This window comes from Amblyraja radiata, chromosome 32 (assembly GCF_010909765.2).
Source record: "Amblyraja radiata isolate CabotCenter1 chromosome 32, sAmbRad1.1.pri, whole genome shotgun sequence".
NCBI classification, from domain to species: domain Eukaryota; kingdom Metazoa; phylum Chordata; class Chondrichthyes; order Rajiformes; family Rajidae; genus Amblyraja; species Amblyraja radiata.
Window position 1 is genome coordinate 13,481,807 of NC_045987.1, and position 206,598 is coordinate 13,688,404.

The 206,598-nt window shown below is 42.5% G+C and overlaps 3 protein-coding genes across 8 annotated transcripts; 2 read left to right on the forward strand and 1 right to left on the reverse strand.

Moving 5' to 3' along the window:
* Window positions 1-18,924: 18,924 nt before the first annotated feature.
* sh2d3c (SH2 domain containing 3C) lies at window positions 18,925-137,781 on the reverse strand. 4 transcript variants are annotated; one of them, XM_033048853.1, is made up of 14 exons: window positions 137,493-137,781; window positions 130,634-130,738; window positions 121,644-121,721; window positions 96,076-96,736; window positions 80,047-80,086; window positions 40,435-40,563; window positions 36,720-37,168; window positions 34,989-35,113; window positions 33,616-34,286; window positions 32,302-32,417; window positions 29,213-29,384; window positions 25,121-25,232; window positions 24,139-24,345; window positions 18,925-21,417 (listed from the first exon to the last, which is right to left on the reverse strand). In XM_033048853.1, exons 2-14 carry the CDS (start codon window positions 130,674-130,676, stop codon window positions 21,242-21,244), a joined length of 2,979 nt encoding a protein of 992 aa, XP_032904744.1. In that variant the 5' UTR covers window positions 130,677-130,738; window positions 137,493-137,781; the 3' UTR covers window positions 18,925-21,241. The 4 variants fall into 4 exon arrangements, with proteins under 4 accessions (XP_032904744.1, XP_032904745.1, XP_032904746.1 ...); XM_033048854.1 differs by lacking the exons at window positions 130,634-130,738; window positions 137,493-137,781 and having other exon boundaries at window positions 121,644-121,972; XM_033048855.1 differs by lacking the exons at window positions 96,076-96,736; window positions 121,644-121,721; window positions 130,634-130,738; window positions 137,493-137,781 and adding an exon at window positions 92,657-92,836.
* On the forward strand, window positions 117,034-168,207 carry cdk9 (cyclin dependent kinase 9). 3 transcript variants are annotated; one of them, XM_033048860.1, is made up of 7 exons: window positions 117,034-117,052; window positions 158,017-158,098; window positions 159,930-160,020; window positions 163,401-163,567; window positions 164,200-164,371; window positions 165,782-165,930; window positions 166,580-168,207. In XM_033048860.1, exons 2-7 carry the CDS (start codon window positions 158,078-158,080, stop codon window positions 166,943-166,945), a joined length of 966 nt encoding a protein of 321 aa, XP_032904751.1. In that variant the 5' UTR covers window positions 117,034-117,052; window positions 158,017-158,077; the 3' UTR covers window positions 166,946-168,207. The 3 variants fall into 3 exon arrangements, with proteins under 3 accessions (XP_032904751.1, XP_032904749.1, XP_032904750.1); XM_033048858.1 differs by lacking the exon at window positions 117,034-117,052 and adding an exon at window positions 156,455-156,671; XM_033048859.1 differs by lacking the exon at window positions 117,034-117,052 and adding an exon at window positions 156,584-156,694.
* A 7,461-nt stretch (window positions 168,208-175,668) lies between these two features.
* On the forward strand, window positions 175,669-205,216 carry fpgs (folylpolyglutamate synthase). The gene is made up of 16 exons (XM_033049255.1): window positions 175,669-175,871; window positions 178,651-178,785; window positions 179,822-179,875; window positions 180,556-180,620; window positions 182,122-182,236; window positions 182,900-182,977; window positions 183,091-183,152; window positions 183,626-183,728; window positions 184,769-184,846; window positions 187,087-187,234; window positions 192,793-192,894; window positions 197,342-197,439; window positions 200,615-200,667; window positions 200,780-200,855; window positions 202,860-202,929; window positions 203,753-205,216. The coding sequence occupies exons 1-16, from the start codon at window positions 175,707-175,709 to the stop codon at window positions 204,172-204,174; spliced, it is 1,824 nt and encodes a 607-aa protein (XP_032905146.1). The 5' UTR covers window positions 175,669-175,706; the 3' UTR covers window positions 204,175-205,216.
* The last annotated feature ends 1,382 nt before the right edge of the window (window positions 205,217-206,598 follow it).

A 206,598-nucleotide genomic window follows, 5' to 3' on the forward strand; every position in this document is an offset into this window, starting at 1 on the left:
TAGTTTGATATGTTACAAGATTTAATTTTGAAACGATGTTTACACTTAAAGTTACTGACAGCGCTGTTTAAAATGTTGGTAATCCTGCTGCCTGCCTGCTCTCTTACACAGCCTAGAAACATAATGTTAAAAAATGAAAGCTACCCGCCTTGAATTTGCTCCAGTACAAATATCAATCATTTAGTTTCAAATAGATACCATAGGAAAAAGTGGTTAAGTGAACTTCATATCGTCTTTCAGCAGTCCAAAGCAAAGATCTTATAGCTATAGGATCTTTGGTCCAAAGCTACTTGCTCTGTATGCTTTTGCTATGTTAGTTTGTTCTCTCTGTCTCTTGCAGCTGACTTTGACGATGAGTTGATTATGTGCTTTTGCTTTTGTGTGGTTGAATATTTTGGCCACCTTTTGTCTGTTTGTTGAACTCTCTCCCGCTGGCTTCTCAGCACTCTGCATAAAAAGTGATTCTTTAATATGAAATATTTTTCCTTTAATTGCCTTCATGAAAATGTTTATACAAGGATTAAAGGTGACTCTGATCTCGTTAATCTCCGTGCTGGTTTGAACTGTATTGCATTTTCTGTGATAAAGGTATATTCAAACATTTTATAGACTGTGGTTACTAATGTATTTATTTGTAATTAATGCACAAAAATTGAGAACTTATTAGCACTATACAGTACATATCATTTATAGAAGTTTCATGATTGGTTTTGTTTCCTATTTTAAGAAATATTTTTATCTACAAAGTTTAAGTATTCATTAATGAGTGGCAAATGTACTTGTTACACTTTCTATATCATGTGTCTCCCCAAGATAAAAGTTTTTGAGAGTGAGCTGCTTTTGCAAGAAGTCCAGTTTTGTAACCACTTAGTTAATTTAAACTCAATTTTTCTAAGGTTTAACATTCTCTAAACGTGAGTATGTTCACAGACAAGGAAGCACCCAGGCACATTTATAACATTGGGAACATAATACAATAATACAAACTCAGCTGCATAGTTGTAATTGCAATTGCCAAACTTAATCAAACAGCTCACCAAATAGAGAGAAAAAACTTTTCATTCCAAAATAATTACTACCCCCCCCCCCCCCCCATCAATTGTGAATAAAGTGGCATCCATTCATCTTATGATACAAAAACTCAGGAAAGATGGCAAGTATTGAGAATTTATTCTGATGGCTGACAGCTCATGTTTACATAGAAACAGTTTTTCGCAAAACTACCACAAACTCATATTTTTATAACGCACTATAACACCAGCAGTTATCCAAACTCCTGACCTTGTAGTTTGAAACCATAGTTTGCAATTTAATGTGGTTTAATGCTGGTTGATTGTTAGTGGATGGGATTTCCTTATGTAAATCTCAGTGCGCTGCTGAAAACCAGGTTTTCCTTGTAATATTCTTAAACTGTGATGGTAATTGAGGAGCCTCTTAAGCAGAATGTTGTAGACATGACTGTTGTTATTTTTAGTTCCTGGATCTTGCATCAGTTTATAGATTAAGCTGTCTGAGGTCAGTTGTTCTGCTGCCGCACAGCAAAACATGAGAATTTATTTTGCTTTTTACCTTTAAATTCTTGTAAGCCGTACAATATGAGCCCGAATTAGGAATGTTACACGTTACTGAGTTTTATTCCCTTTCATTGTGTGAATATTTTGGAGAAAAATGTTAACAATTTTTTTTTGTTTTTAAACCATCTGGAAAAGGTTGTTTCTTAAGTTGAAGGTTATAGCTGTGCATTGGTTAGACATGAAAACTGTATTTGCTATTTTTATATCGTGTCGCTTTCTTCCTTGCCACCTTTGACCTCCAGATGTAGTCAATTAAACCCTAAATGTTTTTTTTTTTTTAATTTTATATTTAACTATATTTACAAAAATATTATAATTGTGCACTTTTGTTATGCCTTGTTTCCGAGCACTGAGTTTGTTGTGATTATTTTACCCTGTACAATGTGCCATTTTGGAAGTTCCATTTACCCAGTTTAATGCTGTGGTGTTTGTGTTTGCAAAATCTACACCCCCACATTAGAGGAATCATCTGAAAAGCAAACGTACAAATGTTGGATTTTTTTTTTAAAAAGCAGAAGATGCTCATTTATTTCTGAATGAGGCAAATTGAGAAATATTTAAAGAAAACTGGTCGTCCATTAATAATGTGATATTGTTTTCAGGAAACTCTTTACAGATATTCCTTTAGCCTTCTTAAGGTAAAAAGAAGTAAGATCAAACTGGAGTAGGTTCCTGGGGTAGAATTACTTATACTAAGTCCACATTTAGTATTTGCTTACAGCGATATTATTTCTTATCTGAGCTAAAAAAAACAACTTGTTTAATGTTCCACCATATCTAATTTTAAATTGGTTCATGCAAGCCAAAAGGAAATGTATCCAGGGTAATACCCTGCAGTGTGGAGTGGTGAGGGCAAATTACTTCTTATCTCATTATATAAATTAAACTATTTTATATTACTGAGCAAAAACATCAAACAATTGGGAGTGCTGAAGTTATTGAACTTCACTGCAATGAGTGCAGAGTGTGTAACAGTGTAAGTGAGACACGGTAGCATTCCAAATGCAACGGGACGCCAGTGAACTTCAAATTTATTTTAATAAAATTGCATTGAGAAAAAATAATCTTATATTTTTTAAATGAATAAATTGGTGGATAAAATATGTGCTTGAAAAGGATTTAAAATTTATGCCAATTCTGGACCGATATCAACATGTTATTCCTGGAATTCGTACAGAATCAGAATTGCAGTGATCTTTGGAGGTAAAGTGCCAATTCAAGATAATTCAGTCTGCTTGCAATAGGAAAGAGCTGAGGGGAAAAAAAGTTTATAAGGATGGGGCCAATGCACTGATGGAACAGTTATAAAGATATATTTTTTGCATAGAAATACTGCATTTGGAATGTTAATGGTTTTACAAACCATTGTCTCACTCTCTGCACCTGAAATGAGCTACCTAGAAGTTTTTAAATGGCAATTCGAAAACAAATAGGAAATCTAAAGCATTTACATTGAAATAGGTTTTTTTTTCTGTACATTTCTGCATTTTGAGATCAGAAGATGTTAATAAGTTTGTCAATGATTGTCCTCACCATCAAAGAAACCATGGAGCCAAAGTATCATGTGTTCATTTCATCTGGCTTTGGATGTGGTAAACGTGGCTGGCATCTGAATATTGGACTGCAGATACTGTGAGTGAAAAGTTATACGATGCATAGTTGACTTATCAACGCTGTGTAGCAATCAGCATGAGCTTATGGAACAAGACCAATGTGATATTAGAAGATCAGAGTGCACTTTAGCATCTGGAAGGATGGAACAAAACTGAATAAATTGTGGCATCAGCGATCCTTCATGGGGGAAAATGCAACGTATGGAAAAGTAGACATTGCATTCTGTAACAGCTTGCATTTCAGCTTGTGATTTAACAAAATGTTCTTTTATTATTCATTGAGTTTGCCGAACATGAAATCGACATCTTTAGTTTCCCTTTCTAAAGATTTAAATGAACAAATCCTGGCTTGAAATAAGTTGAAAGTTTAATTAAACAGCTTATTTGAACATGTAAAAACGAGTTGTGTGGACTTAATTTCTTGCTTCTGTGATAGAACCTGGTGTTGAAATCATCTGAACAGGGAAGCGGTGATCTTCATCTTGTCGATAACCCCATGCAGTTTGTTACAGAATGTAACATTTTAATTGTGAATTACTATTTTACATCAATTAACAACTGAGAACTTATTAGACTCATTCCGTGGAACATTATTTATGGTGAAATGTTCTAGATTTGGCTGGGGGGGGGGGGGGGAAGGGTCCAGACCTGAAACATTCCCTCCACAGATGCTGCCTGACCTGCTGAGTTCCTCCAGCACTTTGTGTTTTAGTCAAGGCAGGTAGTGATTGTGCTGATCAAAATAGAAGGGAAAGGACACAACTTATATATGTCATGATACTTTAAAACGTGCCCATTGTAGGACTAATGCCTAGTGGAAACGTCCACCATGTAAGTTGCACAAAATACTCGGGGAGAGGAATGGAGGAAGGAAAGTGTTGAATATTGACTACCTTTCCCTGTAACTCACAATGTTAGTATCCAAATAAAGAGCATATATTATAACATATTTAAAGATGTTCATAATAGCATGATAAAACACAGTTATCAGGTTGTGTTTTCCTGGTTTAAAGTGTTAGTCTTTTGCCAAGGGATAGTTTTAGATATCATTTTGTGTTTAAGACTCTGACAGTTTCAGTAAAGCAGATTTTGTCAGTTTATCGTGTACTATTACCCTCAAGGTAGCCTCAATATTTTCCACATTATGTGAGAAATGTGACTGATGGTTTCTTAAGAAGCAGTGACAAAAGCTCTTGGATAAATGCTCTTGGACATATTCAGGTAAAGTATGCAGGAGCACAAACAAAGCGCGAGAGGAACTTGCAATGTAGGAAAGGTTTAGAGGGATATGGGCCAAACACAGGCAAATGGGACTAGCTTTGATGTGCCACCTTGGTCGGCATGGATGTGTTGGACCGAATGGCCTCTTTTCAGTGCTGTGTGACTACCAGCTCAGGAAACATTTGCGGAGTGAAATGGACAGATGACATTTTGGGTTGAGACTTCTTCAGACTACACATGACTATAATAGAGAGTCCGGATCAGACCGTGGCAGGAGAGCAGGAGGAATCATAGAGGGGGAGCAGTGAGAGGGGTCTCACAGAACCCTTGTCTTGCAGAGGAGGAGAACTTCCTCAAAGTGGGCGAACTTTGAGTAGGCTTTGCATGGAGTAGTAAAATGTAGACATTAGAGGTTGGAGATGCTGGAGTCTGGAGCCACAGAGAGGAAGATCAGTTTTCTCTCAGTTCTGCTGCAGAGTGTCACCCTGAAATGTCAACCCATACCTTCTGCCTCCACAGATGCTGCCTGACCTGCTGAGTTCCTTCAGTGAATAAAAGTGCTGGAGGAATTCAGTATGTCAGGCAGCATGTGTAAAGGGAATGAACAGGGACACTTTAGACAGAACAATTTAGGAGAAAGATCATGTATGTGGGAATACCATCTACAACTTATTCCACTGTGTTTCGTGCTTACAACACAAGTCAGGCAGCATGATTTAGGAATTCATTTAATTTGCTCGTTGTTTGCTTCTCTGGGTCTGTATTGCAGTCTGCGCTTGTTTAACACCAGATGATTAACCCAATTAGTTTTTTACCAATCATTCAAATTAAAAGTCTTTTAAACCTTAGCTGCATTCGGCTGAAATAGATTGAAGAAATGACACAGATTTATCATGTGTATTCCTATTTATTATTCCAGCATGCATAGTTTGGAAAAAAAATCTTTAAAGCAAACAGTTTAATTATTTCGAATGTTTCACTCCTACAGGGCAGGCTAATTAACCCTATCTTTGTTAATAAGCCTTTAAGTACACTATCACGAGTGTTGTTTAATTGTGAGCTCCCCTAATTAGTTTGATATGGATTATACAGTCAGCAGGTACTGCACTAAAGAGATTTTCCATCCTAATGTAGGCTATAGTGTGGAAGGCATGATGGCTGAGTGAGGTCAGTACAGATTCTTAGTCTCCTGGACCCTTCTCATCATGATGATTCAGTTCTCTCTCCTGCCTTCCATTATTGGCATCAGTCTTCATAGAAACATAGAAAATAGGTGCAGGAGGAGGCCATTCGGCCCTTCGAGTCAGCACCGCCATGCTGATATTCATGCCAATATTCACCTTGCCTAAATCTGAGACTCCACTGAAACTGCAAATCCTGGGACTTTGCCCAATATTCTGACTGGCAATGCTCTGGGAGATGAAGGCAGGCCTCCAACACCAAAGGAATCGATGAGGAAATTAAACTGGATTTTTAATCCGTGTTGCCATGCGCAAGCAGATGTGAATGTTCTAAAAGATGCCAACTTAGGTATCAGAACCTGTGTCCCAGTCCCCATTGCTAGAACTACAGAAAAACATTCGAACCATACACCTTCTGACCTGAAAGTTGTCACTAAGTCAGAAGAATATTCTTGACGGAAGGTAATTGAAGGAATCTATAGCAGGTGCTCCTTCAAAGGTCAGCCATTATCATCAAAGACCCACACCTCTCTGGCCATGCTCTCATCTCAATGGTGTCGCCGCGAAGAAGGTAAGGAGCCTGAAAACTGACCTCCAGGTCAAAATAGCATCTTCCCAGCAACCATCAGTCTCTTGAACACTACACAATACTAAGCTCAGCAACCAGGATCTTCTATGGATGATTGCACTGCGGACTTTGGCTTTGAACTTTTGTGGTAACCAACTATTAGTTATTACTTTATTGTATTATTGATCATTATGTATTTCTCTGTATTATTGCATTTACAAGCCTGTAAAACCGCAGCAAGTAAGAATTTCATTGTTCTGTTGCCGGTACATAGGACAATTAAACACTTGATTCTTGACTGAGAGGTTTTAAACTTCTCCTAAATCTGAGGTTTCCGCGGAACTATCCCGGAGCTAGTTAAGAATTGTATATTAGGGTGTAACTTAAGCGGTACCTGAGATTTTCTATGCAAATATCAATTCACTCAGGCTGGAGTAAACCTTCTGAAGTGAAATGTTTTGCATTGTGACTGAGCAGAGCTCCACTTGTTTCTGCCAACTTGTGACTTGAGAGACATTTTCCTCACAGCATGAAGGAAGTATTGAAGGATACCCTAAAATATCTCCTTTTTGGCATTTGATCCCTCACTTTCTTCACTGTTAGTTAATGGAGGGAAGGGGAGTGCAGTCATATGTTATAGTGGTTCCAACCATCCCTTAGCACTCTGGAAGTAGTAGATTGCCAGGAGAATGATGTTGCGGTGATGTCTGTAAGGAATTGTAGAATTCAAGCTGTCAAAGTTCCAATCTATTCAACACTTCATATTCCAGTCATGATTTTCAATATTCCTTTTTTGCTCCTCTTCTATCATAATTTACAATCCTTGCCATGAGGAGCCATCCTCACATGCCTTGTATGTCACTGCAAGTCTACATCATCCGACTGAATAAGGGAGCACAAAATAGTTGCTGCTGCCTTAATCACTGTGATTGCCATGGATAACTTGAATGTCAAGTATCAACTTCTTGGCATGTCTTGGCCCTAATCATGGGGACGTGGGGAGTCGTTGCTGAGGCCACGACTCGCTTTTCACTTATTTAATGTTAATTAAAGGTTTTGTGAGTGCACTGGAATCTTGCACAACACTGAAGCCGCCGTTAATTCTCCCTCCTATTCAACCTTTCGTCATCACAGGTTATCTCTTCCTCCTTCAAATCAGCTGCCCATTTCCATTTCTGTCCACAGCCTCTGCTCACTAACTGTCATTCGCATCCTTACCAACTGCATCACAGTATGGTATGGCAACTGCTCTGTCTCCGACCGGAAGGCATTGCAGAGGGTGGTGAAAATTGCCCAACGCATCACCGGTTCCTCGCTCCCCTCCATTGAGTCTGTCCAAAGCAAGCGTTATCTGCGGAGGGCGCTCAGCATCGCCAAGGACTGCTCTCACCCCAACCATGGACTGTTTACCCTCCTACCATCCGGGAGGCGCTACAGGTCTCTCCGTTGCTGAACCAGCAGGTCCAGGAACAGCTTCTTCCCGGCGGCTGTCACTCTACTCAACAACGTACCTCGGTGACTGCCAATCACCCCCCCACCCCCCGGACACTTATTATCACTTATTATTATTTATTTAAATCATTTGCTATGTCGCTCTTCCAGGGAGATGCTAAATGCATTTCGTTGTCTCTGTACTGTACACTGACAATGACAATTAAAATTGAATCTGAATCTGATCTCGGCATGCATTGCGAAGAAAACCTTGTATTACAGGGGAAGCACTTTTACATGTAATAAGCTACTATGATATTTTTAATACAGCTCAATACATACATTTTTGCCTTCATCGTGTTACAGGGAAAATTGATAATTATATTATTTAATCAATTTTATTTTGACTGACCTTTGACTTATTCAGGACATAGAGCCTGCAGCACATCACACTTATCAGAGTTATAATATAAAGTGTAAAAATACGGAAATAACAGTTACGTTTTAAATACTTTTTAATCAGTACTGTGCCCATCATTCAGTCTGGACAGCAATAAAGCTCCATGAAGAACTCATAGGAGGGGTGGAGAGGTACCTACTGACATTCATTAAGAACAATATCGCCCATCAATGGCTGAGTTCTGTGAATCTTGGTTTTAAAATTACATTTCACAAAATACTTTTAACATTTGAAGTAGTGTTGTATCGGAAGTCTGAACATCAGACAATGTGGAAGAGGCTTTCATCCAATCCACTTTTTGTCAATGTTTTAGGACAGTCATAGACAATTGTGTGGATTGGCAGAGTTATGACAGTAATTGATGGTGAGGCTGAGTTGGTGTTGCAGTTTCTTGTTATTGCCAGCAGGTAGCAGCATTGAGCTATTAGCGATTCCAGGCAGGTGGGGGATTCAATTCAATGATTAAGAGGGAACTGCAGATGCTGGAAAATCGAAGGTAGACAAAAATGCTGAAGAAACTCAATGGGTGAGGCAGCATCTTTGGAGCGAAGGAATAGGTGACGTTTCGGGTCTCGACCCTTCTTCAGACCAGTCTACCAATTCAATTGTACCTTTATGAATCATAAATGAAAATCGGGGACAAACCATTTCTTAGAAACTTACATTGTTATTTTAAAGTTTATATTGAATTCCAGCATGGTAATGTCATAATTTTCTATGTTTTACTTTGTTAACCAAGCACTAATTCATAACTACTGAGCGAGGAAGTGAGAGAGGAATATTGAAACTATTGCAAAAGTACGGATGATATGCAACAGCGAAAGGATAACAGTGTTGTACGACTTTCCCACTGTAGTATTTAACACACACGCTGTATTCTGTGTCTGTCAGGTTAAATGGTTGCAAAATACAAGGTGCAGAAACATGAACAATTCACATTGACTCCTTCGTTCAAATTTCTCATCAGCTCTCATGTGTCTGAATTCACTGGTCTGCTGTATTAACTCCTCTGCCTCTATACTACATCAAATGTAAACACAACTTGTTTATATTCCATATGATTTATATGCAGATTGTAGATACCTGCTGGCTGTTTCGTTCTGTTAATTCACCTACACTCAGTCTTAAAGTTTATTTTAAATAGACACAATGCTGAAGTAACTCAGCGGGTCAGGCAGCATCTCCGGAGAACATGGAGAAGTGACGTTTCTGGTCGATCTGAAACAGTCCATTCCCTCCACAAATGCTACCTGACCTCCATTCCCTCCACAAATGCTGCCTGACCCGTTGAGTTACTCCAGCACTTTATATATTGGTGAAGGTTCCAGCATCTACAGTTTTCTTGTGTCTCTCAAAGTTTTTAAAAATTAGAATTTTTAGTTTTTGGTGAAACAAGTAGATAAGAAAGTGACAGTATGGAGAGAGAGATAGGTTAAACGGTAGACGCCAGAGGTCAATTGCCATTATGGAACATCAGGGGTGTTCACTGAAGCAGCATTCATAGTTTCTTGGAGCAGAATTAGGCTGTTCGGCCATTGAACCGATGTGCATGGAGAATGGACTCAAGGTTCAAAGCAAAGACTGGAAGAGTGGCAGTTTTAGTTAATATCAAACCTTTCACAATCATTATCGTAATTCTAAATGGATCAATAGATGGGTACTAAATATGTGGGAACTGAAAGGATAAAATGAACAGACATGTTAGCCTTTGGAGCATGTTGAAGACTATTTCATGAATTCAATCCAAGCAATATTTCAGAGTTCAGGAAAACAATTGTCCAACGTTCATTGAGGAGCAGACTCCCAACAGTCTCCTGGGTCAGGGTGGCAGCAAATCAAAGCACCCACTTGTGTTGAGAGCGGGATTTTGAGTCTGAACGATCCTAACCCTATACGTTGCCTACCCCATCCCTCCACTGATGCTTAAGAAGGAACTGCAGATGCTGGAAAATCGAAGGTACACAAAAATGCTGGAGAAACTCAGCGGGCGCAGCAGCATCTATGGAGCGAAGGAAATAGGCAACATTTCGGCCCGAAACGTTGCCTATTTCCTTCGCTCCATAGATGCTGCTGTGCCCGCTGAGTTTCTCCAGCATTTTTGTGTACCTCCACTGATGCTGCCTGACCCACTGAATTCCTCGAGCACTTTGTGTTTCACTAACATGTCCATTTAATCACTTAGTTTCTACTTTAATATTTTCTCTAAATTCTGATGTTTCTCATGTTGCTTGAGATTGTGAGATTAATGTTTTATTTTTTCTCCCAGTTACCACACAACCTGTGAACAGTATCAGAGGACAGTCCAGAGGCAACAGTGCTGGTGTGGAGACATAAATACGTAGGCTAGACCAGGTAAGAAAAGCAGGCTTCATTCTCAAAAGGGCTCTGGTGAGGTTTTTTTTATTTTTTTTAAATCTATCTTTATTTATTTATTTATTTTTTATTAGAAGTACAATAAGTTACAGTAATACACACCACATAATATCTTACATTTGTTGTACCCCTTCATTTTTTGAGCTTTAAGAAAGATAGAAATAAACGTTGTTGTGTCCTTGGGCAAGACACTTCACCTACCGTTGCCTGGGACTAGAGACGGAAATTAGCTACTGATTGGCTACAATCTCGCATATTTACATGCAAATGTTCATTAATATGCACTGTCCCTATAAACAAATTATTATTATTATTATTATTATTAAAAGAAGTAAGGAAAGTGAGAAAGAGTCGTGATAGTGTAAGAAAGTGTTGGGAAAAGAAAGCCCATTAGAAAGAGAGTTAGAGAAGAAAGTTAAGAAATAGACCCTAGAAAAGAAAGAAAGAAAGAAAGAGAAACAATCGCACTATTATTTTTAAAAAACTACGCAAAAAGGGATATACCAACCATATTTTTCATCCCCCGTTACCAGATTTTTTGGTGAGGTTTTTAACAATGATCTGACATTTCTAACATTGCTTGTACAGATAATTACCTTCCAGGTTTCAGTTTATTTTAACAGAATTCAGAATTCAGATTAATTGGGTTTGAGTTACCCAATATATGACACTTAGCTTAGTAACAAAAACATTGTAATTACTCTAAAACTTCAGCAATGACTTGATTAAAATAGCAACCCTTCCAGGGCTTGGCTCCAGAGAGTCAACTCCTTTTTATAAATGCACGGTTATGGCAATCCCACCACTGTGAGCACGACTGCAAGTCTAGCACGGTGCGTCAATGGTCAGATATCTTTTGGTCAAGAGAGGCATGTGGATAATTGAAGATCAAGACCTCACACCCAGCACAAACTCATGGTCAACTTAGTTGCGATGATGTCTTCATGCTTCTGTGATTTGAACTACTCGCACCAAAGCCTCGAAGCGATTTCAACAATGCAGTCTCTGCAAAATTCTTCAAATGTGCATGCAGGATAAGACGATCCGTGTCAGTGTCTCATGCCCAGCACAAGATGCCTGAAGGGGGCGCTCCATACACAACTCTTCCATGGAAAGAAATTGAGATGGACATTTGTAAAGATTCCTTGATTTACAAAAAAACCTTGTCACTGGTGTGAATGGAAATCCTGAATCAACGCTAAGATTGTTCTGTAAAGGTAAAATGGTTGGCCAGGTAGACTGAAATAAAGAGCATGAAATGGCTGCTGACCAGACTTGCTGAAACTGGGGCTGCAGGTTTCAGGAAGGGAATACACAATGTCTGGAACAGACACTCTGCGTGCTGTTCCAGACGTTCTATTATAGTCATGTATGATTTGACTGGATAGCATGCAGAACAAGCATTGCACTCCCTCTCTGTGCACGTGATAGTAAATTGAACCATTGGAAGCAAGTCATTGTCAGGGTCACTAAAACAGCAGCAGCATCGTGTGTCCATGTCTCCAGGGTGATTGGGAGCAGAGTCTGTTCTGGAGAAAGAAAATAATGAAAATCATCTTCTGCTTTTCCACCATCACAGGAAAAATAACTGCAGATACGTGGATTTGATTCGAGCTTGTGTATTGTAGATGGACTGAATGAAATAACAAAGAAGGGTTTCGGCCCGAAACGTCGCCTATTTCCTTCGCTCCATAGATACTGCTGCACCCGCTGAGTTTCCCCAGCAATTTTGTGTACTAACAAAGTTCATGTTTGAGCCTTTATTCTTGCCCTTTGTTGAACTGGCACATACCTCACCACAGGGGGCATGGATCTCAGACTCTGTGTCGTCTCCATGTCATCTCTGGTGAACAGCAGCGGAGACCAGAGTGTATCATGAGGGAGGGAAAATAATTTGATCTGTTAAGTAAAACATTACATGTTCTCTGATTCTAATCCTGATTAGATCATGGCTTTCTCCATACATTTATTGTGCCAGTTACTTTAGTGCAATGAAACTTAAATGGAAGTGGCTAGTGTAATAAATATGTAATAAAGTCTGTGATGAGCACTCAAAAGCTATAAATGTAATGCTAGAGTGGTTGTTAAAAGGCAAGGAATCAATCCAGTGGTAATGTGTTGTTCAAGTCGCCACTAAGCCAGATTTGACTGAAAAGATGTAACGTTTAGTCTGGATGACACTGGTGACAGGGAAGCGAAAGTTCACTTTCTGAATGACAATGCAGGGCTATTGTGGGTCAGGTGAGGAAGGGATAGAGTTAGATAATTGAAAACTATTTCAAATGTTAATCGCAGTGGGATAATGTAGAACCAGGGTGATGGATGGTCGGCGTAGACTTGATGGGTCGAAGGGCCTGTTTCCATGCTGTTTTTTTTAAAATTTCAATCAACCAAACATACCTGGGACTCCTCCCCGCTCAAAAGAGTTGAGAGTGAGAGTGATGGAACTTTTTGTTGGGTTATTGTGTCAAGAGATTTGCAGTAAGGAAACAACATTGAGATGCAGGATAACTGATCTTAATGAATGGCAGTGGGATTAAATGTCCCAACTGGTCACTGTGATACTTTCCTGCAGCTCAATCCTTCTGCAAGGACCCCAGATCGTGTTTAGCAAAGAAGGGAAATGCATTGGCATTTTGATTTTTTTTGTGAAGTGAACTTCGTTAAACCTAGACTGCGAAGAACATCCCAGATACTCCTCCATCGAGCTGTTTGAACACATCTGTTGTTTGGAAAGCTTTCTACCCATTTGTAACTGAAGCCCTAGCTGACATGATGCATTACACCTCAACAGACAGCGGTCTTTAAGCTGCAGCTACACAGCTGCGGTGGACAGATGGGACCTGCAGTGAATCACTACGTGAAGCTGGCATCCAAAGCATTGTTGGCTGAAGGATGGAAAGAGATGCACTGAAAGCAAAAAGGTATTACAATGGAGACTTTGTGCTTAAAACAGTGCATTAAACAAAAGAGAAAGGTGGTAAAGTTGGCGCTAGAATAGGAAGTTTGTTATTCTCCCCATCTATCCTGGACCATGGGTGCTTGCTGGCATTAACTTCCATGATCATAATGTTGCCAAGGCTGAGATAGGCTAATGAATGTGCAGACATAGAGTGATTGTAACTTGTCTATTCAACCATGTGTAGATGAAGTCAATGGTGGGGAAGCTGGTCTGCATTATCATAGGAGGAAGGTAATGCTTGAACTAACAGTAAATACTTTGAACCGTTTGTCCCGACTGAAGCGGGTACTTAACTATTTTATGTGTTAAAGAGTGTACAGCTGTTCATTACTTTGACTAATCACTGCTGCTAAACGAAACTTGATTACAAAGTCATTAGTCATTGTGCTGAATAGCACAGAAATGTATACAAAGATCAGGCCCAAACTGGATATTTTTTACGTGGCACTGGTAGCTGGTTCAAGTCAGCCTGTGATATTGAAAGGAAGCTCCTTTTCCTATTTCTGTCCAACTCACGGGCACGGCCTCGGTTGCTGCTCAAAGTGGTTGAGCGAAGCCCTTATTTAAAAAAATCCACACATGCAGTTTAACATCAGTGAATGGTGATCGTAAGCAGGAGTTGTGGCTGATTCCAACATTCAAGTCACCCTCAACCCCTTGCCAAGTCCATTGGCTATTTTTGATAGATTGGGTCCATGCTGGTTTGAATGGTTCTGTCCATGTTACGTGGAGGCATTATCCTGAATTCAAGACCATTTCATTCAAAGCAACAAAATCATAAATGGGAAATTCAAGAGAATGTAGTAAAACTTAAAATAACTGATCACCTTAAAGCCGGCCTTTAAAATTAAACTTTGTTTTCGGAAGCAGGTCTTTAACAGTATTTGGACTGCCTAGTGAACAAGGAGAACTCTTAATACTACTTCCCCACTCTCTCACCCCAAATCCCTACCCTGTCTTAGTTTCTTGGCCATGGATAATAGTGAAATTGCAGAAATGTAGAGCTTGGAGAATGTTGTTTTGATAGTTTGGGAGATTTTAACAGAATCCTTGATTAACACATTTAGACCAGAGATACTTCGTATTGATGTATCAGTGAGATGTTGAATTCTAGCACAAAATGAATATGTGCCTACCCAGATCAAATACAGACCACAGGTTGAACGGAGGCGTGAGTAGCTCTGGGCTACTCCAAGCTTTTCCTTGAATTATGAATTGGAGCGGCACGGTGGTGCAGCGGTAGAGTTGCTGCCTTACAGCACCAGAGACCCGGGTTCCATCCTGAGCACGGGTGTTGTCTGTACTGAGCATGGTCATGCTCTCCACATGACCTGTGTGGCTTTTCTCCGGGATCTCCAGTTTCCTTCCACACTCCCAAGACGTACAGTTTGTAGGCTAATTGGCTTGGTATAATTGTAAATTGAGTGTGGAAGATAGTGTTAATAGGTGGGGATCACTGGTCGGCACGGACTCAATAGGCCAAAGGGCTTGTTTCCGTGCTGTATCTCTAAACTAAACTTAACTTCAATGCTGTGCGTAATGCCTTTTACAGTGGTGTTGAATTTAAAAATGTTGAATTGATGATAAAGGCTTGTTTAATTATTATTGAGAGAATACAGAGAATGCTATGTTTTTCCAAGATGAGACATAACTTTGTGCTGTTGGTCATTGTTACACAGAACATGATGAATTATCCACTGAACCAATGGGGAGCAGCTCATTGTTATTTTGTCCCCATCTGCTGTCGTGGTAATAATCTCCAACTGACAAGTAGAAATATGTCCTCGCCCCTCCCACACCCGTGTAACACATTGCAATAAATCGTCTTATGTGAAGCTGATGAGAGAACAAACTGGGATCTCCCAGTAATTCCACCGCACAGTGACTTGTGGAATCCGGTGGCAGCTGGAGGCATGGGTAATGCCATTGTCATGCTGATACCTATTTCCATGACAGAGGAGACCAACAGCAGGACAGGCATCTGTTGAGGGCTGAGGAGGTGGGGGTGGTTATTCAATCAAGATTAGCCAGACCCTTGTTTGTTAACCAAATAAAAAGAATGCAGCTGCTGAAGTCTCCACGGCTTCAATATCAATATATGGATAATAAATCGAGCATCAATGTTGCCTTGTCCTATCCAGCACTACAGAGAGTTCTTATTATACTGTTAACTTATGTGATTATCTCCCTATTATTGTTTCTTAAGATAAAGTCATGCAGCACGGAAACAGGCCCTTCGGCCCAATTAGTCCATGCCAACCTAGTCTCATTTGCCTGAATTTAGCCCACATACTTCCAAAATCTTCCTATCCATTTACTTGTTCCAATCTTTTTCAAATGTTGTTATTGTACCTGCCTCGACTACTACCTCTAGCTCGACAAGCTGTTCCATATACCCACCACCCTCCGAGTGGAAAAGTTGCCCCGCAGGTTCCTGTTAAATCTTTCCCCTCGCACCTTAAACCTATGTCCTGTTTCTTGATTCCCCTACTCTGGGAAAAAGACTGTGCAGTCGTGCTATCTATTTCCCACACAATTTGCATCTAGAAGCGGTAGGAAATTATTATATAACTGAGTTGACAATTTTCATTGAAAATTGGATGTTTATTAAAATCCATACAGTGCTATGTGAAATTACATGGAAATATTCTTGTATTTAATCATAAGTGCACATTTGGCCCGGATTTGTATTCAACAGAGTGTCCCACTTGTCAGAGAATAGCTTTAATTCAAAATTGCTCTTTTTATGTACTTTTAATTAAAAAGATGAAATGTGTGTTACAAAAAGAAAGCTTTAGTGTTGACAGATTAATATTCAGAACTCCAGTGGTAAAGTCAAAAGTATTTAATTGTCATTTGCATCGAAATGGAACAATGACATTTTTATTCTCCTTGTGCTCCTACAATGAGTTTGGTTACAATCCCCAAACTCAGTCCAATATGGGTATTGTGAGACCGATGAGGGGAGTGATGTAATTTTTCTCGATCTGTGGGGAGGAATCTGTTGATGATTTCACTTGTAGCTGCCATCGAATAAGTACCCGAGTGTTCGTGTGTGGACAGGGTGCACTGAAAAGTTGCACATGAAAAATTGATACATTTTAGCAATGGCTGTCAGATTCTGTAGGAATAGAATCTGTTCAAAAATGAGAAAAAATATTATTTATCTTTTTAATTATATCATTAATCAATATTGGATAGCCAACTGGAATGCAACCGATTTTTTTATTTGTTGAAGATCCACTTTAAATTTGAGAATGAAATATGCCCTCCCCCACTCATAATCATCATATTCATATTTTATTAGCCAAGTATGTTTTGCAACATAAGAGGAATTTCAGTGGCCATACAGTCATACCAATAAAAAGCAACAGAACACACAATATACATTTTAACATGAACATCCACCACAGTGATTCCCCCACATTCCTCACTGTGAGGAAGACGGAAAACAAAGTTCAATCTCTCCCTTCTTTGTCCTCCAGCGTTCGGGGGCCACTAACCTTCCGTTGACGGGACGATCTTACTCCCATAGCCGGCGGCGGGCCTTCCTCGTTGGGGCGATCAAGCTCCTGCATCGGGGAGGAATCTCAGCTCCCCCGCACCGGGCGATCTACCCCGGGTCAGGGCTAGTCGGACATCGTGCGGCTTTTGGAGCTCCCCGGCGTCGGTCTCAACCTGAGACTGCGCACTCACCAACGGTGAAATCCGCAGGCCGCGGCTGGAGCGTTGATCCCAGGCAAGGGATTGGCTCCGATGGTAAGTCCACGTCCCCGCAGTGGGGCTCAAAGACAGCCCCGAGCAAGGCCTCCAGCTCCACGATGCTAGACCGCAGAGATACAACCAGAGATACGATCCAGAAAACAATGGCATCTCTGGCAATGTAAGAGATAGAAAAAAAGTTGCCCCCAACCCACCCCCCCCCCCCCCCACACATAAAACAAACCAGAGAACATTAACATGTTTAAAGGGGCTGTCCCACTGAGGTGACCTGGGAGAGTTTGCACAAGTGTCATGTTGAAGACATCCATTGACTATGTTGAGGACTAGCTTTGGGAAAATTGGACACCGAATAGTGGAGAGTGAAGACGATCTCCTTCGACCTCCCTTTGACTATGTTGAAGATTATCTACGACTTCCTTCGACTACCTTCGTGCCACCATGCCGCATAGCTCTAATTTTGGAATTGATTATGACTTTTATTTGAAAAAGAGAAGGGGGGCAGAAAGGAGCCAAAAGGTCTGAAAAGGGCCCTGATACGGAACATCACCTATCCATGTTCTCCAGAGGCTGCCTGACCCACTGAGATACTCCAGCACTTTGTGTTCCAAGGAGCCATAAGTAATGTTTGTGTTTATAGTTTCCAAGACTGGTGCACCGAATCAATGGATACTGCAATTTACTTCAGCACTTGGGGCAGCTGCCAGTTCATTTGATTGATTTTGGTCAGTGATGATACCAGTACTGAAATATTTGAAGTTCTGCCCCTTTGGATGGAAGCATATTGAAACCATATGTAGTACATTCCATCTCTTTCCATTCCACAGAAAACGGTTCAAGTTTTCCAACTGGACTGCTGTGCATTTTGGATAAAGCTTTCACATTTACACACTATCTTCTGAAACATTTTGCAAAAGGTGCTTAATCTATAGTTGTCTTAACTCTATTGAGGATGGATTTAAGACTTGAATTGCATATTGAAAGCTTATATTATTTGCTCCATTCTTGTGTGTGTGTGTGTGTGTGTGTGTATGCCTCGACCACACATATCTGTCACATTTTGAAGGGCCATAGAAGATGCAGTATGAAAACTTTTAAAATACCACCTTATAAAAGTAAGGGGAATGATGAAGATTAGGGATGAAGGTTTTAGTTCTGCGGTTTGACCTATGCTGTAAATGATTTGAGAGCTCTCAATGCTGGGTTACCAAGATAGAAAGAGTTTTGTGTTCCTCTGTACTGATATTCATCAAGGTGGAAGAGTCTGCGGAGAATCACTTAAGCTAAACATCATCCCCCCCCTCCCTCAAATACTGTCAACAGGTAAAGGTCAATAGTTTGCGTCAAAAATGGTGGCTTTTGGAGTGTGTTAACTGAAGGGAATTGTTCTGTCAAATAATGCTTGGCCAGCTAACTCTAGGTGTTAATAATTGTCGCACAGCTTCTGCAAGGTCACTGAAAGCGGTAACAGTTATGAAAGGTGGTAATAACGTTACTTAATGAACCACGCTTAATAAACCTAATCTGACTGGTAAAGAAATACCTGCGTTCATCTTCCTGTCAGTTTTTATTGGCGAGCATTTTTCTCCTCTCTTGAAAGTGGCCTCTTACTCTAGGGTGTGGGTTTTAAAGCACCTCAAGTGATCATACTAAATTTGTCACTTTACATGGGAATTATTCCCAAAATAATTAGTGCTCCAAGATGTGCTAATTCAGCACAGACATGGAATTAAACTGTTGGGACTTGCAGCTACCAATTGAAACATCAAGAACTTTAACCAAAGGATAAACTATTTCATGATTAAAAACCATAAACTATTATTTTCTCATTTTTTTCAATTTATTAGCATTTCTCAACTTTTAATCAACGTATATTTAAAAAAATTATTTTAATTGCACCAATGAAGTCAGAAATGACATACTGTACTGTACGATCACTTACTTTCGCTCATACACATCTTAATACAAATGAAATCATTCATAAACAACCAAGATTATATTCTGTAACAAATGGGACAATTTTATGTAAGGACATATTGATTATATACATCTGTTTCTATTTACACTGTGCCATTGTTGCAAAAGCAGAAGAACACTGAAGAGTTTTGCGGTTAAACATAAATGTAATTAGATGGCCTGAGGACCACATTAGTACGTATATGAGGTATGTTCCTTTTTTGGGCAATTAATGCAGGATTGGTGTTGGACATGTACAGTATTAATTACTGTTGTCTATTCGGTTGTGTCTGTTTGGATCTGTGCACCTGCATTCCATTTGTTGTGCCATTCAACGTGGCCAATGCCAAATGGAGTGCTGTTAAACATTTGTTATGGTGTGTTGTATGCGACTCGGAAAGCATAGTTTTGGCAGCATCTGTCTCAGAAACAGAATAATGCTGGCCCCTCCCCCAAAGGAACCTCTTGGGAATAGCAGTAAATGTTAGCACTGTGGTGAAGGCCTGTCTTCAGCTTTTACAGAGTTCATTGTCTTCAGCAGTAAGATATACCACTTATGCATCTAACCCTAACCTTATTCACTAACACTGTTAAGTACACTGGTAATGACATATTTTCAAGTTAAATTCTGTATTTTAAGCCAGAAAGCTACAAAAGAGTGAGTCTATTCCAGATTGTTGAGTTTCTCTACTCCTTCAATGAAAGACAGTTTGATGTGCAGGAGTCCAACAGGACCGAGGAAAGGTTAGTATCCTGATACTTAAGAGTACAATTACTCAGTTTTTGCAACAACCCTTTCCCCCCCCCCCAAAGTCTTCCCTCCCATGGCATGTCTTCTGTTTTCCCTCCTGAAAGTGCATGCTTGGGTCCTTGGGTTTAACTTTCTTCAAAGTAGTTTAAGCAAAGAAGTCCAGTTGTAGAGGGTTGGAGAGCATACAAGGCATCAATGTTTCACATATGGGGAAGGTCACTGAACAAAGATTGGAAGCTAAACATTTGCTTCCTATCTAGTTGCTCGGGTAATGGGCAGCATCTGTGTATATCTTTACTCTCTGTTCCTCAGCATTGCCTTCAGAGTGCAGATTGTGCTCTCTGCTATTAGAAAGCTCCAAGCCATCTCAAAAATGAGATGCCTCTCACACTGCACCCGGTTGGGTTGACATGGGTGCATGGTGTTACTGATGCCAATTATTCTGGGATTACCCTTCCCACCAATACAGTGGTATTGGGTATCGAGTGCTGATGTGCCATCTTACCCCTAACTTATCTCACAGTATAATTTTCCGGTAAGCTAACACAGTGAGACAGTCAGATGTTATTTTATGGATAACAAACCAAACAACCCTAGTTTTGCCTCTGAAGGATTGCTGCCTGCCATCTTTCATTAAGACTTTGTTGATTTTTTAGTCATTTAGATCTCGGAGGCATCATTTGACTAGATCTCCTTTAGGCAGTGGAGCACCATGACTTTCACAGCTATCATTTCCTCACATTCAAGATGTTAGATAACTACATATTGCAATATTGTTGGTTAGTTTTTTTTTTGGAAAAAGTGCAAATCTTTTTGGGTTTGGTTACCTTTTGAAAGATTTATCAGTTTTCCACTGTGGTTTAGTTCCTCTTCTAAAAGGTGCCAATTCGGGCTCCAGAACCTTATCCACATGACTGTTGTTCAAAACAGGTTTGACCGTCAGTCCCAGTAAGCTAGTAGCATCTTGGCTTCATCCAATTTCAAATGCAGGTCCACTTCCCAGTAAAACTCACTGGATTGCAACTGCTTGCTGAGTTTCCTCCCCACTTCTCCAGTCTAAAAGAAAAGTTCCTTTTCACCCTCTGTAACACCTCAATGTTCACCTTGATGAAATGAGATTACATTTTGCACATGCTTTTCTGTGGACTATTCTGATCCATACTGCTTGGCAATAAATGATTAGGAACGTTATCAAAGCACTAAGTCCGAGATTGTCATAGTTTCTAAGATCTATAACGGTTAATCAACGTTTGTAATCCATGCCCATCTCTTTCTATTTATGAATCTGTGCACACATGAATTACCAATGACTTACGATAGCCCATTAAACAGATGGGATTTCTAGAAATAAGTGAATGAGAAAAGAACAATACTAGGAAGTTCCTGTTTACTGATCCCCTTAACCAGGCTTGCGAAGATGTTTGCTCCATGCTACAATTCACTGTGACGGACTGGAGGCTCCAGCTTGTTCGACAGCGCACATAGGACCTTGTCAAACTTTTTGTATCGCTCGGCTTGGCTGCCGCCTGCTCCTCTGCTGCCCCACAGCAACCGCATTTGGAACTCTGTCTTGAAGACTTCAAGAACTTGCTCATTCTCCTGAAAACCTGCGGGATGCAAAAGAGAGTGTGACGTCATGTGGTGAGCTTGCTTTGAAAACAAAGCTAGGATGGTGTAAACATCTGCTTTCAAATGGTGTTCCAGATCATTCAACTTGCTCTAATTTAAAACAAAAGTCTTTTATTATCCATGAAAGTTAGTTTGGGGCATTTAAATCGAGTGATGATTAAGGAACGGTGATGTACCAGTCATGATGGTGTATGACGTGGTTGGGGAAGCAGTGGGGGTGATATTCCTATGCATCTGTTGAACAGTTAGAAACATAGAAACATAGAAAATAGGTGCAGGAGGAGGCCATTCGGCCCTTCAATCATTGTGATCATGGCTGATCGTCCACAATCAATAACCCGTGCCTGCCTTCTCTCCATATCCCTTGATTCCACCAGCACCTAGAGTTCTATCTAACTCGCTCTTAAATCCATCCAGTGATTTGGCCTCCACTGCCCTCTGTGGCAGGGAATTCCACAATTTCACAACTCTCTGGGTGAAACAGTTTTTTCTCACCTCAGTCCTAAATGGCCTCCCCTTTATTCTAAGACTGTGGCCCCTGGTTCTGGACTCGCCCAACATTGGGCGTTCTTTCTAGGTAGGTGAAGTTGTAGGTTTGAGAGGTGCTGAGTGAGTAGCAGAAATGAGAAACATCGATTCATTCTGCTGAGGTTGTGCACCAGTCGTGCAGAGAACAAATGTTTAGACTGGTGAATCTGGTGCCAAACAACTGGATTGAATGGTAGGTACACAAAAAAGCTGGAGAAACTCAGCGGGTGCAGCAGCATCTATGGAGCGAAGGAAATAGGCAACGTTTCGGGCCGAAACCCTTCTTCAGAAACGTTGCCTATTTCCTTCGCTCCATAGATGCTGCTGCACCCGCTGAGTTTCTCCAGCGTTTTTGTGTACCTTTGATTTTCCAGCATCTGCAGTTCCTTCTTAAACACAATGGATTGAATGGTATTGAGCTCTTGAGCATTGTTCGAGCAACGCTCATCTTCGCAAGGGAAGCATGTTCCATCATACCCTTGACTGCACTGTGTACACGGTTTAAGGCTTTGTGGCGCAGGCGAGTCACTCCCCACAGTCACTTCCCACCCAACCACATTCCTGCTCTTGTAGCCGTCTTATTTATGTGGTGGGGGCAGATGAGTTTCTGGTCAATGGTGACCCGGGGGACATTGAGGTAGAGGACGCAGCATTGGTAAAGTAATTGAATATCAAGAGCACATGGTTAGACTGTCTCTCGCTAGAGATGGTCAGGGCCTGGCACTTTGTAGCAACAATGGTATTTGCAACTTAACAGCCCGTATTTGTTGCCTGAAGGTATGTACGGTTTCATTTGATGAGGAGTTCCAAATGGACTTGAACTTTGTGCAGGCATCAGTGATCATCCCCACACTCCATCCCCTTTGATTTTATAATGGTGGAAGGTCATTGATGAAGCAGCAGACGATGGTTGAGTCTAGGACAGTACCCAGAGGAAATCTTGTAGTGATGTCCTGGGGCTGGGATGATTGATGTCCGACAACCACACACATCTCCCTGAACTGAAGTGAGTGCATTCTCTGTGCTCTGAGTTTACAGCTAGCTAAAACCTTACCACCAATATTAAAACCTATCAGAGGCACACAAAAATGCTGGAGAAACTCAGCGGGTGCAGCAGCATCTATGGAGCGAAGGAAATAGGCAACGTTTCAGGACGAAACGTTGCCTATTTCCTTCGCTCCATAGATGCTGCTGCACCCGCTGAGTTTCTCCAGCATTTTTGTGTACCTTCGATTTTCCAGCATCTGCAGTTCCTTCTTAAAACCTATCAGCTTGGATCTTGTCCAAACCCGAGTCTCATAGGGTCAGGGTACCTGCAATGTATTGACAGCTGCTCCGCAATAATAATGGAATATGTGTGCATATTGTCTTACTTTTGAGTCCCCCTCCAGCTTCCACTATTTCCCCAAACCAGACAAACAAATTGCTCTTGGCTTCATGCCAATTGTGTTTTGTAACCATCTAAAAGGCTTGTGCAGGATAACCTTGTGATAGGGGTTTCCTTCCTTTCCCATGACAAAATAACCACCATCTGTTCAGCCCAGCCCCTCCTCCCACACTGGACCAAGGCACAAAAGCAGTCAGAATGTGTGTGTGTGTGTGTAGCTACATCCTCCCCTGCCATTATCTGCTTTCCACTTTGCCTTCAAAGCAAACGTGGCTTTGAACTAAACAGATCAATGAGGGCGCACGAGAAACTGCAGATGCTGGAACCTTGAGAAGAACACAATAGTGCTGGAGGGACTCAGCGGGTCAGGCAGCATCTGTGGAGGGAATAGACAATTTATGTTTTGGGTTGGGACTGATCGGTTTGGGCCTCTAGCCAAGGTCACATGAGCTGTCCTCAACCAGGTGGCAGTGATCACACTGTTGGATGCAGCAGCCTGAGTCAAAGCAGTAAGAAAGAAAAGTCCAACACTGGTTCCTCACAGTGCCCAATGCTGGGAAACAATAGGAGACGCGTAGGTCAGGCCAGTACAGTGTTTAAACAGCTAGTCACTGTCGAAGTTCATGTAAAGATTGGACTTGGTACCTGGGTGGGCATTTGGCTTGAACCCTGCAGATCTTACAGCCTTTAGAACAAAGAGGGGATAACTGGGACGAGAGAGATTATTGATGGATGCTAAATATAACTCGTTGTTTCAGCGAGAGAGAGTATTCTAAGTATTTACCTTGTAGTTTCAGTTCAGCGTTGGTTTTATATAGCCCCCCGTGTTGAGCAATTGTTCTTGCAGCCTCCAGATGTGACATCACCACCTCGACGCCACTGTCGCTGATCTCCCATGGCTCAATGTTCTCAGTCGTTGCCAAATTACGCTCAAGCAAAGTGATGAGAGGAACCACGTGAGGAAAGGTGGTGTTGGTCAATGGAGATGCTTCTGAAAGGCAGATAGTTAACGTTTCAATAAAACTCAGAAAGCTAAATAAATTAGAATGAGATGTGCAGATTGAGAAGTTCCACCAATCCTGCTCTTACCACAGACTACCTGCCTAATTACAATTTCTACTTCATTCATTTAATCAGTTGCTAAATATTCTGATCCATAAAAGAAGATTTAAAAAATCACTAAATATTTGTCAATGTTTTTCCCCCTGGCCCTTTGACTCAGTAATTGACTTTGTAGCAACTGCTCCCCTGTCTCAAACCTATTTCTCAGGGGCACTAGCATTGCACAGGGGAGCATTTCATCCTGTTGGTCTGTTCCTATATCACCAATAATTTATTTAATATTCAGTTGAGGATGGAGCTTGTTTACAAAGGCATTTATTTCATAAACGCTCACATAATGGTCTTATCTTCATATTAAGAGATGTTCTTGATATTGGATCTGTATCCATTCAAATCTATAATCCCTCGCATCTCATTTGTGCATCATCAGATGAGGCACTAAACGACCATTGGACCTTAATCCCACAATTAGCTGGGGGTCAACTTGCCACCATGGACCAATGCCACCAGGCATTGAAGGTGTACAAAAGTGCTGGAGAAACTCAGCGGGTGCAGCAGCATCTATGGAGCGAAGGAAATAGGCAACGAATAGGTGTGTTGTCTAACTAAAATAATTTTCTCTCCTTCCCTTTATTAGACTGTTTTCAGTATATGAAAACAGTTCAATAACAAACATGTCTGATGGATGAAATTCTGGGTCTTACCTCTTCCTTCATTCATGTTCCTCATGAAGGGTTTCAACTTCTTTTCATAAAGAATCGCCCCCTCAGTGTGTCGCTGTCTAAGAGCCATCCATGTCTGCTCGAGCCTCGAAATCTACAATAAAAACTTGCGGTGAATAAATGTTGCAACTGGGAAGATACAGATTTAATATGAATTGGACTATTTCATGGTGGGTAACCTGTCATGAAACTGCTTTGTCTCAGAGGGGAATTTGATACTGGTTGCTTGATTGAATTCACTTTTTGAGGTAACAGAAGTGAAGAAATGCAGTGCAATCGATGTATGTATATATTTTTAAGAACATATTTGATAAAGTATGACATTACAGATTTATTCACAAATTAGCAGCTTTAGGTATTTCTGTTGGTGAGTCCTTGTGGACATTAGAGGCAAATGGTTAACAATAAAGAGGTGCGGTGAACTGCAGCAAAGTAGCAAGTGGGGGGTTGATATTATGGATACAAACTGAAGCTGGATTTAAGGAGTTTAATGGCAAAGTTCAGGATAATATAGTATTGTCGACAGTGAACAGGTAGTGGCATAGTTCAGGAAGATAAAGACTGATCATAAGGCAGATATTTGAGTCGTAGAGCTGTATAAGTACAAAACAGGCCCTTCGGTCCACTTTGTCCACGCCTACCAAGATGGCACACTGCACTTGCCCCATATCCATCTAAACCCTTCCTATCCATATATCTGTCTGAATGTCTTTTGAAACTCGTACTTTTATCCATTTCTATCGCTTCTTCTGCCAGCTCATTCCAGGTGCAAACCACCCTGAGTGAAAAAGTTGCCCCTGCGGTCCTTTTTAAATCTCTCTCCCCTCTCGCCTTAATCCTTTACACTCGAGGTTCAGAATTCTCTGTTTTGGGGGAAAAAGACTGTGAATCACTTTTTCCCTGGTAGAAGATATGACAAATGCAATTTAATTGGGCTTGGTGTGATGCGAGTCTCTGAGGGAGAAATGAGAGGAAATATGAACTAAATGCCATTGTTCTGAAGACGTGGTATAGTGAAAAGCAAATGAGATTTTGTATATTACTGAAGGTGTCAAGAAAAGTTAATGTGATAATTAACAAAACATATGAGATACTTAATAGTGTAGATCATAAAAGCAAGGGAGGCATGCTTAATCTTTACAAATCACATTTTAAGATTCAGAAGGACTAATGTTTATAATGCTGTTTACATTACGTTAGGAAAAAGGTCATGGTCTCCTTTTCACTGACTATCAACACAGGTGCACTTCAAGGCTACCTGCTTAGCCGCCTGCTCTTCTCTCTACACCCATGACTATGTAGCTAAACACAGCTCCAATGCCATCTATAAATGTGCCAATGCACCCGCTGCTGTTGGCTGAATCACAGGTGGTGATGAGTCAGAATACAGGAGATAGAACAGGTGGTTGAGGGGTGTCACAACAACAACCTCTCAGTCAACATCAACAGAATCCAAGAACTAACCATTGACTTCAGAATGGGGATGTCAGAAGACCACACATAGAAACATAGAAATTAGGTGCAGGAGTAGGCGATTCGGCCCTTCGAGCCTGCACCGCCATTCAATATGATCATGGCTGATCATCCAACTCAGTATCCCGTACCTGCCTTCTCTCCATACCCTCTGATCCCCTTAGCCACAAGGGCCACATCTAACTCCCTCTTAAATATAGCCAATGAACTGGCCTCAACTACCCTCTGTGGCAGAGAGTTCCAGAGATTCACCACTCTCTGTGTGAAAAAAGTTTTTCTCATCTCGGTTTTAAAGGATTTCCCCCTTATCCTTAAGCTGTGACCGGTGGTCCTGGACTTCCCCAACATCGGGAACAATCTTCCTGCATCTAGCCTGTCCAACCCCTTAAGAATTTTGTAAGTTTCTATAAGATCCCCCCTCAATCTCCTAAATTCTAGAGAGTATAAACCAAGTCTATCCAGTCTTTCTTCATAAGACAGTCCTGACATCCCAGGAATCAGTCTGGTGAACCTTCTCTGCACTCCCTCTATGGCAATAATGTCCTTCCTCAGATTTGGAGACCAAAACTGTACGCAATACTCCAGGTGTGGTCTCACCAAGACCATGTACAACTGCAGTAGAACCTCTCTGCTCCTATACTCAAATCCTTTTGCTATGAAAGCTAACATACCATTCGCTTTCTTCACTGCCTGCTGCACCTGCATGCCTACTTTCAATGACTGGTGTACCATGACACCCAGGTCTCGCTGCATCTCCCCTTTTCCTAATCGGCCACCATTTAGATAATAGTCTGTTTTCCTGTTTTTGCCACCAAAATGGATAACCTCACATTTATCCACATTATACTGCATCTGCCAAACATTTGCCCACTCACCCAGCCTATCCAAGTCACCTTGCAGTCTCCTAGCATCCTCCTCACAGCTAACACTGCCCCCCAGCTTAGTGTCATCCGCAAACTTGGAGATATTGCCTTCAATTCCCTCATCCAGATCATTAATATATATTGTAAATAGCTGGGGTCCCAGCACTGAGCCTTGCGGTACCCCACTAGTCACTGCCTGCCATTGTGAAAAGGACCCGTTTACTCCTACTCTTTGCTTCCTGTTTGCCAGCCAGTTCTCTATCCACATCAATACTGAACACCCAATGCCGTGTGCTTTAAGTTTGTATACTAATCTCTTATGTGGGACCTTGTCGAAAGCCTTCTGGAAGTCTAGATCATGTATCGGGTCTGAACCCTTCAGATTCGGCAGTCTGAAGAAGGGTCCCAACATGAAATGTCACCAATCCATGTTCCCCAGAGATGCTGCCTGACCCACTGAGTTACTCCAGCTCTTTGTGTCTTTTTTTTGTAAATCAGTATCTGCAGTTCCTTGTAAATCAGTGACCAGAGATTATAGATTAAAAATAATTGACAATTGAGGTGAAATGTCTTTGTTCAGAGGGTTATTATGATCTGCAGCGCCACCAGAGGATAGTGGTATCGCATTCCACTGTAACTTTAAACTGGCAATTGGATAAGCATATGAAAAGAATAGGCATAGCGTTCCCCTTCTGTTTGGAGCTTCAGTAAGTTTAAAATATGTGATTTTGTAGATTTTACAGAATAATGGAACAAGCCATGAAATGGAATCATCAGAGCACCAGGAAAATCCTCAGAATCCTGCTCATTAGAAGTGTCGTTTCTTAGCCATGGTAAATCAATTGTCATATTGTAAAATGATGAGCAATACCACAGGAGGGTGATTGGTGAGAAGATCCATGGATACAAGGAACCCCGCGACCTGTCAAACTATTCAGTCAATGTCCACCACCAATCATATTCTGACCACAATGGATAAGGAGAAGTAGTAGAGTTTGAATTCACACACGCTAGTTCCCTGAGTGCAAAGTCTGGTAATATAACCAAACAAAAACTGTTTCCAAGCAAGAATAAAAGCAGCAGAAGCTGACAATGACATTCCGAGAACAACTCCCAGCTCGATAATCAAAAATTCACCAAAAGACATTTACTGGAGAAACCTCACTCATATTTCAAGCTAATCGAGTTTGGATCAATATAGTATCATCGGTGATGGATTCATATATTTAATGGGACATCAACTGTAGTATGCGAGAGCGCACTACTGATATTGTTACCCTGTGGGCATTGTAAATGTAATGAATGCTAAGTATGAACAATACAATTAATTATTTAACATGGTTCCTTGGTCGTTTTGAATGTGACTTAAACCTCCTTCAAAGACAAAAAAAAAATCACTGGAACTGGATGCTATTACAACGAACGATGGAACAAATGCCACATATCCTGGAGGGTACCAGATTTGCACTCCCTGCTACCCTCAACAATCCCATCTGTTGAGTGTTTAACCATTTCCCTCTGTGAGGAAGCAGATTTTTTCCACAGTGTGGCAGAGGGGAAGTCAGACTGGGGGCGTTTAACAGGCTTTGCTGCCTCAACTGGCCGAGGGGAACGGAATAGTCAGACTGTTGGCGGTTGGTCCAGGAGCACATATCTCACTCTACCCTTGGCCCAAGAGTGGATTAATAATTAAACAAGGATACAAAATTCAGACTATCTCACTGATTCCAGCACCTACCTGAGGCATTTCCAAAGCTTTCATCACAGCGGCAAAGCCAAACATATTTCCCATATTGCTCTTCAGTTCAGCAGCCAACTGTATAGTTTTATGCAGGAGGGAAGCTCGCTCCTCTGTGCTGCTCGTGCAGCCCAGAATGTCCACTGCCATCATGATTGACATGGTATTAAACCTATGGAAAAAGGTAAAGATCCAGGGTTAATATAGAAAATGCAGGGGACACTCAGTGGGTTAGATAAAGCAAACTGGCATATCATGACTATTTGTCAGAACTTTTCATTGCAGAGAATAGCAGAACATTTGATGCAGGATTTCAACCCAAAACATTGACCATTCCTTCCCCCCTCAGATGCTGCTTGACCCATTGAGTTACTCCAGCAGATTGTTTGTTGCTCGATTCTAGCATCTGCCGTCACTTGCGTCTTCCAGACCCTGTTGTACCACTGTACTCAACCCCGGTCTAATTAGTTCAGTAAATAACATTGGCCTGGGGACCTCTCTAAGAACACTCAGCTACTTGTCCTGCAGCGATAGATGCTTGTCAAAATTCCCACCTGCATTTGTGGACAATTAAAGTCATACAGCATGAAATCAGTCCCTTAGCCCAACATGTCCATGCCAATCAGTATGTCCCATCTACATTGGTCCCATTGCCTGCATTATCCTATATAATAATAATAATAATAATGGATGGGATTTATATAGCGCCTTTCTAATACTCAAGGCGCTTTACATCGCATTATTCATTCACTCCTCAGTCACACTCGGTGGTGGTAAGCTACTTCTGTAGCCACAGCTGCCCTGGGGCAGACTGACGGAAGCGTGGCTGCCATTCTGCGCCTACGGCCCCTCCGACCACCACCAATCACTCACACACATTCACACACATTCACACACAGGCAAAGGTGGGTGAAGTGTCTTGCCTAAGGACACAACGACAGTATGCACTCCAAGCGGGATTCGAACCGGCTACCTTCCGGTTGCCAGCCGAACACTTAGCCCATTGCGTCATCTGTCGTCCCAAGATGCCTCAAGATGCAACTCAAATATATCCTGTTGAAATAATGTGAACCATTAGAACCTGTTTATTTGCTTTCCTCTTGATAAATTATATCTTGCATAAAAGGTCACATAATTGTCTATGCACATATATATTTATGAAATAAGTATTCAGATTTGGTCAGCCTACTATAAGGAAGAAGCTGAAAAGAGAGCAGGAAGGATATATAAAAATCCTACCAGAACTCCAAGGAGGAATTTTATTCCTTGGAGTATAGCAGGCTGAGGGGGGGATATTCTAAAGGTGTATAAAATCACGATCATCTCTACTTCAGCACTATTGATGCAGAGTGAAATGTATTATCCACCCATTTCCTAAATTCCAAGAACTAGAGGACATAGGTTTAAGATGAGAAAGGAACAATTATTCTACCCAGAAGATGGTACATACAATGCCGCCCATAATGTTTGGGACAAAGACCCATCATTTATTTATTTGCCTTAGTACTCCACAATTTGAGATTTGTAATAGAAAAAGAAAATCACAATTCACATTTATTAAAAGCCATATATACCTCTAAACCTTTTCCTAACCATGTACCTGTCCAAAATGTTTTAAATGTTGTTATAGTACCTGCTTCAACTATTTCCTCAGACAGCTTGTTCCATGTACCTACCTCCCTCTGATTGAAAAGGTTTATCCTCTGGCTCCTATTAAATCCCCCCTCACCTTAAACCTATATTGTCTAGTTCTTGATTGACCTACTCTGGGTAAAGGACTATGTGCACTCACTCTACCTGTTTCCCTCATGATTTTATAAACCTGTATAAGATCACCCTTCAACCTCATGCACCCCAAGGAATAAAATCCTACCCTGCCGAACCTTTCCCTATAGCTCAAGGCCCTCAAGGCCTGGCAACATCCCTTGTACACATTAATTGTTCTCAAGAAGAACTATGTAGTCATATATACTCCATAAAATATCATTCACTGTTTTCTAACCCTGATCCTGTCTGTGAGTGCCCCATAACACTCCATTGCCTTCATTCTTCCTGCTTCCAAGTCCCCATTGACCATTCGTGTATGGATACTTTTATTGACTTACAAACTGCCCAGAGTGTTTGCAGGTTTTGCCACTGAATCTAACATGTGACTATTTGTTGCTTTAGATTAATATATACAGCTGTGCACTAATTCTACCTGCCAGCAGGCTAAATATTAATGTTCAGCACCCAGTAAGATCTGTTCAGTAAGGGCATCACACTGTGCTGCTGTAAAACACTTAATAGAGTTAGCAGCCCCCAGAGCCTATAGGTTCTTCTAATTAATCTCCAAAATTGCCAGCAGGTAAAATAAGATTTAACTATTGCCTTTGAAAGTAACAGGGCGGACTTTGTGGGCTGAAGGGCCTGCTCTGGTGCTGTCCTGTTTTATGTTAACCCTTGGTCGTCTCAAAATACTGAGACTTGGGACCTTTAATAACCACTATAAACGGCAGACTTGGCCCTTGTTTTAACTTGCTCCTGAAATGAGCAGCTCAGCTAGAGCCAAAATGGTGGTCCACATTCTGGATTGGAACTTAAAAACATATGCTGCATGGTCATGTGTTGCTCAGAGCTGATTAAAGCATAGGTAGGAACATCAGATCATGCCTTTAATTTCCTGACCTACAAATGGGTTTTGACCTAAAAATCAACATGTGCTCCCCACGTGCTTCCTCTAGATTGTTGTGTGAATGTATCTCATTGTTGAATAGCCTGGTCTACCTTCATTTTACGTAGCTAATGTAACAACCCAAGCAGTCGGCAGCACCTTTAGGATAGGAAGAAATTATCATACTTTTCCTTCCCACAGGACAAAAGAGTAAATGAAATGGAAATTTTCTGCACAAATTCTTGCTGCAGGAGATGGCCATCTGATTACAACAAGCAGTTTGGCTCAAATACAGTGACATTATCCCAATGTTACAAATTGATGCCAGAACATTTATGAAACAACTCTAGAAGCCACCCTGTTTCAAAGTAACTGTACTGCAAGGCGGCCAAGGACACAGGACGTGGTTTGCCTCACGACTCTCAGCTTCTCTCACCGTTCCAGTAAGTCGAGTCGAAGCTGGTGCCCATGGGGAAGAGTCAGTAACTCCAGCCCTGAGCTCACTCCCATCTGCTTCTGCAGCTCCTTAGAAACAGCCAGTATCCTAGCAACCTGTGGAGACAGGATATAAAGGAGATTAATCAACTTGCACTCTCAGCAATTACATGGCCACAAGTAACAAGCATCACATTCACCCTCTGAATATCGATCTGTTTGTCAAAAGGATCTCCACACTGTGTCTTGCGTTTGTGAAACATCAAGACTCCCAATCAACTGTTTGGGATACACATTTGTCTCTGAGAATTGGACAAGAGTACTGTGGATACACACACTGAAAAATGTTTTACTTAGTTTTAAGGAACATTGTCGCTTTTTTGCCAGAGAACAAATTGAACTTGGTGGTTAGAACAGGCTGGTAATATGCCAACTACAGTGCTTAAGATGAATAAATCAAGCAATTCAAGTCCACTTTCATTTCTTCTTCTGGCCTCACCAGGACTCAGACAGTTTCTGCTAAGAGCCACTGGATAATCTGAGAGTCAGGACATTGTCCATGATAAATATTCAGCTGCACATGTAACAAAACCGGGACTGATCCTGTCCTTACCTGACTGTTCCAGTAAGACAACTGATAGTTCACAATCTTCAGTGAAAAAACAACCCTCTCCCCAGATTCAGTAAATGAAAACCACCAGGAGTGCTTCAGCTTGCACCGTGCCTCAGATTGTCCAACAGCATAGATTGTGAGACTTTCTGGAGCCTGTTTTGCTCTGTATTTACACTTTTGAGTTAGAGATTGTGGGTTCAGAGGTATTTGTGCTGTATAACCTGGCCTGGCACTTTGGTGCAATACTCCAGGAATGCTGCATCACTGAAGATGCAGTGTTTTGTGTGAGACCTTAAATTGAAGCTCCATCCATTCTTTGAGGCTGATATACAAGGCCTCGTGGGGTAAGGGTCAGAACCTCTTCTCGGCTATCGAACCCAACATTCAATGCTCGACTACAAACATCCACACAGATTAACCTGTCCTCTTTTCACTATTGTTTATGGGAGTTTCCTGGTGCCAATTACTGCCAATTATTACATTACAACGATGACAAGTCTTTATTCTGTGAGAAGGACTTTGTCTGTTTCTGATGATTCGAAAAGGCAACATGGGAATGAACATTTTATGCCAACAAGCTGTTTAGATGGGACTTTCTTAGATTGGACTAGTCTTGTTAATAAGAAAGGTTTACTATTTCCACAACTCAACACAATAATGAAATAAAATTGAGATGAATCCACTGGAACTAGATTTTCTTACCGTGCAGTCAACTTTTGTGATATGTTTGGCAATAGTTTTTGCATCTTCCTCAGCCAACAGCTCCTTGACTCTCTTTAGGACGGTCATCTCGAGTGGCTTGTTCTCCAAGGGAATGAGCAGAGACTTATAACCGTTTGGGTGAAAGGAAGATTCCAGTTCGATGACCGGGGCTGTGAACCAATGGCACTGCTGTCCCTCCTCCTCCTCCTCCTCTGCACAGCTGGGCAAGGGACTGAGATACGTCTCTGACTCCAGGAACCCGAAGTTCGTCTCCGACTGCCAGCTAGATATGTTTGGATTTTCCTCAACTTTCAACCGTTCCACGTAGCTCTTTGCCATTGGCTGGCTTTGCTTGAGGGCCACTTCCAGCTGCTGCCTCTCCCAGTCGATCGGCGAAGATGGCCGCAGCTCGCAGTAGTGGCTGTGCTCTGATTCCCCACAGTTCTCCGAGCCAACCCTCTGGTCTGACTGCGAGGAGCCGTGCGACTGGGTGGAATGTGTGCTGGTGCAATGAGGTCCACTCGAAGCCTCTGGTGCCTTGTCCTTGTTGGGCTCCTGACACAGACTGTGACCGATCGTTGGGCTTAGTTGTGGCTCACTGGATCGCCGGAGTACAGGCGATGATGGCGACATCCTCGCTACTCGGCCCAGCTGGCTTTTGTGCTTCAAGCCTGTGGAAGATTTAACAACATTAGGTGCTGGTATACCCGTACCCCCAGCCCTTTTGCTTTTCGGATGGAACTGACATATTGCTGGGTTACAGATCCAGTGCCTGAGATTGATCCAGGGCCACAATCAAAACATGGGTCTGAGGTTCATAAACACATGCATCTACCAAAGTGACTCCCTGACAGTGATTCTCACCTGCGGAAGCAAAACTTAAAAAAAAAACAACTTTGTGCAGCTCTGGTCACCCAGCTACAGGTAGGGTGTTATTAAGTTGCAAAGGTTGTAGATGCACCAGGACGTCACCTGGGCTTGAGGGATTAAGTTCTAGGGAGAGGCTGGGACATTTTTCTTTGAAGGATTTTAAAACTAGAGGCATCGGCTGAGGGTGAGTAAGGAGAGATTTAAGATGGACATTCGCAGTAACCTTTTCACTCGGACGGCAATTTGTATCTACCATGAGCTGCAGATGGAAAGGATAGGAAAAGTTTAGAGGGCAATGGACCAAGTGCAGACAAATGGGTCGTTTCCAGGATGCTCACTTGGTTGGCATAAACAAGGTGAACCAAATGGCCTGCTTCCATGTTGTTCTCCTCTATGACTCCAAATGCTCAAGATCTGTTTAGATCTTTGTAAAATGCTTTGTTGTGTCAGATGGCAACATTTTACTGGAAGGCCAGTTACGATATTATTTTGACGTCACTTACTTGTGCTGTACTCTGGAGAGAGAGGGATCTCATTCACTGGGCCCATTCCGTGGCGAATGTCCTTGATTTGATCCATGCTAAGAGCAAAGTTGCGGATTGGATCCTTGTGATGTGGTGACGGAATGCTGTAGGAAGGCAAGACACTGTTGAATGGTAGCTCTTTTGCATTGTCAATTAGCATTTAACTGTCAAGAGGACACACCGTACTCTCTAGAAGACGAAATCCAGGAGTAAATTTGGGTAGATAGTGAAACCTGGTCCATTTTGAAGACCAGCATTCATTTATATTGTGCCAGCTGGCCATAGATGGAGATCAGGTGATCCTGGAGACTGCCAGGTTTCTCCTGACCATCTTTGTCTCACATGGCTTACAAATTGAAGAGAGCACAACTTGACAGTAAACTGCTGGGGATCCCACATAATGGCAACCTAAACTATAGCATAGGCCCTGAACTGAAACTTGAAGTGGGCTCACCACCAGCATAGGCCCTAAACTACAGCACGGGCCCTGAACTGAAACTTGAAGTGGGCTCACCACCAGCATAGGCCCTAAACTACAGCACGGGCCCTGAACTGAAACTTGAAGTGGGCTCGCCACCAGCATAGGCCCTAAACTACAGCACGGGCCCTGAACTGAAACTTGAAGTGGGCTCACCACCAGCATAGGCCCTAAACTACAGCACGGGCCCTGAACTGAAACTTGAAGTGGGCTCACCACCAGCATAGGCCCTAAACTGCAGCATGGGCCCTGAACTGAAGCTTGAAGTGGGCTTTCCACCAGCATAGGCCCTAAACTACAGCACGGGCCCTGAACTGAAACGTGAAGTGGGCTCACCACCTGACTCTGGGAGTCTCTCTGAAGCAGCTGTAGTCCAAAGAAGCGATGCTGCCACTTTAGGATCCTCCCTACTTCCAATAATCATCTTGCCAACCCACTGCCCAATGTTGTGGAAGTTCAGAGCCAGCTGACATTCTCCTAGCCTCCTGTGAGGAGAGCGGTAAATTATTCCCTCCATTTCCAAGACACTGCCACCCCAAGCACAGCCCATTTTCATAATTACGGCCACCCCACTGCCAAATGTTTTCCTGCTTCTCTGATCTTCAAGCAGAAGGTCACAGTTTGCATGTCATTTGAGTGCCTCAGACAATAAGATAATGGGGAATGGGCACAATGAAATCATAACGAAACCTGATCCTATATTCAGCCAATGAAAGAATGACACTTTCTTATCACAAGTGACATGTCACGGTGAGATTTTTGTTTTGCATAAACAAGTCGCCACATATAGGGTGCTGACAAGTTACAGAGTATTCCATTTAGTCCCAATACATGCGTACATGTTCATAAGTGGTAGGAGCAGAATCAGGCCATTCGACCCATCAAGTTTACTCTGCCACTCAATCATGACTGATCTATCTTTCCCTCTCAACCCCATTCTCCTGTCTTCCCCACATAACCCTTGACCCCCTCGCCAATCACACCTTCTTAGATACAAAGCTGTCTGAGGATCTGAAATGGGGGTGAGAGATTGCAAGCTTCACGTGGTCCATCCTGTTTCGACTAATGCAATCAACTCGACGTGCACAAACAAGATCAAATAGAACAAGATGACCTACAACTTTAGACTGTGCATGCCATACGCAAGAAGAAGAAGAAGGATCTGAAACTCATTTTTTCTGCAGCACAAGGGAAACAAGAGTTCCTTTTCCCTCAAGAACCCAGATATTTACCTGTTACCACAGCTGTCACTTCGGATGATCTTGTCAGATGTCAGACCGTCTGTCATGGTCACACTCCTTCGCTTGATGTATCCACCTTTCTGATTTGCAGAGGGGTGAGCGAGCCCATACTTCCCATTGGACAGCCCGTAGCTGGCCTCCAGGTATCGCAGGGGAAGGGTGCGGTTGATTGGACAGTAGATGATGGCACCACTCTGCTCGGAAACGGGCTTGCGGTTCCTGACGTAAAACCTGACCAGGGCGGGGATGTTGTCGAAGCTCTCCCGTTCGAACAGAAACTGGATGCGGGTGAAGGCCTCGTTCTGTTTGATCATCACCTTGTTGATTTTGAAGTGGAGAGGTTCATTTCTCCATTGGCAGGTCAACACGTAATCACCGACACACGTGAGGGAATCTCGAATGAGGAAATCGCCATTTTTCTGCATTAGATTCTCAGACACCTGAAAAAATATCAGAATTTAAAAAAAATTGTTGAGGAACACAGGAACCAGATTTGTCCCCGCAAGCCTGTTCGTCCATACAATTGGATATTGGGCAATCTATGTTGTAATCCTTACATTTTTCATAATTCTGATTCTCTTTATGCAGTTACCTAAAACAAAGTGTTGAATCTTTCAGGTGACCCTGTACCTTCCCCCTACCTCTCCCCATTCCAGTTTCAATAGCATTTTTGAAGGAGTTTGTTCCAGATTTCTCACTTAACACTGCATTTTCAACCTCATTCGGTACTTCATAAATTCTAACGGCCAATCCCTCAGCATCAGTTCCATTGACACATCCTTTGTCGCCCAGCCTCTGAAGTGAGTCCCTGTCTACAGCCTGTGCAGTGCCTACGGCTTTGACCCATGGGCTGGTATTTAGATCAAATCACCCAATGTTCTTGCTCCTGATCACTAACCAGCAGTTCCTCGCAGCAGTAGGAATATCATTCTGCAAAGACCCACATTGATGGATGGGAACAGGACCATCCATCAATGTAGCTACTTTGCACAACGGTACACTTCCTGGGGTTGCAACAGAGGCATCCCCTGGTGAAACCAATGAAAGTGATCCACTGTGCTTGTGACGGCTGAACATGACCTGACAGTCATGTCGTTAACCCTGAGATCCTGGAAATAAAGACCATCGGTGCTTTTTTTAGTATCTTCTAAAAAGTTAAAAACTAGATTTTCAAATAACGTTTAATTTATAACAGGTGGTGATTTTACCTTTCTAGTTATTAGTTGTTAAGTTAGAAGTTGATTGGGCGCAGAATCAAAACAGAGGAAGGGGACATATTGATGGGGAAAAAATTGTCGATAAATGTAGCATCATTTTTCAATTGATGTGTCTAGGAAAAAAAAAAGCACTGAAGATCACTATCCATTCTTCACCTCACTAGGCAGGTGTGAAATTTTCAGAATAAACTAATGAAAATGTGTCAAGACACTGAGAAGCCATAGGCTGACTATTCATCAGACTGTCAGCTGCACTCCCACCCCCCCCCCCCCCCCCCCCAACCAACCGCTCACTGAGCTGATGTATATTTATGTTGTTAATGCCTGTAGCAGTAAAAATGTCAAATCCTTTTCCTGCGTAGAGGGAAAGCAGAAGATATATTGCAGTTTTTCCCAGCTTTTAGGTGCTATATCTCTTGATCATTTTTATTCATAGTAATACATGAGGGAGCTATCACCTTGACATTTCAATTTGTTTTCAAATTAGATTCATTCCTGGTAACTGAATTTCTGCTTTCTTTGTTAAGTGCTTCCACAAACACCTTGAAAACAGTGACTGAATAATGGGCTTCGGTGACGGGAACTAAATTTGGAAGTAGTTACAACATAAAAGTCTGAACATAAGGCGCATAACATGAACTCTTAAGTCTTTACCGGTAACCTATTTATTGTAGAACAGTGACAAAATAAATATATACATTTCATAGAATATCAAAGGATTCTTAAATTAGGCCCAAAATACAGATGGTTATCTTTGGGTAATTCATTAAAAACATTGATAAAAACTTTTAAATAATTTCTTAAAAGCTTATCGAGTTTCTTTCAACATAGCTTGAAATAGAAGATATCCAGGTCACCATCTCTTGCCATCTCCTTGCCATTGCTCAGCTCCCTTCCCTCCTGGCATGCAAAACTGTAACTCGATACACCTGACAATCGCAGACTCTCACATTTCCCATCTAACCTCCACCCCCCCCCCACACACACACATACTCCTTTCCCACCCCCTGCCCCGTTCCACACATATACCTCCCTCTAGCTTAACATTTCACTCCTCCATATCTCTCCTTTTCCTGACACCCTATTGTTTCCTTTGCATCTCTCACCTGTGTCACTTACTGCACCCATCTGCCCATCACCCTCTCCCCACACCTGTATCCACCTATTATGAAGGGTTTCGGCCCGAAACGTCGCCTATTTCCTTCGCTCCATAGATGCTGCTGCACCCGCTGAGTTTCCCCAGCAATTTTGTGTACCTTCCACCTATTACTTGCCAGACTTAGACTCGCCCCCATCTCTCTATCCAACTTTCTCCCCCCCCCCCATTCCAATCGGTCTGAAGAGGGTTCCCATTTTAGATGTCCATTTAGGTGTTCCGCCTGTATTTTAGCAAGTTGAATTTCACAGTCTTAATCTGTAAATATAGTTTCCATGGTTAAAACAATTTCTCCCCTGAAGTCAGTGCAAAAATGAACAGCAGCCAATTTACGTGTAGGGAAAGAACTGCAGATGTTGGTTTAAATCAAAGGTGGACACAAAATGCTGGAGTAACTCAGCTGGAGAGAAGGAATGGGTGACCAATTTACTAGGTGTTTCATTTAAGTCAATTCCCATCGCCAACTTGGAATTGTTGCGCCTCTTTGTTGAAGCTGACCGCTGAAGTTCAGCTTTGGTACCTCACATAGTGTAAAATTGTGGAAATTTGTGGAAAGCCTGATGTGAATAGAAAATCCAGCCAGATATCCTGGAGAAGATGTGTGTTAATAAGAGAATAAATTACAACACTGATTTATATCATAAAAATAGAAATAATTTAATAAAGTATTTGAAAGGGTTTGTAGTTTGGAAATGCTGACTGCAGTAGCACATAACATGCCACGTAAATACCCAGTATTAGACAGGCAGGGTTTTACTGCCAGTGTCAGTCAATCCATGTCCCATGGGTGCAGCAAACAACATTAAAAAAAAGCAGGCATTTCAAAGTGAGCTATAAAAGGCTTCCAAATATTTTTTTAAAAGAAAGTAACTATCAGTGATTGTTGTACTCTAATTATTTTGTTACATTCACAAAACCTGCTGGCTGTGCTATTTTTTGGAGTCACTCTCTCAACTATTTCTGCTCCATAAGGGGGAGCCCGAGCTTTCAGCAATTGGTGGTTCTCCAAGAAGCAACAATGAAACTGGAAAGCAATGATTTTCCTCCACACCAACTTCACAACATGCAAGAGGCACAGAACGTCGCGGGAGCTTGAGGAATTTTCTACTAACGGCTTTTGAGAAACGTTGCGCCTAATAAATCACACTGTAATTCCATAAATAGCTGCCTTTGTTGCAATATTATCATCTGCACAATATATTACGCACTTGTAATGGTTACAAGTAATAGTTAGTGGTAATAATAACTTTTGCTCCAACAAAGATGTAATAGGCATGATATAATTGGCCCCTTTGTTAACTGAGAACCAAGTTAAGGTGCCATTTTCCATTACCTCGCGTGGAATGCGCCCATGGTACCAGGCGTGACTCCGCAGGTCTGTGCTACTCAGTTTGAGCTCCTCCTCCAACTCTTTGTGCAGTTTCTCAGGACTGGAATCCAGGATATATTTATCCTTTGAAAACTAGAGGAAACAAGGGAGACTGGATGTTAGTCATAATTTGGCACTTTTTTGAAGTAACACCTGGGCTTGTCTGTTGTTAATTTGGATTGGAACATGTGCTTGGCTCAGTAAGTTCCACCAACTTGTCCTAAAGATTTCTGACTACTCCAGAGCTCCTGGGCAATTGTTCTGGAAGTAAATGCTTCCCCTGCACTGGAAATAAATGCCTAAACTTGATGGATATCACTTACCATAAATGTTGAGAGATTCCCTAAATTGGACACCTGATGTGTCCTTGACTTGATGAGATTTTGTCAATTAAATAGACATCAAACTGGACAGACTGTACCCCAGATGTTATGTAAGAGCACGGTGGCATGGCGGTAGACCTACTGCCTTGCAGCACCAGAGACCCGGGTTCGAAACTGACTACGGGTGCGGTCTGTACGGAGTTTGTACTTTCTCCCCGTGACCTGAGTGAGTTTTCTCTAAGATCTTCGTTTTCCAAAGACGTGCAAGTTTGTAGGATACTTGACTTGGTTATAAATATAAAATTGTCCCTAGTGTGTGTAGGGTAGTGTTAATGTGCGGGGATCACTGGTCGGTGCGGACTCGGTGGGCCGAAGGGCCTGTTTCTGCGCTGTATCTCTAAACTTAACTAAATGACAGAAATCTATGTTGAGGTTTTTCAAATTAGACTGGTATCAGGTACTTCTGATATTCAAAACTCGTCAAAATTGGAAAAGCTTCAGGTTCCCAGACATTTATATTCTGAAACCTTCAACGGGATCTTCCAACACATCACTAAGTCAAGGCTGCAACAGGTACTTTAACTTTTTTTTGGAACATAGCTGACCAAAATTCCGGGACCTAAGCTAGCAAATTGTGACACTGTTGGGCCTCAGCTCCTTATAAAATGTTGCTCTTTCACACAGTACACATTAGCACAAATTAAAAAATACTGTTAATTATCTTAGGTGGTCCCCGAGTACTTTAGAACAATGAAATATTTTCGGACTGTATTAACTGCAGTAAGATAGGATATAAAGCAGCCAATGAATGGCACAATGACGCAGCTGGTAAAGCTGCTACCTTACACTGCCCAGGTTCAATCCTGACTTCGGGTGCTGTTCGTGTGGTGTTTGCACGTTTTCCTTATGAGCATGTAGGTTTCCCCCAGTTTTCTCCCACATCCCAAAGACGGGTGAGTTTGAGGGTTAATTGGCCTCTATAAATTTCCCAATTTCTGTCCACTGAATCCCTACCTACCATCAATCACCCCTTTACAATAATCCTACATTAATCCCATTTTCAAAACTCTCTTCTTATTCTCATCAACTATGCCCCCACCCCCCAGACTCTGCTATTCACCCACACACGGGACAATTTACAGAAGCGAATTTGAAATGTGGAAGAAAACGGGCACCTGGAGGAAACCTATGCAGTTACATGCAAACTCCACACAGTCAGCATCTGAGGTCGGGATCAAACCTGGGTCTCTGGCACTGTGAGGCATCAGTTCTACTAGCTACAATTGACAACTACAATTGTTCCACTTGTTTACTTGCGTATGATTGTACTCATGACGTGAATAGGCTGGATACCACCTAAAGCAACGTTTTTCACTATAACTCGGTAAATGTGACCATAATATACTAAAACAAAGGTAAATATTTTTGGAAGTGAATTCTGAATTCCATACAGGCAAATGGATGTTCCCCGAACTGCTTTAATGTAGAGATATATTGCACTACATTAAAGCCCCACTAGGCACGGTAAAACACCAACGACAGGACCACACTAAATTACTCCACTATCTTTCCTTCCTTCGCAATGCCTGACTATCACAGACGTTGACAGAATATCCTGGGGGATATTCTGCAGGATTTGAAGATTAATCATTGGAACAATGCTCTAAGCAACTCAGAAGAAACAACATAGAAATAAAAGAGAGAAAGGCACAGAGTGCTGGAGTAGCTCAGTGGGTCTGTCAGCATCACTGAAGGAAAGGGATAGGTGATGTTTCGGGTCGGGACCCTTGTTCGGACAGGCCCGCTGAGTTACTCCAGTACTTTGTGTCTATCTTTGGTTTAAACCAGTATCTGCAGTTATATGTCCACGCATTTGGGAATAAAGGAACATGCTTTAAATATTACTCAGATACAGGAGGAGACAACTAATCACATGGTATTATTCAGCATTTATTTAGTGCCCTTAAATGCCCATATATCAAGGTGCAATATGGCAGAGAGGTGAATATGTTCCAGTATCTGTCATACGTTTTAACATGAGGCGTCACAAATAACCAAGAATGTGTCCCAAATAAAGCTCCCCTGTGTAACATGTTGTCTTACAATTTGGAAAATTTGATACGTCACTATCTTTTGTAGGGGAAAAATACTTCAAAGTGTGTCCCATGGCCATTTTGTTTGAATGATCTCATCTGAGTTTGCCACAGACTATATTGCATCTGTGCTTGTCACCATGAAGAGAAGTTTCAAGCGGCTTTTTTAATATAGCTGGAGGTTAGGGTGTAAAGGAGGAATGTTGCATTGGACAGTGTGATGAGGGGTGTACTCCACGGAATGAGTCTGGTGTAGTAAACAGTAATATGTGATGTTGGGTATATGAGGGAGCGGTGGCCTTGCTATATATGTGACTGAGGTTTAGCAGTCAATTCATATTACACGAAAGTTAAAATATTCTTATAATTAACCCTGCCAGTGCTCATGATCATGGTGATAGCTTTTTTCCAAACTCATTCTGTTTGCTCCTAATTTACTAGCCAGCCCTGGAGGGTTTGTCTGTGTGAAATTGCTTTTGATTCCTTTGTGCTAATTTGATGTGTTCGGCTATTGCCACTGCAAATACACACACACACACACACACACACACACACACACACACACACACACACACACACACACACACACACACACACACACACACACACACACACACACACACACACACACACACACACACACACACCGCGGTGCGGCTGCAGGTCAGCTGGTGATGTCATATTATATTTTTACTCTGCTCTTCGAGATTCCCAGGGGTACTGGTACAATGCAAGGTTTAAACTGCTGCTTCTAAGGACAGGAAGACAAAGAGGGAGAGATGGTGCATGGAAGGACGTTGCACAAATTGGGAAAGGCTAGTTACACGACTGTAAGACAGAGAATAAGACAACAAGAGGGCAGACATACATGAGCAAGTGGACAGAACAGGAGAAAAGACAAAATGAGAGGAGGGTTGGAGTGGGAATGGAACTGATAGAAACATTAAGGCTACAAGGTGCGCAAGTCACATCAAAGCTAAGGCACAGAAGTGATTCCTGGAAAAAGACAGTCAGCCTAGTTCATTCCCGTGAGCACTTCTTACAGCCTATCTCTGGTCCAAATTGGTGCTTTTAAGACAGGATGGGAGCAAATAAAGGAATGGGATGGGGAAAAATTGTTTAAAAATACATTCGATCAGTAACACTGACCCTCCAATATATATAATCATTGCTTCTGTGCCCAAAACAGATCAAGAACTAAATAAATCCACGAGCAAATTACAAAAACAAAATGCTGCAGGTGCAGAAAACAAACTAGAAATCTCTCTTCTGGATATTGTTAGACCTGCTGAGTAATTCCAGTATTTTGTGTTCTAGTTTGACTCTGGAATTAGACTTCATATATTATAAAACATAGGATTGAAAGCAAGTCACTCACCTGAGCTTTTAAATTTCCATCACATATACAAATCACCAGATATTTAGAAACAAAGAACTACAAATGCTGGTTAATACACAAAAGGACATAGTGCTGGAGTAATTTGGCAGGTCAGGCAGCATCCGTGGAGAACATGGATAGGCGAGGTTTTGGGTCGAGACCTTTCTTTCGACTCTGATTGACCTCACTTTAACAGTGTGACTTTCTCCAGCTCTCCGTAATCGCATTTCTCCAACATTAATCTCTTGTGCAAAGCCATTTCCTACAACGCTCCAACAAAGCTCTGGTTTCACGCTAAGATTCCCTTTCTCAACGTTTTAGCTTTCTTTCCTCATTTCAGAAGTAAATTACAAGATACCTCTTTGCCCAAGTTCTTGGTCATTGCCCACTAGCATGGTATTTTACCTGGTTATGTTCCTTCCTTCGAGGATGTTTTATTACATGAAAGATGCAACGTGGTTGCAAGTGCCAAGTCAGGCAGATTTTTGTTATTCTTCTCTAAAAATTAATCTTCCCAGCAGCCTGACTTTTGTCAGGCGGCCAGCTTGAACGAAGCCAATACTATAAGCATGGATTTTGAACAATAAAATGATGCCTGGTATCACCTGCGTCCCAATGTCACAAGATCTCAGCTGTTTACATTGTGTTTGGCTGGATGCCACAATATCATAGTTCCACAAAAGTGAAGACCGATAGACAGGGTGGTGAAGAGTATTTGCACACTTGCCTTCATGGTTGGAATCACTGGGTGCAGGAGTTAGGATTTTGGAATGCTTGGTATAAATCTGGTTGCCCTGTTAATGGAAGGCTGTTATTCAACTGGCAAATGTGCAACAAAGATGTTATTAGGTCTGGAGTTATGAGGAGAGGCTAGATAGACTGTGTCTTATTCCCCTCATAGTATAGGAAGCTGCTGCGTGACCTGATAGAGCTATGGAAAATCACGTGGGGCTTAGATAAAGTGAATGACCACAGTCTTTTATCCAGAGTGGGAATCATGAACTTGGGGACATGAGTTTAAAGTGAGAAGAGAAAGATTTATCAAGAACTGGGGGCAACCTTTTCACACCGAGGGCGATAGATATATGCAACGAGCTGCCAGAGGAAGTGGTAGAAATACAATATTCAAAGACATTTGGAAGGTACATGGATAGGAAAAGTTTGGAGGGATATGGGTCAGGAGCAGGCAAGTGAGACTACCTTGGTTTGGCAACTTGGTCAGCATGTGGACAAATTGACTCAAATGTCTTATTTCCGTAGTGTATAGTTCAATGACTCTACCCTATCAAGCCATGTCATGATGTTGTATATTTATCCCTCACTCTTTTAAACAAGAGAGCGTAGGCCTAGTCTACTAGATCTCTCCTAATAGAACAAACCTCCACCCTTGTCCCAGTTACCAATCTGGTGAGTTCTTGCAGCTCTTCCTCCAGGGAGACCAGTACTGTACATAATATACCATTTGCCTCCCTGCTTGCTTTCTGTATCAACAAGTCATCTTTCATGGGCATAGACACCCAGGTGCCTCTGAACACCTGAGCAAAAATAACAAACTGTTGGAGGAACACAGTGGGTCGGGCAGCATCTGTGGAGGGAAAGGACAGACGATGTTTCGGGTTGAGACCCTTCTTCAGACTCTGAACACCAACCTTTCAATCTCTCACAACAAATATATTTGATATATCTTTTATTTATTGATATCAACAAGGATGCCTTCACATTTTCTGCCATGGCCTTGCCCTTTCACTTACCTTCCCAATACCTCTGGGGCCTCTGTACATCATCCTGACTACACACGCTGTCACCCTGCTTTGTGTCATCTTTGAATCATCGGTTGTGTCAGGCACATGGGACTGTGCAGCAGGACAGAAGCGGGAGCTTTGTGCTGCAAAACCATCACCCATCTTTTTGATCTGCCCTGCTTTGAAATGATCAACATTTAATGATCTCTGACTGATGAAATCTTGCTGCCTCCCCGGTAACATATTTGAGCAGTTTTAATATTCCTGACGCTTTTAATTGTAAACTCTAATTAATTGTTTATCAGCTTGCCCCTCTCCTTGCTCTTCACAATCAGGGGCCAAGACTAAATAAGAGAACACAATGCTGATAATTACATGCCCTGGTTAATGATGTGCCATCGCAGTTCAGCATTCATTACCATATAGTGTACACACACAGCTCTAATTCATAGTTTATGGGAACATATGGGTGGTGGGACTAAAGCCTGTAGTTAAGGGTATAGAGGAATGTTATTCCCTAATTAGAGTCCCATTTATTCCATGAATTGCGAGCATGTTGGGTGGTGTCTGTAGAAAGGACAAACTTTTAATTGAATGGTGCCTTTCAAGAGGACCCTCAAGTCCCTGACAGCCAACAAAATAATTCTGAAGGGTAATCTTTATTATAATGTGGAGGAACTGAATTTGCACACCGTAAACCAGTAAGATGATAACCAATTTAGTCATTTGGTTGAGGGTGAACTGGGGACAAAATAGGAAGAAAGCTCGCTGTGCAAATCCAGGGGAGAGGAGGGATAGGTCAAAGAAAACCAGCCCCAGCCCCACAGCAGCAGGAGATTAGTAATATCACCATCGGTTTGTTTTAAATGTATGAAGTCAATCTCTCCTTCGTTTTTATTATCCCTTTTCTATTTATAGCAGCTTATTTACATTTTACATTGATAGCTGTGCTTTTTTTTTACACACACTGAACATAAATTACGGGGAAATTGAGCGTTAAATGCCGCAAAAGGTATATTATTGTGTTTGCTGCTGATCGAAATATTAATCATGTCGATTGATTGAGATGAGTTTGTATTAGCACTCGGGCACCTGACTCAGCCTGGCTCTCTCCCTGCCCCTCCCCTCCCCCCGATGCATGGTACTGTGTGGCTACAGGGAGATGAGGTAATGTCTCGTTCAGCTGCAGCTCCTCACAATGCGTTTGACTGCAAGCGTTCAGTGGCCACTTTCCCCCATCTCATCCCCTGCACACAGCTCACCTGCACCTTCCCCACCGCGGCTGAGATACAGAATGATAAGAGGCAGGGGGGGGGGGGGGGAATGCTCCAATGCCTAACTATAATGAATCGGCGTGAAGTAAAATGATTGAGCAGCGACAGTCAGTGAATTACGAAGCAGGAAATTTGCTCATTTATGTTCTACGTTTCAGCATGAGTGTTATGCAGATTCGAATGAGTTTATATGTGTGTGTTTATCCATATGCTTGGCCGATGTTGGCGTGTCTGAGTATACTTGTCTATGAAAAGACACACAATGTAAGACTGGTGACTATAGCAGGAAGTTGCAGTAAAGCATTGGGACCATGGTGATTTACAGCGTTTACATATTGCCCCTACAGAGTCCGGTGACCAGAGCGAGGGGGCAAGCCCACGCTGTCCGCGCATTTTATTAAGGAACAGGCTTGGTATTCTAAAGCTGCAGGAAGCCTTTGGTTTCTCAGGTGTAACTACACTTTTATCACGTCTATACTTTAATGTTAAAGATAGTGTTGCATCTGACACTGTGTAATACATGGAACGCTGTGCCGCCAGGAGCAGGCTGCAAACAAATCCAACGTGAGGGGTGTTTCATATCAAATTTCCATCCTCTCATCAATTCCATTCCTTCTCAGTGCATGAGCCTTGCAGTGACTAAACATGGAGGTGAACCAAATCAGGGATACATCTACAACAGGAGATTCCCCACCACCTATTCACACCAGTTATCGACCTTCCTAGGCAGTTTTAAGGCCAAGGATGACTTAAAGTCAGACAGCTCGGGAACAAACCATTTGGCCCAACTGGTCCATGCCAACAAAGATGCCCCATCTAAACTAGTCCTATTTAATTTGTTTCCAATATGTTTGTGCTCTGAAGTGGCTGATGTACAATCTTTGTGGAATCCACACTGCCAAAGGCTGGCTTGTATGGCAGGGTGGTTGGGTGTGTGTGTCCCCGATGTCCCTGACCATCTATTTCTCTGTCCCTGGCAAGCCACTTCTCCTTATCCATTACATAACTCCACTGTTAATCCCCAGCCCCAACCCACCGCTCCCACTAAACATTTCCTTATGAAGTACTGAAAAGTAAGGAGCCCCCTGCAACTCAGATTTTAGTATGGGTAGATGTGAGATGTTACTTTGGGGGGGAAGGAGGGGATACAAAGATAACATGGGGTCATTGGTAGTAAGAGTAGCAGCAAGGGGGACAGGCAGCAAGAATACATGGGATTAGCAAGCTTGAAAATACACAGAGGGAGCTGGAACACCATGAGCATATAGTCGAGGAGCAAGAATGTGGGGTATGCCAAGTACAATACAGGAAGTAGCATGAACAGAGGGATCGGACAGTCACCCACACAAACTGGTGTGGAGGAGAAAGATGTTGCCACAGGTGAACACGTTTGTTGCAGAGAATAGCTTCAGTGGGGAGCAGGCCAATAGGGGGACAGGGAGAAGGACAGGGACTGGGGTACAGTTGAGAAAGTGGGGAGCAGGAACACAAACAGGAACCTGAGGGGCTCTAAGCTTTTCCCACTGAGAGTAGGGAAGATTCAAACAAGGGGACATGACTTGAGAATTAAGGGACAGAAGTTTAGGGGTAACATAAGGGGGAACTTCTTTACTCAGAGAGTGGTGGCTGTGTGGAATGAGCTTCCAGTGAAGGTGGTGGAGGCAGGTTCGTTTTTATCATTTAAAAATAAATTGGATAGTTATATGGACGGGAAAGGAATGGAGGGTTATGGTCTGAGCGCAGGTATATGGGACTAGGGGAGAATACGTGTTCGGCATGGACTAGAAGGGTCGAGATGGCCTGTTTCCGTGCTGTAATTGTTATATAGTTATATGGCTGTACCAAAGCCTTCCTGACATTTGTAGTTAATTTCACCAATGGATATTTTATCCCTTCTGTTCTAGTGAACTGCCTACAGAAACAGTGTAAAATCAATAACCTGTTAATAGAATCTGCATAATAGCACTGATGGTTGTGAACACATTTTACGGGAAGTGTTTTTGATGCATCGATGGTGAGTCACTTACTGAAATGTAAGCAGCTTACATTTCTTATGCCTAAACTGTGCTGGTCTCCAACAGTGCTTTCTACCTTTTCAATAATGCATGAAGTGCCCATTAGAATAGCATTTTACGTTTTCTGGATTAATCACAATGTTTGCTCATTCAGGATCTAACTTCAACCAAGTTCCACCATTTAGAATATTAATGCTATTCAGCCATGAACTCATATCAAATCCCATGATTTGAGAGAATAATTTCCATCACATCTGAAATTGCCAGGGTTCAAATTAAGAATGAAGGAGGATAATGCAATTACCATAATAATCTCACAATCAACTGCAGTCTATAAAATATGTAGAAGTGGCTTTGGGATGTGATTTACCAAGTGTGATTCAATACATCACTTTGGTACAATATGAACTAATGAATATTCAACCGGTTGTGCTAAACCAGAAATGATGTCTGCTTTATCAAAAAAGAGTTGATGTTTGTAAAGAATGCCCAGTCAGAGTCAATTATCGTCAGTATCCTCCAAGGAACTGATAGATGAGGATCGCCAGATTCTTTAGAAAATCTGAACCACGAGAACTCATTTGTCTGATCATTTTGAGGATTATGTCAGTAAAAATTACTTTTTCCTGTATTCTACAAAGCGCAGGAGTGTGGCGACTGTTTGCCTGCTGTTCCCAGCAGAGGATCTATTATCATCCGTTACAATCCGTCTACTCTTTTAAATCTCATTTCCAAGTACTTGTGTATGGCTCGATTGTACTCATGCATGGTATGTTTTGACAGAATCGCAGGCAGGACAAAGTTTTTCACTTTATCTCGGTACACATAATAATAATAAACCAACTCCAACCTATTAAATTAGGAATATTCTCAGCGGGTGCAGCAGCATCTATGGAGCGAAGGAAATAGGCAACGTTTCGGGCCAAAACCCTTCTTCAGTCTGAAGAAAGGTTTTGGCCCAAAACGTTGCCTATTTCCTTCGCTCCATAGATGCTGCTGCACCCGCTAAGTTTCTCCAGCATTTTTGTCTACCTTCCATTTTCCAGCATCTGCAGTTCCTTCTTAAACAAATTAGGAATATTCTTTGCCTATAAAAGCTATAGCTTCCAAATTGAGGCAATTACCAGGATTGAGACTAATTCACCCAGACATTAAGTGAAATTACAGAAACATCAGAATGCTACAGATTATTCCCCGCCTTTGTGCGAAAAGATCCCAGATTCCATTATTGGTCTATTCTAACTTAGCAAGATTCCACCAGGGAAAAAATGATAGAGTTTCAGTTAGTCACAGCTGCCCTGGTATAACAAAAGCAGAGAGAAGGAGAGGTTGAAGGAAATGGTAGGATTCCAGCTTGGTAGACTGCAATCCAGGGTCTTGCTCATGATAGTATGACTGGATGATATTGGATGACATTGGTTTCAGTTTGACATACCTCATCTCCAGATGATATTCACTATCTAAACACTAGCACAAAAGGTGCCCGCCTGAATGATGAATTAATGAATGAGCAACATTGGCAAAGGTCATGTTTTTAGTAAAGACAAGAGCCACATTGACGTCTCTAGCCTGTGTATTTTTCCCAGTAGCTCAGATAATGAAAAGTAATTATCTATTCAACAACACCCTGAACTACATCATGAAACTTTATCCTATTGGCAGTCTAATGGACCAGAATACTACAGAATTCTCAGTAATATCACGCTGCATTGCATTGATGATGAGACACTCAGTTTTTACAATGCCTGCCACACCCATGCTGATGAGGCTCCCAGTTACAACACCATTGTGACAGCAGTTCTGACTATACCAGTCTGATGCACCCATCTCTGATAATAAGGCTGCCTATTATAATGCAACATGTTAATAACATGGCTCCCCATTATAAAACTGAGAATTCCACTCTGTAGATAAGTCTTGGTTGTGCCACTGCGTGCTACATTCCATGATTAAAAAAGTTTGCAACCACAATTCAAAGGGGGAAATTTGCAGAGCCCAGAATAATCACCGGAGAAATTCATTTCTGAAAGAGATTATTCTGTTTGGCTTTCCTCAGTCACTTGTAGTTGAAATTAAGGTTATGACCTATTCTAACCAATACAAACAGCCTTTACACATCACACAGTGTGATTCTCTGGACCCTGAACAGATTAATATTGACCTAAACTGTAACTGGGAAATAGCAGACAAACCTGGTTTTCCAGTTATGACCTTTCTGATGCTGCTGCTGACCTTAACTGTCCTGAGATGGAACAGTTAATGGGGTCAGAGGCCGGATGCTGTTACCTTTTACTACAGAGACCAGCCTCTTGCTCCCAGGTGAATTCCAATTGGAGTTGTTTTATAGTGAGAAGAAAAGACAGCTATGTTTAGCGCTGAACTGGCATGCTGCCATTTCCAACAACTCAGTAGAAATATGATTTGAGAGAAATAAACCATGGGAAACCTTTGGCTTTATTGTCACCTCATTCAAAGAAAGATTTAGATGCATATAATATATTTTACAACCTCTACACATTATTACATTGTAAAGAAGGAAATTGGCCAGTTTTTCCCACAAACGTGAATGTGATAATGACGAACCAGTTGTTTTAATTAATGTTGGTGAAGAGACAAACATTAGCTAGAATGTACACAGCAATAGAGTTGATGCCTCACAGTGCCAGAGACCCCGAGTTCGATCTTGACTATGGGTGCTGTCTGTGTGGAGTTTGTAAGTTCTCTCTGTGACTGCATGGGCTTTCTCCAGGTGCCCCGGTTTTCTTCCACATTCCAATGACGTGCAGGTTTGTGGGCTAATTGGCTTCTGTAAATTTCCTCTAGTGTGTAGGATGCGATAGTGGGATAACATAGAACTAGTGTATGGGTGATCGATGATCCGAAGGGCCTGTTTCCACGCTGTATCTCTGAAAACTAAAACACTCAGGATTACCACTCAGGTCATCTTCTCAAAGGATGATTATGTCCTTTGATGACTATCTTGTTTTAATTTCTCATCTGAAGGACTGACACTGCGGCACACCCTCAGAACTGCACTGAAGTGTCAACCTGAATCCATAGGGGAAAATGGATGGCATATAGTCCACAATCTGTCCACTAGATGGGTCCATTGTTCCCACATTCTATGTCCTTATGGCATTCCTGAGCCCAGATCCTGTGTCCCTGGATGCAGCTCCTGGATGCTAGGGGCAGTAACGGGCAGCAAGACAAAACATGTTTTCAAGGTAACGATCACAAATTCAACCACAGCTTTAAACCAAACCAAACTGAACTGTGAGGTAATTATTTTCCAGTCTGCAATTCATTCTCGGTTTATCCCTGCAGCAGTGTCAGTTCGCCAGGGGAGCCTGAGCTTTGGGGAGAGGTTGGGTAGGCTTGGACTTTATATCTCGGAGCAAACGAGGCTGAGGGATGACTAGAGAAAACAGCAGAGTGGGAGCGAGTGGAGCAATGAGGAGGTGGTGCCATGGCACTAGTGTATAAATGTTTCTAAAAATATCCGTCTAGTTATATACAAATTAAAACAAAATGAGATTCTTGTGGTTGGCCCTCAGAGGTGGTTTGCACAGTAAAATCTGCCCCTCCCCTGAGAAAGGTTGTTCATCGTCAGTCTATATTATGTATTCAAATCTCTGCAATGGATTAGAATCGACAAACAAGATGAAAGTGCTACACCCTGGAAAAGAATGAAATCCTGTAGGATTTGCAACAAAGGAGAAAGAAACAAAGAAACAGCCACATTGGAGCTTCTGTTGTGTAAGTCCAGAGTGCATTGGTGAAAATGTGGAGGGGGGTGGGGGGGGGGGGGAAGAGTCGAGCAACAGGACAAACTGGTCTCTGCAACCAAGCGCAACTTGTATTTGAGCTTAAATATAACCTTTTCCTCTCAGAAGTCTGTGCAGGGACTGTCTGCAGATTCCCCCCTCACACACACACCGTCCCTGCTGAGACCACTGAGCCACTCACTAATATACAGACGTCATCTGTAGTGGATGCCTGATATCAACACAGCTTCCCATCACATATTCTCAAGTACATGAGCTGTAAAATGTAAAAGTGGAAGAAATGATGAACAAAATTGATAGTATACGGGACGCTGAATTTGCCAGTAAATAAACAGCAAATAATTTCTTCCTAAATCTGCAACCCTGGTGCAGGAGCAATTAATCCTTCAGCACAGACGTCACAGCTCAGCAGCGAATGGGAGCACACAGACTTGACACCACTGCACCAGCATGAAAAACAGTCACGAAACGAGTCACGTCATCTTAAACTGGAAGATAAAATCCTGGATTGTCTTCAAGGTAATAATCACAAACTCGACCAAACCAAGACGAACTGTTAAGTAATTAACTTCCAGTCTTCAGTTCACTCGAGGTTAACCCCATGTAGCAGTGACTATTCACTAAGCAATGTCCTGAGCTGCAGGGAGAGGTTGGGCAGACTTTATTCCTTGGAATGCTGGAGGCTGAGGTGTATAAAATCATGAGGGGAGGAGAGAGAGAGACTTCTCCCAGGTTAGGGGAATCAAGAACCAGGGATCATAGGTTTAAGGTGAGAGGGAAAAGATTTATAAGAACCTGAGGGGCAACTTTTTTCAACACAAAGAGTGGTGGGTATATTGACCAAGCTGTCAGAGGAAGTAGTAGAGACAGGGAGAACGAAATGATGAGCCAAGTGCAATTACAACAGTTGAAAGACATTTGGACAGGTACGTGGATAGGAAAGGTTTCAAGGGACATGGATCAAAACGCATGGAGTGAAAACGTCAAACGAGTTTGGATGTGGCATCTTGATAGTCATGAACAAGTTGAGCTGAAGGGCCTGTTTCTGTGCAAGTATAAATTGGATTCGGTAATGGCGCCTTCTGCATTCAAATATCTCTCAAGCATTATCTATTTGGCTCAAAATGTTGGAGTGACTCAGAGGGTCAGGCAGCATGTTGGAGAAAATGAATAGGTGACGTTTCGGGTCAAGACCCTTCTTCAGACACTTCAGAGACACTTTTCTCCAGAGATGCTGCCTGACCCGCTGTGTCTACTCCAGTATTTTGTGTCTATCTTCGGTCTATCTATTTGGCGTTTAAGAAGGAACTACAGATGCTGGAAAATCGAAGGTAGACAAAAGTGCTGGAGAAACTCAGCGGGTAAGGCAGCATCTATGGAGCGAAGGAAATAGGCAACGTTTCGGGCCGAAACCCTTTGGGTTTCGGCTCGAAACGTTGCCTATTTCCTTCGGTGTCTGAAGAAGGGTTTCAGCCCGAAACATCACCTATTCATTTTCTCCAGAGATGCTGCCTCACCCACTGAGTTTCTCCAGCACTTTTGTCTACCTACTCTCTATTTGGCTTCAGGCATGCAGAGGGGGGCAAGGGGAGGTGTGGGGAAGGGTACTTTGGACTAGGAGTCACTGGAAATTTAATAGGAAGCGAGGAAGTGGAAGCCATCACATTCCAGAGACTGGGAGAAGTAGAGGCTAAACTCTGGCACTGAAAAGGTTAAGGATTCTCTCTTTTTTCAGCGGGTTCTTTTTTTGCTGTGCATGTCATCGAGAAGGGGAGCTATTGGCTAGAAATGATGTCACCGCTACACCACAAAGGAAAAGCTCTCGTTGGTGCAGGGATAACACATTACAGCTGCTTGCTTGCTTGCTCGGATCTTCAATGTCATTTTCGCAGCAGACGTGCTTTTCTTTCCCGCACAGCTCAAACAATGTCCCTGTTACGGACAAAAAAGACAATAGCGGACGAAATATGTAGGAAGGAACTGGTTTACACCAAAGATAGACTCAAAATGCTGGAGTAACTCAGCGGAACAAGCAGCATCTCTGGGTCTCAGAGAGAGATGCTGCCTGCCTGTTCCACAGAGTTACTCCAGCATTTTGTGTCTATTTTAGAAGACAATAGCACGCGGCCTGAGGACAGATTACCACCAGAATTTCAACACATTCTTTGTCATAAATTGGTCTTTGGGTCCAATAGATTTTTTTTTTAAACATGCTCTCGGTGGAGACTGTTCGGCCCATCCAATTCCGTCCAACCTCTCCTAACCCCCGGCAATCTTTTGTTTATCCATATCTCTGCCATTATCTCCCGCCCCGAGTATTTGTCACAATCCCTTTCGAAACTTGTCTCTGAGTTATTTTTGCTGTCTCAGCGACAGCGCGTTCCCAGATCATCACTGGCTAGATTTCAACCTCTCCTTTCTCTAAAAAAAAAAGGGAGGAATTTCACGCAGCAACAACAACAAAAATTACGTCTCCCCGCTACAGTCGCACAGCTGATTGTGTTTTTATATCTGTAGTTGCTTTGGGTGTTTCAATGAAGATTCTAAACCATCGCCGGCGATTAGGAGCTAAATGAGCGTCGTGCCATTTCTCACTCGCTGTTTCCACAGAGGTGATAGTCTGTTATTTTAATGGGGTCTGTACCCGGCACCTGACTCGTCTATTAAACCGAAACTGCACATCGTTATTTCTTAGTTACGTCATCTTTTCAGAGGCAGTTTCTGTTATCATCTGAACACCTTTATTTTCTCCCCGAGGATTGAAATGGACACCAGTTACTAGTTCTGCCACCCCCATCTCGTGAAAGTGAACGTGAATTCAAGTATTCGGCACCGTATTTAAAATTGGGAACAAAATGATGTTCCTGCAACTAATTTAAAGAGCCATGCCTTGCCTCTAGTGCTTGAGAAACATACATTGGAATGGCCGGCCCAGATTACCGATCCATTAGCTGCCCCCATCACATTGTAAATGGATTGGAACTCTCTGTACTTCCATGGGAATTCAGATTTTTTTAATTTTCACTTTACATGTGAATTCATTTCCACAGGTCACTTTTTGGAAACTTTGTAGAACTTACTGCTGTGCGGTTGAAGGCAGCGTGGGTGGGTGGGTGGGGCGGCAGCAGCTCTCTCTGTTTTTCTACCTTCTCTCTGTTTTTCTACCTTCTCTCTGTATGAGATCGGTTTTCTAATGGAGCCTGAAATGTCGTGTGAGTGGCCAAGTGTCTGCATTTCAATGTGTGATCAATAAAGCGGATAATGTTTTCCTGGAGCAAAAATGTGCAGTGCACGTTGCAATTATAAAGAACACATTTAGAAAGAACGAAATTACAATGCAAATACACTCATTTGCAGTACATCTTGCACCCCCCTCCCCCTCGGGCCTATTTATAAATACACTGCTGATGGAGCTGAATCATTGAGACACAGATATAACTGCTCAATTCCTAATCTGTGTTGTGTGTCTGTGTGTGTATTTTGGTGATAGATTGCAGAAGGGAGGCAGATAGATAGACTGTTGTCTCCGCTGATCCTTGCTTGGAAACTCATCTGAGTGTAATTGGGACGAAGACCTCTGACTACAGCTGCGATTATCCTGTGATGAAATAACCTCTAAGCATTAAGACCAGCATGGTAGGGTTTGACCAAGGGCATTTGTTACACGGAACATGAACAGATCCCGCTGTGAACAGGTATTTCCTAGGCAGGGTTAGGTGGGTGGGGATGGGGTGGAGGGCTCTGGGCAATGAAATGGGCATGGATCAGTATTCTAAATCTTAGGTCCCATGGACTGGGGCAATCTCTGGATTTAGGCATTCTTTATGAGGAGAGAGCAGAGTTGTTGGCCACCTCAATGCTGACCTTAGGGAATGGTTATTTGTCAGGCGCTGAAGGACAATAGTCGTCATCAGAATCCTTAACAAAACGAAAGTAAAGATGAAACATTATATTAATGTTGAATACTGGCGCACGGAGAAGGGGATATGTTACTGAACGATGTTTTCATTCCCCACGCTAATGCAGCTGTCCCACGCCGTCATTAGCTCAGCCACATTACAAGGAAGCGACTGAGCATCCGTCTACTTCACACTTTCCATACACCACACCTGTCCTTACAATAACATGGCAGAATCTCCAAAGCACGCATCCTATATTCATCTCTCTGAGTGAGTGGGTTTTTTACGCTCCCTCGGTCACGGCATTTCCTCCTGATGTGACAAGTGCTGGCTTACTGGAATTGCTCCGAACTATTTCCTCCAAGTCTTGTTTCTTCTGCCAAGTATGGGCGTGGGACTGGTTCAAATATTCCCGCAGTGAGGAACCGCGGTTCTCTGGTGCTTTAGCTCACTGCTGATCATCCTCTGAGTGTCACCGTATGGACCATCCATACAATTGTCCAGACCTGGCTGAATGTGTTCTTGGCCGGACCAGAAATCGAAGTAGAGACTGAAGGAACTGCAGATTCTGGGATCTTGAGCAAAGCACAAAGTGTTGGAGGAACTCACCGGATCCTGGCCCGAAACATTGTCTATCCATTCCCTCCACAGATGCTGCCTGGCCCGCAGAGTTCCTTCCTTTGTGTTTTGATATTAAGCTGCCCAACGCAGAGGGGGTGGCAATTCAACTGGAGGGTTTCTTCCTTGGTAACCACCACCTCCCATCGCCACCAATGTGTTTGTAAACCGGCTCATTTACTAACTGTGGGGCGATGATCCTTCCGTCACTTCCACTTGTATTAAGGCGGGGGTTAGGGGAGAAAGAGGGTGGCAAGGATGGGGGTGCGGTGGAATGATCAGCCATGGTCACATTGAATGACAGTGCTGGCTCGAAGGGCCGAATGGCCTACTCCTGCACCTATTGTCTATCGTCTATTGGCCAGTATTGAATGAACTGGTGCGTTGGTCAACAGCGAGTATGAAACCTAGACTTGAATCATGACGGTTCAGGTACCGAAGTAGAGACTGAAGGAACGACAGATTCTGGGATCTTGAGCCATATTTCAAATTCCAGCAGAAGTCAGCGAGGACACGAAGCAGAGTCACCGCATGACATCACCGAGTGCATGGACTGATCGTGGAAGATCAACAGTTCCATCACACACTGGATCAGGCACCGAGCCAGTCACTGCCACTCGCCTTGTATCTGTCCCATGAGTATGTGTGCTTTTGTGACCCTATAGATATGCGCCTTTGTGTTTCCCCGAGGGTCTGGGTTTTAGCTTTGTCTCACTGTGTGTCCGCGCGTACCTCTCCCTCCATGCCTCTATGTCTCTGTCCCTATACACAGCCCATTGCGCCTCTTCATCCAAGTCACATTTTCTTGGTTATGTCTCAGTTTCTCCCCAGATCTGAATCATTCCCATCTCCGTCTCTTTGCATCTTTTGTGGCTATCCCTCCGAATAGCATTATGTGTCTATATCTGCCTATACTGTTTGACCCTGGTCCACCCCTCTCCCATTCTGCTAGGTACCCCGTGCATCGACCACTCAGATTGTCCAAGTGTAATTTCAGAAATTGCTTGTGTATGTATATGTATATCACCCTTGTACCATACTCTATAAAAAACAACCTTTACTGCCATTTGTTTAACTGTAATCCACCCGTACAGTAATTCTTAATAGTGTATAAAATATATACACATATAATGTTGTTGATTCAAACGCTATCTGTAGAAGTGTACAAAGCCAACGCGATGGGATTGCTTAAGGAATCCAACCTTCTCTCAGTAGAAGGCAAGCAGGCAGGATGGAACAGTTTACAATGACTACCTGGCAAATCTCATTCATAAAGTAGCGGTTTGCAGAATGCCGGCACCGTGTGCAGCTGCAGCCCCGCATCCCTCCCCATGTGTGGGGACCGCATGCCACAGCCAGGCGAGCTGCACAGTGTTGCCTGTGTTTCATGCTATCCTTCCTTACCTGGACTTGCATGAAGGATCCTCGGTAGAAGCAGCACGCTGCCGCCGAGATGGCGCTCCACAAACTGCACTTGTCAGTCATGTTCGCTTCCTCCAAAGAGATGTGTGTAATCCAGGATCTTAACAAGAACTGACCCGGGTTCCTCCCACACCCTCGGCTTGAATTACTGCCTGATATCTCGCGGTGCCGTTACACACACAGATAGCTACATATGCTGAATGAGGATGAGGGAGGGGGGGGGTCTGGTGCAGTCGCGGAGATGGTGCTGGGCACGGGAGCATCACCCTCCTGACAATCCGCGGCACCGCCACGATTCGCCAATGACTGTCAGGAGCTGCCTCCCAGCTCATGAAAATGCAATCAAGTCCCAGCGGGAATTGACGGGGAGCTGGTGATGGAGGTGGGGGAGAGGGGGAAGGATGGGCGAGTCCACCTCGAATCACCCACCCACTCACTCGCCAACTCTAGTCAGAACACTTCCCCTGAGATGCAAGCCCACAGCCCAGCCCCTCTGCCCCGGGCACCGGCTGACGCCAAGAGCGAGGCTCTTCACTCCGGGTTCTCTTGGAGAGGGGGGTAGTGGTAAAGGGCAGGAAAAGACAAGGGAACGGATAAAGCAGCCGCTATCTGCTCAGGCAGCCTCGCAGCCCGCGGTGCCCACACACTCAGGCACCACGCGTTGGCTGCAGCTTCATTCAGCGAGTGAGCAGACAGACTGTTCATTAACTAACGCAAGCTGCAGCCGGGGTCTGTGCAGACACAACGGGCTTCGCCCTCACCCCCGCGTAAACTGGCTGCTCCCCACTTCGCACTTGTACCCAGACCCAGCTCGTCCCCCGCATCTCTCTCTGCCCCATTGCACAAAGGTGGGGACGGCCCGGGATGACCGCTCACACAGGTGCAAGGGCCGGGCAGCTTGTGTGCGTGGGGAGAATTGGAGTTGGTTTCGGACTGCTGGAAATCACACACAAATTCACACCACACCGACGCAGGCCCTTCAGCCCACTATGTCCATGCAACCCGTTATACTTCTCTGCACTAATCCCATTTACCCCTATTGGGTACATAGGGTTGTTAGTGCAGATAGTCTACTTGGTGCTTGTTAAATGTGACAGTGTCTACCTCCAATATACCCAACACCTCCAATCCAAGCAACATCCTGGAGAATCTCCTCAACACTCATTCCAAGCCAATCACATCCTTCTTACAAGTATTTTAATCAGTCTGAAGAAGGGTCCTGACCTGAAATGTTACCTATCTATGTTCTCCCGAGATGCTGCCTGGCCCGATGAGTTACTCCAGTACTTTGTCTTTTTTTGTAAACCAGCATCTGCAGTTCCTTGTTTACCCAGTATTTTATAACGTTGTAATTTGACATCCCATCCATCATTCTATGCAACATTTGAAGTATTGTTGCAATTCTATGCAGTGGGTAAATTTTGTAAATTCCCTACAATATATACAAGTTATCATAAAAACAGAAAATGCTAGACATACTCAGCTGAACAGTAGTATTTGTAGAGATAAATTAAGAATTAACATTTCAGAACAACGGTTTCACTCTCTGGAGATGCTGCCTGTCCTGCTGAATGTTTCCAACATTTTCTATTTTATTTCAGATTTCCAACATCTGTAGTCACGTTGCTTTCTCACTTTTCAACAAGTCACATCAAAGCACTTAGGGACTTAATTCCACAATTTCAAGTGACCAGTCTGATCAGTTTGATCTAAGCTCATCAACCTGCAATGTGAATCCTGTTTTCCTCCCACCACAGATGTTGCCATACCTGCTAAGTATTTCTAGCATAGTTACACAAAAATGCTGGAGAAACTCAGCGGGTGCAGCAGCATCTATGGAGTGAAGGAAATAGGCAACGTTTCGGGCCGAAACCCTTTCTAGCATTCTCTGCTTTATCTCAGGTCCAAAATCAGCGATGTTTTATATCTCACAGTTATCACATTTAACTCTTTCTCTCAATCTCCTGTTTTCATTCATCTCCTTCCAGTTCTGTCCCCTCCAGGTAGATCAACTGGTCAACAAGTCTCCACCATTCTCTGCCTCTCAGCCTGCGCACTATTGCATGCACCTGTGGCGAGTAAGAATTTCATTTTTCCATTGTCAGTACATTTGACAATCAAACACTCTTGACTCTTGCTCTCTCTAACACTCTCACTGCTGTGCTATTTAAAACAGGTTTGATTGCCAATTCTTCTCAATTCTGATGAAAGTTCCTTGACACAAAGCATTAACTCCACTCCTCTCCCAACTGATACAGCCTGACCTTATACCTGTTCATAAAATTAAGAGGGACAAAAATAGGATGGACAGTCAGTTTTCGCAGTACAATGCAGTTTACAATTGGGGACACAGGTTTAAGGTGAAAACAGAGACATTTCAGGAGGATTTGAGTGAGGGGTAGGTTTTTCCACACAGAGGGTGTTGAATATCTGTAACAAGTTGCCGGAGGAAGTGGTGGAGGCAGAAACAGTTATAATATTAAAAATAAATTTGGACAGATACTGGGAAAAGAAAAGCATAAAGGGATATGAGCCGTACATGAGAAAATATTAGGAATGAACGAGATGGTATAAAAGGATTCTATGAACTGTTGAGTTTTTCTAACATTTTCTATGTAATATATTCCAATAATCCAACATTCTGGGGACTTCAGGTGCCAGACTGGCAGATTTTCCCGATTTTTGGATGTACTTCTATTAATTTGTAAACAAACATAATAACAATATCCGCAGATGACACCTGACTGAGGAAGGGACCTGACGTGAAGCATTGTCTGTTCATATCCTACACAGATGCTGCCTGACCCACTGAGTACCTCCAGCACGTTGTGTGTTGCTCAAGATTCCAGCATCTGCAGTTCCTAGTGTCTCCACTTTACTGCTCCACTGTGAATCTTCTCAAGTTTGTCCTGTTTGAAGAAGTTCTCCTCCTCTCTCTGCCAGGAGCTCTGTGAGACCCTCTCTCACTACACCCCTTCTATGATTCCTGCTAATCTCTTGCTGTTATCCACCTATCACTTGTCTGGATTAGTTCTGCTCCACCTCCCTTATACATCTTTCTCACCATCAATCTGAAGAAGGGTGACAACCCAAAACATCATCTGTCCATTCCTTCCACAGAGAGTGCCTGACCCGCTGAGTTCCATGAGCACTTTATGTGTGTGTGTGTGTGTGTGTGTGTGTGTGTGTGTGTGTGTGTGTGTGTGTGTGTGTGTGTGTGTGTGTGTGTGTGTGTGTGTGTGTGTGTGTGTGCGTGTGTGTGTGTGTGTGTGTGTATATATATATACTGGATGAACAATTGTAGAAATAAGGAACTGCAGATACTGGTTTACCAAGGAAAGACACAAAATTCTGGAGTAACTGAGCAAGTCAGAACATAGATAGGTGATTATTCGAGTCTGAAGAAGTGTCCCGACCCAAAACATCACCTAATCATGTTCTCCAAGGATGCTGCCTGACCTGATGAATTACTCCAGCATTTTGTGTCTTTTCTTGGATGTGCCATTTTCATCTATAAAACATGTTGGTCTTAACTGGATCAGGAATAAATAGGGTTATAAGAATAAATGTAAAGCGGTGGCTAAAATAAAGTGAGAGGAAATCCTGTTAATAATGTCAAATTGTCCATATGCTAAAATACATGAAGTTTAAAACAAAAAAAGGATTGTAAGGATTGTGTATGGATCACGATTATTAGAATAAATTAATCACTGTAGGATTTTAAAAGAGAAATGTTGGTCAGAGCAAAAGGAAGGTGAAGCATTAAAGCAAGCAGAGGTAAAATAATTCCAGTACATCAGTAAGACAAAAGTGAATCTACATTAGAAAAGGAAAGTACTTAAGGATCAATAACAAAAGCAATAGCATTCAGACCACCCATAGAATATAATATTAATGGGGAATTTTAACCCCACTGAAACTGACAGGCAGAAGAGCAGGTAAAGAGGATAAGGAAATGGTGTTCATAAAGGGTGTAGACTACTTCACTAAAAGGAAAGACTCACCACCTGATCTGGCAATGGTGAATGAACCAGAGCTGGAAAGAGATGAGCATCCAGTAAAAATGACTGTAACATAATTGGCCTCAAGAGAAAAGTTGAGGATAATAGATCGTTTATCAGCAGGTTATGGTGGTTGGATAAGGAAACAATGGAAGACGGCTCCAACACCACTGGCCTCAGCGATACCTGCATTGACTGATTACTGAATCTTTTCTTTGTGAATGTTCCGTAATTTTATGAAATTGTGATTATGTAATTTATATAATAAATGTAACAACAAGAAAAGGTGCGGCATCTTCAATAGCAGAGTGTTCAAATTATCCAAAAAATATAATTGTGTAACTATCCATATAAATACTGTGTAACATGTATCGGGTAAGCATTACTCCAATGATGCTTTTAGTGTAAACTCACCCCTTATCATACTCTTTAAAACGTGTTATTTTTCAATCACTATGATTGCTCAACACCTCCCTAACATCCCCATCTTTTCCATGTGCATGATCCAGTGTTAATTGATTTATATACAAGTGTATGAGTTGTATTCATTGAGATTCCTTTCTCTCAAAGGATTGCGGGTCTTCTAGTTATTATGCAAATAGTCAGCTTGCTTAGTGTAGAAGGGCATCCAATATGGGCTCAACTGGGCACAAGCACGTTGTTTCTCTTTACATTGTTTGCTTTGGTGCCTGTAATTTATGTAGGATTGATTGTTTCCTTGTAACATGCCATCCATTAGCACTTCAGCTAAGGTCAAATAATTCAGTGGCTAGCAGGACCCTGCCAATCACCATTGTCCCCAGTGGCAATCCAGTGCATAACTAACTACAGGTTCACAATCTCTTATCCGAAAACCTTGGGACCAGACACTTTTCGGAATTTTTCGGATTTCGGAATGGAAGATTTTTAGCGTAGATTTTAACGTTTTGCGGCCAGGAGTGCTCGGCTCGTGGCCGCAAGGTCGCGAGTTTGCGCCTCGATCCCGGCAGTTAAAAATGTTCGGTTTTCGGAGCTTTTCGGTTTTCGGAATTTCAGATAAAAGATTGTGATAATTGGTAACAGCAGAAACTTGTTCCTCTGACTTCACAATTTACAACTCTTCTATCCTTCTATCTCACAACTTTTGCTTTTTCATCTCTGACCTTTGTCCAACCATCTGCCTATCAACACCCATCTAATGACCCACTTTAGAAATCTTGATATCTAATAGCTTATTTGTACATGACATGGAACGAGTGTTAATGCTGCCTATTAATTCTTATTGCCTCCAATGGTATTAGTCTCTTATTTCATGTTAATGATTCTGCTGGATGATAAGTTGGATGAAGAAGGACTGAACGGAACAGAACAATCCATAGCGAATTGGATCATCTATATTTAGGAATCCAAGGCCATGCGTTAAGAGACATTTAATTCTATAAAGATCTTTGGCAGACCTTTTTTTATTCTGAGGGAGAGAGAGAAATAGCATTTCCCTAATGATCACATCAGTGCCAAGGATTATAATGCTGCATTTAGTCATTGGTCATAAGAACTCAAGGAGCAGGATTGGGTATACTGCAAGACCCTTCAACAAGATCATAGCTAATCTGTTCTTTGGTCATCACTTCACATTCCTGCCCAATCCCCATAACTGTATTCCTAAATAATTAAAACAACTCGGTATTGGCACAGCATCTCAGGCTCTCTGGGTAGAGAATACTGGAGATTCACAATCCTCTAAGAGGAGAGGTTCCTCCTCAACTCAGTCTTAAGGGTCAATCATTTATTTCGAAACTGCACACTGCAAACCCAGGGTTACGCAGTAAAAGAAACATCTTCATAGCATTGACCTCATTTAGCTTCTCACAATTTTTATTTCAAGTGATCAGCATTTCCTCTTCAAAACTATAGAAAGTTTATGCCCACTCTGCTCAATCTTTCCTCAAGAGACAACTACCTCGCCTCAAAAATAAAGTAGCGGTAAATATTTTCAATGGGACAATTTTGTCCTTTCTTTTTACATCAACCTTCTCCTATTTCGTACATAGAACAGTTCAACACAGGCATGGGCCCTTCAGCCCACAATGTTTATGCCGTGCGTGATGCCCAGCTGAGTGTGATCTCATATGCCTGCACATGATTCATATCCCTTTATTCCCTGCACTTGCTTGTGTCTTTGTAAACGCCTCTTAAACACTACTATTGTATCTGCTTCCACCACCATTCCAGGCAATGCATTCCAGGCCCCCACCTGTGTAATAAAAACATGCCCCCCACTTCTCCAGTAAACTTTCCCCATCTCACCTTATAGCTATGCCCCCTAGTGTTGAACATTTTCACTCTGCGGAAAAAGGTTCTGACTGTCTACCATATCTATACCTCTCATAAAATGTAAATACTTCTATCAAGTCTCCCCTCAACCTCCTACATTCCAGAGAAAACAATCCAAGTCTATCCAACCTCTCCTTGTAGTTGAACCCCTCTAATCCTGGCAGCATTCTGGAAAACCTCCTCTTCACCCTCTCCAAAGTTTTGATATCTTTCTTGTAATACTGCATGCAATATTCCAAATGCAGCCTAACCAAAGTCCTATAGAGATGCATCATGACTTCCTGATTCTAAAGGGCCTGTTCCACGAGCATGCGACTGCATGCGGCAAGCGCGACCAAACCAGAAGCGGGGGCCGCGTGGAGGTCGAGTGAGTGACATGAAGTTCGAGTGAAGACCGCGGGAAGTTCGCGTGTGATGTACCCCGTTGAGACGGCTGCGGGCCGTCAGGCCATTGCCGCGCGGAATTTTTGAACGGTCAGTTTTTCGGAGCCCCGCGCGATGTTGGGACTAGCTCCGCACAACTCCATACGGCTCCGGCGAACGAAGTGGGACCGGCCCCGCGAGCCGTACGGCTCAAGCGACCACGTTAGGTCGTGCTTGCCGCATGGAGTCGCATGCTCGTGAGACAGGCCCTTTATATTCAATGACCCTCGCAACGAAGACAGGCGTATCGTATATGCCTTCTTACCACCCTATCTACTTGTGTTGCCACCTTTAGTGAGCTATGAACATGGACTCTACAATCCATCTGCACATCATGGCTGTTAAGGGTCTTGCCATCAACTGTACACTCTCGGCATACATTCAACCTCTCAAAGTGAAACATCTCACACTTGTTTGGGTTAAAGTCCATCTGGCATTTGACGGCCCATTTCTGGAGCTGATCCATATCTCACTGTATCTTCTGACAGCCTTCCTCTGCATGCAACTCCTCCAATTTTTGCATCAGCAGCAAACGTACTCACCAACCAATCTCCATGTCTAGGTCATTTGTATATATCACCAACAACAGAGGTTCCAGCACAAATCCCTGTGGAACTTCACTGGTCACAGACCTCCAGCCAGAATATCTACCTTCTGCCACAACCTTTCTTCTATGAATAAGGCCAGTTCCGAATCTTCACAGTCATTGTGAACCCCATATATCTAAATCTTCTGGATCAGCTACCATGAGGGACCTATCAAAAGCCTTACTTCTTTCCTTTACCTTCTGAAAATGTCAACCTGATGCAGTTGGAACCAATTTGCTCTTGGAAGCAAAACATGCATTGATATTTTTACTAGTATGATAACCTAGTGTGTATTGTATAGAGGTTACAAATCATATACTTGCCATTTACAGTTGTGTCTTGAAAGTATCCAAAGTGATTCCCTTAGTGAAACGTAACTTGGCCTGGTCTACAGAACTTGACTGAGATCTTAAAGGTCCTCGGACAACCAGAAATAAGTGTGCAAATATATATTTTAAATGGCATGATGCATCCATAAGGTGGGAGGTGAGGTTTCACTTTTACACAAAACATGCAAAGAAACAGCGAACATGAGAAAACAGATGTAGGAGTAGGCCACTTGGCCGGTCATTCCATACAATCATGGTTGATCTGCCCCAGATCCCATCTCCTCTTCTGTGCCAATTCATCACAGCCCTCAATTCCCTCATCTTTCAGAAATTATCTCCTACTCTTTATACACCTCCGATGATCCAGCCTCCACAATCCTCATGGGGTAAAGAATTCCAGATATTCACCACCCATTGTAAGAAAGGGGAAATCTTTCGTTGGATGCCGAATGTGCACCTCAGTATGGGGATATGATATTTTCTATATTTTTGGTCTGTCTCTTCCCCCCAATTTTCACCCGTAACGTAAATTGATCAGAAAATGGGACAAAGCATAAGCCAAGAACTTGACCCAATCCCACAATACAGACTGGACTATAAATTACTTTTATCCAGCTCACAAATCCTTTGGTCATGTTATTTTTGCTTTCTAAATGACATTTTGAATTTACATCTATAACTCCTTCAATGCAATATCTGGTTCAAACACTTGTCAATAATATTATTGAACGATGTTTTATCTAGGAGTGCTGGTGGCGACCTCAGCCATTGGCATGGGAATCCTCAAACGTTTGAAGATGCTATGTTCTGACTTGCTTGCTTTTCATCACCATCTCCTCTTCATTCTGGGAAAGGGGTGCAGCAGTTTAAAAATCAACCATAAGAGTGAACAGTAAACTTTTGGAGGCATTCGGCAGCATCTCTGTCGAGGAAAATGGACATCCAACATTTCAGTCTGAAGAAGGGTGCCGGCCCGAAACGTCATCTATGCATTCCCTCCACAGACTCTGCCTGACCTGCTGAATTCCAGAAATTTGTCTTGTACTCATAATTCCAGCATCTGTAGTTTCTTATGTCTCTAAGAGTAAACAACATTGGCATACTACTGGATCACATATAGAGCAGACTGAGTAAAAATAACGAGATTACAAATGACTGAAAGTCTGCAATAAGAGGAAATGAACAGATTAACAATTCTTGAGGTTTTTTTAGCCGGCTGCTAATCTTTTCATCATGAACCTCCACCAGGATAAAACCCCTGTCCCACGTTACCAGTTCATTCCAAGAGTTCTACCGAGTTTGCCCTGATTCGAACTCGGAGATTTACGGTAATGGCCGCTCGTCGGTACTCGGGGCTCTCGTGGACATTTTTCAACATGTTGAAAAATCTTCACGAGTCTTCCCGTGCTTACCTGCTGTTAGCGAGTCTTCCCGAGTACCTGCCGTTAGCGTTACGAGCCGCTAAGAGACGTCCCCGAGCTCCGACGTACCCGCTACGTTCATTCTCCGTGCTTACCCCGAGTTTGATTTTTTTTAAACTCGGGAGGGCACTTGGAATGAACTCGTACCGTGGGACAGGGCTATAGGGCTTGGATTATTTTGTGCTTGCAAGTCTCATCTTTTTTTCAGAATCAAGGTGTTATTGCCCACCCCTTTCCTTTCTACTTTGGACGTCATAGGTGAGGGAAACTCGGCATTTCCATTTGTTCAACACAGAAACTCTCGACTCCAATTGATCTTTATTTGCCTTTCACTGCCTTTGATTGTCATAGCTTACAAAGAACTCTTAAAAGAAACTGAACAAAACACACATTTAAAATAATGCCACAATGATTTTTCTTTCGGGCTACTGGAAGCAAAGGCCAAGACATTCATTCTTCTTTCCTGGAGATGATCCAGGAATGATTAAAGAAGGTTGATAACCATACTCAGAATTGCTGGCCCCAACTGCTATTTAACCTAAGGTACACAAAATTGCTGGGGAAACTCAGCGGGTGCAGCAGCATCTATGGAGCGAAGGAAATAGGCGACGTTTCGGGCCGAAACCCTTCTTCAGACCCCCTAATTTGAGGCAGCACAGTGGCGCAGTTAATGGAGCCAATGTTAATGGAGCCACAGCATCAGTGACCCAGCTTCACTCTCAACCTATGTGCAGAATTTGCACATTCTGCCAGTGACTCTGTGGGTTTCCTCTGCCTACTCCAGTTTTCTCCCACATTCCCAAGGTGGGGACATTAGCAGGTTAACTGGCTAGTGTAAATGTCCCTAGTGTGCGGGCGAGGGGTGGGATCTAGGAGGGATTGTTGAGAATGTGATAAAAATAAAATAGGGTTATTGTCGGATTTATGTAAGTCGGGAGTTGATGGTAGGTGCAGACTCAGTGGAGCCTAAGGTTCTGTTTCCATGCTGTACCTCTTTATGACTTTACAACTTTAACTTCCTCAATGCCGACTTGAAGATCAGACTGCCTCTGCTTCTGGTCTGTGGGGATGTGTTAGTCACTCGTAACCAGCTAAGCTTTTCACAGGGTAGCTGATTGTGTGTGGATTTGGAATGCAAAGTGATCCATCATTGACATGCCAGCGGATGGTGCTCGTTGTTCAACATATTGAATTGATTGTAAAGACATTAACCATTTCACGGTCTGAAATGGAACAGTCCCTCAGTGGGATAAACCCATACATCATTGTCCAGTCGTGGACACTCTGTCCTCTGACTTGTTCTATGATTCGGTTGTGAAGTGCAGTCCAGTGATTGCTTCATTGTTCTGTTGTACAATCAAATCCTTTCCTAAGAATCACAGGGAAGTTGATCTCAATTAATTTCCCATCAAAACAATATCACCGAATTTCATGGTGAACGGCAGTGGTTGGATTAGACCTCCTGTCTACTCAACCAATAAAGTTATGTGTCGAGAGATTGAGGAACTGGTGTTAAGAGAGTCAGTGTTCATTAATGTTTTTGATGAAGATCCATTCAATTGTCTCTGAATATTCATAGTTTCCCCTGCATCATCCTCTGTGTTTTTGTTAAAATATTGTGCTGAACTGAGGGTAGACAGTTAAACCTATGTGGCCTTGTTCATTATTGTAGTCCCACCATCAATAGTAGTGTGGGAAGAATATGCCGGGCCTCCATGATCAATTCCCCCTACTCTCTGTGAAGGACCAGTTTAACTTTGCCCATTGCCCCTTTAAATCCATTACTAGTAACTCCACAATGTACTGTTAAATCACTTGTGCTTGATGATTACTAGGCAGTAGGCCATGCCACTGCTATTACACTCATCCCCTTACACTTTCCTCACAACCCAGCCTACCCTGACTGGAGCTAAAAGATCCCAAAACACTAAAGAAGATCTGGCCAGGACCTTTCCACCTCTCATATCACAAAAGCATATTAAGTGGCTGTTAGTGATTGCCAGAGCTTGCTCTGTGTAGATAATATGCTTTAGTGATAATAATGGTGGAAAGGTTTTTCTGGGACATTAGGAAAATCCCTTGATCTTTTCTGGGATTTTTTTAAACCTGCAGACAAGAAGGGCTGGAATGCAGCTAAGAGGTGAGTTATGCCCCTGTCCCACTTATGCCCCTGTCCCACTTAGGAAACCTGAACGGAAACCTCTGGAGACTTTGCGCCCCACCCATGGTTTCCGTGCAGTAACCAGAGGTTGCAGGTGGTTGCCGGAGGTTGCAGGTAGTGGAAGCAGGTAGGGAGACTGACAAAAACCTCCGGGAACCTCCGGGAACTGCACGGAAACCTTGGGTGGGGCGCAAAGTCTCCAGAGGTTTCCGTTCAGGTTTCCTTAAGGGAGCAGGGTAGACTACTGACCAGTAATTATAAATCACAAGTATGTGTAATAATCCCTGAGAAAAGCAGTCACTTTTTAATTTTAATCCACTTCTGGACCCACCCCAGATGACTGCACCATCAACTTGTGCAAGACTAGAACATGCACCCAAGTATATTGTCACCTGTTCCGAGGTACAGTGAAAAGCTTTTGTTGCGTGCTATCCAGTCAGCAGAAAGACAATACATGATTATAATCGAGCCTTTCACAGTGTATAGATACATGATAAGGGAATAATGTTTAGAACAAAGTAAAGGCAGCAAAGTCCATACAAGGATAGTCCGAGGGTAACCAATGAGGTTGATAACAGTTCAGGAATGCTCCCTGGTTGTGGTAGGATGATTCAGTTGCCTGATACAGCTGGGAAGAAACTGTCCCAAATAACTGGCACAAGATATAAACCCACAATGATCTGTCTCAGAGGTCAGAATACTGCCCACAGCTGAGGTTGACACAGGACAGAGGTATTGGCAGGTGGAAGTCGTGAAGTGGGTTAATGTTTCTCCCCACCACGGATGTGCAAACAATGCAACAGCAAAATATGTCAAGGTTAGCAAAATAACATTCTCTCCATTTTCTATTCAGTTTGTTTAGCAAATTCTCTCTCCACAAAACCCTAAAGCCCGATGAAGCCAAGGCCAGAAAATAAATTCCCTCTGTTCAATTGGATGACTGAGGTCCTCCTTTGACAGAAATGAATTAGAAAATAGATGAGCAGACTGTTCTGTGTTGAAGAGGATTTAAATAATTGCATTTAAACACTAGCTGTGTGCAGACTAGGAGAAAGGGCCATGTCATGGGTTCCAATCCCGATGCATTCACCCTCCCTGCAGTCCTGACTTATTATCGTATTCTCTGTGCAATTTTGAATGGCATTTGGAGCTCTATTCCAGGCGCCGCCATGTTCAATTTAGGAGCACTAAACCAAAACCGAATGCTGTGGACCAACACAGCAAGCCTGGCAGCATCTGTGGAGGAGATGGAGAGTCAATGCGTCAGCTCTGAAGAAGAAAACACTGTTTATTTTCCTCCACTATTTTCCTCCACCGATGTTGCCTGGCCCACTGAGTTCCTCCAGCACTTTTGTTTGTTTGCTCAGGACTCCAGCTTTGCAGTGACTTGTGTCTCTAAAACCGATGCCGTCTTAGGTTTCTGGTACGATAAATTAGCAGGAGTACAATAAGGCAGATGAACTAATGGAGAAGTCACACCACAGATGGAAAGTGCATCCTTTTCTCATTTTTAATGCAATGAGAGAATTGTTTTCACAAGGCCCTCGCTTTTATTTTTGATTCCCACTTATCTCAGATTTTGTGCTCACAAATGAAAGGATTTCTCTCCTTTCTCCAATTAGTTCCTGCACAGCAGATGGTGTGTGACTCAGGGAAGATTCAGAGAGTCAGCATTGAACAGCGCAGAAAATTCAACCACATGAATGATGGCCTTATCGCACATCTGCACCAGTTCCATTTGCCCGCATCAGGCCCTTACCCTAAATATATTGGTTCCTTTCAAACCAATCGCCTCTCACTTCCCTATATTAAACTCTATTGACCAGATTTTTGTCTAATCACTCAATCGCAATATCTTCATCACAACATACCCTACCACTATTTCCGTATCATATACAAACTTTGAAACCTTACATTTTATTCTGTCTTTAATGTATATAGTAAACAATTGAGGGCCAAGAATAGATCTCTGGTGTGCTCCACCAGTTACATCCCTCCACCCTGAAATGGTGTTCCAATTTGGTTCCAACTTGTTTTTTTCCAATGTGACTCTAATTTTTGTATACAAATTTCTGACAGCATAGGTAGGAAACTTTTCCTCACAGCTGAAATGCCTAAAACTGAAAACCATAGGTTTAGAGTAAGGGGTACGAGGTTTAAGGGGGGGGGGGGGTGGGGAAGAACTCTCCCACTCACACGATAGATGGAATCCAGAACAAAGCATCTGAAGGGACATGGAAGATGGGAACTCCCACAACATTTCAAAACTGCATAGACAAGCACTTGAATCACCCGGCCACAGAAGGCCACAAACCATGTGCTGGTAAATGGGATTAGTGTAGGTGAGTGGTTGGCAGGGACATGATGGGCTGAAGGGCCCTGTTTCTGTGCTGTATGTTTCTACATTTCTATGACTTTAAGATTAAGCATCATTGGAGGGTGTGAATCTGAAAAGACTGCACCAGCAGACTGTTGAACAAATTGTGCACAACTAATTTTGTCTAAAATAAACAAGAACACCGCAGGCTCGGTGAGATTTAGATCAAAGCTGTTGATTTATAAACATAAGGTATTAGAGGAACGTTGTTTGATTTCACTCAACAGCCATCCCCGTGCTCTAAGTTGTGTTGTCAGTTATTGCAACTTTGTACTGAGTGCCTGTCCACACCAAGGGCTGGGAACAGCCAATGATCCCCACTCTACACATACAGGAATCACATCCTTTTCTCTGGGCTGGATTCAGATGCAGGATCCAGGCTTGTGGGCCTGTGCCTAATCCCCTGCATCAACAAGTACTTCCACTTGGACAGACGAGGAGATGGAGTCTGCACATCTGTGTTCTACGAGCCTCATTTACCCAGACAATCTGTTTCCTTGCCGCTTTCTGATTGTGTTTATAATACTAATTAGCCCACAGGGCTAATTCATTTCTCACTATTGACATACCTGATCAGGGAAATAGTGACACTATTGCACTGCATGTTATTTTTGGTTGTTAAATTAGCACCTGTTCTGCATGGATTTGTGACCACATCTGCAGGGATTGGTGAAAATGCGGTTTTCGTTGGGAAAAATCTGTTTCCTGGCCCAATAAATCGGGAAATCGATGTCTTTGTGAGTGAAATTGGATGGCCTGGTTCGAAGTGATACAGTGGTGATTGTGTCTTTTGTTGTTTTTTTGGAGGTTCAATCATTGTGCCTTATCACAAGGCTGGTATTGATGCCTACTCACCTGCTCCTTTGTGTCAGCTGCCATGTTATAGATCTGTGGACATGGTTCGACGGCAGAGTTGAAGTAGATATTTTGCGTACATGCAATTTTAATCTGTTTGTTAACCCTGCTGCTGAGTGGGCTGGGAGAGTGACATTTCAATCTGTCCCCTTTTCTTGCTGTCCACCAGATGGCATCAGAGATCACTCAGCCTCCTTCACAATGTTGGCTGCCTCCCTCCTTCCTCCCACTCCCTTTTTCCCCCCCACACATCTTAATTCTAGCTTGATTTTTAACCTGGCCACATTTCACAGAACTGCCCTATCCAACTCAACACAGTTTAGGCCAAGACATGAAAGGCGAGCAGGTATCAGAGACCACAGCCTCATTCGCAGTGTCTGTCACCATTGGGGGAGTCAGGAGGTCCAGGAACTTCCCAACATTTCTACGGCCATTAGTAAGAGAGTAGCAAACACGGAGGAAAACTCCCCCATTCAGGTCCCTCCAATACCGATTTTGGAAACACTTTAACTCTGGCACGGCCAACCCATCTCACCAGCTGGGAGATTGTACACATGTGAATGGACCTCAGTGGGAGGTATCTAGACATAAAGGAGAAAGAAAGAATCCACTTGGACCCGTGACAAGCTTGAATTGTTAGGCAGGACCTGGCATCTTTTGACACTTGAAATCAGTATCATGCATTGGGACTACCAATGTTTAAACAGGGATGTTGTTTATTTATTTTCTCTAACAGGTTGACCAACTTTCTCACACGTAACTTAAGTGGCCTCTATTCAGTTCTATCCTAAGCAGTGACCAGTAGTTCAGTAATCGCAGCCAAGCTCAATACTGTCCTTGCCTGGGGGCAGGAATTATTCAGCCTCGACCAAGGAATGAAGTCAAGGATCCTACCTGGTCTATGTGGATATATTGACCATGTGAATGAAACACATACCATTGAACATACTGGTATTTTTCTTCATACTCCCCTGGGGCTAATCCAATCTAACCATCTTCTCAAACTGAAGATAAATGCTGCAACCAGAAACAAATTGTTACCTGGACTTTGGACGATACATGGACAGGAAAAGTTTAGAAGGATATGGGACAAATGCAGGCAAATGGGAGCAGCTTAAATGGGGCATCTTGGTCAGCGTGGACAAGTCGGGGGGAAACCTATGACAAAGGTGGAGATCCTGCATCAGGAATGTAAAAAATAATCACACTCAGCAGAATCTGCTGGCTTAAAAGGCAATTAAAGTGAATGTGTTTTCCCACAGCTGCCCCCCCCCCCCCTCCCCCTCCCCCTCCCCTCCCCTCTGCAACATGCACTCAGCTACCATTTTGCTGGGCACCTGCGCCCTGTCTGCAATGACCAGATCGAGCTTCACATTACATTATGTTCCACTGTAGACTCTGCTCTCCCTTGTAATTTAGGCCGTCACAAATTAAAATCAATTTCCACTTGCAGCTGCACTGATGAAAGAGAGGAGGTGGAGCCTTTTAGCAAAAGAGAAAGATGTTAGAAGCTGATCGTTTTAATAAAGATGGCCAAGTGAGGGGCAAAATTTAGGTGGTTTACCAAACGGGCTCAGGAATTGTCAGGGTGGTCAGGTTATAACTGGTGATGCTCTGCAGGTTCGCTCTGGCTTGTCCTGTCTTTGTCTTACCACAGATAATGTGCCCTTTCCTCCTAATGCCCCTGTACTACTTAGCAAACCTGAACGGAAACCTCTGGAGACTTTGCGCCCCACACAAGGTTTCCGTGCGGTTCCCAGAGGTTGCAGGTGGTTGCCGGACGTTGCAGATAGTGGAAGCAGGTAGGGAGACTGACAAAAACCTCCTGGAACCGCACGGAAACCTTGGGTGGGGCACAAAGTCTCCAGAGGTTTCCGTTCAGGTTTCCTAAGTGGGACAGGGGCATAAGCCTCCATCCATTGGGCTGTGAGGCTGACTGGGGACAACCCCGATTACATGCACAAACATATCAATCACCGTTAATTAATTAGGCACAAAAAGCTGGAGTAACTCAGCGGGACAGGCAGCATCTCTGGAGAGAAGGAATGGGTGACGTTTCGGGTCGAGACCCTTCTTCGGTCTGAATATAATTTGATGTAATGGAACATTTGAAGATACGAAAACTTACATGGATCACTCAAGTGACGTCATTGAAATCCTTGCAGCCCTTTACCAAGTAACCACAGATCTCTCTTCCAATTGCCTTTTCAGCGTATATTTGGAAAACTTCTGGAGAATAGTTGGTAACCATCTTCCTCTCCACGGTTTTACTGAGTTTTCCAGTGTATTGCTCAAATAATTTGTGTAGTAATAATGCAGCTTCCAACACAAGGCATCTCCCATTCCAGATATTCAGGATAATCTGAACCAGTGCTAAACACTCACAGAATTGAGCTCCTCAATGACATGATAAGAAAGACATTAGTATGGTTGACTGATTAGGCACCAAATTCATTTTAATAAGCAGTATGAGTTTTGGTGTGTATCTATGAGTCAAATGGCAGAGGTTGTAATGCCCATTATACTTGTTGTCTCTTAATATCTATTTTAAATTCACAACTTTTACTTCTGTATCACTTGCCTCAAACAATCAGAACCTATCAGAGCACTGTATCTATGCAGAAATGTAAAGACATTGCATAGAGGTCCCACAGCAAATCTTCTCCTGCTGCTTGTAACATACGTGGCTACAAATGTTTCTCCATATAAGTAGTTTGAAAGTGGGGGGCTTTGTAATGATCCTCTCTGGTTGGCAATGACTCCTCTCTTCCTCAGCAACTCTCAGACTTGATCCTAAAAGTTACGTGTATTCAGAGTTTACATGTAGGAGGCAAAATTCAACAAGATTGAGAGAGGGGAAAGCACAAAGGTCCTGTTCAAGTCTGCTCACTTCATTAGACCCACATAGTCTAGCTCATAAAGTTTACTAAGAGAAGATGAGGAGATGCCAACTTGACTTGGATCCATTACTAAAGCAGGAAACCAAGATAAATATTTACAGAAGTTACTAATCATCTTCCCACCTCTATTTCAGTCAGCACAAACACTGAAACTACAGCTGACATCTTGCTTCTTTTTAACTCCCCGTTTGGTTCTTCATTCTTCCAAGATTCCAGTTCTGGTTAGGATTGCACGCCTCAAAAACTGGGCGCCCTTCGCTGATTCAATCAAGCAGCTGTTTTCTTTTTTAAAACAGGAAAGTTGCCCGTTTCACTCCACCATTGGCAGCGTTACTTCAGCTGTTCGAGTTTGTTGGACTCGCAATTCCCTTGATAAAACCTCCCCTGTTATGCTTGAAGATGCTGCTTAAAGCTCAACTCTGACCATAATCTTGGTCACTGCTTCTACTCATATTTTGTGCAGCGAGCCACCAACATCTGAGCAATGGTTGTTATAAAACACAGGAGGCTGTTAGATGTTGTGCCCGCACATTCGCTCTGAAATGTTGACTATTGATGGAATATTTGACTGGCATCAAAGCTCAATCGTCTCCTCAGCCAATGCCCATATACAGTGTGCCCTTCCCATAGTAAACCACTAGCGCATGATAAGGCCCCGACCACGGGTGAACATAGAGGCAGATGACTGACCTTTTATTGCCTCCCCTCACAGTGGGAAACGTTGATTCCGCTGTGTGGGGATGGTCATGTTAAATTCTATCATGTGTTGTGTTCTCTTTATTTGTATGGCTGTACGGCAATCCAAATCTCGCTGTACCAATTGGTACAGTGACGGTCAATATAAACTTGAACTTCAACTTGAAAGCATTGATATACTGGTTGATTTCAATATTTTGCCATCCTTTACCTATTATGGGTGTATTGAGGTTGTGATGTCCATTCTTGAATGTTACCTTGGAGTAGTTTCTGCTGCTGGGATTGATTTAGGATATCTTAGTGTAACCTTGAAATAGATTCTCCAGTTTCATTAAAAAAAAATGTAATTACGTTTTCTTCATAATAAAGAACCTGTAAACAATACATCAGACATTACAGCACAGCGCCTCTGTGCTTTGTACCAAGTTGGCTTGAGTTTGGAAACTAACTGTAAACTTTTTGTTTGGCCAGGATTCACTGCGGGCTAACAGTGATCCTGTCCTTTTAAGCAAATGTCTTTCACATTGGCATCAGATCACTACATACCCTCACAGTTGACAGCTAAAAAGTGACAGTGCTAACAATCACTGACTGTGCGCAGAGTTCATTCAAACCCTTCATGGTTCCCTTGCTGCCAAACTCACAAAAGCCTCTTCTCTCTTCCTCTGCCATTCTTTCCATTGCAAAGGAGGGAATTGAACCTCCCCACACCCTCCTCCCAACAGCTTAATTCTTGGAATTAAGAGAAGAAATAAGGAGAAGCTAAGTGGTGCCAACAAATCGAAAACATCAAGCACAAAGCTCTCTCTTGTTCACAGTTTGGACTGAGTCGAGACCAAGGCTTTGGTCAATTGCATCTGTTCCAGTGATTCAGCAATACTTAAAACTATTTCAATTTATAGAATTCTCAAATCTGGGGAAGCCATTAATCCTCACTTCATCACTAAATCTATAGTTGTAGGGCAGTATAGTACGGAATCTGGCCCTTCGGCTGACCTTGTCCATGTCGACCAAGTTGGCATATTGGGCAAGTCCCATTTCCTGCAAGTGGCTCATATCCTTCTAAACACTTCCTATTCATATATCTGTACAAATGTATTTTAAAAGTCATAATTTTCTTGTCATTTCTGGTTTATTTATGCCACATTCATCAGACGTTCTGCAAACGTCCCTCTCATGTCCTTCCAAAGGGGCAAATACGAAGCCTCTCCACTCTGCATGTTCTACCTGTTCGTATTAAGACATTTGAATCATGTTTACTTGCCGTCATTCACCATCATGATATCAACATGCGAAAAGAGACATGATGTTGACATTCTTGTGGTGTAACCGTGTCAAGCCAGATTAAATTTACAGGTTGTTTATGTCCAACTCTGAACATTGGGCAGAGAATTCTACTGCAGTATACGGATATTTGCAATTTTATATTCTGGAATAACTTTCCCTTCAAAGTATTAGTGGGTGCTGCACCAACATAAACCTGAACAGATTGTGGTGGGTGGACATCAGTGCTGGATGTTAATATAATTATAGTCAACCATCATATCTTTCTATTGCTTACTTTTCCTTGGCTAGAATCCAGCGTGTGTGTAGGTGGTACACATTTCTCACTTCTTGTACCGTTCCTTTCTTGTTCTGTATTCTTTTATTTATTCTCTCAATTCTCATCTCACACCAACTCATATTATTTTTTTGAGTGAGATGGTAAAAACACGTACAATAAATGCTACATTAAATGTAATAAACATAATCCTTCTGCCATCATCTATAATTGCTCTAGATTCAATTCAGACCAGAATTTACTTCAGTTAATGCTCATCAAAATAGATTATTTCCCTTTAACAAAAAAAACTATCAAGAGTTCCTCAGCATTTTTGTCTTTCTAAAGTGCAATAACAACGCATCAACATTCAAAGTCAGATAACCATGTTAAAATTAATCACTATCACCCAGAACACCAACGTCATGTTATTGGGCAGCATATGACAGAAATAAAATTGGTTTATTGTGTAGAAGATCATGTTGGAAATCAATGTCAGATTTTGTAAAACAAAAGTAGCGGAAGACCCAGACTTACTCCTACAACCATGTGCCTTTTCTCAGCAACATCTGTCAACTAACAAAATCCCCTCCCCAATCTTAAGAAGGGTTCCGACCTGAAACGTCACCTATCCATGTTGTCCAGGGATGCTGCCTAACCCCGCTGAGTTACTCCAGCATTTTATGACTTTCCAAGTGTAAATGTTCTTTCTAACTGTGGCAGCCATTCCTTGTGGAGCCACTGGGTTAGGACTGAATGGCACTGCAGCACACACAATAAAATCAATGAATATTTTCAGTGCCTGGCAATGCTGTTGAAAAGCTTGCCACTCTTTGGAGTCAATACAAACTTAATTCTAAGCAATTTTATAAAGGTTATCAGCTGATTTATTTTTCCTCCTGAAGGTTTTTAGGACAGATTCACGCCAAGTAACCATTCTCCATCTTCTCTCCAGTGTAGTTATCCCCAAGCTTGTTGAAGGGTCATTTGTGCATTGGGTATTTAACTCAAGCCAAAACTAGTACCTTCCCAACACCATTGGCTTAATGGTTAGGAGCAGATGATTCATCTAAAATTCCCCCCTCCCTCATCCCCATATTTACTCCATGGTTAAGCCCATTACTCCTCGGCCATTGAACCAAATTGACTCAACACAGTTCAGTTGTCTCACCTCAACAGACTCACTGGATGTGAGCCTATGACCTTTTGCTCTGGGGACTCCATCGCTTGCAGGGAAAGAGGAAAATCAACATAATTCACTCTCTCTAGCTTAATGACTATTCTGTTGAAGTGTTTTTAACTGAAATCTAAATCCTGTTATTGAGGTCAGAAAGATTATTTTGAGATTATTAGGGCCAGATAGTAACCGTCACATTTCTCAGGGTACATCAATTACCTTTCAGATAAATAGGAGAGGGACTTACCTTGACATATTCTGACTTGGAATCCATATTCTGTAGGTTACTGTTGAGGTAAAAACATTAAAATATATATATATTTTTGTATACAATTAGCATCAGGAAGATGACAAGCATCACAATGGTTCATTAAACTGATTCTTGGAATTGGGAGAAATTGTCCAGTGAGGAGTGATTAATTAGACTGCGTCTATAATCTCTCGAGTATAGCAGGATATTTCATTAAAACATACAACATTTTCATTGCCAAAACCAATCTTCTGGTGGAACACAGTGGATCAGGCAGCATCTGTGGAAGGAAACGGACAGAGGGCGTTGTCCGGGCCAGGATACTTCTTTAGAGGAGGAATCCCAACCTGAAACATCGTGTGTCAATTTCCTTAGACAGATGCTGCCTGGCAGGAACGTAGAGAGCTGATGGATGTGTTTGTGTGTTGTATAATTCTGTGATTCTACAAAAGCATCTCAGTCAGGAGCAGGGACCTTGTGAACAAATCATACATTTACTTTCTTACCCTGGGAAGACCATCAGTATAATAAAAATTCAAGGGAGAAGATAAATACCTTTAGTGTTTCTCCTCTTCATACCTACCCACTGCATTTGAATTAGACAAGTTCGCAGAGAGCCCTTCAAATACCACCAACTCAACACCATCACATACAGTCCATTGTACTTTTCCTAGTTTGTCCATACTAAAACCCAAACTTCCCTCTCTCTACATTGTCAGAATGTTGAATCAAGGATCATCATGGAGACTTCTCCCATTGCTCATTTCACTTAACTTCAAAATCTTCCTCCATCCAAGCACCTCCAACCCACACGTGACCATGCCCAACCGTGAGTTCTAGACTGACCTTTGATTCATTCCTACACCTTGATTGTCCATGCCATTTCCCTCAGTGTTTCATTCTAATTTCTCGTATTAAAATCAAATGATTCCTGAACTTGGACAGACTGTGTTTAAACCTCGGCTTTCACAGTAGATTTTTTGTAATTGTTATTTCTTGGAAACAGCTAACGCTGCAAACTGATGAATCAGGAGAGATGAGTATAACAACCCAGCCCACTTTAGCTTTGTATACCCAAAGGGAAAGGCAGGGTTGGTTATTAATGGTCCACTTGGGGTTACATTTCAACTTCCAGCTATTCAAAGCCTGAGCTGGGAACGGAATCTGCGACCGACATTTGAACAGAACCATTTCCTACTGAGCTTCCTGGCCTGATTACTCATCTCATCTTTAAGCCAAGGGGATTCCAGATCTTAAAGGAACCTTTCAGTCCTGTAGAGGGTCTCAGACGATACTGAAAGAAAGCTGATAAAAGTCTTTGCAAGTATGAAAAGATTGGAAGAGGTAACCACAGGAATAACATTTTCATTTTGAAATTAGACAAGAGGCCATAAATGTAATAGTGACTAATTCAGGAGAAATTTCTCTACCAGGGAGTAGTTAGCACAAATAATTCATTACTTTTACAGAGCTTGATATATCATTAGTCTAGAGAGATAAAAAAGAGAGTAAAGAAATATGCATTCAAAAGACATTTGGGCAGATATATGGATAAGAAGAGTCCAGAGAGCTGTGAGCCAAATACAGTCAAATGGGATTTGCCCTGGATTCCAACTCGCATTGAAACAGGCTCTTCGGCCCACCAAGTCCATACCAACTATCGATCACCCATTCATACTAGTTCTACGTTATCACACTTTCTCATCCGGAATCAAGGGATATTGGGAGAAAGCAGGAACGGGGTACTGATTCTGGATGATCAGCCATGATATTGAATGGCAGTGCTGGCTCGAAGGGCCAAATGGCCTACACCTGCACCTACTTTCTATGTTTCTATGTTTCATCCACTCCCTACACAATAGGGGCAATTTACAAAGGCCAATTAACCTACAGACCCACATTGCTTTGGGATGTGGGAGGAAATCAGAGCACCTGGAGAAATCCCACACAGTCAGAGAGAAAGCGTGCAAACTCCACACAGACAGTATCCACAGTCAGGATAAAACCTGGGTCTTTAGCACTGTGAGGCAGTGGCTCTACCAGCTGCACTACAGTGCCTCCCTCTTGCGCTAGTCCAAGAATCTCACCTTTAGAGGCACAATATGAATGCCTCCTGCCATGCCTCTTTATCATGGTCAGTATGGACAGTTAGGCCTAACAGCTTTGGCCCTTGTTTTACAGCCCTATGAATCTACGAGAATTATGATAGTAATACGAAATGATGAAAGGTGGGAGGAGAACACCAATGATCAGTTGGGCAACATGGATGTTGTCTCAAGTTAATCCCAAACTGTATCAGGCCTATGGTATGAATGTTGATAGCCTCATTGAAACAATGATTTCTTCACATTCACTGTCAAGGTGTCTAAGGATAAAAATTTGATTTTACTTCGGAGTCACGTGAGTGACTACGTGAAGAAGCCCGCCAGGACGCATGCGTGCCATATCGCTACACGCATTGCGAAACGTTAGACGCGGTGGAACGACGTTCCCCCGCAGCGGCAGTTTAACAGCCGCAACTTGCAGGTAAGAGTTTACTCTGCGGTCTTTTTTGTTTCCATTTCCAACTACAGGTGGGAACATGGACAAAACAAAGAAGATAAGGTCTGCGACAAAGCTGGTGAGGGAGGACCGCGGAGCAGCGGGCAGCCAGCTGCAGCCAGTGGCACTTGGATCACCGATAGTGGGATCAGCTGTGCCCGATGTCGCCTCCGCACCGGCCAGAACCACGCGACCGGGCGTTAAGGCTAGACAAAAAACAAACAAGGTCGTGGACTCAGAGGAGTCCGACTTTGAACAACCGCGGGCGGCCAGCGACCGTGAGCGCTGGAGCCGGCTGGAGCGGTGTGTGGAGCATTTGCTCCAAAGTGACAGACTCCGGGAGATGGAGTCGGGTCACAGTGGGCCCTATGATAAACCCACAGCAGTACCTCTTGAAGGGCTGCACAGTGCTTCTACCTCATCAGAGGGGAGCACTGCGGGTCAGTTCTGGACTGACCTGGAAGAGGGGTCCGCAGAAGGAAAGACAAGTGTGCAAGGGGTGCAGGAACGAAAGAATCTACTGGACATGGTGGCCAATTTCATACAGCCAGACCAGACTGGTCAAAATCTGGAGCCAAAGCTAGCTGCCAGTATAGACTATATGTCTCTAAACCAGTTACAAGAACAGGCTGTACTGGACACCACATCAAGACACCTGGCACCGGGCAACTGCATATCCCTGAATGTTCCAATAGTAAACACCTGTATATGGAAACAGATTGGAATAGGAGTCAGAAGTATGGACGTCAAATTACAAAAAGTATTGAAACTCCTAACAGCAGGGATAACAGCATTTGCACGCACAGTGGATGAAAGGGACTCCATCAAAAACAACAGCTCTGTCCCTACACAGACTGACATTAAAAACAGTCATGCTAATTTCATTGGTCACGGCACAGAGGATACAGTCACTGCATAAACTAAGACTGGACAACATGACTTCCTCAACTGAAAATATTACGTTTCATTTCTATGAATTAGTAAAGCAGAACAGACAGGGATCAGCAGGCCTCAATATACAATTTAGGTCATACCCAACAGATGACCGTCTCTGTATAGTAAGACATTTGTCGTTATACATGGAGAAAACGAAAATCATAAGAGGCAATGAGAAGGCACTTCTGGTCAGCCACAAGCAACCACACAAAAGAGTGACGGTCCAGACCATCTCAAGATGGCTGAAACAGGTGCTAACACAGGCTGGGGTGGATACTAATATTTTAAAATCTCATTCCACCAGGGCTGCAGCTACATCGGCAGCGATACAGTTGGATGTACCAATGGACCAAATCCTCAAGGCAGCAGGATGGTCAGGGGAAAAAACATTCCAACTATTTTATAACAAACCAGTAATGAAACCTGGAACGTTTGCAGAAACAATTTTAAATTCTGTAAATTAATTTAAACCCATAAAAAGGGGTTATAATTTTGTGTTCATAAATTTTATGATTTCAATGTCGAATTCATGTCCAAATTATGTTAACACAATTCCTCCTACAGTCATCAAGGCAGACGTGATGCATGGACTCGTTTCCACGGCATGAAATCACAGAGCTTTAAAAGCTTCACGTAGTCACTCACGTGACTCCGAAGTAAAATAGTAAGATTAAACGAGAACTTACCAGTTTGAAGTTTGATCTGTATTTTATGAGGTGTTACGATGAGGGATTACGTGCCCTCTGCTCCCACCCTTGATCATATACTCAACTGGTATCTCTTCTCTAATCTTACTATGTTTAGTCATTACAGTTATCTGTGATTTCACACCGCTGCTTTGAAGAATGACACGCATGCGTCCTGGCGGGCTTCTTCACGTAATCCCTCATCGTAACTCCTCATAAAATACAGAACTTCAAACTGGTAAGTTCTCGTTTAATCTTACTATTTTAGAACACTGGGTCTGAAACTCACAAAACTATCTCAGTGAAAAAATGCACAAGACCATTTCAAAGGTCCTAAAAAATGTTTACTTGGGACATGGTATGGCCCTATCTCCTCACAGCTGTGGAGGTGGGGAAGGTCACTGAACATGCATGCAAAATGTGGTCCAGATTAAATTCATTTGAAACACAAAACACTAACACTGACGCAAGTCCCCTCTCTCTACATTAGATGAGGACAGAATTAAGGCTTCCTTCATAAGGACATCAAGTACATTCTGGTGGAAGAACGTCTGTTCCTGTAACACTCACAGCGGCAGCACCTTTTGAACTCAGGAACTTGCAATCAGAACATATCCTTCCATCTGCAACAGGTCTGAATCTGAGGTTTAACCCCTTCATCCCTTCTCTCGAATCTAATTTAAATTTCAGAATCGCTTTTTTGCACGGTGTCATTACACTCTACAAAAAATCCTTTTTTAATTATCATAGGAACCAAATTACAAAATTAACCCTGGGTAATATTCTGCCAATTATACATAAGCAAGATGCAATAGATTTGTAAACATTAATCATAAAAATAAATTAGTTGAACATTTTAAATGGAAGCACACGTGTCCATGTTGGTACCTGCATGGCCCAGTTGTACAGAATGGTCTACACTTGTTCCTAAACCAGGAATATTGCATCTTCAGTCCAGGTTAGGTGGTCACTTGATAGGTGGGGGGGAGGGGGGTTAGAAACTAGACAAATGTAAGTTCAGCAGCCAAATGTTCCTTTACGTATGAAACCTCTCGAACTGTGGAATTCAATAATAAGAGCCACCCTGGAGACTCCCAAAAGCAAGAGGGTGGGTAGAAAGTGAGGACTCATAATCCAGCCACTGAGAATACATCGGGACAACCAAACAACCAATATCACTTTCCAATACTAAATGTTTTGATGCGGTGAACTGCATTGGTGGAAGTTAATGTTTCACAGTCTGCTTCCCATTGCCATTGTGAGTAATATTTTATTTTTAAAGAGGAGGGGGAAGGGGCATATTTGAAGAAGAAATTAAAATCTATTACCATGACATAACATGCCTATTAACAAGCTATTAATATAATTTAAAACATGGTAACTGCACACCAATATATGGTTGTGTAATGATGCTATTAATTAACTGCAGTAACTCTTTTTCCTTTCAGTAATCTTTTATTTAAAATTTAATGAGGAGCATTATTCCCCGCCTACAGTGAAGGCACTAAGTCTCAGCATTGGTTCAAAGCTGCTGATTGCCCTTCCATACCTCACCTAAGTGCAGCCTGTTTTCATGTGAGAACTCAAATGTGAGTTTGTCAATGTGAAACCATTCTATAACAATGTGCCAAAGGGCATCCGCACAAGTACTTAAACCTTGTGTCACCACTATGCCAGGACCAGGCATAGTCATAGAGTTGTACCACACCGAGACATGACCTTTGGCCCACCTTGCTCATATTGGGTTAATTCCATTGGCCTGCATTTGGCCCACATCCCTTTAAACCCTTCCTATCCATATACCTGTCCAAATATACTTAATAAAGTACAATATACTATACAAATGTACCAAATAAGACATAATTGCATCCGGTTCTATAGCTTCATCTGGCAATTCATTCCAGATATGGACCACCCGCTGAGTGGATAAGTTGCCCCTGAGATCCCCCTTAGATCTCTCCACTCTCTCCTTAAGCCTATGGCCTTTAGTTTTAGAATCCCCTACTCTGGGACAAAAAAGACAATGAGCATTCACTTTATCCATGCCCCTCATGATCTTGTACATCTCAATCAGGTCACTTGCATGACCTTGTTCTTCATTAAACAGAAGGATTGAAGGTTATTTTTATTAAACACAATTGCAAATTTTCAGATCATCTAACCATAGGAATTGTGGTCTTTCTACTCTCTCTGGTTCAATCACCAACTGAGCCTATAGGGAAATCTCAATAATAGCGTTGTGTATTGAAATGTCAACGATCATCTCCTTTATGAGCAGTCCATACGGAAAGAGTGAAGACACTGAAATGTAAGCAACAGGTTTTAATGGCAAATTAAAGGCATAAAGTTTTGAAAGGGACGATGAAAAGAGGATTTGTTGTTGATTGGCGAATATAAAGGGTGAGTGATCAGCCCTCGAAGGGTGGGAATTTGCTGACAGATGTGTGGACAAGTGGTGAATGTACAGGGCTACTGAGTGTCAGGAATGCAGCTTGTTGCAAGTGTCAGGTTACAAATCCAAAAGCAGCTGTTTTCAGGAGCATCCTGATAAGCGTGGAGCAGATCAGAACTTTACAGGAGCTCGCTGTCTGCAAACTACAGTCTCACTTCAAAATCACTGGCTCTTTGGACTGACTAAACATTTTAGGAAAAAAAACCCATACATTTTATATTTACACATTGTCTCACAATTTCAACGTTTTTTTAATTTGAACTTTATAAAAATATAAAGGTACAAAGTTAACAAGATCAAGAGGGGTATAATGCTTAGAGGATTCCCTGGGAGGGGTGAGATGGGAGTGATTTAAGCAGGACCTCCGGAGCAACTTTTTCACAGAGGGTAGCCCTTATCTGAATGAGCTGCTAGAGGAAGCTATAGAAGCAAATGCAATTATGACTTTTATAAAAACATGTGGATAGATCTATGGATAGAAAACATGTAGAGGCTGTAGGCTAAATGCAGTCAAATGGGATTAGCCCAGTGTTCAAACTGGGTCCGCTTGGACAAGGTGGGCTGAAGGGCCAAGTTCCTGATGCTGTACAGCTCTATGACTCTAGAGTCACTGTTTCAGTATAGAAAATATGTCAAGACAATTTATGGAAACAATAGACTCTAACAACCACTCATAAGTTTGGCAACAAAATCACAATCACGAGGAAGAACAATTTTCCTGCTGAGCCTTTTTTTTAAACTGTTGTAAATGTTCTCACTTCCACTCCTGAAGGTACAGAATGTTGTCATGTGATGTCAAGCCAACTGCACAACGGGTGGCACAAGAGGATTCAACTGTGGGTGGTTAACAGCCAAATTCAATACCTCTAATTGAAACACATACCCCCATGAAGATTCCAGTTGAAGCAGGAATCGTGTCTGGCTCAACTCCGAGAGAAACCCAGGCGTGTTTCATCTGGGCCTGAGGCCTTTGAGTGCTTTATATTCCTCAATAGCATGTTGGCGACTTTAAACAACCAAGGCCCTGCAGAATAGCTCAACTTAAATGTTAGGCATAATGGTTGGGGACCCTCTTTTGTTAATTTGGAATAGTCAGGAGGGTTATCAAGTATGTGGGTCAGGCTACTTCAAGATATAACGTGGTGCTCACTTGCTCTTAATAATCCTCTTGTTGACTCTGGATTAGTTCCACCATCAATCACCCAGTGATACTGTATGTGTTTCCTCCTGGTCTGGTCTCCATGACAACAGATTACTACAATCAAAGCCAAATAACCTCTCCTTTACTTTTTTTATTCAGTCTTTTGTTATTTTGTTCTGCCTACCCCCTTTTTCTCCGCAGAAGGGAGCCAGAGTTCCTGTGCTGAAGCAGGGTCACTTTATCACCAGACCCTAAGGGCAGCTCCGTGTAAGATTGCGCAGGTCAAGGAGTTACCACAACCCTTGTTTCCTCTGTCTTGCCCTGCGTTATGGGGCTGGGGTGCGTGAGTGAATGCATTGTTGAAAATTTAAAAAAAATGATGCTATGTTGACACAATGTCAACATAGTTCATTTAAAAAAATTAAATGTAATGGTATGCTTGGGATAATGGATGAGGACAGGTCCTGCATTGTATAATTATCAAATTTTGGAGATAAAATAATTGTTTGGGGGGGAAAAAATCTTCATAAATGAACTCTCGTCCAACCCTAACAGAGTGAGGGTCAACTTATTCAGCGGACTGAGTAGAACAGGTTTGTGGAACGTCATTTAACATTCCATGCTCATAGACCACAATATAAAACCATCTTGACTGAGGAAAGTGCTGACTAGTTGCAGCTGTGTTGGGATAAACAGAGCATCTAACTGGAAGCCCAGTGGTTGGTGAGAGCAGAGCAGAAGATGGTTCAGTTTACATCTGAGAGATCTTTTACTAATACTGAGCACCTGAAATCAAAGTTTTCTCTTCACAAGGATTAATGCCTGTCAACATGATCATCGCAGGAAATGTCACAAAAAATAGAACAATGCTTGTAAATGCATCCTTTTACTAGGCACACTGTCATTTATTGTCCATCCCTAATGGTCCCTAGAGAGCAGTGAGGGTTAACCTCTTTGGTGGGTCTGCAATCACAAATAGTTCTAAACTATATTTCCTTCACAATTAGTTTCATGGCCATCGTTACGGATACAACCCTTGTGTAACCTACTTGAATTTACCTGTTATGTAGAATTTGAATTCATGTCATGAGGTCATCTGACCTGCACATTCTAGCCCAGTTAGGCATGACACTGGCTGCCATGGTTTGGATTGGCCACCACAGTGATAACAGAAACCTAGACTTGCTCCTTTGTGCAAATCTATTCAATCCTGAATAGGCAACAACAGGAGAGTCCACTCTATCTTTGTCCAATTCCACGTCATGTTTCTTTCTCTCTAACAGATGCTATCTAACTTAATGGGTATTTCCATCGTTATCTGGATAACTTGCATTTCTCCCCGTATGCCAAAATTTATGCAGGAATATCTTGCTGTATTTTTCTTGCTCTCATTCCTCTCCTGTAAAATGTACCACAACTCCAACAGCACCATGGGACAGATGCATCAACTCAGCTCATCTATCTTCCAGTGAGAGATGTGATGAGGATGTCACTGTGCACAAACACAGCTTTCGAATTAAAGTCTGGAATAACAATTCTGAAGCGACAAAGGAGAACAAATGAGAGCTTATGATGGTGAACTATTGAAGGAAATGACACATAAACAATTATAAGCCAAACAGTGAAAGGGAAATCCTCTGGAGTCAAGTTCCAAGTATCTGACTGACTTCCTTTCTGTTGCATTTTGTACAAGTCAACAATTTATAAAGTACAGAAGGCACATGGGTTTAAAATAAGGTTATCCATCTTTCTGAGGAGCTTTCAGGCCTTCTGCAAGTACAAGGTCCTTATTGAGGTATTTCAGATCTTGAGAGCATGGATAAAGTAAATGTTCTGACATTGTTACCATGATGGTGGAATCTAATACAAGAAGGCATATAGTGAGAAGAAAAGGATTTAAGTGGAACCTCAGGGGGAACTTTTTCATTCATTAATTTCATTCATTTTCATTCCATATCAGGAATTAGCTGCCAGAGAAACTATAGAAGCAGACACAGTGCGCTATAAGCCAATTGCCAGCAAAAGGTATGCCAAATAGGTTTGCGTGGCATGGTGGATCAAAGGGCCTGTTTCCGTGCTGTACAGCTCGAATGACATTAAGGCCCTTAGATCTGTCTGTCACCAAAGTCACACATCTGGTCACTAGAACTTTGGAGCAGTGCCAGAAACTGCTAATGATAATTTGGAAACTTCACCCTTGGGTTCAGATTTCCCACCCAAATTTGCCTCTGCAATCTCCTCTCTGCATGCCTCCAATTCTGTCCCCATGCACATTCCAGATTTTAATTTTTTCACCTTGATGGCCATGTAATGGGTTCAAAGTATTGAAGTTCTCTAGGAGGTGGCCACAAAATGCTGGAGTAACTCAGCGGGACAGGCAGCATCTCTGGAGAGAAGGAATGGGTGACATTTCGGGTCAAGACCCTTCTTCAGACTGATGTCAGAGGAGCCATTAAAGCTCTCAGTCCCCCGTCCATGTCCCTGTAATCTCTTCTCTCTTTAACAACAACATTTGAAAGACATTTGGACAGGTATATGGATAGGAAATGTATAGAGGACTATGGACCAAACGCAGGCAAACAAAACCAGCTTAGATGGGGCATCTTGATTGGCATGGGTGAGTTGGTTGAGGGGCCTGTGTCTGTGCCGTATAATCCATTACTCTTTCCATTTCCATTAACTGCACCCGGATTCTCCTACCAACAATCTGTACTAGGGGCGATTTACAGTTGCCAATTAATTTATCAAGCAGTGTAGGAAAGAACTGCAGATGCAAAGGTGGACACAAAATGCTGGAGTAACTCAGCAGGACAGGCAGCATCTCTGGAGAGAAGGAATGGGTGACATTTCGGGTCGAGACCCTTCTTCAGAATGATGTCAGAGGAGCCCACTCCCCTCATATCAGTCTGAAGAAGGGTCTCTACCCGAAACGTCACCCATTCCTTCTCTCCAGAGATGCTGCCTGTCCCACTGAGTTACTCCAGCATTTTGTGTCTACCTTTAATTTATCAAGCATCCGTCTTTAGGATGTAGGAGGAAACCAGATCACCTAGGGAAAAGAGCGTCAGTCACAGGAAGAACATGCAAACACCACACAGACACCGCCCAAGGTCAGAATAGACCTATGCACCACCCCTATCCTTCCTACTTCTCAGTTTCTTTGAAACAGTCCCTCAAAACCTTAATCTTTAATTAAGCATTCTCCCCAATTTTTTCTCTGAGGCCAATGACAAATTCCTTGTGAAATGCTCTGCAATATTTTTACTCCATTGAAGGCATTGCACAAATCCAATGGTTTTGTTTCATGCCGATGAAGACACTGCAGTTAAAATCAATTTTTAGCTTAATATTCCTTATTCACCTTTGATAAAAACCATTCTCTCCTGCATCATTTGAAGACATTTCTGAAATTGTAAACCCTAGAACATCAGCCCAACCCCACCCTCTCTATCCCAGTCCCAACACTTTATTCTGTAAGTACTGGCTATTTGCTTGGATACAATTCTGATGCCTTTGGTGGTCATTCTTGTCATCAGTCCAGCTAGTACTGACACATGGAGGGATCTCAGCTGGGCACCTCCCATCCTCATCCAGCAGGAATCTCCAGACGTCAGAAACTTTGAGGAATCAGATCCCCAATGAGTCCAGAATAATGAGGCTAATTCTGCTACAGTTAAAATCAGCCGGCTGAGGAGAAACCAGGATCAGATCACATCAACCAAGCTCAGTGCTGTATGGCACAGCTTCTGCTTCAGTCTAAGGAAGACCACATGTCAAAGCTGAGGTGCATTTGGGTATTCTGTTAACAGAACATTGTTGGCCTAATACAGGGAACTTACTAAACTTGGTGCAGAGGTCAGGGATCTGAGACAGCAGTTAGCAAATGCAAACAGCATTTTAAGGGAAAATTCAGCCACCAGTTCCCGCTTCCTCTCCATGCCTTTCATTTGATCTCCTTGGCAGATAAGAGTTAGTTTAAGTCTCATGTTTGGCACAGACATTGTGGGCCGAAAGGCCTGTTCATTTGCTGTACTGTTCTATACTCTGTGTTCTACGTCCTCCTTATCTTTTCAATTGTTCTTTTTATCCTTACCTGGCATGTTTTCCTGACTTGCATTTACTTCCTCTCTCCTAAGTGTCTTTCTGCATTCTCTGATCATTTCCATGCAGATGTCTTACTATCTGCTCTTGCGTGCCGGTCTCTTTAATACTGTTGCACATTTTATGCCCTGACCCTATGTGTCACAATTGTAGCTATCTTTGACATTCTCAGTCCACCTCTAATTATTGCTCTGGGCCTCTTTTTAACAGATTACTGACTCTCACTTTTTGACAGCCTCCATCCAACCTGCCTATTATTTAAGGTACACAAAATTGCTGGGGAAACTCAGCGGGTGCAGCAGCATCTATGGAGCGAAGGAAATAGGCGACGTTTCGGGCCGAAACCCTTCAACTCCTGCCCTCCATCTGCCTATTATTTAATTGGGCACCCAGAAGCTTTGTCACAGCAGCAGACACAAGGAACTTTCAACTCATGGCTAGTTAAACAAACTTTGGCAGTTGTTATACTTAAAACCAGCGGCATGCCCCATCTGCAACAGTGATGGAATAGCTACAGACGCACCAAATCCTTCCAGTGAGAACGAAAGTTGTTTCAGAAACAAAGAGGGAAGTGAAGAAAACTTAAGCTGAAAGCCAGTGAAACAGTGAAACAGTGAATCCTAAATTCCATTTACCCAGACTGAAAATGCAATTTTATTCAAAGCAACAGCTGGATTAGGTTAACTTCACAAAGCCAAGAAGAACATAGGGGAGAGGGGGAAAAATTAGACAAAAGCATATCCAACCTACCTCAGACCCATGACCCAGCCTCCACCGGCTAGTTCTGTCATCTGTCCTCACTAACGTAATATGCCTCCAAACAGGAGTGAGTGGCTCTTGTCCTGCTCCGCTGAGCAACAATTAAGGTACTCAGCTCCCACTGTAAAGGCTTGACTGACAGCCTCACAGAGAGACTAATCCAATCTCAACAGAACTCTCACAAGCGGGTAGAGAGAGAGAGGAAAGAACTACTTACGGAATGTACCAATCCAGCCAAGTGAGGGGGCAGGGATTTAATCCCATTTCTTGCCGGACCGCTGAATTTTCTTTAAAGTATTTGATAAATTTACTGATGAGGTATAACATTCAGAAGTTTGACCTTGTGAATGGGATTATAGGATTGTAGTAAAACCTCGTCTCCCCACATATGAATGAACATTCTGTCTTGTTGAAAAAAAATCCCATCATCTCCAACCACTTTCTCATGCATTATCCACTTTATGTTCTGCTTGTACTGGAGAATTAAACTATAAGCTCCCTTATTCTAATTCAAGACTATTTGTGATTTGCTTCTTGTTTAATATCTGCAAGATTTACTAATCACTTTAGTTGGCCAATGACCAACATTTTTTCAGTACAACTTACGTAACTTTAATGAGTTGAATTCATTTATTCAGTATAACTTATCTGAGAGCAAAATCAATTTAAAATTTCAGTTTCTAGTTAAGAAAAGTATCTCCAAATGGGGAAAAAATGAAGCTGCCTTGAGTTGTAAGGCTGTTGGATATATTCCCTCCCCCACAAGTTTAGTTGAATGTCAATAGCTTTTTCTTGTTGGTTCACTTCCACTTTATATTGATTTCTGATAACTACATGCAGACTGGCCATTTTGCTGCAGGTGCTAGCTTGACCATGACCCCTTCCCCAGTCAAGTAGCCTGTCAAGATATAGCTGCAATTCTTGCTGCAGAGTCAAACACCAGCAGCTGCTGGTTACATTAGTGCAGTTTCTTCAAAGTAGATTTTTTTTAAATTCTAAGATACTTAACGGACACTTAACAGATACTTAAGGGCCTGTCCCACGTGGGCGTCATTTGCACGTCATTTACGCGTCACGATGCACGACGCGTGCGTCGTGATGCACACGTGATGCGCGCATGGTGCATGGTGGCGTAGGTACTGATGCGCGGTTGCGCGCGGCGCCCCAGGATTTTGGGATGTACAATATCTTCGCGCGCCATCTGTGTGACACGCAAATGACACCCAAGTGGGACAGGCCCTTTAGAGAATGCTTAACAGATACTTAGAGAAAAACTGGACCAACCCAGTAATGACCCGAGGAGGGGTTTGGTTAAAGAACTGCATTTTAAAGGAGAGAAGCAGAAGAAGTGTGGGGCAGGAATTTCAGAGTGTGGGTGCCAGGTAAATGAATGCAACACCACAAATGGTAATGGACCAGGATTGGAAAGATATAAAGTGAGCAGGTTATTGGGCCTTGGGAACATTTTCACCCATTCCACAATGTAAGCTGAGCCTGCCAAATCTTTATTGAGAACTCATAACCCACTTTTCCATTAATATTCCTGCCCAACTGATGCAAGGCCATTTAGATGAGTTTCTGAACGGTTACTGATTCTCATAGAATTGGTCCTGAATCCAAGAGGAGAAAGCATGGAAGGAGATCTGTCCTGGGTACATCTGTGTTGATCAATAATGGGTAGATCACGAGAATTCCAGAATTATCGAGATATCCTACATGGAGTATATGTGTGTAGAAAGATTAGTGTGGGTTCACCCACATAGATCCGAAAAGACCAGAGTAACTTTTGACAGACCTGAACTGATCTGGAAGTAGTCGACTTACACCAAAGTGACTGGACCATGGTTGGTCTAGGCCATCATAGGTTGACCATCATAGCTTTGGGCTTGTCTGACCTCTTTGTTCTTTTATTCACCTGTTGTAACCAGGATATAATATTACAGCACAAAATCAGGTCTGTCAGCCCAACTCATCCATGATGCCCCTTCTAAGCTAGTCTCATATAGAGTCACGGAGGTGTCCTTATGCAATGGTCCTTTCAGGGACCAGGGTTTCTCCATCAACAGCACAGCAGTGGAAAAATGACCCCAGAACAATTTTATTCATACAATTGAGCTCCCCATAATCAGCAGTTTCATTTTATTAAAGGAAGGATGAGCAATTCCACGTCTCTAAAAGGGTTATGGTTTGCAATGACCTATGCAACAAATGCACATTCTATCATTGTCCCTGTAAGTTTCTGCTCTTCTCCCCCTCCCCAATTCTAAAAGACTTGAATTGTCCACTGGGGTGCAGTTTCAGGTTCCTGGGTGGTTCCAGATACCTCACCAAGACCTTGTTGGTGACGACAATCAGGGGTTCTCTCCAAAATGAGTTTAGGGTCAAATGAAAATGTCAAAACTGAGGCCAATATCTTGTTATTGGGCGGGGGTTATTAAATGTTAAGAAAACAAAGGGAGTGGATGAAGTCAACAAACAGATGACCTATGGCCTGTTGCAATGACGGTGTGAGGGCCAAAGTGACCTGGTCTGAAGAAGGGTCTCCAAAACGTCACCCATTCCTTCTCTCCAGAGATGCTTCCTGTCCCGCTGAGCTACTCCAGTTAAATTCCACTTATGCAGCTTACAAACAAAAGTCATGAACACTGAATTTTTCCGTTTTAGCTAACCCACTCCCCTAGTATTCCCCTGCACATACACAGCTGTCAACCTAGTTTTTTTTACTCCCTTTGTTCACCTTGCCCATTCCCTCTCCACCTGGTTTTCATCTGAAAATGATTCCCTCGTTATCTGGTCCACCTTATAGCCAACCAGCCTCTAACCCATCTCAGTCCTTCACTATTATACTGCCACAAACTGGCAATCTTTCTTCTACTCCTTCAGGCCCAAGTGTAGGTTATTAACCCAAGAATGTTAACTTGCCTTTTTCATTTCCACAAATGCCACTTGATCTGCCGAGTTCTTTCGGTGTTCTGTTTTTTTGTTCTATTATCCAGAATCTTCAATCTTTTTGTAATCAAGCGAGTGTCAGAATTCACATAGCACTGATTAGTTAGACTCAATGGCTATCATTCTTTCTAGGGCTTATTTTTTTATTTTATCCAACTTGAATAATTGAAACAAGATTTTTATTAAAGAACTAAATTAGGGAAGAAATTATTTGCTAATCAAATGCAACATTTATTTGTAATTAAAGTTGAGTAATGTTACTCAAGTTTTATACAGTTTCCCCTTTCATCGGTTGCCAATCCAGGTTGATTCAATTAAAATTGATTGTGAAACATAAAATAAAAGGAAAATTTAACAACTAGAGTTTTTCCAAAAACATTTCAAAGTTTTGAAGTGCAATATAAGTGTTTTCATATCCCAGACCTTGACCTGAGCTCAAGAAAGACCATAGATGATCCTACCTGTCATCTGTCAGCTCACTCTTGTCAGCTGTGATTTCTGATCCTGTATGATTACATTGGTCAGCTCCATCCTTAGCAGGAAACGCCTGAACTTCACCGTTTGCAAGTTCATTTGATTTGTTCTGGCTATTTTTAAGTTGGGGTTCAATGTGTCTCTTCTGATCATCCTTATTTCGACGAGGAGATGACTGGGCTGAGTTTGACGTCGGTGCTTCAGACTCAAAGAACACTGGCTTTACGTGGTTGGTGCTCTGACATTCCTGGGCAATACCGACCTTGTCTGGCCTTGCCACCTCAGCCAGCGATTGCTCTTTATCCGGTGTTTCATTTTGGTCACTATTTGGCACGGGTGGCAGAGGGCCAGGTCTACCCCTTCCTTTGGTCTGTCCTTCAGCAGCGCATGGCTTTTTCTTTGGCTTCTCAGCCCTGTTAGAGTTCCGACGTGGCATTGTGCCAACGTAGGTGTACATTTCACTTGATCGGACATAGCTGGGGCTGTGGGGCACGGTTTCCAAATCATCCAAAGTTCCCTTGCCAGGCTCCCTACAAATCTGGAAATCTAGATGGTTGTCTCCCAACTCTTTCTTCTTACTGTCAGAAGAACTGCTGAAAGATCGTCGGATGTTTGTTAAACTGCCGAAACCCTTAAACTTAAAGAACTCTGAAACAAAGGGAACAAAAATAACTTAGTTAAGATATTATTGCATGTAGAACAAGAGATCGCTATTTAGCCCATCAACCCTCTTCCTTCATCAGACTATGCAAATGTACAAATATTGTGGTCAACATTTATCCCTCTCTCCACATTACCATGCAGCCCATGAATTGTTCTGAGGGAGTGCTGGGCTTTCAAATGAGACACTAAGCAAGTACCTCATTGACCTTCATATGGACACAAATGATCACATGCACATTATTTAAAGAGCAGGCGAGTTTTTGCCAGATGTCCTGAGTAATATTTACTAAACCAACATCTCAGAAAATCAGATCAGCTGGTTATTATCACATTGCAGACATTTGTTGTTACATTACTTGTATGACAGCAGTCACTATGATCAGAAGTACTTCATCGGTTGTAACATATCTTAGAACAACCCATAACCGGAACAAGTGCTATAGAGATTCAAACCCTTTGTTTCTTCACCATATTATGAATCCAACCGACTACATTACTCTAATATTTAGTTGATAGCGAAGAGATTATGAAAAAAATGGAGTACATGGAGTTGGGGGAATGAAAGGCATGGACTGAGTCTTGGATGATGAACAAAAACAGTGAGGAAATAAATAGGTCATTTTAGGCTCTAGAGTCCACATGGTTTGGACTTGGGAGCCCAGCTTTTCACAACCTATATCAATGATCTGGATATGGGAAATATGTATAATGTTAAACTTCGTAATGTTGATATTACAAAGTTGGGTGACAGTGTAGATTGTGAGGAGGGTGCATGGACACTTCAGGGGAATATAGATAATGGTCACGAACACTGCAGGAATACTATTTGGTCGTTCACTTTGTTAAAGGTGGAGTGTTCTTTAAATTATGAAAAATGTGGATCACTCCACATGTCTCCAGAACCAATTCCTAGCAAAAACAGTCACTGATGATGAAAATCAGTGCACCAGCATAGCCTCTGGCTGATTAAGAAAAACGGTTTTTGAAGCTCGGCACAGTGGTGCAGTTGGCAGTGATGCTGCATCCCACGTTAGAGACCCAGGTTCAATCCTGACCATGGTTCAAGTTCAAGTTCAAGTTCAAGTGAGTTTATTGTCATGTGTCCCTGTATAGGACAATGAAATTCTTGCTTTGCTTAAGCACACAGAAAATAGTAGGCATTTACTACAAAACAGATAAATGTGTCCATATACCATGATATAAATATATACACACATGAATAAATAAACTGGTAGTGCAAATAACAGAAAGTGGTTGCTAATAATCAGAGTTTTGTCCGAGCCAGGTTTAATAGCCTGATGGCTGAGGGTACTCTCTGTGTGGAGTTTGCACATTCTCTGTGTAACCACATGGATTTCCTCCAGGTACTGCAGATTCCTCCCACTTACGAAGAGGTGCGCGCTTGTAGGTTAATTAGCTTCTGTAAAATTGCCCCTCGTGTATAAGGAATGGAAAGAGAAAGTGGGATAACATAGAAGTAGTGTGAACAAGTGATCCATGGTCGGTGTGAACTTGGTGGACCAAAGGGCCTGTTTAGAACAGAGGTACAAGTGGTAGATGATCTAATACCATTCCTTTCACACTATTACCCAAAGTGATAGTTCTGTGGCAGATAATTCCAGAGATTCACCACTCTCTGTGTGAAAAATGTTTTTCTCATCTCGGTCCTAAAAGATTTCCCCCTTAATCTTCAATTAAATCATAAGACTGAGTTTTAATGGGGAGAAAAAAGCTGCAAGGTATTAGAGAATAACAAGATCATTACAAGACTAACAAGACCATTTCAAGCAGATTAGCCCTTCCAACACAAATTAAAACAGAAAACACTGGATAAACTCAGCAGGTCTGGCAGCCTTGATGGAAAGAAATAGAATCGACATTTCTGGCTAAAGACCCTTCGTTAGAACACACTCCCAGCCCTTCTAACATCATGAATAGCTTCCCCAGATCGGTCTGGCTTATCCCTCCCAGCACTGATAAGAATCATCTCGATGCCCATCCCCCACCCCACATCTCTGCATCGATCAGTAAAGAAATAGAAATGTCAATTAATATCCAAATCCGACACCACATTTTCACAACATGGCAGCAGAGGACAGAAACAATCACCCAGAGAAGCACGAAACCCTGAGGGCAAGAGGGGTGAGGTAAACGCCGCATATTTTTTCCATAATTCTACTTTCAGAAACTGTGAAAACTCAACCCATGGGCTATTTATAGCCTTTTGATGTTGTGCAGCCTTTTCTCATGAAGCTGCCTGTGTGATGTGCTGGGGCCACCATGCTATTAATTCAGGACTTCACCATTGTGAGGAAGGTTTCACTTCGCACCAGGCCCTAACTGATGGTAATACTTTGTTTAAAATCTACCAACATCCTCTGGGGTCCCTGTTGGTTATTCAACTGCAGAAAGCAATTTAGTTATGGGTTTTTTTCCCCATATTGTGTCCGTTCTTAACTGGAAACATTTCAGCTGGAAGTCATGGGATATTTATCAGAATGAGGACCTTTGGCTGAAATTTGTTCCCCTTGAAACCTCGAGCCCAGAAAGTGCATAAATAAATTACAGAAACACCACTAAACCACCTACCCCCCCCCCCCCCCCCCCCCCCTTCCCTCGCAACGCACTCATTCTCCCCATTATATTTTCAATTGAGTGTTTTCTTTCATGAGAAAAACATGCAACTGTAATATCCTCAGCACATTTTAAGTTCTGACGTTGCAGTAACAGTCAGGGAATCCAATTATTAGCTTGTGTGGATCATCTTATGGTTGTGGGGGGAGAAGAGGACACTGAAAGATTCCCAGAGTTTAGCCTAGCCTTTGGGGAGACGATGAGAATTCAAAGGCTCTCAGGTATTTCTGGTCACATTCTGAGAGAGCATGTGGTGTTGGTAATGAGATGTCTGGTGCAGCTCAATGGCCAATCCCATGACTCAGTGACATCTTAAAATAACAATCTGTCTGTGGAACCCTTGCTTGAAGGAAATGATGTAGTTTAAGAATGTTTGCTTCTAATCAAGAGCTTTGAGGTTAAAAATGGAAAGCTGAAGTAAATTGAACATTTTTTTTTGTTGGACCTCGCTTAAGGGTTAGGGCTTCTCCAGCTAGTTCTCATTAACCCTGACAGTGTCCCCTGTGTGAATCTGTCAAACATCTGTATACACAAAGGGAAAGGTCATGGGAAGGGAAATGTTGCTGCACACCTCCCTGCTATGATTAAAAACATTCATATAAAAAGGGCTCAGTTTTGGTCACCCAGTTATAACAAAGATGCCATTAGGCTAGAAAGATTGCAGAGAAGATTTACGAAAATGTTGCCAGGACCCGAGGGCCTGAACTATGGGAAGGGGATGAGCAGGGTAGGAATTTACTCCTCGGAGTGTGCAGGAAAGACTTAATAGGAACCTGAGTGGCTACTATTTTGGATGTGGTGGATATATGGAACTAGCTGCCAGAGGAACTATTTGAAGCAGGTATAATGACAATATTTAAAAAACATTTGGGCAAATATATGGATAGGGAAGGTTTAAAGGGATCTGAGCTAAAAGCAGCAAATGGGACTAGCTCAGATGGGGTATGGACAAGTTGTTTCCATGCTATATGGCTCTATGACTAGAATTGACCAGGCATCTATTATCCTCTGACTTCCAGATGAAATCTTTTATATCTTCAGACCATTCAGAAACCCTTATAGCTCATGAAACATATTTGCTGTTGTGATTTAGGAGATATCTCAGTCTCTTATAGAACTATGGGCTCCAGCATATAACACGGTGCTAAAAAAAATCATTCCTTTTGAGGGATAAATGTAGTGAAGGACATGTCCCTGCAACGTTTGATTCCTTATTTAAATAGTAGCACCCTCAATAAACAGCAACATTTAGATTCTATGCAGAGACGTCACCCTGGATTATGTGCTCAGGGAATGAACTGTGAGGCCTCAATCTTGTGAACCAGAGGTGCTAACCACTCTCTCAAAACTGCTCCTCTAAATGGCTGCCTAAATTCCTCACAGTCAAAATCACACTGATTTGAAATTCAACCAATCAGTTAAGTACCAACAAGTTAAAGAGAGGGCTAATTCATAGACAATCCTTTGTGCACAAAGCTATATATTTTGGCAATAATTCTTCCCGTATCACTCATGCAGCAATATCATTGAATCTCTCACTCTAAGACAGTGTGAAAATAATGATGCAGGCCGATTTCAATTTTGCATAAAATAACTACACAATATGAATCAAGATGCGATCAGAATCAAAAACTGCACCCATGGATATTAACATTTCATGCCCAAAAGAATGGAATATTCGATAAAATAATTAACGGTTTACAGAACTGTATGTAATGTTAATGTTTCAACATTACACACCTAGTGTAAAATCCTGCTGTGCAATGCCTCAGTGTGCAACTAGATGATAACATTATATCATGGAATATTCTGTTCCTGTGTTATACACACTGTGCTATGGGTCCCGTCCCAGTGCACACTATATTATAACATGGTGGATTAGGGAGTAAAATGTCCCAATGAAAGTTATGCCATATACATTGTACTTTTGAATATCCTGTCCTAATGTCTATTATATAGGCAGTGCATTATCCCAGTGTATTACAGTACAGCTCACTAGATTATTAAAGTACTTTTTGAGCATTTGCATGGTGATTAAAACCTAGCAGCTTCTAAATTTGTTACTGACTTGTTGCAGTAAATGGCATTCTTCTGATAACTCAATACCATATTCAGGTCTAAATATTTTCAATTATCTAAGTTTGAACAAACCACATAATTTTCAAAATTAGCTGGACAATTACAAGAAAATTTGATACTTTGTAATAAAATCTGTTTCATTTAGTAGAATTTACATTTGTGTATGATTGATGTGGTGCTATGTAATACCCATATGTATGTTTACATAATAAATGATGTGACCGAGAATTGTTGATTATTCGCAAAGATTGGGGATATTGCAATGTATGTCCCCAGGCATTTAACTTATGTTATTAGGCATAACATTCTGCATCTACTAGATTTTTATAACCATTCACACACTTATAATATCATGGGCATGTTAACAATGCAATAGATATTAAATAGCATATATATAATATGTATAAAATATATTATAATTGTACATGATATGTTAAAGGTGACCCTTTGACCTGCAAAAAAAAGTTTGAAGTGATTTATTCTAAACAATCTGTAATCAGAAAGTGCTGTTCCCAGTTTCCTTACCACATGAGTCACATTGTAATGTAATTGAAGTGGAATTTTGTTGTAAATATTGGCGGCCAAGCTGGGAGAGTTTGCAAGCCCTTGAAGCCAGCGCCATCTAGCTGATCTCTCTCAAGTTCTCCAGGCACCAGCTGTCCCCAGCAGGATAATCACATTTCTTGGCTTGCAAAACAGCTGCAAACACATTCCAACGACATACTTACCACGTTTGCAAAACAGCACATTGCCTCATAATGAACCCAGCATTAGGAAACTCAGCCGTTGCAATCTATAACAGTCCCAGGACGTTTGTCTATTGAGCTAATACTATGATAAAAATGCAATTTCTAAATTTACATAATTTTTTCCTTACTGGATTTACTTTTGACTATTTTTGGTCAACCATGGAGAACTATATACTCTATTAGCAGGGAGACTAGCTGGGAGGATTACTATCTTGGCTGTATAAGACAAAGGCTTTATCTTAATTGTTCTTTCTCACCATCAGACCTGGAAATGAATCACATTCTGACAGAAGGAATACTGCACTGTTAGAGGTTTTCATGAGATGTTAAACTGAGAACCTCTGAGACATAAAGAATCTCACAGTTCTTCCCCATACCTTGGAGAATATGTATCCCTGAACTAACCTCAAAGAAAATAAAGATATTATCTCTTTGCTGTTTGTAGAGCTTGCTGTGAGCAATTTTGGCTGCACAGTTTCCTTAAATAATGGAAATTCTTCAAAATATACTGATGTGTTTTTGGATGACTTGAGATGATAAAAATAAGTTCTTACTTTGTCAACCATTACTATTTACTTCCTCTGACAAGGTGAGAATGACAGGCCAAATTTAATCACAGATCTGATCTCAGTCATTAAGAATTGGCCTCAACTTTGTCATTGGATAACGGATGGAACCCCAATATATTTATACTCGTGTCCTAAATTACAACAGATATCCCGTATGTGCACAAAAGCAGTAAATACTGATAATCATTCAGCATGTCAGGTAGCATCTATGAAAAGGGAGAGAGTAGAGGTGCTCTGTCAGCTGCAGAAGGGAAAGCCACGGTTAAGGATATCTCAAGGACATCTGCGCGGAAAGTCCCGTCATCAGGGCAGTTGGAAACAGAGGAACTGTTTGAGAGAATGAAGTGGAGTCCTTTCATAGTGCAGGCTGGGAGGAAGGGCAAGTGATCAAAACACAACGTGTTGGAGGAACTCAACAGGTCAACCAGCATCTGTGGAGGGAATGGACAGACAATGTTTCCAGTTGGGATCCTTCTTCAGACAGAATACAAGTGAAATAGTCTATGGATCTGTAATGGAGGCTGGTTTACTCATATTTGAATATGATATTAAAGGAAGCCATTTGGCCAATCAATCACGTTCACAAGAGGTTATTTCCCTGTAACCTATTCTCTCCCACATTTCCATCAACTCCACCCTAATTCTATCACCATCTTCATCAGGGTAAGTTACAGTTACTATTGAACATACCAGCCAGCTGTGGGAGGAACAGGGAGGAACAGGGAACCAAGCGCAAATCTAGGTTCAACCAGACAGTTTTATTATGTTTATTATTATTAATGTTTAGTGTTTCCTGAGTCATTCGTAACTGTCACTGTATGTCATGTTGTTACTTGTGGGCGGAGCACCAAGGCAAATTCCTTGTATGTGAATACTTGGCCAATAAACTTACTTACTTACTTACTTACTTACTTACAAATAGCAGAATCACCTCAGCAACCCGAACATTACCCTATTACTGACCCACAGGCTCTGCCATTTCAATTTAATTTATTCCTTGCTTGCCATATTCTGATGAAGAGGCTTTGACATCTTTCCACAGATGCTGCTTGCCCTGCTGAGTATTTTCAGCATTTTCTGTTTTTATTTCAGATTTGCAGTTTTGTTTTGAGTTTCAGTCTTTGAACATCATTGGGATGAGCATCCCTGGGCCATGGTGCAAATGGCAAATTAAAATACTGGATTGAGAATGTACTCAGTGAAAAACTGTTTTAAATTTCCCATCATTCAGTGTGCTCCAATGCCTAACTCAAAATATGACTCCACTATCAGCAGAGCTTTAGTACTGTGGTGGGCAGTGTAATTCAGGCCCACTGGGTGGTGCTGGTCAGTATATGCTAGGGCAGAAATGGCTGGGGAACATCAGAACAGAAGATGGGACGGGCCATTCAGCTTTTCACCACTGCTCTGCCACATAAGGTTGATATTTTACCCCAGTGTCACATTCCTACACTGACCACGTATTGTTTTGAACTACAGCACTTTCAAACTCACACCATTTAAACAATACACTGCCTTCCTATATTTTCTATTCTCAATAAGGGACTTACAGAACATCATGGGAAATCCTAAATTACTGCTGGAAATATCAAAATGGGACGTAGTAAGTTGAATGTCAAATGAATCTGCTACTCAGGAGCCTAGGGAGCACAAATTGCAAGTGGAAGAGTTGCAGATAATGTTTGTTATTATCCTGTCTTGGTGATGCAGGCTGCAGTTACAATATACCAGTAATAGCATGGGTTGATATTGATTCCAGCGGCAGAGATAATTCCTAATGGCAAGAATGCTATTGAGCTGCTGAGACTGTGCATTCAGGCCAGTGATGTGTGTTGCATTTTTCTCCTGTTCTTAGTTCTATAAATGGTTGGGAGCCTTTGAGCAGTTGGGAACGAGCCACTATCACAGAATTCCCTAATTTGGTTGAGACAAAAGTGGCTGATATGGGCATGTTTGTTTCCCATAATCCTAAAAACGATGGAGGGTGAATTGTGGACACTGCTCATTAACAAGTCTCCCAAGGGAGGGCTTTTCATAAGTAGCTGTTCACAGAATTCCCATCAATGGCATTCCAAAGAGTGAAGTTGGCTTACACTGTACATCTTTCCCACTGGAATATTGCAGAATTTGGAGCAATTCAGTTGGCCTTGTCATTTCTGCAACTCACACGTGATTCTGAAGTGACCAGCAGCTAACTCTACTTTTTACAAACAAAACCCTGCCATTAGGCCAAGACAGGAGACTTGCAGATATTGGAATTTAAGGGGGAAAAAAAGTTCTGGAGGAACTCAGTAACTCTGAAAGAACTCAGCATCTAGGGGTAAAATGCGGAGACAACGCTTTGGGTTAGGACCCTTCTTCAGACTAATAGGAACCGAGGTGGGGGGTGGGGTAAAGATTCGCAAGAGGTGGAGGAGGGGAGTGTTTGTCAGGGTGTGACAGGCTCTGCACCACATTATTGCGTGAGGCCTCAAAGGTCGACTCTATGAGGTCTGGTTTGAACTTTGCTGTAGAAATATAGGCTGTGCAGAGAGAGAAAAGCTTGCAAGGCACACAGTGCAGGAACTTCCTGGCAAATTGCATTAGATCCCTTTAACTTGGAAAAACACCATCCTCCCTCTCTTGTTCTGGATAGCAGTCTGTGTTTTGCAAAGTATAAAGCAGCCCTGCAGGGGAAGGTTATTTGTATCTCTGACAGGAAACTGTTTCACCCTTCAAACCTAAACAGATTGTACACTCAAAGGCGATATCTTTTTTCAGGTTTCCGTTGCCTGCAACTGTTTTTTTGAATATAGAAATATAATTTTAGAGCTGAAACTGTTGTCTGCCCCTCCCTTTGATTCCCTTGTTTTTGGTGACACTGGTATTTAATAGGAGGAAGAAAGACAAGCATTTAACAGCACACAGCGGCTCTCGGGTTTACCTGAATGATACAGCCACAATGAACCTCATATTAGTTGTAAAGCAGGGATGTGGCTCACTTCACACATTTTGCACAGAAAGCCTCCACAAACAACAATGTGGTAAAAGCAAGGTAGACAAAAATGCTGGAGAAACTCAGCGGGTGAGACAGCATCTATGCAGCGAAGGAAATAGGCAACGTTTCGGGTCAACACCTTCTCAGTTTGAAGAAGGGTTTCGACTCGAAACGTTGCCTATTTCCTTCGCTCCATAGATGCTGCCTCACCCGCTGAGTTTCTCCAGCATTTTCCAGCATCTGCAGTTCCGTCAATTTTCCGGCATCTGCAGTTCCTTCTTAAACATCTGGTAAATGCAAGATGATCTGCTTAAGTGATGTTAATTAATAGTTGAATATTAGCCAGGCTACCAAAGCATGATCACCAAGTTTACCATTGACAAAAATATATTGGAGTTACCAATAGTAAAGAAGGGCACCCCAGCATAAGGCAGGACACATATTAGCAAAAGTGTTGGCCAGAACAGTGGCAAATGGAATTTAATCCAGACAAGTATGAAGTGTTGCACTTTCGAAAGTCAAATTCTGGGAGAACTTACGGAGTAAATGTCAGACACCTTAGAAGTGTTGAAGTACAGAGAATCCTAGAGGTACAAGTCCATAGCTCGCTGAAAGTGGCGACGCAGATGGATGGGGTAATGATAAAGCCATTTGGTACATTTACCTTCATAGGCTGGACATTGAGTATCAGAGTTGGGATGTCATGTGTAGCTGTACTAAACATTGCTTCAGCCACACCTAGAATACCGTATACAGATATGGTTGCCACAGTGTAGGAACAATGTGGTAACAATAGCTAGAATGCTATTGTATAGAAATATGTAAGGAGATTGCAGATATTAGTAGTAAGCACAAGGTAGTGATTGTGGGAGATTTCAATTTTCCACACATAGGCTGGGAAACACATTCTGTAAATGGGCTGGATGGGTTGGAGTTTGTAAAATGTGTGCAGGATAGTTTTTTGCAACAATACATAGAAGTACCTACTAGAGAAGGGGTGGTACTGGACCTCCTGTTAGGAAATGAGATGGGTCAGGTGGCAGAGGTATGCGTTGGGGAACAGTTCGGGTCCAGTGATCACAATACCATTAGTTTCAATATAATTATGGAGAGGGTCAGAACCGGACCTATGGTTGTGATTTTTGATTGGAGAAAGGCTAACTTTGAGGAGATGCGAAAGGATTTAAAAGGAGTAAATTGGGACAGTTTGTTTTATGGGAAAGATGTGGAAGAGAAATGGAGTACATTTAAAGGTGAAATTTTAAGAGAACAGAATCTTTATGTCCCTGTTCGGTTGAAAGGAAATCGTAAAAATTGTAAAGAGCCATGGTTTTCAAGGGAAATTGGACACTTGGTTCGGAAAAAGAGGGAGATCTACAATAGTTATAGGCAGCATGGAGTAAATGAGGTGCTTGAGGAGTATAAAGAATGTAAAAAGAATCTTAAGAAAGAAATTAGAAAAGCTAAAAGAAGATATGAGGTTGCTTTGGCAAGTAAGGTTAAAGTAAATCCGAAGGGTTTCTACCGCTATATTAATAGCAAAAGGATAACGAGGGATAAAATTGGTCCATTAGAGAGTCAGAGTGGCCAACTATCTGCAGAGCCAAAAGAGATGGGGGAGATATTGAACAGTTTCTTTTCTTCGGTATTCACCAAGGAGGAGGATATTGAATTATGTGAGGTAAGGGAAACAAGTAGAGTAGCTATGGAAACTATGAGGATCAAAGAAGAGGAAGTACTGACACTTTTGAGAAATATAAAAGTGGATAAGTCTCCAGGTCCGGACAGGATATTCCCTAGGACATTGAGGGAAGTTAGTGTAGAAATAGCAGGGGCTATGGCAGAAATATTTCAAATGTCATTAGAAACGGGAATAGTGCCGGAGGATTGGCGTACTGCGCATGTTGTTCCATTGTTTAAAAAGGGGTCTAAGAGTAAACCTAGCAATTATAGACCTGTTAGTTTGACGTCAGTGGTGGGCAAATTAATGGAAAGAATACTTAGAGATAATATATATATAAGCATCTGGATAAACAGGGTCTGATTAGGAACAGTCAACATGGATTTGTGCCTGGAAGGTCATGTTTAACTAATCTTCTTGAATTTTTTGAAGATGTTACTCGGGAAATTGATGAGGGTAAAGCAGTGGATGTTGTGTATATGGACTTCAGTAAGGCCTTTGACAAGGTTCCTCATGGAAGGTTGGTTAAGAAGGTTCAATGGTTGGGTATTAATGGTGGAGTAGCAAGATGGATTCAACAGTGGCTGAATGGGAGATGCCAGAGAGTAATGGTGGATGGTTGTTTGTCAGGTTGGAGGCCAGTGACGAGTGGGGTGCCACAGGGATCTGTGTTGGGTCCACTGTTGTTTGTCATGTACATCAATGATCTGGACGATGGTGTGGTAAATTGGATTAGTAAGCATGCAGATGATACTAAGATAGGTGGGGTTGCGGGTAATGAAGTAGAGTTTCAAAGTCTACAGAGAGATTTATGCCAGTTGGAAGAGTGGGCTGAAAGATGGCAGATGGAGTTTAATGCTGATAAGTGTGAGGTGCTACATCTTGGCAGGACAAATCAAAATAGGACGTACATGGTAAATGGTAGGGAATTGAAGAATGTAGGTGAACAGAGGGATCTGGGAATAACTGTGCACAGTTCCCTGAAAGTGGAATCTCATGTAGATAGGGTGGTAAAGAAAGCTTTTGGTGTGCTGGCCTTTATAAATCAGAGCATTGAGTATAGAAGTTGGGATGTAATGTTAAAATTGTACAAGGCATTGGTGAGGCCAATTCTGGAGTATGGTGTACAATTTTGGTCGCCTAATTATAGGAAGGATGTCAACAAAATAGAGAGAGTACAGAGGAGATTTACTAGAATGTTGCCTGGGTTTCAGCAACTAAGTTACAGAGAAAGGTTGAACAAGTTAGGGCTTTATTCTTTGGAGCGCAGAAGGTTAAGGGGGGACTTGATAGAGATTTTTTAAATGATGAGAGGGATAGACAGAGTTGACGTGGAAAAGCTTTTCCCACTGAGAGTAGGGAAGATTCAAACAAGGGGACATGACTTGAGAATTAAGGGACTGAAGTTTAGGGGTAACATGAGGGGGAACTTCTTTACTCAGAGAGTGGTAGCTGTGTGGAATGAGCTTCCAGTGAAGGTGGTGGAGGCAGGTTCGTTTTTATCATTTAAAAATAAATTGGATAGTTATATGGATGGGAAAGGAATGGAGGGTTATGGTCTGAGCGCAGGTATATGGGACTAGGGGAGATTATGTGTTCGGCACGGACTAGAAGGGTCGAGATGGCCTGTTTCCGTGCTGTAATTGTTATATGGTTATATGGTTAATGCAGAAGTGATTAAGGAGGATGTTGCCTAGAATGGAAGGTTGTACTTAAAAGGAGAGATTAGAAAACATATGTTTATTGCTTTTCTGTAAATGATCCTTCCTTGGGTTGTCAACTCTGCTTCCATTTCATTGTGGAGGTTTCCTAACTCCTGACTCTAACTGCCCTACACATCCATCATTGGTTTCCCAACATATCCATTCTGTCCGGAGTCTATTTTCCTGCTCAATTGGAAAACAGGTAGCCTGTTGTTTACCCAATGGATTATTTCATATTATCAGTCAGTCTTTTGTTCCCCATCTCTAACATTGATTATAACCAACAGAAAATATAAGGACACTATAAAAACAAATCATCCTATCATTTCCCCCTGATTGGTTATGTCAGCTTCTAAAGGGTTAGTCTTTAAATCCCAAAAGGAAAGGCAATCCAAGAAGGTTTGCAACCCCAATCCAGAAGTAAATGTGGGAGACAGTCTGCGTATGGAGTTTAGTCATACATAATCAGCAGATGTTCTCTCCATCCTAAAGACCCACTTGTTTCACCGAATTGACACACATCACAATGAATTGCAGTCTTGGAGTCACTCAGTTTGGAAACATTCCTTCAGCCCGCTGAGCCCGCTCTGACAATCATACATCCATTTAAATGAATCCTTCTGTAATCGCATTTTATCCCGCTCGGGTTTTCATCAATTCCAGATTCCACCTGCAGAGGACAATTTACAGCAGCCACAAATGACACTCAAATTTCGATGCACATTGGTTCCTCATTGATATAATGGTTAGTATCACCATCTATCTCGTGGGATACCCTGGTTCAATTCCCTGACAGGGTGATGGTTTTCACCAGAGAGCCAGGTTAAATCTTGGCCCGTGGTACTGTACTGCATTGAATCTGCCCGCAACTCCAGCAATCTTGGTGTTACCTGCAAGCTAACTGACCAACCCACCTACCTTTACATCCAAGTCATTTATCTATAAACACAAACAACAGAGGTCCCAGCACTGATCCCTGCAGAACTCGATTGGTCACAGGCCACCAGTCTGAATATTATCCTTCCACCACAACCCTCTACCTTCTGTCAGTAGGCCAGTTCTGAATCCACACAACCAAATCCTGGGCATTCTAATCTTCTAAATCAGCCTTTATCAAATGCCTTACTAAAATCAATGTAGACAACTTCCACTGCCCTATCCTCATCAATCACCTTCGTCACCTCCTCTAAAAAATTGACCAAGTTAGTAAGACACATTTTGCCATGTACAAAGCCATGCTGACTGTCCCCAACTAATCCATTCTCCGTGTCATAGAACAATACAACACAAGAAAAGACCCTTTGGCCCAAAATGTCTGTGCTGAACATGATGCCCAAACAATATCTTATCAACCTGAACATAATCCATATCCCCCCATTCCCTGCATATCCATGTGCCTCAGAAGCTTCATAACATATCTGCCTCAGCTACCAACCCTGACAGCACATTCATCACACTCGCCAGGCACTCTGTATAACATTACTTGCCCCAACACATCTCCTTTAAACTTTGCCCCTCTCAGTTTAAAGCTATGTCCTCCAGTATTTGTTTTTTTTTTCCATCCTGAGAAAAAGGTACTGACTGTCCACTCTATCTCTGCCTCTCATCACTTTATATACTGGGGTCAGGTCTCCCTGCGACTTCTGGAGTTCCAGAGAAAACTATCCATGTCTGTCCAACCTCTCCCAGTGGCTAGTACCCTCTTATCCAGGCAGCATTCTGGTAAACCTCCTCTCTACCCGTTCCAAAGCCTCCACATCTTTACTGTAATGGAGCGACCAGAACTGCAAGCAATATTCCAAATATAGCCCAACAAACGTCTGATAAAGCTGCATCATGACCCTTATACTCAATGCCTCAACCAATGAAGCCAAGCATATTATATGCCTTCTTTAACACTCTATCTACTTGAGTTGCCACTTTCAAGGAGTTAATTGGCCTCTGTAAATGGCCCTGAGTGTGTCGTTGAGTGATAGAGCCTGGGGGAGTTGATGGAATGTAGGTAGACTGTAGGATTAATGGAGGATTAGTGTCAATGGATATTTGGTCAGTAGGGACTTGCTGATGAAGGGCCTGTTTCCATGCTGTATCTCTCTATGACTCTTGGACCACAGGCCACTGTAACAATCAATTCTTTAGTGGATAAAAAATGGTAACCTTCATTTAAATAGAGTTTTAATGTAGTAAAATCATCTCAAGGTACTTTGCAGTGCCATTAGTAGGTATCAGATTGCCTTATTATGAGACAATAGCACTGTTGACCCAAAGCATGGTCAAAGTGGTAAATTTTAAGCAGTATCTTACTAAGGGGAGGAGGTGCATAATACCAAAGCTCATATCCAGACAGCTAAAGACATAGTCACAGAACACAGAAACGTGCCTCTGGTCTAACTTATCCACGCTGACCCATGATGCTCCATCTAAGCAAATCCCTTGGCCCACGTTTGGCCCATGTCCTGCTAAAATGTTTCTTTGCATGTACCCATTCTATGCACTCCAGCTCTTGATACCAATAATGGAGGAATTTTAAATCTGGCATGCACAGGAAGCCAAAACTGGGGATCTGAAAGACGTAGAAATTTATCAAAGCTTTCAAAAATTGCAATGCTATATGTAAAATGCAAATCCAGGGAAAACACAGTACAGGTACATGGTAAATCTCCGAGCCTCAGTGTGATGGTGTAACTGCCTTTGATGGAATGGAATGTGTAGGATCTGCAGACAGGGAGTTAGTGAAATTTCCAGTTGGAAATATCTGTGAACTTCCTCTCCAACTCCAAACAAACGAAGTCACTCGTCAAGTAATAAAACTCTGCATTCTTGATATGAAAGAAAGGTTGTGGATTACTTTGCCTAATACAAATGTAAACTATTTACAATACCATTCTAAGTTTTTTAAAGAGCTTGCTCTGAACACAAACCCCTCCTCAAATTTCAGAATCCTGACACAATCCATCTTTATCTCATTACACAGGGAGAAAACAAAACATTCCAAGTAGATATCTCTGATCCACAGAGACACCATAGATGTTGATCTGCACCATCCACATGAGCCAACGTAATGGCATCCCTTCAAAAGCCACTGAGCATGTCCCCTTCACCTCGAACATACACATGGGGGAGGAGGAAGTGAAGTGCAAACGTTATAGCCATTAATTACAGTAAGCACCCGATCGACTCTCAATCCGTCTTCCAAAGACCACCTTCCGAAGAAAGCTGCCCGAGGATGTAGTTGAGGCAGATACAATAACGATATATAAAAGACATCTGGGCAGGTGCATCGGAAATGTTTAGAGTGATAGGAACCTAATGTGGGTATATGAGGCAAGGTGGGGTATCTCAGTTGGCTTGGGCTGAAGGGCCTGTTTCCAAGTTGTATGATTCTGAATCCTGTAAACTAATATTTCCGCCAGACAATAGATTTTCTAGCACCCAATCTTTTCTTCAAAGGGGGTGGCTTCTGAAGGTTTACACCCATTTCAGAGGACAAATGCCATTTGGTTTCAGAGCACAACCAAAAGATACCTTCAATAGCATCACCTCAGTGTTACTCTGGAGCATCAGTCTAAAGTGTGTGATTGAACACTGATTTGAATAACTTGAGACATCAGTCATAGAGCTGGATAGCACATGAACAAGCCCTTCAGTTCCATATCTGTGCTGACCAAATTGGCCTATTCGGCTAGTCCCATTTGCCTGCATTTGTCCCAGATCCCTCTGTGCCTTCCTATTCTTGTATGCCAAAATGTCTTAGAAGTCATAATTATATCCACATGTAATAAAGATTTATCCTATCGTACATCGATAGCTTATTTTAGCAGTTTATTCCAGATATGAACTATCCTTTGAGTGAAAATGTTGCTGCTGAGGTTCCTATTAAATCACTCCTCTCTCATCTTAAGCCTTTGCCCTCTAGTTGTAGAATCCTCTATCCATTTGAAATGTGTTATGTTGCACAATAAAGTAACTTGAAGAGCTGATACTCACAATTCTGGCGAATTGAGTTCATCCCTAGCCACAGATGCTGCCTATGTAGTGTATGCACATTTGCTGTGTGTTTAAAGAAGATCCTGATCTAAAACATCGCCTATCCATGTTCTCTAGAAATGCTGCCTGACTTGCTGAGTTACTCCAGCACTTTGTCTTTTTTTCTCTCTGTGATCACATGTTGTTTTACTACTGTTTTCCCCACATCCCAAAGAATCTACCATTATGAATTCTCCATGGGTGGCAGTATCTGTGAGGAGTTAAGGGGAATGTAGAGAGAATAAAATGGGTTAAGTGTAAATGGGGGCTGTATGTTCAGCATTAATTCGATGAGCTGAAGGACCTGTGTCCATGCTCTTTCAAATAGCAGCAGAGAATATTTTAATAATAAGGGCTGGGATGAAGGAAAGCCACAGAATTGTAGTTGTGTGCAAGAACTCGAAGGAAACGTATCTCTCGGGTTTGTCAGGCTACACGTTCTGATACTGAACTGACTTATGGGGCTGTCCCACTGTACGAGCTAATTCAAGAGCTCTCCCGAGTTTAAAAAAAAATCAAACTCGTGGAAGCACGTAGAATGTACGTAGCGGGTACGTCGGAGCTCGGGAAGACTCGTGAAGATTTTTCAACATGTTGAAAAATGTCCACGAGAGCCCTGAGTACCTACGAGCGGCTATTACCGTAATTCTCCGAGTTCGAATCAGGGGAAACTCAGGAGAAATCTTGAATTAGCTCGTACAGTGGGACAGCCCCATTAAGCTCTTACAAAAACTACGCATATATAATTATAAACTAAAATATTGTGGTTTTAATCAGTTGGTCCAGAAATATTTAGATCTATTAAGCAAATGTTACAATTTTTCATTCTTGCCTTTGAAGATATTGCACATTCAAGGTGTGATAGAGTAAAAGGGACTACTACTGAAAACATCTTGCTTGTAATGAAAACTCCATCCTTCTATTTTCCTCCTTGAGTTATCAACAAAAAAGTTCCGTACAAGGGAAAGTACAATAAAAGCCTCGAGTCCTGAAAATTACCAAATTATAATTTTGAAGTTGTACTTTCCATATGCATCAGTACATTGTTCCCTTTGGCTGATTTGGACAAGCAGTTGGGAGCAGGACAGGCAAAGCAGGAGATTCTCCTCTCAGACGGCTCATCCCTGCCCTCTTTGAGCTGTCGCCAAGACAACAACGCCATTGTTGTGTGGGAATGTTGGTGCAATGGACTGTGTGAAGAAAATAATTATTTCATTCAAAGGACAACAAAACACTAAAGCTAAAAAAATGCATAATTAGATCCTTTGATGACTTGTGGGGTCAAAGAAGGAAAACCAGAGTTAGTTAGATTGTGTGGAGCTGGCTGACTTTGGTTGGGGCTTTGCAGTGGAAGTCAGTATCATACTTCAAGGGGAAAAATGGCCACCCAGGGTTCTAGTTTCAGACTGCCATCTGAACCATGTATATGGGCTAGTCAGAGAGAAGAGGATTGGTCTGGTTTAAGATGTGCTTGCGCATGACGAATATGAGTCTCTGGAGTTAGAGCTCCAGGAATTATGACCATTGAGGATTAGAAATAAAAAGAACAAAAACTAGTAGATTCATTTATTGCTGCTATTGTGAACAGCATTCTTGTTGTCCAAAACCAGATGTCTTCCCATAGGGAAGGGCAGAATTAGAGTGTGCCATTTCCCCAATTTGCTGGCATGAGAGAATTCAGACACATGAAGATTTAAGCGGCCTTTTCACGGGGCGACTTGACGCAAGAGTTAACCAGAGTTTAACATCGTGGGAACCTCGTGCGATAACAGTACGGCATTCGTGGACCACCGTGGACCACCGTAGCGCTAACGGCAGGTAATCGTGTATCTTGGTCACTCGGGAGAAAATTCAAGAAAGTTTGAATTTCTCCAAGAGTGACTTGTACACTTGTGGTTGAGCATTGCAACATTATATGGACGTAGTGGCCAGTGCGATATCCGTAATAACTCTTGCGGGTACCGTGGGAACTCCTGCGAACGGTGAACCCGGAAGCTGGACAGAGGGGACAGAAGGTGAGTAAAAATTGTCTTCTGTGGGATTGAATTTAAAAAATAAATAAAAATAAAGATTTGCATCCGCATATGGACATCAACTTATTCATGAGTTATGTTAATGAGATTCAAGAAAATAACTATAATCTTTAAAAGGGACTTTAAAAGGGACTTTACTGAAAGGTTACGCATTTTTATGGTCCGTGAGAAATTTTTCACATGTACTTCTTTGAGAGATACAGGTCGGAGTCCTCACCGACTAGCGATCGATGCCTTTCCGAAGCAGGGTCCGGAACGCTACCAATCAATGTTCTCCAGAGACCCGTGTAAGGAGTGAACTGCACATGCTGGTTTAAACCGAAGACAGACACAAAAAGCTGGAGTAACTCAGTGAGTCAAGCAGCATCTCTGGAGAAAAATAGCTGATGTTTCGGGACGAGACACATCTTCAGACTCAATTCCGATTAGGCTGTCTGAAGAAGGGTTCCGATTCGAATCGCCACCTATTATTTTTCTCCAGAGATGCTGCCTGACCCGCTGACTTACTCCAGCTTTTTATGTTTTTCTTCCCAGATCTGACTTACCTGCTGAGTTACACCAACATTTTGTGTCCTTCTGTGCGTATTAACCAGCATTAACCAGCGTCTGCAGTTCCTTTAGACATTACCTAACTTCAGATTTTAGAGATATAGCGCGTGGGAACTCCTGCGAACGGTAAACCCGGAAGCTGGACAGAGGGGACAGAAGGTGAGTAAAAAAGGTGGTCTCAATATCGACAAGGGAACATGTGTCCTTCGAGGACGTCCCACCTAATTATCATTGTTGGATAATCTTTTTAACAGGAACACTTGCAGAGATGGCTCCCAGAAAATCTCAAAGAAAGGGGGTAAAGCGTGTCAGAGATGTTTTTGCCATGTTGCTCTATTCAGTTTCTATATTGTTTCAGTTTCTATATCTATATTGTTGCTCTATTCAGTTTCCCAGGGGGTCGGGACGGGACTGGAGTTGGGAGGGAAAGGTGGGGGAGTCGAGGGAGAGGAGGGGGAGACAGATGGGGGTGTCTTCATTTACTGGCGGCGGGTGTCTGTCACTGAAACAGGCAGGTGAGATTTCACATCCACCTTGTGTGTGCCTCTCTCTCTCTCTCCCTCCCTCCCTCTTACACAGGCTGAGAGACTCTGCCTCTGTGAGTGTACGTCTCTTTCTCCCCCTCTCCCACACACAGTAAGACCGAGGTACTGTGCTCAGTCCATCTGTGTCTCCCACATACACAGTAAAACATGTCTCCAAATGAGCCAATTCAACCAAGGGAGGATATTTATAGTGTGTGAAAAAAAAAGTTACATCATTTGTGTCACGTGTAGTTCACGATGTTCATTCAAGATTTAACGCGAAAGCTCGGGAGACGGACAAGTCACTCGCACAAATAACAGAAATGCCGAGTACCGTGGGAACTCTTTATCTACCCCCCGTTATATCGTGCGAGACTCGTGCTGGACCACGACCACTTCACTCTGGTGACATCTTGCGTCAACTCGCCCCATGAAAAAGCCCCATAAGGGGGAGAGCGTGGTTGGAAGATCATCCATAATCTTACTGAATGATGCAGTAAGATCAAGTGGACACACGCCCTGTTCCAACTCTTTCTTTCCTAGTGTTCAGATTCCTGCCATCTCCACCCATGGATCAGCAAGTATCAGCAAGATGCTTTATAACTGCCTTTCACATCTTTGAGGCTGCAATTGGACAATTGTGCTACATTGGCTGCTCTGAACTGGGTCAGCAGTAGCGTTGCTGATGCTTGCCAACACAGGAAAGCCAGCTTCAATAAGGGGGAAAAAACACAGCCAACTCAAATAGTTCCACAACCAAGGCCTTGACTGAATAAGGTAAATTCCATTTTTATTACACTGTTGGAAAATATTTCCAAAATGTGTTTGGAGATCACATTTCACAACGTGGCTTGTTATTCCTTGCAAACTAAATATGAAGGCTTTGCATGTTTTATCTGAGAATGTGCGAACACACTTAGGGGATCATTTGACATCATACAAACCAGGCGATGTTAGTGCGGCCACATTATCTGCTTTTGTTTCCAAGGAAATGGATATCAGGGGATGGTGACTTTTCATTTCACACAGTTCAAAATGGCCTCTGGAGGGTGCAAATACAAAATGATCTCATCCTAAGCTAAACTGGAAACAAACCACCAGTGTGATGTTCACACTGTTGGTGTGAAAATTTATCCACCAACTTCAAGACAAGGAAATAACAGGTGCACTCCCCATGATTTTCCAGCTCTTAAAAAGCTGACATTTGATAATTTAGTAAGCCTATCAGTGCAGAATCTTATTGGATGTTCTGATCTGACACACGAGGCATTTCCCTTAGGTGAAGCTCTCTCTTCGTGACTCCCAGGATTTGGAGATTCCTTTCTGTTCTAACCTTCTCTAGCTTTCTTGTACAAATCTACCAATGATTTTCTGGCAATTGGTCAGACCTTTAATTCGAACAAAATTATAATTCCTCGAAATTCCTTCTGGATGTCCCCCGGAAAATGTGGTGCCTAGGCCGAGTGGGGAAGGCCAATCTTGACCTCATCGGGACATCCACGCCGATCGGTGGGTCGATTTTGCCCCCTGCAGCCGGGGCTCTGGAACTCCAACCGAACTGGTGCCGACAGATCCATTCCGGTAGACAGGTTCTGCGGCCGATCGGCGGGTCGAATCTGGGCCCTGCGGCTGGAACTCTGGCCTGGCCAGAGCCGGCAGATCCGTTCCCATAGCCGACTTCCGAGGCCATCTTCCGAGACCATTGGGTTAGGACCCTTCTTCAAACCCATCTGTAATGTAACCCATCTTTGCACCCTCTTAGGGCATAGGTAGGATGCCATGTGTGGTTTGGCATACAATTCTGGTTTTAAATTTAAGGAAAGGTATAAATGGAGGTAAAGTATAAGGTTCACTGTTGATTCCTAAGATGAAGAGATAATATATAAAACTTTTTGGAGAATGAAAAGTGATGTTCTCTTTATGGTAGTGTCTGGAATTAAGGGCATTGTTTAAGAATAGTATGTCACCATTTTCTGATGGAAATGTCGAAAATGTCTTCTCTCGGAGTGTCATGAAACCAAGACAGGGTTGGTGAATTGTGAATTGCACATTGAGAAAGAATCAAACTGAATGTAACATTTTATGCATAATGAATATTAGATCCAAACATTTGTTAAGCAGTTCAATGAAAAGCTGACAATCGAACTGGAAACCACCAAAAGGCCAAGCAATCTACCTTGCATAGGTTGCCAATAAAATTTGCAGTAGGTTGGTATAGTATTGACATTCTGTCCCAGACGCTGCAGGCTTAGTATTGATTTTCTCTACCACCTGTGGTCTATTTCTTCATAATTATGTTTATTAGAATTCAGTTTATTCTAATCGTTGGTGCAATTCACCATTCTGCTTTATCCACCACTATTGTAGGGCGGATTGGATTACTGTAGCATTAGTATAACTGAGTTGTTGATGGTCAGCGCGGACTTGAAGGGCCCACTACCATCTCTGTGACTCCATGGCTGTAAATATACAGTTTGCAGAACTCACACTGTTGCACAACAAATAATTCAACAGAATTTAATGTCTGAAGAAGGGTCTTGACCCGAAACATCACCTATTCCTTTTCTCTAGAGGTGCTGTCTGGCCCGCTGAGCTACTCCAACTTTTTGGGTCAATGTAGAATTTAGTGTTAGTTGGCCCCAAACATTAATTATCAACCTTGAGGAATGTGGCTTTAAAATTAAATGATCATAGATAGCGACATGGTGAAGCTGATAGTAATCATTTTTCCAATGGAGCTGTGGATTAAAATTCCAGGTGGGTCATGGATAGGAAGATAAAATGGCAATCCAACTATCAATGAAGAAACCAGGCCGAGGCTATTTAGGTTTTACCGCATATTAATGAGGCATGGGGATGGGTGGGCGGGGGGGAGACAGGGGGAATTTCATGGCTGAATGTCAATGCCTTTAGACATTTTGCTACATTAAATGATTTATGTAAATGCCAGTTCGTGTTTGTGTCAGCTTGAATTATCTCATAGAAACATAGAAACATAGAAAATAGGTGCAGGAGTAGGCCATTCGGCCCTTCTAGCCAGCACTGCCATTCATTGCGATCATGGCTGATCGTCCCCAATCAATAACCCGTGCCTGCCTTCCCCCCATATCCCTTGATTCCACTAGCCCCTAGAGCTCTATCTAACTCTCTCTTAAATCCATCCAGTGATTTGGCCTCCACTGCCCTCTGTGGCAGAGAATTCCACAAATTCACAACTCTCTGGGTGAAAACATTTTTTTCTCACCTCAGTCTTAAATGGCCTCCCCTTTATTCTAAGACTGTGGACCCGGGATCTCCTGGGAAGAGTTGAGGAGAAGGTGAGAAGAGTACAATGGGATTAGTGTTGGATCATTATTTGGAATGTTTTCTCTTGTGAAGAAACAGAAGAAGGCTATTTAGCTCATCAGGCCCATGTCAACTCTCTATGTAGCACACTCATCAGTCGCTCTCCCTACCTCTTGTTAACCAACAAGTTAGTTTCTCTAATTTATCCATCAACATCCCTGTAGTTCATTTGCCACTTTAACTACACAAAGGGATGATTTACAGAAGCCAATTAACTTACTGGCACATAGGGTCATAGCACATGAAATAGACCCTTCAGCTCAACTGAAATGTTCCATGTAAACTAATCTTATTTTCCCACATTTAGCCCATATCCCTCTAAACCTTTCCTATCCTTGTACCTGTCCCAATCTAGTTGTTGTCACTAGTTGTTGTTGTGACTTGATATAATTAGAATCATGACAAGAATATTTCCTCTGATCGGGTAAAATAACTTGAGTGCTGTTATTGTACCAGCCTTCGCTACTTCCTCTGGCAGTTTGTTCCATATTCCCACCATTCTCAGTGTGGAAAAAAGTTGCCCCTCAGATTCATATTAAACCTTTCCCCTCTCACCTTAAACCTAAGCCCTCTGGTTCTTGATTACCATATTCTGGGAAAAAGACGCTGTTCATTCACTGTATCTATTCCCCTCATGATTTTATACACCTCTAAAGATCATCCCTCAGCCTTCTGCGCTCCAAGGAATAAAATCCTAGCCTGCCCAATCTCACCCTATAGCTCATCCTCTCAAGTTGAGAGGATCTCCTCTACATTTTCCCACTGTTGGGATATGGAGGAATTGGAAAGAACATGCAAACTCTACACCAACAGCACCTTGGGTTAGGGAATTGAGCCTTGGTCTTTGGCGCTGTGAATTAGTAGCATTAATTGCTATGCTACCATGCTGCCCATTCTTTTCTTTAAGGTGCTTCCTGGTGATGGAAGTACAATTGTAGCGAATTTAAAGGCCCAGTCTACATTGCAGTGCTAGCCCCAGAAGGAGGAATTGGTTACTCTGAAGAAAGCACTCAACTATACCCAAAAGTACTTCTCAATATGATTGTAATCCCTCTGCAGCTTACACCGAGGATGAAGCAGGTAGGTTATATCTTCCCAAGTCTTTCCTGATACAAGATTCAGAAACAGGCTCAGTTTTTAACAATTTTTAAACCACATTTTAATCCCTGTAAAAGCCCCCTTCATATATGCACCAAATTATCAACTAATAACATCAAAAATGACGTGAAGCCCATACATTTACAATGACTAAACCACAAACGTAAACACCATTTTAAAGTTATCTTTGGAAATTTTATTTCATCATATCAAAGATCGTTCATCTTACAACTACATTTAAGAGACGGGAACTGAGTTCCCTTTTCAGGAGGACTGTTGCCAAATTGTTCAGCGATGTAATGGATTGTTTTTCAAACAGCACATTTTAAAAAAGTGGACGACTCCTAAAATATAACTACCTCCCTCACATACCCATCATTCTAACTCTCATGTACACAGAAAGAAGAGGTACTGTTGTGTATATGCATTTACACTATTCTTATACATTTCATTCTATCTCTCTTCCTCGCACAGAGATACAACTACTTTCTCCGACACATACATATCATTAACATTCTCTCTCTCTCACACACACACTTCTCTTATGCATACGCAAATCCCAACATTACAACTCTCATTTGCTCTCTCTCTCTCTCTCTCTCTCTCTCTCTCTCTATCTCTCTCTCTCTCTCTCTCTCTCTCTCTCTCTCTCTCTCTCTCTCTCTCTCTCTCTCTCTCTCTCTCTCTCTCTCTCTCTCCCCCTCTCTCTCTCTCTCTCTCTCTCTCACACACGCACACAGTAGATAATGGTATAAAAAAATCAGCTTGAAGAATAAATACAGGGGCACGAAACACAGTCAACTTCAGTTAAATATCTTTCTCTTTAAACTCTCTCACAGTTAACTGTTGAACTCAAGCATGGGACATTTATCTGCACAAATTTGCCTTTCTCAGCTTGAAGGTAAAATTAATAGTTGTGACTTACTCAGTTTCTTCAGACTCATGTTGGCTCCTGTTAGAGGTTTTCTCTCATTTGGAAAGGCAGTGAAGAACGGCTGATGTACTGTTGTGATGAAAAAAGAAACACTCTTCTGTGCCAGCCAGAGACGTTCACACTTTTACAACAGCCCCATCACATTTACAGCAGCTCCCCTTCTGCGTATCGCATTGAATCACTTCCTGAGAGCTGTCAAGTTTCTTGGCTGACTTCAAGAATGACAAGGTCACTCTTTGCTTCTCAGAGTATCTTTAATATAACATTTACTGACTCTTTTCTGAACCCTGAGTTTCATCGCTTACTTAGAGTGTGTCATCTGTCTTTCCTATATGAATGCAGTTAGCTGTTAATGGCTTGTCTCTGACAGTTAGCCAAGACATCTGATTTCATTAAATTCCTCTGAGGAGTTTCCCTTTAACCCATTGACGGCTGAGGGTTGCGTTTTATTTATTTTTACGCTTGTCAAGATAAAGAGATAATAATCTGTTTAACTCAGTTAACCATGGCAAGAATTTGCTCTGGTCACAGCATCGTTAACACTGTAACCTGATAGAAAGAGTTTTGCTCTTACTGTTGCAACTTTGTGACATTGTATTCAAGACAAGAATATTTACTCTGGCCATTGTATAGTAGTGGTATTAACAATCTCTCACACCAGCGAGATTTGCTGTGGTCACTGTGCTTTAGTGACACAGCAAATGTAACAAGATTTGCTCTTGTTGCCGTGTACCTTAGAGGCATCATAAACATGCCAGAGAGATTTGTTTTTGTCCTCTGTTTCGTAGTTTCACCATTCATCACACCAGAAAGATTTGCCCTGTTCACTGCACATTAATGACATTGTAAAACTGATGGGAAGATTTGCCCTGTTTGCTGTGTCCAGATACACACTGGGAAGATTTGTATTGCGGGCTGTGCATTAGCCGCATTGTAAATATACCACAAGGTTATGGTGTGTTCACTTTGACAAAAGATTTGTTAGTGGCAGTGTTAACCTTTGGGAAGATTTCCCCTGATTGCTCTGCATTTTAGTGGCAAAATAAACAAGCAAGGAAGATTTGTCCCGGCCACGATATCTGTCTGAAGAAGGGTCCCATATTCGGCGCATATTCTTTTCCTCCACCTGTACCTTTCATCACAGGACCTCCAACCAGCCCGTGCTATGCTCCCGAACCCAAGCTCCCATACTGATTGGAAAATGTAGACTCTGTTATTCCAATTGGATAATTCCAAACTGTTAGTTTTATGTGAATTCAAGAATAGAGAGATCTGAATCTTTGGAGAGCAGCAGGACAGGTTACCAAAGCAGTTAATAAAGCATAAAGGATCTTAGGCATTATAAATAGACGCTCAGAGTGCAAATGCATGGAAGGTCTGCTGAATCCCCAAGTACATATTATTTCATCCCCAGCTGGAGCGTGGTGCCCCATCGCGGAGACCACAATGGAAAGGATTTAAAGGAGATTCACTTCAGTGGTTTCAGAATTAACAGTGTGGATGGCAAAACCTGGGAAGCTGGAAATATGCTCCTTGGAGCAAAGAGGGCGAAGAAGAGGGGTCTCGACCCAAGACATTTGCACCCATTCCTTCTCTCCAGAGACGCTGCCTATCCTGCTGAGTTACTCCAGCATTTTGTGTCTATCTTGGGACATTTGATAACCTATTTAAAGTCAATGAAGTGTTCACATAAAATGAAGGGAAGTTGGGCGAGGTCACAGTGGAAAACCAGAAAAAGCAGTAACTTTTCACAATTGACAAGGGTTGTGCAAATATATGTCAGAGATATCTTCTGCGGGGAACTGGAAACTTTTAGAATTGTTGCACAATGGTAAGTGGTCAAATGGTCTGTGGATCCTGTGCTATAACTCCTGGTAAATCACTTGCATTTGAGCCATTCCATATCAAGGAAGATAAATTGTAGGGTCCGAGCAGAAGGGTGTAATTAAATTGATCTTTGAAAGAGCCGGCATAAGCTCAATGAGCCAAATCCCCTGCCTCTGCACTACCCAGTGCTTTGTTGTGATATAATTTCAAGGAGTTAAACAAAATTTCCAAATTTTTAGTATTTCACTTTACTTTTTAGTTATTCGTTTATGAAGCTGGAAGTTGATTAGACCCAGGGTTAAAATAGAAGACAGGGGCATATTGATGAGAGAAAAAGCCTTACCAGCACCTTTTTGTTTACTAAAAAAGCACTGGCTATTCTAATCTGTGATTTAAATAATATTTTTGCGTTAAAAAATTAATGTCATGTTCTCATGACCACCTGGCATTCTAATAGAAATTATTGAATAAGACATTGTACCTTGGGGTCTGATAGAACGTGTTTGAAAGTATTGGGCCTGCTGCGTGTGTGCTTCAAGTGGATGTGTACGGCTAAGAGTCAGCAGTCCATTTTCTCGTTGGTCACCATCAGTGTTATTCTTTAAACTTTTGTTGCAATTAAGCCATTAAATAGAAGAGTTAAGAAATTGGAGGTGAGAAGACCATGCAGTCCTTGGAGCCTGCTCCTCCATTCAATATGGAAACAGTGAACACTTTGTTTGTCATCTTCCAAATTCTATAGATTATGGAATGTCTACTGCAGATTGGAGTAAATGTGACCTCAAAAAAGATGAATGAGGGAAGCTAGGAAACTGCAGACCAGTGAGCTTAACATCAGCAGGAGGGAAAATGCAGGATGTAACAAAAGGACATTGTGAAAACATCAACAGAATTAGACAAAGTCAACATGATTTATAAAATGAAAATACATTTTAATGAACTTTCTGGTGTTTTTTTGAGGATGTAACTGGTAGAATAGATAAGGCTGAATCAGTGGATGTGGTACATTTGTTTTTTCAGTATATTTTTGTTAGTCTTATGTAAAAAATGAATGTGAAAATTTTAAACGTGGAATTGGGGGTAGTGTACTGTTATGGATGGAAAATTATTATCAAACGGGGAACAGGAAGGGATTAAAGTCAGATAACATAGAACTAGGGTTTGGGTGATAGATGGTCGGCATGGACTAGGTAAGCCAAGGTGGGTCAAAGGGCCTGTTTCTCTAAACTTTAACCTAAAGTGTTCACTATTTCTGTGGAATGTGAAACCCTGGGGATTCAGTAGCTAGCTGTCAGTCTTATTAATTTCTCCACCACTATTTTTTACCAATATTAATTTCCTTTAATCATCCTTTAAGCACCTTGAGTATTAGAAAGGCACTATATAAATCCCATCCATTATTATTATTATCCTTTTCATTAGACTCTTGATTCCACATTTTTGTGAAGTTATTTAGGTCCTTTTATGTAAAGATACTTCTGTGAATTCATCTCCCACACATTGTTAGTTTATGACACCAATCCCAACCAGTTATCTAAAGAATGGTTATTTAATTAAACCTATGTATTTTCTGGGTTGCTTTCCACACCCTGATACTCTGACGGAGCATCACAAGTGTAACTCAACAAATCTAAAGGCGTTTACATCAAGAACAATCAAAACGTGGTTTAGTAACAGCAAGGACTGCAGATTTCTGTGAATAATGTGTGAGAGAGTGTGTGTGTGTGAAAGTAGTTTGGTTTCGATCTGTGCACTCCACCCAGATTATGGGAAGCAGTTCTGCTTTGAGCCCATATTGTGAACGGATAGTAGCACATGAAACCACACTCTGCCAGTACTGACCTAACCCCAGCAGTTAGTTGTGGGAGTGGTTCTGTTGTTTTATCATTGGTTTTATCTCATCTCCAAGAAACAGAGTCAAGAGTATTTAATTGTCAAATGTACCAGCAACAGAACAGTGACATTCTTATTTGCTGCAGGTTTACAGGCCCATCATTAATGCAAAACAAACAAATAAATATACAATAATCAATAATGCAATAAATTAATAATCAATATTACTAGATAACCAGACTATAATAATTGAATACCGAAGTCTGTAGTGCGATCAAAACAAAGTCCATAGTAGATCATAGTTGGAGTTAGCGGTTAGTGTCAAAACAAAATGGTGCCTCATTACTACAAGAATGTATAGTGTTTATCGTTGTGTGCAGTAAACGTAAGAACTGTTGCATTACGATTGTGGCAACCTAAGGAGCACAATATGTGGCTCATCATTGCACCAGCTTCCGTTAAGATCGGCCTGTCTCAATAAACAGATGTTTCCTCCACCTCCAATCTACGTGCATTAATCTGATACCACAACACAGTACAAGAGAAATTAAACATACTAAAGTGTGGAGGATTGATAATATTGTTCATTCCTTCACGGTCTTGCCTGTTTACACACTGTGCCTCAGTTCTTCATTTATATTCTATTCTGTTCAGGTGCAGCTTTTAACAAAGCTAAGTGTTTTGCTATGTTACAGTAAATCACCAGGCTATATGCAATAATCAACTGAAAGGAACCGTGAGTTACTAGCAAATAACATTGCAGGCAGGTGGGACTAAGGGAAAAAAGTTGTTCGGCACGGACTTGTAGGGCCGAGATGGCCTGTTTCCGTGCTGTAATTGTTATATGGTTATATGGTTATAAGAATTGACATTGAGATCCTTGTGATAAGATAGAATAAGTGGAAAGGGTGTTGGAGTAGGGTAATGAGACTGGTGCTAACTCTGTCCCATCTATAGCTGGCTGCCAAGCAGGGGCTGATTTTTCAAACTGTTCCCCTTTGGACCTAGATGGTAGGGTAGGAGCAGAAAAGGATTCCAAAAAGGGTCCTGTTACACCAAACATTTTGCTGAGGTGCAAATGTGGTTTTGTGCAGACACAAGACTGCAGATACTGGAAACTGGAGCAACAAACAATCAGCTGGAGGAGCTTGTTCAAAAGGGAACTGCAGATGCTGGAATATCGAAGGTACACAAAATTGCTGGGGAAACTCAGCGGGTGCAGCAGCATCTATGGAGCGAAGGAAATAGGCGACGTTTCGGGCCGAAACCCTTCTTCAGACCTTGGCAAGTTGAGCGGCATCTCTGCAAGGAAATAGGTTTATGTGGGGAGTCAGGACTACAATATCTCATTGTTACATTGGGAAGGCTGCGCAGAACTAGTCAATAAAACCCCAGAGACTGCAGGGACCACAAGAGACATGTAGCAAAGAAGATCCTGTTCCGGTGAACCGCAATACATTCTGCTGCCAGTGGAGACCTCCCTTCCTCATTTTGCATTTACCCATTCTCCTCCAGCCCCACAAGGCTCTGGTTATTTGTGCTCCTCCATTTCTGGCCTCCTCCACTCTCCCAGTTTTAATCACTACACCACTGGCAGCTCTGTCTTCAACTCCAGATCTCCTAAACTCTGGAATTTCCTCCTGAAGGCAGCCAGAAGTGCCAGGTTGATGAACAATTTCAGTTTCTTCCTGAGATCGCCACCATAATAAAAGCCAGTCAGCAGGACCTCCTGGTCCAATGGCAGGTTACACAACAAAGTTTGAGCTTCAGCAGAGTTTTGAACTACGACATGATTTATCCATGATCACATGCAGAAGGCCAGGGATATATGATTCGAACAAACGTTGATGATTTATAGCACGGTTCCCTGATGAATCTGCTCCCTAAACTTATTCACAATCGACCCCTCTCCTACATTAGTGAAGTTCATTAACAAACCAAACTGAATAAAATCTTTCCATGAGTTAGGGTACTGACCATTTCACCTCTATCCCATTGGAGCTTGTCTATGGGACTGATGTGCTGCAATGCTGAGAACAATATTCTGCACAGCTGATCCTGACTACACCTGCCTGCAATGATAGTGCATTTTGCTCTATCTATTGTACTTGAGTTTGACGATTTTATTTATGTGTGGTATTATCTGATCAGATTGGATAGTGTGCAAAACAAAGCTTTTCACTGTACCTCGGTACAAAGGACAAAGATAAACCTCAATCTAAAAGGGTGAGGGATTGGGAATGCAGTTAACTCCCTACTAACTGCCCCTGCTCTTACTTGCTCCCTGCACTTACTGCTACCTCGGCCAAGAAAGTTTAACGCAGTACCAATTGGAAATTGGACCCATTGGCCCATCTGCGATATTTGCATCAGAAATACATGCAGTGGTGCATTTAAAAGCCCTCATCATTGCCAGGTTCTCTTTTTTAAACAATGATATTGCATGGTACACTGGTTGTGAGCAGATGGCAAGGCCCAGTTAAAGGCTCTGTGTTTCATTGCAGAAGTTGGCCAGTTTGTAAAAGAACGACGCCCTGTGGCTGGACTTAATCAAGAACATGTGAACATCTAAATGCTGCAGAAACAAAGGGAAGAGGGGTAGGAAAGAATGAGCTCTCTCCACCAGTACGACAGGTCTATGCGCTTTCTTCAGCTCTCTGCTTTATTAGCCTGAGAAATGTGTCCTGAAAGATGTTGCTGAAAATCATGCTATTTCTTAAAAGGGATCTCTGTTACTGCAGTAAGGCATTACATTACATAGGTAAAACAATTGCAATTAAATGACATTGTAAACTCTCGCTCGATCTTTACACTACACCCCTCCCACACTCGCTCTCTGTAATTAGGTCCACGGGTGAGAAAATGTCCATCTTCCAATGTTTTGTTCCCTTCTAACGAAACTGAGATAGATTCCACAAGTGCTGGCTCTCCTCCAGTGGTGTTGCAACAAATGCTGGTTGGCCATAAGGGAAGGGTGGTCAGTACAGATTCCACTGATGTGCACCAGCACTCACTTTATAGCAGGCAGTCACTGGAGGGTGGTCAATATTGGAATCCTCTCGCTTGTCCTGGAAGCTGCCTGTAATCTTGCTTTGCCATAGCAGACAAGGAGGCTTTTGACCCTTTGGGGAGCAAACCTAATATTTCTCTCCACGTCTGTAACTTCTCCCTCACACATACTCAGCCACACTCTTTACTTTTCTGTGCCATAACCTCAATTGTGACCAGACAACTATCTGTGCACAGCAGCTAAACCTGACACTCTGCTAGTCTGTGTGGCTCATCACGTCATTCACCAATTATAGGTTGGCTATTTTGTGACACTTTCACAAGCTGGAGGGTTGGAAAAATGACAAATTGTAATATTGTTTCTTTATTATTGAAAATTAGAATGGAGAATTAAAATAAATCTCACAAGTGAAGCAGAGCAAAGCATTGTTTGGCCATCGTTTTAGTTTAGGTTATTATTGTCATGATACACACCAGTAAAGGGTGGCGCGGCGGCACAGCTGCTGCCTCACAGCGCCAGAGACCTGGGTTTGATCCTGACTACAGGTGCTGTCTATGCGGAGTTTGTACATGCTCCCTGTGACCACAATGGTTTTCTCCGGGTGCTCCGGTTTCCTCCCACATTCCAAAGACGTTTGTAGGTTAATTGGCTTCTGTAAATTCATATTGTACAAGACATGGAAATAATATATGGTAATCAGTGGTTGCGTGGACTTGATGGGCCGAAGGGCAGTTTCCAACGCTGTATCTCAAAACTCTAAACTATATCCTCTTCTGAAACGACACACACAGATTTGTATGACTGCAGAAACCAAATTTCGTTTGAACTTCATGTGAGGTTCAAATGACAAATAAACGGTATTGTATTGTATTGTATTGTATTGTCATGTTACTCTGAGCTCGAGTAATACTGAGGGAGCGCTACTGAGGGAGAGCTGCTACTGTTTAAGTAAATCTTTTGTTTGGGGCCCTCACATGTATGTTGAAAACAGCAAGCTCTTCCTTGAGAAAATATCAGGATAATTCTGCAGGGTTTGACTATCATTGATGTTTCAATTGCAGTACCTATAGTATACAACATGGACATTAGCTGTACATAGGAGCTTAATATGTTAAAACTGCCTGCTTTCCTTGTCCATTGAATGTGATTTACAAGCAACCAGTGATCAGTGGTCATAGTGCATGAAAATTTGATACTGTGTTATGAAATTCCAAAGTTACTTTTGTCCTTTAAGAAAAGAGTAAGGGAGGTGGAGAACTGAAAATGAGTTTCACCAAGGCAGGAAAAAAAGTGCTATAGCATCTGTTCTCTTCTATCATTTTCAATTTAAATTTGACACACTTTTGACTCATGAGTTAATTTATGTCTTAATTAAATAAGCCAGGATTAAATATCAGCTGTCTCCTTGCTTAGTTTAGTACTTGCCTCCACGCACCACCCCCACTTCCAACATCCCTACACTAACCCATTCCCTTGTTTCTTCATCTCTGATCCAGTAGCGGGAGTGCAACCCATGTGAAAACTTGCACTTGATTCAAGTTGCATATACCCTTTGAATCTTCACAAAGGCTGTTGCATCAACGCTCACAGTGCTGGAGTAACTCAGCGAGTCAGGCAGCTTCTCTGGAAAACATGGAAAGCTGACTTCTTCAGACTCAGTAACCTGCTTACAAGGCTGTTTATAATTGTCATTGAAGCGATTTATGGGTCACTTCTGATCTAGGAAGGCCTGGGATTCAATTGTGAACCAGACATGATTCTTCTTTACCATGCTGTGGAATAATACTATTTCCAATATTACCAATATTCTGAATATTACTCCCTTTTTTACTATTTTTTTACAAATATATGTGCACTTGTAATACTTTGTCACTCATGGATGTCGGATGACCTTCAGATTGTGTCTCATTAGTTTGTCATTGTCCATTAGTTTGTCATTGTCCATTAGTTAGTCATGAATTAGTTAGTTATGAAAAAAGCACAATCTACGTCCCACAAATGGGTTAAACTTACTGTTCTTTAATTGGGATTTAAATCCAACTTATACTGTCTACATTAAGTTTAAGAAGGAACTGTAGATGCTGGAAAATCGAAGGTAGACAAAAATGCTGGAGAAACTCAGCGGGTGAGGCAGTGTAGCTCCATAGATGCTGCCTCACCCGCTGAGTTTCTCCAGCATTTTTGTCTACCTGTCTACATTAATCAATTTATTGAACTGTCAATACAGTTGGCCTCATTATCAGCAGCTTGTGTTGTTTAAATACATTAAATTCTCCGTCATCTCGATTCTCAGTCCCTGTCACTTGCTTACCTCTATATTTGTCACGCCTGGGATAAATTTGGATGCTGGACATAGTTGAGAGATGTTGACTGATTTTCAATTGTCAAAACTTTAGAAATTGGCGACACCGATCGTCTGTGAAGGGAACAAACAATGTGAAGAAGCTTGCATTAGATCATTATAAAATGTCATCAGCAGCGGCAATCCCCAACTCAGGAAAGAAACAATGCTGTCATAATAAAAAGGCCTGCACAGTTGTAAAATGCATGGGCTTTTATCAGAGTGTTAGTTATTAAGTTTCAACTGTAATACAAAATATGAAAAATACGTTAAGCATAATGGATCGGCAAGCTATCAGGTGCAGGGAAGAGCTCAGATCAGATGGATTTTCATATAATGGAAGTAAATGGGAGTTCATCGGAATTCTACAAAGTGAATATGGGCCATCTACCATTGCTCGCTTTGCTTGAGTCTTCTGGAATATGTCAACAAAACTGGCCAGACTTCACCCTTTGTTTTTCGCTGAACTTGTCACCTTCCCTTGTCACCAACTTTGTGGCCCTGTGATCTGTGGCTACAAAGAACTAATAGTTTACGTCGATCACTCCCCTTTCTTTCCATCTGTAGTGGAATCTGGAAGGAATAAGTAGCAAGACTGAATAATGGTGTTGGCTTAGGCATTTTGTGCAAAGCCAGGAGAGGAACAGGTGCCTACAACCTGGGTCCCTGTCATTGGACACATAATGTAAGATTGAGATCAAGAAACTGCAGATGCTGGAATCTTGAGTAATATACGAAGTGCTGGAGGAACTCAGCGGGTCATGCAGCATCTGTGGAGGGATGAACCCTTCTTCAGACCAATTGGAGTAGAGAGGAGAAAGCTGGAAAAGTGAGGCGGGAATGGAACAAAACCGTCCAATTGATAGGTGGATACGGTTGGCGGAGGGGAGGCGGTTGATTGGCTGATGGCTGGAGTAAGTGACAAAGGCTCAAGTGAATAGGAGACAAAAGGGTATCAAATAAGAAGAGAGGAGGAGTGAAATGTAAAGCTGGAGGGGAGGGATACAAGTTTACAGGTGGCGGGTGGAGGGTATTGTAATGGTGGACGGTTGATCTTGCAATTATTTACTGGGGAACAACGAGATGTGATTCACTCTACAAAACCTAGGGGGAGAAAGAAATTATTTTACATAATGCCTTGGGAACTTCATCACAAATGGCAAGTGATACTTGCGTGCAATAGAGCCGGAAGCAAACTTCCAAATATACTGAACCCCAGGACAGCTTATGTTTATTAGGTTAATGCAAAGAAACTTCAGACATCACATGTTCAAACTGGCTGCAATTTAATGGCACAGGATTAGAATACCATGTGATCAGAACTCCAGGAATATCTCCAACCAGCTAAGAGTAAACACGAAGAGATTCAGTCCAGTTCTGGCGAACATCCATGCTGGTATTCACTGGAGGGGGACAGGATGGATCATGTGGCTATGTTTCTAGAACTCTTTATTAATAAAAAGCTGCACTTCCATTCCAAGCTCCTGATGTTTGTATTAACCATTGTATTAAATGCTATTTGAGTGCAGGTTATGAGGCGGTAAGTCTCTTGTGGCCAATGTGGAACTAAGTTAAATTGGTAACAGCTGGGATTTAAAATATAAATAAAAGGTTCTCAGAATGTGGGAAATATGGGAAGTTATGGTTTACACAAGGCTGAGGTTGTAGTGACCCGAGTGTGGGAATATCCACCCACGCAATCTCTACAGAGTGGCTTAAATGTAAAATGATCTATGTTCAGTCTGTGTAAATAATAGTTACAACACACAAACCCAACTCCCAGTCCCCGCCCCCTGACGAGTACAGGCGTAGTAGATAATACACTGAGCACGGTTACATGCAATTTATTATACAGAATTGAGGCAAACTCATTGTTGTCCCACTAGAAATACAGCTGAGATACCAAAGCTGGTGTGGTACAGAAATTTGGATGTTAATAGTTAGCCTCCATGGTATCCCATTGGATTCACATCAACAATCTGGAAATCGGGCATATGCACATTTTATGATTCTGTCCCAGCTGAAAAGCGAGAAACTTAACTAGTTCACTGATCTTACGGCACATCAGCCCCAGGTTTCAGCTTTGCAAATGATCAGCAGCTACCTGAGGTCGGTGGAGGTGAAGCCGGCGAGGTGGGAGTTGGGGAGGGAGTTGCAAGTTGGCCAGGGCCTTTGGGGTCACAGTCACCTAGAGCCCTGGAATTCCACCAGGGGTTAGGCACAGAAAGATATGGGCCAGTTGAAATTATATTCCAAAAAATAAACTTTATTCATGAAAATTATAAGGAATACAGAAACGGTGCATGGCTTTCTTTGCATTCATAGTGTCATCGGGGTGGAAGATTGCAACCTTCACATGGTCCGCCCTGTTCCGACTAATGCAATCACATCGATGTGCACAAACGGAAGATCAAATAGAAGAAGTTGTCCAACAACTTTAGGCTGTGCACGCCACATGAAAGAAGAAGAAGATAGTGTCATCCAGTTTACATGACTGAAGAAAATGGTTCCATGTTTACCAGAGTTGCTGTCTGACCTGCTGAGTTACTCCAGCATTTTGTCCTTTTGTGCATTAAGCAACAGCTCCAGTTCTTTCTTTCTATATAATCATAGTGTTGTTAGGTCTGCACATTCCATGTGCAAAGCATCCATGCCCCTCATGTGGCCAGCTTGAAAGCATTTGTCTTTCTGCGAGAAAGACCATACTCTGTCCTATAATACAGATAACAGGGCAAGACGACAGCCAGCCTGTTCCTCATTCAGAGCAGTATCAGTACTGCAGGAAGGCCTGATGGCTCTAAAGGTCCAGTGTGTACAGTCACCATGGAGCAGAGGCCATCCCTTTGTGTAAAGATATACACACTGCGTGAGAATAAGATGCCCAGTAGAGCTCTCTGACACAGCACCAACACAATCCACCTTTTCAGAATTAATTACCAAGACTACCCACTGATTGCTCAGATCAGTGAAGGCACGTCAATCCTCACAAACCAACTGAGGCCTTCAGGCCACAAAGGCCAAATTGTACAGATCTGTGAACTCAGTTCTGATCCCATGGGGGGGGAGGGGGGGGGGGGGCATGTTCCCACTGTTTTTTCTCTCCATGCAGCTCCAACAACCTCTGACTTAAATACACAAAAGAAACCACACAACCAGTTAATACTCTCCCCAGCTGTAGTTATTTATAGCAGTCAGGCATCGAATTAAAGTATTAAAGCACTGTGCTGAAAATTAGCTTAGTCAGAAATGCACGTACATTGTTTTTATTTTAAGAAAGCTTGTAGTAGGCCGTAAAAAAGGCAGCATACAGGATTAAAAGCAGGACAGGACTCCCATTTACAGTCTCTTTCACAAGTTCAAGATGTTGTTTCACATCCCTTCCCCAATACGTATTTTGAAGTGTCTTGTAACACAAAGAAACATAGGAGCCAATTTGTCCATAAATACATCCCACAAATAGCAATGTGATGACCACATTTACTATTTATGTGATACCAGTCTAGGGATAAATGCTGCCCAGAATCGCATCTGAGTTTAAATTGTTTTTGGACAAGTAAATTTATACGTTGATTCTCAAGTTTTAAAAGGGTTTTCATTTCCTCTGTTTAAATTTTATTTTGCAAGGTTCATTCCTGCACTGTTTTAATGCAGCTGTGTGCCTACCTATTTTAAACCAGTGGAATTGCAAGTAACTGCAGATGCTGGAATCTTGAGCAAAACACAGTCTTGGTGGAACACAGCAGGTCAGGCAGCATCTATGGTGGGAATGGACAGACGATGTTTTGAGTGGGGATCCTTCTTCAGACATTGATGAAATATTTTAAAACTGTAGACCAAGTTATTTTAAACAAGTGTTGCACAAATGTATGAATCAGGAAATGAAAGCCTGAGGGTCCCCTACAGACATCAAACCATAAATACTACAAACAGCGTTGTAACGGCAAGGTGGTAGCAGGTGTCCTGTATAAAGGGTTCACTCGATGCTGCTTGTAGAGGCGGGCGAGGTGGTTCAGGTACCACTTTACTGTTAGTTTTCCCAAGACTACTGCCTTGAATGCCAATAAAAGAAAGACTCCAGAGAATCTTGGAAACCTGCGGGTCAGGAGGCCATTTTGTCCACCGTCACAGTACTGGCTTGCAACTCTGCTTTTTCATGGATTCACAGAACATGACAACACAAGAAAGACCATTCAGCCCATCATGTTCATGACAGTTGGAAAAGCCTGGCCAAAACCAGTTGTGGGAGCAGGTGTATGTTCCTGCAGGCCACAGCTCATTCAGATAATATTTAAATGTAATGAAGATTTCTACCTCAAACACCTTTCCAGACAGTGTGCAGAATCCCTCTCCCCACCAAGCACTGCTTTGCCTTTACATTGCATTTATCAAAATTATTAACATATACTGCAAACAATATTTGACTGAGTGCTGCTCTGCAGAACCTCACTGGAAAGGTCATTCCTGTCCTAAAAGTGCCTTTCAACCGTTGCCTTTCTCTTCCTGCTATCGAGCCAATTTTGGATCCCATTTGCCCATTATCCTTTCAGCAGCTTGAGCTTCCACTTCCTTTTCTGGTCAAGTGTCCTGGATGAAAAGAATTCTCTTCTTCTACAAATCCTCTGCTAATGAATTAAAATCACAGACCTCTGGTTTTGAAACTCAGTCGACCAGAGGGAATAATAGCTTTTCTCCATCCCACCGACCTTGCACTTTGGAGGATCCATGATTTTACTTCTTTCATTGCCATTTAGTATCAGAATCCTTCATTATCTTTAATGGAATATCTGATCACTTTGAAGACTTTTCTTCCTGAACCGTCTTCAACTGCAAGCCCTAATCTCTGAATTTCCCTAAATTTGTTCAAAAATCCTATACTGTGAATTTCCCATGAATCTATCTTCATTCTCTTTTTAGATACTCCTCATAATGTTCTTCTACGGTCATGGTTTTGGCAAATGTCCTAGTGTCTGAGTAAGATATCTGATTTACTTTGAATACATGCGCATCACACCATCTTGTAAGCTAATATTAGATCGCCTGTAACATTTTAATTTCCAAAGACTTGCATTTCACAAACAAGATATTATATGTCTAGGTATCTCTCTTCTCGGCATTCTACTAGGATTGGGAATAACCTGGATTAAATGAAGTATATACAATGAACATATACAATGAAGTGACAACACTCACTTGAGTTCACAAACTAGTTGGATGTATGAAACTTGTTGTCACTCAACATGCTTTAAGTACTGTAATAATTCTGGGAATCTTTAGGAGTAATGTAGTTGACTTTGAAGGGCATAGTTGAAAAACAGAAATAATCCAAGTATTAGAGATTAATGTTGGAAGAAAGCATCTAAAACAAGGAAAGTTTGAAGTGAAAAGAGAAATCAGTTTTATTTTGCACAAGTTGTGCTATAAATGATCAAACCCTAATGCCCCTGTCCCACTTAGGAAACCTGAACGGAAACCTCTGGAGATTTTGCGCCCCACCCAAGGTTTCCGTGCGGTTCCCGGAGGTTGCAGGTGGTTGCCGGAGGTTGCAGGTAGTGGAAGCAGGTAGGGAGACTGACAAAAACCTCCGGGAACTGCACGGAAACCTTGGGTGGGGCGCAAAGTCTCCAGAGGTTTCCGTACAGGGTTCCAAAGTGGGACAGGGGCATAAAGGTACTGGACCAAAAGAGAATGCAGATTTAGAGATAGACACAAAATGCTGGAGTAACTGAGCAGGACAGTCAGCATCTCTGGAGAGAAGGAATGGGTGGCGTTTCGGGTCGAGACCCTGCTTCAGACCCAACCCAGAACGTCACCCATTCCTTCTCTCCAGAGACGCTGCCTGTCCCGCTGAGTTACTCCAGCATTTTGTGTCTACCTTCAATTTAAACCAGCATCTGCAGTTCTTTCCTACACATATGCAGGATTAGAGATCAGTCCAAAGGAAGTTGTTGAGCCTCATTGCCTCTCACTAACTTGAAATATTCTTATGTGATATATATATATCCGAGTAATCTTGTTCTTCAATGGTCTGACTGTTCCTTTAAGAACAGTGGGCACTGTATGGGGAAAAAACACTTCTTCATTAGATGACAGGAAGTATGGAGCCACTGAATGTCTTACAACTGAATTTAATGTACTGCAACTAGGGCCAATATAACTAAACAATAGTGTAGTATGTGTGAAATAATGGATCCAATATGAAGCTACACACGAATATAACTCATAAAGCAGGGAGCCTCCTCATAGTATAAACTATATCAGTATCCCTTTAAAATGTAGTGAAAACTAGTCTGTAACACACCCAAGGTACATCTGCAGCTGCAGGGTATCCACAAGATGACACTCATATCAAATGCAGTAAGCAACTGGAATCTATTTTTCTTCTGGTTTTTCTATCAAGTTCGTGCCAGCATATGGTACTGGTACCTTAGGGGCAACTTATTATCTGACTGGGCATTCTTTGACAGTCATGTTACCGCACATAAGGCTGACTCAGCCTCTTCAGGTGGCGATTAAAAATAATTGAACTAAAATAAATCAGGAGACCCTTTTGGCATATTGATTATGACAATCTTAAGCAGATAGATCTGCCTTTATCCAGATTCATCGCTGAAGCAGTTATCACTATGCTGAGTTAGTAGAATTAGGTTGTCTTCAAATCGATTCTTGAGATAAATATTGATCGCATCCCGTGGAACTAGTTAAACATAATTAGAGAGCGAGACATGCAAACTAACTGCCACCATTTACATGGATTTTAAAGAAAGATTAAACTCTACAATTTGTTGCAATACAGCTTATACCTGTAGAAGTTGTTGGTTATTTAAAGTACCTGTGACTGCGATTCCGTGCCCCAGGTGCGGAACAGATCCCTTTGTGATGTTACCTTCAAACACATCGAGCTTCTCTGCTGGTTTTAAAAACTTGGTGTGTTGTTTGGGAGAGGCAGCGTTTCTGTGGCTGGAGAGTCTCAGACAGATATGGACAGTGGATGCTTTGTCTCAGCTCTGGACAAGCCGACCTTCAGGGCCACTCTGCAGGAACTCTGGACGTTGCAAGGGGCGAAGGTCAAGTGATGAGAAGAATGCCGAAGGGAGCCAGATGGAATGGTGCAGTCAGCGGGGACAAGCAGAGACTGGAGCAAAGGACAGCTCACACAGTAGAGGCTTGTTAGGGATAAAGGAGGGACCAACATTTTTAAAGCAACTGACCATCCAGCCAATCAGATATGGATTCTAATTGTGTACTCCACTGTGTCTGTATTTGGGAGGGGAGGGGAGGGAAGGGGAGGGGAGGGATGGATGTCCATGTCTGTCCTGAATTGGACTCTTTATTCCCACAGAAGAAATGAAGGAATTGAAGCTAATCGCAAAAAAAAAACTCAGGGCTGCAAGAACGGGTTTGCTTTAAAAACAAAGCTGTCTCTTTCTTGGAAATGCAGACTTAGTGATCTCAGAGTGTAATCTGCATTTTATTTTTCTCCTTTATTTCGTGAGACTATAACCCAGATTCATGCAGGCAGATAAATTCCAAAAGATGACGGTATAGAAATGTTAAACATACCGACAACAGAACAATGATATTTTTACTTGTGCAGCTGAACAGGACTGCTAATCCAATAACACACAGGTAAATATATATTTATCACTCATACAATAAATTAATAACTAATACTGAGAACCCAAAATAGTGTAAAATCAAAGTCCACAGTGCAACCAAAGACACTGTCTATAAAACATCATAGTTACTGAGGTTAGGGAAGTAGCTGTTCTTAAACCTGGTAGTCACAGTTTGTCTGTCTCTATATGTGCCTATATCTTATCATACTCAAGTACATGACAATAAGCTTGAAGTTGAAACTTGACTGCTCCTCATCCAAGGACCATTAGTCTCTTGTGAAGCTTAACAGTGAGTGTAGGCAGCCTGAATAGCTAAACCCAATATGTTCCTTGTGTAGGAAAGAACTGCAGATGCTGGTTTAAATCAAAGGTAGATACAAAACGTTGGAGTAGCTCAGCGGGTCAGGCAGCATCTCTGTTGAGAAGGTTCCTTCTCTCCAGGGATGCTGCCTGTTCCGCTGAGCTACTCCAGCATTTTGTGTCTACTTCTAATCTTTTCTTTACCTGATATTCATAAATAAGAATCGAGAGAATTCTAAAGTGGAATGCTGCCTAATTTCTGGTTATTGATGGAGTGATATTGAGAAGAATTATAATACCTCACATGCCGTGTTCACTGAGGTCATTTAACCTGACACGGACAGTGGGCCCATGCTACCCTTCAAAGCTCAGTAGCTGAATCAGCAACCACCCCTGCAATCATCACCCACTTCCACACCCCACACACATCCACCCGGCTCCCCACACCACCAGCAACACCATCTTCCATAACCCACCTCCCACTCAAACCCCCTACCAACCCCCCCCCACCCCCCTCCCCCACTCTCCCCAAAATCAACACCATCTCCACAGCCTACCTCCTGACCCATCAGGCACATTTTCAGTCTGCATCTCCGCTACTTGTTAATAAATTTGCCAATTCAACCATCATTCATTAATTAATACTCTTTCATGAGGTAATTAGCTTTGGGTTATCATCGCTGAAGTGTAAAACGGCGGTGAAGAAAGTGTTTAAATGAACACTTCAGTTCCCTTGCTCTGCAAATGCTGATTACATGGCCTCCTGATGAATAAATTCAGCAAACTACCTATTTATAGACCTAAGAGTCGCAATTTCAGATTCAAAAGAGGTTCATATTTTAAACTCCTGTTTGTTTATTGTTTATTTCATGCTTTACCCAAGTCTTTTCTGTATTCTGCATTACAATTGCATGGATTTCAGCTACTCCCTGAAAGTCTCACGCAATTGGTCATTGCTCACACTTAGAGTCATAGTCATAGGGTCATACAGCACAGAAACAGGCCATTCGGCCCAACTCGTCCTTCCTGACAAAGGTGCCCTGTCAAAGCTAATCCCATTTGCCCGTGTTTGATCCATATCCCCCCAAACCTTTCTTATCCATGTACCTGTCTAAATGTTTGTTTTAAATGTTGTATTAATTCCTCCCTCAGCTACTACTTCTGGCAGCTCGTTCCATAGACCCACTACCCTATGTGTGAGAAATCTGCCCCTGGTAGTCTAATTAAATGCCTGTTCTTATTAAATCTTTCTATTCGCATCTTAAACGTATACCCTCTAGCTCTTGATTTCCCTAGCGGAGAAAATACCGCTATCTATTCCCCCATAATTGCATGCACCTCTGTATGATCACCTCCTCGTTTTCGAATCCTCTGCCTTGGGGAAAAGGCTGTAAATGTTCATTTTATCCGTGTCCCTCATGAACTTGTACATCTCAATAAGGTCACCCCCTCATCCACCCCCAGAGAAAACAAGTGCTAGCCTATCCAACTCTTACTGTTTGCCTGGATAAGTCAAGATAGAGACTGGAGTTGGAAAAACATTCAGAAAGGAGATTCAATGGTGACAAAAGGAAGAAAGTTTGATTGGTTCTAAAGATTGAACGTCATGTGGTACAATGATGGGACCAGAAGTTGGACAACAACCGGATTTAATCTCCATTCAGAAACCCACTTTGAATTCATGGCACAGCAAAGTTGATGACTAAAGGATAGGAACCCACCGTTGATTGAGCCCTTCCCCTGTGTATCATTGTAGTTATGTCCTCTCCTGGCAAGCCCAACCCTTATTGGGAAACAGTAGAACTGAGGAATGGCTGCTCTGAGTTCTGACCATGCCACGCCACTTGCTGCTGGGTTTTCCCCAACAACTCCCACCCTGACATTCTTGCCTGCTGACATGGCGCCACAGAGCAATTTAACAGCTCAGGAATTCCCTGCCAAACAATGGCAGCAATCAGGGAAGACTGCCTGGCATCAGTTGCATTCCCACTGGTGCCAGATACCATCGGGAGATCCCCGCGGGAAAGAGTAAAACATTGGGAAAATAATGGGTAGGATTAAAAATGACATGCAGAATACACCGGACTCGAATGCCAGACCGAGAGGGGTCTTTGACATCTTATAACTTTGCCAGTGTGACTGCAAATCTACTTTAGCTGATTGAAAGAGATTTAGTAAGAAATGAGCTTTCTGCGAGTGTTAATGTTTAGCGGAGTTAGGCTGGAGACGTATCCCCAGAAAAATTGCGTAAAATCGGTATCAAGTTAGAGGACCCAAAGAAGGGTTTGTATGTCAGGGTCTTGCCTGAGTTTGAGTTAGAATGAGAGAGCCAAGCCCAGGTCAGCAGGCACAGAGACAGAATGGAGACGCCTGTTAAAGGAATCTTTTACAGAGCACATTTCTATTAGTTCCTCTTTCCTGTTGTATCGCAGGACTCTGCTCTCTTGGAGTTGCTGCCAATCTGATAAATACTGATAAGATATCAGTTTCAACGTTCCATCTAGATGTTTATCCACCCGCATTCCTGAAGCGAGCATTGTAACGTCATTCTGTGGGCCAACTTAAAGGGTCGCCTTGCCAGAGTCCAACCATGGAAGGGTTTTCACTCTGATAGCCATAGCAAGCAGTAACTTGTCGATCGGAGTGAATTTGACAGAAAGAGCTCAGAAAGAAAATATCTGCTATCCTTATGTTTAAGAAGGAACTGCAGATGCTGGAAAATCGAAGGTACACAAAAATGCTGGAGAAACTCAGCGGGTGCAGCAGCATCTATGGAGCGAAGGAAATAGGCAACGTTTCGGGCCGAAACGTTGCCTATTTCCTTCGCTCCATAGATGCTGCTGCACCCGCTGAGTTTCTCCAGCATTTTTGTGTACCTTCTGCTATCCTTATGATTGATTTAAGGCTGCTGAGGGGAAACTAACAATTTTCCATCAATGAGAAAACCAACTGGTTGACAATGTCCTCACCACTCTCTGTAGGAGAACATTATCCCTCAGGTTCCTATCAACTTTTTCCCTCTCAAATCAATGTTTTCTAGTTCTTGAATCCCCTTCCCCGTGAAAAAGACACTAAGCATTCTCCCTACCTATGCCCCTCGTGGTTTTATATATCTCTATAGGGTATAAGATAATCTCTCAGCCTCTTGCACTCCTCAGAATAGAGTCCTAACCTTCCCAACCTCTCCCTATAGCTCAGGCTCTTGATTTCTCTCAACATGCTCAGAAATCATCTCCGCGCCCTTTCCAGCTTCATTGCATCTCTCCTATAAAAGCATGACCAAAACTGTACACACTGCTCCACGTGCGGTCTCACCAATGCATTGTACAACTTAGCTGGTTAGAAGGTGAGAGAGATGCATGTAGATGTAGCTCATGGGGAATCGCAGCAAGATATATGGATCATAAACAGAAATAGCATCCATGAACCCAAGGACCAGATGGAACTGATATTAAAAAACATAGTAACTGCAAAGATCAGTGATACCGTTTATAAGATCACAAAGATAAGCTTATGTTGTTGACTAACGTGTATTACTGAAAAATAACGCCGAAGGCAGCCAGAATGAGGTTGACTTTAATCTCTACGCATACCAGAAATAGAAACTGTGTTTGAGGTTTGCTGCTTTCAAAAGCAATGAAATATACAGATAAAAATCAACTGAGAAGGTTCTTGGAATCTAACATGCACAGCATCAGTCAAGCTCTTCCTGTTTGGGGTGGAGTGGTGTTTAGTGAGAATTATCTCTACTTTACAAAATCCACAACACGAAAAGTTAGTAATGAGCAAAGTGGTTGATGCAATGATCAAAAATCTGGGATGAAGAATTTGAATAAAAGTCCCACCGAATCTTCCACTTATTGAGAACAATCCACTCTGTTATCCTTGGGGAGTTGGGTTTGAAATGCCTGGTATTGAAACAGTGATTATTTCTGGTCCCTTTCTGGCATAATCCTGCACTGTTAGTGGGGTAAGACCAAAAAGCAATGGGAAATAGAAATCTTCGCTGAAATAATATAAAATGTTCTTCTCAGGTTAAAGTTGAATGTGACTATAGGAACTTCCTTCTAATTATGCTGTATGAGTCTTGAAGGTTCTTGGTTACGGTAAACGGAGCAAATATTGCCCTGGGGTGTTACGAGAAACACGTCACTTGCCCCGTGATTGGCTTATTGAGGGTTAGATGCAATGTACAATGTCATGTTCACATTCCTAAACATCTGTCTCAGTGTTTTTACCATCCTTGGAGTTCTCTGTGAGTGATTAGAACAGCGAACAGTACAACACAGGAACAGGCCCTTGGGCCCACAATGTTTGTGCTGAAACATGATGCCATGTTAAACAGATGATCTGAATGTACATGATCCATATACCCTGCACTTCTATGTACCTACATAAAAGCCTCTTAAATACCACTATTATATCTGCCTCCAACACTATCCATGGCAATGTGTTCCAGGCCCCCACTACTCTCTATGTAAAAAAAATTGCCTTGCATATCTCCATAAAACTTTTCACCTCCCACCTTATAGCTATGCCCTCTAGTGTTGGGCATTTCAACCCTGGGAAAAAGGTTCTGACTGTATATCCTATCTATGCCTCTCATAATTTTATATATTTTTATCAAGTCTCCCCGCAATCTCCGATGTTCCAGAGTAAACATTCCAAGTCTATCCAACCTCTCACTGAAACCCTCTACTTCAGGCAGCATTCGGTCTCATCATGAGCATTTCCATGAAGTGAACTTGATCCCATGAAATCCATGTGGAAGCCAAGGTGGATAACCAACGGGAATGGAAGTTCCAATTCAACTTACAAAGGGAACTTTGTAAGTTCCAGTTAGATTTGTTCAGGTCATAAATCTGAACATTTGCAACATTCATGTCAGATAATCGAGTTCAAATAATACATGGAGAGACCCTGTGGTTTGTTTCACCTTTTAAAGAAAGTTGTTTGTAAGTGTGTAAGATGCCAAATGCCTCTTCATGCCTTTCACTGTTATTTTGGAGGAGATATTCACATCGTATCCATTGGATATACAGAAGGAGCTAGTGTCACAGCCCAAGCCTACACTGACGTTGTTGGCCAGCAGTTTTATAGAGTGATGCAAAGGCAGGATATCATATTGTGATCAAATTGGTTTAATTGGCTTGGATTAGAAACTACATTTACCTGCACCTAATTGGCAAGAATTTGCCTACCTGCTGATCACCTGCTCCCTAAGAGGGACGATAATGATATTTTTTCCGCCAGATACCAGTCTTTCAAAATGCTCTCAATTTCTTTGCCTGTTTCATCATTTGCTTCCAGATAACAAGACAGCACAGCATTTGGGAAATGTGCCAATATATGGTTGACATCCTAATTAGAGGCCATTGAACCTCTCAAATAGCACAAGTTAGGTAACAAGTCAACACAAGAAGACGTGTCTTCATCTCCGAGAGAACAGCCTGGCTCCTGATCACCAGCCTGTGACCTCTACTGAAAGGCAGCTGTACTTTATTTGTCCCTGGGATGTGGAAGTGGCAAAGCTGGCATTCACTGTTCCTCTGAACATGCCTCTGTACTGAATGGCTCGCTGAGTATTTCAGAGGCAGTTAAGCCAACCTCCACTAATGGAGCTGAAGTCACATTTAGGTCAAGCCTAGCAAAGAAGGAAGATTTCATTCCCTGGTTAGTGGTAAACCACATGAGTTTTTATATTAATGATACTACTTTTTTTATTCCAGATTTATTTAATCACAGACATTTCTCTACTGTTGGGTTTAGGTTTATTGTCACTTGTACTGAGGTACAGTGAAAAGATTTGTTTTGCATCCTATCCAAACAAATCAGATATAAAATATATAAATAAACCAAGTCAAACTCAAGTACAATAGATAGTGCTAAGGGGAAGATGCAGAGTGCATAATATAGTTCTCAGCATTGTAGTGAAGCAGTTCCATAAACAAAGTACAATGTCCACAATGGGGTAGTAGTGAATCGAACAGTATCCTACCTTATGGAAAGACCATTCAGAAGCTTGTTAACAGAGGGGAATATGCTCTGCTGAATCTGGAGATGTGCACTTTCAAGGTCCTGCACCTTTTGCCAGATTAGAGCAAGAAGAAATGACCAGTGTGGGACAAGTCTTTGATTATGTTAGCTGCTTTTTCGACACGGCATGAAGTTTAGATGGAGTCAATGGTGGGATCTCCGGTTCTATGCAATGGATTGAGCTACATCTACAACTCTCTGCAATTTCTTGTGGTCTTAGGAAGATTTATTTCCAAACCAAGCTGCGATGCAACCCAACAGTATGCTTACCATGGTTAATCTGTAGAAGTTTGTAAGAGTCAATGTAGACATGCTGAATTCACTCAGTCTCTTCAGGAAGAAGAGGCTTTGGTGTGCCCACTTGGCTATTGTGTGTATATGGTTGGTTTACGACAGATTTTTAGTAATATTTACACCAAGAAACTTGAAGCTTTTAACCATTTCCACATCAGCACCATGAAAGGAGAATGAGGAATGTTCTCCAACATGCTTCCTGAAGTCAATTACTAGCTCCTTCATCTTGTTGACATTGAGGGAGAGCTTATTATCCTACACCATGTTACAAAATTCTCTATCTCTTCCTGTGGCGCAACGGTAATGTTGTTGCCTTACTGCGCCGGAGATCCAGATTCAATCCCGACTATGGGTGCTGTCAGTATGGAGTCTGCACGTTTGCACCGTGACCACGTGGGTTTTCTCCGAGATCTTCGGTTTCCTCCCACACACCAAAGATGTACAGGTTTGTGGGTCGATTGGCTTGGTATAAGTGTAAATTATCCCTAGTGTGTAGGATAGTGTTAATGTGCGGGGATCGCTGGTTGGTGCAGACTCGGTGGGCAGAAGGGCCTGTTTCCACGTTGTATCGCTAAACTAATTCTACAGTTTCTTGAGTATCTCCAAATTAACCTTTAGGTTTTTTCTAAGCTTTGAGGATGAATAATTACTCCATTCTCCTTGTTCTCAGGTGGCTTAATTACTGCATTATCCCACCACTAGTATGTCATTTATCTCTCTGGTTGGTGTGAGAAAGGAACAGGGGCCATCTTGAACTACTCTTACATCCTGTCAAAGTGCTTAATTGTCATATGTACGAGCAACAGAACAATTACATTCTTACTTCTTGCAGCTTAACAGGCCTTTAATGTAACAACACTCAAATAAATATATAATAATTAATACAGCAATAAATTAATAACCGTAATACTATATAACCATAATGGAGCAAAACCAAAGTCTGTACTGTAACAAAAGTCACAGTACTGTACTGTAACAAAAGACACAAAAGTCTGTACTGTAGCAAAAGACACAAAAGAACATGAAAGATTAGAGTTGCTGAGGTTAATTTTGTGCAGTGTTCAGGAGCCAGATGGATGCTGGGAAGAAAAGATGTTCTTAAACCTGGAGATCACAGTTTTCAGAATCATATACTTCCCAACGGTAGTGGTGACATGAGAGCGTGGCCAGAGTGGTGTTGGTATCAGCTGAGAAAATTTCACCCAGCGATGATGACAATTTTTCCAACTCCCTGGATATGCAGGGAATTTGAAGGATATATTCATGTGCAGGTAGAGGAGATCCGTTCATCTTGGCATCATGTTCGGCACAGACATTGTGGGCCGAAGAGACTGTTCCTGTGCTATACCTCTCTACGTTCTAAGTCAGTAAGGCACATGGCTTGAAGGAATGTTCCCGTATATTTATAATCTTGTCCATGTTCGTAACCGGGATCAGGGGTCACTATCAAACTCAGCTCTGTGAATTGCTGTGGTGCGAATTGAAAGTAGTATATACTGTGGTCACAGTGCACTGGTGGTGGAGGGGCTGAGTTGTAGATTGGTGATAAACAAATAAGATCATTGTAAGTTTACCCACCCGGCAGGAAATGGACTGAGTCAATGACATGTCCTACATCTGTTGTCAGTAGTGCATTGTTCATTCTAATGTCGATGGGCATGTGCGTTTGCATGTGTTTATGCAAATAAAACTTTGAATGCTAGAAATTAATTGAGAGTATAATTAAGTGTTTCTCTTGCTGGAAAAAGCTCATTGGGTCAGGCAGCATCGGTGAAGGTAATGGAGAGACAATATTTTGCATCAGGACCAGGCTGGCTGACTCACTGAGTTCCTCCGGCACTTTGTTTTTTGCACTTTGAAAATGCTCCAATTCCATTTGCAGTTTAAACAAACCAACAGCGTTGTCCTCTCCTGAGCTAATGGCCCCAGCTTCATGTCTCCAATTACGCACATCCGGCTCCAGTGTTTTTATTTTTTCAGAGATACAGCATGGAAACAGGCCCTTCGGCCCACCAAGTCTGTGCTGACCAGCGATCCCGTACGCTAGCATTATCCTACACTCTTGGGACAATTTGCAACCTTTACTGAAGCCAATTAACCTACAATCCTGTTTGTCTATGGAGTGTGGGAGGATACCGGAGCACCAGGCGGAAGCCCATGCGATCATAGGAGAACGGACGAACTCCATACAGACAGCATTGTATTCAGGATCGGATATACATATTAAACATATAACTGTTTGAACAGGTGGTTGATGGTCGGCACGGTCTCAGTGAGCCAAAGGATCTGTTTCCATGCTGTGTCACTAATCTCCAAACTAAGACACCACTTTCCAAAGAAATCATCCATCTACTCTGGCAGGCACTTCTACCTCACCTGTAGCTGGATTTGGCAATCCCACAGTAGCTTCATTGGCCACCTCAGAGTGTACAAAGATCCTATAGCAAGCAAGATAGATCACTCGACGAAAAAGGCGTAGTACAGTCATGGGCAGATTCAGGGGTAATTTTCGGCCCCATTTCCGTAACCGGCTTCCGTCTCCGCACCAAAGGTCCCACAGCGGAGCAAAGATACTAGTGCAGAGACGGAAGCCGGTTACGGAAACATCCTCGTAAAAATAAAAGTTATTTGGTAAAAATCTTCTCCTCATTTTCAGAATTATAATTTATTAACACAAACTGTTCCCCCACAACGTTGATTACACTGCGAGTCGGGTCGGGTCGGGTCGGGTTACTGAAATGGATGAAAGGCCCACGTTCCGCTCTGTTGCGTACTACACGTCAGCCCATTGCATTTAGCAGGAGTGGTCTATCTTGCTCCGCTATAAGATCTTTGAACAGAACTAGAGTGGGAAGCAAGTCATTCAGCTTCCCAGCGGTTGCTGATGTGGAGAATAGAATTACAATTTCTAGTGTAGGCCACCACCTTGTGGTCAATCTATGATACTGCAAAGTGGGAATTATTGACTTTGGTCCTTGATGGTGGAAGAACAAGAACCATGTACTTATTTGTTATGTATGTGCATCGAATAGGAATTGGAATAGTTAAATTCTTGCTTGCTGGTGCTTTACCGACACATTAGAGACGCAATAAACTGCGGATTTTCGAATCTTGAGCAGAATACAAAGTGCTGAAGGAATCACCTAATCAAGCTGCGTCTGTGATGAGAAAGGAAAGGCAATATTTCCGGTTGGGACCCTTCTTCAGACTGGTTATAGGCACATTAGCTGTGACTTTAAAAACATAACATCTATTCCCATGACGTGAATTGGATATAACACAAGTGATGAATTAGGTCATACTATTTTTGTTACGTGGAAATAACACGATTTTGAGCAAGATCTGCAAAACCACTTAAGTTACTTTGTATATTGACAAGCAGGGAAAAAAGCTGTAAAGAATGTAACAATCAAGGGAAAAATAGTTTCCATGTAATCTCCCCACAGTAATCAGACACCGTTGACTCTTATGATCACAGTTTGTCAGTTTCACTGCAGGCGGCCATTAAAAATGACAATTGATCACTTATTTTGATACTTTGATGCATGTGCAATGCTATTCTATTAAACAATGTGACATATGTTTGGCCTCTAGTAGTTTTAGCTTGCAGTAACAAAAATAAACTTATTGCTATTAAAAAGGCCTTCATTTTTGAAAATCCTGCTTGGGGAAAACATTGTTATTGCAAGTCTGAAACTCTCTAGATCCTAGTTGCTGAGGTTAATGTTGTGCAGTGTTCAAAAGCCTGAGGAACAAGCTTCTTGCTGGGAAGAAGCAGTTCTTAAACCTGGTGGGTTTTTAAGCTCCTGTACATTTTCCCCAGTGGTCATAGTGGCCAAAATGATGTGAACTACACAAATTAGCTGGAGTCTGAACAAGAACAATTGGAGATAATTCATTAGACAATACCTTTGGTTGTACACAAAGTGTACAGGTGAACAGATGGTTTCCAAAGTTGTATTTTTAAAATAAGTGTTTCATGTTAGTGTAATTAGAATATATAATAAGCTGCTAAAATAGAACCTCAGAAAGTTATTTTTCACCAGAAATCACATTTCCAGGGCATGGTTTTCTAATATAAAATTAATTTGGTGCAGACATGTTCTTGGGGTAAGCAGAGTATCTGCTGGTGGGAACTGGGACATTATTTGGTTATTTCTGAATATGCTGATTTTACACCTGTAGAAATGAAAGCATATTCAGGTTTTGCTGAGGCAAACAGGGAGAAGGATTGCACAGCCAGAGACAGAGATTTAGAAATAATTGGATGAAGAACCAAAAGCAGATAAGGAGAATGTTTTCCAGGCGCAGGGTCGTTTTGATCTGGAATACATGAACTGTGCTGCAATAAATTCCACGGGAACCTTCAGAAAAGGACAGACTGCACCCACTCCACACACATCTAGATCTCCTGCCATCAGGAAAGAGATACCGTAGCATCAAAGCCCGGACAACCAGACTGCTTAACAGCTCACGGCTGTGAGGCTGCTAAACAGTCACTCCACCTGATTCTGCTGCTTTTGCACTGACAATTTAATAACTGGCACTGAGTAATAACTCTGGCACTGGCTCAGGCCACTTAAATTAGCTGCCCTGGACATTTTATGACTGTTTTTACTTGTATTTTAATGTTGCTGTTTTTACCTGCACTTGTTTTAACTAATCGTACTGTTTTATCAGGAACTGGATTGTTTTTTTTATCGTTTTTATTTTATGCGTGAAATGTTTAAGTTTTTATGTGCGATGCTCCGGTATTCCCTGGGAAACGTCTTCTCATTTTGCACTGTACAACTGTTGCTTTGCAAGATGACAATAAAGGATGATAAGATAAGATAAGAAGTCGGCTGCACATGTGTTTGAGAAAGTTTGTATAATGTGTGAGGAGAGCAGGGTAAGAAATTAAGTTGGATAACTTTTTCAGATGGCACAGCACATAAGGCCTGACATGCTTCTCATTCGCCTATAAGGTTCTTTGATTGGAGGAGCAATGACTCTCTGTGCCTATTTCAGGCTTGGTGCTGTATCACTGTGTATTGTGGGCCGATAACAACATTTTATGAGTCTGTGTCCTATTATGATCAGTAACTTTGAAAATTTTAATTTGATATGGATTGGACAGATTATTTTATTAATGCGTGGAACCTGCAAAATAGTCCACTCTATCTGGTGTGGATCATGAGGAAGTTTGGGAAATGACATTATTGACTATTGAGAGTATAATGGAATTCAAATTCAAAAACAGGAAATGTACTTAACCTCAAATTGCCCCTTGCTGAATTTATGTCTCTTTTAAGTGATTCCATCATCTGATGGCATTTTCCCCAGAACTAGAGAGAGAATTTAGTTAGGACATAACTATTATTGGCCACAGTCTATGTTCATTTGTTGTTTCTTCAGCTGTTGTTTTAACAGCGGATCATAGTTTAGAGCATTGAAAGAGGTTCTTCAGCTCACGAGATCTATGCTGACCATTGATTACCCATTCACACCAGTTCTTTGTTACCCCAATCTCTCATTTGGGATATGACCTCCGAGTGGTGGCGCCACCGGGTGTGGCAGCCTAGCCAGCAGCTGTCTGTCCTTTCACCCTTTTTGTTATTTTTAGTCTGTCTAAAAGTTTTGTTTTGGAGGTCTTTTAGTCTTTTCTATGTGGGGGGAGAAACCGTCTTCTCAGTCACTACCTGGTCGAGGGAGCATCTTTTCTCAGAGTCGCATCTTCACCTCCCCCCCCCCCCCCCCCCCCCCCACGGCCTACCATCTAGATTGGCGTGGCCTTTCCTGCCGGAGACCGGCCAGAGCTTCAGCGGCAGCGCAGCACTGGATTACCATCGCAGAGTGGGCGGTGCCTTACCGGGATCGCCGTGTTGGAGCTCCGGAATGTTGTGTCTGCCGACTTTACATCGTGGAGCTGTGGTCAGCTGAGCTTCCAGCCGTGGGCAGCACTGACTTTAACATCGCCAAGCCTGGGATCTTTCGCCGAGGATTGCCAGTGTTGGAGCTCTGCCCAGCTCGGGCCTGTGGACTTCGGAAACCGCGGTCTCCGATAGGAAGCAGCCGTTTTGGAAACTCCAAGCCTCTGAGAGTGTTCTTCCATCCCGAAGCCGGAGCTCCATCATCCCGGCGAGAGGGCCTGAAACATCGGGCCGCCATTGCGGTGACTGCGGAGGCCTCAATAGGCCCCGACCACGGGTGAACAAGAGGAAGAGAACTGAATTTTGTTGCCTTCCCTCACAGTGGGAAACGTTTATTCTCCTGAGGGGGGGATGTTTTTATGTTTTATGTTAAATTCTATAGTGTGTTTATCTTATTTGTGTGCTGCATGGTAACTCAAATTTCACCCCACCAATTGGTGTATGTGACAATAAATATCTTTTGTCCTTTTGTCCTTTGTCCATCCATGCCTTCCAAAAGGGAATATTTCCAGTAGCCAATTAACCTACAAAGCTGCACATCTTTGGCATGATGCAAACCCTAATGAAAACCCATGTGGTCACAGGGAAAACGTGCAAACTTGACACATTTTATGTATTTACATCATATTGGAGTCTGGGTAATTTTCTGTACTTATTTGTAATTATTCAGGGCGAACCTAATAGTGGCTTAAAGGTCAATATTACAGTGGGTCACAAATTCAATAAAGTTGCCTTTTAAAGGGGTGGAGATGTGCCTTTGACATCAGTGGCCACCTCCTGTTCACTAAAATTGCACGATGCAAGTGGCAAGTTAGGGGTTCCCTACGGCTCTTGTCTGTCTTGTGCTATTGCCAGGGATAAATTTTCACCTGAAAGTTTTCTAATTCAGCCTCCAAGAGTAAACAGGCCTCCATCATTTAGTTTGAAAATATATTTCCTGCGCGCACACATACACCCTCAATGATTTCCAAATCTACTGTTGAAGCAGTTGCAGTATTAACAGTGTTATGTGTCTACATTTCCACTAATGAGATGATAGTAAATGAGTAGAATCCTCCACCATCTGCGCAAACTATCCCTCTTCCTCTCTGGCAGAATGACAAGATTTGCACAAACACGAATCACATTGTGCAGTGCTAACACCAATCTCCTGCCTGTCACAAACCAACTGCACAGTCCATTGCATTCAATTTAAATTACACTTTTCATTTTTCTGCCTAGTCTATTACTTTATGCACATTCAAAATCAAAAGTTTACATTTTTGGGTTATTCAGTATTCTCTGACGCCAATCCAAAAAGATCATTCTTTTCAATCTACTAGCTAATAGAGGTTCCACTCTGCGACTGTTTAAATTGTCCTGACTGCCCAATGATCATAATTTGTTGTATTGGAAGTGAATATGACAGCAGTCTATTAGAGCTGACAACATTGGTTATGTGCAGAAAAGCAAATAATGGAATGACCTAATCCAGATTTTCAGAGAATGCCATTATCTCCTATCATCTGTTAATAAAATCTTTTTATTAAAGCGCTTACAGATGAAAATAAAAGAGTTGTTGCTTGCTTTATTGAGGCAACAGAAAATAAAACAAAATGGAGTATTCAATAAATGCTACTGGTAAAATAAATGCAATTCATTCTTTAAGTAAACACACTTCTTTCAAATTTTCATTTTTCAAACTTTATTTATGTTGATGGGTCTTCTACTTATCGAGTCCACACACAAGATTAGAAGTTGTTCAGCCAGAGCTGAACACACTTCTCGGCATCTGCATACTTCTGCTGCTTGGTGGTGGAAAGATTGGTGGAAACAGGGCCAAGGCGTGAACACTCTTTCCTTGACCCCATGTTGATACTGAGAGAGAGAGAGCTATATTTAAGCAGTAAATCTGTCTTCCCACAGAGTATTGGCTATATTAAATCTAAGAATCTTCTCCATAAAGCCTGCACATCCAAACAAAATGAATCCAATAATCTAATTCAGATTTTATAATACTCTTATTCAGGCAATTCCCTCATTGTTTGATCAAGGTATCAACTTTGCTACTTTCTGTCAATGAAAGTAATCTGGCAGCAAGGTAATATTGCCCACAAATTGTCAACAGGATCCTTTTAAGTTTCAAGAAAATTGGTAAGAATCCTCCACAGCTGTGATGGATCAGATGGCTATTGAGCAACAGAAGGTATGGGATGTTTATCACAGCTTCTGTACTGAGGTTGTGATCAAGAGGCTGTTGAGTTGCTGAATTAGCTGTATCTTTGAGAAGGGATTTTTGCTGTCGACATGAAGTAGCTTTGCTGTCCAATTAGTGTTTGATTGAGATTGCAGTTGACAGATTATCTATCGGTAGTTTCATTGCTCAATGTAGACCTCATGTCCCACTCACTCGACAGACTTTCAGTTTCCCACACTCCAGTTCAGTGCTTCGAGGGGGCAACAATGTTGGAAGTACGGTCTTTAAGAAAGGACTCATCTGCTCTCAGATAGATTTTAAAGGAGGAGTACAAGGAACATGTCGTAGTTAATATTTATCCTTCATTCAACATGATTGAAACATGTCGTTATTTTATTTTGTCGTTATCATATTGCTGTTTAGGAGAACTGATGGGTGCCAATGCACTGATATGTTTCTTGCATTTCATGCTACTTACAATATTTTAAAAAAAACAGATGGTATATCAATGCAAATTGTTTCTTGTTTCCATGTCACTAGTGTCAAAAAGAAAACACTTTTCACCAGGAGACAGGGCAAAAACTATGTATGAGAAAGAATGCATCATGCATCATTAATGTTGATGTTTTGTCATCTTTTGAGGTTTTCAACGGGTATGTTGGCAAGAATTGTAACAATTGCAGTTATGTGGTTTTTTTCCCCCATAATTATCCTTGCTGGAATATTGAATTCATGAGAGACATCCATGGGTTATGACAATTGTTTGGAATTCCAGTTGACAATCAGCCATGAACTTTCCAAATTTCAGAGCATGCATGTGGTGTGTGGTCTGTTTCTGTTCCTATTTCTTACATTCGTTTGTGCTTAAGTGCACAGCAAGTGCATCTTTCTAACGAAGATAGAAGCCTCAACTGTTACACTGTTTGTCAACATGTCCGTTTACAAATCCCATAGAGCTATGATCATCCACCATGGTTTAATGACATTTTAACAGAAGACTTGTCTGTTGGACATTGCCTATGACTTTTGCATGCAAGTTGCACGCCATTTATTTTCCATTACTATAATACTGAGTAAATAACACAGTGTGTCACTGGGATCATGATAGGAACAGCAGGATTTACTACATTCCAGATGCTAGATTATTGTTGCAAAAACCATCAGTGGAAGATTTGGGTTTTACACTAATCCAGTAATTTACTCTTGTCATGGAGATGAATTCACTATCCCATACCATCATGCTGGGATTGAACCAGATGCATAAACCACCACTCTGGATTAACACTTTAATTGTTAAGCCATAATGTCATCAGTAATAGGTTTACTTTACAATGCTTTTTCACCATCCAAATTATTTTTGAAGAATACAAATCTCAGACTGTAGGTGACAACTCCCTTTTTCCATTGTGCCCAAAGGAATCTCCTGGAGTTTGTTCTTGCACACAAAATACATTTTAACTTTCATCTTCGGTCTTGATGTATATTGATTGAACATCCTGCCAGTAAACAAAGGCTACAGAGTGACCCGGGTTCAGTCTTGACTTCGTGTTGAGTGTATGGATCTGCATATTTCCTTTTGACTTCATGGGTTTCCTCTGACTGTATTGGTTTCCTGTCATATCCCAAATTCCTGTATGTTAGTGATTAATTGACTCCTGTAGATTGCTCCTAATATGGATGTGTGGTAGAATCTCGGGGAAAGATTAATGGGAATAGGTCGCAGGGAAAATTAGTCGGGGAATGTTTTGCTCTGTAAATCATGGTAAACTAGGTTGGCTGAAATGCTTCGTTCTGTGTTGCAAAGTAATATGGAAGTTACTGGGTGCCTTTATCAACACAACTGGAAGCCTAGAGTAGATTATGGTCTCAAAGATTGCTGGAGCCCCTTCACAAATGGATCGGCCATCTATCACTGAATAACCAGGGGCTGCTCCTCAAGCTATTCTATTCTCTTTTTGATAAACACTAAAAGCTGGAGTAACTCAGTGGGTCAGACAGCATCACTGGAGAAAAGAATAGGTGATGTTTCGAGTCGAGAGGGAAGGGTCTAGACCCGAAACGTCACATATTCCTTTTCTCCAGAGATGCTGTCTAACCTACTGAGTCTGTGTCATTCAGTGTCATTTTTCATCTATTTTACAATCATAAACATTTACAGCAAGGAGCCCATTTTGCATTTGTAGCCATCCTGGTAACTGATTCACAAATTAGTTTCATACTAAGTAACTTGCAATATTTTTCTTAGATTAAATCCACAAAAAATACATGTTGTTCATGGTCCTGGGTTATGTTAGTGCTCCTGTGTTGGTCAATATCAAAATAGTCCAAAGCAATAAATGCCTTAGAAGATACAGCAAGTAAGAATTTGTTCGTTCTACTGCCAGTACATATGACAATTAACCATTCTTAACTCTTGTCAAAATATAGAAATATATGAAAAAGAAACAGGAGTAGTCCAATGTCTGACCTTTTACAACAGAACCATTTTCCTGCATTCTTTTAATATCCCAAAACCTTTTAATTTTAATATCCCAATTCTTTTAATATCCCAAAACCTATTGATCACTCTTAATATCGTACTGGACAAACAGTTCCCTCGTGGATAGAATGTTCCAAAGATTCACTGTTTTTCAGGTGAGAATGTTTGTAACATCTCTGTATTAAATGATGATTTTTTTTAGACGGCGTGCCTTGGCTCCTAAAACTCCAACTGCTCAAAGCATCTACTCTGAAAGTCTTAGAAGGGCTTGTACATTTTATTCTTTCTACATTCTTGTAAAGAATTTCACCGTAAAATGATAATTGAGCTTATGAGCATTTCAGGCATATTTTAATGGAAACTATCATTTAATTACATTTTCTTTCTGCACCTTATCTGAATCTCTTGGGGTTTAGCATAGGAAAATTAATGATTGGCTAATAAAATATTAACCAGCCAAATAATTCCAGCACAACCTTTTATCGATGAAAATCTACAATAAGTACAAAATGGATAATAGAGGCAAAATAAGGTTTATGGAGACAAAAAAATCATTAGTCCTCACAGTAAAGGAACTGCAGATGCTGGAAAATCGAAGGTACACAAAAATGCTGGAGAAACTCAGCGGGTGCAGCAGCATCTATGGAGCGAAGGAAAGTCTGAACAAGGGTTTCTTCAGTCTGAAGAAGGGTTTCGGCCCGAAACGTCACCTATTTCATTCGCTCCATAGATGCTGCTGCACCCGCTGAGTTTCTCCAGCATTTTTGTGTACCTTCAAGTTTGAAGCGACAGCGGCTGCAATACGGCGCCCAGCCGCTGCCGGTGAGGTCCAGCTGCAGTGCGGCGCCAGGCCGCTGGAGCCGCTGCCGGTGAGGTCCAGCTGTAGTGCGGCGCCAGGCCGCTGGAGCCGCTGCCGGTGAGGTCCAGCTGCAGTGCGGCGCCAGGCCGCTGGAGCCGCTGCCGGTGAGGTCTAGCCGCAAGGCGGCTGCAGTGCGACGCCCAACCGCTGGAGCCGCTGCCGAGGGGGTCTGGAACCTCCGAGCACGCAGTGGAGGATGGCGCGGTGCCCGGACAGCGGCATGGGGGTCCGGCTCAGCGCCGACATGGTGAAGTACTACGAGGTGCTGGACTTCCAGTTTTGCGATGAGGTCGCCAAGTACGAGAAGATGGCGAAGATCGGGCAGGGCACCTTCGGGTGAGGCCGGCTGCAGAAGCGAGGCGAGGCGAGGCGAGGCGAGGGCAGGGTGGGAGGGATGGGGAGGCTAGGCCCGATGCCCGCAAATGGGGCCGAGGATAACCGGCTCGAAGCACCCGGGTTACCCGGACAAACCAGTCTCCTTCCCCGTTCGTACCAGTCACACCAGGAACATAATTCGATCCACTCGATCACAAAGTCATAGAGCACGGAAACTCGTCCAAGCTAGTTCTGTTTGTCAGTGTTTGAGGGCCATATCCCTCTAAACCTTTCCAATCATTGTACCCGTCTAAATGATTTTTTACATGTTGTTATTGTACCTATCTCAACTCCCACCTCTGGCAACTTGTTCCATGTACCCACCATCTTCTGGGTGAAAATGTTGCACCTCAGGTTCTTCTCACTTTGTCCTCTGGTTCTGGATTTCCCTTCCCTGGGTTTACTCTGAGTTGGCCGGATGTGAGCTTCATTCCCTCTTGAGACTTAAAAGGCACAAAGCCACTGTCGTGAGGAAGTGCCGCACGATCAGAGCTGCCTCTCGCAGGAGATGTTGATCTGAAACTATCTGCCATCGATATGAAAGATCACATGGTATTCTGATCAGAATACTTCGGTTCTACAATGTTTTTTAACCTTGAGTAAACATCAAAAAGACTTATCTGGTCATGATCTTATTGCCTCTAGAGGAAAGATTTGAGCATGAAGAATTAGTTCTGCTTTGCAGTGTTGGATGAACTTCTGCCTTCATATTCCTTTCTCATCTCCACTTGCTATAATTCCCTTCAATTGAAATCATTGTTATTTCACCAACAAATGTACTTGGATGCCTGTGTCCAAATTTTCTGATATAGAAAATTCCTAATACATGAAGAAATTCTTCCATAACTCATTCCTAAATAGTCTATCCCCGATTATTAGACCGTCCTGTGAAATTTAGCCGGGATAACCAGTCTCTTTATCATCCACCCTGTGAAAGTCTCAATGTCTGTACGATCTTGACTCATTCTGGACGAGTCACTCCACTCAATTTTCTTTCATTAAATAAACATTTCATTCTGAGAATTAAAATAATATATTTTTGTGAAAAAGAATTGAATTCTAAAGTTGAATTCTAAAGTAACACATAATGCATCATGTATTATCTTACTGAACATGCCTTGTACATCGGAAGAAAGACTTTGCTCTTGTACTGACTACAACCTTTGTGGAATAGAAATGCAGTGTGCTATTTCCCTGAATTGCTTGTCATCTCAGCACATTGAATGTATGAGCAATTGGAAAATAGTGTGAGGGATTTGTTGGTCACTGGAGTGTGTTGGCTAAAAGTACTGTAATTGCTTTACAGGGAGGTGTTTAAAGCACGACATCGGCAGACAGGAAAAAAAGTGGCTTTGAAGAAAGTGCTTATGGAAAATGAAAAGGAAGGGGTATGTATGTTCCCAATATTTTATCGTCAGTCTGAATATTAAAGTTAACTTTGTCTCCTATGGTGCTTCAGTTGGTTGCGTTGTGTGCATATTTTCTAATTGACCATTTCTTTTGGGGAAGTTGAATTGCAGATTACAATTTGAAGGCTTTGATACCTCAACCAAATTACCACTTGTGTGAGCCTAGACAGTGCCCATAAATAGTCGTTTAGCAGATGCCAAAATTCCAAACATTAATTTGGAGAGTTGCTTCCAATCTTGGTTTCAATCTCGTCTGGCGGACTTCCTATCAAACCAAGGAAAATGCAGCTTGTGTCACTTACCAGACGAGCCAGGTACCATTATCAGTTGAAACTTTTGTGGCAGAAAGGCAGGAAATTGTATGCATATAACACAGTCAATCAAATGTTTTACTAGTTTTACCTGATATTTGAGCAGTTCTCTTGTGATTGCATTTCTTACTGTGCTGGTACCTGTCCTATCCTAAGTTGTTAGTTCAGGTGAGATGGAAATCCTAACCTCAACAATATATATTGATATATAGTGCCTTTAATGTTAAAACAAGTAAGAAGCGCACTTCAGAAGATTGCTACATAAATAACAATGAAAGGTGATCAAGAACCTGATCAGGCGCATGTTTTAACATAGAAACATAGAAACATAGAAATTAGGTGCAGGAGTAGGCCATTCGGCCCTTCGAGCATGCACCGCCATTCAATATGATCATGGCTGATCATCCAACTCGGTATCTTAAGGAGCATCTTAAAAAGGGAAAGAGTGACAGAGACAATTAGGGAAGAAATAAAGGTCTGTGCTTGTGATGTTCCTGCAGGCAAAATTTTCATTGTGCCTATAGCTCACCATATTTGTGTATGTGACAATAAACTCGACTTGAAAGGTCAGAACCTAGACCTCAACAGGAGTGGGGCAGTTAAACTTGAGAACAAGCAAGTGGTCAGAATATAGAAGACAAGCTCTCCCTGGTGATTGCAAAACTGGAATGTAACATAAGAAATAGGCCATTTGGCCCCTCCTGCTCCATCATTTAACAAGACCAGGGCATATTTTTACCGTTTCACATCCCTGCTCTAATTTAATTTCCTTTAATATTTGTAGACTGATTATCCTCAGTGACTGAGCCTCCACTGCCCTCTTGAGCAGAGGATTCCACAGATTCGTTCGCCTCTAAATAAATTCCTTCGTGTCTCCGAATATTTTTTGATTCTGATGCTTAGTTCCAGACATACCAGCTGTGGGAAACATCATCGTTGCCAAGCCCCCATAAGAATGTTTTGTGAGATCATCTTTCACTCTATTAAACATGCATCCACAGACCTAGTCTACTTAATCTCCTCTTATGCCATACTTGCCAACTCCAAAATCAACCAGGTGAACCTTTGCTGGAGTCGCTCTATCATGATAATATTTCCTTTTTGAAGACTAGACCTATATATAATATTCCAGATTCAGTTTCACAAGGGCTCTATAACAAAGGAGAAAGTGTCTGCTCTTGTATATTCAGAAATAGATAGGCTTCACATAATACAGGGGTTTAAAATAAGGGTTAGAATTTAAAAATTTAGGTACTGCTTAACAAAGAAGAATTGTATATCAATGTGCTTAGACGACAACTGAACAAGATGGTGGCAGTTAGGGCAGTGAGAGCAGAGTCTTGCTTGATCTCGAGTGGCTGAAATAATGATAAGTTAAATTTACAAGTAGTATAAATGTTTTTGTGATGCAACAATTTTGTGAAGATCTTTTCAGTTAAAGGAAAAGGTTTACATCCAGAAGTACAATGCAAATAATTATTTTTAAACACTTTCATTAGTTTCCCATTACGGCCTTGAGAGAAATCAAAATCCTGCAACTGTTGAAGCACGAAAATGTGGTGAACCTTATTGAGATCTGCCGCACTAAAGGTGAGTTTTTCTCAAAATGCAACTCGTTCAGAGGATCATACCTTAAGTACAGTGCCCTCCATAATGTTTGGGACAAAGACCCATCATTTATTTATTTGCCTCTGTACTCCAGAATTTGAGATTTGTAATAGAAATTATCACATGTGGTTATAGTGCACATTGTCAGATTTCAATAAAGGCCATTTTTATACATATTGGTTTCACCATGGTGTTTATACATAGTCCACCCATTTCAGGGCACCGTAATGTTTGGGACACAGCAATGCCCTGTAAATGAAAGTAGTCATATTTAGTATTTTGTTGCATATCCTTTGCATGCAATGACTGCTTGAAGTCTGTGATTCATGGGCATCACCAGTTGCTGGGTGTCTTCTCTGGCGATGCTCTGCCATATTGCAGCCATCTTTAGCTTATGCTTGTTTTGGGGGCTAGTCCCCTTCAGTTTTCTCTTCAGCATAAATAAGGCATGCTCAATTTGGTTCCGATCGGGTGATTGACTTGGCCTCTCAAAATTACCATTTTTTAGTTTTGAAAAACTCCTTTGTTGCTTTAGCAGTGTGTTTGGGATCATTGCCTTGTTGTAGAATGAACCGCCGGCAAGTGAGTTTTGAGGCATTTGTATGAACTTGAGCAGATAGGATGTGTCTATACACTTCTGAATTCATAATGTTACTACCATCAGCAGTTGCATCATCAATGAAGATAAGTAAGCCAGTACCTTCAGCAGCCATACATGCCCAGGCCACAACACTCTCACCACCGTGTTTCACAGATGAGGTGTTATGCCTTGGATCTTGGGCAGTTCCTTCTCTCCTCCATACTTTGCTCTTGCCATCACTCTGATATAAGTTAATCTTCGTCTCATCTGTCCACAAGACCTATTTCCAGAACTGTGGTTGCTCTTTTAAGTACTTCTTGGCAAACTGTAACCTGGCCATCCTATTTTTGCGGCTAACCAGTGGTTTGCATCTTGCAGTGTAGCCTCTGTATTTCTGTTCATGACAGTGGTCATTGACAAATCCACACCTGACTACTGAAGAGTGTTTCTGATCTGTCGGACAGGTGTTTGGGGATTTTTCTTTATTATAGAGAGAATTCTTCTGTCATCAGTTGTGAAGGTTTTCCTTGGCCTGCCAGTCCCTTTGTGATTAGTAAGCTCACCAGTGCTCTCTTTCTTCTTAATTATATTCCAAACAGTTGATTTGGGTAAGCCTAATGTTTGGCTGATGTCTCTATAACAGTTTTAATCTTGTTTATCAGTCTCATAATGGCTTTGACTTTCATTGGCACAACTTTGGTCCTCATGTTGATGAACAGAGATAAAAGTTTCCAAAGGTGATGGAAAGACTGGAGGAAAAACTAGGTGCTGAGAGCTCTCTTATACCTGCATTAAGGTGGCAATTAAACACACCTGAGCAATTACAAACACCTGTGAAGCCATGTGTCCCAAACGTTATGGTGCCCTGAAATGGGGGGATCAACAGTTTGGTGTGGGTCCATGCGTTGGAAGAACGCATATTAAATCTTGCAAATCTTCATTTAGTGTTACATCTCCATCAAATCTAATACTTTGGTCATGCTCGGGAATGGACTGAAACAGTGAAGCCATTAAAAATTACTATCATTTCAGCTCAAAAAATTTAATTGTATTGATTACATTTTATTAGCCAAGTATGTATACATACAAGGAATTTGCCTTGGTGCTTTGCTCGCAAGTAATAACAACATAACATACAGTAGACAATTAACAATAAAACATAATTTAAACATGTGAAGAATGAAATAAAATACCAGAGCAAAAGGAGGCTACAGACTTTTGGCTGTTGATTAGAGCTACTGCTTGTGGGGGAAAAGGCTGTTTTTATGTCTGGCTGGGCGGCTTTGATAATCCGGACTCTCCTTCCAGAGAGAAGTGCTTCAAAGTTGGTGGCAGGGTGAGAGGGGTCAGAGATGATCTTACCCGCTCGCTTAATTGGGGGAAGGTTGCAGCTAACAACCTTCTTGGCTAATTGAACGATGCGCTGCAGCCTCCGGATGTCATGCTTGGTGGCTGAGCCAAACCATGATAGAGAAGGTGAGGACAGACTCTATGATGGCAGTATAAAATAGGACCATCATTGCCTGTGGTAGATTGTGTTTCCTCAACTGCCGCAGGAAGTACATCCTCTGTAGGGCTCTTTTGACTATGTAGTCGTAGGTTGCCCCCCCATTTAAGGTCCTTGGAGATGATGATTCCAAAGAACTTAAATGACTCCACAGATGTGACTGTGGTGTTGTTGATGGTGAATGGGGGGAGGGTAGAGGGAGCTCTCCTGAAGTCTACAATCAATTCCACCGTCTTAAGAGCATTGAGCTCCAGGTTGTTGCGATGGCACCAGGATGCCAGCTATGACACTTCATGTCTGTAGGTAGATTCCTCCCCATCCTGGATCAGTCCAATCAGGGTTGTGTCATCCGCAAACTTGAGAAACTTGACAGGAGTCTGTGGAGTTAGTTGTTGGTGTAGAGAGAGTAAAAGAGAGGGGAGAGTACGCAGTCTTACGGTGCTCCTCTGCTGAGGGTCAGTGGGTCTGAGATGTGCTTTCCCAGCCTCACATGCTGCGTCCTGTCTCAGGAAGTTGGCGATCCACCGACAGAGGGGTTCAGGCACAGTCAACTGGGAGAGTTTGGAGTGTAATAGCTCTATGGCACAATGGTGTTGAATGTAGAGCTGAAATCCACACACAAAATCCTTGCATAGGTCCCGTGGAGTTCTAGGTGCTGGAGGATGAAGTGCAGGCCTAGGTTGACTGCTTCATCCACTGATCTATGCAAACTGCCGGGGGTCCAGCAGGGGATTTGTGATATTTTTCAGATGTGCCAGCAAAAGTCTTCCAAGGGTCTTCATGATTACAGAGGTCAGGGCAACAGGCCTGTAGTCATTAAGACCAGTAATCCTTGGATTTTGGGGTACAGGAACAATAGTGGAGTCTTTGAAGCAGGCAGGGACAGCGCAGGTTTGCAGGGACCGATTGAAAATGTCTGTATAGACATTTACTTGGTCTTCATCCAATGCTTGTAACTGCCATGTATTTTTCTGATGGATAGCAAGCGTGAATGATGACTGATCTTTTTTGTTGTCCATCTGTTTGTTTACGGGAGTAATGATTTGCCAATCACTGATCTAGCTTGAGGACTGCACTCAGTTCAGCTTATTGCCTGAAGTAATGGCTGGTGAAAGTATAGGTAAAGAAGACTCAACAAACCAAATGTCCTCCAACTCTTGTCTCTGTTCCCAGCTCACTGTTGTTTCAGTTCAAACAGATGAGAGTGGGGTTTGTAGCGGAGACAGTGATGCTGAAAGGGGGCAGTGATGGATTATTTCTGTGTAATCCCTCCAGCCACGCAGTATAATCGCTACAAGGGCAGCATCTACCTGGTCTTTGACTTCTGCGAGCATGACCTGGCTGGACTGCTCAGCAATGCAAACGTGAAGTTCACTTTGGCAGAAATCAAGAAGGTGATGCAGATGTTGCTGAATGGGCTCTACTACATCCATCGGAACAAGGTGAGATAGAGCGACCTAGCGGGGTTTGATGGGTTGCTCGCAGAGCTCAGCTTGCAGTCTTGGTCACAGCCATGTGAGTAGCTGACCACTGTAAAGCTAAATGTACTTTCCTGCTTTATATTAATCTTGTTAACTAAAATTACCTGGAGCTCTATTAAATGGGGATTGTTTCAAGACTGAGGTTTGACTTTTGAACTGACAGCATAGATTAAATAGTCAGTATTGTTGGATGTAAAGTTGCTTTACATGTCTTGATGTTGTGAAAAGAACTTGCAGTTTGAGACTATTTTCGCCCCACAGAGGATGCATTAGCCCACAACAACACATCAGTGCCTTCAGTTTCTCATTTAGGAAATGGCAATGATGTTCTCAAATTCTAAATGAATTAAAACTATTCTGTGTGCCATTTTTTGTGTAGTGCATGGTGATCACTGTACATCCCTATGTGATACTGCACTTCTAAATAATTGCTGGATAAATACAAGTCTGTCTCTTTTAACAGGCCAATTGTGCGACACCTCAATGTAATAATGAGCTCTGCAAGGCTCACCATTTCAAGTGTGGATCTCAATAACTGCAAAGCTATTCATTTTAGTAACAGTTTTACATTATCTTTGCAATTTTGTTTGTAGATTTTGCATCGAGATATGAAAGCAGCCAATGTTCTAATCACTCGGGATGGTGTGCTGAAACTGGCCGACTTTGGTCTGGCTCGAGCATTCAGTCTGGCCAAGAACAGCCAGCCAAATCGCTACACCAACAGGGTGGTGACCCTGTGGTATCGACCACCAGAGCTGTTGTTAGGTAAGTGTCCCTAAGCTCTGTGTCTAGCTTGGTAATATTTGTTTTTTCATAAACTGCCGTCTAAAATTGCCACCACTTTCACAAGAGCCATGAGAGCTGTCAATAAGGCACAGCCTTGTCTGTGATGCTTGCATCCCATAAGCAAAAACAGGAAATAATTCATTTCTGTTTACCTATCAGCTCCTAACAACAGCACTTCATCCGCCCACTTTTATTATTATGTAGACTCTCGCCATCATAATAAAAGTTTATTAAACCTTGGAAACCCAAAAAGAATCTAGAACGTGGGCTAAAGTGATATTTGTATATAATGTTGTCTTCTTGCGTATGGCGTGAACAGCCTAAAGTTGTAGGACAACTTGTTCTATTTGATCTTATTTGATTGTGCACGCCAGGTTGATTGCATTCGTCGAAACAGGGCGGACCACGTGAAGGTTGCAATCTTCCACCCTTATAACGTTGTCATAATTGTGAGAATCATCTCTGTTCCAAGGTTTAATAAACCTTTATAATGATTGTGAGAGTCACAATAACAGATTATCTTATTTTTCATACAGGGCTAATTAGAATTTGTATCAGATACTGTCCTTTAACATATGTAATTATGGTATAGTACAGTGAATATTTGGGGCATGTGCAGTGCCATTGGAGGTGCTAATACAGTAGAAAATAATCTGAGGGTATACATCTTGTAGCCAGGAGAGGTCTCTCTTGTTCTCACCAGCTTTCTCTTCCCTAGTGATATTTACTGCAGCTGTTCTGATTTCAATTCATAGACAAGGAACAACTTTTAAACCATTGGAGATTTTCAGCTAACTCCTGCAAATAACCAGTTTAATCGTCTCTTTTGTTTTTAATATTGTAAGTCGATTTCTCAAGTTAATCATGGAACTCTTTTTAAAAGCATTTCCTAAGAATTAACTGGTTTCCTCTTTTAATTCCTCATTCATTGGGTCTTTAGGATTGATCAGTGATCTTGTGTATTCACAGTATTTTTCTATAATACATTATGGAAGAGAATATCCTAGCCACATCTATCATGGGTTTGTCAACAAAACTGGATAAAACAACATCCTAGGACCTGTGCTCAATTAGCAAATTCTGGCGAGGATTTCTTTTGGTGGTTTTGTTTCCCTGTGAGAAGGGGAAAAATGAACCAGGGAGTCACAATGTTGGATGAAGTACATCTGTTTGTATGGGATAGTATTGTGATTTGATGTAATTTAATCAGTTGGCATTCACTGTGGGGTTACATGGAAGAACATCTGGAATAAATTATTGAAGGCCACCTATCCTTGGGAGTGAATCGTAGTATTTGCAGGGTGGGAAACTGGAGAGGGTAGCATATCTGCAAGTCATGGTCTTCCGCTCCTTTAATAAGGTATTTGTTTCCCCTTTCTCCAATTCCAGGTGAGAGAGACTATGGACCGCCCATAGATCTGTGGGGTGCTGGATGCATCATGGCTGAGATGTGGACCCGGAGTCCAATAATGCAGGGCAACACAGAACAGCATCAGCTAACGTTGATCAGTCAGCTCTGTGGCTCCATTACAGCCGAGGTATGGCCTGCTGGGCTCTGTTCTTGCCAGGGAATATTAGTCTTTATCTGCTTGGTGATAATTTCTCGGGTGTAAGGCAGCTTGTAAATGTACTGTACAAATTTCAATTACACCTTTAATGTGGGAACTTGTTCAGCTGTCCTTTTATATCTTCCAATCCAGTGCACATCATCCAATCCAGTCACTTCATTCAGCACTAGTAATGTAGTCTTCTCTACAATGGTGAAACTCTGCAAGTTGGCTGTCTGCTTTGTGGAGTGAATACCCACAAGATGGGTTTAATGAACAGAATGAAGTATGATGTTATGTCCGTGGAAATTGCTGAAAGATGTGATCTGGGAGAAGATTTGGCTTCTTGGGCATAGGGAATAGCAGAGGTATCGTTGCAGTTGGTTTTCATCTTTTTAACAAAAATCCTCCTGTTTTTGAAGATGAAAACGGAAAGGATTAAATAGACAATTAATTGAAAACAAGGGGGTTATCTTTGCATTTTAGAATGAAGTCATGATCAGTTTTGGCCGAGGAGAAGTACTTTGTAATGGTATGAGTATTGAGTAGCATTCAGTATTGCCAGTTATAAAATGTTGATGGACATTGTGAGAATCAAACCTTTCATTTTAATGGAGATAAACAATGTGCTTGATTTCAGGTTTGGCCTAATGTTGAGAAGTATGAACTGTACCAAAAGCTGGAACTGCCTAAAGGTCAGAAGCGAAAAGTTAAAGACCGGTTGAAAGCCTACGTGAAGGACCCTTATGCACTGGACCTCATTGACAAGCTGCTTGTCCTCGATCCCACCCAGAGGACCGACAGTGATGATGCCCTGAACCACGATTTCTTCTGGACTGACCCCATGCCTTCTGACCTTAAAAACATGCTCTCCACCCACAACCAATCAATGTTTGAGTATTTAGCCCCTCCCAGGAGGCGAGGCAGTCACATGCCTCAGCAGTCAACCAATCAGAACAAGAATCCTGCTGCAGCCAACCAGACGGAATTTGATCGGGTGTTCTGAAAATGTTTGAAGTTTAGAGATTGTAGAGTTGCTCGAGGCAGGTTGTTTATTTATTTAGATAGTGCCATATTTGAGGTTTTGTGATTAATCAATGTTGAACTGTTACACATTAATTGTGCCTATTACTAATTGGATGTTAAAGGTACTCCAGAGCTGTGGGTCCAAAAGTAACATTCAGAGGTTCTATTTTACGGTCTTGGATTGATTTCTGTTTTTCCCAGTTATGTTGAGCATAATTTTGTTATTCTAGAGATTTTTGTTCAATCATTCCAACATTGATGTTGAATTACCTTTGAGTCGGTACCTGGAGCAAAATAACTGGCTCTTTACATACATACTCTGTTTTATCCTGGGATCTAAGTTTGTAGACAGATTTCCCTCGCCGAGTATATTGCAACCAGACAGCGTCCCAAAAGGAACATGGGAAAAGTCAAATCATTTCACCTCAAGCAAGTGTGGTTAACAAAGCATTACAGACAGTAGGCTGGATAATAGCTTTTCTCTTGTTCTGCTCATCAAGCAAGAGGTTCTTGGTAAAAACAAGAAACTGATTTTATTTCCGGAGGCTTGTGCTCTCGAGGGCACTTGGGATGCTGAGTCATTACTTTTTAATGAGCTTATATCGGAGTGTATTTAAAACCGTTCATTTATAAGCACCTGAAACAGGTTGAAGTACTGCTAAACCATTTGTCAGTTATAGAATCTTAATGAGGTTATGGCTTTGTTTCCTCAAACCAAAAACATTACCAGAAATTTGCTTCTCTTTGAGGTATTGGTGTTTTTTACATTTCATGCTTTTTCAATTATTGATGGATTTAAGAAAAAAAGTGAAATTTCTTCTTGCAGATGAGTTGATATACTTCATAGAGGTTTGTACATACTGAAACTTTGTAGTAAATTCTGTTTGCGCCAACATGTTGTTGATTCCTGTTCTGATACTGCCTCATTGCTGCGCCTGTTCTCGAGAGGAGTCTATAAGTGCCTGCCCTACGCTGGCTAAAAGCAAAATGAGTAGAATGAAAATTAAACAATGTCATCGGCAGCTTTCGGAGAAGTGTTAGCTTCCCCCTGCCCTTCATGGTGTGACAGTGTGCCTCTTTACTGGGTTAGTTAATTAAATGTTTTCATTAGCTCTAGCTACAGAGAGTATTGTGCTCTCTGAAAAAAAGGCAATGGGAGGGCTTAGTTAAGTAGTTGCAGAACTGCTGTTGAAGTGCATTAGTATTCGGGTTTCTTCGGCAAGATGGATTCAGAGAACATTTTTTTTTTAAAAGAAAATTATTTTTAAAAAATGCAGTGCTATTGATTTCATTTTCAGTTTTTTTGTTTTATTCCAACTCTCCGTCTTGACCAAAAAGCATCTTGTCCGCTGGCCGAATAAAACAGCCTGTTCCTATTGGTGTAATGCCAGTATTTCCAGATGTTTGTATTCCAGTGATCAGAATGTCCATTTAGTCTCAGTCCTCGAGTGGTTTAAGTCAAGTCAAGTTTATTTGTCACATACACATACGAGATGTGCAGTGAAATGAAAGTGGCAATGCTCGCGGACTTTTGTGCAAAAAGACAAACAACCAAACAAACTATAAACACAATCATAACACACATATACCTTTACATAATAAATAATGGAAGGAAAAACGTTCAGTAGAGTTAGTCCCTGGTGAGAGAGGCAAGAAACATTTAATGTGCAGTTCTTCCGTTCTAACAATGTACATGTAAAAGATTTAGTTACTCTGTACAATACAGCATTAGAACATATGCAAAATGTAGTTACTCTACAATACTGCATTAGAACATATGCAAAATGTTTTAACAGTTTATAAAAAGTCACATCAGTGAGTACGAATCCTAGGTTTTTAAATAAATTGTTCTAAGACAATCCTTTGCTACTCTCTCCATATCTTTGTGGTCTGTTGCTGTTTCACTGTGTATAGCTTTGTTTTAATTTCTTGTTTTAGTTATTTATTTATATTTATTTTGGTGCTACTTTTAAAGTGCTGACTAGGTTTATCTTTGAAGAGGAGAATAATCTGTCCGTAGGTTTTCTGATCAGTATACATTGCAAACTGCCAATCAGCAAATGTCTTAGCTACTCCAAATATTTACAGTGAATACCTCAGTTTTAAATTGAACTATTTGTGTATCGGGTTACAAATAGCTGTAATGTGTTGAATATAGGAAATCTATTTTTGCCCTAATAATGCAGTTGAGACCTTCTGCCTTGCCCCAAATGCCATTTGATGTCTGGAACAATATTTAAAGTATTATTTGAATAATTACAGCCTCAAAAATCATCACTCGAGCCCTCGATCCTATCCCTACCTTTTACCGTTCATTTCTACATATGACCATTTAATCATTCTAGAATTCTATCTCCTGAAAGACCATTTTCAGGTTTTATTTTTGCCTTTGTGCATACCAGCCAAGAGCCTTGTCATTGTCACCTGACTACTTAAGTGTGGAGGGTACTGATTAAATTTAACTGTCCTTACAATCAGTGTTTACAGATATTAATTCTCCAAGGTATATTTCACCTTGTATAATCCTGATGTGTAAAATCCTAATTCTTGGCTTCTTGCGTTGTTTCAAATGCAGAGCAGGGACAAAATCTTGGAATATTTTGTATACATGACTGCTGCACCATATGGAAGAATTCTAGATAATTAGTATTTGTTTCTCATTTAACCATATAACCATATATAACAATTACAGCATGGAAACAGGCCATCTCGACCCTTCTAGTCCGTGCCGAACACGTATTCTCCCCATGTCCCATATACCTGCGCTCAGACCATAACCCTCCATTCCTTTCCCGTCCATATAACTATCCAATTTATTTTTAAATGATAAAAACGAACCTGCCTCCACCACCTTCACTGGAAGCTCATTCCACACAGCCACCACTCTCTGAGTAAAGAAGTTCCCCCTCATGTTACCCCTAAACTTCTGTCACTTAATTCTCAAGTCATGTCCCCTTGTTTGAATCTTCCCTACTCTCAGTGGGAAAAGCTTATCCACGTCAACTCTGTCTATCCCTCTCATCATTTTAAAGACCTCTATCAAGTCCCCCCTTAACCTTCTGCGCTCCAAAGAATAAAGCCCTAACTTGTTCAACCTTTCTCTGTAACTTAGTTGCTGAAACCCAGGCAACATTCTAGTAAATCTCCTCTGTACTCTCTCTATTTTGTTGACATCCTTCCTATAATTAGGCGACCAAAATTGTACCCCATACTCCAGAATTGGCCTCACCAATGCCTTGTACAATTTTAACATTACATCCCAACTTCTATACTCAATGCTCTGATTTATAAAGGCCAGCACACCAAAGGCTTTCTTTACCACCCTATCTACATGAGATTCCACTTTCAGGGAACTGCACAGTTATTCCCAGATCCCTCTGTTCACCTGCATTCTTCAATTCCCTACCATTTACCATGTACGTCCTATTTTGATTTGTCCTGACAAGATGTAGCACCTCACACTTATCAGCATTAAACTCCATCTGCCATCTTTCAGTCCACTCTTCCAACTGGCATAAATCTCTGTAGACTTTGAAAATCTACTTCATTATCCACAACCCCACCTATCTTAGTATCATCTGCATACTTACTAATCCAATTTACCACACCATCATCCAGATCGTTGATGTACATGACAAACAACAGTGGACCCAACACAGATCCCTGTGGCACCCCACTAGTCACTGGCCTCCAACGTGACAAACAACCTCCTTCGCTCCATAGATGCTGCTGCACCCGCTGAGTTTCCCCAGCAATTTTGTGTACCTTCGATATTCCAGCATCTGCAGTTCCTTTTTGAACACTTTGTCTACTCCACTGCGATATCTCCTCAAGGTATGCCTACTTTGAAGAAGTTCTCCTCTCTCTGGAGACAGTTTCACAACCTCCTCTCTAACTGCACACCCTCTGTGATCCCCCCTGCCCTCTGTCCTGGGTCTCCTCCATTGCCAGAGTGAGCAACAGCGGAAATTGGAGGAACAGCACCTCATATTCCGTCTGGGAACCTTGCGTCCGGATGGCATTAACATTGAATTCTCCCAATTTTGCTAGCCCTTGCTGTCTCCTCCCCTTCCTTAACCCTCTAGCTGTCTCCTCCCGCCCTCGGGCTCCTCCTCCTCCCCTTTTCCTTCCTTCTCCCCACCCCCCCCTCAGTCTGAAGAAGGGTTTCGGCCCGAAACGTCGCCTATTTCCTTCGCTCCATAGATGCTGCTGCACCCGCTGAGTTTCCCCAGCAATTTTGTGTACCTTCGATATTCCAGCATCTGCAGTTCCTTTTTGAACACTTTGTCTACTCCACTGCGATATCTCCTCAAGGTATGCCTACTTTGAAGAAGTTCTCCTCTCTCCGGAGACAGTTTCACAACCTCTCTAACTGCACACCCTCTGTGATCCCCCCTGCCCTCTGTCCTGGGTCTCCTCCATTGCCAGAGTGAGCAACAGCGGAAATTGGAGGAACAGCACCTCATATTCCGTCTGGGGACCTTGCGTCCGGATGGCATTAACATTGAATTCTCCCAATTTTGCTAGCCCTTGCTGTCTCCTCCCCTTCCTTAACCCTCTAGCTGTCTCCTCCCATCCGCCCGCCCTTTGGCTCCTCCTCCCCTTTTCCTTCCTTCTCCCCCCCCCCCCCACCTCCCATCAGTCTGAAGAAGGGTTTCGGCCCGAAACGTCGCCTATTTCCTTCGCTCCATAGATGCTGCTGCACCCGCTGAGTTTCCCCAGCAATTTTGTGTACCATCCACCATTACTCTCTGGCATCCCCCATTCAGCCACTGTTGAATCCATCTTGCTACTCCACCATTAATACCCAACCATTGAACCTTCTTAACCAACCTTCCATGAGGAACCTTGTCAAAGGCCTTACTGAAGTCCATATATACAACATCCACTGCTTTACCCCCATCAATTTCCCGAGTAACCTCTTCAAAAAATTCAAGAAGATTAGTCAAACATGACCTTCCAGGCACAAATCCATGTTGACTGTTCCTAATCAGACCCTGTTTATCCAGATGCTTATATATATTATCTCTAAGTATCCTTTCCATTAATTTGCCCACCACTGACGTCAAACTAACAGGTCTATAATTGCTAGGTTTACTCTTAGACCCCTTTTTAAACAATGGAACAACATGCGCAGTACGCCAATCCTCCGGCACTATTCCCGTTTCTAATGACATTTGAAATATTTCTGTCATAGCCCCTGCTATTTCTACACTAACTTCCCTCAATGTCCTAGGGAATATCCTGTCCGGACCTGGAGACTTATCCACTTTTATATTTCTCAAAAGTGTCAGTACTTCCTCTTCTTTGAATCTCATAGTTTCCATAGCTACTCTACTTGTTTCCCTTACCTCACATAACTCAATATCCTTCTCCTTGGTGAATACCGAAGAAAAGAAATTGTTCAATATCTCCCCCATCTCTTTTGGCTCTGCAGATAGCTGTCCACTCTGACTCTCTAATGGACCAATTTTATCCCTCGTTATCCTTTTGCTATTAATATAGCTGTAGAAACCCTTTGGGTTTACTTTCACCTTACTTGCCAAAGCAACCTCATATCTTTTAGCTTTTCTAATTTCTTTCTTAAGATTCTTTTTACATTCTTTATACTCCTCAAGCACCTCATTTACTCCATGCTGCCTATAATTATTGTAGATCTCCCTCTTTTTCCGAACCAAGTGTCCAATTTCCCTTGAAAACCATGGCTCTTTCCGATTTTTACTATTTCCTTTCAACCGAACAGGGACATAAAGATTCTGTACTCTTAAAAATTCACCTTTAAATGTACTCCATTTCTCTTCCACATCTTTCCCATAAAACAAAATGTCCCAATTTACTCCTTTTAAATCCTTTTGCATCTCCTCAAAGTTAGCCTTTCTCCAATCAAAAATCTCAACCCTAGGTCCAGTTCTGACCCTCTCCATAATTATATTGAAACTAATGGTATTGTGATCACTGGTCCCGAACTGTTCCCCAACGCATACCTCTGCCACCTGACCCGTCTCATTTCCTAACAGGAGGTCCAGCACCGCCCCTTCTCTAGTAGGTACTTCTATGTATTGCTGCAAAAAACTATCCTGCACACATTTTACAAACTCCAACCCATCCAGCCCATTTACAGAATGTGTTTCCCAGTCTATGTGTGGAAAATTGAAATCTCCCACAATCACTACCTTGTGCTTACTACTAATATCTGCAATCTCCTTACATATTTGCTCTTCCAATTCTCGCTCCCCATTTGGCAGTCTATAATACACCCCTATAAGTGTTGCTACCCCTTTCCCATTTCTCAGTTCCACCCAAATAGCCTCCCTAGACGAGCCCTCTAATCTATCCTGCCAAAGCACTGCTGTAATATCTTCCCTGATAAGCAATGCTTGTGTTACCTATAATTTTATACCTGCACAAACCTGCACAAACAACAGTTTTGAAGATTGATTTGTTTTCCTGTAAAGCTCTACTCCAGTTCCTAGGTAATACTAGGAAGAAGGGTCTTGACCCAAAATGTCACCCATTCCTTCTCTCCAGAGATGCTGCCCGTCCCGCTGAGTTACTCCAGCATTTTGATTTCGATTTAAACCAGCATCTGCAGTTCTTTCCTACACATTTGTCCGCTCCACTGCGAAATCTCCTCAAGGTATATCTACTTTGAAGAAATTCGCTCTCCAACAAGAGTTCAGCAAAAAGGAAGGTCTCAACCCGAAACATCACCCATTCCTTCTCTCCAGAGATGCTACCTGTCCCACTGAGTTACTCCAGCATTTTGTGTCGACCCTAGGTGATACTATTGGGTAGGAACCAGTCAAATCTCCAATTGATGAATTGCTCTATTTGATGCACATTTCTCAAATTATTGTGTATGAGCGTTACACTGCCTGTTAGAATATTGCTTTATAATTGTAATGTGTCCCAAGATACAGTTAATAGCTTTTGTTTGTTACTTTTGCTAGCCAGTCAAATCAAATGTACAGTCACTGGAAAATAAGGTTGAGGACTTCAGGCAAAGCTGCTTTATCAAAGACAGATGAGGGAATGATGTGTGCTCAGTCTCACTGAGACATGGCTGATCGCAAGCTCCCCATACTCAGCCCTTCAGCCCAAAGGTTTCTCCATTCATCACATGGCATCTGAGGCATCGGCAAAGGAAAGAGGTGATGTCTGCCTTATGGTAAACTGAGGCTCAGACATAGTGGTCTTGTCCAACTCCTACCCTCCACATCTGGCAGTGAAGTGCCATTCCTTTTATCTCCCGAGGGAATTCACCTCCATCGTCATGACCGCAGTCCACATCGCATCCCAGGTAGACGTTCGCCTAGCACTGGAGGAGCTCCACACTCGTCAACAAACACGAAATGGCATACCCTGACGCCTTTCTTATCATAGCTGGGAACCTCAACAATGCCAGTTTGAAGAGGTCACTTCGAAACTGCCAGCAGCACCAGAGCATCAAACGTCCTCCACCACTGCTTTTCCACCATCAAAGACACCTATTGCTGCATTCCTCACTCTCACTTTGGGAAATCCAGCCATGTGGCTGTGCTCCTTCCCTCGGCGTACAGGCAGCGACTGAAAAGTGCATCCTCAGCAGTGAGGACTGCCTAAAGCTTTTGAGGGGAGGAAGAAAAACGACTGGGATTGCTTGGAGTAGGTAGACTGGGTGATGTTCAAGGACATGGAAACATGAGCAAATATGCCATGGTTGTTACCAACTTCATAACAAAATGTGCGGCGAGGTATTCCACCAAAACTGTCTGAATATTCCCCAACCAGAAGTCTTGGATGAACCAGGAGGCCGGCAATCTTCTGAGGACCAGATCTCTGACATTCAAGTCTGGTGATGCATAATCAAACAAGACGACCAGATACGACCTCAAGGTCATCATATCGGTTATGCTGCTGCAAGTAAGAATTTAATTGTTCTGTTTTGATAAAACTTGACAATTCAACACTCCTGACTTTTGATATTATACATGAGTACAATCAAGCAATACACAAGTCCAACAGGTAGTGCAAAGAGAAAAATAATAGAATGCAGAATTTATTGTTACAGCATTGTAGTATTATACTTACAAAGAGAAAGTCCAACATCTGTAATGAGATTGGAATTACACCCTAACTTACGAGAGGACCGTTCGGTCGTCTGATGCCAGCGCCACCCCCCCCCCCCCTTCCTCCTCGCTGCAAGTCTGGGGCGGGACAGGCAGAGCCGAGCTGGAGCCGGCGCCTGCCCCCCCGCGCCAGCTGCAAGTCCAGGGCCACCCTGGGCAGGGATGGGACACCCGGGAAGGGACGAGGGCGGCCCAGCAGCATCTCAACAGCGCTGGAGACCCGACCCCGACCATGGGCGAAATGCAAGCTTGCACACAACGCAGCTCCACAGTTGCAGAGAATGTTTATAGCAAGTGATCTATGACCTGGGCATGCGCAGTCGGAATACCGAACTCGCTTATTGTGAGGGCGTCGGGTTATGGGAAGAAGGCAGGAGAAGGGGTTGGGAGGGAAAGGTCGATCAGAAATGATTGAATGGTGGAGTAGACTTGATGGGCCGAACGGCTTAATTGTGTAAGGGAACGAGGGTGAGGAAAAGCAATGAATTAAATGTGAGGATCCAGATGAATTGAGTTTCCATCAATAGGGGAGGGCGCTGCCAGCATCAAAGATGGCGGGCAGTGTTCGCCGCGCAGCTGCGGGCCTGGGGTCAGAGGTGGCGATGAGCCACGTGTTGGTCAGTGCGGCTCACGATGGCGCGGCTCTTCAGCGCGCTGGTGAAGGCGCTGAGGCGTCGAGTGAAGGCTGAAGAGAGGAGGAAAGGGGCGGCGCTCGGCAGTCCCAGGGAGGCTTGGCCGGTCAGCTACAGCACGGCTCCGACCAAAGCCGCCCTGCACATCCCCGGCATGGATTACCAGGTGAGGCCGGTCGGCCCGCCGCTGCCGCCGCAGGGAAGCGGCCCGGCTCCCGGTGGATGGGTCCGGGACCCGCGGGCGGGGGAAGAATGTCCAGGGGAGGGAGACAGGGGCTGGGGCTGGGATATCTGATCAAGGGCCATGGGGATGTAATAATAATAATATCTTTTATTGTCAGTGCAACGAGATTTAGTATGCAGCTCCAACCGATGAAAAATAAAAGTTAAATAAATAAATAAATAAATAAAATAAGCTGTGTGTCCAGGGTCGGGAGAGGGAGATTGGACCCGGGAGAGGGTCTGGGCAGGGGGGCGGGGAACACGACCGGCGCCCGGGCAGGGTTTTTTTGGGGGGGGGTAGGACGGACGGTACCGAGACCCCGGGCCTGAGTAGGACCTTGCGGGAAAGTCTGAGGGAGTGATGTGGGGGGTGTGGGGGCAAGAAGTTGGCTGGGTGCCGCAGACCTGATGATATTTTTTGGGAGGGCAGGGGCAAAGGGGGTCAAGGTGGGTGCGAAGCTGCCCCCGGGGGGGACCAAGCAGTAACGGATGAGCTGCGGAACCCGCGCTTTTGCGGATGAGCTCCGGAACCCGCGCTTTCCCGCTGAGCGGCTTTGACCGCGGCGCTGGCAGCCGGACCGAGGGGCAGCTGCTCCTCAACGCCCCTGACAACTCCCCGTGACCAGCAGAGGAAGGAGTTCCGACAGGTGGTCCGGAGACAGACCTTATAATCGCAGTAAACTTTTATTAAAGTGCGGTTAACAGCTTTTTGCAAAAGCGGGTGGATCCTTGTTTCACATTGCGTACTCCATACAGGTGAGTTGCTTTGGGACGGGCTCCAAAGTCATTTTCCGTGTCTCTTTGGCAATTGTTCTTTCTATCCTTCCCTTGAGAAGTAGACATTATACTTTATCAGCTGGCTGTTGGCGGGTGCCAAGTATAGATAGCAACGTGGAGACTCAAGGAACAGCAGGTGCTGGTTTAAAAGAAAACAGTACAGGAGTAATTTAGCGGGTCAGGCAGCATCTCTGGAGAACATGGATAGGCGATGTTTCGTGTTGGGACTCTCCTTCTGATTCTAGATAGTAGCATTGTCAGTTCCCCGTGAGATAAAACTGAAATAAATTCCTGGAACTTGCTTGAGAAGAATATTTTATAATCCTGTTCCATGCTGTATTTTTGACTTCTGATAACCGCACATGTCAGAAACAGTTTGCATAAATAGTAATCATATCCATTAAGACATCACCTAAAAATGAAAACGTCACACAGAACAAGAAGAGACAAAACTGATAAAAGAAAGATTGGTGAAAATCTTTCCTGAGCAATCGCAAGAGATGTAACACCTGCCTCTATACCGCCTCACTCGCATCCGTCCAGGGACCATTCCAGGGAGTCCTTCAAGGTGAGACAGAGGTTCATATGCACCGCCTCTAACCTCACCCCGATGTGGCCTTCATTACATTGGCAAGACGATTTCGCCAAACACTTGAACTCAGTTTATCAGGATCTGTCGGTTTGCTAACCATTTTCACTTCTCTACCCATTCCCATTCTGATCTGGGCCACCTCAACTGCCAGAGAGAGCCCATACACAAACTGGAGAAATAGCATCTCATATTCCTCTTGGACAGTGTGAACATTGAATTCTCCAATTTTAGGTAACTAACCTACACCATTCCTGCCTCTCTTTTTCCCCCTCTCTTCCTCACCTGGATGCCCATCCATTTCCCCTTCCATCTATATTCCTTACTCTGGCTTCACAATTCACCCTTCTTCTATCCTTATCTCACACTTTTGTCTTTTTATCTGCCGATTTTCACCCCACGGCCTGCATCCACCTCTAACTTGCCAGACTTTGACCTACTCCTACTCCAACTTTCTCCCCTCACCACAGTTGGTCAGAAAAAGGGTTCCAACCCAAAACATTCCTATCCATGTTCTCCAGAGGTGCTGTCAGCCCTGCTGAATTACTCCAGCACTTTATTTTTTTTGAAAAGCACTGGGTGAATTATTCTGTATTTCTTGACCGAGGTATGTGAAGGCATATTCCCTTTGGTGAAAGTGATGTGAAGGGAGGTGGAATATAATGTAAAAATCCAGCCTTGAACTACATTTGCATACACCTGATTGTTGATGTGTTTCTTTACAGTTAAGGTCGTGGAAATGCTGATGGCCTGGCTCCATGGTTGCCGGTTGCCCTTTGATCCTCTCGCTCTGTGTGATTCTTAATGTCTATTATCCCTGCTTTGCAGCAAGAATTACTGAATGTTGATCAACAGTGATTATTAGCCAATTCCCATGTTAATTTAATACACAGCAGTGGTGAGCCCCCATCTGTCAGTGATGTTTACATGTGACATTAAAGATTGCACTTCATTTAGATTAATTTATTTTTAACCACTTGTTTTTCTTCATGTTCTGGAGTTCAGGAGCCTGACAGATGGCTGCTTTGGCAGTGGCAATTTGCATTTGGGACATTTTGTTCCTGATAGTTATTTTAGATATAGGATCCACTTAGATTATTATTACAGAGCTCCTGTGAAAAAACGTGTTTGTGTGCTATCAGCTACATCTTACCATACATGAGTACAACAGGTATTGCAAAATAAAAAATAAACAGAGTGTAGAATATAGTATTGCAGCAACAGAAAGTGCAGATAAAGGAAAGGTGCAAGGGCTGCAACAGGCTGGATTGAAAGATCAAGAATTTACTTTTTTTGTGTGAGTCCATTGAACATGAACAACACAGAGATTGCTTACTTTGAATATGTTGAATTCTAGGATGCAGTCCAGGCTCTGAACACCTTGCAGACCAATGCCAGCACTCTGGAGCAGATCCGCCGGGATCGGGAGCGTGGTCAAACACAGGGCACGTTGGAAGCAATGAAATCCTTCGTACGTCGAGCTGGCATGACGGTAATAAGAATTAAGAGATTAGTGAAAATTGCAGCTTGTTAGTACTAATATATTACACTGCCAGTCACTGGGAACATTCAAACCTATGGTCTGTGGATGGGGTGCAGAGATTAAGCAGCTGAATCCATCTTGCTGAGTTTGCATGTTGATGGCTGCTACTTAGAACAAAGCAACGTGTGTTGTGGAAGGGCGAGAGAACAAAGATAGTAAGTAATGTCTGGGACAATAGTCAGGGCAATTGGCTTAGTGACTGTTGATGTTTCAAGAGGGGAGAATTAACCAGAGTTTCCTGCTTTTCATTGGTGCTCAGTTACACCTGCATGAAAATTATGTGAGAAATGGTTGTGGTTTATATCTTTGCCCTTATTGTAGACACTGGTTATAGACTTATCGTGTTCATCTTCAAATTGCATTTGAATTCTATCATATGGGCACTACCACATTGGGGATATTTAACCACATAATCTCTTATTAATCCATCCTTTTTCTATAAAATCAAATCTGAAGTAGCCCATTCCAGGGTAGGCTCTGCAATGTACTGCTCTAAAAAGCAAACCTTCACACATTCAAGAGAGAGTTAGATATAGCTCTCAGGGCTATTGAATCAAAGGATATGGGGAGAAAGCAGGAATGAGGTACTGATTTTGAATGATCAGCGATGATCATATTGAATGGTGGTGCTGCCTCAAAGGGTCAAATGGCCTACTCCTGCACCTATTTTCTATGTTTCTATTACACAAATGCTTCTACTGTACCTTTGCCACTTTGATATGTCCAATTAATATGTAGAATAAAATGTCCCATGATATTGCAGTTCCTTTCAAACATATCCTTGATATTTCCCCATCTATGAGAAACGGATGTATTGAGAGGCAGTTTTGGGGCTCCATCAACCATTCCCACCCGTATTCTGCTTTATATAATTTCAACCCAAGTCTATTCCACAGCCTCTATATCACAAATTAAATCGTCCAGTACTTTCCTCATTTTATCTGTTCTTTTGGAACAGTGTATAACCTGTGTCTTGTGTTGGTAGATCGAGGAACTGGACCAGCTTGCCATCATTCATGTGACTGGGACAAAGGGAAAGGTCAGTTCTTAACAGAAGCACCGTAAATACAACTTCACATCATTCAGTCAATGTTTTGTGTTTATATGATCTGGAACTCACTGAAGTTCTAATTGACGTGATGATCCTGATCCAGAACTAACTCGGGGGCTCAAACTGCTTGATTTATCTCTCACTTAAACATTTAGATCTTGTGTTTTCCCTTACTGAAGGGAATCGATGCAAGAATGTGCTCGGGGAATTGATAAGGTGGGGAGAGATAGGGAAGGCCCTCCTGAATGCATCCTCAAGCTAATCTGCTAAGTGGCAAAGTCTTGGAAGTTTGGAGGTTTGCAAGGTTTGCAATGAGGGTGTGCCTCATTGGAAGAAGGGCTGTAATTCAACTGAGCTGGATGAAGATATGGTTGAGATGAACTGTAGAAGGAAATGAGAAAAAGTCCCTTCTTTTAAAAGAGCATCCACTCTCCCTTTGGGAAATGCATGGACAGAAGGTGAAGGGGAAGTGGCTTTAACCTCTGCTGTTGTTTGCCCACTGTTATTTGATCGCTGGGGTTATTATTTACAGGTGGGACCTGCATCTTTGTGTCAATGCCCTGATGATGTTGTGCAGATCACTTATGGAAGTTAATGATCCACAATTGTTGTTTTGTGTATGTAGTTGTCAATCCTTTGGTGACTTGATTTTCTTTGGCTTATGACAGGGTTCCACGTGTGCATTTTGTGAAAATATATTACGTAATTATGGATTGAAGACTGGATTTTACAGGTAAGATTAGATTTGTTTTGATCTTGTTCCTCTTGAAATGTTAAATACACATTCCTGCACGTAAGCACTTGGTCATGGTAACATTAGGCAAAAATGTGTACCTTTGTCACTGCCAGTTAATAAAAGTATCCTATGATGTACTTTAACAAAGTCATAGGGCAGCACTGAAACAGCCCTTCGGTCCATTTCGTTGGCATAGTGAACATTAGTCCCATTTGCCTGTGATTGGCCCCTATCCCTCTAAACCATTCTAATATATATAGCTGTCCGTTTTTGAGCGCAATTAATAACAATATGTTCACAACACAACATTTTAAAACCACTTTTAATATTAAAATTAAAATTATTTGTACATGGTCAAAATGTTTCTTTGGAAATTGACCTTGGCAATCTCAATTGGTGTAGGAAACCGATGCACTCATATTGGATATGGTGAGGAGCAGACATTAGAAGGGATTAAGGTGATTCATGATGGCGGTACAGAGACACCATTACAGCTGGCTTGAAGACTGAATCCTGTTTGTAATGAATCCAGGATGGCAGAAAGTGGAGTGTCCCCACTCTACAATGCTGCAGCTGAACAGATCATTATCTCACCATTAATGAGAAACACGAGCTGACATGGCTACAGAAGCTGTTTGTTTCATGAATGATGCATTGGTTTGTTCATCATCACGCGCCTGGTGCTGGTTGGCAGGCAGGGTTAGAGAAATGCTTGTTTCTAGACTAGAATAATTGTGTTGCTTGTGGCTGTAATTAGTTTGAAAAATGGATTATTTCTACTTTATTAATGATGGAATGTCACTGTCATGCTTTGTGCCAATTTTCTATTACATATTGATATATATATTTTGAAAGAATCACAAGGCGGTAATTAATAATAAAACATACATATGCTTCCTTTTTTTAAATCCCTTTTCCTCCTTTTATGTTTGTTTCATATCTCCATTCATAAATTCTTCCCCTGATGTACTTATGATTGCTTTGCTCTTGCTATCTGGATTTTGTGTTTATGTTATACCTCAACGCCCCAGCCGTACCATTCTCTTTCCCTGGTCCATGGTTTTTCTACTCTGGTTCTTGTGTGAGATGTCAAACTGAAATCTAGATTGGTGCTCCATTACCATACAGAGGGGATACTGTTGTGAGGGAGGTGCTATCTTTCAGGTTTCACATTAGACCAAGGCTGCTTTTACTCGGGAGGACCCACGGCATTTTCAAGAACAGCAAAGGCGTTTTCCAGAAACCTGACCAATATCTATCCCACAACCCGTAACACAGTAGCAGGTTTAGGACATTAGGTGCTGCTATTTGTTGGAGCTTGACATGCAATAACTGGTTGTTCCATTTCCTCAACAGCAGCAATGACAAATTTGCTCTGAAACATAGCGAAAAGATGCAATGAAATTGCAGGTCTGGTTCAGTGCTTTTGGTTTGTACACATGAGCATTCTTACTGCGTTCTTTACTATTTACATGTTATAATCATCTCTTATAAACAGTTCCCCACACCTAGTGCAAGTGAGGGAGAGAATTCGGATCAACGGCAAACCAATCAGCAAAGATCTCTTTACAAAGTACTTCTGGCAAGTGTATAACCGATTGGAAGAAACAAAGGTAAGAGGTCATCTTTCGTCTGGGTATTTTCTGTTTGCTTTTTGCAGTCTTTCTGCAAGCATTAACTTTTGTCACAATATTTGTGATATGCAAGAATGCTTCTGGATCTGGACGGTGGATACTGTGATGATTGGCCGTAGCATATACTCCCCCAATGAGAAACCTTGGATTCCTTTTTCACTTGTTTGGCTTCTAACTGTGTTTTGAAGGTACTTCCAGTTTGATAAGGTCGAACGTGAGTGGATCTTGATCCAGTGATGATGAAAGCATTAGCAATTTATTCGTTCGGTATTGGGATGATTTGAATAGTCAGTGAGTTTTCCCATGCATCGGTAGTTCTTTTACATTGAAGAGGTGTTATAGTTTGGGTAATTCTGTCACATTGATCATCTTGTTGGCGATACATTACATCAAAGATGCACTCCTGAAGATCGGGTGACATTTTCCTTTGTGGAATAAGTCTTTAATCGCATGATTTCCTGATTTGACTTGCAGAATGTAATTTGCACAAACATGAATTTTGTGGTCTTGCAGCGATGATGGTTGTTGGGAGGCCCTGGAATAAAGCACTTTGGAATTCTCCAGAAGCAGGATATGAACCAATACTAAATGGTCTTATTTTTTTTACCCCACCCCTCCCTCTTGTCTGGATGTCCTCCACAGGACCGTGACTCCGGGACTATGCCTGCGTACTTCCGTTTCCTCACCATTCTTGCCTTCCACATTTTCCTGCATGAAAAGGTAAGGTATTGAGTTGGGTGAGTAGTCTTGAGATCTGCCCATTATGTGACTAATATTTATGAGGATAATTAAAAGAACACAATTTTAAAGTATTATTTCTCGTGTTTCTTCAGATTGACGTCGCAATATTAGAGGTCGGAATTGGTGGAGCTTATGATTGTACCAATATAATCAGGTAATAGATTTCAGTTTGCTCAGGGATGTGTCTGTGATGTCCAATTTCATCTGTGTTTAATTTAGAGGCACAGGGTGGAAACAAGCTGTTCGGGCCACTGAATCCATGCCAACCAACCTTCGCCCATACACTCGTTCTATCCTAAACACTAGGGGCAACTTATAGAAGCCAGTTAACCTACAAACCTGCACGTCTTTGGAATGTGGGAGGAAACCGGAGCACCAGAAGAAAACACACGTGGTCACAGGGAGACATACAAACTCCTTACAGATAGCACCAATAGTCAGGATCAAACATGGGTCTCTGGCGCTGTAAGGCAGCAACACTACTGCTTCGGCACTGTGCCACCCCGGTGGTCCTCCTCATTTTCACCAAATATTGCAGATTTAAGTATGGCTGTGTCTTCATCATTCATTTAGTCTTCTTCATTCACCCTGTGATATTCTCCTTGTCTGTTTGTTTGAATTGTACAGGCATCCCGTAGTGTGTGGAGTGTCATCACTGGGGATAGATCACGTCAGTATCCTGGGTGACACCATGGAGAAAATAGCATGGCAGAAAGGAGGAATATTCAAGGTAAAAGGAAGCTGCTGCCAGGCCTGATCTAACAGTGGACTGTAAATACCTTGAATGTAAGCGTCATATCTCCAGCCCTGCCCTGCTCACATTGTGGCCTGACAGGTTTGGGTACTCAAGAGCTCTCTTTTTGAAAGCTGGGAATCTCTCCTACTGAACACTATTCAAAATGTTTTTTAAAAATCTGTTTGTATTTATTGGATCTTTGCCCTTTTGACTCATCAAAAATATTTTGGCATGGATCAATTTTTTTTTTTTTTTTTTTTTTAATTTATTTATTAGTAGACATATTATAAAATGTAGTTACATATTATAGTAAAAAAAAACTTTTCATATACATCAGTCATACATTACTAAAATTTTCCATTATCAATTACTTCTGCTTCTAGTATTTTTATTTTTATAGAAAGCGAGAAAAAGAGAGGGTAGAAAGTTACAAATAAAAAAGAAAGCAAAAAAAAAAAAAACACAACAGAAAAACAAGGGAGGTGGAATGGGTTACCTGTAATACATCAATGGAGATAGGTTCGTAGGTTATAAAGTATAGCTTTTCATCTGTTCCTGAGTTCAAGTTTCAGCTGGGTCCTCGTGCTGTGCCAATCTATCCCTTCAGATAGTTAATGAATGGAGCCGGCATGGATCAATTTGACATGTAAATGTAGTTTTTTACTTTAGAGTTACAGCGTGGAAACAGGCCCTTTGGCCCACCGAATCATCGCTGACCAGCGATCACCCCGTACTTTAGTACTATCCTACAACATTAGGAGTAATTTACAATTTTACAGAAGCCAATTAACCTGTAGGTCTTTGAAGAAACCGGACCACGCAGAGAAAATCCAGGTGGGCAGAGGGAGAACGTATATACTCCGTACAAACACCCGTAATCAGGATCGAACCCGGGTTGCTGTGCTGTAATCTACAGCTGCTCCACAGTCCTGCTCTTTTCCCTCTTTGTGTGGCACCTTGCACCTCTGCTATTGCTTAGTAACACTAATTTCCACTTCTGTGGTGAACTGTCTAGTTTTTATTCTGTTTTCCAGCCGGGAGTCCCAGCATTCTCAGTGCCACAGCCCAGTGGACCAATGGCTGTTCTCGTTGAAAGAGCAAAAGAGATTGGAGTAAGTTAAATTGGAGTGGTTGAGAACGGAGTATTCCTGTCTTACTGATCATTTGTTTACCCCTGAAAGGGCTGCATTTACTGTCCAGTTCCATTTGCCTTTTGGGAAGATGGTGTTCCCACAGTGCTAGGGTCCTGGGGAGTGTTGTAGAGCAGAGGGATCTAGGAGCACTGCTACATAGGTAGATAGGGTGGTCAAGAAGGCAATCGATACATTGCCCATCATCAGTTAAGTCATTGCATCTAGAGGTTGGGATATGACATTACAGTTGTATAATACGTTGGTGAGGCCAGGTTTGGAGTATTTTGTTGAGTTTTGGTTACCCTGCTATAGGAAGGGTGTCATTAAGCTGGAAAGAGTGCAGAGAAGATTTACAAAGATGTTGCCAGAACTCAAGAGCTTGAGCTTTAGGGTGAGTTTAGGCCAGCTAGGAATTTATATGCAGGAGGCTGAGGGGTGATCTTGTAGAGGTGTATTAGATCATGAGAGGAAATAGATAGGATGAATGCATAGGTTTAAGGTAAGAGGTGATAGTTTTAATAGGAACCTGAGGGGACGTTTTCACATGGTGGGTCATGGGTATATGGAACAAGCTGTCAGAGGAGGTAGCTGAGGCAGGTACAATTACCACATTTAAAAGACATTTAGCCAGATGGGAAAGGTGTAGAGAGATATGGGACTAGATGGGCATCTTGGTCAGATTGGGCAAGTTAGGCAAAAGGGCCTGTTTTGGCACTGCATGACTTGAGTACTATTGGGTAGGGATTTACATATTTAGATCCAGAGTTGATGAAGAACGGACAGTATATTTTCAATTGAAAACAATGTGCACGTTGAAGGGAAACTAGGTGTAGGTGTTCCCATTGTTCTTGTTCATCTTGGTAGTAAGGTTTGTGGGCCTGGGAGGTGCTGTCAGGTCTGAGTGAGTAATTGCAGTGTACTTGGAGTGATATACACTGGATAAATGGATGTTCTGGGCATTGGAATGGTGGCAAGCTGTGAGTGGTTAGCTCAGCATGCATACAGGCAAGTGGAGCATACTACATTGTGCTCTCGCTTGTGTCTTGGATATGGCTGAAAGGTCTATGAATGTCAGCAGGCCAGTCACTCAGAACAAGATACCCAGCCACATAAACTTAACCTCATAGCCACAGTATTTTTGTGGCTGCTCCAGTTGTTGAAGAGCTCCTATTGTCATAGAGCTCCTATTATTGCTCTATGAGGGTCGCTAATAATCAAAATTATTAGTGACCCTCAAGATATTTATGGTGAGGGACTGAAGGTCAAGGATGGGTGGCTGGACTCCCCATTGTTGGAAGTGTCCAGTGCCTGGTAATTTGGTGGCACGAATCTTATTGCCTGGAAGCATAGGCTGCTACATTAGCTGAGACGTGGTGAATGGAATTGAACATTATAATAACTAAAGATGGCATCACCTTGTGCGGAGACCTCTGCATGTCATTACGCATCAAAGATGCATGTCTCTTAGAATTAAAAAAAACAAACATATTTTATCCTGTTCCTAAGTTCTTACTTGAGGCTGTCAAAGGTACCTATTATTGCTCTATGGTGGGTCCAGGCATAAAAGTCACATTACCATGGGTTCAACCTCATCTAGTCTGCTGCATTGGCGTGGCATAGTATTCTATTAAGTTAATGGTGGCATTTACAGATTTCAGGAGGTATGGATAAACCTCCAACTTTGTTTCCCTTGATCAGGTTGCTGAAGCCATTCTGTTAATATACACTTGACCTCATATCCTCATTTCCTGGCTGTACCTCAGGATGGACTCTAGTTCGTGCTTCATGCCATGTTTACTGGACACCGCTTTCGCCTCAATGGTTCGTGTGCTCACTGAGTCGGAACGGAATTTGGATTCCGTGCCAAAGCTTTGAGCTCAAAGATCTAGATGTGCTCTGGTGTGGCGCTGAGAAAGGTGCTGTTTCTCAGATGAAATGTTTTTATCAGGCCCTTTCATCTCAGTTGGAAATTTAATATTTCAATAATATTTACCCCCATATTACAATGTTACAAAAAAGCAATCCAGCTAATTTTTCATATGCTGGTTGTGTTACCTCTGTAGCTTCTACATTACAATAGTGAAATCCACCTACCACCTCACCTGATTACCCCTCTTAAACCTGACAATAAGTGGTGATGTTTGGTCACAAGAGCTGAGACTAATTTGGGATGCAATCACTATGAACATTGATCTACTCCTGAATTCTTCTGTCCCCAGTGTTCTCTGCAGCTGTGCTCAGATCTGGAGGACTTCCAGTCTGAGAGGGAGAAGCTGACCTTGGGTTTGGCCGGAAACCACCAGAAATTAAATGCATCGCTGGCGTTGCAGCTATGTCGGGAGTGGCTCCAGTATCATCACCACCCAGGTTAGTTAGTTAGTTTATTTATTACCAAGGTACATTGGAAAGCTTTTGTTGCGTGCTAACTAGTCAACTGAAAAACAAGAGGTCTGCAATAGCCTTTGCTCTGTGGTTTATTAATTATATATCGAATGTGGAAACCTTATGGTTTGGGTTGAGAAACTTTGGATTTGATTGTCCTGGACAATTGCTTCACTTAATATGGTTTGTTTCTAACCCTCGCCTTGACCACATCCCAGCACTTGCATTAAGCAGTCAGGGACCCACCTAAGTTCCCCTTTGTACAGAAAGCATTGTGGCTCTCACTTGCATTGATTTTTCCCGTGCTGGTTCTTCGCCATGTTGGTGCCTCTAAGATTGGTAACTTCCACTGGTTAAACTGCACCTTATCTAGCACTCTTGACACGCTTGGGTCATAAAACTGTACAATATGGAAACAGACCCTTCGGTCCACTTTATCCATGCCTACCAAGTTGGTATACAGGGCTAGTCCCAGTTGCCTATATTTGGCCCAGAGCTCTCTCAAACCTTCCTATCCATATATCCAAATGTCTTTTAAAAGTCGTAATTGTGTCCACTTCTATAATTTCCTCTGGCAGGTCATCCTAGATATGGACTACCCTCTGGGGGGAAATTTTGCCCCTCAGGTGACTCCTAACTCTCTACCCTCTCACCTTAAGCCTATGCTCTCTAGAATTAGAATCCTCTCCCCTGGAAAAAGACTGAGTGTTTATTATATAATGATCCTCATGAACTTGTACACCTCAATAAAATTTCCCTTTGGCCGACTATGTTCCAAAGAAAAAAATGTTAACTTCTCCCATAACTCAACCCCGATTATTAGGTATACAATTATAACAATTCTGAACTTGCGGTAAAGGTTAGCAAAGCTTGAGGATGGAACTTTTCACAAATAAGCTTTTAGTCCAATGTCAAGAAGACCTTGAACAGGATTATAAAATGATTTGGATGTAGCATTCTGAAAGTCTAGAACGGCTTGATGTGGATGCAATATCCAGAACATTTAGTTGAGGTCTAGCACATTTAGGTGCAGCATCCAGCAGCTGTACAGGGTCGTACATCAAAAACAGTGTCTGGATGTGGGGGTTAGGATGAATGCACAGTTCTTTTCCCAGTGCAGGGGAATCGAGAACCAGAGAACATCGGTTTAAGATAATTGGGGCAAGATTTATTAGGACCCTAAGGGACAACATTTTCTATTTGGAGTGTAGTAGGTATATAGAATGAGATGCCATAAGAAATAGTGGATGCAGATACAATTACAACATTTAAAATACATTTTGACAGATAAATGGATGGAATGGTTTAATGGTATATGTGCCAAATGCAGGCAAACAGGACTGGCTTAAATGGGGCAACTTGGTCCACATGGTTGAGTAGGTCTGAAGAGGCTGTTTCTGTACTGTATGACTGACTTTATGACTGATAACAGGTGCCGCACAACTTGGCTGCAGTGTCCAAAAAATCTCTAGTTAGAAGAGGTCTTGCATCCTTTGGGTGCAGTATCTAGTCAGTGACACTCTTCAGACAGTTGCAGCTGCAGTTTTCTGGTCTCCCAAATGAGTTTGATAAATCAAATCAAAATTACGTCAATTTTTGTTCCCGGATAAAAATTGGCAGACTCATTTTGCACACAGCTCCCGTAACCAGCAGAGAGTGGAGACTTTAATCTTTGATTTTGGCGTAAACCCAGATGTGGGCAGATAGTTTTGCAATGCAACTGCAAAACAGTCTTTCACTTACAGGGGTTAATGATTACAGTTTTTATATTTACTTTTAGATAGATAGATAGATAGATAGATATAATTTATTGCCACACAACCAGGGTTGGTGGAAATTTGGGTTGTCAGCAGCAGTACAATAATAAAGAACACACAATAAAACTGTAACACAAACATCCACCACAGCATTTATCACTGTGGTGGAAGGCACAAAAATTTGGCCAGTCCTCCTCCATTTCCCCCCCCGTGTACAGGACCAGAGTCCAGTCAGTCCAGGATCGGCTCTTCCTCACCGGAGACCGCGGCTTTAGATTGTTGTAGGCCGCAGGCCGGCGGTCGAGATTTAAAGTCCCCTCCAGGGGTGATGGTAAGTCCATGCCGCACCCGCGGTAGAAGTTGGCCGCGGGCCGGCAGTGATGGCTTCTTCTTCCCCCGGGTCCCCCACGAGGGATGCCGGGCTGTAGACGCCGCACCAGCAGGAGCTCTGCAGACCGCGGCTTCAGGCTGCGACTTCAGGCTGCCGGCTGCCCCGGGCCAGCGAAACGGAGCGCTCCCCTCCAGCGAGCCCCAGCGAGGGTCGCCCGCTCCACGCCGAGAGTCCACGCTGCGCCCGCCGCTGAAGCCCCGGGCGTGTCTCCGGGAAAGGCCGCTTCGATCCTTGATGTTAGGCCACGGGGGAGGCGACCTAGAAAAAGTCGCCTCTCCATGGAGGAAGCGACCAAAGTGGTTTCCCCCTTACCCCCCCCACACCACCCCCCACACAAAACACACGAAGAAACACAAAATACACACTTTAAAACATACTAAAAAATTTAAAAAAGCTGGAAAAACTGACGCGCTGCTGACATGGCTGCACACAGAGGAGCGCCCCCTACAGACTTCTGCTTATTCTTGTGGAATGCATGTCTTTATTTAAACAGTAGCTGAAGGTGGGGAAAGGACATTGACACAGCCCAGTCAAAGCTTAACATGGCCCCTTCACCCCATATTTGGCTAAAGTCAATAATTAACCCAGGGTTCAGTTCCTCTGTCATCTCAGCAAAATCTATCCGGGAAAGTGACCAATCACTGATTAAATTGAAGATTGCTGAAGGTTCCAGCATCTGCAGTTCCTCAAGTCTCCATTTTACTGTTCCACAGCAAAATCTTCTCAAGGTATGGCTACTTTGAAGACTCTGAAGAAGGGTTTTGTGCCAAAACCTGCCTATCCATTCCCGCCGCAGATGGTGCCTTACTCACTGAGTTCCTCCAGCAGTTTATGTTTGTCTTGCTCCTTAAACTACAGCCTGCCTGCTAGTCACATATCACAATTGCTCAATATACTCTGTCCTCCAGTAATAGTAACCTGAACATTGAGGACATGTGTGGGTTTAATATAATGAGTTAGCTTAGTTTGAATTAAGATAGAACACAGTTTGGGCAATACTTGGTCCTGTGGGAGAGAGGAGAGGGCTGAATGGTGAAAATCAGCCAGGGGTCCAACTGTTATTCACAGCTTCCATACTCTATGGTTGGATGTTTCTGGGCTGGAAGGAGAGACAGTGCTGGACCTGCTCTAGGGGTGAGGTGATGATGGAGAGATTGATTGATTGAATCCTTTATTTATCATTCAGACCTTTCGGTCTGAACGAAATGTTGTTGCCTGCAGCCATACATGTAATAATAACAACACACAATAAACACAAATTAACATCCATCACAGTGAGTTCAGCAAGCACCCCTTCACTGTGATGGAGGCAAAAGTCTTAGAGTTACTGTCTCTTCCCTCCTCTTCTCCCTCTGCGCTGAGGCGATACACCACCGGGCGATGGTAAGTCAGTCCCGCGGTTCAAGCTCCGCGGCCCGGGGGTGGTCTAAGCTGCCGTCCTCCAGTCCAGCGGATGCAGCTGTTGCCACGGGAGCTCCGGAAAACAGGCACCAGCCTGTGCCCTGCGAGCTCCCGACTATGTCGTCCACTGGCCCGCGGCCAAGCCCCGGATTCAGGTCGCTGCCGCCAGAAAGCCGCCTCATCCACCGGATGACATCGCCCATGGGTAATTTTTACTTTCATATTCGTTTACGGTTCTTGGTATCACTGGCAAGGTCCATCCATGATCATCTTCGACTTGAGGATATATTTTAAAGTGAGCCATGATGCTGCCTCCTAGCACCAGAGATCTGGGTTTGATCTTGACCTCGGCCGCTGCGTGTGTGGATTTTGCACATTCTCCCTGCGTGGGTTTCCTCTGGGTGCTCTGGTTTCCTCCCACGTCCCAAAGACGTACAGGTTTGTAGGTTAACTGCCGTCTGTATATTTGTCCCTGGCGTCTTGGGAGTGGATTCAAAAGTGGGATTACATAGAACTATTACATAGTTCTATATTGATTATATGGGTTACATAGAACATAGTCAGTGTGGACTCGGTGGGCCGAAGAACCTGTTTCCATGTTGTGTCTTTCAATCAATCGCCCAGAGTCACCTATAAGGCAGATTGGGTACAGTTGACAAAATGTCTCCCATTTCACATTTCACACTTCAGTAGTTTTATGATTGCCATTATTGAGACCAATACTCTAAACTTGCTGATCAAAGTGTGTCGGGTTGGAATGCAAAATAAATGTCACTGTTGTTGGAATCCAGCTGAGACTTGCCTACTGCTTCCCAGGTCAATGGGGCTTGTTTTCCGTGGAACTACCTGTGTAGCAATAGTATGGCCATGAGTTGAGACAGTAAATGACCAGTTGGTGAAGAAGTGTGGTATTACATGATACCTTTAAGTCTGGCACAATGTCAACAAAAAAAGTTCATATGTGTATAACTTACCCAACGGTGGGACTACCTATGTCCACATGGACTAGTTACTGTAGAAGGTGGCTCAGTGCCACCACCTCGTGGGTAATTTGAGATGGGCATTAAAATGCTGGCTGTACCAGGCTCCCTCCCATGTGAGAGCATTCTGGTGAAGGCCCCACCCTGCTTCCCTTTCTCAGATGCTGCATATCCTGCTTGGCATTTCCAGCATTTCTGGTTTTATTCCAAGAATTAACTGCCGGGCAAAACTCTCGTGGTTAAAAGACAAATACTCAGAGCATTCTTTGTCCTCACTGATGTCCATTGAGAAACTCAGTCCCTGCTACACACTGATTACTTTGCTGATGGAGATCAGGATCATGGTCGTTCCTGGTGTCCTAGCTCGGAGTCATGGTCTCTGTCAAACCTCATCGCTGCAAGAGGGAGGTCACCTAAATTCCACATTCAAGGGGTAGAGCTACTGCCTACTTTCCCTTCAGCACCCAGAAGCAGACACAGACACCTCTCTGCATTGCAGGCTTCCCCAAAATGCAGGCGTCCTATAAAGCTATCCTTATAGAGACCTTCCTTCAGGAGACCACACGTGTAATGGAGATCCCTGTACGAACAGCCTTCCTCAAACCGCATGTGACTGAGAGATTGCCTGGATGTATCTCTGTGGTCTCCCTGCACAAAGACCATGCTTCCTGTGGTCATTCTTCTTTGCCAACCTTACTCTTTGAAGAGGTCACTCTTCCCTTTGTAGCACCTTCCCATCCCTTCCTACACATCCAGCAACAAGTCCTTCTCAGAACTGGAAGAATGTAACCCTTTTTTTTATGTCCCTCTGAGAGTTGGCTGCAAATACTGAGCGAGGTGGTGGGGGGGGGGGGGGGGGGGGTAAACACTGATTGACTGACTTACAGTATGCAATGATGGGTAATTTTATGTTTTATGCAATGAATGTGACGCTGTCAATTTTGGTATTATTTTCAGTGGTTGGGTTGTTTCAGGTGATGGGTTCCTGACATCTTGAAATTCTGTTTCTTGCAGATTTCCCACAACTCCAGGGAAAGCAGGACCATGCTGAGCAGCACTTGAAACAGAGCTTGCCTGTCAGCTCAGCTTTCTGCCCAAGCACAGCCATGGTGGAAGGTAACCCTCGTGAATCCCATGTGTACAGCTGTCCCTGGCACTCCGTGCTTTGTAACTTCAGGACCCTGTGTACATAACGTCCAGTTTTGTGGAATTTATAAAGTGTAGCAGTATTTCTGGTCCATTGGGGCAGCACCAGTGATTTTCCTGCATGTTTCTGGGAGGTTGACTTGGGGCACTTGATACAGGTCTGTCCACTCTCGAATCATTCTAACCATGCAGCCACTGTGAAAGGATGGCTCTCTCACCGTGTTGGACTTGCCAGTGTTGGGTCATTGGGCTCACAGGATGGGGAACTTGACATGAATTTTATAATTAGCTGCTCCCTTTTCAAGATCACCCAGCTGACTTGTGCTACCCGAGTGCTTCACTACCTGAGCTCATGCGCAAAACTTCTGACTGAATGGCCAGGAAAGCCCGCCTGTGCTTTTCTTTGAGCCTCTTTGGCATTGTATTTGGAGCTATTTCAGTTGTAGTTGGAGAGATGGAGGAAATCCCATTTATCTGCATTTACTTTATTGACTAAGCGAGTTCGGTATTCCGACTGCGCATGCCCAGGTCATAGGTCACTAGCTATAAAACAGTCTTGGCAACGGTGTGCAGGCTTGCGTTTCGTCCGTAGTCGGGTCGGGGTCGGCTCTCCGTCGCTACGGGTGCTGTGGGGGCGTCCCCGTCCCCTCCCCGGTGTCCCGTCCCTGTCAGGAAGTGTCGAGGGTGGCCCCGGACCTGCAGCCGCTGGCTCCAGCTTGGCTCTGCCTATCTTGCCGGGTTGGTCCCGGCAGCCCTCCACCTCCACTCCCCTCAGTCCGACACTGAGATCCTGCTGAAGATGGGCAGCCGGGGGTGTAGGCAGCCCGGCCCAGGCCGGGACCCTCACTCCTCCTTGGGGTTGTGGATGAAGCTGTGGGCGCCCCCCCCCCCCCCCCCCCCCCCCCTTGTCTCCCACTGAAAAAAGACAAAAAATCAGACCATAAGTATACTCACTGTATGTATAGCGCTGAGATCTATTTACCGTTACAGCTTACGACTTTTGACAAATCCCATGATTCTTTGTGTTTTCGGAATATCGAACTGGCTTATTGCAACAATGACTACACTTCAGAATACGTCCTTGTGATAAAACATGGATACATTCAGCAACTCACTTGCCTCGTCCTCCGGGCACGGAGCCTACGCATTGTGGCCGAGGAGGGAAGTAGCTCGGGTCGCTGTGAGCGGCCGCCAGGACCGGACAGCGGAACTGACCACCACCTCAGCGCCTTCTGCCGGCCCGCTCACCTCTGGCAGTGCTCTCCGTCTGCAAACCTCTCTCCTGCCGCTCGCCAGCCTCGCTTATGTCAGCCACTTTCTGCAAATCCCTAAATTCTGACAGCCGAGTAACCTCAATTGGTCCCTTGATCGCGCTGTCAGAATTTAAGGATTTGCGGGAAGTGGCTGACATGAGCGAGGCCGGTGAGCGGCAGGAGAGAGGTTTGCAGATGGAGAGCACTGCCAGAGGTGAGCGGGCCGGCAGAAGGCGCTGAGGTGGTGGCCAGTTCCGCTGTCCGGTCCTGGCGGCCGCTCACAGCTACCCGAGCTACTTCCCTCCTCGGCCACAATGCGTAGGCTCCGTGCCCGGAGGTCGAGGCAAGTGAGTTGCTGGCATGATCCCCAACCCCCTCCTTCCCAACACTCCTGCCCTCCCTGCAACTTTACCCCTGGCCAGACTCCCCTCACGCTGTGAAAGGAACTCTTTCCCCCCCCCCCCCCCAGCAGCACTGTCCTTTTACAGCCGCTTCCCGTCAGCTGCCAGCAATGAGGGATAGACTTGGCTATCCCTCAGTACAGCAGCATCGTTCTTGATGTTGCTGTACTGAGGGATAGCCAAGTCTATCTTTCTTGGCTAACAACCCTCCAACTTCGGCTTCCAAGACACATGTAAATTTTTGTTGCCTTATTTTTGGGTAAAAAAATAGCGTCTTCATTACCGGGAAATACAGTATTTAAAAAACATTTAGCACCAAGAAATCTACTTACCACATTATTGGTACACAAACTCCATTCTTCTCTCTTTGTTTCCTAAGATACTCTTAAGATAATGACAATCCATCTTTGAAAAACCCGCCAAGCGCAGTATGCAGTCCACGGTGTAAAGGCAGAATTTCAGCTGCCTTCAGCTCCACTTGTCATTGACGGCTTAAAGCAGCGTTGACGGCACACACTTTCGCGTATTACATGTACTGCGGATGAAAGGCATGGAGAATTATGCCTACCTAAGAGATCGATCTCTTATGTAGGTATAATTCTCCCATGCCTTTGCTATTTATATTTAATAATTACCATTTTATAATTTTAGTCCGTTAATAATTACCATTTTATAATTTTAGTCAGGGTAGGCATTGCCAACCTTGCTTACCGTGCCGGCACGTGCCTGGCTTTCACCCATCTCTCCCTTCCCCTGGCAGCAACGCACAACTTTACCATATGTTCTTGGTGGGATGATGAACACACAACGTTTTGTGTTTGGTCAAGGATCGAGTGATAATGGTACTCTTGGTAATTGCACCCCAGTGGATGGTCTGTGGGTGCATGGTGAGGAATAGGACAGATCAACAGTAGCTGCTGCAACACAGCCTTATGCAGGTGCTGCCTTCTAGTGGACTTCAGTAGTAAATCACTTTATAACTGCAGCTTAATCCCAGCACAGAGGGAATGTTAAAGCAGAACACCATTCAGCCCACCAAGTCTTTGCAGGTTCTTTAATTCATGCTGCTCCCTGAAATGGGCTGTGGGGCATTTTATGACATTGGGTTCAAATAGAAGTGCAATTCAGCATGGTTTGGAAGAGCATCGTGTTACAGAAGCTGCATTCAGATGGAAAGGCAGAGTTATTTATATCGGGATATATTTACAGTAAGTTGATGTGTGGTGGTTTGGCTTCAAACCAGTGCTGCAGGAAGCGGATCAGCCCAAGGTTGGTTTCAGGGACCAAGCTGATTCCTGCATGAGTTCTTCCTGGTTTGATTCCCAGGTGGCCCAGCTTTTAGTGTAAACATGCCCCTTTGTTCTGGAGGGGAAAACGTCTTTGTCTTCTATGTGCATGAGTTAGATCACAATTAGCTTCTTCTTTACTCAAGCAAATAGTCAAATGTATTCAGTTCATTCCTATAATTAACCTCTGAGGTTTGGCCGCATTACTTTGGTTTCAGTATTCTTGTAGTCTGGAATCTATTACCAATGTGGGCAGATGATGATCCAGTTGCCAAACCAGCTGAGCAGTTGGAGCTTTGAATTGGAATGGTATTCAAGCTTTATCAGGTTTGGTCAATGATGTGGGCATTGCTGGTGAGGGCAATCTTTGTCCTTTCCTGAATAAATTTAGAGCTGAATAAACACAGAGCTGCACCTTGAATCTCACACAGAAACATAGAAAATAGGTGCAAGAGCAGGCCATTCGGCCATCATAGAGAGCAGCTAAGATTTGTTCCCCTTGCTGTGGGTCAGACATCACGTATGGACCAGTCTGGGTAAAGATCACACACTTCCTTCCTGAAAGGAATTTCGTAAGTCAGGCGATTGATTCCGACAATCCAGTGGTTCAAACGTTGCCAATACAGTCATAGGATTTTAAATTCCAGATTTATTTAGTGAGATGTATTTGAATTCTCCAACTGCCATGGTGGGATGTGAATATGATGCCTGGTCACTTGTGGTCCAGATCCCTTGCTTAATAATTCAGTAACATGACAACAGCAATGCAAGGGAGAAGAGGAGGGAAGAGACAGTAACTCTAAGACTTTTGCCTCCATCACAGTGAGGAGGTGTTTGGTGAACTCACTGTGGGGGATGTTAATTTGTGTTTATTGTGTTTTGTTATTATTACATGTATGGCTGCAGGCAACAGCATTTCGTTCAGACCGAAAGGTCTGAATGACAAATAAAGGTATTCAATTCAATTCAATTCAAGTTAGCTGAATAGGATAAGAGAAAGTCCATGTTGAACATAAATTACACTGGAGATCTGTTTGACTGACTGCCGTATTAATTGGCTGGGTTCTTTCCACTGGTTATTATTGCTGTTGGAGTTTGCTTATTTTTAATGATAGATGGGATTCACTTGTTTCTTGTGTCACCCTTGGCTTGTGGATCCAACAGGAAGGTTTGGAGGTGTTATTCCAGGGAGGAGTGTCTCCATCACCAGGGAATAGAGAGCAATGATTTTCATTGGACTGAGTGACAATGATCCTAAGTGGATTGGGAGTACGGAAGGGGTAGACGTTTGCTGCAGACAGACGTTAGCTGCAGAATTTATGAGCTAGGGACTGAGGTGGTGCTACCTGTGTCCCACCAGATGTTTGAGTGATTTCTTGTGGAAGATGAAGAATTTGCAATGAAAGTGCATGTTTCTCCACAAGGTGATCTGGGATTTACTTGACATGTGAACCTTTTGTCTCTGATTTTACTCCAGGATTACGCAATACTGAATGGCTGGGTCGTTCGCAGATCCTGAAACGTGGCTCTGTGACATATTACATTGATGGTGCTCATACGATTGGTAGTATAAAGGTTTGTTGGCATAACATGGGGTCTGCATCTTTATTAGAGCTGCTTAGAGTCTGTATTTGTGTCAGAATGGTTTGTTGAGTGCCACAAACCCTATCAGCTCCTCATTCAGAGGTTTTCTGAGCTGTTAAAGCTTGCCTCTAAGGCATCTTGCTCCAGTGCTATCCATCCACTACCCCCAATCCCCAACACACTGAGCTCCATCACTCACTTGCCCATGGTGCACACTTGCAAATTAAATCCAGAAACTGCTTCACCGGAGCAGGGGAAAAGCTGCTGAAGTTTGGTTGTGCATTGAGTAGTACAGCACAGGAACAGGCCCTTTGGCCCACAACATACGTGTGGAATATGATCCTATATATAAATGTACCTCTCTGTAGGCCTCTTAAATAACACTATCGTATCTGCCTCCACCATCTGTTATCAGGCAACTGAACCATCAAATAAAGAGCGGGTTCTGAGCTTGACCCATGGACTATCTTTAATGAAACTTTACTGGACTTTATCTTGCAGTAAATCTTATTCCCTTTATCATTATCTGTACACCGTGGATGTCTTGATTGCAATCATATATAGTCTTTTCGCTGATTGGATAGCACGCAACAAAAACGCTTTCCACTGTACCTCAGTACACATGACAATAAACTACTAGACTAAACTGCCCCAAGCAGCATATGCCAGGCACCCACCACTCTGTGTTTAAAAAATAAAAAATAAAAAAAATTGCCCAGCACATCTCCTTTAAACTATGCCTCCCTCACCTTAAAGCTATGCCCTCTAGCCTATGACTTTCCACCCTGGGGAAAAAAGGTTCTGACTGTTCACCCTATCTATGCCTCTCATAACTTGACATATTTCTATCAGATTTTCCACCCCCCAGAGAAAACAATCCAGGTTTGTTCAACCTCTCATTATAGCTAATACTCTCTAACCCAGCCAAACATCTTGGAAAATGCTTCCTGCACCCTCTTCGAAGCCTCCACATTCTCCTTGTAATGTGACTATCAGAACTGCACACAAAACCCCAAATGCGGCAACATACACCCACCTCCACCATTCAATAAATCGACGGCTGATCTCTTATGTCAGTAAAGATTAATTACCAACTAAGAAAGGAGAGATGTAGAAATATGGAATACTGGTTTACAAAAGAAAATTGCTGGAGTAACTCCGTGGGTCAGGGAGTGTCCCTGGAGAAGATGGATAGGTGACATTTTGGGTCAGGACCATTTCTTCAGGCAAGAAAGAACCGTGTTTTGAGACGTCCAGCCAGTGCAAATGTCATCTTTGCATTTACCTTGCAGTATTCTCTTGCAGTAAAGGCCAACAGACTCTTTGCTAGCTGTTCCTTCACATCAGTTACAGTGAATCATGCAGTAGGATGCCCACATCTCTCTGAATATCAACTCGTTTTAATCTCACGTCATTGAGAAATACTTCACTTTAGTTTTTCTTCTACAAAATTGATTACCTTGGATTTGTCCACATTAAATTCCATTTGCCATGTCTGCTAATTAACCTAGCTTGTCAACATTGCTTGCAACTTCTCTGCTGCCCCCATGCTCCCACAGAGCCTTTGCTGGTTTTGGCAATATTCTCAGCCTTTGCCTGCAATCTAATGCTGCCTTTAAATGACGTTGTTTGTGACGTCTGGACAACTTTTCCACTTGAGTGTTTATGCTTTGGAGGGATGTTTGCTCCAAGCTATGTATTCAGTCTTCAAGTGTTAGCCATTGCTTTTTTTTCCCCTTGTTGGTTCTTTTAATACAATTTTCTAATCTTTTAAAGTCATCTCACACCTGTGTAATGTGCTTTGTATAGACTTAAGAAAATCATTTTGAGCTAAACTAAATTAATTTCAGTGCTTTATGCAACATTCTATTATGTTGCAATTAATCTTTTCTAAAAGCAACATGATTAAATCATTAGGTACACAAAATTGCTGGGGAAACTCAGCGGGTGCAGCAGCATCTATGGAGCGAAGGAAATAGGCGACGTTTCGGGCCGAAACCCTGTCTGAAGTCTGAAGTCTGAAGAAGGGTTTCGGCCCGAAACGTTGCCTATTTCCTTCGCTCCATAGATGCTGCTGCACCCGCTGAGTTTCCCCAGCAATTTTGTGTACCTTCGATATTCCAGCATCTGCAGTTCCTTTTTGAACACATGATTAAATCATTGCTTCCTCTTCATGTCCTCCAGAGATGTTGCCTGACCTCCAGCACTTTTTTTTTTGTAAATTAACATCTGCATTTCTTTGTGTCTCCTGCTAATTAATACTTTCTTGTTTTAGAAAATTAAATGTAAAATAGCCTCCATGCAATGATCTACAAAACCAACCCTTCCATGCCCTTAAGAATTAGCCCTGCACCCCTGCCTCTTGTTCAGAGTCCTGATCTACTTGTAGATTGTTATTGTCCCACTTTTGTTAAATGCGTTGTTTATAAGCGAGTTCGGTATTACAACTGCACATGCCCAGGGCATGGGTCATTCAGCATAAACATTCTCACCAGCTGAGCTACTGTGTGTGTGGGTCGTAGCTCCTCAGCTGATGGGACCTATTCTCACTCTCTTTGAAGGAGGCGCCAAATACTCTGGTTATCCTTACCGATCTCCATTTGTTTTGACTTCCTTTATTTCCCCCCTGCCTGCCTGCCTGCTGTCACCACACGCACCCAAATGTATAAAGCCTTTTACATAGCTGTAGTTATTCATTTTGCAAGTATCGTTTTCCAGCCTATCCCATGAATTAAAACCCATTTCTCCCAGATGAAGCTTTGAGCCATGTTATCAACGCTCTGAAATAATTGACACTGGCGCCAATCTGTTCCCGACTTACCTTGTGGTTGTAATTTTTAATTGTGACCTTTACCATTCCATACTCCTTCCACAGAACCTCCACCTTATGTGCTGTCCACATAATCATTTTCCCCATGCGCCACAATAACTGGATCTTTTCTTCCCACAAGTTCCGCTGCTGCCCTGAGAAGATCTCCTTAACAGGAATGGGACACATGATTCAGGACTCGTGCTTAACTGTGGGGTGGATAGTGGGAGGGGTTGTATTGAGCAGTGTTTTGGAGAGAAGGGGAGTTGGAATGATTTTCAGCAGGGAGGAGAGTCTATATGTTGTGGGGAATTGATGCTCTTTGACGAGAGCGTTCTAACTCCATTCTTGTTTCAGGCCTGTGTCACCTGGTTTCGGGAGCAATCGTCGAAGGAAGCTAAATCAGTGAAGTAAGTAACGCTCTCTATGTGGGAGGGTTATAAGGGTTGCTGCCCATTCCTCTCAGCTGAAGTATCCGTTACCTGTGTGGCGTTTTCCTGGATTCTGTCTTTTTTCTGATAGGGGTCCTGTGGTCCGCTTGCTGCTTTTCAACACTACAGGCGAGAGAGATGCTGCTGCGCTCCTCAAGCTGCTGGCGGTAAGACCTGCTTGACGTTTATGGTGGTATCCCAGTGTTGAAGGGCTTGTGTGTTGGCTGGTTGTCTTTACAACAGAGAAGGAGAGTGTGTGTGTCTGTGTGTGGAAAACTATCCAGATGACACCGGCCGCTAAGCTGGGCCAGTCTGCTGGGCTAAGAACGTCTGCTGCTTGGGCAGGTCCCGTGTCTATGTGTTGGGACTGACTCCCAGTGAACTGGTGTCTGCACCACCCACTGGATCCTGTCAAGTGCCAGCAATGCGTGCTGGCACCTTGTGACGACCTGAGCTTTGAAGTCGGCACATTCATGGTGCAGTGTACACGGATGGGGAAGTATTAACCTGGCAAGCATGTTCAAACTACCTATCCATTCCCTCCCTCATCCATCCAGGAGTCTCATTTCACCCGAGGATTATGAACCTTTGCAGTTCCACAGCTGGGGAATAATTCCAGTCTTGAATGTATTTATGATGAAGATCAATAGATTTTGGACATCCAGGGTTGTGAGGATTGGGCATGGGAATAAAATTAAAACAGCTTCTTGCGTCTAGTGCAGCTTCTGCCTTGTGTAGGTGACTGACCACTGCCAATCTCTCCCAGGGCCACGGACCCCCAGTTAGTGGGCCCTGCCATAGAGCAGCAGATGCATTGAGCCGAATGCTGGGGCTATGGGAAAGTGATAACATGTTGCACTCCTTCTCTGGTTACTCAAGTTCTTGTCTGGGTGGGACCTCTACTTTCTCTCCCCCAAAACACCCTGTTCTGTTCCTTGCTGTCTTTGTTGAGGCAGCGCTGGGAGTTAATTTGCCTCCTGAAATCCATTCCGATCGCATTTAGCCTTGGAGCTGGCTGATATTAATTGTGGCTGAGAAAATCGGCTTTAGAAATATGCCAGTAGGTGCTGCCGATGATAAAAGGTTATTGGAAACCAAGCAGAAATGTAACCAGTCCAAGCGTACACGGTTACTGCAAGTTACAGGATAGAAACTAGATCTGGCAAGTGATTTGCCTGTTGACTCCCCAAGTTCTAAGTCAACACGCGTCAGGAGTGTGATGAGATGTTTCCACTGCCTGGATGAGTGCAGCTCCTGCAATCTTGGCATCTTGGCATCCATCATCCTGCCAAAGCAATCCCACCAGGTTGGCACCCGTCCTCATCCCCAAATATTTCCACCCACATATATTACAGCAGATGCCACGCTTGGTTGGATGTGTAGGTTTAAAGTGGTATCTTAAAGAAGGAAAAGACTGAAGGGTTCACTTGAATTGCAGAGTCAGGGGTTTGGCAGTAAAAGGCAAGACCACCACTGGTAAAGTAAATGAATGTGGGGATGAGCTAAAGGACAGGATCAGCATCATTAATTACCAGACCAGCTAATTTGCCTCCTGCAATCCAGACCGATCGTATTTAGTCCGGTTTTTGCCATGGAGCTTGCTGATATCAATTGTGATATCAATATCAACTTTGAGTCAGCTGCAGTAACCCTCCTCTGTGTTGTCAGTCCTTCGGTGAGGGTGAATGCTAAATATGAACCATTTCTGTGTAGCTTCCTGAACAAATTTCTTGCAGCTCTGAATCTTTTTTTGGCTGCTGGGTTGACAAAACAATTCTTTAACCTTCTTAATAACATTGTACTACTCCAGTGAAGTTTACAATAAAGAGAGAGGGGAATATATATTTTTTTCTGCCAAATTGTGTAAGCTACAAATAATAGAAAAAAATGTAATATTACTTGTGTTGGAAAGATAATCTTTAAGTGAATGTCACAAGTTAGCTTCCTAAAGTAACACGCATTTGATGTAATCATTGCCCCTATGGCATTGTCAAATTGCTGATTTTGGGAGTTGCAACAACGACCATGGCTGTTCAATGATTAGACATGGGAGGTGGTTGTAAGGAATGTCCCTCTTTTATCCAGGGTTGGTGCTTGGCACAGGCAGATGAAAGTAGGGAAAAGGAAATGTTTACTGCTCAAAACATAATCTGATTTGTGGTTTCTTTCAGCCATGTCAATTTGATTTTGCTGTTTTCTGCCCCAACCTCTTGGATGTAGCTCAGAAGAATCCGAATCCTGGTAAGCCCACTGTTCATAAGCAGTTTCCTTGTAGTATTATGGGCCTGTCCCACTTACGTGACTTTTTTGGCGACTGCCGGCACCCATCATAGGTCGTTGCAGGTCACCAATAATGTTCAACATGTTGAAAATTCAGTGGCAACCAGAAAGACGGTACGACTCTTTGGGTGACTGAGGAGACTACTCACGACCATACACGCGACACCCTGGCGACATGTCACGGGGTGAAGCCTGTATGGTTGTTAGTGGTTGTCCAAAGAGTCGTACCTTGTTCTGGTCGCTGCTGGATTTTCAACATGTTGAAGATTTTTGGCGACCTACTGCGACTATGACGAGTGCCGGCAAGTCGCCGAAAAAAATTGCATAATTGGGACAGGCCCATTAGACTAGAAACTGGAGCTCTTATTGGCTCCTTGACAAGCTAAGTTGGCGAATATTTCTGAGGTTGTGTTGCGTGGGTGAACATTGTAAAATATTGTCTAGTATTGGAAATGTTCGTGTGTGGTGGGTTACGGCACTATCTGCCGTAACAGTAGCTTAAGACTAAATTTGTGTAACTTCTTGGAGATGCTATTTTGGGAGAAAGATTGTGTTCTCTTCTCGAATCTCAAGTGGATGGCTCGAGTTCCTACCAGCTGACATTTAAGCGACCTAAATCTAATTATGTTCTAGTTCCCCCTTGCTGTTGGTGGAATCCTGAGCCTGCCCTCTTCTCCCAGCAGCATTTTGATGAATTATTTCCAAGCTTGGCATCCTTCATAAGAATGTGCAGGAAAGTTTTTCAAGGTCTGGATTTGATACACACAATTTTGTAATGTTTCAGATCAGAAAAATTACACTGTGTCTTTGGAGAATATGCTGAGCCGGTGCCTTGAGAATCATCACGCTTGGTGCAAGCTGACAGAGGTGAAGAGGGACAATTTGTGGGGCTCTTTGGGAAGTGCTCTGGAGAGCCCAGCCGTGTTGGTCAAGAAGGGCGACTTGGATGGGGGAGAGTTGCTGATGAATGAACTGGAATGTGAGCTGACGACGGCCCGTGCACTTGTCTTCCCCTGCATCAACAAGGGCTTGCAGTGGGCGACACAAGGTTGTGACCCTGGCCTCCAGCCTGCCTTGGCTACCCCCCTACACATCGCGGGGACGATGGCACTGAAGGAAGCTTCCACCTTACAGATCCTGATCACGGGCAGCCTCCACCTAGTGGGCGGGTGCCTGAAACTTCTCGACCAGTCTTTGTCTCAGTAAAAGCCAAATGTGTGTGTGTGTGAGTCAGACATGGCTTCACAGCCCTCTCAGGAGGATGGGTGGACGGTTGCCAGGTCCAATGTGATATTGATTGTACTTGACTCTATTCAAGCGCGATAACTTGAAATGTGAAGGGACACCATTAACTGAGTCCGGTAGAATCTGCGATGAACTCTTGCTTTCAATCAGCCCAAAGTAGATGTGTGATTGGATCTTGGCATTTTATTTTTCAGGCATGATTAGTGTGTGAAATGATCATCCAGTTTTCAAGCCTAATAATATGTACAGTTTAAAAAAAAATTTGCACATGCATTATTTATTAAAAGATAATTAATTATCATGGTTGTTATAAATAAGGCAGAGAGCCAGGGATTGTGATCTGGGTAGTGTCACTTTGAAACTTTGGCTGATAGTGCTTGTATGGTATGGCTGAGGTTTCTCAATCGCTTCCTTCCAAGCACTGCTAGCTCAAGATGGAGGAGGGGGGGTGGATGCTTCAATGCACTTTGTGGCTCTTTTTTATCAGAATTTATTTTGAAGCCATCCAAAATATGGCATTGTAAATCATCATAACGTGAAAGAAACAACCCACACCACCAACAATGTCTGAACGGTGAACTCGCAGCGGAGCAGCCCAATGCATTTCAGAGTGAATTGAGACTAGTTTCGCTGTTGGATAATTGTAACACACAAAGCAGGATGGGTTTAATTATACAACACCCCTCAGTGCGAACGACAGTGGAAAGCTGTGTCAGTGGGATTTCACCAAGTCAGGCCTGGAAGCAGGCAGGTGGATGGCCTGTCGACACTGCTGCTCCATGCTCGGTCAGAGTTGGTGAAGTCTAGTGAAGTTCTAAATCAATCCGCTTTATCTCTGTAAATATCAATAGAATCAACATCTGCAATAATTTAAAACAAATTGGATTCAGCTCCTCTGTTCCAGAGTTCTAAGAACTTCAAGAACTTTCTGGAATGTTGTGCTGTGGAGAGATCATGTGCCTTATACCATATGCAAACTAACATGTTAATACCTTTCTTTCACTGTTATGTGTTCATATTCAGGTTATAATGAGAATGGCAATGTGCCAAATGAGGCTCGATACCGTTCCATTTGTGATTCCACTGTGTGGTATATTTTAATCTCAGCAGTGCCGTAGAGGGTAAAAGAGAATTTTAGATCAGGATTGCAGGAGAGATCAAAGGAGGAGTTCTGTACATCATTTAGTGGTTAATTAGAGGAGAGCTGTTGCAGCTGGAGATCAGTTGCTGCTTCAGTAATTACCACCGTCTATAAGCATTGAAGCACAATCTGTAAATGTGTTTTAGTGCAGAGTAAAATGCACATAGTTAAATTTAACTTGAAGAATTAAGTCGCAAAGTGCTGCAGTAATCAGCAGGTCAGGCAGCATCCCTGTGACCCGTTGAGTTACTCTAACACTTTGTGTTTTTTTTTGTAAGCCAGCACCTGCAGTTCCTTGTTTCTACATCTTGAGGAACAATGTGCTTGTTCCTGATTCCAATGCAGTGGCTCTAAGGCTATGGTGTAACTAGTACTGTGAGTCAATGTCTACAACGAGCACTTCTGTTGACTGGCCTTAGCATTGTCAACTGATGATTGCTTCGGTTCCATTATGCCGTCTTAAGTTCCTGATCCGGAGTGTATTCCCAGCAGCATTATAGTCAGAGATGTTATAACGTTCCCTTTGAACACAGCGAATGTATGCAGACCATGTTTCAGTTTGTGTTCATTCCCATTGCATTGCCACTCATGGAGTTCACCAAGTGCAGGCCACCAGCAGCTCGGAGACAAGCTGAAAGCCTTGTTTTTCATATTGCAGGAGCTAACGTCTTTGTCTTGCGTATGGCGTGCACAGCCTAAAGTTGTAGGTCAACTTGTTCTATTTAATCTATTTGTTTGTGCACGTCGGTTGATTGCATTAGTCGAAACAGGGTGGACCATGTGAAGATAGGTATATGGACGGGAAAGGAATGGAGGGTTATGGTCTGTGTGCAGGTAGATGGGACTGGGTGAGAGTAAGTGTTCGGCACAGACTAGAAGGGCCGAGATGGCCTGTTTCTGTGCTGTAATTGTTATATGGTTATAAGGTTGCAATCTTCCACCCCAGGAGCTAACTGTAAAGTAGCCTTGATAGCAGGTTCCAAGATGTTCTGAAATTTCAGACTGGTGACACGAATAAGATGATCTGTGAATCCAGGAAAAGATGAGCGTTCAAATTTTCTGTTTTTGACCTCCCGAAAGAAATGTCTGGAACTGCGTGCAATTGGCAGTTGAAGAGGAATGTTAGTTCCCAAAATAGCCGGCTGTAATAAATGGATCTAAATGTTGACAGTAGAAACAGGAAACTATTTAAGGGTAGCTTTCAAACTTTAATTGTGAAGTGGAAGTTCAATAAATCATTAAAC

What these genes read in the sequence shown, in the direction of transcription:
- sh2d3c (XM_033048853.1), bottom strand. Translation starts at nt 130,676, where the DNA reads ATGTCCAGCATCCAAATTTATCCCAGGCGTGACAAATATAGAG. An exon ending in CTCTCCAGAGTACAGCACAA is followed by an intron (nt 34,287 to 34,988) that starts GTAAGTGACGTC and finishes AATCTTCCACAG; the next exon opens with GCTTGAAGCACAAAAGCCAG. An exon ending in GAACATGAATGAAGGAAGAG is followed by an intron (nt 24,346 to 25,120) that starts GTAAGACCCAGA and finishes TCTGCCTTTCAG; the next exon opens with AAGCATCTCCATTGACCAAC.
- cdk9 (XM_033048858.1), top strand. Translation starts at nt 156,532, where the DNA reads ATGGCGCGGTGCCCGGACAGCGGCATGGGGGTCCGGCTCAGCGCCGAC. An exon ending in TGAGATCTGCCGCACTAAAG is followed by an intron (nt 160,021 to 163,400) that starts GTGAGTTTTTCT and finishes TAATCCCTCCAG; the next exon opens with CCACGCAGTATAATCGCTAC. An exon ending in GTGGCTCCATTACAGCCGAG is followed by an intron (nt 165,931 to 166,579) that starts GTATGGCCTGCT and finishes GCTTGATTTCAG; the next exon opens with GTTTGGCCTAATGTTGAGAA.
- fpgs (XM_033049255.1), top strand. Translation starts at nt 175,707, where the DNA reads ATGGCGCGGCTCTTCAGCGCGCTGGTGAAGGCGCTGAGGCGTCGAGTG. An exon ending in TTGAAGACTGGATTTTACAG is followed by an intron (nt 180,621 to 182,121) that starts GTAAGATTAGAT and finishes TCTTATAAACAG; the next exon opens with TTCCCCACACCTAGTGCAAG. An exon ending in CGCTCCTCAAGCTGCTGGCG is followed by an intron (nt 200,856 to 202,859) that starts GTAAGACCTGCT and finishes GGTTTCTTTCAG; the next exon opens with CCATGTCAATTTGATTTTGC.